Source organism: Chrysemys picta, chromosome 5 (genome assembly GCF_011386835.1).
Source record: "Chrysemys picta bellii isolate R12L10 chromosome 5, ASM1138683v2, whole genome shotgun sequence".
NCBI classification, from domain to species: Eukaryota; Metazoa; Chordata; order Testudines; family Emydidae; genus Chrysemys; species Chrysemys picta.
In genome coordinates, this window is record NC_088795.1 from 46499365 (window position 1) to 46787722 (window position 288358).

Genomic DNA, 288358 nt, shown 5'->3' on the forward strand with positions numbered 1-288358 from the left:
ACCTGTTACTATTTGTTCAGCAGTGTTAGTAAAGGGCTCACATACTGCCCTACAGTAAGTCACTAAGACGAAGTATAAACTTAGAAGAGAATCTGGCAAGTATTTTTTTTTTTAGTCACTTTGCTATTCTTGCTGACCAAAACTGCACTTTGAACTTTAAATCATCTTAGTTTGTCTTACGGAACAAGTGAAAGGCAAATAGAAGTTTGGCAGTTTGGTTAAAATAGCCAAAAATCGACAGAATGCAGAAACGTAGGTTTGTTATAAACAGAAAGAGGCCTAGTTCTTTACATTTTACAAGTGTACCTCTGAATGTTTCTATATGTGGAATGTTACATATCCACGATCTCTTACTGGTACAGTGGCAAGTTCACCAAATCATTTATGCAACCCAACAGCATCATACGTACTGTATGTGGAAACGGGCTTCCACATTTCAAGTTTGTTACAGGCTGTTCATTGCAATAGTAACTGCCCACCATCCAAGGGTAAGACATGGCCTTATGATGCCACAACAGTCTATATCGTTTAAACAAGTGCAGCAGTTTAAAAGAAACTACATAGTCTCCGAGCTGTAGGTGAGGCACCACTTTAACCAAAAAATTCCAAGGATGAATGTGCAGAAAAACCCTTATCTTCTAATACATTAAGGCAACATTAAGTTTGAATCTTAGTAGATTGTAAACTCAGGGACCTCATCATTGTCTTATACAAGACCAGTCAGAGTGGCTGTTTAATATTGTGCAACCTTAACTCTGCCTGCCTATGTGTATGCATTGTAAAAAATGGTTTCAATTTGGATAACATTAGAGGAACCAAAGATTCACAAAACAGACTAAGATTGTAGGGAAAATCACTTTTATTCCATTGCATTATTTGGGAAATAGTAAGTGGTCACATAAATAAAGGCTGTATTTTAAGACCTATGTTCATAGGACAGAGAAAATTGCACATTCACCTTTACTTTGCATCTCCAACTGGAATCTTTCACAGTGCCACCTTAATGGTTACAATAACGCTTGTTTGCACTCTAATGGAGATGAGGGCTGCTATATTAGAGAGACTAGGTCAGCACTTCAAAATATTCATTTGGCTCCGTATCTGCAAAAAGACATTAAAAAAGAGTAGGTGGCACTAGCCCTTTATTATTATATACAAAATGATGTTAAAAGCACATTAAGGTTGCAAAGTCAAGCATTCAGAGGTTAAGAAATGCCAGAATTAAGGATGCCTGTGCAATTTTAGAGCGCCACAGGTCTGAGTCAGCTGAGACAGGCTAGCCAGGGGTGTTTAATTGCAGTGTAGACATACTCTTTGTAACCATCTGTCTGGTTTAAGTGATTTGCCCAGCACCACACAAGAACTCTGTGGCACAGGCAGGCATAGGACTTAAGTTCCCCAGCGCAGCTTTCAACACAACCATGAGACCATCCTTTCTCTTCTTGCAATGCGCTGCCCAATTCACTATATACCTGATTGTTCTACAGCCTCCTCTAGAACGCAACAGTTTAATCCCCAGAGCAGGTTGCCTGTATAACCTTAATTCACCCTCCTTCTGAACATTCATTAAGAATCAGTCTTTAACTACAGGGTTACGTACTATTTCCCCCCCAGAACCTCTGCTTCATTCAGTGCACAGACTGGATGGTGTTTACTTGATGAGCAGCTATTCAATATTTTATTCTATTCATTGTTCAATGTGTGGTCCCATGCCTTATTTACTGCACACTATTCAAACTCTTAATTTCCTCCTGGGCCTTCCCATGGTGCTCATTGCGAACAGTATCTGTGTTTCACATACACTGATGAATACATGCCTGACTGCCTTAATTGCCTTCTATGAGGAGATAACTGGCTCTGTGGACGAGGGGAAAGCAGTGGACGTGTTATTCCTTGACTTTAGGAAAGCTTTTGATATGGTCTCCCACAGTATTCTTGCCGGCAAGTTTAAGAAGTATGGGCTGGATGAATGGACTATGAGGTGGCTAGAAAGCTGGCTAGATCATTGGGCTCAATGGGTAGTGATCAATGGCTCCATGTCTAGTTGGCAGCCAGTATCAAGGATCGGTCCTGGGGCCGGTTTTGTTCAATATCTTCATTAATGATCTGGAGGATGGCGTGGACTGCACCCTTAGCAAGTTTGCAGATGACACTAAACTGGGTGGAATGGTAGATACGCTGGAGGGTAGGGATAGGATACAGAGGGCCCTAAACAAATTAGAGGCTTGGGCCAAAAGAAATCTGATGAGGTTCAACAAGGACAAGTGCAGAGTCCTGCACTTAGGATGGAAGAATGCCATGCACTGCTTTAGACTAGGGACCAAATGGCTAGGCAGCAGTTCTGCAGAAAAGGACCTAGGGATTACAGTGGACGAGAAGCTGGATATGCATCAACAGTTGTATAGGTTGCCCTTGTTGCCAAGAAGGCTAACAGCATTTTGGGCTGTATAAGTAGGGGCACTGCCAGTAGATCGAGGGACGTGATCATTCCCCTCTATTCGGCATTGGTGAGGCCTCATCTGGAATACTGTGTCCAGTTTTGGGCCCCACACTACAAGAAGTATGTGGAAAAATTGGGAAGAGTCCAGTGGAGGGCAACAAAAATGATTGGGGGCTGGAGCACATGACTTGAGGAGGAGGAGAGGCTGATGGAACTGGGATTGTTTGGTCTGCAGAAGAGAAGAATGAGGGGGGATTTGATAACTGCTTTCAACTACCTGAAAGGGGGTTCCAAAGAGGCTGGATCTAGACTGTTCTCAGTGGTACCAGATGACAGAACAAGGAGCAATGGTCTCAAGTTGCAGTGAGGGAGATTTAGGTTGCATATTAGGAAAAACTTTTTCACTAGGAGGGTGGTGAAGCACTGGAATAGGTTACCTAGGGAGGTAGTGGAATCTCCTTCCTTAGAGGTTTTTAAGGTCAGGCTTGACAAAGCCCTGGCTGGGATTATTTAGTTGGGAATTGGTCCTGCTTTGAGCAGGGGGTTGGACTAGATGAGACTCCCGAGGTCCCTTCCAATCCTGATATTCTATGATTTATTATTTTCACAGCATCCCTGTGAGATGGAGGTATTATCCCCACTTTGTAAATGGAGAACTAAGGCAGAGAGAAATTAAGGTAAAAAGTATCCACTAATTTTGGGTACCCTGTGAGAGACCTCGTTTTTCAGAGTACTTAGTATTATTATACAGCACTTTATATGTTCAAAGAAGAAGCTCCCATTGACTTCAGTAACAATTTAGTGCTCAGCACTAATAAGCTCCCGAGGTCTGATTTTTTTTTTTTTTTTTTTTTTTAAGTCAGGCATCCAGAAAACAATTAGGGTATGTCTACATGGCAGTTAAACAGCCATGGCTGGCCTGAGTCAGTTGGCTGGGGCTCAGGCTGTGGGGCTGTAAAATTGTGATGTAGACATGTGAACAGTCCCACAGCTCTGGGTTCCAGCCCAAACCTGAACATTTAACTGCAATTTTACAGCCCCACAAGTCTGAGTCTATATACCTTCTGACTGTTCAACAGCCTCCCCTAGAACACAACCATTTAATCGCTAGAGCAGGTCCATTCTGTGCATTTAGAACCTTCTCTCAACTCCAATGCCTGGACCCACCACAGCCCAGGGCATCCAGAAATTGCAATTGCAGGGAAAATCATGCTCAGGGAAGATGGAATCTTCAGAAAATTGAACTGTTTTAGCAAGTCTCTACTGAGCATGTATGAATTGAGGATTTTTTCGGTCTTATGTCTTGGTCAAATTTGGACAGATTTTTAAGGGCCAGGCAGAAGGCACACGTCTGACAAAAAGGCTACCCTCTACTAAATTTCAACTTCCTGCATGGGGGTGCTAAAGCTTCTGAAAGACAACAAATCCTGACAATCTTAATATCGGCAAAATATACCCTGCCCCAGCCTTGTTTTTGGAAACGGCTTAATTGTTTTGGCTGAAATTTTCCAAAAAGTTTAGCAGGGTTATAAAGCAACTGAAAATAGGGTCTTATAAAGCTTGTTTGACAATTCCCTTTATAAGGCAGTACAGCCTATAATTATGATGTCAATATATGTGTTAATTTCCTTCAATAATAAAAGATCTATAATCAACACGTCATTTTGAACTGAAAGCTGGGGATGCTTGCAGTTTGAACAGCACTATCAACCCAGACCTTTTTGGTTTGTATTAGTTGCCTCTATTATTTTATAGCTTCATACCTCAACTGCATATTCCCTAAATGTAAGCTATTTTATAAGTTCCAATATATCACCAGTACACAACCTCACGCAAAATGTGCACAGAAGGGGCAATTGTACCTCTCTGATTCATGATGTACAGCCTGTAGTCTGAGCGTTAGAAATCACCCCTTCTTGACCCACGCCAGCCTCTGCTCTGATGAGAAATGGCTCAAGTAGTGTGAGTCATTCTCTAGCTTGGATTTATTGATCATCTGTGGAAATGGTCAACATTTCAATAAGCCATCTTTAATTTACTAGAACCAGAGAGTGCTTGTTTCTGATTAAATAAATTATTCCTTTGATTTTAGGACATTCTTTCAATTATACTCCCATCTATTGCTGATTGTGCCAATAAAATCAAAGTGCAAATAAAATATGAGAAAACAGGCAGCTTTTCTCTTGTATGAAGATGGGTTTTTAGGAAGTAAGTATATGAACTGCAGCACTGTGACGTGACAAGGGCAGAGGCGTTAAAAGATTAAAAGAAGATACTGTAAAAATTGCATATTTAGTAAAACTAGCTCTGTATGAGATCAGTTGAGGTGCTCATGCTCCCTGTTTAAATGCAAAGAGACGGACAGCAAGTGAGGTGCTCTCAGTGAGGGACCACAGGTTTTCAAATGCACTCTCTCTTTTGGCTTAGTGTCTAGGTTTTTAGTGATCTTTCTGGCATGCTGCAAGCCTCGCCTATTTTTTGGGAACAAAGATTAATTGGAATAATGTGGTGGCTAATAGGGTATAAGGAGAAACAGGAAAGTGGATCCATGCTTACTTGAAAACCAACTTTGAGTAACAGGTTCACAGAGCCAGCCCGCCCTTGGCAGAGTTTTCTGTTATAAATAGGGCTTGGCACTGGGATACATCAAACTGAGGAAGTGATTGTTTAAAAGTATGCTCCGCGGTAGGAGACAGCAGTAGTTATTCTTTCTTAAGTACAGTTTTTTTCTTAGATTATTAAATGAGATTTATCCTTAGCTATGGAAGTTGTCTTAACTGACAGACTCCTTGCGGGCAGGAGAGACCCCTACCTGCCAGCGACTGACTGTCTGGTTCTGCCCCTAAAGATGCAAGCAGGCTGAAGATCCATTGTAAAAATCTATGCATCTTATTCAAAGAAAGGAAATTTTCAGGTAAGCCTGGGTGAATTATCAGTCCAAATAATTTTAAGTTGCATTGTCCTTTATATTGTAAATATACTGCAAGGGAGAAGGAAATGTACAGTATTGTGAAAACCTTCAAATAAACACACAAGAAATTAAAATCACTTACTTCAGACAATGATGGACTTTCAAGATCTGCCGGATGAATTTTCAAATGTTATATATGCTTAAAGAGAAAACAGTTAAGAGTCTAATATGCTAATTTTCCTTCAAACGCCTTTTTTATAATAATTGCATAGAATTTGCCATCCTCAAAGCAAAAAGGACAAAATGTAATCTCAGGAAAGTCCTTGAACCCTTATTCTGTGGAATTAAAATGAATATTTTGATCTGAAAGAGTCAAGGGGGGTGCATAATCACTACAAATTCTTCTATATGACTTCACCTAGGATGTTGTATAGTGTGCTGCTAGGAATAACAGTTGCCACAGGTTCCCATACACGTGCATACCAGGGAAAGGAGCTGATCAGAGAGGTAAGGCACAACTGTGAAGTAGCAATTACAGTAAGAGTACAATTGGAAGAGCCTGAGTGTACCAGAGACCAGTTTAGTGTCTACATTTTACCCTTTTCAATGGACATCACAGAGGAAACAAACTGAAAAAAACCACGAATAGAGTACTCAAAACAGTGAAAGGCAGGGCAGCCATGTGCAAAATTACCATACACCCCCACTATTTGAAACTTAGGACATAACTAATTTCTCAGTTTCATTCACCAAAGAGGATGCAGTCCATTCTTTCCCATGCACACAATCTGTTTAGAAAGTACATAATTTATTACATTGCACATGTACATTAAGAAAATGTCATACAAAATGTAATTAAACAAATCATTTGTACATATAGAGTAAAGGTGTTTATAATTGCCAGCACATTGGTATATATTTCTTTAATACTACTTTGTCATGATTGCCATTAAGTAAAACAAAAACAAAAACCATACTATGCACAGTACATTTGTGTAATTTTACATTGATGAAGGTAGGCTTCATTCTACATTTGAAATCATATTATTTTGCAGACTCTCACTGTATTTACTGTGAAGGAGCCACAATTCAGCTTTTTTTCCCTCTTGTGCAAATAGAATGGAAAATGTTTATGCAAATTACACAAGTCTAGCTGTGCACTATAGACTTTAATGCTCCAATACCGTGTTCCTCTGACAGATTTTCCAATTCCTAAGTGGTGTGAATGAACAAAGTATATTTTTTAAATATTTTCTAGATCCACCACGGAGGCAGCTTTTTTCCTCTGCACAGTAATCACATTGAGCTGCAATTAAAAACAAACAGTCAATAGTTTCACTATTCCATGGAAATCTCAATAAGCAAAATGCCATGGAGGAGACGGAATAAACACAGATAACTGAGATTTTGCATACTTGAAAGAATTCTCAATGTATACCCATGGCTGTGACCCTATTTCACATACAGAGGAGTTTTGAATGACTGAGGATTGGGTAATAGAGGATGTGCTGTACTAAAATAAAATGCATGAAACATGTAGAATTCAAATTATTTTAAAATAATGCCATGTCTGTCTAAAGGACTGCATTTTAGTGGTGATTTTTCAGTGTTGCACTCCTCTTTTATAGGTATTAGACTATTACGTAAAAACCAATCACTAGCTATTTAATAGAAATATTACATTTTATAGATAGTATCTTTCATCCTGAAACTGCTACACATGCTACTTCTTATACATACTGCATCACTGAAATGCAAACCTTTGCAGTAGAGGGCAACAGCTAAGGGAACAAGTGGCACATAGCAAACTGCACAACCATAGACAGATGAAATTTGGGTCACGGTTACACAGGCAAACTCCTACTCCAAACTCCTATCTTAAGAAAAGGTATGTGGGATCTTTAATGTTGAAACAGGGTGGACAGGACATATTAAACATTTGCAACATTTGTATGCAGGACATAATTTGCAGTGGGGCGGTGTGAGTTTCAAGTTTTGAGTTTTCTTTCTTCTTGACACTCACTGCAAAGGTGAAACAAGCAAAACTACGTATTTTCCATGTTGTTCATTTCTGCTTATTATCCCTGTCTGTCAGACTGCACTTCTCCTAATATCCTTGGACCTAACAAATCTAGCTATTTTCCATCCACTGCTTTCCCACTAATAAGCACTAATGCACTGTAGAGGGTTGCACTCCAGACAATCTTAGAGGGAGTAACATTCAAGACTACTGAAGTGTAGTAAACAGTTCAATTTGGGAGCACAATGCTAATGAGGAAGGGATAGTATAACTGTTCCATGTGCAGGATTGATTTCCTGCTAACGGTTTACAGCTCTGTAATTTTTGCCTTGTGATTCTAATGTAGTTAATGTTATTACTGGAAGGGAGGTGTGTGTATGGAGGGCATTCTGGTGCTGGATCAACATCAAACTCTTAAGCTGTAAAACTGCCCTCCTGACTTTGTAATTTATGTCCAAAATGTATCATGATTGCTTCTTGGAGCAGCTTGTCCTGGACCCAACAAGGACAGAGGCAATTCTTGATTTAGTCCTAAGTGGAGCACAGAATCTATTCCAAGAGGTGAATATAGCTAAAATGCTCAGTAATAGTGACCATAATGTAATTAAAATTAACATCCTTGTAGGGGGAAAATGCCAAAGAAATCCACCACAGTAGTATTTAACTTCAAAAAGGGGATTACACAAAAAAGGGGATACTAGTTAAATAGAAATTAAAAGGAACAATCACAAGGGTGAAATGCCTGAAAACTGCATGGAGACTATTTAAGACCACCATAATAGAGACTCAAACAAAATGTATACTCAAAATTATAAAAAAAACACAAAAAAACAATAAAAGGATAAAAAAAAAGCGCCACTGTGGCCAAACAGCAGAGTAAAAGATTCAGTTAGAGACAAAAAGACATCTTTTACAAATTGGAAGTCAAATTCTAGTGAGGAAAATAGGAGCATAAATTCTGGCAAGTCAAATGTATAAATATAATAGGGCAGGCAAAGAAAGAATTTGAAAAGCAACTAGCAAAAGACAAAATAACTAATAGCCAAAATTTTTTTAAAGTACATCAGAAGAAGGAAGTCTGCCGAGCAATCACTGGACAATTAAGGTGCTAAAGAAGCAGTCAAGGAAGAGGAGGCTGTTGCGGAGAAACAATGAATTCTTTACATTAGTCTTCATTGCAGAAGATAGAGGGGAGATACCTAAAAAGAATGGTTCACGTGTAGGTGACAAATCTGAGGCATTGATTCAGATTGAGGGGTCTGGCAGTAGAGGTGGTTTTGGAACAAGCTAATAAATTAAACAGTAATAAGTTACCAGGACGAGATGGTATTCAGCCAAGAGTTCTAAAGGAACTCAAATCTGAAATTACAAAACGACTAACAATGGTACGTAACCTATCACTTAAATCAGCCTCTCTGCCAGAAGACTGGAGGATAGCTAATAGCTAACATAACATTGATTTTTTAAAAAGTTCCAGAGGTGATCCTGGCAATTATAGGCCACTAAGCCTAACCTCAGTAACAGGCAAATGGGTTGAAACTATGAAAAAAACAAATCATCAGACATATAGATAAATATGTTGGGGAAGAGTCAATAAGGCTTTTGTAAAAAGAAATCATGCCGCACCAATCTATTACAACTCTTTGAGAGGGATCAATAATCACGTGGACAAGGGTAAGCCAGTTGTTATAGTATACTTGAACTTTCAGAAAGCCTTTGACAAGGTCCCTCACCAATGGCTCTTAAGCAAAGTAAGCAGTTATAGGATGAGAGGGAAGGCCCTCTCATAGATCAGTAAATGGCTAAACTACACGAAAGAAAGTATAGGAATAAGTGGTTAGTTTTCACAATGGAGAGAAGTAAAGAACAGGGTCCCCCGAAGACTATTACTGGGACTTGTATTGTTCAACATATTCATAAATGAGGTGGAAAAGGGAGTGAACAGTGAGGTACCAAAATTTGCAGATGATACAAAGAGATACAAGATAAGTCGAAGCTTACTGTGAAGAGTTACAAAGAGATCTCACAAAACTGGGTAACTTGGCAACAAAATGGCAGATGAAATCCAACGCTGATAAATGGGAAGTAATGCATATTGGAAAACATAATCCCAACTATACATACAAAATGATAGGGTCTAAACTAGCTGTTACCACTCAAGACAGAGATCTTGGGAGTCATTGTGGATAGTTCTCTATAAACATCTGTTCAACATGCAGCAGCAGTCAAAAAAGCTAACAAGGTTAGGAACCATTAGGAAAGGGACAAATAAGACTGAAAATATTAGGCCACTACATAAATCCATGGTACACCCATATCTTAAATACTGCATTCATGCAGTTCTGGTTGTCCCATCTCAAAAAAGATAAATTAGAATGGGGAAAAGTACAGAGAAGAGAAAAAAAAGATTAGAGGTATGGAACAGCTTCTATATGAGGAGAGATTAGAATTACAGGACTGTTCATCTTGGAAAACAGATGACTAAGGGGGGAGGATATGATAGAGATCTAAAAAATCATGATTGGTATGGCGAAAGTAAATAAGGAAGTGTTATTTATCCCTTCACATAACACAAGAACTTAAATTAAATTATGAAATTAAAAGGCAGTCGGTTTGAAACAAAAAAAGGAAAATATTTCTTCACACAACACATAGTCAACATGTTGAACTTGTTGCCATGGGATGTTGTAAAGACAAAGTATAATTAGGTTTAAAAAAGAATTAGATAAGTTCATGGAGATAGGTCCATCAATGGCTATTAGCCAAGATGGTCAGGGACACTACCCCATGCCCTGACCATGTATCCCTTAACCTCCAACTGACAGAAGCTGGGACTAGATGATGGGATGGATTACTCAATAATTGCCCAACTCTGTACATTTACTCTGAGGCATCTGGCAGTGGTCACTGTCAGAGAAAGGATACTGGGCTACAGGGACCATTGGCTTGACCCAATGTGGCTGTTCTTATGTTTTCTCCCCAAAATTATGAACTGTGTGAGGGAGAATCACTTTCCTCCCCACACAGCAACACAAGCTTCCTTTTTAAATTATTTACTTTTGTGGAGGGAGACTGAAAATTGTAAGCTAAAAGTAAGAGGGTATATGATAGAACTGAGTAGACATAGAACACAATTTGGGCCCTAGAAATTCCTGACCCACAACTGTCTCTGTCTTAAACTAGCTTTGACTGCCTAAAAAAGCCTAGACAGAGTTCTATAACTATGAAATGAAGACATATTTGTCTTCTGAATCAGAATGAGATTCTACAGGTGCCAGTCTGTGGGAGCTAGTACAACATTTGCATTTTATTACTATGAAGCCATCATTTCTAATGAATACAGCCTTACTGGTCAATTTGCAAGGGGGCTGGATCAGCTGTTCTGTGTAATCAGTGGTGATAGGTATTTAAACTTTATAGTTTATTCCCTCATTCTGATCTTGATTCAGTTTTGCACAGACTTAATAAGTGGGCTCCTTCCTTTATTGCAAAGGATTACTAAAAACTCACATGCTTTCATTAATATAATGAGAACCACATAAACAGAGTTCACATCTAATTTATTTCCACAAACATATTACATGAAAGCATGGATTTTCAGTGATGTGTCCAAGTGAAGTATTCCACTCCCTCATAACGGTCAGAAGAAAACTTGGAGTATGGTTATATATATATTCTAGTTCTGAAATGACACATTTTGCCAAGTTAGATCAGCTACTTTACTAGGTATAATAAATAAATAAAATAAACAATTACCTCTACCCTAGGGAGATTCCAAAATAACATTTTTTCTTGTAACATTCAAAGATCTCTTGTTATGCAGCTGTAATAAGGTTGTTTTCTGATTACAGTTTTGTACCTGTTGAGATGCTATAGCTGCCCTCTGTTCTGCCTGTGTTAGTCGCCTTTGAAGTCTGTTGACTTTTTCTTGATGCTCCATCATTAATTTTTCATTCTGTATAAGTGAAAGATCTTATTACAACTGTACGTTTCATATATATTGCAGTGAGAAAACTGAGCAAAAGGAATTAGGTCAATGCCAAATATTGGAACTATTTACCATCTACAAGACAGGAAATTATATACACTTGTGATTCTGAATAATTTCCAGCTCACAAACATCATATAAAAGCAGAAATCCTGTTTTATATTTTTGATTGTACAAATTTTCTATACAAAGTAGACTTCAAATCAAGTTACATTAACGTCAATATTTTAGTTTAGACATCTCATAAAAGTTGGTATTTCTGGAATATTGGAAAATTTCTTACCTGATAATTTCCTTTCTGCTCACAGCATCTTTCACAATTCTGATATGTATGGGCTATTCCCCCACATCTGCAGTTTCCAGAGGAGGTTCAAAGCTGCAGTACAGCCTGTGCTAGCCACTGCCCCTTCTGCTTTGTGCCAGATGATTCATTCCAAAGCTGTGAAAAAAACTCAGCCAATGCTTAGTAACAATAACTTCAGTGGCAACTAATTAATTATGTACAGTAGGCCACTGCGGTAACTATCCAAATAAAATGCTGACCCTTGACTGTGAAGGTAACCAGGACGGGTAGAATTGTGGTAGATGCTGCTGCTAGCAGAAAGGAAATTACTGTATAAGAAATTTTCCATTCTTCAGCCTAGGGTCTCTCACAATTCTGATACACATGGGAAGTAACAAGCAGAGAACAGGAGTAGAACAGTCAGAAAAGTGAACATAAGAAATAGGAAAGACCCTTTTTCTGAACTGGTCAAATAGCCAGGTTATGTCTGGACCATTACCTGCAGCACCTTCCTGCCAAAGGAGGCCTCTATGGAGACAGAACGTCCGCCTTATAGTATTTGATAGAGGTGTTAGCCAATGTAGCCAATGATCACGTGGCTGCTCTGCAGATCTCTACAGTGGAAGTGCACACTCTTTTGGCCCATAAGCTTGCCATGCATCTTGTAGAAGATGCCTTGATTCCTTCTGGAAGAGGTGTACTGGATGGCTTGTATGCCTCAGTGATGCATACTCTGATAAAAAGGGATAGTTTGGATACTCTAAACCCTTGGCACTTAGGAATGAAAGGAACTGAATAGGAAACCTGATCTCCTTGTGGACTGTACACACTTGATATAAGTTTTCAGTGCTCATCTGACATTTAAGGTGTGCCACTGCTTCTCAGTCAGGTGCTGTGGCCATGGAGATAATGAAAGAAGTCACTAGCTCAAAGAGATGGGTGGTCAGGGCTTTCAACACCAGTGGTAGGATCCACTAAGGGAAGACTCTTCTGACAGCCCTGAGCAATCTGGATACCTGAAGGTTCTGCCAAGAACCCTGAGGATCCTGTGAATTTGCATTTTTGTTGCACTCTCGGCATCAGGCACTGAACTTGGTCCACATGAGTAGATTTTCAGTGTTGAAACTGTTCTGGATGACAGGAGAGGCCTGGATCATTTTGGAAGACAGGCCGAGTGTCGTTAACATTTCCCTTTCAATAGCAGGCTGTCAGTTGAAGACTATCTGGGTCGAGGTGGAAAAAAAGATATCAGGTCTTGTTAGAAGCTGCAACAGTTATCAGATCAGTGAACCAGTATCTCTTTGGTCGGTTCAGAGTTCTGTCATCCTTCTTGCCTTATCTTTTGGTTCATCTTTCCTAGGAGAGAGAAGAGTGGGAATACATATAGCAGGCCTTGAGGCCACGTGTGAGACAGAGCATTGGGCCTGAGTTTTGCTTCCCGGGTGAAGAGTTTTGGCTATTTTGAATTCTTGCGATTGTCAAAACAGGTTGACTGAGGGGAGACCGAATGTCTGTGAGATCAGAGTGAAGACTTCCTGGTTCAGGCATCACCCTGAGCAGCTGACTTTGTGTCTGTTGAGCCAGTCTGCCTTTAGGTTCGGTTCTTCTTTTGTGTATATCGCCTTTAGGGAAGTGCGAGTCACGTCTGCATGTTCCATTGTCTCCATTGCTTATGCATGAAGGACTATGCTCCTTGTTCCTTATTGCTTATGCACACAATTGTGGTTGTCTGGCTAGACCAGGACTTGGTTGCTCTCTAGGTAGGTCTGGAATCTCAGTAAAGCTAGTTTGTCAGCTGTGAGGTCCAAGAGCTTGATGATGAGATTCCTTTTCCCAGACTCCAGATACCCTACATTTTTCTGGGTCCCAGAAGTGTTCCCGATCCCTTCAGACTGGCATCTTTTGTGAGAACTTGCAGGCCTGGAAGACATATTGAAAGACCCCTGCAGATGTTCTCTGGGACCATGCATCATTTTAGGTAATCTAACATCTGGTTGGAAATCATTACCCTGTCTTACATTCACTCCAGAGAATGGTCCCACGCTCTCAGAAAAAAGGCCTGGAGACACAATGTGACCTTGCCCATGTGGAGACCCATATGCACGAGACCTGAATGCCCAGTAGCTAGAGACACTGAGCTATGATTGGCCTCATTCATTTGTCCAGCATGGATACCAGATCCTGGATCATCTGAAATATGTCTTAATGATGGGTAGATCTTAGACACGGCAGTGTCTATCTTCACTCCAAGGTAAATTGTATTTGTCAAGGGAATCGTGGAACTTTTCCTCATGTCATTGCAAAGCCATGCGCTTGGAGGCAATACAGTGTCTGGGTTATGGAACTACATGCTGCACGGCCTGTGAGCTATGCCTTGGTGTGATTACGACTAGCCACTAAAGACTCTGGGTCCAGAGGTGAATCAGAAGGAAAAGGCTTTGTCATGCTAAGGACTTTGTTGGTTTGGAGGAAAAGTTTCATTGGAAACTTCTGCTCCAGATTTTCTCCTCCTGCCAGAGTAACAGTCCCTTCTTAGATAACCTTGGCGTTGGTAGCAACTAACTGATTCCTGTGCTGGCTTTGATAGAGAGGACAGAGATCTCTCTGCAGTCTCAGCTACTAAATTCTCTAATGTTTCCCCTAATAGATCCTCACTGGTAAATCTAGATGCACAGAATGAGTGAAGACTATTCACAGATGTAACATGACATCCTTGTAGCCACCGAGTTAGAAGCCATTACTCATCACAAATTACATCAAGGGTTTGACTAAGACAGGACCCAAGATGTTTCACTCCAGTCAGGGATCATACCCCTAGAAGATGAACCATTTGTTTACCATGAAGTAGTCTTATCTATTTAATAGATGAAAAACCTTTAGTCTGAACAGCTATAGCTGAGGTTTTGAAATTGCTGTGCAATGTTTCATTGCTCTTATGGTCTATGGGGTCTTGCAACACTTTCTGAAGGTGAGACATCCTCATTTGGATCTTCTGATGCCCTCAAAGGAGGCATCAATGGGAAAACACATAACATAATAATGCTCAAAGGGAAAGATGTTTTATTATTAAGTTTCTTGCAGGCTAATGACTGACATCCTGTCGTGGACAGACAAGGTGGACGAGGTAATATTTTTTTACTGGACTGACTTCTATTGGTAAGAGAGAGAAATTTTCGAGCCAGAGAGAGCTCTTCTTCAGGTCTGGGAAAGATATTCCGAACGTCACAGACAAATGCAAGATGGAACAGGTTGTTTAGCATAAGTAGTTAGCACATACTGTAAGGGACCATTCAAAGAAGAGTGCCCCCTTAACACCTCTTGAGTCATAGGACAAAAAGGGGGGTTAATGGGTTACAGATTTTGTAATAAGCCATAAATTCAATGTATTATTACAACAATCTGTAACCCACTAACCCCTCTTTTTGTTCTAGAAAGGGTCTTGTCTTATATTTTCAGTCCTTTGTTGCCCCAGGACTTACCAGGAAGAGGCCAGGAGGCTTGAAAACAAAAACATTTTAGCTTCTCAGAAAACAGCTAAAATAACAAATCTAAAAGAAAAAGATGGGATCAAGGAAAACTACTACTGTGGCAGCAGAAGTTCTGGCAGCAAGCAGGAGAAGGGTGTGTGGCTAGCACTGGTTGTGATGCAGCTTTGAGTTGCCTCCAGAAACTGCAGACAGGAGAGGTATAGATCATAAATATCTGAAATGTGGGAGATGCAGGGCTGCATAAAATGGAGGTTACTTACCTGTAACCGGAGGTGCTTTGAGATGGGTGGTCCCAAGCTGTATGCGCACCATGTGCCTGAATCTGGATTTTTTTTAAATAAGTAGTATCTTTTGGCCCACATGTGTGCTCTGAATTGAGAGAATGAAAGGGGTGCAGGCAGATTCCCCTCCAGTTTCCCATTTTCACCACAGTCCAAATAATTCACAGCAGAGGGGATGGAAGGAATGTAGTGGAATACAGACTGGAACCACACATCTCAAAGAATCTCCAGTTACAGGTAAGTAACCTTCCTATCTTCTTTGAGTGATGGTCCCACTGCGTATTCCATGTGTGAGAGATTAACAAGTAGTAGTCAAACAGGAAGTGGATGCCAGGACACAGAAGTGATAGCAGACTGTAGTACTGCTGTCCACACAGCTGAATCCGTGGATGACTGGGACCAGAACATAATGCTTCACGAAGATATGCAAAGAGCTCCAAGTAACTGCCCTACATATATATGTGTGTGTGTGTGTGTGTGTGTGTGTGTGTGTGTTGCCCTTTGGTGGAATGAGCCCTCAAACCGTGTGTGTGCGCGCACCAAACATCCACTTAGCTCTGCCAATATAGCTTGTCCCCTTTATTGCTCTGCTATGAAAACAAATAGTTTACATTTCTTTCTAATGTCCTTTGTATATAAAAGGCCAAAATACTTTGTATATCCAGAGAGCCTTCTCTCTTCCCCCAAATCATGTGGTTTCGGACAAAATACCGGTAAGTGGATTACCTGATTCTCATGAAATTCAAAAACTACTTTAGAGATGAATCTGGGGTGAGGGAGTAATGAGACCTTTTCCTTATAGAAGATCGCATATGGCAGGTCCGCCATGAGCACTCCCAGCTCATTGACTCTTCTGGGTGATATCATAGCTATTTGAAAGGCCACCTTCATATACAGATGGGCCACAGAGCAAGTGACTAGAGGCTTAAAGGGAGGTTTAGTGAATGACGACAGGACAAAACTGAGGTCCCACTGAGGTGCCAACTTTACCAATGGTGGAAAGGATCTGAGGAGCACTCTCAGAAATGTAGTTGTGACAGGATGAGTGAAGATCATATGGTTATCCACCAGAGGAGGGAAAGTGCTGATCACTGCTAAATGTACTTGCACAGAAATGGGATCTGAAGACTTTGGGGGTAAGTAGATACTCTCAGGGTATGTCTACACTACAAATTACTTAGGTGTAACTTATGTTGCTCAGGGCTATGAATAATCCCCACTCCATAGTAATGTAAGTTATACCAACCTAAACACTGGTGTAGACAGTGCTATGTCAGCGGGACAAGCTCTCCCGCGGACACAGCTACTGCCTCTCATGGAGGCAGGTGTTATTAAGCTGATGGGAAAGCTCTGTCCTGTCAGCTTAGGGTGTCTTCACCAGAAATGCTACAGCGGCGCAGGTTGCAGGGACGTGCTGGCCGCCTCTTTCCGCAGCTCCCATTCGCTGGGAACGGCGAACTGTGGCCACTGGGAGCTGCGGGCGGCCATGCCTGCGGACGGTCAATGTAAACAAACTGTCTCGCGGCCTGCCAGTGGATTACGCTGATGGGCCGCAGGTTGCCCACCACTGTTTTAGAGAGTGCTATCCCAGATGTACTACAAGTGTGACAAAGGCATATCTGTGTTCAAAATGTCAATTAATTATTTAATAAGGCACACTTTTCAAACAAACCTTCCTTTACTTTTAATGTATAATGGAAGGCACATTCGTTTATTCATTCCTACAGATATTCTGTAAACTCTACCACTCATATAGTATGCTAAGAACACTACCTTTTTTTACTATGCTACTGCATAATGAATGTAATGGGCCCACCTTTAAAAGTCATACATGAATAAGATTAAATGATCTTTAAATAATATTTTCTGAATCACCACACAATTTAAATATTAGTAACAATGAAAGAGGATCTCTCCTTTCTCATGTTTCATGATTCGGTAGCAAAGTTAAGAGGGATTCTAAAATCTTCTGAGGCACTTATAAACTAACTACGTAACTCATCTGGATAAGGTTCAGTAAGATTCTACAATATGTGCATGTAGTTGTATCAAAGTAGTTCCCATGAGGGTCATTATCTTACCTCAGCTATCTTTTCATTTGCCATTTCCAGCTGAGAAATCAGCTCTTGTGTATGAAGTTTCTGTCGACTCAGCTCACTTCTATCAATCAGACCAAAGAAGCTGATCAATGTACAGTAATGCATCTGTTATCCAAATAACTAACATTTAATAGATCATTTCTTGAGGAAGTTTTCCTGGTTTAGTCCATTTTTAATTAGACTGTTGCTCACAACACACCCAGTCAGAAAATATCCCAACTCTAGCTTCTCAGTGATATATTAAAAAGGGTGATGGCAAAGACACGGTGTATTTGTTGTTAAGACCAATAGCCCTTGTCTTCAACATAAATACACACATTATACAAATATAGCATTAAGCACACTCAGTACACATGCAAATTTTATTTGCAGTGTTCCCTGCTTACATGTTAATAAACTGATAAGTCAACTAAATTAATATCATATGATTAACCTAAAAAACAAGCATATTGACCAATTCAGGGAAGTACCTGATGCACAGTCTGAAGAACATAAAATATAATTGTTCATTTTAATCTTTAAAACTGTAGGCAGAGATATGGCAATACAATTTTTAGAGAGAAAAGTACGATAGCATGATATAATTACAAGTGTTTAGGTAAGACATTACTTAAGAGTAGAAGGAATTATGTAAATTGTAAGGTGAAAAAGGATACAGGAAAAGGACAACAGCCATTCAGTCAAATGGAGAAAAGAGGCAGAAACATAACTTTTGAACAGAAACTAATCAGCTGGAAAACAACCTCTCCCCCAGTCTGTAATTTAGTAGTTAGTTTATAAATTAAACTTCAGAGCATTTTGGAATAGCTTGTTCAGGATGAAAAGTGCTTCTAAAAACCACATTCTATTGTATTATAACTGGCCTTTAATGATCTCAGAAAGACTGTCTAAGAATCAGAGTTTAAGGCCAGAAGGGACCACTAGATAATCTACTCTGACCATCTGTATATCACAGGCCACCAACACCACCCAGCACCAGAACACTAAAAAGATGAAATCAAAGTAAATGAGACCCACAGAAGATTAGAATATTATGAGCCACAGGCAGAGAATAGGAGGGACTGAGGTGCACCAGTGCTCGAGGTTAATGGCAGGGAATTAAGTGAAATATACCCATAATCCTGGCAAGTGACCCACACCCACGTGCTGCAGAGGAAGGCCAATCTCCCTCCCTGCCAATATCACTGCCCATCTGACCTGAGGGAAAATTCCGTCCTAATCCCACATGTGGTCATCAGTTAGATCCTGGGCATATGAGTAAGAACCAGCCAGCCAAGCCCCTGAAAGAGAGAATGCTTGGTGCATCTCAGAGCCCTAGCCCCCTCTGCCCAATGTCCTGTCTCCAGCCAGGGAAATCTCTGAGGCTTCAGAGGAAAGATATAAAAAACCCTTCCCAGAATACATCGGTGGGAGAGGGAGATCCCTTCCTGACCCCCGATGGTGAGCAGCTGAAACCCTGAAGCATGAGCTTCAGGAACATAAGACATAAATTGGAAGCGAGCCCCAGCACTGTTGAGCCCTGGCCCCTACCATCACAAACAGCCCTGTCAGACAACTGTCTTCATAAATTTGTACAGCTCCCTCTTACAGTTCCCCACAACTTCTATAGGGAGGCTGTTCCAGAATCTCACCTTTCTGATGGTTACAAACTTTCTTCTAATTTCCAGCCTGAATTTGTTCATGGCCAGTTTATATCCATTTGTTCTTGTGCCAGCATTGTCCTTTAGCTTAAATAGTTCTTCACCTTACCTGGTACATACCTCTCACCCCAATGTGTTTACAGAGAATAATCATATCTCCCCTCAGCCTTCTTTTTGCTAGACTAAACAATCCAAGCTCTTCCAGTGTCCTCCCATAAGATAGGATGATCAGGGGAATGAAGAGCCTAATAGCTTTTCTCTGCAGCTGTTCTAGTTTAAATTAATCTTTCTTGAACAAGGGTGACTACAATTGTACACAGTGTTCCAAATGAGATCTTACCAGTGTCTTACATCACTATCACTATTGGAAATGCCTCACCTAATACATCTTAGGATCACATTTGCCCTTTTCCCCCCACAGCCACATCACATTGGTGGCTCATGGCCTTCCTGTGATCGATCCACACACTTAGGTCTCTCTCTTCCTCCATCACAAGCTCCCAGCTTGTAGCAGAAATTCTTATTATTAGACCGTAAGTGCATGACCTTGCACTTTGTTCTACTGAATTTCATCCCATTTTTGTCACTTCAGTCTTCCATATCTTTCCTGTACAATATTCCAATCCTCCTCTGTATTGACGATGCCTCCCAACTTTATGTCAGCAGCAAATTTCATTAGCACACTTCCTACTTTTTGTGCCAAGGTCATTAATAAAAATATTGAACAAATTTGGTCCCAAGACCAATCATTGAGAAACTCCACTAGTAACCTCCCTCTAGTCTAATAATACATCTTTCAGCACAGTCGGTAGACTTCTCCCATTTAGCCAATTCCTTATCTACCCTAGAATGCTCGTACTGATCCACATTTTCTCTAATTTAACTAATGATTTCATGTTAAACGCTTTACTGAAGTTCACATATATTAAATCTACTGCACTTCCCTTATCTTAAAAATCTATTGTTTTCTCAAAAGAGGAAATCAGGTTAGCCCAGCATGGTCTACCTTTGGTAAATCCATGTTGTAGTACATCCCCTTTAACATTTATTTGTATGAATTTCCATTTCTAGACACTGATTTCCATCAGCCATACTGTTTTCATATACACATTCCATATCACAATTGTTACTTAAAACTGAGACAAAGTATTCATTTAGTTTTTGGGCCATACCTAGATTATCTTTAATTTCCTTCCCATCCACACTGCATAGCGGCCCAAAGTATGTAGCTCAAAAACTTGTCTCTTTCACCAACAGAAGTTGGTCCAATAAAAGCTGTTACTTCAGCCACCTTGTCTCTCTAATAATCTGGGACCAACATGACTACAACACTGTAAAACATCTCTTCTTATTTATTTTAATTTCCTTGGCAAGAGCTGATTCAGCTTGACTTTTAGTAAGTCTATTTCATTCTTACATTTTCTAACCTCCATAATGTAGCTTTCTTTGCTTACTCCTAAATAAGCTTTTTGAGGTAGCTGTTCATCCATCTGGGTCTGGAGCCTTTCCGTACAAGTTTTTTTCCCCTTTGCTTGGGATTTGAATCCTTGAGCTCTTTAATTCATCTAACTTCGTTAACTGCAGCAATTCCCTTAATTTCCCAAAGTCTGCCCTTTTGAAATCAAAACTCAGTTGATTATCTGGTTTTGATTATCCTGCTATTTCACTGAAATCATGTAATCAACTCATGATCACTCGATCCAAGGTTATTTCCTACAACCAGCTCTTCTTTGATGTCCTCACTACTTACCAAGACCAAGACTAAAATGGCCATCATCTCTTGTTGGTTCAGTGATGATTTGATGAAGAAAATTGTCATCTTTCACATCCAGGAATAAGTGGGCTCTACTAGTATTAGCAGCATTAGAATATATAATCTATAGCCAGGAAGATAAAGTCCCCTGATTATGACAATACTCAGTAGTATTTATCACTCTAATATGAGAGAGATCACTATGCATACCTGAATCTGGCCCTCTGGTCTATGGCAGAGCCTTAAAATTATTCCTACAGAACCATTTTTACAGTCCTTCACCAAAGAGATTTTTGACCCAAACAGATTCTGTTTTGTCCGTACTATCACTTCTTATTTCTTTACAGTTTATCACTTTGTTGATGTATAGCGCTACCCCACCACCTTTACCTTCTTATCTTTCCTAAACAGAAAATACCTTTCAATTCTACTATTCCAGTCATGGGTGCTATTCCACTATTTTTATGTAATCCCTGTATATCTGGTTTGACCTCCTGCAACAGTAGTTCCGGTTCCTCCATTTTATTGCCCAGACTCCTTGGATTCATGTACATTTATTTCAGTTGTTTCCCTAATACCTCAATCCAATTTTCTAGCTTGTATTGTTCCATCATCCTGTATTATATCTTCATTTAGCTGATTTTCCTGCTCCTGTGTCCTGAAGCCAGGCGTGAAGATGTCAAAAATCTCTCCCAGCCTTCTCCCCTCATCTCCTAGTTTCTTTTTTTCTAGGAATAGGGTCTAGGAAGAGAAGACAACGATGGCTACTGAGGCAGCAATAGAAATGACCCGAGGAGGAGAGAAGTCAGAAGATGGTTGGACGCAGAAGCTGGGGATGTACATCATCATTGAGGGGGTATCTGATGGAAGTTACTTATGCATGAACTATCACTAACTGTATGAGCTGGGTCTGTATTTAAATATAGCTAATATTAAACTACACACATACTGATAATTTTTTTTTTTGAAAATAAGGAAATTGTTAATTTTAAATCGTCAAACACTACCTTTTGAAATATCACTTTACGGTCCAAAGAATAATTCTGAATTCAAAATACTAAACAAGTCATTGAAAAATAATCTATTCCTTCTACACTTGTGCAATGAAGTGTGGAACTGGCACATTGAACAGCACAGACTTTATCAGAGTGGATGTGATCATGTACAGCAGGGGTCAGCAACCTTTCAGAAGTGGTGTGCCGAGTCTTCATTTATTCACTCTAATTTAAGGTTTCGCGTCCCAGTAATACAGTTTAACGTTTTTAGAAGGTCTCTTTCTGTAAGTCTATAATATATAACCACTATTGTTGTATGTAAAGTAAATAAGCGTTTTAAAATATTTAAGAAGCTTCATTTAAAATTAAATTAAAATGCAGAGCCCCCTGGACCAGTGTCGAGGACCCGGGCAGTGTGAGTGCCACTGAAAATCAGCTCGCGTGCCGCCTTTGGCATGCGTGCCATAGGTTGCCTACCCCTGATGTACAGTGTTACACCAAGAAAATATTTTTAGTTGGAACGTCACACCAAACTACTCTTGAATCTTTTAGGGTCTGCTTAGCAAGTGTCTGCAATGTGAACTTCAGTTCACTGATATTAGGGTGCAATTCCTGTAATGACTGTCACGGTGATATTTTGGGGATCACCCAGCCCAGTAAGGGGTTTTGTCACTGGCTATCCTGTAACACTGGGATGCCTTAATGGTATGCTGTTATGGCTCAGATCTCTGACACCAGGTCTCACCCTGATTTCCAACAGCCTAGTTACTCCTTGTAGGGTCACTCCAACAGTCCCAAGTCTTCCCAAGTTCTGAACTACCAGACATTCAGACTATTCCCCTCTGGTTCATCACCCCCAAAGGGATGAAACCAGCCCCCCCCCGCCCCCGTTATCAGTTCACTTTGGCACATACATTCCACAGTTTGTGCACCAGATGCCTGCTTGGGTAAAAATAAACAAAAAGTTTATTTAATAGAAAAACTGCAGATTCAAAGATGAAATAGTAAGGGTGCATCAAGGGAAAGCAAACACCTCCAAGTTACACAAAAACAAAGATGTCATCTCAAGCTTTACACTTCCATATTAGATAGCTTGTATTAGAAACGGGATTCTATTGCCTTTGAACAGTTTCCCAGTTACTCACTAGCTATAGGAGGGATCCAACATTTCACAGACAGCTTCTTGTCAAGAGGCTGTACCTCAGTTTCTAGATGAAAACTTCAGTTTCAAGCCTCCTTTTATAAATGGCTGCTCCTGCCCCTTTTTTAAACCCTCTCCTGGCATAGTGACTCATGGTTATTCAAAGTCGGGAAAATTCCCCCTAATTGATAGCCAGGATACCTCAGTATCTTTCCATTAACTTTAATGGTCCACCACTGTGTTTTCCTGGGTTGCACGGCGGATTGTTACTTGAGTCTAGTTTTGTGTAAACACCTGGCTTGTGAGGCGCCTTTCCCTGTCTCATTGCTCACAGCCCTGTTGTGAGGTGAAACGGAAATTGATTAGCACAATTCTCCATATACACAAATGCATAAATTCATAACCATAGTCTGTATATAACTCATAATAACCATGAAGTTCTGAGCATTACAAGCTTTCATAAAAGACATTACTCGATATATTTCCATAGTACACTAATGAAAAGCACATAGTACACTAATGCTCATTTTTGGGCCTAAACCTTCTGAGGTCCTTGTAGGGTTTCTGAACCCTGATTGTCATACTAACACAGCTTTAAAGGAAAGGATTTAGCCTTATAAATGACAAGGAACAATAAAGGTACTGGGCTAAAGAGATGATCCATTCTGCTTATTAAAAAAATTAGAATTAATAAAAAAAACAAAGACAATGGCTTTAAAAAAGTTGATCAAATTAGTTTCTATTCAATATTGTCTTTGCAAAGTAAGTAGAAAACAAAAGGTGAGCTGTTTAGTATTTTGGCAGATGGATGATGAATCTGCCAGCTGCAGCAAGTACCTACTGCAAAACTCTCATATGACAAATATAGTACGTGCCAGATGTTTTTTTCTGTTGAATTATACTATCATATGCTTCAGTTACTCTTAATAATTATGCATTCTGTGGACTGCCAGTACCTGCAGCTGTCTCTCATCCTTAAAATAGGCAGCTATGGCTGCCAAACGTTATAGTAGTATAGCCAAGAATAATGTTTTAGAAATGGAGGAAGCCTCCTTTGGCTCAAAATGCTGTGTAATTCAGTTAATACATTGTATGGTACATCAAAGTACACGGTTCTGGTCAACACCTATATTTAGACATGAAAACTGGAGATTAGTTACACAGTAGTACAAGGACAAGTCTGAGGACTCTCGAGGAATTTACATGACTAGATGTGTAATGACATGGGCACCACAACTATGAACCCTCTTTTTTCTCATACACATTTCATTCATCTAATTTTCCCTCCCCATGTACAATTCTCACTTGCTATATACTCTCCTGAACTTTGCTGCTGATTTTGAAATATTTCTGTTTTCCATTGTTATTTTTGACTTTGCTTTCTGTCCTGCTCTGTTATATGCCAGCCTCATGTAAAACCCGTAGAATTATGGCCAGTTCTGTACACACTCCTGCAAGGCAGGAAAAAACACTTTTAGCCAGTCTTCTTCCAGAAGGATGTATCTATGTGAAAATTATCTTCTATTCTACAGAGCAGGGATGGCCAACCGGAGCCTGAGAAGGAGCCAGAATTTACCAATGTACATTGCCAAAGAGCCACAATATTATGTAATGATCATATTAGTATATATATGTGTGTTACGCACACACACACACACTCATATAAGTTGATACTGTATATTTATTATGCATTTATAATGTATAGTTAACAATAACAACAACTTGTCTTAACGTTTTACTTAGTGGGACTTCTGGCAATCTTTGCTTTTAACAATTCCTTTGAAGTAGTTTGGTTTGTATTCAGTTGTGCTCACACGCAGCAGTTCTCTTAAGTGGCTGTCTGTCAAAACGGATCGGTGCTTGGATTTCACATGTTTGAGTGTTGAGAAAACAGACTCACAAAGATAGGTCGAGGCAAACATCGAGATTAATTTTAGGGCCGTACCTCTGATGATGGGGTATTTATTCTTTGGTACAGATTTCCAGAAAGTAAGGGTCCCCTCAGTCTTCTGAACCGATTTCAATCTGTCATCTTCCAAAAGTTCAATATTTTCCATCTGGGATGTCGCTTCATCAATAACTAAAGGGGGCTTCAGACAATCGGCTTCAGATTTCTGATTGACCCTTTTAGTGCTGATTTGAGGTCTTTTCTGCTGCAAATCTTGGAATCTTTCCTCAAAACTGTCTAAGATTTTTTTATCATGTTCACATATCTAGTTGTGCTCTGTTTTAGGGGTTCTGCTGCATCTTTTTTTGATCTGTCTGGAAGTTGTGACATTGAGGGAAAGCGTGTCAGCTCTCCCTCAAGCATTTGTCTGTGAAACAACTGCAGTTTGTTCATGAACGCTACTACACTTTGCACTAGATCAGACAGCAACTGGAATTGTCCTTGTAAGTCCACGTTTGGTTTATCCAAATGCAGCAGCATGTCTGCAAGAAATGCCAAGTCTAGAACCCACCCAGGATCTGTAAGTTCAGGGTGCATTCGTTGCTTCTCCTCCATAGACAATTTTACTGGTTCCAGGAGCTCGAAAAACAGGAAATAACTTTACCTCTTGAGAGCCATCGAACTGCGCAGTGAAATGTCAAATTGGCAGGGGAAGCAGTCTTCATCCAGTTCTTCGATTAGATTTTGAAATTGTCTGTGATTGAGTGCATTTGAGCGAATGAAATTCACAATGTGCAAGACTGGTTTCATGACGTGATCAAATTGGAGATTTTTAGATACCAGTTGCTCATGATGAATAATACAGTGAAATGTCCAAAATTCGGGAAAACTCTTGTCAGACTTACAAAGCCCTACTAATCCATTCACAGATCCCCACATGGATGGAGCCCCATCTGTTGCAATGGCAGTGGGGCTGAGGGAGGGAGGGGGGCTAGGTGCCGCGTCCTTCTCCCTCCCCCTCCCCCTCCTTCCCTGAGCCGCTTCAATGCTGCAAAACAGCTGATCGCAGTGGGAGGGACTGGGCGCCACATCCTTGCTCCTCCCCTTCCTTCCCAGAGCTGCAACGCCACAAAACAGTTGATCGTGGCCAGTGGGCGGGGCAGGTACTGATGAGTGGGGACAACACTGGCTGTCGCTGGGGGAGAGGCGGGGTACTGATAGGGCTGCCGATGGCTGAGCACCCACCATTTTTTCCCCCAGAGTTGGCTCCTGGCAGGAGCCATATATTTTCTTTTGAAGAGCTGCATGTGGCTCTGGAGCCACCAGTTGGCCACCCCTACTACAGAGGTTCTTATATCATCCATCATCATAGTATCTGAGTGCCTTCTAGTAGGGCATTAAGTAATGCGACTAACATCGGTCACATGTTGTTTGGTCCATCATTCTCTCTCCACAGGGAGCAGTATTACAGTGGGGGGTCTTGTTTTGGTAGAAATTTTAAATATACACATATTGCTATGTATTTCTGTTAGAGAAAACAAGGTAAAAAATTCACCTTGCACTTTGAGCACAAGGCAGCGAGGTTTGCGATGGTCCTTAGTTTTTGGGTGAGTTTATTCCACAGTCTTGGATGAGACCCTGAGAAAATTCTGTCCCCCACCCAGACTAGCTTTACTCTTATTGTAGAGAGTTCTGTTGTGCCAGAAGAATGAAGATGTCAATCATGGTCTTTATCCCAGAAGTTTAGACTCAGACTTTAAAGCCAGAATGGACCACTGTGATCATCTAATCTCTATACAGAACTTTATCCACCCACTCCTGTAATAGATCCACAACCTCAGACTGTTACTGAAGTCCTCAAATAACGATTTAAAGACTTGAAGTTACATAGGACCTACCATTTATTCTAGGTTAAACCAGAAAGTGACTCACGCTTCAGAGGAAGGCAAAATACCCTTAGGATCCCTGCCAATACGACCTGGGGAAAAAATCCTTCACAACCCCAAATATGGTGATTAGGTAGTCTTTTAGATATCCTGAGCTCAGGCCATGGAGTGCGTTGAAAGGAAGGACCAAGACCTTGAACTTGATTAAAAATTCTACAGGAAGCCATTGTAGGGAGTGGAGGATAGGTCTGCGTTCATGGTAACCTGGGTTGCTGAGGAGACATGTTGTAGCATTCTGTATCAGCTGAAGTTTCCTAAATACCGAAGGCATATGGCATTGCTGTAGTCCAGCTGAGAAATGACAAAGCCAGGAAAAACGGAGGTTAGGTCATCATTCATCAGGAAGGGACAATCTCCGAGCCAGCTGGAACCACTAAGATAAGCAATAGCCAACCTACATAATCATGTGATCCTGTTGTTCACCCTTGTCTTCTTCCCCCCTCTTCCCTTATTGCTTGGAACATTTTATGCACCTTGTTTTAAATTAGACTGTAAGCAGTTGAGGGAGGGGACTGTATCTTTCTGTGTACGTGTATAGCACTTAGTGCAATAGGGCCCTGACTGAGGCTAATGGTGTTACTGTAATACAAATGAACAACACATTTTAAATTATTATCTACACAGCCCATCTTACATGTATACTGGTACATGAGCAATTGACTAGAGCAAGATATCTCAGACAGGACAGTAGTATCTCCTGGTCAACAGCATCAAATACTGCAGAGGTCTAGGAAGATGAGAATAGACATCTTCCTTCTATCCACTGACAGGAGTAGATGACCCGTTAGTACCACTAACATGGTTTCAGTTCCATGTCCTGGCCTGAATCCAATTATCTTTCCAACCAACTAGCAAAAATACAAAGTATTTGGGCCATTAAAAAATCTATATGGTCGTCATTACTATATTATACAAAGAACTTTAACATTAGGCAGAATTTCACGAAGAAAGACAAAATAAACCAAAAAATCCCACAACCAGTAAAAAGGAAGTTTAACAACTTGATATATCTACGTCACTCAAGCTGCAGAAGGAAAACAGCTTACCATCCCATGCATTCTTGGAAATTTTGGAAGAGTCAACCTACCTGCGTGATCAGAGAACATCTTACCAACTGACTGCCTCACCACTGATGGCTCTCCCCACCTGAATGCTGTTTTTGCTCTGCCTTTTCTTATACCACTGTTCCCTGAATTGACATCAGTAAGGGAAGTAAAGCAAATCTAGAAAAAACGCTGGGAAAGGAGAAGGAGAGGTTTCCATACTGGAAAAGACAGTTTGGGACTGTGTCCACACAGGAATCTCATTATGGATTCCCTCTACTCCCTATGATGGTCTAATCCTGAAACCTGGATATCAACCAGTACTGAAGGTATAAAACATCTTAGAGTCAGATTTCCAAGGATAAGTAGTTTAGATGCCTAAATTGGAAAAAACGCCTCTAATCAATGTTCTGATTATACAGGGTAAAATGAGACTATCAAACAGAAGCACAAAAAATCTAGATGGCATTAAACTGAGTTGCAACCTGATGAATGTAGAATATCCCAATTATTCATTAAATCTTAAACAGCTGTTGATGCCTTATGAAAAACATTTAGAAATAATTCTGCTTGTTTCATAACTTTTCTGTATTTCTTTTTCCTGCAATTAAAAGATATTTTTACTATAAGAGTTATTTGATTCTACCATTTATCCCTGAAATCATGAACCTCTTTGTGATGTGTCAAATCACTGCTATGGAGATTATCTACAATTTTTGAGAAGTCGTCTGCTTCAGAGATAAAATGTGCTATTTATTATGTATTTTCATGTGCTGAATTCAAATATGACAATTAAAACAACTGATTGGCTACTGTTTCTAAGATATTTAAGTTTTTACATTTTATGTCTATGTATATTGTGTAGATGGTAGAGTTTTAATCATAAATTGTAAACCTAGGTCTTTTCATGTGTTTATGGTTGCTTTACATGATAATATTTCACCTGTCCTGTTTATGTAACACTTTAAAAATCAGCAAAAGGGTTATATAAATAAAATGTATTATGAAACAAAAGGCAAAAAACTATTCTGTACATAGTTTAGTCCTATTCAGTGTCTACTAGGCGCTTCTTGGCTTGTCTCTTGTATTCATTAAATGGAGCATCTCTTGTCACAGTCCAGCAATAGTCTGCAAGCATTGATGGGCTCCATTTGCCCTGATAGCGTTTCTCCATTGTTGCAATGTCCTAGTGAAATCGCTCGCTGTGCTCGTCGCTCACTGCTCCGCAGTTCGGTGGAAAAAAATCTAGATGAGAGTGCAAAAAATGTATCTTTAGTGACATGTTGCAACAGAGGCTTTTGTATGCCTTAAGGAGGTTTTCCAACAACAACCTGTAGTTGTCTGCCTTGTTGTTTCCGAGAAAATTTATTGCCACTAACTGGAAGGCTTTCCATGCCGTCTTTTCCTTGCCACGCAGTGCATGGTCAAATGCATCATCTCGAAGAAGTTCACGAATCTGAGGACCAACAAAGACACCTTCCTTTATCTTAGCTTCACTTAACCTTGGAAATTTTCCACGGAGGTACTTGAAAGCTGCTTGTGTTTTGTCAATGGCCTTGACAAAGTTCTTCATCAGACCCAGCTTGATGTGTAAGGGTGGTAACAAAATCTTCCTTGATTCAACAAGTGGTGGATGCTGAACACTTTTCCTCCCAGGCTCCAATGACTGTCGGAGTGGCCAATCTTTCTTGATGTAGTGGGAATCTCTTGCACGACTATCCCATTCGCAGAGAAAACAGCAGTAATTTGTGTATCCAGTCTGCAGACCAAGCAAGAGAGCAACAACCTTCAAATCGCCACAAAGCTGCCACTGATGTTGGACATAGTTTATGCACCTCAAAAGTTGTTTCATGTTGTCATAGGTTTCCTTCATATGGACTGCATGACCAGCTGGAATTGAGGCAAAACATTGCCATTATGCAGTAAAACAACTTTAAGACTCTTCTTCGATGAATCAATCAACAGTCTCCACTCATCTGGATCGTGAACGATGTTGAGGGCTGCCATCACACCATTGATGTTGTTGCAGGCTACAAGATCACCTTCCATGAAGAAGAATGGGACAAGATCCTTTTGACGGTCACGGAACATGGAAACCCTAACATCACCTGCCGGGAGATTCCACTGCTGTAGTCTGGAGCCCAACAGCTCTGCCTTACTCTTGGGTAGTTCCAAATCCCTGACAAGGTCATTCAGTTCACCTTGTGTTATGAGGTGTGGTTCAGAGGAGAAGGATGGGAGAAAATGTGGGTCCTGTGACATTGATGGTTCAGGACCAGAAGTTTCATCCTCTTCCTCGTCTGACTCAAGTGAGAATGATTCTGATGCATCAGAAACCGGCAGTCCTTCTCCGTGTGGTATTGGGCGTATAGCTGATGGAATATTTGGATAATGCACAGTCCACTTTTTCTTCTTTGACACACCTTTCCCAACTGGAGGCACCATGCAGAAGTAACAATTGCTGGTATGATCTGTTGGCTCTCTCCAAATCATTGGCACTGCAAAAGGCATAGATTTCCTTTTCCTGTTCAACCACTAGCAAAGATTTGTTGCATAAGTGTTGCAGCATATGTGTGGGGCTCACCTCTTGTCCTGATCTCCAATTTTGCAGCCAAAATAAAGGTGATAGGCTTTCTTAACCAGAGTGGTTATACTGCACTTTTGTGATGCAAAAGTCACTTCACCACAAACATAGCACAAGTTATCTGCACTGTTCACACAAGTACGAGGCATCTCTGCTCACTTTGGCTAAACAGAAATGTGTCCCTTTGCAAAATCAAACACTGACAAATAAGAGAGCACGACACTGTATGATTTCTAGAGCTGATATAGGGCAATTTGTTCAGCAGAGTGATGTAAGCTTCGTTATGATTGCATCATCCATGACTTCTAGGAATAACATGATGCAATTCATATCATGTATGACGCAATACCAGCTACAGATTGCATCATTCATTGTTTTGCCTAAAAAGCAAGTACTGTCCAAACCCAGTCATAGATTTATTCATAGATCCAGTCAAAGATGTATTTTAGTCATTTCTGGTTTAAATTGAGATCCCTTCCCTTTATAACTCACTTATCCTCCGCCATTCCCAAGTCAAGGGTCGTATATACTGACCCAATAGCATATCTTGAAAACTAGAGCCAATCAACAATTTTAAGCATCATTTTCATTCTCAGTGACCCAGAATTAGTAAAGTTTGACTACATTTATTTCAGACGCATTTTGGCTGTAGAGCAGCGTAATCAAAGAATACTTCAGAGGGTGTATAAGAAAGAGTAGATGAATTCTTTAAAAAAATCTTGTTTTAATGCAAATGTCCCTAGAAAGGGGAAATACAGCAAATATTCACAGAAAGGTCTCAACAGAATACTTTGTCTGTGACACTTCAGCAGATTTTTACACAAAGCAAATAGTAAAATGATCTCTCATTTAGCAAATACTAAATTTTTATTGAATCAGGAGCATCAAGATTGTGAATTCTTCAAGAAAAAGAATGCATCTTATTAAAGGGATAGTATTACAGCAGTGATCTCCAACCTTTTTAAGTACAAGATCACTTTTTCACTTTAAGATCAACCCAGGATCTACCCCACCCCTTCCCCAAGGCTCTTCCCCGCTCACTCCATTCCCCCCTCCCTGTTGCTTGCTCTCCCCCACCTTCACTGGGCTGGGGCAGAGGATTGGGGTGCGGGAGGGGGTGCAGGCTCTGGGCTGGGGCTGAGGGGTTTGGATTGTGGGAGGGGGCTGACCCTGGGGCAGGGGGTTGGGGTGCAGGAGTGAGGGATGCAAGCTCTGGGAGGGAGTTTGGGTGCAGGAGGGGACTCCGGGCTGGGGCAGAGTATTGGGGTGCAGGAAATGGTGTGGGCTCTAGGAGGGAGTTTGGTGCAGGAGGGGCTCTGGACTGGGGTGTGGGAGGGGATACAAGGTGTAGGCTCCAGCCGGGCGGTGCTTACCACAGGCTGCTCCTGGAAGCGGCTGGCTGCTGGCATGTCTCTGCAGCCCCTGCGGGGTGAGGGGGGACAGCGGGTCTCCGTGCACTACTCACACCTGCAAGCGCCACCCCAACAGCTCCCTTAGCCAGTTCCTGGCTAATGGGAGCTGCAGGGACAGTGCTGGGGGTGAGGGCAGTGCATGGAGCCACCTCCTCCTCTCTCAGGGGCTGCAGAGACATGCCAGCAGGCAACTGCTTCTGGTAGCGGCATGGGGCCACGGCAGGCAGCCTGCCTGGCCCCGCTGCGCTGCCAGACTTTTAGTGGCTCAGAAATCGCAATCGACTGGTCAGTTCTGGAGCCTCTGCCATCGACAGGTTGGTAACCACTGTATTAGTGTGAAAAAGAGAGCAAGAAATATTTCTTTGCTCTTAAGAAAAAATCATTTCTATAGTAAACAGTAGAAAAAGGGATAAACATTATGTTCTCTAGTAAAGAAGCCATTAATTTACTAGATTTATTCCACTGGGAGTAAACCTAAATTTAATGTACAGAGCAATATTAGCTTTTTTGTTATTAAGCAATTATTTGTATGTCATCCTTTAAGTGCCACTGCTTCAAGCTTAGTAATCACAAAATCAACATGGCCCTACTTTACACATCTGGGGATTAGGGGAGACAAGAAATAACATGTAGGTCAGACTATAGCTGGTCAGAAATATGAAGGCAAGGATGAAGAAGATTGTAAACAGCACAAATATTTATGAGAGTGTATGTGTGCATGGTAAAATGAGAGAAGATGATAAAGAACAGTTTTACCTGCAGCAATTTGGAACCGATATGAGGATGCAATGTGGTAAGCAGAGAAAACGTTGTTACAGTCACTGAGGTGACAGGTATTGACCAAGTATGACAAACAGCAGGGATAAAAACTGGTTACTAACTTTCCACAACTGTTCTTTGAGATGTGTTGCACATGTCCATTCCAATCTAGGTGTGTGCGCACCCTGAGCACAGTTGCTGGAAATTTCCCTCAGTGGCACCCATTGGGGCAGCTCGAGGACCCTCTGCTGCCACGCGCTTATAGCACTGGTATCAAGTGCACAGCCAATCCCGCACCTCCTCAGTTTCTTTCTAGAAAACTCCGATGTAGGAGGAGCAGGAGGGCAGTTCATGGAATAGACTTGCGCAACACATCTTGAACAGTAGTTATGGAAGGTTAGTAATTGTTTTTTCTTCTTCAAATGATTACATATGTGCATTCCATTCTAGGTGACTTTGGCAGTTGAAAAGGTGGAGGGATCTGAGTTCATGGATATACTCACTGCAGAACAGCTGGACCAAAAGTGGCATAATCTCTTGATGGTTGAGTGATGGTGTAATGGGAGGAGAATGTGTGCCCAACCAGGCTGCTGCTTTACAAATGTCCTGAATAGGGATCTGCGTTAGGAATGCTGCTGAGGATGCTTGCGGCCTTGTAGCATGTGAAGTCAGGTTAGCTGATGGCAAAAACCCGCCTGATCATAAGAAGTGCAAATACATGAAGTAATCCAAGATGAAATTGTCTGAAGAGATTGGGAGACCCTTATCCTGACCCTTACAGCTACAAACAGATGGGTGGTCTTTCAGAATGGTTTAGTTCTTTCTATGTAGAAAGCTAGGGTTCATCTAATGTCCAAAGAGTGAAGGCATTGTTCATTCCTATTTGCAGGTGGCTTCAGGTAGAAGACAGGTAAGTAGATTGCCTGATTGGTATGAACTTTCGTCAGGAAACTGGGGTGAGGACATAAACACACCTTATCTTTAAAGAATACTATGTACAGAGGCTCTGACATGAGGGCACAGAGCTCCGAGACCCTTCTGGCCAAAGCGTGGCCACTAAGAAAACCACTTTCCAGAAGAGGTATAGTAAGGAACACATTGCTAAAGGTTCAAACAGTAGTTCCATAAGCTTAGGTCCCAGGGAGGAACGGTCTCTTTCACTTAAGGGTATAACCTTTGTAGACCTTTGAGGAATAGGACAGACATGTCATTTAAAAAAATGGAATGGTTATCTACCCAAAGTTGGAAAGTTGATATTGCTGCCAGATAAACACTGATAGAGGAGATTGCAAAGCCTTGCTGTTTTAAGTGCTATAGATAATCAAATATATCTTGGAAGGATGACCACATTGGAATGTCCAGACAGAGAACCACTTCCACTTTAAGAGGTAAGTAGCCCTGGTAGAGGGCTTTCTACTACCTAATAGGACCTGATGAACTTGCTCTGAGCAAGCCTGCTCCGTGGGATTTAGCCACAGAGCTTCCAGGCTGTTAGGTGAAGGGCACTCAGATTTGGGTGGAGCAGCCGACCATGGTCGTGGGAGATCAGGTCCGGATGTGACAGAAGCAGGATTGGAGTTGCCACTGAAGGGCCTAGAAGAGTGGAGAACCAATGTTGGTGGGGTCATGCTGGGGTTATCAGAACAACCTGGTCCTGCTTGATCTTTAACAGTACTCTTTGCATGAGTGGCATAGGGGGAAAACATAATAAAGATGTTCAGTCCATGGTAACAGAAAGGTATCAGTGATAGAACCCGGACTGTGGCCTCGTAGGGAGCAGAACTGGTACCACTTTCTGTTGTACCTGGTTGCAAATAGATCTATCTGGGGAGTCCCCCACTGTCGGAAAATGTCCCTTGCCACAATCAGGCAAAGAGACCACTCGTGGTGACTGGAAAAAGACCTGCTGAGGTGATCTGCCAGCTCGTTTTGCATTCCAAGAAGTTGATCAAGTGGGCTATGCAAAACTTCCATAGCTGAATTGCTTCTTGACAAAGAAGGGAAGAGTGAGCTCCTCCTGGCCTGTTGAGATATAACCTGTCTGCAATGTTGTCCATGAGAACAAACAAGTTTCTGGCTGCAATGTGGGGCAGGAAGGCCTGACAAGCCAAATGAAACACTCTTGAGTTCCCTGACATTGATGTGGAGTGAAAGTTCCACCAGAGGCTTTAAGTTCCGAGTGGCCCCAGGTAGGTTTCTCACCCTAGCACTTGCGTGTCAGAGACGAGGGTTATAGACGGTTGAGTGCGTATAAAGGGAACACCGATACAAACAGTGAGCTGATCCAACCACCAATTGAGGGAGATGAGAGTCTGAGGAGGCATCATATGTATAGAGTCCAGATGATGGCAGTTTGGCAAGTACATTGAGGCCAGCCACATGGAGGGGTCTGACATGCAGCCTTGCATGTTGTACCACATAAGGCTTTTGTGATTGGATGACACTTCAGGTGTTATCAGGGATGTGACTGACTAGAAATATCCCTCTGGGAAGTACGCTCTGGCCTGAGTAGAGTTGAACGCCACTCCAATGAACTGTCCTCTGCGCTGGAGTGAGTGTAGACTTATCTACATTTATCAGAAAGGCTAGGGCCTTGAACGTCAATTGGATTAGTCAAATAGTGGACACTACCTGAGCCCTAGATTGGCCCTTGACTAGCACTCCTAATTTCTCCAGGATGGCTGGATTACCATCATACATTTTGTGAACACTCGCGGAGCTGCAGGCAGGCCAAATAGGAGGACCATGAATTGGTAGTGCCAGTGGTTCACTACCAATCTGAGGAACCTTCTGTATCCACGGTATATTGATATATAAAAATAGGTGTCTCTTCAATCAAGGATGGCATACCAATCCCCGGATCCAGGGAAGGGATAACGGATGCCACTGTGACCATGTGAAACTTTATGTTCTTGAGATGGTTGTTGAGCTGATGCAGGTCTAAAAATCAGTCTGAGACGTCCCTTGGCTTTTGGGATTAGGAAATAATGGCAGTAGAACCCCTTCCCATTTAAATTCTGTGGAAACTCTTCCACGGTTCCCATTTGAAGGGGAGATTGAATCTTCCGGGACAGAAGTTCTTCATGAGAGGAGGCCGTGAAAAGAGATGGGGAGCAGGGTGAGAAGGAGTAGAAGAAATAAACTGGAGGGTGTTTCCCATTTTCTCAGTGCATGATCCTATATCATCATGGACTGTTGGGTGCTGAGCATGGTGGAAGTGGGAAGGGCGGTTTGAAACAAAGGAGAAACAGAGTCTGCCATCGCAGGAACTGGTATGGCATCCTCGAGTCTTGTCAAAATGCCTGCTTAGAATCCCCTGGATGTTTAGATGGGGCAAGCATTGACATTGAGGTAGAAGGGGGTAGTGGCCTATGTCTAAAACCTCTGCTTCTTTTTCTCTGTGGATCCTGACGGGCAGCCAGGGCAGAGTACCAGATGGGCTGTTGAGGCCTGTAGTGCTTCATTGACGGTGCTGGCGTGTACAATACAAGGGACTTAAGGGTTGCCCTGGAGTCTTAACCTGTGCAGCTTTGCATCGGGTCTGTTCTGAAAAAAGCAAAGCTGGAAGGGTTTGCTGGACCTCCTGCGGGAGTCCCGAGGACTGTAGCCACGAATTCCTGCACATGACAACTGCTGAAGCCATGGACCTGGTTGCCAAGTCAGCTGCATCCAAAGCAGCTTGTAATAAGGCCCTCGCTACTGACTTTCCCTCATCCACCAGCGAGAAATCTTGCCTAGACTCTTGTGGGAGCAAGTCCTTGAAGTTCTGCATGGAGTCCCACATGTTAAAATCATACCTGCCTAGCAGCACCTGCTGATTTGCAATTCTGAGTTGCAACCTCCCAGTAGAATAAACTTTCCTACTGAACAAGTCCAATTTCTTTGAGTCCTTTGATTTTGGGGTTGCACCCTGATGATCCTGTCTTTTTCTCATTGGCAGCGGATACCACCAGGGATCGGCAGAGGGGGCGGTGGGGAGAAGAGGGGAAATGGGTGTACAGGTACTCATAACCCTGGACATGGATTTTTGCTCGGGCTCTTTTTGACATGGGGAGAAGGGTGCAGGGCTATGCCACAAGGTCTTAACATTAAGAGGTCATTAAGAGGCAGGGCTACTTTTGATAGGCCTGCAGCAGCAAAATGTCAACTAAGCTATGGGAGAGCTCCTTCACTACCTCTACCTGCATGCCCAGATTTAAGGCCTCCCTCTTCAACAACTCTTGGGGAGCCCTATAGTCATCCACAGAAGGTGACATCCCCGCCTGAGATTGCCTCATCAGGGGAGGAGGAGGCCGCCCTTTCTGCCTTGGCACTATCCCACTGAGCTGGCTCCTGTAGTTTGGTACTGGAATCAGGAGCAGGCCACCCAATAGGAGCACCTTGAATAAGCCCTGAAATCTGGGGAAACCTCTATGGGTTCCAAAAGGGCCACCAAACTGGCATAGGTCCCCAGTGATCACCTGGCTATGCACTCGATGGTACTGCTGTGCCCGGGTCCATGGAATAGTACAAATGCCTGTGGGAGAAATGGGAATGACTCTTCGGACAAGAGAGGTAAGACTAACTTCCGACTCAGAAGATGACGAGTCTCTGTCCTGTGACCACAGTGCTGTGGTTCTCACCAGTGGCAGACACTGGTGCTGACCAGCAAGCATAGCCGTTTCCCTTTTGACAGTACTGAAGGGCATGGTACCAAAAGATGACAGGTTCCAATAGGTTCCCTCCTGACCGCCGGCACCAATAACACTGACTCGTACTGCCAGTAATACAGGTACTGATCGCGAGAGAAGAACTTGGCATCGTCAAACACCTCCGGTGTGGTCGGTACTACGCTGTCTCATAGATGTAGATGACTCATCCAGTACTGGACTCAACGGTACTGAGACAGAGGAGTGCCCTGGTTTAGATTGCACTCTACTCTGATACCCATGCCTGGCTGCTTTCAGTGCCAGGGAGTGTCCCGTCAGCCAACTGTTTCTTGTGGGGATGGCGATCGGTGCTGGGATTAGGGTATGGTAGGAGGAGCACTCCTTACGACACTGAGGCACTCAGTGCTGAGTCTGACCGACTTGGCTCAGATGGAGGTCTCAGTGCTGCCTCCAGGAGCAAAACTTCAGCCTGGCTTCCCAGTCCTTCTTCGTGCAAGGCTTAAGGTCTTTGCAGATCTGATAATGGTTCCCAACATGAGCTTCTCCAAGGGACTTCAGGCAGCTTGAATGTGAGTCACTCAGGGGCACAGCCTTGTTGCAGGAGGTGCAGGGCTTAAAGCCTGGTAACTGAACCACACCTCATCACCAGGGAATGACAAAAACTCCACTAAAACATGAAGCTCCAGAACTTTACTAAAACTGACTACAACTAACTATGTACAGATGTAAGAAAAAGAAGACCATTGAGAAAGCTTGCCAAAGCAAGGAGCAGTTCCAGCGACTGTCACAGGCAGTAAGGAGGAACTGAGGGCCATGGAGTTTGTTGGGTGTTTTATACCAGCGCGATAGTCGCACGGCAGCAGAGGGAACTCGAGCCGCCCTGACTGGTACCACTGAGGGAAACATTTCTGGCAACTGTTATCAGGGTGCGCACACACTTGGAGTGGAATGCACAGGTACAATCACTCGAAGAATCAAGAACAGCTGCACAGATTATTACATGTCTGGTGGGACAAACACAAATAAAGAGTTAAATATTTATGACCGATAAGAGAAGGACATAACATTAGTCTACAAATATCTGAAGGGTGCAAATAAAGAGGGACAAGGAATTACTCTGGATTCCAAAGGGCAAATTACTATGAGAAAAATGAATGAAATTAAAACAAGGAAAATTAGCCTGAATTTCAGAAAAAACTTCCGAAGAATCAATGACAATTAAACTGTGGAACTGTCCTCTCAGGTATAAGATGGAAACTCCATTACCTGGGGTATTTAAAATTAGACTGGACAATTCAATAGTAAATGTACAGAAGACACCCATTCTGCACTGGAAAGGGGGTGGACGAGGTGACCTAATAGCTCTTTTGTCTCTCTAAGTCCCCTGCTGCAAATACACACACACACTTAACTTTACTCATGTGAGGAGTCCCATTGACTTCATAGGACTAATACATGAATAAAATTAAACATGCATGTGTTTGCAGTATCTGCTCCAAAGATCTATAATTCTCCAACTAGTTTTAATCGTAAATTACAAAATGATTAGATTAAATTTATTTCTACAAAAAAAGATGTCAAGAATTCTACTGTGAGACTTGATTAAAAGCAATGTTTTCTCCAGTGTTGTGACATCACTGGCATTTTATTTTGTAGCTATTTAAAAAAAACTTAGGTAATTTACCCTTCAGTGGTAGCTGATGGATCATGAAAAACAAAAAGATTACAGTTAGAAACTATTTTAAAATCATACAGCTGTTATTTTCTGCTTTTTCCTGATTCTTTATTACTAGAGTAATTGTGTGGAAACAGAATCTTTATTATGTTTTCTGGTTCTTCTGCTTATTCTTCACCTGAAGTCATGATTTTGTCTTTTTGACATTATAATTATCACTGCAGAAATAATTGTGTGTCATGTGACAAACGGAGGATTGGGATTTAAAAGTGAGGCATGCAAATGTCCTAAGCAATAAAACCAAAGGGAAAGAGAATTATTGAAAATAAGCAGAACTGTCTGAAAATGTTAACATTTTCAGGAGATGAAACTGGGTCTTTATCTTGAATAATGGATCTAAGTCTGTTTATACCATACTGTTTATTATGCACAGATTCAAATAGTGTATTTGTAAAAAGATAAAGGCAATTAAAGCCGTTGGTGCTGGGAGTCAAGGTTTTCTGTTGCCAGCTATAGACACAAAAATAAAGTAGCATTTACCACCAGCAGCCCTAAACCACTGGTGCTAAGTGGTAAGAAAGGAACAGCCCCCACTGAAAATCAATCAATAGAGGACTACTGCTTTCAATTCCTTAGGAAGTTGTCTGATTCCTTGCTTATTAGAAGGAATGATCAAAATGACTGCACACTTTTCACACATGCAAGCTAGACTGAAATTCAACTTCTGGGAACTGGAAGGGAAAGTGATAAACGTGGTATAATCAGAGTAATGTAACCTCCTTTGCAGATAGATCTGGGTTATGAATGTCTTAAGCCATTCAGTTACAAGTAAACTGAGCATCTTAGTTTGGTTCTAGGAATTTATTCGTGTCATATAACCGCCTATTGATTAAAAGGGGGGGAGGGATAGCTCAGTGGTTTGAGGATTGGTCTGCTAAACCCAGGGTTGTGAGTTCAATTCCAGAGGGGGCCATTTAGGGATCTGGGGCAAAAATCTGTCTGGAAATTGGTCCTGCTTTGAGCAGAGGTTTGGACTAGATGACCTCCTGAGGTCCCTTCCAACCCTGATAGTCTATGATTCTATCTTTAAACAACACGCAGCTTTTGCCTAAGGGAGACTTGGACAAGATACAGAGCCAGTCTCTTATTCCTGGCCCCAAACCTAGCTCAATTTTTTATAAGCTCTAAAATATAGTACATTTATCTCCAACTTAAAATTCATAATATCACCATTATTTCCAGCTAGAGTAACGTATATTACATAGATAGTGTCAAAAGTGAACTAGGAACTTTATAGATAATAAAATTCCTTGCTCTGAATTGCTTACAAATGTTTTAATAAATGTAAATATTGTATGTTTTTTTACCTTGTGACTGTTGATGTGGAGAGCAGTAGCTGTTAAAATGTTATAGCTTTGAAAGTTCCCACTAACTGACACACTGGAAGCATGGCTCCAGCGTGAGAACCACATAACTTGTATTACTGGAAAATGGTCATTCTATTTCTTTCATGACTTAACAGTCACACTTTTTCATTCTTTCATAATCAGTTTATAAACATAGCAAATGCTTATTACATATTGCAAAGTTCACTGCATTTTGATTTATTATACTTCAATTATAGTTATCCAAATGCATCTATAAACTGAAGCTCTCAAGTCAGAATTACACCACTGTGCATTTTACAGAACCATTTTGTCTTTTTGCAGTAATAAAAAGACCAAAAATGGTCGTAAGATATTGCCAAGCATAATGTTTTTATTTGGAAGCATGACCTTTGTTGTAAGAAGCACTGACCTTCTTAGTTGCCTCCAAGACGGACTTTTGGCATTAGTATATTGAAACAGTCCTAGCTCCTTGCTCTCATTGTGGGCCAAGGTGAAACCCAATATCGGTAATCTTCTTTTAAGATGTGTACAGTATCTTTAGATGATGTCCGCTTGCTAATTTACTTCATATCATAAATGAGACAGTACTGTGTTCTTATGGAATTCAGTCTACATATATTCACAATGCTATCCTCTAATTTATAAGTGTTTTGCCACAAACCCAAGTTGAGCTTTGAAAGACAGTGATGATCATGAGCTCAGATTGAGCAGAGCCCTGAGTATTTGAGAAATCCTGGATCATTTTTCATTGAGGTATAAAAATATACTTGCCAAATAATATCATGTATTTATATAATTTCTTTCACTGAAATAACCAACCTGAGAAGGTATCTAGTATTATTTTAAATAGTCTCACCTGGTTTTTCACTTTCAAATTCCAAAACCTATTTTTTGTCCATATACCTTACTTTTTAAGTTAGGAAATGAAGTAGCATCAATAATGCTAAAAGGTCTCATTTATTGTTATTTTTAAAAAAAAAATTGGATTTCCCTCTATATACTGAGAACACTGTGGACTGAAAAGAGGATAAACAAGTGACTCTGAAGCAATGGAAAATTACATAGCTGCTGCTGGGAAATAAGAGGAGAAACTGAAATATTTCAAATACCTGGAAAGGAGAGACTGAAATCACATTGCAGAGAATAGTATAGGAAATTCAACCATCAGCAAATGGGTCAGTGACTCAGTGAAGATAAACATTGTGTAATAGTGAGCTTTGGTGAACTGGGGTACAGAAAGGCCATAGAATAGTATGTTTTTGTAAAGGAGGTTGCAAATTAACGACAAATACAAACTTACCAAACATTATATAGCACATTAAAAAGAAATCATTTAACTTTTTATAAGAAAATTTGATTCGATGCTACCATTAACATGATCTTTATTCTCATATATATAACTGAGCCTCAAATGTCAAACACTAATTTCTCGAAGTGCCAAGATATAGCTCAGACTATCCTCAAAACACAGTGAATATCTGCTAGGAAATACTGCTAAATGTAGAGTGTTTTCTGTTCAGTAACTGGTTTATAAAAACCCAAATGGATCTGCAGCCATCTGCATGGAGGATCACAATGCTGCTGATCTCTCAGGAGCTGAGATTAAGTTGAAATATGTTTTAAAAGCTAGAAGAATGTTAAGGTTTGTGTAACTTCAAGGAAAACCTAACTTTGTACCAGATGGCATGTAGCCCTTAAAATATATTGAGAGCTGAGTGCAGATCAACCACAAACTTGGACCTCAATCCAAAGCTTTTGACTGGGCCCTGGGTTACTATGCTAAAGGTTAGCTAGAATGAGTTTAATCACAGAGAAGTTCTGCAATGTCGCTATACTTAAGGGTGTTGTTGATTTTCCATTATATGCTTTTGAGGCATTCACCACTACGTTATTTTACTTTTAGATGGACCAACAGTAATATTTCTTAATTCATGGCAAAGCAAGACATTTTGCCTCTCTATTTTTTAAAGTAGTATTTTAAATCTGTTAGATTCTAATGTGGATGAGGATCTTATTTTCAAGAATGACTACTGAATAAACGGGAATTTGAGTGGGAAGTTCTGTTGGAGAAGAGAGAAGGCAAGCCGCTATTCCTTAGGGGCAGTGAGTGAGTTTGTGTGTTTTTTGTTTTGTTTTCTGTCTCTCTCACAGCACACTGCCCCCTACCAGTTTGCACAGGCTGATTAGGCGATGAGGTTTGCCTGATTAGGGGGCCTATAAAAGACAGCCAAACAGCCAGCTAGCAGCACAAAAGCAGCAAATAGAGCTGAAAACAGGGGAGTTTGAGTGGGAGATTTTAAGGGGAGTTTTGGGGAGGGATTGTGTGGTGTTCTGGTTTTGTTTTGGTGCTTGTTTGTGTTTTGTATTTTTCCTAGGACAGATACAGAGGAGGCAGTAGTAATGACCCAAAGAATGGAAGAGACAATGAAGATGATCAGATGTGGAAGCTGTGGATTATCCTGGAGTGGGTATCTGAAAAGAGCTTTGTACGTATGAAGTGCCGCCTGATAGAGCTGATGGAAGAGAACATCTGAGGTGTGGAGATGCAGGTGAAAACTATGGTTGAGTTTCAAAGAGGATTCAAGCAGATGATAGAGGGAAGGTGAGAGGACACTGAAGAGGAGAGTCAAGACTTGCAGACTCTGAAGAACTCTGAGAGGAGACTGCTGGGTGAGGAAAGTGGCCAGTGGAAGCATCTGATTATGAGAACCAAGCAGAGGAAAAGACTCGGAAGTGAAGAAGTAGAGCTCAGGAAAGGTTTGCTGAGCTGGAAAATGAAGAAAGGGCACAGCAGGTAGTAAGTGAAGTGGGGAGGGCTAGAAAGAAGGGAAGAGTGGCTACACCTATAAGAAGAGGGGAAGAATCAATGGAGATACCCAGAGTTTGGAACCCCATCAGGATACAGTATGACTTGCAGAAGATTGCAAGGGAGAACAAAAGACAAGAGGACTTGCAGTCAGAAAGAACAGGAGGTAGGCCAGAGAATCACACCAACATCAGGTCTATGTGACTGGTGACTCCCAATTACGAAGAACAGACAGGTTTATCACCAGAGCTGATCCATAGAACAAAAGGGTGTGCTGTCTGCCAGGACCTAAGATACAGGATCAGGACCTGAGGCTGAAGAGGATCCTAATGAGAGCAGAAAATAATCCACTGATTGTCTTTCATGTGGGAACAAATGATACAGCTAGATTCTTGCGAGAATGCATCAAAGGAGACTATGCCAGGCTGGGGAAGATGCTTAAAGAAATGGAGGCTAGGGTAGAATCCCACTGAAGATCACTTGAGCCTCCATTTCTTTAAGTATCTTCCCCAGCCTGGCATAGGAACTAGAACTACTGGTGCAGGAAGTGAAACCAGATATTCTAGAGATAACAGAAACATGGTAGAAAAACAGTACATGACTGTAGTACAGGTATTGAAGGGAATGTGCTGTTCAGCGAAGACAGAAATAAAGGTAAAGGTGGGAGTACCATCGTATGAATGATGAAGTAGAATGTAAAGAAATTAGAAGTGATGGAATGGATAAGACAGACTCTGTTTGGGTCAAATCACTTTGGGGAAGAAAGCTACCAGAGGTTCCCCTGGGATAGTGCTTGTGTATACTACAGATAGGGTGACCAGATGTCCTGATTTTATAGGGATAGTCCCAATTTTGGGGTCTTTTTCTTATATAGGCTCCTATTACCCCAAACCCTCTGTCCTGATTTTTCACACTTGCTGTCTGGTCACCCTAACTACAGACCCCCACAGAATTAAATGGAGACAGAGAGAGCTCTTTAATTTTTTTAATGAAATAAATATTACTGGGAAATATGTGATTATGGGAAGCTTTAATTTCCCGATACAGATTTGAGGACAAATGCTACTAATAATGATAGGGTCCAGATTTTCTGGATGAGATAGCGGACAGATTTTTTCACCAAGTAGCTGCTGAACCAACACGAGATGATGCCATCTTAGATTTGCTTTTGGTGAGTAGTGAGATGTTTTCTACATTTTCAAATATATTGATTTCAATTACAACATAAAATACAAAGTGTATAGTGCTCACTTTATATTTATTTTTGATTACAAGTATTTGCACTGCAAAAAACAGAAGAAATAGTATTTTTCAATTCACCTAATACAAGTACTGTAGGGCAATTTCTTTATCTTACAAATGTAGAATTATGTACAAAAAACTGCATTCAAAAAAAAAACAATGTAAAATTTTAGAGCCTGAAAGTCCACTCAGTCCTACTTCTTGTTCAGCCAATCGCTCAATCAAGTTTGTTTACATTTGAAGGAGATAATGCTGCCTGCTTCTTGTTCACAATGTCACCTGAAAGTGAGAACAGGTGTTCTCATGGTACTGTTGTAGCCAGCGTCGCAAGATATTTACGTGCTAGATGCGCTAAAGATTGATATGTCCTTTCATGCTTCAACCACCATTCTAGGGGCATGTGTTCATGCTGAGGATGGGTTCTGCTCGATAACAATCCACAGCAGTGCGGACCGACGCCTGTTCATTTTCATGATCTGAGTCAGATGACATCAGCAGAAGGTTGATTTTCTTTTTTGGTGGTTGAAAGGCACTTCAGATTCTTAAACCTTGCTGTAGCTATCACAGATATCCAGGCACAGATCACTTCCCGGTTTAAACTAGTGTAAATGGCAAATTCTCTGCCATTTAAAGACTTCAAGTCTTTAAATCACGATTTGAGGACTTCAGAAACTCAGCCAGAGGTTATGGGTCTATTACAGGATGGGTGGTCAGAGATCAGACTAGATGATCATGATGGTCCCTTCTGAGCTTAAAGTCTATGGGTCTATGAGTCTATAAATAGTGTAATTAAATTTTCATATAAATTGCATTTCATACTACATGCCTTGGTATGGTAGCGCACAGAGTGTCTAAAATACAAAAAATAGGTACAATTTATTTTATTTATGGGTATTTTTAAGGTTCTTGTCAATGTAGTATCAGAGCACCAATCACACAGAATATAGATTTAATGAGGAATCACACTATATCAAAGTCAAACTTCTTTGGGGGGAAGGAGGTGGGGCAAAGAATTAATTAGTTTCCATTTTTACTGTATATAGATCATGGTGGACAAACTGATTCTTTTACCTTCATTTTCAGAGGAGGGCTTGTATCAGGGGTCCCCAACGCATCTAAGTGCGCCCGCGTACTGGCCAGCGGACAAGCATCTGCCAAAATGCAGATTTTCAGTGGCAACACCTCTGGATGACACTGCTTATCGGCAGCATTTCGGCGGCGACGCCTATTGACATTGCCGCTTGTCGGCAGCATTTCGGTGAATGCTCATCCGCCGCCACGGTCCTCCGTGGCTCGTGGTCTGGCGCCTGCTCGACGAAAGGTTGGGGACCACTGGCTTATATTATATATTTATAAGCACTAACTATGAAGTCACCTCCAAAAGATGACACTACTTGCTGTCAGACTTAGTGCAGAATATCTGCTACAGCGACAGAGGTACTTCACATGGCTTGTGTATAGATTTACATCTTTTAATATGGAAAGAATTGGGTTTTTTTTCCCTTTTCTGATCATTAAGGCAGTACTGTTTGATGAAATAGCTATTATACTAGTAAATAGCATGTTAAATCTTTGCAGGACATCACCAGATGACACCACAAGGACAATCTCTCACATATAAACAGGAACATTTTCAAAATGGGATTCATATTTTTCATGAAGGTTCAAAGATCACAACAGATATGACAAACTGTTTGTTATATCCCAATGTCAGCAGTTTGATGAAGCTAAATCAAAGACTGAAGATTCTGACCCATTACAGTAATGTTTTAACATTTCTGTCCTACACATAACTTTGAAAGGGAAAGTGGCTATTTCCACAGATAATTTCACTCTTCCCAGAATGCTTTAATTTTTTTTTCTTAAACAGGAAACTGTACAATAAAGTCCAACATCAGCCAGGATGACCCATGATGCTGGATTGAGAAAAACATTTTGATTACTTTCTTTGTTCTTGGATGTCCCCCCCCGTCTCTTTCAGCTCACATGTTGCTTTAGCTGACTGAATAGCTAATGTTCAAATGATACAATGTGCATTTACAGAGAGTAAATGCCAGATTACATTCGTTTATTCACACAAATGCAATTGTTTAAAATTATCTTTCTGTAAAACACTACAAAACAAGTTTTCTCCACTACTCAAATATTTACAATAGATGATGGAAAGTATCAGCAAGAGTCAACTAACTACACAAGTCAGCTGTACAAATAAGTTAATGCATATAAACTTGGAAGACGAGATGTATTGTTCATTACACCTCACGTAAGAGCTGTGTGTTTTGATGGTTTCTTTCTGAAGAAGTGAAACAAGATTCTCTTCCTCTAAGAAAAAATTTGAAATCTTTGCAAAATACTGTATATGGTGGGTTTAAGAATACATAAAGCTTACCCCTGGATAGCTATCCTAAAAATCAAACTATTTGATAACCTCTGCCATCTCTGGAGAGCTAAATCTATGTGAAAAGTTTTTGGCAACACAAAATCCTGTAATTGTAGCATTAGCAACAATTTTAATCTCTCAAGAATCACAGCAAGTCTTCTATACAGATTGTGGAAGTTGCTTCATTTCCTAAACTTTAGCAACTCTCTAGAAGTATCTGTTCTCATTAACAGGTCATGTAAAATGAAATTTAAAATTCAGTGTTGTAAATCTGGCTATGTGATGATGTTTCATACCATTAATATGTAATAAATAAGGGGCACAATCTTGCTTCAGTTCAAGTCAATGGGAGTTTCGACAGTGGTTTAAACTGGAGAAGACCAAGATGATCAGCCACACTCATGGAAGATAATAATTAACGTTAAGTGGTGAACATCTTCAATTAAAACTATGCCCACCATTTAAGCAGGATGCTTCTGAAAAATTCAAATTTCACTGAAGTTTAAAGTCACAGTAACGTATTTTTAAAACACACATCCTAGATGCATAAAGAGACAATGTCATCTAAGAGGGAAAAAAAGAATCGCACTGCTATTTAAAATATTTTACCCATTAAGATTATTATAACAAAGATAAGAGAGAAAAATCTAACCCACTCTGTAGGGTGTAAATAACTGCTCAGGTGCAGGACAGTGGAGAATGAGGACTAAAATATAAATGTCTTTTCAGTTTCTATTGTCTATGATACTCTTGGTCGTTCACTACATAGCTAAAGCCCTGAAACACAATAAATACTAATAAGTACATTTTTAGTGTGTCTTGTTCCATCCTCTCATTAGCCTATTGGCCAGTCTCCAAAGCCTTCTCTATTCCCAGCTATCTCAGATACAATTCCTGCTAAGTACAGCAGGAAAAAGTTAACTTAGCTCAGGTTAAACAGAAATAGCTTTGGAACAGAGTTATGCTGCCAAACGTTGCCAGTGTTAATGTGGGTCAGAGATGGCTTTACTGTACTTTACACAAACTAGTGGCATTTACATGAAGACAAGTTTTTATTTCTCGTTCTAGAGAAGAAAGCACAGTATGTATGTTAGCAACAATGTATAGTTATTGTAGGACACAAACTTCAGAGGTTATTTTCCCTGTTCTAGTTGGAGACCTGGGCTCAGCTCCAACTCAGACTAAGAGCATTCTGTTTCTGACAGCTAGAAAAGGTTGAATGATATTTACAAATAAAAGTTATGCTTCAAAAAAATTCACCAGTTATCTACTACAAGGAGAACATCAGGAGCATTATGGTTCATTTTAGGACATGTAATCTGTTAAAAATAATTATATGTGACAAGTCTATCGGTTAATCCAAAGTTTAAAAAACCAAGCTTGTGAACTTTTAATGTTTCCTTTTTAATGACCTGTTACATGAAAATGTTTTAAATTTCACAATACCCGTAAGAGCAAAAATCTTTCCTTTTTTTAAATTTACATTTGAATTTTTTTTGTCTTCCTGATAAGGAATCACATTAGCATATGTGTAAACTTGAGTACATCTTGCATTTCAGAAAAGAAATATAGCTATAAAAATGACATATTAACTTTCTCATATTAGTGTACATGCATACAAACCAATTCTTTTGCTGATGTGAAAAATGAATGCACTTTATCCACATTGAAAACACTGCCTAGTATATTTTGTTTTGTCTGTGTTATTAGGATTGACTGCACACACTAATACGCAATAACTAAAGAGCACTATTCAAACATTCTCTACTTGTCTATTAACTTTAAATATTAAAAAAAAAACATGCCACGTGTCTTTGGGGATGAAAACACCACAAGCTGAAGAATAAGACCGGGATAAATGGAGACAGTCCGATATGTTTGTTTGCTGAACTGATCAATTCACTTGTCATTTTTATCTACATTAACATACGTAGGAACTCAAGTGTGAGGTGAAGAGCTTAGGAGTTCAAGCTGTATCTGGAGCTCAAATACCATCCTTTGTAGGTATCCTGATGTTGCCTGTAGCCAGCAGCCGGCGCTGGCAAAGATGGGGTAACAGCCTCATTTGGGAAAGAGGATGAAATCACTCCCAGAACCAATGCATCTGGTTCATCTTCATCTTCTGTATACTCCAACGAGGCTGGCTGGTCTTGGCAAGGACATGGTAAGTAAGGTTCATGTTCTGATCCTGGGTGCCTAGCATAAGAATCCTAAGGGATCCAATACAGCCTGTATGACGAGGACCTCTTGACAGGGTACCACCTGTCTCTTGGAAAGTTATATTTTGTAAGAGGATGGAACTCTGATCTCTTAGGGCTTTTGTCTAGGGCTCTTTCTCTGAGAGGGTAGAGGCTCTTCTGGAGAGACTGACTCACTGGATAAAAAACCTGGATCCCGACTACCGGCGGATCCGGTAGGGTACTGAGGCTTGCGGGTGGGAGAGGAGAGCAGCTCCATGGCCTTGGAATAGCTTCCTCCTCCAGAGTAACTATGTCTTTGAATAAAGACAAATGAGAGGAAGGGAAAGGAGGATAGGGAAGAGTAAAAATGTCATCTGTAGTTCTCAGATTGCCCCAGGGTATGAGGTAGGTCAATTGGTAGAGCTGTTGGATCTGGTGCTTCCCTGGTCACAGTGGAAGACTGATCTGTCTGGGGCCATGACAATATTAGCCCAAAGTGTAATCTCTATGTCAAAGGGAGTGGCAGTGGATGTGTCTCTTTTGGTTTGCATGTCGGAACCGGTACCAGAGCTGACAGATCCATGCGCCTTTGTACCACTTTTTCCTGCTGAGAAGGTTTCTCCCAACTTTGAAGAAGTCAGGGAGAATCTCTTTTCTTTGGGGCAGCTTTGGAAAAAGAGCTTGCGAGAGTGCCCTTTACTCTCATGAGAAATCTTCTCCTTAGGTTTGCAAGTCTTAGTCTCGACTTCTGAGCTCATGCTCGGAGGGGCACTACCCTTTGACTGAGGCCAATATATCAGGGGACTCCCTGGCCCAGATCCAATTGGGGTCTCATGTCCTCCTCCATCAAATATTTTATGTCTTAGCTCTCAACCCTCAAGTTCTGGGAGGGAAGGAGCGGCAAATACTGCACTTAGCCGAGATGTGAGCCTTGGGTAGACAATAAAGGCAGCACTGGTGTTTGTCACTCACTGAAAAGGAGAGGGGGCAGGAAATGCAATGCTTGAATCCCAGGACTCTAGGCATAAGCCTATCCTCCCATGGAAAATAACGAACTATGCCAGTACTCAAGACTAAAAGAGTAAAAAAATAAAAAACTATTTACAATATATTTACAGATGGAAGCAGTCAAAGGAAGAAGCTGTGGACACAGAATATTCTGACTCAGGCCATGAAGTAGAAGAAGGAACTAGAAAGGTGCCGGTGTGCACTTTCCGTTATACCCTCAGTTCAGAGCACATGTATGTGCAGACCAATGGACACTGTTTGCTAAATATCTCTGAACTCAGGCGCACGGTACGCACACATGCCCGTATTTGGAATACACATAGGGATCATCACTCAAAGAAGAGGTTACTCACCTTGTGCAGTAACTGAGTTCTTCGAGATGTGTGTCCCTGAGGGTGCTCCACGTTAGGTGTTCATGCACCCCTGCGCTCGTAGTCGGAGACTTTTAGTAGCAGTGCCGGTTGGGTCGCACATGCGTGGTCCCTGTCTCGGGCTGCTGCAGGCAGTTATCCGATGCTGTGCGACCAACCCCCACTCAGTTCCTTCTCTACTGCAGAGACTAATAAGGAAACTGAAGTAGAAGGGAGGAGGGAGGGTAGTGGAGCACCCACAGGGACACACATCTTGAAGAACCTCAGTTACTGCACAAGGTGAGTAACCTTCTCTTCTTCTTAGAGTGCTGTCCCTTTGGGTGCTCCACTTTAGGTGACTTCAGAGCAGTGCCCTCCGACGGAAGGAGGGGCTTCGGAGTTGAAGTTGTGACCTCCAACAGTAGAGAGCATCCAAAGGAGGTATCAGATGTTGCCTGTTGTTCTAAGGCATAGTGCTGTCTAAAGGTATGGGCTAAGGCCCAGGCAGCAACTCTACAAATGTCCGTGATAGGTACATTGTGCAGGGAAGCCGGGGAGGCTGATAAGGCTTAGTGGGATGTGAGCGAATCCCTGTGAGGGATTGGCAGTTGCACTGATGATAGAGTTTTGTGCGATTATGGATCTACATGGAAAGTCTTTGTTTAGAGATGGTACTCCTTTTGGAGCATTCAGTGATGGATAGAAACAGTCTGGGTGATTTATGGGATGGTTTAGTCCTGTCTATGTAAGAAGCCAATGTCCTCCAAACATCAAAATTATGGAGTGTGTAATGTGTTCTGTGTGGGGTTTAGGGGTGTGGTCTGAGGGAGGCTTTATCCTCAAAGAAGACCATGTATGGGGGTTCCGCCATGAAAGCCCACAGTGCTCCCACACATCTGACAGATGTCATTGCCACAAGAAATGCTACTTTCATAGAACAGTGAAGCTGTGATGGGTTCACATGGGGAAGAGGTGATGATTCAAAGGACCAGGTTCGGGTCCCATGGTGTGGTAGGCTCACGTAGTTCAATGTTGTGATGGTAGGTAGATGGACCTTTATTGAGCTCATGGATAGGTCTGACTGTTTGAGTTCTAATAGGTAACGCAGTATAAAGGGTAATGTCCCTGGAATGGAAGTCATCCGTTTTAGTTGGCACCAGGACTTACTCGTCTCCCCTTCAGGGTGTATGGGCGACAGTTCATTTCTGTTTCTGTTTATTTGTGTGTAACTATATTTTGTACCTCCTCTGAACAGGTAAGCTCAGGTTCCATGAACCATGGAGGAGCCATGCTCTGAGATGAAGTTTCTGTGGATGCAGGACACAGCCTGAGTCCTGGGACACCGGATGAGACAGAAGTGGGAGTGCAATTCATGAATGCACGGTCATGCTGAGGGGGCAAGGATACCATGGTTTGGCGAGACCATGATAGTAGAATTACTGTGGCCCATCCGGCCTGATCTTGTGGATCACTCGGTTCAAGAGAGGAATAGGAGGGAAGGCATAGAGAAGGGAAGCGTTCCACTCGAGGAGGAATGCATCGCCTACCGACTGCACACCGAGACCTGCACCGGAAAAAAAATGAGGGTGTTTGGTATTTTGTGCAGTTAATAAAAGGTCTACCGAGGGGAACCCCCCGTGTTGAAATACACGCAGGAGTACTGTGTTGTCGAGCTCCCGTCATGGTCCTGAGAAATTTGTCCGTTGAGGGTATCTGCTGTGGTGGTGTGGATATTGTGTCTGATGCACCATTGTTGGGGTTTTATGGCTTGCACACAGAGGTACTGTGAGTGTGCTCCCCCATGTCTGCATATATAATATGTACAAGCTAAGGCTTCAAATAGCCTTGTCCTTGATGAGTAGCAGGAACTGGGAGCAAGCGTTGTGGACAGCTTGAAGTTCCAATAGGTCTATATGTTGAAGGGATTCCACAGGGGACCAGCAGCCCTATATAGAATGTGGGTGCAGGTGTGCTCTGCATCCCAGGAGTGAGGCATTTGTGGTCTGCATATGTTGGTCAGTTTTGCCCACCAGAGAAGGGGGTCCTTTATTTTGTCCGATATCGTGGGGTGCTTGTTTATGCTGTGTCTGTGTGGAACAAAGTTGATACGTAGCCTTGCTTGTAGGCAACGGATGTTTAATCTGGTGTGTCTGACAGCAAATGTTGTGGCTGCCATGTGGTCAAGGAGTTGGGGGCAAGTCCTGGCAGATATCTGTGGGCTATTTCACGCAGTGGGTATGAGGCTCGTGTCTTGGTAGTGAGGCTATAGCCTCGATAGAGTTGAGTTGGGCCTCAATGAAGTCCAGCTCTTGCAGTGTTGTTAGAGTGGGCTGGTTGGTATTTATTAGGAAGGCCAGATTCGTGAAGAGGGTTACCACTTCTTCAGTGGCTTGCAATGCTGTCTGCTGGGTTGATGCTTTTAGCAGGCAGTCACTTATAGTGTATAGTGTGACCATCTTGAATTGTTGTGTTTCTGATGAACTTGTTGAATTATTGGAGGTCGAGCATTGGTCTCCATCCACCAGAGTTCTTGTTAGGGGAAGTTGATGGTTGGGATGCAGCAACTTGAGAAGTAGATTGTTGTCCCCCCAGGGCCTGTGTCTGCAAGCCTGTGAGTCAAATCACCGCTGTTGTTGTGAATACATTGGCCGGTGGTATCATTGGGATGTAAAGTAATTCCTCTGTTTCCTCTTCGGTTTGGGGTTATAGGTTCCCAAGGATCGGAGAGTCACTCGTGAGTCTGTGAGTGAGTTGTCTGTCTTTTTGGCGGATAATTTGGGCTAGCAAGTCTTCCACTGTGAAATGCACCTCCTCAGGGAAGCCAGAAAGATAGAGCCATGAACTTCTCATTACAACCACCGTCGACACAGATGTTGCAGCCCTGTCCTCAGAATCAAGTGCTGTGAATTGTTCTCCCTTGTCCTTGGCAATAAAATTAATCAATTCTGACATTTTTGTGTAGTTTGTATAGTTGTATTTTGTTAGTAATGATAGTTGGCTATGCAGAGGTAAGGGGTAGCCAAGGAGTAAGACTTATTGCCAAAACTGATCAAGTCTTTTCCAGTCCTTATCATGAGTTGTGTTTCAGGGCTGTTGTTGCATGCCACATCACTGGACTGCGTCTATCACCAAGAAATTAGGCACTGGATGCAAAGTCGACACCCTTTGTTGGTACACACCTCCTGTCAGACCTTCCGCCAGCTGGAGGGGCAGCCACGGGGGTCCACAGAATGACCCTTACAGGATCCATCAGTGCCTCATTCATGTGAAGGACAATTTTTTTTTCTTTTAAACGAAGGAGAAAAGGAAAGGGAAACAAGTTAAGTAGCTGCTAATAAGGAAACTAAGTAATTGACTGTAACTAATTAACTACAAAGTAGCGAGGCGCTGCTGATTGCTCTGACTCCTAGCCAAGGGCGATAGAGAAGGAACTGAGTGGGGGTTGGTCGCACAGCGTCGGTTAACTGCCTGCAGCAGCGCAAGGCAGGGACCACGCATATGCGACCCAACCAGCACTGCTACTAAAAGTCTCTATGAGCTCAGGGGCGCATGAACACCTAAAGTGGAGCACCAACAGGGACAGCACTTTACGAAGAACTATTTAATATATACCAATGAGAAGAAATAGAACAGCAGAGCTGCTATTTTCACAACTTCAGAAACCACTATATACAGGAGAGATGTCATTTTCTTCTCATGCTACATTTGGTTGCTAGGTTTAGGAGACCCTGCCAATAAGGAGAGAGAGTCTGTGGACTAAAGGAAGACCAAGGAAAGACTGCCTGAAAGAGAATGAGTGCCCTGGGACGTTAAAGCACTCTTGCTTTGAGGTATGCACCAATGAGCCTTTCAGCCCAACTCTCGTGTTGATGAGTCAAAGAAGAACATCTGGAGGAAATGAAGCCTAAATGGAGACTCATCCCTAACACTCAGTTCCAAGAACACTGGACTAAGAGAGCTTTCCCCAGAAGAATGTGCACACAGGGTATGTCTACATTGCAATTAAACAATGTGGCTGGCCCAGGCTTGTGGGGCTCAGGCTAAGAGGCAGTTTAATTGCAGTTTGAGCTCAAGCTGGAGTCCGAGCTCTGGGACCCTCTTCCCTCGTGAGGTTCCAGAGCCTGGGCTCCAGCCCAAGCCCAAATGCCTACTCCACAATTAACCAGTCCTTTAGCTTGAGCCCTGTGAACTCAAGCCAGGTTACGTCGGCCAGCTGAAGGTGTTTAATTGCAGTGTAGACATACCCTTAGAGGTATAACCATACACTCCAGTGATGGTATTGAAGATCCTGCGTAAGCCAAAATGGTGGAGAAGTACCCAGAGATTGTCTATGGCCAAAGAGACTCCAGGACCCTGGTCCAGACAAAAACGGATTGTAATAATGAAAACTAGGCAACACCACCAACTGGAATACTGTTTAACAATAAAAGTTGCTCTTAATATGGAGAAAGGTCCCTAATAACAAAATCTAGCCAAGAAAGAAAGGAACTGAGAGGACAAAGGTCATATGGCTCTTTTATAACCTCATCTAAGAGGTTCTGGTGTCATAAGAGAGTACTCATGCAGCTCCAACAGGCAATGTTTTCAGAATGTTCCTGAAATTCCATGATTCGTCCCACAACTGTGAATATACAGACGCGGTACCTTGAAGAACTGTAAATATAAGGGTTTTCATAAACCAAAGTTAAGTTTTCTAAAATGAGTAAAGTTTACTTGAAAAACACTATTAAAATAAAGTGACATATTGTAACTACTTTTTTGCCATTACAAAATGTCAAAAACACACAAGTAGTGTTGTCTTTTTGGCAAGGTACAAAGCCTTCATTTCTGCAATTAGCCTGCTAAGTGCAACTGAGAAAGGAAAGCAGAAACTAACAATTCTTTTTGCAGCATCTCTTGTTTATTCATTGAGACTGCAACATCTCTTCTGGCCTGAACTATTTACTCACTATCTTTTTTCCCCACCACAAGTACAGTTTCATGATTATGACCATGATAACCAAAACCTAAGAGTTAAACTAATAAAAAGTGTAAAAGAAAAAGACTGATTGCACTTACTTCAGATTACAGAGCCTGGTTTCTGTAGTTTCTGTAAGCTTCTTTGTTTCTTCCTTCCACCGGTTCGTTGCTTTTTGCTGAGCCACCAACAGATGTCTCAGTTGAACAGTGGAATTTCGATTAGTGACTTCCATCTCTTTCAGTCGAACCTCAAACCCATGCTCCTTCACTGAATGCTCATGTTCCATTGTGCTTATCTACAGTTAAAAAACACAAAAAGCCACAATCAGACAATAGAAGTTTGCAACTTTAGCCCAAGAATAAAACCCCCCAAAACATTCACTTTAAGTGTGCATATAAAAATACGCTCATAAGACCAATTTAAAACCTAATACAAATGGCAATAAAGGGTAGTGATGATTGTAATGCCTATTGTTTTTATAAATTGAATATATGCTTTATCCTTCTCCCCTGAATTCTGTAAATTACTTGTATTCTTAGAAGGTTAGCTCTCTGGGGAAGGGTTTACATCTTGTATGTTTGGAAAGCACCTATCACCATTGTGAGAACTACTAAAATTCAAATACTAAATAACTGTGCAGGCTCAGTTGTGTGCTTAACTGTGACCTTGTTTAGGTGTACAATTGTACATGCAAAGTACCAGGTCGTTACACAAGCAAATACAGCAACAAAGGTTAGATAACCAATTATGTTGAATATACATTTAGCCTCTGGATACATCAGATTGCAGATGAACAAGAGAGCCATCTCGCTGGCTTTGAGGAGTCCATAGTCTGGATGTCCAATCTGGAGTATAGTGAAGATCCTGTAAATTGACTTTGAAAAGCCTGGTTGACATAAGTATTGGTTAAGTTTTAATTTGAAGGGTTAGTGTGTAAACGATCACTCTCTCCACACACCCTTCCCCAACTCATATGTTTTTCAGTTAGTATCTTTTATCTTAAATGACATTTGTTGAAAATGTTGATGTACACATGCAATCCTACAAATTGCCAGCTTTAGAAACAATTTTTTAAAAAATGTACCTATATCAAAAGACTCCAAATGAGTATTTATAATGGGTCAATAGGGTGACATATCTCATTTCTGCAGAACTGCCTATAAATATTTATATTTAAATTTACATACAACATTAAATAAGAATTCTAAATCATTACATCACATTTCTTTCGTAAGAATGGCATGGCCTAAATAGATCAAATTTTCAAAGTTGTTATAGCAACATTAGATTTTGAAGATTCACCCCCTCCCTCCATAACTCTCCTATTTGAATACACAAGATATAAATAGGAATATATTACCTGAAAAAGCAATGTAAACTGCTTCTTCTGCTTATTTCACTAATATAAAGGAGTACCTGCCTCATCTACTTTTTTGGTATTTTATAATTCTTACAGAAAATAGAAAAACCTTACATTTATTTTAATAGTATGAAACTTTAACAAAACAAATTTAGGCTTTGAGTTTCTTAAAAACAAAACTCACTTCCATTTGTGCCCCCAAACAAATCCACTGGCACATACATTACACTTTTAGAATTAAACATTCACTCATTTTTTATAGGTGTAAGTTATATGTGACATTAAAGAGAGTCTTTTTTATTCCAGTAGTGACTATTGATTTTTTCCTCTTTCTGTAGTTAGAAGTAACATTGAAACTTATCATAAAATAAAGATTAAGGGGGAAAATTTTTTGAGTTTTGTTACTTTATGAGTAACCTCTGCCTCCCACACCCCACATTGTCTTTCACACAGAAACAAAGGAGAGAAATATTTTTAAAAACCTAGAAAATGTGATTATGAAACCACGAAAATTGGCATAAGGCTGATATAGTACATGAAAGTACTTTTAACTTTTTTTGTTGTTAAACTGACTATTTTGATTTGACGGTATACCTTTAAACTTTATGTATTCCATTAAAAGTTTTTTTAAATCAGTTTCTTTTCTATAAGTGTGCTGATGCAATATTATAAGTCTCAAAAGAAAACTGGAAACATTTGTCTGTACATTGTAAAAAATTAAGCACTGTGATATCTTAGCACCATTTATTTACATAAATAAAACAACCCCCTAACATACACAAAGAAACTATAAGATTTAGTTATGTCAGTAAAATATTTCCATCCTGCAAACTCGAGATTTATAGTTTTAAAATGTAAAGTAATGAAAAGCGTGCATAAATCCTCTTCCCCTTTCAGCAAAAACATACAAGTGAAGTATATACAAGGCAGGACCATTTGGTTTATTGTAAACGTATGATTGAGATTTTACTTCTGGTCAATATACCTTTAACCACTCAGTTTATGACAAGGAGCCTTAAATGCACCAATGAACATGAAATGTTTTCTTAATTTACCATGTAGAACAAAATTTTAAGTTCTCCATATTATGTGGAAAATTAGACTCAGTCACTGGTTCTTGAAAAATGTAATGGCACATCCAGAGTATGTTATGCTGATCACATGTCAATTGCCAAGGAAACAAAGGAAAAAACATAAGTCGAGTTGAGCAGTTTTCCTCTGATTTCCATCCAATTAGTCAGCCATGTAATACTATTTGGTGAATTTTGTAAATAGTGTGTGCAAGAATTTTATTGTTTATTGCCCCCAAATTGACCTTTTTCTTAAATGTTTTAAATTCTCCAAGGTTAAATACTTTTTCCTGGCTCTCTTATTGAATATCAAGGGTAGTGCTCTGAAGGTGGTGACTTTTAGACTAACTGACTTTATTATCATAGCTGTTAAAAATAAAGTAGTCTTCACTACAAAACTAGCTCCATGGGCTCTCCATACGCCATCTCCCTAATCCCCTAACTTTCATTCCAAACTGACAAGTTTTTCTCTTGTCTTTATATTCACAACCATTGAATTTTATATTTTTGCCTCTAGCCATATCCATCTTATTTATCCCCACCCCCTCATAGCCTATACTTCAGCCTCCCAACTTCAGTTGTTAAGACCGCAGAGTCAAATCCCAGTCTGACAGACTTCCTCAGGTCCTGTCAGTCTGGGATACTTCAGTGGGGAACCACAGAAGGTTCATGAGGGAAGGCTGTGTTCTCTGAAACATTTTCACCTGCAAATCTTTCAACTCTCCAAGCTTGTTCCAACCATGTTCCAACCCTTATAACTAGAATGAGAAGGGGAAAAGGAAGAGACTGGCATGTGACGATGCCTCAGCGCACACTGGAAAACATAGTGGTTAATGTTAATCTTGCTGTTTTGGAGATCTGGGATCAAATCTCTTGCTGCTGCAAGCAGATATAACTCCACTGGAGCCCAGTTTGCCAATCAGTAGTGAGTTTGGCTCCAGTTAAAGTTAGATAACCAGATATGTTTTATTATTTAGTCCGGTCACATTATAAAAGCCACCAAAAGAACATTTGGAAGCTTCTGTTTAATAAGTATAATTTAATTTATTAATAGACAATGAATTAATTATAAGACTGACAGTAGAAATGTTACTTCACAAGTAACGGTATCTGGAGGGCAGAACTGAGAAGCCTGAACTGAAGTTGTCACTCCCAACCCTATTTTTTCTATTTCTTCTTAGAAATGTTTTTTGCATTTTATCTTTCGTAGGAACCCATTTAACCAAATAATTACACACTATTTTTGTTTTGCTAGTACCTTTAATTTAGCTTTTTGTTGTGCCTCCATGGCCAGTTTCCTCAAGTCCTCTGCTTCTTTGCGCAACTGTTCATTTTCTTGATGAAGTTTTAGTCTTTGTTCACTCATAGAGCCAGAGTTTTCTCTTTCAGAATCCAGAATGCTTTGCAGCTTGCAAACCATTTCCTGGCAACGAGATATCTCTTCCTCAGAGCTGAAAAGGGAAAACAAATCTCACTAGACTTTCAACTCAGGAGTTAAGCCAAGTTCAGTCTACATTTTTCGAAGCTTCCCTATCATTTGTATGTGCCTTTTAATTAAAACCTTTAATTATATTTTGTATTTTGAAGGCCAAATACTTATTTTTAAAATTCATAATGCTTGTCAACGTCAATGTATTTGTGGATGGGTGAACATGTGAATTCTTTTTAATGCTTGACATTTAAAGTACAAATATTTTTTAAACTAATTTTTATTCCACTGGGTGTGTGATGTCTATGTCTAAGAGGAACAAATAGCCATAAAAAAAATTCACAAAAATATTTAATTCAATTTTAAATTTCCTTTTTGTTAGCCTCAGAGAGGCGAAGCATTGAATGAACATGGAAAATTAACTATGTCCACTCCTTATACATAAACCATCATATGTTAAATTAACTACATTAATTAAAAAGGATGGGTGCGTTTGAGATATAGAAGGTTGGACTTCACAAGGGAACAGGATAGTGAGAGTTCAGGCCAAAGTTCAGGAAACCTGCATTAAGGTCTTGGAGAAGGGGGAATTGTCTTTTGTTATGTTTGTACAGCGCCAAGCATAAGTTCCTAGTCTGTAATTGGGGTTCCTAGCCACTATGATAATACAAATAATTACTAATACAGTATGTAAGTAAATAACTAACGGAACTCAAATTTGGACTCTGGATTATAGTAGGGCAAAATTTTTTGGCTGAATAGTTCATTTGCTGAAAAATTTATATTCAGCTCGACCAAAACTGTTTGTTGATTTGACAGGAAATTGCTGAATAGTTTCAAGGGGACTTAGATGCCACTCGACTTCAGTGGTGGGGTGCTCCCTTATACTCTATACTTTTGTGGGGGCAGCACTTACCTGGGATGTGGGAGACCAGGTGGGCTTCAAGTCCCCACTCTGCCTGATTTGTAGCAAGGATTTAAACTTGGGCCTCCCACATCCAATAGTTGAGTGCCTTAACCACTTGGATATACAGTCTCTCTCTCTCTCTCTCTCTGGCTCAATTACTATTATTTATAAAAAACAGAACAGCTTCAATGGGGGCGGGGAGGGAGAGAGAGAGAGCGAGAGATCAATCCAGAATACCCTCTAGCCCAGTCGTTAGGGCACTGACCTACAAAATGGGAGTCCCAAGTTCAAATCCCTGCTTCCTATCAGGCCGAGTAGGAAAGTGAACCTGTGTTTCCCACATCCCAGGTGAGTGCTCTAACATGGGACAACAGGTTATAAGTAGACTTGGAAGGGTGAGATTTTTTTTAATCAGTAAACATCCATTTCACTGTACATACACAAACCAACTGAAAAAGTAATAAAAATGTACAGATAAGCAAATTGAGAAAAATGTTGCTTGAAAAATTAGAGTTTGATTTAAGAATATTTACTTGGTGTATTTTGACACGTCGTGTCGACCATTTATGTTTTAATAGTTACAAAGCTTTACTTTATGAATCTCAAGGTCTACGGTCATTAAATAATTGTCTGACCCCTTCTAATTTCCCATAATTGTCAAATATTAAATAAAAAAATGCTTAAAATGCATAATTTTGTGCAACTGTGAAAATTTAAATTGATACAAATTAGAAAAAATGCTTAAGGAGTAAACATCCATATCAGTCAACGTTATAAATAAATATAAAAATCATGTTTTGCCAACTTTAGTTATAAGGGGAAGGGCTGTACCATGACCTCCTGGGGCTTCGTGAATGGCATTTCCAATTTATCTTTGCTTTTAATAAAAAAAATTACTTGAAATAAAAAAAACCAAAATTTTCCCCCTTGGTTTTTTGTTTTGGGTCGATCTAAAACTCCACCCACCCCCAATTCAGCCAGCAAACTGAAAAAGTGATTATTCACACAGCTCTACTCTGGATAATTTCTCCTAATTTACTATATTTCTGTTAGTCCCACCTACATCTTGCGCCCAGCTCATACCTCTAACTGCACTAATCTCATTATTCTCACACATTTTGCCTGCTATCTACTTGCTCCTCACTCTCCTCTCTTCCCTATTTCTACCTTCCTCTCCATCAGCTTCCTATTCCTTTTCCCCACTCCCCTCTAACTTCCAGAATCCCTTTCCACAATTCATTGACCCCACTTGAACTTCAAATACGCCCACCCTCCACAACACACACAAGCAAGCAAGCAAAGCAAGACAAGTTGTATTCCTGTCCTCCACCCTTCAATCTCTTTATCTGTTTAGATTATAAACTTTTTAGGGTAAGGATTGTGTGGACTTATTTTTGTCTAGTACCTAGCACATTTTGGATGCTACCACAACAATAATATAGGCGTCCTGTGCAGTGGTTTGGTATTATATAGACCAAATAAAACCCTCCTGTATGCCGACTTTAAAAAATAGGAATTCTTCTGAATATTTTGCTAAAAATGGTTTTCCAAGCAGTTAACATTAACAATTAAAATAGGATTATTAGCCACAAAAATTGTTTCTATTTTTTTCCTTTGTAAGAGAACTGCTTTCAGCTCTGATATTGTTAAGAAAATCTGTTTAGTTCTAAAATACGTCATCCTCACTTATAATATCACCCAATGCTGCATATTTTAAAAAAAAGAATGATTATGACAGCCTACTATTCCTACTTCTGAATAAGAACTTACGACAAAATACAAACACTTGACACAAGACGACTTAGATCAGATGGAAATATTGAATGAAATACTGATTAAGAGGACATATCAGTTACTTACTTCATTTCCAGTTGTTTAATTTTGTTTCGTGCCGCCTGTAGACACAGCTGAAGGTCATCTTTTGTACGCTCTGCAATCAGACACCTTTGGTGCAGTTCCTCCAGTTTTCTGTAATCACATTCACTTCCTCTGCCTTCACGGTAAATCTGAAGGATAGACTTACATGTAAATCTCATTTTATCACACAGATAGCTGTCAGTGTAGTATTGCTGCCTACATTACGTTATCCATTCCATTGTCCAGCACAGTTTTCAGTAACTGAAGGAATGGGACTTTCATTGCTACTACTGGGATAATAGTCTTATAGATTTTGCAGTTAATTAATTTTTCTGATATTCAGCCTAAAAATCTTCTTTTGTTTAAATTTCCATTATTGCATCTACTTACACCCTTTGGACCATTTTAAACACTTCTTACTCCTATTTGGTTCTTATACCTTTAAAATAGTTGTAAGGAATTTATTACCACAGTTAGACACATATCCTGAACGTAGGTAATATGACTATGCTGAATATATACTGAATAGCGAGTTAGGAGTTCAGAAACATTCTCTAAGAGCCATCTTTTGCAGTTAATCTACTATAACTCAAAAATTTATTAGAAATATAAAATGTATTTTTCAATTTCCTTCACTGGATTTACAATTAAACAAAAAATAAGCAAATACAAAACTAAGCATATGGTATATTCTTTCACCCCATTTTACTCAATAATATTAGAGAAAATAGTGAAATAGAAACTTAAGACAATGTTATAAAATAAAGAAAAGTTAAAGTGTAAAACTGAATATCTGCATTCTTACTTTTTCAAGTTCTTCTTCCACTGCTCGCTTCTCTCTAATGGCCCGTTCAATTTGACTCTGCTTGTCTCCACATTCCTGTAAGAAGTCAAACCATTTTCTAAGGGCATTAAATACATCAAACCAAAAGAATAACAAAAACATGTGTTAAATGAAAGTTAAGGCTGCAAAGGGAAACACTCCAAAGTCAGGAAATACTAAAGCTAAAAAGTTGCTCATGCAAACTTAGTTCTCTTTATTTTTGCACATGCATTATGACGTATGGTTTTTCTTATGCTTTTTTTTCTTGCAGAGCCACCATCTCATTCAGTGTATAGATTAGATATAGGACAGTGAAAGTATTTGGTACTTTTTAAAATCCTCATTAGTCAATGAGTGAATGCTTACCTAATTCACTGCACACCATCCAAACTCCTCTGGTCTCCTAACCTCATTCATTACAAATTCCTCCTTTATTAATGTTCACTGTACATCCTATGCAAATCTTCTCTCAGCTACACTGGTACAAAATCTCATTTACTTTGTACTAACATCCTGATAAGTGCGAACAGAATTTGTCCCCACCCTGACAAAAAAAAAAATAAAAAGTACAGATCCAAAGGAGTCACTTCATTTCTTATTTATTCCTGCTAATTTATTGAGTACTATCTAATCTCTGTCCTGAATGAGGCATGGAGGGATATTTAGGAAAAATAGTATGTAATCCTATCACTAAAGATTACAGTTTTACATATATGTACGGTAGCCTGGTATTGAGATGGGATGCAAAATTTCTCATGTCACTAATACAAGTTCTTTACCCTGGTGGCTACGTAAATATTATTGTTTAAGAAGGGGACTGGCCACACACTAGTAGATACATATAAACTTAAAAGCCAAATAAACATACATATCAAAGCAATGCTACAAGAAATTGACAGAAATAAGAACAATTCTCAGTATTATTATACTCACAAATTCCTGAGAATAGTGGAAAACAAAGATAGAAGAATACAGCCAGTGGAGTACCTCATCACAATCCAGTTTACACCATTTTGTGGAACCTGATGTGCCCAACAACAGGTTGGACACATCTCTTGTAAACCTTTTCCCATTCTTCCCACACAGATCTTAGATTATAGTTGACAATGTTTCTGCCCTTGCCCATGTGTGGTATTCTGGTTAACCATACATGATATTCCAGCTAACCATAATTTAACTTCTGACAGTTAGTATTGCATTTGCTTCAATTAATTTCTTAATAGTTTTGATATATTAGTGTGGTTAGCTCCATGTTTACCTTACTGCAGAAAGTACCTAAAAATCCACTGTTTTAAACCTATTTGAGCAACTGGCAATGTACTCATTCTTTTGTGATTTACTTATTTGTGCCTGGCACATACTGCTAAATTTTATAATCTCAGGGTAAGTAAGTAGGCTAACCTACAGTAACTCCTCACTTAACGTTATAGTTATGTTCCTGAAAAATGCAACTTTAAGTGAAACAATGTTAAACGAATCCAATTGTCCCATAAGATTTAATGTAAATGCAGGGGGTTAGGTTCCAAGGAAATTTTGGGGGGGCAGACAAAAGGCATTATACTGTATATTGTACAGTACTGTACTGTGGTTGGGAAGTGCCCTTGGCTTACCCTACACAGGCACAGCCCACTGCAGGCAAGTACGCTAGGAAGCACCTTTGCTGCAGCAGCAGCAGCTTCCCTGGAGAACAGGCTTGGATTCTGCTGGGAATGCTCCAGGCCCGCCTCTTCCTGTCCCCGCTCCACTCCAGGCCCACCTGTTCCCATCCCCACTCCACCTCCTCTCCAGAGTACACCACATCCCTCCCGCACAAAGTCTTAAGCGCCGCCAAACAGCTGTGTCTCTGCTCCTCCCCCTCCCTCCCAGAAAGTCCTAAGCTGGGAGGAGACAGAGAAGCGGAACTTGTGCAATGCTCCCTTGCAAAGTCGCTGCTCTTCCACAGAATCTTACAAGAAGGCAGCCAAACGGCGTTATAATGGAGCATTGCACAACTTTAAACAAGCATGTTCCCTAATTGAGCAGGGATGTAACATTGAAACAACGTTAAGTGGGACAACGTTAAATGAGTAATTACTGTATTCTAAAAACAGGGCCTCAGCTAGGTCTCATGCTAATTCTTAACCTTCCTACCTACAGAAAGTCTAGTATACTTAATATTTAGTATCTTCTACTTGCATTACTGCTTGGCAGTTAGATTATACATTAGTCAAAAATACACCCGTAATGTATCATTTATAAACAAATCCATAACTGCCCGCCACTAGGATCCCCCTTGCTTGTTGATGTAAAACATGGTGTTGGTGTTGTCCGTTAGAACTGCTACGCACTGGCATTGCAGTTGGGCCTGGAAGGCCTGGCAAGCGAGGCACACCGCCCTCAGCATCTTGACGTTGATATGTAGAGAGAGCTCGTCCTGCGACCACAGGCCCAGTGTCTGGAGGTTCCCCAGATGCACACCCCATCCCAGAGCCAACGCATCCGTAACCACGGACAAGGAAGGTTGAGAGTTGTGGAAGGGGACGCTCCGCACACCACTTCGGAGTTGAGCCACCAGTGGAGGGATGTGGGGACCTGCCCTGGTAATGTGACCACTGAATTCAAGCTGTCGCGCCCTGGGTGGTAGGCCAAGGCGAGCCATGCCTGCAATGGCCTGAGCCGTAGCCTGGCGTGCCGGATCATGTAAGTGCAAGAAGCCATGTGACCGAGGAGACTCAGGCACCCCCTTGCTGTTGAGGTTGGGAATTGCTGGAGGCTTTGAATTATGTCCTTGATGGCTCGGAATCGGGACTCCGGTAGAAGTGCCTCTGCCTAGACCGAGTCTAACACTGCCCCAGTGAATTCCATTCTCTGGGTTGGTTCCAGGGTCAACTTCCCCAAGTTGAGGAGGAGACCCAGCCGCTCGAACATGCATCTGACCAAATGAATTTTGGACCACCGCTGTGCCCTGGTGAAGCCCCTGAGCAGCCAGTCATTGAGGTAGGGTTAATACCTGTACCTGCTGGCGATGGAGGAAAGCAGCCACGACCGACAGGCATTTGGTGAAAACTTGGGGGGTGGGGGGCTGTTGAGGGGCCGAATAGTAGAGCAATAGTGCCTAGGGAGACCATGAGGAACTTCAACTTTACCATGAATTTGTGGAGCCCATGCAGATCTAAGATGGGTCTGAGACCCCCTTTGGCCTTCGGGATTAGGAAGTATCGGGAGTAGAATCCCTTGCACCTTAGTTCCTAAGGAACCTACTCCACCGCTCCCATGGTCAGGAGCACCTGCACCTCCTGGATAAGGAGTTGCTTGTGAGAGGGGTCCCTGAAGAGGGACAGGGAAAGGGGGTGGGGAGGAGGGTAGGAACAGAACTGGAGAGAGAGTATCCCACTTCCACCGTGCTGAGGTCCTAGCGATCCGCGGTTATTTGGGACCAGGCACGGCAGAAGTGGGACAAACTATTCGAAAAGGGCGGGGAAGGATCTGGGAATGAGTCTGGTGCGCCGTCCTTGGGCGTCCCTTCAAAAGGCCTGCTTGGAACCCAACAATGGTTTGGTCAGGCCCTGGCCTTGTCCGGAAGGGGGGCTGGAAGGCTTCCTTCTGCCATTCCTTCCCCTTCTTCTGTAAAAGTCCTGCCTTGGCCGAGGAGGGTAGGAGCTCCGCTGAGGCTGTTGGGGCTTGAAATGCTTCCGTTGGGTTGCCGGGGCATGCATCCCCAAAGATTTCATAGTAGGCCTCGAGTCTTTTAGGCTATGCAACTGAGAGCCAGTCTGCTCCACGAACAGGCCCACCTCATCAAAAAGCAGGTCCTGCATTGTCTGCTGAACCTTGGGCTGTATGTTGGAGGCTTACAACCATGAGATGCACCTCATGGCAATACCCGAGGACATGATGCGTGCTGCCAAGTCTGCAGCGCTCAGTGAGGCCTGTAAAGAGGTCTATGCCACGGCCTTGCCCTCCTCTACTATGGCTCCAAACTCCTCCCTAGACTCAGGTGGCACAAGCTCTTTGAACTTGAGCATTGAGTTCCAGGAGTTGAAGTTATATTGGCTCAGAATTGCCTGCTGCTTGTACTCGTAGAGTACACTTTACGCCCAAACAAGTCCAGGCGCTTGGCTTCCTTGGACTTGGGTGCTGGGGCTTGCTGCCCCTGCCTCTCTCTCTCTCTCTCTCTCTCCTTTACTGCCACAACCACCGATTAACAGGGCTGCAGGTGCATAAAAAGGTAGTCCGACCCCTTTGAGGGCACAAAGTACTTCCTCTCAACACTTTTGGCTCTGGGAGGGATGGAGGCCAGAGTCTGCCAGATGGTCTTGATTTTGGCCTGTATAGTTTTGATGAGGGGCAGAGCCATCCTCGAAGGACCTTCTGGGGCCAAAATGTCAACCACTTGGTCCTCTGACTCCACCACCTCCTCGGCCTGAAGACCCATGTTGTGTGCCACCCTGCGCTGGAGGTCCTGGTGGGTGCAACTGTCTATAGGAGGTGGTCGAGAGATGAAAGTGCCTGCGACAGCCTCGTCTGGGGAGAAGGATGAAGAGGCTAATTGGGGAACAGGGTCGTCCTGCCCCTCAGGAGCCTGATGACTTGCTCCACCAGGCTCAGGAACCGAAGTTGGAGTTGGTTCGGAGTGAGGGGGGCAGCAGCACGGCACCTCCTCAGCACCCCTAGGGCTGGGGCAACTAGCTGAGGTCTCCGGCACCCTCGGTTCAGAGGTGGCCAATCAGGAACCTTTAGACTGGGCACCCTTGGCCTGGTGGTATGCCCACAGGGTCCAGAATGGCCACTGAGCTGCTCCCTGCCACTGCACAAGCCACAGCCCTCCCCCCACCTCAGAGTGTTCATGACTTGACCAGTGCCGACCCCACTCCGAATACCTAGATCCCAAGTCCAAGGACCGGGACCATGAGGGCCAGGGCGGCGCCCAGTGGAGCTGAGCTGGCGAGCGGTGCCACAAGGCTGGGGAGCGGTGCCGCGAGGCTGGGGCTATGCGGGGTCGCCGGGAGGAGTCGGGACTGGTGCCGGGTGCGGGACCTGCTGCGTGAAGGGGACCGACCTGAGGATTGGCATCGCGATCGGGGGCACTGGTGCAATCTGGAGCGGTGCTGGGACTCCATCAGCAGTGCCGACGGCTGGATCATCGCTGGTTTGCCTCGAGATGGTGCCATATGACGTGGTACCGGAGGCTTGGCTTGAATTGTAGGCGACCTTGGCGCTGTCATGGCGATGAGGTCCCTTGTGGCTGCAAAGGTGTCTGGGGCAGATGGCAGCTCCACCTCCTCAATGATGTGGGCCATGAAGTCCAAAGGCACCAGACTTGATTGTCTCCCTTGCGGGGACAAAGTCAATGGTGCTGTCTCCACAGGCTTCAGCGCTGGGTGCTCCTCACAAGGACGCGCCCCATTGGCTGGCTCCAGAGAAGCAGGCCTCTGGGATGGAGAGCAACTCCTCCCTTGCTTCTGGTGCTGCTTCTGCATCGGGGAGTGGGAGCGGTGCTGGGTTGATCCCGTCGGTTTCGGCGCTGGGGAAGGTGGATCTCTACTACAGTCCGTCTGTGGTGCCGCTTCCACCACTGCCACCGGGGTGCTACGCACTGAAGAACTCAGTGCCGGGTCCTGCCGCGCTGATGGAGGCTGAGGTCTAAGTGCCGCCTCCATAAGGAGCTGCTTAAGGCAAAAGTCTCGCTCCTTTTTGGTTCTGGGGTGAAACCCTTTGCAAATCCTGCACCTATTGGTTTGGTGAGTCTCCCCCAGACACTTCAGACAAGTGCAGTGGGGGTCGCCCGTTGGCATGGGCTTGGAGCAGGACTTCCAGGGCTTGAACTGCTGGGACTTGGGCATGAAAGCCCTCCCAAGTAAAAGCGGTCGGGATAGAGGGTAAAACCACCAGCCCAACTGCTACAAACTACTACACCGCTACCTCGCTATAACGTGACCTGATATAACACGAATTCGGATATAACGCGGTAAAGCAGTGCTGCAGGGGGGGCGGGGCTGTGCACTCCGGTGGATCAAAGCAAGTTCAATATAATGCGGTTTCACCTATAACGTGGTAAGATTTTTTGGCTCCCGAGGACAGCGTTATATCGAGGTAGAGGTGTACTAAAATAAAAACTAATCAAAAAGGTATAAGAAACAGAGAGAAAAATAAAGAGCTAGGGAAACGTGGAGAACTTGCTGAGCAAGATGCCACAGTTCCAACGACCATCACTGGTGGTAAGAAGAAACTGAGGAGGCACCAGGTTGGCAGGGTCATCAATGGCTATTAGCCAGGATGGGCAGGAAGGGTGTCCCTTGCCTCTGTTTGCCAGAAGCTGGGATTGGGTGACAGGGCATGGATCACTTGATGATAACCTGTCTGTTCATTCCCTTTGGGGCACCTGCCATTGGCCACTGTCAGTGGACAGGATACTGGGCTTGATGGACCTTTGGTCTGACCCAATATGGCCGTACTTATGTTCTTATCTGAAATGATTCGATTCTTAAAAATGGTTGATTCTTATAAATGGGTATTTTGGTTCATATATGAATGATTTTGTCCCCGTGGTTTTGATCACTATATGCAGCTGATTCTTATATCAGTGATACCTGTAAATAGAGTGCACGGTAATAGATAAATACAAATGGACATGTGTCCATGTAACAAAAAGGTATTAAAAAAAATTTCTGACTAATAAAAGTTATTTTCAACACAGTCCAGAACGTACCATTTGAAGAGCAGAAAGTTCTTCTGTTAATCGAGAAATCTGTATATTGTAATGCTTCCTTGCATTCTCTACCTGCAATTAAAAAAAGATATTTTACTTAATCTGCACAGACTATTTTTCTATCCTATGATGCATGTTTATGGGACTGGAATTGCTGACAGAAATGGACCATTGCTGTACACCAACATATTAAATATGGCCTTTATCCATGGAACACTGATGCTAACTAACCTGTGCCCTAGTATTTCTGAGGAGATCTTTAATAATGAATTGACTCTAGAAAGGAAATTGAGAGATTCCTCAAGAACACAGAATTAGAGTTAAAAAAAACTATACTAAGATAACACAAAAGGGCATTTATCAGTGTTCGGCCCTGAAAATTCTTGAGAGGAGAGAGAAGAAAGATTGATATAGTAGTTAAGATTAATGAGAATTATAAGTTATACAGAAGTTATTAATTAGGTACATTTGATGAAGGGGATGAGGTGGACACTGAGCTGCTATCTGATAATCTTATGAATACTGTATGTGACATATTTATGGAGATAGACTGTATAACTACATGAAGGTTAGTGCAATGTTTGTTATATGCCAGGGGTAGGCAACCTATGGCACGTGTGCCAAAGGCGGCATGAGAGCTGATTTTCAGTGGCACTCACACTGCCCGGGTCCTGGCCACCAGTCTGGGGGGGCTCTGCATTTTAATTTAATTTTAAATGAAGCTTCTTAAACATTTTAAAAACCTTATTTACTTTACATATAACAATACTTTAGTTATATATTATAGACTTATAGAAAGAGACTTTCTAAAAACGTTAAAATCTATTACTGGCACACGAAACCTTAAATTAGAATGAATAAATGAAGACTTGGCACACCACTTCTGAAAGGTTGCCAACCCCCGTTATATGCCTTCACTGGGGACAGTTGGAAGAACAAGCAGGAAGACAACAGAATGACCCCCTCAGATAAGAACATCCTGGCATACACCTGAAAGACAATGGGAAAAGCTATTAGCTTCCAGGATCCTAGATCCTACCACCTACTCAAAGTTACACAACTGTTTTGCCAGTGCTAGAAACTAACAGATCAAAGGGCTATAAACAGATTAAAAAAATAATTTGTTCTCCGACAAGGGAGGCGATCAAAAGGACTCAGTAGCTTTTAAAGGACACTCCCTGAAGCAGAAGGAGAGATCATTGGTTTGTGAGTTAAGGGAAGACTGTGATCCTTACCCCAACAATCCTTCCTCAGCTCTCGTCCACTCACGCCCCTTCTCTACCTATGCTACACTGATGACATCTTCATCACCTTGACCCATGGGAAGGAGACCCTGGAAGAATTCCACCATGATTTCAACAGCTTCCACCCCACCATCAACCTCAGCTTGGACCATTCTACACGGGAGGTCCACTTCCTAGACACCACAGTACAAATAAGTGATGGCCACGTTAACACCACCCTATACCGAAAACTCACCGACCGCTACGCCTACCTTCATGCCTCCAGCTTCCACCCCGGACACACCACACGATCCATCGTCTACAGCCAAGCGCTGAGTTACAACCGCATCTGCTCCAACTCCTCAGACAGAGACCAACACCTACAAGATCTTCACCAAGCATTCTCAAAACTACGATACCCACACAAGGAAATAAAGAAACAAATCAACAGAGCCAGACGTGTACCCAGAAGCCTCCTGCTACAAGACAGGCCCAAAAAAGAAACCAACAGAACTCCACTGGCCATCACCTACAGTCCTCAGCTTAAACTTCTCCAATGCATCATCAGTGATCTCCAACCCATCCTGGACAATGATCCCTCACTTTCACAGACCTTGGGAGGCAGGCCAGTCCTCGCCCACAGACAACCTGCCAACCTTAAGCATATTCTCACCAGCAACCACGCACCGCACCATAACAACTCTAACTCGGGAACCAACCCATGCAACAAACCTCAATGCCAACTCTGCCCACATATCTACACCAGCAACACCATCACAGGACCTAACCAGATCAGCTACAACATCACCGGCTCATTCACCTGCACGTCCACCAATGTTATATATGCCATCATGTGCCAGCAATGCCCCTCTGCTATGTACATTGGCCAAACTGGGCAGTCACTACGCAAGAGGATAAATGGACACAAGTCAGATATCAGGAATGGCAATATACAAAAACCTGTAGGAGAACACTTCAACCTCCCTGGCCACACAATAGCAGATGTAAAGGTAGCCATCTTACAGCAAAAAAATTTCAGGACCAGACTCCAAAGACAAACTGCTGAGCTCCAGTTCATTTGCAAATTTGACACCATCAGATCAGGATTAAACAAAGACTGTGAATGGCTTTCCAACTACAGAAGCAGTTTCTCCTCCCTTGGTGTTCACACCTCAACTGCTAGCAGAGCACCTCACCCTCCCTGATTGAACTAACCTCATTATCTCCATACTGATTTATACTTGCATCTGGAAATTTCCATTACTTGCATCTGAAGAAGTGAGATTCTTACCCACGAAAGCTTATGCTCCCAATACTTCTGTTAGTCTTAAAGGTGCCACAGAACCCTCTGTTGCTTTTTACAGATTCAGACTAACACGGCTACCCCTCTGATACTTACCCCAACAGTCTCTCTGTCTCAGTTCCACCCCAAGCGGGAGCATCTACCCGTTATTTTTTTTTTATTTCCCCCCCTCTCTCCCAGAGTAGGCTTACCCTGTATGGGTAGCTCAAAGCAATGTCAACCTATTAGAGGCCACAATACTGAAGATCCTTGACTATATGCTGCTCCTGAAACATGCGGGACTAGCTGAAGTTTCACTTGGTGGCAACAATGGTGTGTTGCACTTGAGTACATCCATGGTTGCAGTCCTGCAAATCTGTCTGTGGCTGGTGCTTGGCATGTCCCAGTGCTTCATTTCCTTGCTGCAGCCCCATAAGCCTGCATGCAGCCTTAAGTCAGGGAAGGCAGTACTAGTACGTAGCAATCCACTACCAAGGCAGGATGCAGCCCCGAGAGCACAGGGAGAGGTGCCAGGAAGCCTCAGTGGCCCCAGTCCATCCACTCTCTGTGGAAAGCCCCAGCATCTGGGCTGCAGCCCTTCTCCCTGCTGCTGCCCTACCTGCAGCCTTCCCTCCCAGCCCACAGTGCCAAGACTCTGGCAGGGACTTCCCTAATGCCCCAACCCATTATCTCCTGTGCAAGCAGTGGGTACCCAGATGCAAGCAAGTTTGTGGGGCTGCAGCCAAAGAAGGAAGTGCTAGCCCCCAGTATCAAGGCAGGACGCAGCCTGGAGAGTGCAGGAAGAGGTAACATGCAGCTTTAGCACTTCTTTCCCTGGTTGCAACCCCACACATTTGCTAGTGATTAATGCCTTTTTTCAAAAAAGTCGTTAATAAACAGCATGCCTGATGCCAATATCCGAATCCCGTTAACATTAAAGTCAATGGGACAAGATCGGCTCCCAAAATGTTACTACACCGCTACCTCGATATAATGCCACCCGATATAACACAAATTCGGATATAACGCGGTAAAGCAGTGCTCCAGGGTGGGCGGGGCAGCGCACTCCGGTGGATCAAAGCAAGTTCAATATAACGCGGTTTCACCTATAACACGGTAAGATTTTTTGGCTCCTGAGGACAGCATTATATCGAGGTAGAGGTGTATTAGTTTCAGGATTATGATTAACTAGCATCCACTATATTATAAAAACTGATGGTTTACTTTTAGCTGGTTTTGTGAAAAGGTGGAAACTCCAGCTTTCACATCCATGTTTGTGCACGAAGATGAAAAGTGCTTTTTCCACAATGAGATCCTAGGCTACTGAAGTCATTTTAAGACAAATCTGAAGAGCTCTGTGACTCAAAAGCTTGTCACTTGTGCCAAGTGAAGTTGGTCCAATAAAAGATATTACCTCACCCACTTTGTGTCTCTAACACTTCTCAGTGAAAGCCTCATTCTCTTATGCAGAAGAGTATTTGAAAGTAATGGTCTAGCGATGCAAAAACTGAGAAGGCAATTTTAACCACACTTTGCAGCACACCCTGTGCTCTCAAGAGGCAATCAGCAACTCACAGGATCAGGTGCTATATCAGTAAATTAACTACAGCTCTGGGTTGATCTCAGTAAAACAACAGGTGTAATGCAGTGCTAATGAACAGATTTACTGAAGTGAATGTTGCTTTAAGAATCCATGTAAAGGCCCACTCTACATCTGCACAGACAGCAACATTTTAGGACCTCGGGGCATTTGTGAGAATCTTTCCTGAGTCATAAGAGTACACTTATTCTTCTTCTGTGCCATCTAGCCACTTGAAGTTCTGCCAATATACTGTACATCCTTGCAGTAGCGAACTATACTGTTAGAATGCTTGCAAGCAGACTGCGGACATTAAAAGTGTGCCATCAACTGTTTTTGATGCTGTAAAAAACCACTTGGGAAAACTTTTCTATTTTATTACCTTGCATAACATCTCTGCACTATGAAAGATTTCTTTAGAACAATGTTCATGAATCTGAAATGACATAAGTTTTTATCTTAGAACTACCAGCCCTTTCAGCTCTACAACCTCTAACAAAGTAGTAAAAGTATCTGCCAAAAATGATGTAACTAAGGTTCTGTGTATCATTCAAGTAAACCCCAAAAGCTAGGTCTGCAGTTGTACCTGCCAAGTCATCAGGCAACCATCAAATGCAGCTGGGCTACAGCAGAACCACCTGACTTGCTATCGCAGCAAGGTGGCTTGCTTGTTGGCTGCCTGATGACTGGGCAAGCGCAGCACCAGACCTTCATTCCTGACATTTTTTTCATCTTTACTTGAATTATATGCAGACAATTAATTACCTCATTTTTGGCAGATAGTGTTAATACTTTGTCAGAGGTTGTAGAGTTGAAAGGACTAGTAGCTCTAACAAATCTAAGACAGACGTTCATTCCTATTTATTGAATATAAATTCAATTGTCTGGACAATTTTAATCTAGAGATAAACTAAATACTGAAAATAAAAAGATGTTTACTGAACTAAGATGCTGTTTCATGCTTGTCAAATGAATACATTAATTTTTAAGTAAGTATTTTGAACATGATGTCCTCTAAGTTTTAGAAAGTGGAAACTAAATTAAAAGGATGAGTCTATTGTCACTTGCTACACTTAAGATCAGGAGCAGCATCTTGAAGTGGATAAGGATACAGGCAGAATGAAGTGCAATTGACAGTTACGTAGTTTCCATGTCGGTCTATACTACAGTAGAACCTCAGAATTACGAACACCTCAGGAATGGAGGTTGTTCATAGATCTGAAGTGTTTGTAACTCTGAACAAAACGTTATGGTTGTTCTTTAAAAATTTACAACTGAACATTGAGTTAGTACAGCTTTGAAACTTTGCTACGCAGAAGAAAAATGCTCTTTTAACCGTATTAATTTAAATGAAACTTGCACAGAAAATTTCCTTACCTTGTCAAAAAATGTTTACACTTTCCTTTTTTTTTTTTTTTTAAAGTAGTTTAACAATACAGTACTGACTTTTTTCCTCTCTACTGCCTGATTGCAAACTACCAGTTACAAATTAAATGTATGGTTGACCAGTCAGTCCACAATTCTGGTGTAACTCTGAGATTCTACTGTATTTAAAATTTATGACATGCTCCCATGAACGAGGTGTTAAATATTTAAGGCTCTTCTATAGAGAAGAGGGGTCCGTGTTCGTGGATCCAATTACGTGACCTTGGCCTCACAGAATATTGTTCAGTAGGTATTAGTTCTGATGGAACATTGTGATTCAAATGTGAATATGGGACAGACTTTTCCGTTTGGGAAAACACAGACCCCCTCTATTACATGGTATTGGGTCCTGGGACTTCAGGAAGCAATGCACTATTAAATAGATCAGTTACTATTTCATAGAAATGTGTAATTGGTGCAATATGAGTCAAGATAGTTAAATCCCAGGCAGACTGCGAAGAGCTACAAAAGGATCTCTCAAAACTGGGTGACTGGGAAACAAAATGGCAGATGAAATTCAATGTTGATAAATGCAAAGTAATGCACATTGGAAAACATAATCCTAACTATACAGATAAAATGATGGGGTCTAAATTAACTGTTACCACTCAAGAAAGATCGAGTCATTGTGGATAGTTCTCTGAAAACATCCACTCAATGTGCAGCGGCAGTCAAAAAAATGAACATAATGTTGGGAATCATTAAGAAAGAGATAGATAATAAGACAGAAAATATCATATTGCCTCTATATAAATCCATGGTATGCCCACATCTTGAATACTGCATGCAGATGTGGTCGCCCCATCTCAAAAAAAGATAGATTGGAATTGGAAAAGGTTCAGAAAACAGCAACAAAAATGATTAGGGGTATGGAACTATTTCACCAGGAGGGTGGTGAAGTACTGGAATGGGTTACCTAGGGAGGTCATGGAATCTTCATCTTTAGAGGTTTTTAAGGCCTGGCTTGATAAAACCCTGGCTGTGATTATTTATTTGGGGTTGGTCCTGCTTTGAGCTGGGGGTGGGACTAGATGACCTCTTGAGGTCTCTTCCAACCCTAATCTTCAATGATTCTATGAACGGCTGCTGTATGAGGCGAGATCAATAAGACTGGGTCTTTTCAGCTTGGAAAAGAGATGACTAAGGCTGGGGGGGGATATGCTAGAGCTCTATAAAATCATGACTGGTGTGTAGAAAGTAAATAAGGAAGTGTTATTTACTCCTTCTTATAACACAAGAACTAGGGATCACCAAATGAAAATAATAGGCAGCAGGTTTAAAACAAACAAAAGGAAGTATTTCTTCACACAACACAGAGTCAACCTGTGGAACTCTTTTGGCAGAGGATGTTATGAAGGCCAAGACCATAACAGGGTTAAAAAAAGAACTAGATGAATTCATGGAGGATAGGTCCATTAATGGCTATTAGCCAGGATGGGCAGGGATGGGGTCCCTACCCTCTGTTTGCCAGAAGCTGGGAATGGGCAAGAGGTGATGGATCACTTGATTACCTGTTCTGTTCATTCCCTCTGGGGCACCTGGCATTGGCCACTGTCAGAAGACAGGATACTGGGCAAGATGGACCTTTGGTCTGACTCAGTATGGACGTTCTTATGTTTTTAAGACACTGTGACCCATCAGGCCCACTCTATTTCTAGATCCAGTTCAAAGAGCAGGTCATGATCTTGCTACATTGAGGGCACATTGGAAGATCCATCCTTTGCACAGGCCCTTGCTAATAACAAAGCTGAAAAATGACTGGCACCACTCATTGTTGAGTCTGTTTGGGATACAGGCTAGATTAAGTGGGGATTAAGTGTTTTGGACATTTTGGGCAAAAGATGCAGGTTTTTTTTTAATATGGATGGCACTTACATTTCATAATAATATGTATATGATAAAATGCACGGGTATTATATATACTCAAAATGGGTATGTATGACCTAGATGGACATATATGAATGAGACAGTTATGAAGTGTAGCTGCTCATGCAGGCCCTGTATAGTCTTTCAGTTAAATAATGTATCTTTTTAACAGTTTAAGCCACCAGTTTACCATAAGAAAAGACGGTTACTCACCGTTGTAACTGTTGTTCTTCGAGATGTGTTGCTCATATCCATTCCATTAGGTGTGTGCGCGCCGCGTGCACGATCGTCGGAAGATTTTTACCCTAGCAACACCGGCGGGTCGGCTGTGGAGCCCCCTAGAGTGGCGCCTTCATGGCGCTGAATATATACCCCAGCCGACCCGGCGCCCCCTCAGTTCCTTCTTGCCGGCTACTCCGACAGTGGGGACGGGGGGCGGGTTTGGAATGGATATGAGCAACACATCTCGAAGAACAACAGTTACAACGGTGAGTAACCGTCTTTTCTTCTTAGAGTGCTTGCTCATATCCATTCCATTAGGTGACTCCCAAGCCCAACTTAGGTGGTGGGGTCGGAGTGAGACATTGCTGTGTGCAAAACCGCTGATCCGAAGGCAGCATCGTCCCTGGACTGCTGCACTAGTGCATAGTGAGCTGTAAACGTGTGGACTGATGACCAAACCGCCGCTCTACAAATGTCCTGGATCGGAACTTGCGCCAGGAAAGCCGTCGAGGAAGCTTGGGCCCTCGTGGAGTGAGCGGTGAGGTGTGGTGCTGAGACACCTGCCAGGTCATAGCAAGTCCGGATGCAAGACGTAATCCAGGAGGATAGGCGTTGTGATGAGACCGGTGAGCCTTTCATTCGGTCGGCCACTGCAACGAAGAGTTGCGTCGTCTTTCTAAAGTGCCTTGTGCGGTCAATATAGAAGGCCAGGGCCCTGCGTACGTCCAGAGAATGCAAACGTTGATCCTGGCGAGTAGCATGTGGTTTAGGGTGAAAGACCGGGAGAAATATATCCTGGTTGATATGAAATGGAGAAACCACCTTAGGGAGAAAGGCAGGATGTGGGCGGAGCTGCACTTTATCCTTATGAAAAACTGTGTAAGGGGGCTCGGATGTAAGCGCCCTGAGTTCAGAAACGCGCCTTGCTGAGGTGATGGCTACGAGGAAGGCTGTCTTCCAGGATAGGTACAGAAGTGAACAGGTGGCTAGTGGCTCGAATGGAGGACCTGTGAGCTTGGAGAGAACCAGGTTGAGGTCCCACGTCGGAACGGGCTGACGTTGTTGTGGGTACATCCGGTCTAAGCCCTTGAGGAATCTAGCGACCATCGGGTTAGAGAATACCGAGGACGTGAGTTCCCCTGGGTGAAAAGCCGATATAGCGGCCAGGTGAACTCTAATTGAAGATATCGCCAACCCCTGCTGTTTTAGGGAGAGGAGATATTCCAATATGAGAGGAATAGGTGCCTGTAACGGGGGCGTGGCTCGTTGTTCGCACCAACAGGAGAACCGCTTCCACTTGGCCAAGTATGTGGTCCGTGTTGAGGGCTTCCTACTGCTCAGCAGAATCTGTTGGACAGAGTGCGAGCACTGCTGCTCTGCCTGGGTGAACCATGGAGCAGCCACGCCGTGAGGTGGAGTGATTGCAGGTCGGGGTGACGCAGGCGGCCGTGGTCCTGAGAGATGAGATCCGTGTATAATGGAAGCGGGATCGGTGTCTGAACCGAGAGCTCCAACAGCGTGGTGTACCAATGTTGTCTCGGCCACGCTGGGGCGATCAGAATCACCTGTGCCTGGTCTCTGCGCAATTTGAGCAGTACCTTGTGGACCAGAGGAAACGGAGGGAAGGCATAAAACAGGTGGTCTTTCCAGGGAAGGAGAAACGCATCCGAGAGGGAGCCCGGAGCTCGACCTTGCAGGGAGCAGAACACGTGGCACTTCCTGTTGTCTCGAGATGCAAACAGGTCTATCTGGGGAAACCCCCACTTCTGGAAAACGGAATGTATGATGTCCGGACGGATAGACCACTCGTGTGTTTGAAAGGACCTGCTGAGTCGGTCCGCCAGAGTGTTCTGGACTCCAGGGAGGAACGATGCCGTGAGATGGATTGAGTGGGCGATGCAGAAGTCCCACAGGCGAATGGCCTCTTGGCATAGAATTGACGAACGTGCTCCTCCTTGCTTGTTGATGTAAAACATGGCAGTGGTGTTGTCGATGAGAACTAACACACAGCGGCCACGTAGGAGATTGAGAAATGCCTGGCACGCCAGGCGCACCGCCATCAGTTCCCGAACACTGATGTGCAGGGCTATCTGGGGTGCAGTCCACAGGCCCTGGGTATGGTGTTCGTTGAGATGGGCGCCCCAACCCAGGGATGAAGCGTCTGTGACCAGGTGCAGAGAGGGTTGTGGGGCGTGAAACGGCATCCCCTCGCAAACCACCTTGTGGTCTAGCCACCATGTAAGGGAGGTCAGGACCGAGTTCGGGACCGTGACCACCATGTTCAGGCTGTCCCGATGTGGGCGGTATATTGATGACACCCAGGTCTGGAGTGGGCGAAGCCGAAGTCTGGCATGCCTGGTTACGTACGTGCAGGAAGCCATGTGACCCAGCAGGGTAAGGCACGATCTCACCGTGGTAGTTGGGAAGGCCTTGAGTCCTTGAATGAGGCTCGTGATGGTGCAAAAGCGATTGTCTGGTAGGATGGCTTGTGCACGTCTGGAGTCTAGAACCGCGCCGATGAATTCTATTCTCTGGGTAGGTTCTAGAGTGGATTTGTCCTTGTTGAGTAGGATACCCAACTTGTTGAATGTGTGCACTATTATGTGGACGTGATCTCGAACTTGTTCTTTGGTGCGACCGCGTACCAGCCAGTCGTCTAGGTACGGGAACACCTGTATCCCTTGCCGACGAAGGTACGCTGCCACGACAGCCATACATTTCGTGAACACCCGTGGGGCCGAGGATAGGCCGAAGGGAAGGACTGCAAATTGGTAGTGCACCCTGTTTACCACGAATCGCAGGAAGCGTCTGTGAGGCGGGTAAATAGCAATGTGAAAGTATGCGTCTTTCATGTCGAGGGCGGCGAACCAGTCTCCAGGATCGAGGGAAGGGATAATGGCCCCCAGAGAGACCATGCGGAACTTCAACTTTACTACGAATTTGTTGAGTCCGCGCAAGTCCAAGATGGGTCGCAGACCTCCTTTGGACTTGGGAATGAGGAAGTAACGGGAATAGAATCCCCTGCCCCTTAATTCCACTGGAACCTCCTCTATGGCCCCCATAGCGAGGAGCGTAGAAACTTCCTGTATAAGAAGTTGCTCGTGAGAAGGGTCCCTGAAGAGGGACGGGGAAGGGGGGTGGGAGGGGGGGATTGAAGAAAACTGGATAGCGTATCCCCTCTCCACCGTGCGAAGGACCCAACGGTCCGAAGTTATAAGGCACCAAACACGGTGGAAGTGGGAGAGGCGATCCCGAAAGGAGGGGGCTGGATCCTGGGGGATGACTGGGGCGCCGTCCTCGACCGCACCTTCAAAAGTTCTGCCTAGGGCCTGAAGGTGGTCTAGGTGGCCCCTGGTTCTGACCAGGTTGAGGGCCGGTCCACCTTCTTCTACCACCTCGCCCTCGCCTCCGGGCCGAGTCCTGTCTCTGACGAGGCGGGGGGGGGGGTAGAAGCGCTGAGGCTGCGGTCTAAATGGCCTGCGCTGAGGGCCCACAACATGCATCCCCAAGGAACGCATGATCGTCCTGGAGTCCTTGAGGCTCTGCAGGCGAGAGTCCGTCTTTTCAGAAAACAACCCTTGACCTTCGAAGGGTAGATCCTGCAGGGTTTGCTGCAGTTCCTGAGGCAGACCCGAAACCTGGAGCCAGGAGATCCTCCGCATAGCGATACCTGAGGCCAGGGTTCTCGCAGCAGAGTCCGCTATGTCTAAGGAGGCCTGTAAGGAGGTCCGAGCCACCTTCTTACCCTCCTCTACCAGGGCTCCAAACTCCTCCCTGGACTCTTGGGGAACCAACTCCTTGAACTTCCCCATAGAGTTCCAGGAGTTAAAACTATAGCGGCTCAAGAGCGCCTGTTGATTAGCCGCTCTAAGTTGCAGCCCCCCGGCTGAGTAAACTTTATGGCCGAATAAATCGAGGCGCTTAGCCTCCTTTGATTTGGGCGCTGCGGCCTGCTGACCGTGGCGCTCCCTTGCGTTCACTGATGCCACCACCAGAGAACACGGCTGAGGGTGGGTATACAAGTACCCGTAGTCTTTAGACGGGACAAAGTATTTCCTTTCCACCCCTCTCGCTGTGGGCGGGATAGAGGCAGGAGTCTGCCATATCGTAGAAGCATTGGCCTGAATCGTGCGGATCAGGGGTAACGCCACCCTCGATGGGGCATCCGCTCCGAGGATATTCACGATCGGGTCGTGCACCTCCACTATCTCCTCCGCCTGCAGGTCCATGTTACGGGCCATCCTGCGCAGAAGATCCTGGTGGGCCCGAAGATCTATTGGAGGTGGGCCTGTGCACGATGTGCCCGCCACTGCCTCATCCGGAGAAGAAGAGGAAGATGCCTCCGGTGGAACAGGATCCAAGGGCTGGTCCTGTTCTCCCTGCTCCTGGGCTGGAACGTCACCTGCGCCTGGGTCCAGGGCGTCCGGTGGTGTGGACACGGAAGCCTCCATGCCCCCTGGCGGAGGCCGAGAAATGGTGGACTCCGGGGCCCTTCTGACGGAGCGACCGGAGCGAGAGGTCGAAGCAATTGGAGCCCCTTGCGCCTGATGGTACGCCCACGGGGTCCAAAACGACCAATGAGATGGGCCATGGAAATGGTCCCCTGTGTCCTGCCAGTGTCCTAAGTCCTGTTCCTCGGCTTGCCCCTGAGGGGGGTATGCCGACCTCGAGAGGTCCTCCGAGGAGCGGGACACCGATCTCGATGGCCACGGCGGTGCCGAGAGCGTCGAGACGATTCCCGTGGGCTGCGGTGCCGCACGGTGCCGGTCCGGAGATGATCTATCTCTACGCGGTGCCGGCGATCGGTGCCGGGACCGCGACCGGTGCCGATGACCTCGTCGGTGCCGGGAGTCGGATCTGGACCTCGACGAGGACCTGGAGTATGCCCGGTGCCGGGAGCGGCCTCTCGACGTCGAGCGTCGACCGTAGCGGTGCCGAGAACTACGTCTCGACGTTGATCGGTGCCGACGATCATAGCGGTGCCGAGACGTAGAGCGGTGCCGCGAAGAAGATCTTGGCCGCGAGTACGACCGGTGCCGAGGCGATATTCGGTGCCGGGACTGCGAGCGGCGTGGGGACCTGCTTCGGGACCTGGATCGGTGCCGAGGTTCCAGCCCTTGCGATGGAGGGCGCATCAAGGCAGGTTTCCCCCTCGACTGGACCGGGCGAGTCAACGGTGCCGTCGGTGCCGGTGGTTGGGGCGGTGCCGGCTCCGTGAGAGCTATTAAGTCTCTCGCCGCCGCGAAGGTCTCTGGAGTCGACGGGAGGCACTGTATCACCGCCGGTCTCGGTGGAGACGCTATCTGCACCGGACTCAACGGCCTCGGTGCCGGAGTCGACGGTGCTGGAGGCACCTGTTTCCGGTGCTCCACCGGTGGACGCGGCTCTACCCCCGGCACTGGGGGAGCCGGCGTCTTCGGCACAGAGGTCCCCGTCTTATGGGCTTTTTTATGCCCCGGGGATAATGACCGGCGCCGAGGCACTTGCTGTACTTGCGGTGCCGACGAGGTTCGGTGCCGGGGAGGCTTATCCGACGCCACTCGCGTGGTCGTCATAGCCGGTGCCGCCGGGGCACTGCGCACCGAGGCGCTAGGTGCCGGGGCCTGACTTGTAGATGGAGCGTCCGGACTAAGTGCCGCCTCCATCAGGAGTTGCCGGAGCCGAAAGTCCCGCTCCTTCTTGGTCCTTGGTCTGAAGGCCTTACAGATCTTGCACTTATCTGTTTGATGGGACTCTCCCAGGCACTTCAGACAGGAGTCGTGCGGGTCGCTCGTGGGCATAGGTTTAGCGCAGGAGGCGCACTGCTTGAAACCGGGAGCGTTGGGCATGAGCCCGGCCCCGCGGTCGGGGGAGAAAGGGGGGGAAACGACCCCCCTAATCCCCTAAACTACAATAACAACTAAACAACTTTAAACTATTTAACTATTTAACTATAAACACTAGAACTACAACTATAACTATAACTGCGAATGACTAACTAAGCTAGGGAAAGTGGAGAACAGCTAAGCAGCGCTCCACAGTTCCAACGACCATCAGGGGCGGTAAGAAGGAACTGAGGGGGCGCCGGGTCGGCTGGGGTATATATTCAGCGCCATGAAGGCGCCACTCTAGGGGGCTCCACAGCCGACCCGCCGGTGTTGCTAGGGTAAAAATCTTCCGACGATCGTGCACGCGGCGCGCACACACCTAATGGAATGGATATGAGCAAGCACTCGAAGAAGAACTATGTATCTGCAAAGCTACATTTTATTAAACATAAATATTGTAGTTAAAAAGTAGGTGTGAAGTAAACAGATTTTGAAATCATTCCTAAATGTAGTTGAAGATGTTGCTTGTTTTCTTTAAAAAAGTATAGAATCAGTTGTCTCAAATATGTATCCAAGGTGAATTAAAACAAAATTTAACCCCCAAAATCAAAATCAATTGATTGAAATAATAGTAATATATCACAGAGAACTAGAGTAGTGTTTATAAGCTTCTTCACAAAAAAAGAAAATAGCCAAGGAAGTAGTTTTCCAAATATCTGGGAGGTATGTTTGGGGTTCTGGCCCAGCTAATGATTACCACACAAGACAGTTGATAAAACCATCTGAAAAAAGTCTTCTTAGCAGCCCATCAACATTAAATATATATGCAATGAGAGATGGTAAAAAGCTGTGGTCAAAATGCCCCTGGCTGTTTTGGTTTTTTTAAAAAACATGCTTATACCCTTGACTGTGCAAGATGGATATTATTCAAATCTCATTTTTGTAGTCCACTGCAAAAAAAAATTACTAAAATTTTATTGTGTTAAAACACACTAGAAAAAATGAATGTATTTTCATTCTTGGTTGTTTTTTTTATACTCAAACCTATTAAAATCCCTCTATGTAATAATTTTAATATACACATTTTCTAACTCTGGAGAAACAGCATGTGGGCACCAAAATATAGATTTCTTTACAAGATCATATCACAGAACATTTACAGATCATTCTGTGTGTGTGGTATGAATGAATGAATGAATGAATGAATGGCAGAGCTCAAATTTAAACAGTTACAAGTGCAGTCTCTCCCACGCATTCCTTCTTCCTCCCTCTCTATATTCAATAACTGCCTTACCTCATTTACTTTCTTCATTATCTCCCAGCCTGCACCACCCTCTCATCAAAATGCTTCTCTCTTTCCCCTCACACATCTTACCTCTAACCAGCAGGATGGGAGGAGAGCCCCCTTCTCCTAAAATAGCAGCCTAGCTCCACCACTGCCTCTAGGCACCTTATTCAGCTCAAGATTTCTACCTATCCAAGTAATTGTGCTATAGTTGTTCAGGGCTTACTAATACTTCAAAATGAAAAGAACAGTTACTTACCCTGCAGCAACTGTGGTTCTTTGAGATGCGACAGTCTGCATGGATCCCATCATAAATGCATGTGCCTCATGTATGCAAGATTTTATTTTATTTTTAATAGTGTCTGTCAGAGCTGCACATGTGCCCTGTGCTGCCTCATTCTCCCATGCAAGAACATAAAGGACAGTGACTATAACCCTCCCTCAGGTCCCTCTCAACTCAAAACTCTAAGTAGCTGTGGATTCTGAAAAGTGGGATTCACACTGACAACAATGTATTAAATAACCACAATTACTGTAAATAACCATTCTTTGAGATGGTGTAGTCAATGTGGATCCCACTGCAGGTAACTGGCAAGCAGTGTCCTCCTTGGATGGTGGGAGTGAGGAGTTTCAGCTACAATCAGTCAAATAGACTGCAGTACCGCTTTCCTGAACTTGGCTTCTGACTTGGCTGCCATGGGGTAAGAGCTTAAATGTTTAAAACAAGTCACTGGTTACTCCACATTGTAGCTCTTGCATTGAAATGTTCCTTATGCAGGCAGATGCTGCTGCTTGTGCCCTGGTGCACAGTGCCTTGATATTTTGAAAAAAAGGTTTGCCAGCCATCTGATATCAGGTGGAAATGCACTGTATGATCTGCTTGGAGATTCTAGGATGAGAAGGCTTGGCCTTTTGACAGGCCAGATAGGGCCACAAAGAGATGGAGAGACAGCCTGAAAGGCTTGGTCCTGTTAAGGTAATAAAACAAAGCTCTGGACATGTTGAAAGTATGCAGTTTCTTTTCTCATGACATCAAGTGTGCCCTTGGCAACAAAAATGGGTAAAGTAATTGATTAGTTCAGGTGAAATTCATTCAGAGACCACCTTATGGATGAACTTGGAATATGATTTCAGCACCACCTCATCTCGATGGAAAGAAGTACAAGGTGGTTCAGCCATAAGGGCTTGGAGCTCACTGACTGTGAGTTGAGGTGATGGCCACAAGAAAGATAGTCTTGATGGTAAGGTGAGCAGTGTTGACGTAACCATGGAAAAATCTTTTCTATTTCAAGAAGTCTTGCTGATAGAAGGCTTCCTGCTTTGTATGAGAATCTCCTGAATCCATAGCAAACAGTCTCTGGTAGTGGCAAGTCCTCGATTGTGACCTATACCTTTCTTGGGATGCCCTGTGCCTGACACCATGATGAATGGCAATTGTCACAGTGGCAGTCACACACCTGGTCCCTGCATCAGAGGTGCCCATCATGACTTGCAGGGCTGTCTTGGTCAGTAGTTCACCTTGCTTAATTATGTCTTTAAGTTCCTCTCTGCTGTCATGCAGGAGCTTTGTCAGGAAGCATGTCACCCTGTCCCATGTTAGAAGTAATATTTGGCCAGTAAGGTCTGGAAGTAAGCTACCTGTAGTTGCAGTAGGTTAAGGCTAAGACTTTTGGGGTCCTTGTGAGTCCTCTTACTCTACTTCAACTTTTTTTTGGTCTCACTGACGCTACTAAGAAGCCTGAATTGGGGAAGCATAGTAATACTCAAATCCCACCCCTTCCTGACTCATTTTGCAATGGGTGTTATCATGGCCAGTGTCTGCCTCTGAGCACTGGCAGGGTTAGGCAGTCCTTCATTTATGGGGAGGAAGATCCTGGCTGGACCAGAAGCTGACAAGATGTTAAACGGTTTGTAGGATTCCTCTGATACAGCCAAGGTCTTGATATGCAGAGTCTCAGTAATCCCCAAAAGGAGCTCCTGGAACACTTCAAAGTCATCCAGTCTGGAGAATACTGCTTCATTTAGTAATGAAAATGAAAGTCCTTTGGCAGTGAAAACGGGGCATTTGGTGCCACTCTGTCCCTGGATCCAGCTCTTCCTGGTATGCTGGTGTAGATGGTCTTGGCCCCCGGATGCTCGGGGAAAGGGCAAATGATAGTATCACCTTTCTCAAGAGGGCTGGTCATCTGCTTCTCAATGCTTGAAATGATAGGCCCCAGTATTCCTAAGAGGAACATGGAGGCACACTTTAGGAATATAGCTAACTTGTTGAATATTGGTTCGTCCAGTGCCATTCGTGAAGAGGTGGTGGCAGCTGAGCCCTGAGCCAGTGGTAGGGCAAGCCAGTAGTTCTATCTGTGGAGTTGAACAACAGCCTCACAGAATAGGGTTCCCTGCTGGAAGACAGGGAGAACGTACACCTTGGTGACGCTGAGAAGCAGACCTCCTCCTGGGAGGATACCAAAAGTGTACGGTGCTCTCAAATACCAGAGTTTATACCAATGACAGTAGATGTATGGTCTTGGCTCTCCTCTAGGCTCATACTCCACAGTGAGCATCAAATCAGCGGATGAGTTTTTGGAGCCAGGATGGGTGCCAAAGGAGTCTGCTGCACTGCAGGTTATTACTTCTCCACAATCCTTGATAATGTGTGGGATTTGATGGATTTATTTTACAGTGTCTGTCATTATAGGATCTGCCTTGAGTACGCTTTTTGTGTTTGAAGTGGCCAGACTTTGACATCAGAGGTGTGGGTGCTGGCTCTTACCTGGGCACTGCTTTCTTCAGTGTTGCTTGTCTATTAGGTGGTGCGCTGCCTGAAGCTGGCTTGTCTGCCAGCAGCACTCTGGAGCTTGTATCCTCAGGGTGTAATGAGACCTTCATGGACTGTTCCAGAAGATGGAGCTTTAGCCTCACATCCCATGACTTGAGTCTGCTTATTCTCTGTGAGAACACTTATCTGCTCAAGATTCCCTCTGACAGAAGACACAGCTGATGTGCCCATCTTTCAAGGGGATTAGTCAGGATGGACAGGGCTTAAAGCATGCAGATTTTGAGTTCACCATGTTAATAAGCCCTGTATAGAGAGGTCTATGTATGGGGGCGAGGAGGGGTGATCTAGTGGTAGAGTTCTGTTCAGATGGATGGAGAGAGTTCATTATAGTCAACAGAGAAGATAAATAGTTCTGAAGATTTTCTTGAACACTTGTAGAAGTTAGTCTGAGCTAAGAATTAGTGGATTGGACACTCACCAGGTTCTGTCTCGCTGCCACAGGCAGTAAGAGGAAACTGAGGAAAAGCTACATCTGCACCACCCTTTATACCTTCACATGGGAGCATGAGACGGCACAGGACACATGTGTGGCCCTGATGGACACTGCAAATCAAAAAAATCTGATCTCTCACATACCAGGTGCATGTCCACCTACACTGTGATCCACACTACTACATATTCAATGAAGAACAGACTGATATACTGCTGAAATTATCATGAACTCGCTACACAGTGTTTTAAGAAGTAAATAAAAAGAATGTTTATTCAAACGACACTAATTCAATTAGCATTGGAAATTATGCAGAAGACTGGGCTGTAAGAGGATAACATACTTCCTTTCTAGTTCTTGCAGCAGCATCTTGTACAAGCTGAGAAATTGCTTCTTTCATATTTTCTATCTCCCCTTCTTTTTGCTTTTCTCCGAGCAGGGCCTAGAGAAAACAATTTGAAATACTATAACCAGAATTATCTTTAATAAAAACTGTGTGATCTTTCATTAAAAAAATGTCAGTGATGACAATCTTTAGTAAACAGAAAAAGAAATAATGGCTTGCAAAATGGCATCAGAATATCACTCTCTGATACAAAAAAGTTAGGAATTGTGTTGAGTTTTTCATTCTATTGGCTATCTGAACTCAAGCATGTCAGGAAGGCAATAAACTTGGACATGAGAATGGGTGATTGTCATGTATGCTTTCTGCAAGCCAGTAAAATGCAACCAGTTGGTATGTCAGGATGCCCTTTTAGATAAAATCTTAGCACAAACAACTCTTGAAGGTTGACCACGACAGGTTATGAGGAAGAAAAATGGAGGAACTCATACGAAGAGGTAAGAATATTCTCAGAAGCTTTTAACTGGGACTAGGAACAGTGAGGAATAACCCATGCTCAGAATACAAGAAACAAGTTTTCTGGCAGCAATTAAGGTCCTGGTGACAATTCCCATACCTAAAAATATATCTGTAAAACACAGAATAGATAAAGATTTTCAAATCTTTATCTCCAGCACTCTTTGCTCAGTTTCCTGACTTTTCTTTTGTTGAAATAAATGGAAACAAACCTTGTACTTTCATTTCCCCTTTGTATACTTGTTAAAATTCTTCACCCTTTTTAATGGATTTCCTTTCCATAGGCCCCAGCTTTTCCAACTAAATACACTATCTCAATTCCACATTTTTGAGCATGTTAACATGATAGTGGAATGGGTGCCTTGTATCATCATGATGGATGTGTTCCCACAGCTCAAAGAGAACAATCTCCTAACAAGCATAAAAGCTCCCTTACCATAGAGTTCAAACAAAGATATTACAAGTACATTTTTGATGCTTCATCCTTTATTTTTTGCACTTGCTCACTTCCTAATTTGCAAAATTCAGTAATTTACAAAGCATCTTCCAGTGATTATTGCCAATTAGCTGGATTCTACTATAATTTAATTTTGTTCTTATAACAGGATTATGCTAACCTGTTACCCGTAAGCAAGCAAGATATTTACTTCTGTATCTGTTCAATTAGTGTTTCAGACATGTACTGCAAGTAAAGTAATTTTTACTGAACCATTTCTTTCTGACATAACACTTTACATGATATCACTGGCCCTGATGGACACTGCAAATAAAAAAAAGATCTGAGCTCACACACACACACACACACCAGGTGTATGTCCACCTACAGTGGGATCCACACTACCACATACTCAATGAAGAACTGAGCATCAAATGCTCTGCTGAAAAAACTTGGATGAAAAGTGCAGTAGTTGTAGTACTAATATACTAATCTTAACCTTCTTAAACACCTGCCTTTTTATATATGCTATTTAAGTGTCATCTTCAATGACACATTTCAAATTGAGCAATAGAAGAATAGTAGTTTCCCTTTCTTAAATTTAAAAAAAAAAATACATTATTTTTAAACTTTTACTCTTTCCCCCTTGGTTTTCCTAATTTAAGGCTCTAAAGCCTAGATGTAGGAGTCACATTGTGCTTGCCAGGAAGTGGCAGTTGACAGCTCCAAAGACTATCTGTAATCGCTGGAGAGAAATCAACTCCCTGCTCTCCCTCTACCAGAAAACAGAACCTGGCTAAGAAGGGGAGCTGCAGCAGGTAGGATCAGTGGGTAGAGTAGGTTCTGTAGCTGCTCTGGCCAGGGAATTGGTGGGCAAAGGAGGGGATATGCTGGCCGTAGATATTTCAGCTGATGGCCCCCCAGTGTGTGTTCGAGCGGGCAGAGTGAATGGGCAGTGTGGAAGCTCCAAGAGACCAGGGACTAGAACCTGTTTGATGGGCAGCAGTGGATGGGAAGCTGTGGGGGAGAAAGGAATAAAATTGACCTTGCACATAATCCATCCCTGACTCGATTCTATTTCTCTCTTTCAGCCAGGGGTCTCCCAGCTGGTCGTCTTCCTCTAATTAAACAGACAGCTGGCTATAGCAATAACCCTAGCACTTTTGCGTTTTGTCATTGTTTGGAACCCCATTCTGGAAAAGGGGCAGCCTCCTTCCATTGGACATTCAGTCCCAACTTTCAGGCAGGCAGAATCTAGCCCCTTTATCACAGAGCTACTACCAAGAAAGAGAGAAAACACTAAAAATAAAGCACTAACTATTGTGTTTTGTTTTTACTTTGGAGATACAACAACCACTTATTCTGCTGCCCATGAAATGCCTCAATTTGAAAAGGATATTTAGGTTACAAAGAGGGCTAGTCACACTTAACTCTTCTAGCTGCTTGATACTGATTAGAACAAATACAAACTCTTTAAGGTTTAAATAATTTATTCCAACAAATTTGAACTAGCTGGGCTTCATTTGCTGCTGGTTACAATCCACTAAATGTGCATGAAAGTAACAACTTGTCAGCAAATGTAAGTCAAACTACTTTTAATTGCCTAAAGGCTTGATTTTTAGAAAATGCTAATCACCACCCACTCAAAAGCATTCCCCCTAAATGTGTTTTCAAGTTGAGCACCCAAAAATGGATGCCTCAGAAATCACTAAGTCACTTTTGGAAAATCCTGGCTAGGTTATTTAAACAGGCTAAAACTTTGGACAGGTCTACTACACAAAACCAGGCTTTAGAATAGTTGCATCACAGTTAGGTCCTTTACACAGTAAAAATAAAATGTATTGCAATAGGGTCAGGAGGCAATTGTGTTGTAACTGAGTCCCCTTGATGGATTTTTGTCGTGTGAACAGGCCCTTAGTAACTTCAAGTATTCAATGATGTGGTAAAGAATGTGTCTTGATGCCTTGTCTTACCTGGTTTTTTTGTAGGTTAGCTTCTTCTAAGAGTTGCATGCTGTCTCGGACTTTTACTATAGCATCGTATTTTTCCTCTTCTAGATCTGCACACTTTGTCTGTAGCTCTCTAGTTTGTTTTTCGAGAGCAGTCCTCTCTGTTCTCAACTGTTCAGCGTCTTGTACAGCTACACATAATCTAGAAAGTTAGAACACTCAGATCCTCATTGGCAGAACAGGCATCTTGCTAAAACACGTTCACTCCTGCAAACTAGTTGTTCTCATATATAGAAAGTACAAATTTACTTGTAAAATATTATGTTTAAATTCTCTGGCATTCTCATTTTTTAAATATGTCCTCTTAATCCTCCATCACTATGTCCCAGACAGAAATACAATGAAAGGAGTTAACTTTGAACATTTGGCACATAATTAAAATGAGAAGGGTACTGCTATTCAGAGATACCTATACTGGGTTGCAGGCTTGTGCTACAACTTGCCATTTTAATATCTTTTTTTTTTTTTTTAATTCTTTTGATACTTATCCATCTTAAATCATAATCTTTGCCAAGGCAAGTCAGTTTGTTATACCACTACCAAATGGTTCTAACATCACATATTAAACAAAAGGAACAGGCACACCTTAAACAAACAGTGTTATATAAATGCTCTGCTTATTCCTCTTGGCCTTTTTCAATAGTTTCCCTTTATGAGGAGGCAGGGAGGAGTAATTGGGACATGGCAATAAAAATTTTATGTAACAATGTGTGTGTGTGTGTGTGTATATATACATACATACACTATATATACATACATATACTCTCTCTCATATAAAATTTGTACGTTGCAATACATTTTTACATAAAATATAACCATTTGTTTCCTGCACTCCCTCATGCCAAGCAATAATGTCAATCACATTCAAGCAATAATACTAGCTAGAGCTACTGTAAAACGACCAGGTTTTCCCAGTGCTGATACAATTCTTTGTGTGTATGCACGCGCACACACACCCAGACGGAATTGCATGAGCACTGAGAAAGGGCTTGTAGTTTTATACTAGTTCTAAATAGCCTTATTGCTGTAACATGATTTACATTATTGGTTGACATGAGGGAAGGCAGGACACAGCCAGCCTTTAATGCATACTCAGGAATGTAGCTGGGCTCAGATCAGGCATTAAAGTTGATGGTAATGATGGACTGTAATCAACATTTTATGATTACACCTAGAGTAGTTTTTGAAGCAGCCAAGTTATTTATTTTTGAATATCTACAAGACAAAATATATATGGACACAAAAAAACCCATTATATTAACTATGGCTGGGTGATCACTTCAGGTCCAGTTTCAAACAGATAAAAGAAGACTATCATGCTTAGTTTAGGCAAAAGTTCTCAAAAGCCACTGTAAAGCACTTCAGCTTCTGCAACACTTCAAGGCAATAAGAGCCCCTATTGTTACAAGTAGGCCAGTGCTCTTGTACTGGCTGGTTGCTAGATTCTTTAGCTACAGTGATTCTGCTAGTCACACCCATGAAGCAGGAACAAAAATGTGAATCTGTTAGAAACGATCACCTTAGAAGAGCTATAAATACTTCAATAAGAAACTTCAGTTATCAAGTCATCTGACAAACGTTTGATGGTTAAAACAATTTAGTGCAAAATTTTGGCCCAGAATTAATTTGTTCAGCCAAATTAGCTCTTTGGCAATAAAAGGGGGAGGGACAGGGGAAAGAAGAGATATTGTAATAAAAACCCTTAGTCATCCTCAAGTACATTAGTAGGTAATGCTATAATTGAAAGCATTATAAATATCATAAAATATCCTCTTTATTAGATATTCAATAAATCTTTATCACTGACATTTACCACCGAAAAGAAGTTTGCCTTAGTGTGTTGTTACAGTGTCCTTACTAGTCTCAAGAGTTCCAAACTGATACTTGAAACCAGCTTTTACTTGTTTTAATATAGAGGAAGGCTGTATGCATCCCAAAAGGGGCCAATTCAAGGAAATACTTTCAAACTGATGTTTGGAGCTTTAGCAGTACCACTCCAGCTGATGTAAATAAAATTTCTGAAACTTGGGACCTATGCACAGACTGATAAGTAAGATCAAGTGATCTGTGGTCTTCTAGTCTTTACTCAGGTGAGAAGAAGGAAGCCAGAGGCTACTCAGAGGGTAGGGAAATGAAGCAGATAAAATATGAGTAATCTAGGATAAATATCATCTGCATAAGAAATGGAGAACTAGATTACTCAAAATTATAGAACTCAGACATTTAGAAAACCTCTGCTTTCATGTCTCTTCTAAAAATATCATCAATCACATTCAATGACATCATTCATCTCTTTACCTCGTCTCCAATTGTTTTATGCTAGACTGCAATTGCTGCAAGCGTTTGTCTGATGCTTCCTCTCTCTCCTGAGCAGATACTACATCTTCTTCCTAGAAATCACAGCAATTACTCTGACATTTTTTCTGAACTCTGCTTGAGCACAAAAAATGAAATGCACGATATGGAAACAAACAATTTTAAGTAAATTTAAGTTTCATGTTTGTAACAGGACAATCACTAAAACTTTCAGTTATGCTAGAATACCTTTCTCTCCATCTGGGCTTGAAGGTCCACTAACAACTTGGTCATTTCATCAACTTTAGCAGTTGCTGTTCTCACATCTACTTTGGCTTGCCTGAATATAAAGAAACCACTCAATTAATTACAGTTAGCTGAATTAGAGGAAGAAGAAAACAAACAAACAAACAAAAAAAACCCACCACCCAGAACTTAACAGGGCTTTTTAAGAACAGCATGAAGTCAACCATACCAGCAAACCTTCACATATAGACAGCAGCAGCAGCCGCCATTGTCTGTTATGTGGAAGAGATTCTGAGGACACCAAAGAGGAAATACATACGCCATTGTACTGCTGAATACAGGTTTGTGGGGGACTCCATGGCCAAAATTTTCCAAAGTGAGTTAATGATTTTGGGCTCCTCAAATTTTTGAGTACTCAACTTGAGACACTTTAAAGGGGTTTGTTTTTCAGAAGGTAGATGTTCAGGAGTTACCTTAAAGGGGGCCTGATTTTCAGTGTTTCAAATTAGGCATCCCAAGTCATTAGCCATTTTCAAAAATTTCGGCCTACGTGCTTCAGAGGGTAGATAGGTTTGGCTAGGATGCGGTAGGAAGGGGAAGATAAACTGGAGCAGGGCCAGAGGATGGCACTTATGCCATTTTCCCCTGTGGAAATGAATGAAGCAACTCTGCTATTACACTGACCTGGGACAGGGGAAAACACAGATTCCTTCTTCCTTTCCCCCCACCCAATGTGCTGGGCTAAGTTTACACTGGTCACAGAACCTTACACATAAATAAACTACAGTTGAAAGAACACTAAGGTTGCAAAGTCAAGCATTCTAAAGTAAGGAAATGCCAGAATTAAAGCCCCCTCCCTGGCTCCTTGCCCCAGCCTCTTTGTCCAGCCAGTCCTAGATCCCACTCCATCCCCACAACTCTGCTGCTTGTCTGTTTTCTCTTCCTACCCTCTGTCTCCCAATGCCAGTTTCCTTGACCAACCAGTCTCAGCCTCCTCACCGCCTTGGCTCTCAGTCTCTCTAGGCTCCTTATCCTAACCTACTCCTTTCCCTCTCCCCAGGTCTGGATTTTGTCCCCTCTGCATTTGAATCAGATGGCTTCCTACTCCACATTACCTGGGTGCCAGGTGGGAGATAGGCTCCCTGTTCTCGGCTCCAATGCCTAGCCCCAACCCAGAGCAGCTGAAAGCAACTATTACAGGGAAAGTCTGGTTTCTTCCCTGTGGTTTTAAGCTGGGACATGGCATATGTGTAGTCTGGTCAGCACAAGGAACTGTGAACGACTCAAACATGTCCTGTGCTGATGGAATTTTTGGAGATTTTAGCAGCTAAAAAGCTAATAAGTATCACTGAGCATGTGCGAACTGTGATTGTTCATAGACCTATAAGTAGAACTGGCCTTCAGAAGAGGAGGTTACTTATTTGTAACTGGAGAGTCTTTGAGATGTGTGGTCCCTATCTGTATTCCACTGAGGGTTATGTGCATTCTCCATGTGCCCGGAACTGGAGCTTTTAAAAATAGCAGTGTCCAGTAGTCCACCCATACACCCTTGTTCCGCCTCATGGTTTCAACCAAGATGATAAAGGGCGAGGTGGACCAACCACGCCCTCAGTTCCTTCTCCGCCACAAATCAATCAGATCTTCAACAGATGGGAAGGAGAGCACGATTGGAATACAGATAGGGACCAGACATTTCAAAGAGCCGCCAGTTACAGGTAAGTAACCTCCTCTTCTTTGTTGAACGATGGTCTCTATTGTATTCCACTGAGGGTGATTGACAAGCAGTACCTAGTCAGGAAGAGGGTGTGAGGAAGATGATGGAACATAGGATAGCCTCACTGAATGAGGCATCCGTCACAGAATCTTGTGCCAGAGCATAATGGGAAGAGAAGGGGTTTACTGAACTCCACGTGGCCACCCTACATATGTCCATGAGCGGCATATTGTGAAGCGCGGCCATAGTTGATGCTTGTGCTCTTGTGGAATGGGCTCCTACCCAAGGAGAGGAGACAGTCCTGATAACAGAGCATAATGCACCCCAAAACACACTTAGAATTAAGGGTCAGGCTATCTGCTATAGCAACGAATAGTCTAAGTCTGAACAACTTCATCCTCTGCAGATAAAAGACCAGGACCCTTTGGACATCAAGGGAGTGAAGGTGTGTTCCTTCTCTGAGGTATGCAGCTTTGGAAAGAAGGCAGGTAAGCACATGGGTTGGTTGAGGTGAAAATGGGAAACCGCTTTTTGGCAGAAACTTGAGATGCAAACAGAGGGAAACTTTGTCCTTTGACACTTGTGGGGAGGCTCGTAGGACTGCTGGCAGAAAAACTGAGGAGCTTGGTACCATTGAGCAGGAGCTGGCCAACAGAATTTGCACTTGGGTGTTGGTGTATAAATGTCCAGTGACCGTAGGGTCGCTCTATAGTCTGAGTGAGTGCAGAGAATCATCAGTCTTCTGGTTGAAGAGGTGGGGTTCATCAAAGGGAGGTCCTCAAGTGTGTTCTGTATCTCCCTCGAGAACCAGAATTCCCTCCTCATGACAATCTTTGCAGTCATAGTGCATGTAGATATGTCCATGGAATCTACCACAGCCCAGAGTGTTATCCTGGCAACCCGTCTGCCTTCCTCTAAAATAGCCTGGAAATTGTCATGGTCCTGCTGGGGATGCTTGTCCGCAAATTCCACTGATTGGCCATAATTCAAAAAGTCATACATACCAGTAATGCCAGGTAATTAGAGATGAAAAACTGAAGGCTGGCTGATGAAAAGATCTTACGACCCAAAAGGTCCAGTTTCTTACCCTTCTTGTCAGTTGGAGTGGAATGTGTGCTGCTGTCTGGCCTGCTTAGTAATGGCCTAAATAATCAGGAAATTGGGTGGGGGCATTGAGAAAACAAACTCAGACCCTTCGCCCGTACATAGTACCACTTTTCTGCCCTCTTTGGAGTGGGCACACAAGTTGTCAGGGTATGCCAGATGGTGCAGGCCAGAGGAAGAATGGCATCATTGACTGGCTGGTACCGATGAATGCAGAATGTCCAGTAGCTGATGCTGGCTGTCCTGCATCTCCTTCAGTGGCAACCACCCTCCTTAACAGTTCCTGGAACTGGCAGTAGTTCGGGGGGCGGGAGGAGAGGCAGAAAGGATTCTAGGACACTGCTGCCTCTGGAGACAAGGAGGGGAACTGCTCCATATCTGGTGGGACCGTCGGAGTTGGGCTGATTGGTGCATCCTTCAACCCCAGTTCCAAAGGCCTACCTGTCGAAGGCTGGAGTGGTGAGATGGGGGGGTGGGGGGGGGAGGGAGGGGGAACTCCTCTCAGGCAGATAGTGAAGGTTCCAAAGGTGGATACTGGGGCCAAGATCCCCAATATGGCCAACCAGATGGATCTGGCGGTTGCTGTGGTGGTCCCCATGGAGCTGGGTACCAATGGCTCCTGTGCTGAGGGAAGGGAGGACATTGCCACTGGGCTGATGGAGCCTTCGGATACTCTTGCCATTGCTAAGGGACCAGCTGACCATGTGCACCAACTGAACCTTCCGACGATGAGAAGTCAGATCCCTGTTCAAATGGCGGAGCCACTGCCACTGAGGGAGTCACAGAGGACTGCTCAGGAACACGACCTGAAGGGAGTGGAGTCTCTTTGGAGGCGAATGCAGCAGAGGATGCAGGGGTCTCATCTCATCTAGGGCAGTTAATAAGGTCCAGGAGCTGATCTGAATCTCCCTGGTGTCCATAGCACATGTTCCACAGACAGAACCGGAGCTGGAATGGAGGCTGGAATGGAGGCAGAAGGCTGTCTCAGAACAGATGATTCACATGGTTTCAGCAGTAGTGAGGAAGAGGGGGCATGAGGCTCAGCGACTGGGACTGACAGGTCCAATATTTTACGTGACTTCTTGTCGTGCTTGTGGGCCTTGGAACACGCCACTTCTCTGTGGCTGAAACTCAAGGAAGGTGCAGTGTCTTTCTTGGATCTTGAGGAAGACTTACTGCCGTGCTCGTGCACATGCTTCTGAACCTCACAGCTAGACCCCGGCACTGGATCAGTAGTGCTGGTACGGAGGAACCGGACTGGAGCTCTGTGGTAGGAGACGCACTCCTTGATTGCTAAGGCCAATTTATGGGGGTGTTCCCCAGCCTGGATCCGACTATGGCCTCATGGGAACCTCTATGAGGTGCTTCTTGAGGCAGACAGCCTGGCCTTTCCAGGCATGGACAGGGAAGGAGAGGAAGATACTGTACCTGGATAAGACGTGGGTTTCCCCCAAGCAGCACTGGTGCTCATCGCTGATTGAAAACAAGCGAGGGTAGGAAGCACAGATCTTGAACCCCGGTGTTTTTGGTATAATCCAGTACCGGGGTGCCAGGAGGCAGGGGGGTAGGCAGAAAACCACCAAAGTACCACCAGAAAGTCCTTAAATCCTAAGAAAACTACTACAAAAACAATAAAATGCTAACTATAAACAAGAATAAAACAGTCTTTTTGGAGAGCCTGAAAGTGTGTCACAACAGACAAGAGAACAGCAGAAGCTCTGATTCGGACCATACAGCAGTGAGAAGGAACTGAGGGTGCAGTCGGTCTATCCCACTCTTTATCCCCTTGGTCGAAATCAGGAGGCAGATCAAAGATGCATATGAGAACCAACAGGCACTACTACTTCTAAAAGCTCTGGCTCTGGGCATATGGCACCTAACCTTCAGTGGAATACAACAGGGACCATCACTCAAAGAAGAAAATTCTAATTTGGTAGAACAGAGATTCCACTGAATTTAGGATAGATTCAATAAAACTTTTGTCCACCATCACCTGCAGCTCGGGGGTACAGACAGCACCTTTTTGGCTTCTGGATAGGGGGGCAGGGTTGGCAGAGAGGAAGAGCAGTGGGACTGGAGGGTTCTTGTCAATTTCACTGTAATTTACAAGAGACTTCCTTGAGGCGAATCAGGATATTTTTCAACACACCTTCAGACTTCCTCCCATGTTTCTCATGCTTGGGAGGGCTCCCCATAAACATCCACAAGCTACCTCATTATTGTCCTTAAAACTCTCCTTTACTGTGATGCCTACAAAAAAAATTAGCCATATTAGGCTGCTGATGTGCTGAGACCACTGCTTGTCATACTGACTAATACTGTCTCAACGTTTCCTTGTACTCTACTGTTCATCTGTAGACATCTATTTTCTCTTGTCTTATACTTAGATTGTAAGCTCCTTGGGGAAGGGACCATCTTTTTGTTTTGTTTGTGTATAGCACACAGCACGATGAGGTCCTTGTGCATGACTAGGTCCCCTAGCTGCTACAGTAATATAAATAATAATATTATGATTGAATTTTCAACTAACAACAATTTTTGCTGGAAGTAATGACAGTGTAATAGGAAAGAAGATTTTGACCTCCACAAATAGATGACAAATAGTTTAGGTCACGGTATGTAATGCAGTCTGTTGATGTGGAGTAAATTGGCTGCTGTATTATTTTTGCATTTGCTACCCCAGCAACAACAACAAAAAGCTTCTTTGAACCTCTGAGGTCCGTACCATATAAAAATCCTGAAAATAGTTGTTTTGCTACCAAAAAAACAACAACAAAAAAACAAAAACAAAAAAACCAGGGTCTACAAGGCTAATCCATTTTCCAGGATATCCCAAAATTAATTTGATTACAAGTTTCCTAACCTCAGTTCAACTTCAGACAGTTTAGCTCATCTCTTCCTTATGGTTTACCTTTCATTTTTATAAATGTTTCTTTTAGATTATTTTCATGCTTTTAGACTGTTGTAGTACAAACTTTGAAATAATGTTAGTTTCTGAACAACTCTTTAAAGAGACAGTTTTGTTGATGAACACAATACAAAATATATATGTTAACAGGGACTGCCTTCATTTTATGGTATGTACAACACCATACCAATCAATGTATAGGGGGGAAGGGATAGCTCAGAGGTTTGCGCATTGGCCTGCTAAACCCAGGGTTGAGAGTTCAATCCTTGAGGGGGCCATTTAGGGATCTGGGGCAAAAATCTGTCTGGGGATTGGTCCTGCTTTGAGCAGGAGGTTGGACTAGATGACCTCCTGAGGTCCCTTCCAACCCTGATATTCTATGATTAATATAATCTGAGAGGGCTAGAGAGTTAACAGAATTGTGCAATGTAAGCTTTAAGTTAGGAGGAAAAAAACAGTAACTTAAGAAAATGTTAGTACTATGACTTACCAGAAAAGATAAACTCATAAATATGTCTTCAGATGGTACCCCAAACAGGCTGTTCAGTGCCAGTGATAGAACAAGCCTAAATAAATCTGTGGGGTGGTCCATGGAAATTTAATCATTTCCCTGAAATCCCTAAAAACACCCTTAAAAAAATAGGAGGAAGAGGTGGGGAGAACAAAGCACAGAATTCATACAAGAGATAGACCCTAAAAGAAACTGAACAATTTAAGATTCACCCCTTTCTATATTCCATATTACCTAAGAAACATAATTCTCTTTACCTCTCCATGGTATATGACATATATGAAGCAAACAAGAATTATCCTAGTTGTACAATAAAACTTTAAAGTTGTTCAGAGTACTTTGAATACTCCCACTTCACGATGCCCAAAAGTTGCAATGTGATTTATTGCCAATACAACTAGATTTTGTGCAAATATGCTATGCTAATAAAAATATCTGGCTGGCCCTGAGGGCTCAAATCTGCTAAATGGGAGTAAAGAGTGCTCAGCATCTTAAGAGAATGGGAGCATTGAGCACCTCAGAGGATGCGACTCTAAATGTACGAAGTTAGCCCCAAGATTATCTCTATGTTAAAGCTTAACACACACAGTATTAATGGATGCAGGGGGTGACAACAGCAGCGATTTGCTTAACTCTAGATATAAGTAATATGTAAATTATGTGAATATATGAAGTAGTATCTTCTATGTTATAAAATTATACATACACACACAGTATGGTATTCTGTATACACTGTGCAGGATTCAACAATCAGCAGAAAACATGCTCCATCAGAATCTATTCTTACCTACATTCAAAGATGAACTGTAACTATTGCTAAAGACAATTATCAGTAACAGCTTTGTAATGAAGACAAGGCCAATGATAAAGTAATGACTCAAGAAGGAATATAAGATAGAACGGTATATTTAAAAGGGTCTCTGATTTGTACCTCAGTTGTTTGCGTAGCTGTTCTAGTTCCATATTCTGTTCTGTTACTGTTTTCAAAAATTGTTGGTTAGTCTGTAAAAGGAAGAAAGAATTGTAACATATTCCTTGTTCTGTTGAAGGCTATTTTAATGAAAAGTCTTGTTATATGGTGTCTCCTTTATCTGATACTTAGTATGTTCACTAATGAAAGCAGGCATGCAGATTTATTCATTTATTCCCTTTAATCAATTTATTGCTTATTTTATGTGGGCTTATTCATTAATGCACTTACTCTTTCATCAGGCATCCTGTTAAGGTAGACTAACTACTGTGACTAGAGGTACAGAAAATACTATCTTTAAAGAATTTCAAACTCTCAGTTTAAGCTCTTCTCTTAAATTATGGCTTGATTAAATTAGAAAGCCATCTATTTGCTATAGAAACCAAAGATATTTTTCACTAGATAACTATTTTGAAGTTATATAAAAAAATTTGGAACAGCACAAAACATTATATGAACATTACTTAAGCTTCAGATTATTTCTGTTTACAGACATTTTATAATATTTAACTAGTGTAGTTTAAAAAGAAGCATCAAACATATTTTGTGGAAAAAGCCAAATCCCATTTTTAATTATGGTCTGTGGATGGAGGTAAAACACTAGTATACCTAACACCCTCAGTCTATAATGGGACGATGACTAAGGCTGCGAGTCTGTCAAGGAAGTCACAGATTCCGTGACTTTCTGGGACCTCCATGACTTCTGCAGCAGCTGGTGTGGCTGGCTCCGGGGCTGCCTGAAGAGTTTCAATAGCCCATGGGCCAGCCGCACTGACGGCTGCAGAGGTAGTTTCAGGCCACCACAGCAGCAGGGGGGTCCTGGGCCACGTGTTACTGCCCACTCCAGCACTGGTGGGGGTCCCGGGCCACACACCACAACCCCCACCCCTCCAGAGCACCCGTGGCGCCCCTGAGCTGTGAGCCCCCCCAGAGCACCCATAGCGCCCCCAGGCTGCCCTCTCCCCCTCAGCACCCAAGATTTAGTCAGTGGTATATAGTACAAGTCATGGACACGTCATGGGCCGTGAATTTTTATTTACTGCCCGTGATCTGTCCATGACTTTTACTAAAAATACTTATGACTAAAACATAGCCTTAACTGTGACCCATGAACCTCTCAATACCAATGGGATTATGAGAATATTCTAATCCTGGTATGTACATTCTTGGTTCACCAAAGAATATCATGTAAGGTCTTAAATGAAAGCCAGGGTCATATGGTTCCTTACATTTCACAATTATATTATGTATAGATTTAGTATGGAGACATACCTATCTCACAGAACTGGAAGGGACCCTGAAAGGTCATTTAGTCCAGCCCCCTGCCTTCATTAGCAGGACCAAGTACTGATTTTGCCCCAGATCCCTAAGTGGCCCCCTCAATGACTGAACTCACAACCCTGGGTTTAGCAGGCCAATGCTCAAACCACTGAGAGGTATGGGAGACCTAAAATGTGCTGGACAATCTTAGTTATTTTGTTTCAAATGAAAACTTTCTTGCCTTTTCCTTGAGAAGATGTTCACATTTTCAAGACTCAAATTTAACATAATGCAAACTATACACTAGGGTGAAAGCTTGTCATCAATTTCTCCTAAAGATCACAAATTATTGTTTACCCCACAACCACCAAAGGATGGTTCTTGGCATCCAAAAGAGCCACAGATCACTGGATTTTTTGGTGGACTCCAAGATCAGTTTACCCTCTCACAAGGCAGTGCTGAACAGGCTACAGCTGATTGCACAAGACCAGCACAAGCTTCCTACCAGCTTGCTGTCTATGGCTGAAAAAACTCCTCTGCTGAGCAGCCAAGAGTGGTCAGCAGTACGAAGTCAGTACTGCCGACGGGACTGAGAATAAAGGACAACTCCCAGCTCTGACAGACTCCATTTGTGGTCTTGGTCAAGTCACAAAGGCCAACAATTTTGAAGTAATCAAACTAAAGTTTAGCTAACTTTAGAAATAGGATTAAATCTGTTTTTTGAATATTTCCATCTGTATTAAACAAACTCTGAAGTTTAGAAAAGAGAAGGAGAACATGGATAACATAGGCTCCACATTATACATAGGACAAGTCCTATGCTCTTTTCATAAGGTAGATACAGGAGGGAAGGAAGGAAGGAAGAAGACAATTTCATGTGTAAGGCTTTCTGGGATGGGCTACTCACTAGATTAGTTACTGGGGAAGGGACTAACACAACCTAGTTTATACAGTAAGGTATTCTTCAAGAGTAAAAAACACCAATTAAGACAATTTATGATAAGGTCCAATTGCTTGTAAATTATATGACATTATCCAAGGACAGCATGTTATGTGTCATGTTACTAGACATGTAATGTCTGGTGTCTCTATGTTTTCCTTTATTGGCGATCCCCTGTGATGGGACGTACATGCCACACTAATCCTGAAAGGGTTAATGAAGCTGAGAAAGGGCCAATTAGAGTGATAGGCCGCACATGAGGGCATTAGGCTGGTGAAGCAACCCCTCATTAGAAGATGAAGCTCAGGTGAGGAGGTGTGGGCTGGGCTAGTATAAAGCCCAGAAGCTGGTATCAAAAATGGCTGCAGTAAAGAAGTCTATAGCTATTCTCTGTGCATTAGAGAGGAAAGGAGAGACCCAAGGGAAAGAGTAGACCCCTTATGGAAGGGCATACTCAGACGAGAGAAGGGTAGAGAAGAAAGCCTGTGAGAGCTGGGTAGGGAGCAGCCAGGTTGGAGACTAAACAGACCTTTGCAGCATGTTGTAGGGTCTCTGGGCTGGAACCTGGAGTAGTGGGCAAGCCTGGATTCCCCTACCAGCCACTGATGCATTGGCATTGCCTGGACAGCAGGCCCAGTGAGCCTCTATACCCCAGAAGGGGAAACCACACAGTGACCTGGCTGCAGAGCTGAGTCATGAAGAGAAAACTGCAGTTGTCAGAGGGAGAGAGGGGCCGCAGAGTTAGAGAAAGGACAATGGAGAGAAGGCAGACCACAAGAGGAGACATCGGACCCACAAGAGAGCTAATCTCCAGAACAGACAGGAGTAGGTGCCACCTGTGGTAAGTACAATACCCTGATACCCCCCCAGAATATAAACTAACTAACTAATAGTTTGAAAATATGAATGCATTGTCCAGATGGAATCACTTACCAACTCTGTTTTCTCATTGGCTAATCGAAGTTGCTCAGTCAGTTGTTGAAAGCCAGCCAACTGATCCTAAAATAGAAGATGCAGAGCTTGTAATCATCATTATAAAGGGCTTGTAATTATCCTAAAGGCATTTTAAGTTCAACTGAAAGCAATTTCAACAAATTAGATATGTTATGTTTTATGCAGTCAACGTTACTTTAATTTTTTGGATTTTAATTAGATTATTAGTGGGATTTGACCTGGTAAATCTTTGGGTACATCACAGATTTACTACTGAAAAAAGGGGTCTAAAACCTTAAGGTCAATTTCTAAGCAGTCACATAATGCCTCCCTCCTAAATGGGTACCAAGCCTAGCAGGATGCAAACATGCATAAAGGTTTGGACTACTCCCCTGACTCCAGAACACCCTCTAGACAACTCTTGTCACAACGGACCTGCAGAGCAGCTTTTTCACAGGTTATGTGGGGGAAAAAAAAAAAAAATGAACAATGCCTTCTACTCCATATTCACTTTGCTGAGTTTGGATTTTCTAGCAGGTAGCTACATATAGCACCCTGCTGCGATTTAGCCCACAGACCACTAATTAAACAGTGCAGCCAGAGGTATGAACTGAACCTTTTAAAAAATATGAACTTATTTTTGAAGGGTGTTGAAGAACCACATGACTGATTCTTGCTCTAGCTCATGGTAGTTCTTTATATATACACACACACACACCCTACTGCAATATGCATGCCCCATCTGATTGTCAATGGATACATGAAATATAGCTTACCTATACGATCTGGACTAGAACAAAGAGTGGCACCTGAAATCTACAATTGCCTCTGACCATTAAATAATATTTAGATGATTGTTATAATACATTTGGTGTCAGATAGCTAAGTAGTGATATACAACATTTTAAATCTGCCTTACTTACAGCTCTGGAATTTCTCCAGATTATAATGACTTGCCAAAAGAAACAATACAATCAAAATTACTTTTTGCTTTTGCCTTTCTACCACATGAATCTGTGCTTCAGTCATGTGCCCCTGGTACTGCTGCTGGAGTTGATCTAGTTCCTGTGATACTGTCTGCCAGAGCTCTAGTGCTTGCTCTTTTTCCTAGAAGGTTTAAAAACAAGAGATTATATAGAAGATTCTCTTACCAGAATGTGTTTAGCTTAATGTACAACACTTTAAAAACAGGGGACCTTTTCCTTTATGTTAAAGAAACTTAATATAATTCTTGTAAATGTGACTTCCTGTTTCTCTTCTTTCACCATCATCAAGATACAGTGACTACTAGATATCTCTTTTACGGAATAAACTTAGGAGACACACTGCTTTTCAAAGCATTCCCACAGCTATACTATGCTCTGGCTGGTATTGGTAGGGATGTAGTTTTCATAGGGAAGTCAGAATTTTATTTCTCTAGATACTTTTATGGATCTCATCGAAGGACTCCTGATGCAGTTTTCTCTTCCTTCCCAGTCTCCAAAAAGCAGACTCAAGATGGGATTTGTTTGTTTAAATGGATGAATTCAGTGACAATTCACTATTCTACTACTGAAACCAGAAGTCCCATTTTGTGACTTTATTCACAAAATACCAACTTTAGAGAAGTGAAAATGTTTCAAGAAAGTGTGACTTAACATGACCCTGTCATGCTAAAGATCTGAACAGATTAATAGGTTCTGCTTTTTTTTTTTGTTCTTTTAAAAAGAGTAGTTCTTTTCAGAAGTTTAAATTAGAAGCGACACGTGGCTTCTACTGCGAGTTCTGAGACTCTGATTCAACATACCAGCCTATTTGATTCAAATAGCTAAAATAAGCTCTCAATTACATGGATCAGCACCCAGTGAAATTATAGTAGCTGCACCTGTGGAACAGCAGAATTTGGTCTTTGTGTATAAGAGAGGTCATCAGCCTGTTATAGTAATGATCTTAGATTAGAGAATCTAGCCTTTTCTAGCTTTAGATTCTGATTTTCTACCTTCCAAACAATGCGAACTTGTTTCTCATTTCACATTTACTATCTTTTTGACCAGTGTTCACCAAAAATGATTGGTGAAAATTTCAATATGTATTCTCAATGGATGTAAAAAGGCTTTACCATCCTGCCTCATCGCTATTTCCTTTCTCTAGTCGGGAATTGGGGGGGAGGGAGAAATCAATATAGTAATTAAGTATTAGTACAAAACACAAACTCTCTGAGTGCAAAACTCCAAATTCTTTCAGACTGGTAATCAAAAGTATCAGTGTTTGTAGGTTACCAAAAAAAATAAAAATAATAATAAAAAAAAATCAGTAAAGAGTACTTTTAATATTTCTAATAAAAAAAAGATAGTTCTGAAGAGTGATTTTTTACCAACTGATGATGATTTCCCCAATGTGCAAAGGAATTAGCCAAAGAAATAAAGTAGCAGCTGTTTTAAAATCACTCACTTGATTGGCTAGTTGTAACTGATCTTGAAGGTTTCTTACTATTTCTTCATCTGCAAACACATCACTCCCCAAGAGAGTGCCAGAAGGAAGGGCCTCCAGCTGCTTCTCAACAGCTTCTTTCAATTCCTCATGCAGTCTGTGACACAAATATAGTAAACCATTGCTTTTTCAACAATATTTTTTTTAACATTTGGAGTAGCATAAGTACAATGAATGTAAAATTCATTAAAACTAAATCTTTAAAACAAGTTATATTTACAGTGCACCTTCTAAATGTAATTGATATTTTGAATTAATGTTTAATTATGAGTATTATAAAATTAAGACTAATTTAAAATACATGAATTTCACTATAAATTACGTTAGAAATCATAAAATTGTTTAATCTTCTCAGAGGTAACAGATTCTTACAAGACCCTTGCTTTCCTCTCCAGAAGAAACTCTTTAAATACTAAAGACTTGTCTACATGGTGCATTAGTCCATGGAATATAAATTTTTAGTCGTGACTAACTAGCCCATGTGCACCCTGATGGTGTGCACTAAAAATTCCCTAATACGTATTGACATAATGTTTGAAATGGGCCTACATTAATGTGCCCTAGGGAATTCTTAGTGCACAACAGCAAGTCCACACAGGCCAGTCGGTGAATGACATGCTAGTGTGGACTAAATCTTACACCTCTCTGGTGCAAACTAAAGACCCATCTACAGAAGTCCTAAGGTTAGTTCATCCAGAAGTTCAGCTTTGCAAGCATTTTTGTTGTGCATATACGGCAGTTTTTATAAATTTTTGCCTGTCATTGAGACTAACATTGTAGAAAAACAGTGGTATTATGGATCTAATCTGAGTCTCAGTTTTAACTCCCTTCTTCATGAATACTAGCACATATTTTCTGCCTCTTATCCATCATCTTACTCCATGGAAGTGCATGCATATAGAGACACTTACTTCTAAGTCAGCCAAAGACGGGGGGGAGAACAAGAACTAAATTAAACTCAAGGTTTCAGGTGCTTTTCTAGGAGTTTTACAATTTATGCTTTGATTATTTATGCCTAAAACAAACATCGGGGGGAAAAACTGAAAGGCTTTCATACCTTCAGTGAACATAATTTTTGCAGTAATTGTATATTTAGTCAAGAGATCAGAATTGCTCTCTGTGAAAGCAAGACAGATGTGCTTTTAAATCATATTATATGCTTAAATATAAATTGTTATCCAATGGAGAAGAGTGGAGGCTAGAGGTAGATCTTTGAGCTTGCCATTGAAATGAACATGGATTTCTAATCTCCAAAGATTACTGAGTGACCGTGCAAGGTACCAGGGTGACTGCAGTTGAGACCACTAGCAACTTTATTTTTAAACTAAAGTTTGGAAGTTACAGAATGACCAAAATCATTGATCAATTTCATATAAAATTGATCAAACTTCTAAAATTACAACATTTTTGACTCTAGCTTTTTTCCAAATGCTAAGGCATTGTTTTGGAGCATTATCTTGTGGTGGCTTTTCCTACTAGATAATCTCCCTCATGTAAATTGTCCACTCTGTCTCAGAGTGGCAGCCCTTGTAACTGCCAAGAATTGAGGTAGTAGTCCCCTCACTACACTATGCATTTAACATGACCCTGTCACAAGCATTTAAAAATAAAATAAATCCTCCTTCCTTGCTTGCCTGTAAGAGAAATTGATTGATTAGTTTGTGTATTGGTGTAAGTGTGGGTATGTTTGAGAGAAGTGACCTAGTGATCTAGACAAACTGGATTGGGCCAAAAGAAATCTGATGAGGTTCAGCAAGGACAAGTGCAGAGTCCTACATTTAGGAAGGAAGAATCCCATGCACTGCTACAGGCTGGGGACCAACTGGCTAAGCAGCAGTTCTGCAGAAAAGGACACAATGATTACAGCGGACGAGAAGCTGGATATGAGTCAGCAGCGTGCCCTCTTTGCCAAGAAGGCCAATGGCATATTGGACTGTATGAGTAGGAGCATTGCCAGCAGATCGAGGGAAGTGATTATTCCCCTCTATTCAGCACTGGTGAGGCCACACCTAGAGTACTGAATCCAGTTTTGGTCCCCCCACTACAGAAGGGATGTGGACAAATTGGAGAGAGTCCAGTGGAGGGCAATGAAAATGATTAGGGGGCTGGGGCACATGACTTACGAGGAGAGGCTGCGGGAACTGGGGTTATTTAATGTGCAGAAGAGAAACGTGAGGGGGGGATTTGATAGCAGCCTTCAACTACCTGAAGGGGGGTTCCATAGAGGATGGAGCTAGGCTGTTCTCAGTGGTGGCAGATGACAGCACAAGAAGCAATGGTCTCAAGTTGCAGTAGAGGAGGTCTAGGCTGGATATTAGGAAACACTATTTCACTAGGAGGGTGGTGAAGCACTGGAATGAGTTACCTAGGGAGCTGGTGGACTCTACATCCTTGAAGGTTTTTAAGGCCCAGCTTGACAAAGCCCTGGCTGGGATCACTTCGTTGGTGTTGGCCCTGCTTTGAGCAGGGAATTGGACTAGATGACCTCCTGAGGTCTCTTCCAGCCCTTATATTCTATGATTCTAAGACCTTATTGAGGAAAAGCCAACTCTCAGAGAGAGACTCATTTAGGCTACACCTGTACTTGGAGCTAGCATTGATATTCCCATCTTGAACAGCCATACTCAAGCTAGCTCTCATCAAGCTAGCACGATGAAAATATAAGCATAGATGCAGTAGCACAGCCAGCAGCAGCAGGGGCTGTCCACCCTCAGTACAAAATTGCTTGCACTGTTTGGGAACCACACACTTCTATTCTAGTTTCACCTCACATCTAATTTGTTGTAAGGCCTTAGGTAAGTAATCTTCATCACAGATGCTCCATCTATAAAATGGTGATGATAAAGCCTGCCTCAAAGGAGTATTGTGAGAACTAGTTGTTTGTACAAACTGCTTGAAAACATCTGGCCTGATGCTGTACCTGCCTGCTTTGAGGGGAACTGAAGTTGCACAAGGCATCCACAAACCCTGCTTTTCCTGATGGCCTTTGCCCCCAAAGCCCCCAAAGTGGGTAGCATTGGCCAGGTAGATAAGGATAGGAAAGGTACCATGGCTGGGGTGTTTGGGGATACAGTGATTTGCCAGACTGCTGTGGATCACTGTGTGTTACATAAGGCTGTCCTCCATTGATGGAACAGTTCGGGGAGGACCATGACTAACAGTATCTGCCCCCACCAGAAAATGAATGCCATGTAGTGTGCAGCAGCTGATGCAGAAGGATACAAATGTGCACCCCCATTTGCATCTATGGAGAGGGAGGTAAATCAAGCATGCAAAAAAGTAGTAATGTAGCCACGGTAATATGGGCAGCAGAAGCATGGGCTAGCTGTCCCATGTACATACCCACAGGGTCTGGGCAGGTTTGTACTTGGGGCAGCTAGCCCATTCTAGGCCTCCCTGTACTACAATACTTATTTTTCACACTACCATGTCTATTGGAGTTGGTAATCAACTGATGAAAGATATCTAAGTGCTACATAAACTCCTGACCAACTGTATAGTAAAAAAGAGATACCACAGACCTTATTCATGTCTGTTAGGATTATTAAAAGCAGCAGGATTTGGCCTTATATTTGTAATCCCCTCTTCACCCCAGAGACACTGGAATGATAGACATCCAACTGCATACGTATAAAATGTATCTTAAGAAGTGTCTGTCAAATCAATTAACAGGCCTTGAAGTTTATCCAAATCTGTTTGCTGAAAGACAGCCTATTCAAATACACAGGTGCCCTGAATCAGACCCATTCAATCTTAGTTTGGGAATTCCTCACTGTTTGGTTTAAAGACCCCAGATTATAGCTGGTTGTACTTCGGGCCTCCAATTAATGCTGCTCCCCAGCGGAAATAAATTAGTGCTGACCACCCCCAATGAGGCAGTTAATAATCATTTAGCACTTCTGAATTTTTTTTTTTTTTTCAAGCCCTGTTAAAGAATACCTGAGCATTTCTGCAAATGCTTTAAAATTAACCAAAAGTTTTAGACTATTCTTTTCTGTCTGAAAAGCATTTTGATGAGAAGTGCTAAATGATTAATTAATTAGCATAATTCCTATTGTCATTAATGGCAGTTGTCTGCCTATACAGGGAGGAAAAAAACTTCATGAAATAGTAGTATAAATACTTTATAAGAATAGATTTCAGTTACACAGTATCTTTATTGTACTGCTCACTTACAAAGGGTAGGTTTCCAATGTTACTCTGATAACCATAAGTAACCCTGCTCCTCTCTTTTGAAGAATTATGACATACAGGGACACAATCAACTCAAATCCCACTTATATTTCACTTGTATTTACTGTTACATGCCATGCGCAAGATTAGTATAACAAAGGTTACAGAAAAAGATCTACATATACACAAAATTAAAAAGCCTGAAAATTTACAGTTAAACTGTCTCCCCTGCATACTTTAGTCTACTCCTCTTCTATATGTGGGCCTCTCACACAGCAACACAAGAGAGTAACATACTTAGTCATTTTTTTTTTTTTTTCAAACCACAAAAACTGGCAGGGAGTCCCAGTTGCAGTATCTGAGAATACTTAACTATATTACAAGTTGACTTGCCTTTCAACTCTATGTATGCATATACATTAAATATAACCACTTCTCAGCAAAACATATTACTACTTCACATAGTAAATTCAGTTTTTACACCAAAATCAGCAGAAATGTCAGTGATTGCTACATGCTAAGCCAAGCAGGGGCTTGTGTAAATAGCTTAATTATTCATTTTTTTCAATTTGCACTGACCCTCTCCTGCTCCCCCTGACCCCGAGCCACCTCTTGGATTTCCTTGTCTCTTTGCTCTCTCAGATCTCAGAGTTCCTTCAGAGCTGATAAGAATGTCACCATTTAGAGTGATACTATATTTTGAAGACCGTATATGTTTTAATATCTGATAGTCAACAAAATAACGATTTGCATACCTGGGAAAACAAATGTAAATGCTACAACTGAAGTGGAGAAAATCTGTCACGTAATAAACTATATGCTTGATTCTCTCTCTCCCTGCACACCTGTCACACTGAAAATAGCTTATATTTATGCAATAAGACATCATGTGAACTAAACTGAATTACTTTACAGCACCGCAATGATCATTGAGAGAGCATACACCACAGTGATTTTCTTAGATCACCACAAACAGTTTCTGCTGGTCTATCATCTCTGATTTTCAGTCTTATTAGTTTATTAGCAATTACCAGCTATCAGAAGACACTTCAACACTAACATAAGAAAGCTGAATACATCCATGTATGTTATGTCCTCCAAAAGAAATGAACTGAACATGTATCTTTATGTGAAGCATATCACTCTTGAAAAGTACATCCTACATTTACTGTAATTACAAAGGTATTAATAAAATGGACATGACAGGGTCCAGTTAGGATGCCAGCTAAGCATTTTTCTCAACACCAATATTTCTCTTAATATGAGCACTGAATTTATTTTCTGATTTAAGCATCTTGGTTGAATTTGATGTCCCCCACTTAAATTTAGTTAATATGGCTCACTGACTACAACTGCTGACTAATCAAGAAAGGCTTTAATAGAGCTCTGAAGTGAACTCACTCTATTTCAGGGGTCGGCAACCTCTGGCACGCGGCTCGCCAGGGTAAGCACCCTGGCGGGCTGGGCCAGTTTGTTTACCTGCCGCGTCGGCAGATTCGGCCGATCGCGGCTCCCACAAGCCGTGGTTCGCCGTCCCAGGCCAATGGGGCTGCGGGCAAGGGATGTGCTGGCTGCGGCTTCCATCCCTTGCCCGCAGCCCCATTGGCCTGGGACGGCGAACCACGGCTTGTGGGAGCCGCGATCGGCCGAATCTGCCGACGCGGCAGGTAAACAAACTGGCCCAGCCCGCCAGGGTGCTCACCCTGGCGAGCCACATGCCAGAGGTTGCTGACTCCCGCTCTATTTCAACCTCTCAGCAGCAAAAGATAGGTTTGGTAACAGAGCTGGGGGCAGGGAAGGCACCATATACAGTGAGACTGAAGGTTCAACCTGGACCTGGTCATGACTCAGAATCTATGCCCACGGTAGATTTCCCCCTCATTCACATGGTGAGACACCACAAGAATGTGGGCGATGTTAGAGGTACTAGCAGATAGCAGATCTGTGGGTCCGAATTAACCTAGTGTTGGAGCACAAAGTCAAAAATAAGAGGATAAACAGTGAAAATTAAGGTACATAATGCTCTGTATAGCTCTTAGTTTCATGAGTACGTTCATTGACTTTAATGGATAGCAAATACTACACTGTTTTATTTGCAAGACTGCACCTGTAATCTGTATTTTTGGGAACATTAATAGTGTAAAAATTAGTATCAAAAGGTGAAGATAGGAACAAATGTAGAATCCCAGAAGCCAGCGTACATTGGAAGCAGAATCAAGGAAGAGACAACCTGCTATTAAAAGAAGCAGGAGAAAGACAAGCAAGTCTGGAGTCCATTCTCCTTAATTACGAACATCACATATACATATTAAAAAAAATGCACAGTTGAAAATACACACCTTGCGCAATACACAAAATAAATGTATACACTGACTTCTAAACAATCAAATTTGTATTATTCCTTGTTTGTTATGTATATACGTAGCTCAAATTTCCAAACCTGGGTGCCTCAACACATTTCAGCACCTAAGAGGTTAAGTTTAAACGCGCAAGTATGAAAATTTTGGCCACAGTACACAGATTCAGAGGTTTATCTCCAGGTCCCTAGAAATACTTTAACATGTTAAACACTTTACATTTCTAAAAATTAGTCAATCAATTAATTTACCTTTCATTTTCCTTGGTGACTTCTTGAAGTTTTAGTCTCATCTCACCCATCTGTGTCTGAGAAATTAAAATTTGACAGTGAAATTTCACATTTAAATCACAGGGCCTTTAAGCAGTAAAGTCACACACTGAAATACCATTCCTTTAACTTTCAAAAATTTAATGTTTATTTCTGACTAGTTATGTTTAAAGATGGACAATTGTGTAAAGTGATTTTTATTTTTGCAAGAGAATTAACTGGTAGATCATATACACCGTTACCTCGATATAACCCCAATTTGGATATAATGCGGTAAAGCAGTGCTCGGTGGGGGGGGCGGGGGCTGCGCACTCCAGAGGATCAAAGCAAGTTCAATATAACAGGGTTTCACCTATAACGCAGTAAGATTTTTTTGGCTTCCGAGGACAGCGTTATATCGAGGTAGGAAGTTTTATAATGCAATAAAAATCTTGCATAAATGTTAAACAAACATTTTATTGTGTTACAAGTGAACAGTTACACACAGCGGTAGCAAAGTCATCACTAAATTTGGTTTTTAAGAGTTTAGGTGTTCCTGGGTAATGAACTCAGTTAAAGAACACAAGCTAATATTAAATATTTCACAAAATAGGATTCTTGCCACTCGTCCCTGCTGCCACATTAGGAATATGTCGTTGGGCATATTTAGTCTCTCAATGCTATTTCCAAGATCGTAGACAACATATTGGGCAGGTTGGGCATATTCAATTTCTTTTCATAAAAGATCCACCTCTCCCTTCAAAAAGGGGAGTATCCTAATAAAACTTCAAAAGGTAGTACAAAACAATTTCCTTTGCCGGAAAACAGTGCGATAAGCTATTAGTACTAAAGGACTGAAATATTACTACTGATGGCAGCCACTGTGCTCTTAAAATTAATTTAATTCTAGAAAGTTGTAATTTGGGCACAATATGTACAAAGCTATAAACTAGTTTCTGGTCTAATTTATTTTTAGATTATAAGAATGTTGGTGTTTAATATTGAAGCAAACACTTCATTTTCAAGTGTTGTATTGACTTAGTTCCTCTTAATATTGGTACTTAAAATTTTATTTCCTAGTTTTTTTAAATGAATATAGAGATGAAAAATTTACATTTAATTGCATGTTTTTTTTTCTTTTAATAAATACAATCAAACCTTTCCAGTGGTATGATTCATACCTGATAGTACTGTAGCTGTTCACTCATTTCCTCCAGATGTTTATCATACTCAGCAATTAGAGGGGACAGTAAGCTAAAAGTGAAAAATGTATAAGATACATAATTAGATAGTTGCTGGAGTGTTCTGGTAGTTACCAGGTTTTACAGAAATGCCCTTATCAAACTACTATTCAACCTGAGCCAAACATATTAAAATAAAAATACTTTTCTCTACTTCCTGATGGAACTATAATAAGTCAAATGAACAACCTTTGGTTATTACTTTTAAAGTATGCACATCAACTTAAAGAAAAATGTCATTCAAAGTTCAAGTGCATTTGCAAAACTTAGCTTTCAGAATTAAGCTACTTTAACTGTGAAAGTGATGTTAATGCAACATTATATAATGAAACACTAGAAAAGGTAAAAAATTAAGAGTGAACATAGACCATAAATTGTACTTTTGTATGTGAAACAAACAAAGCAGGAACATCAACTATAAGGCAGGTGTAAAATAATGCACCTTAATTCACACACTTTATTTTTCTTCCTAATACTTTTTTTTTTCCTACTACAGTTCTTTCTAATCAGTCAACAGTTAAAGTTTTTCATATTTGCTTACTGACCAATTTGCAACCACAAGCAATTTGCACTACTGTTTAAAAATCACTATTCAGTTTGTCCCACTGTCTATATGAAGTCAGAGAGAGAGAGAGAGAGAGATCCTTCTATAAATTGGAGATTTTTAAGAACAGGTTAAACACCTGTCAGGCATGGTCTAGATCAGGGGTAGGCAACCTTTCAGAAGCGGTGTGCCAAGTCTTCATTTATTTACTTTAATTTAAGGTTTCGTGTGCTGGTAATACATTAACGTTTTTTAGAAGGTCTCTCTCTATAAGTCTATATATTATATAACTAAACTATTGCTGTATGTAAAGTAAACAAGGTTTTCAAAATATTTAAGAAGCTTCATTTAAAATTAAATTAAAATGCTGAGCTTACGCCACCAGCCTGCTCAGCTCGCTGCCATCCTGGCGTTCTGTTCTGCTAGGCCGGCAGCAGGCTGAGTGGGGCCTGACCTCTGAAGCCCCCCACGCCCCCAGAAGGGTGAGTGTGGAGGGCTTCAGAAGTCAGGGCAGAGGGCTGGGTGTGTGGAGGTGCAGGGCAGAAGGCTGGGGGTGTGGGGGGCTTTAGAGGTCAGGGCAGAGGGCTGGGGGGGTACAGGGCAGAAGGCTGGGGGTGTGGGGGGCTTTAGAGGTCAGGGCAGAGGGCTGGGGGGGTACAGGGCAGAAGGCTAGGGGCTTCAGAGGGCTGGGGGTGGGGTGGGTCAGGGCAGAGGGCTGGGGTGCTCGGCTCGTGGGGGTGCTCCCAGCCCCCTCCCCTCAGCGGCTCATGGTAGGGGGCTGGAAGGGATATGTCCTGTTCCACCCCCTGCACCAAGGCCCCGTCCCTATCTCTTCTCTGCCTCCTTTACCCAGGGCCAGTTTTAGCAACAGGCCGTGGAGCTGCTGCGTTCCCAGCTGGAGCTCCGGCCGGGAGAGCAGGGCCGCCGGGCTTTTGCGGAGCAGCCACGCTGCCCCTCCTCCCCCCCTCCCTTTGCAAGGGCCGGCGCAGGGAAGGAGAGGAGGAGGGGCAGGAAAGCAGGCTGCACCACGGCTGGGGGAAGAAGCAGGGGAACTTGGCTGCTGCAGGATGAAGCTTCTGCCTCCTGCCTAGGGTGACCAGATGTCCTGATTTAATAGGGACCGTCCCGATTTTTGGATCTTTTTCTATATAGGTTCCTATTACCCCCACCCTCTGTCCCGATTTTTCACACTTGCTATCTGGTCACCCTACTCCTGCCCCAGAAGGGGAGCGCGGGGGGGCGCTGAGTGCGGCTGGGGGTCAGAACCACGGCAGGCAGCCACGTGCCATTCAAAATCAGCTCGCATGCCGTAGGTTGCCGACCCCTGGTCTAGATAATACTTAATCCTCCCTTTGGTTCAGGGGACTGGACTAGAAGACTTCTCAAGGTCCCTTCCAGTCCTACAATTCTAACTGATACTAATTCTCCTAAATAACCTATTTAACTTTTTCTTCTATTCCGATAAAGCAGTGACTAGAGACCCCAACAGAGACTGAAGCCCTCTGGTGCTATTCACTGTACAAATACCTGCCTCAAACTTTATAAACTAAATAGACAACCCCTCCTTTCTTATCTCGGTATTACAGACAGGAAATGAGACATGAACTATTAAGCAACCTGCCCAAAGTGAAAAGATGTCAGTGGAAGAGCTAGTTAGTGAACTTGTAACTCCCAAGTTCCAGTCAACTGCCTTGTAGGGATATAAAAGAAGGTACTAACAGTGATTTTTCTAAGTGACAGTAACCCCCTTATAATTTGTTTTTCACACTTTAAATTTTAAAGTTTTACCAAGTACAAAAATTTTTGGAGTTTTTTGTTAAAACTTGTAAGCTACTGTTTGTAAAAACCATTAATTATATTTATTTTGTAAAAAATACTTTACTACTATGTAAAACTTACAAACAAGTTAACTGACTTTGTTTTTAAAGTAATTAATACAATGTAAACAAACACTATAAGCTGTTAAGTAACTTATTTTATTTAACAGCTGCTAAAACAGACCCCCACTCTTTGTAATTAAAGGGCCGGAAGTTTTAAATAAATTAGCACACACCACAAAAGTGGTAAAAACAGTAAATTAAAATATGGTTAAAATATAAAATGTATGTTGTTAAATGCTTAATATACATAAATGGTTAGGAAGGTGCCAGCCTAGAAAAGAAGTATCCATCGGCCAAAAAATGTGTCAAGTAAATAACCAAAAACCCCCAAAGGGTAAACTGAAATCCACCCCATCACCTAAAAAAATAAAAAACAAACTTTAAACAGTGTGAAGCCACCAAAAATGTGCCACTTTAAACAAAAATGTGCCATCTGCTAATTAAGTCAGCAACAGCAGAATAAAACAGCTCCCATAAACTAACATAAAAACTAATTCCTATAAAAATAAACTCTAAAAACTAGGAACTTTAAGTCTCTGGTTCTGCTGCCAGCCTCCAGAAGCATCAGGTGCACCTGACACAAACTCGGCTCCATCCTCAAGACCAAGATACCTGGCCAGTAACTTGGCATGAGCAACTTCTAGGCTGGTAACTATAACACCTATACAAAACTTAAATAAATAATTGTGTAAATCTCTCTCTCTCTCTCTCTCTCTATATATATATATATATATATATATATAAAAATAAGTAGTCAAACAACATTGTTTACTTTGATCTTTTGCTTTATCAGTATATTTACATTAAATGTGGCATCTTTGCCTTATTCCTCTTAATAAAATCCTGCTGGTTTTTATTCTATTGGTATAACAGCCTTAAACATAAGATCAAACTTTGGCTGGAGTTTTTCCACATATTTTTGTTAACCTGAAACTCAGAGTAAATAGGCCAGCAAAAATTCTGGTTTCAGCAGCAAGATCCTGAGGGGTGAAAAGATCCATCACCTGGGGTTAGATAGAAGTTGGTGTGCCTCCCACCTCCCTTGTGTGGTGTAGAGGACAAAAGAGAGTATTTTTCCAAAACAACAAAAAATTATTTATTTAAGAGCAGTAACAATGGGAACAGGGAAACATCATGAACGATGACCAAGTGAATTGTGGTTTAATGGAGGGGAGTATAAAACTCAGGCTCCAACTGACCCAAACCTTGGCAACAACTAAACAAAAGAGAACAAAAGAATACCCCAAGATACTTTACTGTCTCTAGGTCTGTGGTTTTCAAACTGTGGGTTGTGACACAGTACTGGGTCACAGCACCAACCAGGCCATTAAAAGTTCTGTTGGTGGTGCTGCCCAGCTAAAGCAGGCTAGTCCCTACCTGTGCTGACGCTGTGCCCCAAGCAGCCAGCAGCAGGTCCAACCCCTAGGATGGGTGGGGCCATGGGGCGCTGCACACTGCCCTGGCCCTGAGCACCAGCTCTGCACTCCCATTGGCCAGAAACTAGCCAATGGGAGCTGGGGGGAGTGGGGAGGCAGTGCCAGCGGGCAAGAGCTGCGCAGAGCTGATTGCGCTCCTCCGCCTAGTAGCTGGATCTGCTGCTGTCCATTTTCAGAGCGCAGCGCAATCAGCAGTGCCAGGACAGGCAGGAAGCCTGCCTTAGCACCCCCGCTCCACTGCTGACCAGGAGCTGCCTGCGGTAAGCCCAATCCAGCCCCCCATCCCAGAGCCCCCTTCTGCACCCTAAACCCCTCATCCCCATCCCAGAGCCCACAGCCTGCACCCCAACCCTCTACCCCAGCCTTGAGCCCCTCCCAAACCCTTCATCTCCCAGCTCCGTTGGGTTGTGGGCATCAACAATTTTCTTCAACTGGGTTGCCAGAAAAAATGTTTGAAAACCACTGCTCTAGGTTTTCTCAACTGGCAGGAAAGATGTTAAGATAGATTTATCATCACAGGTGATCCACGGACTGCCAGGATCTAGAAGCTAAAATAGTGGGACCCGAAGGTGAGAGCCCTCAGGATCCTGGCGATTGGTTCCAAAGGTAAGATGTTGGAACTCAGGAACACCATGATGCTTAAGGTAAGTGACTAGATGCTAACAGTCTTTAATTTCTTTACAGCTGCTGGTGATCTTGATTTAATTGCCTGGTCGGGCAGTCTTGATCTGACGCTGCGCAAAAAGATTGTACCTTGACTGTCTCTATAAACTGACACTCCCCAAGCAACAGGTACTCAGACTAATTTAATTTTTAAAGACACGTCAGAACTTTGGCGTGTGCAAGTAGCTCTACAGGAGCCAGTTGGAACTAATTCCAAATGTCTGGCTTCTTTCCTGCCAAAGTTCTGTAAAGAAGCTTCCCCAATATGGAGTCTGAGTTATTCTTTGCCTGAACTCAATTTTGGAAAATGGAGTAACCTGTCTAACATGTACTAATAACAGTAAATGTAATAAACAGCTGAAAGTGCATAGAACATTGTGATAAACATCATAAGGAGTATACTGAGCATGAAATGAACAAAAACCATGCAACACTTTCATTAGTCAAAACTGTTCAGCAAATCAAGGGAGACTTGAAGTTTTTCTTAGTGTCTAACCTAATTGTAATTGTAGACCAGCACTAGAACAAACTACGTGGGAGGTTGTGAAATCTCAATCATTGGAGATTTTTTAAGAACATGCAAGACAAACACCTGACAGGGCTGATCTAGATAAAGTAGTCTTGCCTCAGTGTAGGGGACTGGACTAGATGACCTACTGAAGTCTCTTCCAGCCCTACATTTCTAAGATTCTGACACAGAGGAAATAATCTCTCACCCATGTCTAGCTTCCAATTTCCTTCCTCCCAAGGCTAGTTAATTGGATTCTTTGGAGGGGTTTTTTTGTTTTTAAAAAGGAGAGGGATAATCATACCTCCTAAATTCATTTTATTTACACTTTCGTGATTAGACATTTATAAAACAATTAAGTTACCTGCTGAAAATGGCCATGCCCTACTATTTGAGTACATGACAATTTTAAAATAGGATTACCTTTGGTCAGTCAGCCACGGTTCCAGTGGGTCATCACCCCTTACAACATTTTTCTGTAATACAGTAGTTTGCACATTAATGCACAAAATTGGAAGTTCTTAAACTTTATTTCAGAGCTCAAATCTATAAAGAACTTGATTCTACTCCATTTGTATTCAAAACTTAAATCAGATCTCACATGTTCAGTTTTGGATATGTATGCACAATGAACTAATTTTTAGAATTCCCATGCAATCTGAAAGAAAATTGTCATTGGAATTCTAGATGTGTCTTGGGATGCATACATATGCAGAAATATCACATTACAGAGCACGGAATCAACTACGCTAATGAGATTACATATGATTTCTATATTCACTTCTGGATAGCGGTAGACACAAAGGTCATTCACAGAAAAATGGCAAAAAACAATAGCTAATCTAACAATTTAGCTCTTTGTATATAATGTCAGAAGTGTGCATGCTACGTATAAAACCAGGGGTCGGCAACCTTTCAGAAGTGGTATGCCGAGTCTTCATCTATTCACTCTAATTTAAGGTTTCACGTGCCAGTAATAAATCTTATCGTTTTTAGACTGTCTTTCTCTAAGTCTATAATATATAACTAAACTATTGTATAAAAAGTAAATAAAGTTTTTTAAAATGTTTAAGAAGCTTCATTTAAAATTAAATTAAAATGCAGAGCCCCCCGGACCGTTGGCCAGGACTCGGGCAGTGTGAGTGCCACTGAAAATCAGCTCATGTGCCGCCTTCGGCACGTGTGCCATAGGTTGCCTACCCCTGGTATAAACAAATCTAGGAGTTGGGCTAACTATTTTTTCTTATAAAGGCAAAGCTTGAAAAGAACTGGGGAACTACAAATCTTTCCAGGGCATATACACCTCTACCCCAATATAACACTGTCCTGGGGAGCCAAAAGATCTTACCACGTGTGAAAGTGAAATGAATTATATTAAAGAAATAGAATGAATTAAAGAATGCTGTATGTACCTTTAAGTAGAAATGAGAAATGCTGCAAGCCAGGGGGCAGGAAAGCAGACATTAACTGCTTCATGAATTGCCCCACTTAAAGGCAATTGGTGAAGCATTAGCCTTAGATCCATAAGAGTTAATAAGGAAGCAGGATATGCATGTTGTGCCCTATGCAAATTTTACAATTTTGCTCTTTCTGTCCCTTTGTTTAGTTCGCACCCTTTTATCTGTATACATAAGACTGTTTGAATCTTGCATGGGGGCTCACATTATCTGAATGTATTAGCAGAGTGCTGTGCTAATAAAACAGACTCAGGACTCAGTTTGTCAGACCACTCTAACTTTGACACATGTTATAGGTGAAACCAGGTTACATTGAACTTGCTTTGATCTGCCGGAGTGCGCAGCCCCGCCCCCTGGAACACTGCTTTACCACATTATATCTGAATTCATGTTATATTGGGTCGTGTTATATCGGGGTAGAGGTGTACCATCAACTTCTGCAGAAATTGAGCTTTCACAAAATATAAACAAAACTTTTTAGCCCTTATGGTTGCAAATATACTCCTTTCACATTGGGATGGTTAAACTGATGTACTGTGATCTCCCTAAGTCTGCAGACAGCTCCAATGTCTCTGCTGCTGTTACTCAGAGCAAAACAATCCCACCAATCAATCACTGTCAGTTTTCACTGCTGCCATTCAGAACCTATTGCTTAACAGTGAAACTGACAAGACAATCACACCACTTTCACTAAAATGCTGTTTGGGAAACTTAAGAGCAACAGCAGAGGCCTGCAATAGACTTATTCACAGAGGTGAATGACTCAAGCACATTTCAAACTAGCCTAAGGTGTACGGGGTGAAAGACCTATCTTACATTTGTGCAGTGCACCTATACTGAGATCTTACACCAATGTAAATATCCTCAGTGTTGACAAGCCCTAATTAACATACTTGCACAGAGGTAGTCCTCAAAAGGTTCTCTGCTTGATGCTGTCTGAGTGCTGCATTTAGTCTCTGATCTGGGGAAAGAAAAAAAAAAAAAGCCAAACAGTCAGATACTGTATAAATCTTTACCTAGATTATACAATTGCTTAAATGGGCAGTTAGAAGTAGTTTCATTGATGTAGTGGATTGCAGGCATCTGTCTCCCTACATTTTAAGGAAAGTATACATTTTTTGAAATGTACAGATTCTGGTATTCTGCTACAGAATGCTGCATGGCCAAATGAACCCAGACTGGTTGTCTGGAACGCAGCATGCTCACAATTACTTAATGCTTCAAGCCTACAACTCTGCATTTTCATAAAAGTTTGACTTTTGTTTATATAATATTAAACTGAAACATGAGTGATATGTATAACTTCCTTGAGAAAATACTTAAATATATACATTCAGATGTTCAATATTATAGTTATGTTAGTATTATTCCTCCTGCAGTTTTACTCTTTATTGGTACAACTCTAAATTAAATTATTAATCTTCTACCACACGCAACTAAAAACTAAGTAATATGGTATGCATTCATGAACCACTTTTTAAGATAAAAAATATCTTAAACTAAAACTAACTAGCTTTTCCCAGAATGGTAAGAAACACCCCTGGTAAATACCATGTCATAGGTGACAAGCTAGAGGGAGCATGTCAGAGTCAGCTTCTTAGAAGAGGCTGAATGAGAGCACCAGGGACATCCAAAAAAAGAGGTCACATTGCTTATTGGGGAAGGCCAAATATAACAGGAACTCACGGCAGCACTTTGGGGCCATAAAGAAAATGGGGAATTCCAGATTGGCTTAATTATTAGAGTACTGGTACAGCTGTGTGTGCATGTGTATGTGAACAAAAAGCAAGAGTTTTGTTTTCTTCCTTGTGTCAGAGCTCTCTAGCATTTGGCAAACACAAAGCTGTGGGTGACAACAGCTTTGCATGGAAAATGAGGAAGAGTAAAGCAAAGGGAAATTAAGGAGAAAAATCCATTAACACAAGGCAATTATTCCAAAATTAAACAAAAGTATACTTCATTTTTTCTTGATGTTTCCCACCCAAAACATGAAAATATGAACAACAAAACAGCTATACAGCTTCTTGCTAAGGAAATGTTCATAGTAACGCAGCTATTCAAAGAAAATTATAAGAGACATTGATTGTCTTAACTCCTTGATTGCTGCTTCAAAATTTCCAATTTATTTAAATAAGGGTCATGTATGCATGCTTTCTGCAGATAATGAACATACTGGTGTTAACTTTTCACTTTGTTTTGCAAGTCCAAAATCAGATTATTTGCTGCAAATTTTGCAAAGTAATCTTTCTGCACAAAGCAGTAAAGGATTCAGAAAAAAACTTGAGGTAGTTCAGAAATAAGCACTATTATGAACTTTGAAAAGAGTCACATTTAATAGCAACCTAACTTCAGGTTGTTGTTTTTTTTTTTTTTTAGAGCTCTCACTTCAGTAGTTATTTATGTATATACTTGAAATACATTATGGTGTTCTCCAGAAAAATATTTAGACATCATTCTGTACACATTTTGTCACAGCCTTCCCCCGCATCATTCTTTATTACTAAGGATATTTGCTTAAATACAGTATCTACTTCCTAAAGAGGATATGTAAATACTACATATTTCTATAATTTTAGTCACATGCCTCATCTGAAGAAGAAACAGCTTAAGATGGTACTTCAGCATATAGCTGGAGAGTGGGTTTTTTGTTTGTTTTTTTAAATTATTCCCTTACTTTTGCACATCTGTGAAATCCATCTTATGTAGGCCCTAATCCTGCAAACACTTATTTATATGCTTAACTTCAATAGGACTACTTAAGTGCAGAGAGTTAAGCACACATTCCTATTTGCAGGATCAGAGCAACTCCTGATCACCACATGAGTGCATGTTGGGGTGAGTCTCATCTACTATAAATCAATGCTATTAAACAAAGCCCCACTATAGGTACAGATGAGGTCCTTTATCTAACATTGCACATTCTTAAAGCATTCTCTTTATGAATATAATAAACATTCATTATTTTAAAACCTTGACTTCTCAGCCATGAATCAAAAAACATTGAATCATACCAGATCTACACTAAGCCTCTAACCAATATCTCACAATCATAACCTACATTCATGTAGTGTGAGAATACAGGTTAAACTCTACCTTTGTCACTAGGTACGATCCTGATACTTCTTAACAATAAGTCTTTTGGAAAGTCAAAAGCAAGACTGAAATCCCCAGCCAGATGAAGCAAGTTCCATCAGTCGGTTTGTGCTGGGCTAGACAGTGTGAACTCAGTTTTGATGGGGAAAATAAGGGAAGTATGCAAGTGCAAAAAAAGCAACAATGTCATAAATACCAGGCACTTAAAAAAAAAAAGGGGGGGGGGGCAAATAAAAGCATTGGGCTAGGTGCACGAACCATACAAGTTACTATTCAAAAATACAACCTCCCCCCGCCAATAATGGAAAGAGGATCTGATACAGAAGCTCCTCTTCTCCATTACAGAGGTGCCTTTTTATAATTCGAAAGGTGACTTTTCACCTGAAGTCATCCAAATCAGCTGTTGAATATATTTCTTTATTTTAAAAAAATAAAAATTGTGCTATCAGTGGTAATTCTAACCATTATATATATTACTTTGCTTGTTCTGTTAAACAGTTTGTTAAAATGTTAGCAGGCATCCTTGATGCAAGCTCTCATTCCCTACCCTGCTAGCAGTTTTCCCCACATACTAGTAATAGCAGCTGGGATTACATTCATCTATACCAGAGGTTCCTAAACTGTGGGGTGTGCCCCCCTAGGGGGTGCAGAGGGCCTGGGCCAGCCCCTATGGGGGGCGTGAAGCACTGCCCAGCCTCGGGGTGGCTCCGCACCTGGCTGTGGGCCCAGCTGCCGGCCCCAGACTCACCCCCAAGTGCTGCCCTGCTCTCGGCACCAGCTTGAGAGGTGCACACAACCGTGAAAAGTTTGGGGATCACTGATCTATACGGTACAGCAGGTCACTTCCTGTTTACAGAATGTAGCCCTATGGACATACCAGAAAAAAAGCTGTAGAGCTGGAAGTGCTTATTGTATATTTTAAGATTAACTTCCTCAGAACCTTAGTAATTTTATTTATCGATTCTATCAACGCAGTGCATCCCTTACAAAAGAATAATGCTGATACCAGTTTGTAGTGAAACCTATTTCATGAACAATAACTAAAAAAATATGCCTATTCTCACCAGTAAAAGGACAAAATATACATATTCTAATTTCATAGTCCCAAAAAGAACATTAATATGGGGCTTCTATGGACACACAAGAATCAAGTTTTATACCATCCAGTTGCATAAAAACAGAAATACCAAGGTCTCATGTCCAGTACTTCCACTCTACAAATAAGTCTCAAAAGATAATTAAGAAAATTCCCTACATATGACAAAATTAGGGCTCATCTACACTTATATTTTACAGCGTTCCAACTTGCTGGCTCAGGGGTGTGAAAAATCACGCACAACTCTCCCCCTCCTTCCCCCCAAGCGCAGCAAGTTTGAGCGCTGCAAAGCGCTAGCCTGGACAAGCGCCGAGCTATTCCTCTCGTGCAGATAGACTACCAGGAGCACTGGGAGAGCTCTCTCCCAGCGCTCGCACGCGGCCACACTCACACATCAAAGCGCTGCCACAGGAGCGCTCCCACGGCAGCGCTGTGAACTTCCCAGTGTAGACGTAGCCTTGGAGAAAGGCATTACTGAATACTGACAGAGTAGAGGCAACACAGTAGGAGTGCTCTTCAGCACCATCTTAGACACAGAAGAAGGAAGCAGCATTCCAAGTAGGTCCCTTCCAACATGTCTAATCCTACAGTGCATATGCCAACCACCTCTCAACATTGTAGGTAGGTGGGGATGGGAAACGAAAGCTAAAAGTATCAATGAACCATAGTCAACAGTGAGACTGAATTTTTGTTTACTATTGTTATTGAAGACAAACCAGAGTTGTTGACACAGTTATTTTCTTAACTAAGTAGTGGGAGAGAGTTTTACAGAAAGTAACTCCTAAAATTACTGTATAACAGAACAGTGCGGGGGTTCTGTTTGTTTACTCTGGGACTAGGAGGAGCAGGTTTCCTGTTCAGCATTCATCTTTCAAACAATAATCAGGGAGCGAAACACAGTTTCAGGTTATGGAGAAATGTAATTGCAAGACTGTGTTGAAGTGCACAAAAATCTATTTTAAGTCTAGATGGAACTTACTTTGATCTCTAAGAAAGTTGATCTCCATTGCCATACTTTAATCTGCACGTGCAGTCCAATGTTGGTAATAAAGAGCTTCAGTAAATTACTGTTTTTTCCAGCTATGCTGCAGAACCTGCAAGAGACAAAAAGAATAACCAATCATTTTAACTTTAAATAACCTATTTCGGCGCGTTAGTTTCATTTTGTCCGGGTCTGGCAAAGCGCCACAGCCTCCGCACTGCGGGGGGAAGAGCACAGGGAGCAATGTTTTGTCGGTTAAGCCAATCAACTGTCCCCCTTAGTTAGCTGCTAGAGGAAAATCACAGGCAAACCCCAAACAGCTCGCGCTCTGCTCAGGTGTCTCCCAGCTGCTCACGCCCCGCCCCAGTGTGTTACTCAGCCCCGCCCCCCAGGATGTGCCCCGTGCTGCGAGCAGGGGCGGTGCAGGCTTGAGCTCCGCCTCCCCGTCCAGCAAAACCCACCAGGCACTAAGCGGGAGAGGGACACGCCCTAGGGCTCCGCACGCCCTGCCCCTAGCGAACTCCGGGCCGCCCCCGGGAAGGCAGCGAGCCGCAGCAAGCGGCTCCTGCGCGGGGCACCGCCGCTCACAGGTGTACAAACCCCGGGGCAGTTCGGCGGCGGGAAACGACGACCCTGGGAACAGAATTACCGTTACGCAACCGAGGCTTAGCGAGCCCGCGCAGCGACTCGCCCTGTGACCCACCCTCTTTCCCGGCCAGCGCGGTACAGCTGCCAGCTCCTACCTGCCCAACGTGCACTGCGAGCCCCGCTGTAAACCAGCGACACTTCCACCAACTGCCTTAGCGACCGACCCCGCGAGGAACGGTGCCGCTCACGTGACAGAAATCAATCCACCAATCGGAATCCCAGGTAAGTGTAAAGCGGTTTCTTATTGGTGTCCTTTCCGCATGACCATGCCGGTCCGCCTCTTTCTCCCACGTGGGGTAAGGAAGGGCTAGACAAGTAGGCGAACACGCCTGTCCAGTGTGCGGAGGAGTGCGGTAGGTGAAATCCATTTAGGGGAGCAGCAGCAGCAACAACAACAACAACAACTGCCGTTGTAGCTTGTGCTGGGAGCTGGGCACACATGGGTGGGCGGGGCCAGCGGGCTAGGGCGGAGGAGACCAGCAGGAGAGTCGCTCCCCAGTAGAACCCGTTCCCCTTTGGGGACTGGAATGGACCCCAGCAGGCCTGAGCGTCAGTATCTCTGAAACCCACCAGGAGAGCACGTGTCTCACCCATCCCGCGCCCCTCCAGTGCTGGTCCAGGGAGGGTATGTCGACACTGCAACTAGACTCCCCCGTGGCTGGCCTATGCCAGATGACTCCAGCTTGCAGGCTGGTTAATTGCCCTGTAGATAGTTGTTTGGGCTGTGACTGAAGGCTGAGCTCTGGGACCCTGCAAAGTGACAGGGTCCTAGAGATCGAGCTCCAACTGGAGCCGGGAAGTCTACACAGTAATGAAACAGCGCTTCCTCTGTGCAGTGGAGCCAACTCTGCTGATGACCCGTGTGGATATCCATATGATGGAATTTGTTTTTTTTGTGGTTTTCTTTTTTTAAACCTAGAAAACTACATTAACAATTAGTAAAAAGAACATTATTAGGATTGCAAAGTCAAGAACTCAGAAGTCAAACACCAGATTTACAGTTCTGTGTTCAACCTTAATTTGGTCCCTTTGTGTGTATGCATTATAGTTTTGAATTATGTGGTCATATACTATTTTTTTCCTGGAATTTATTTTTATCCTTGTTGGGAATTCCTGAAATAAGCCAGAAATGTGTATTGGTCACTGTTAGAGCATCTATTCTGACTATAAAAAGTATGTGGTATAGTGAGCACCAAATCCCATTTCTCTTTAGCACTATAAGGGATGTGTGTAGAGATGCCAATAGCAGAAACAATCCAGTACCAGTAAATTTTGGCTCCATGCTTAGTTATATGTTTAATAAGTAATTTAATGCACTCAAAGAGCTGTGAGTATATAAATCAAACACTGCTAATTGTTTTACATTGTTAGCTTGAGGCTATGCTATACAAGTTTTTTCACATGGTTATGAAAGTTCCTTTGTTGTAGAGCCCGTTTAATCAGAATTTGCATATCTTAATTGACTGGTGAGCATTTTGGAGTTTTCTTATAGTAAATGCTCAAGCATAGAGTTATTGGGGGAGTACATATCTTTGTACTGTCACTATTTTAACCCGTTTCTTAAGCAACAACCTATGTAGATTTAGGTGTTAATGTTTTCTTCCACTTGAAGAATAGAATGGTGACCAGCTCCTCTCAATTTGCAATATGCTGTCTCACACATTAAGGCTTGATCATGCAATTGTTATGCAGGGAAATCTGTGGACATTCAAAAAAAAATGTGCATATCAGGGCTTCAGGTCAGGCAGTTAATGTTTTAATGTTACAAAGACCTTTACCAGACTCTTCAAATGTGGAGCATGGAGTTCTGAAAATGGCAGGAAGGCACAGGCAAAATTCTGCATTCCTGTACAGAAGACAGACCTCACTTAAGTCAATAGGCCAAATTATCAATAAAGTTGTACCTGCTTATATAACATCTGAATTTGGCCCTATGGGAGTTGTATCCACATATCTGAGAAGAGAATTTGTCCCTCTGTGTTTTGCATACCTCTCATACTAGCAGCTGTCTTTTCAGCCATCTTTTATATGCATTTTTTCCCTATAGTAATATTGAATCTGTGGAGTAAGGCCTGGTCTAAACTATATGCTTAGGTCGACGTAACTTGCCTTGCATTGACCTAGTTGTGGAAGTGTCATATGCCTATTTAGTAACACCACTTCCCAGAGTGGTATAGAGTCACGGTCAATGTAATTAGGTTGCTTATGTTGACAGTTACTGGCTGTCACACAATGCCCCAGGCTGAGGACACACACCACTGACACAAAGAGCCAAGTATGCACACACACACAAGCGATTTAATAATTGTGGAGGCTGTATGCCGATAGAAGTTAGGTCGACGTAATTTTGAAGTGTAGACATGGTGTAAGATTCCAGGAATGTCACCCTTTACTCTTAAACCTAGGATGTTTGTTGACTCAGTGTGAAGCAATGAAAGCAGCTACAAGCATGGTTGAGAGCTTTTGTTCAGAATATCACCAGGTTCAATGTAACTGTGTTTCACAGTCTCTTAATGCCAAACTTTCAGGTTTTCAGCCATTTTGACTTTGAGTTACACCCGTGTGGTGTACAGCTACAGTAAGGCAGTGGCTCTCAACCTTTCCAGACTACTGTACCCCGTTCAGGAGCCTAATTTGCCTTGTGTACCCCCAAGTTTCACCTCACTTAAAACCTATTTGCTTACAAAATCAAACCTAAAAATACAAAAGTGTCAGCACATTATTACTAAAAAATAGCTTACTTTCTCATTTTACCACTTAATTATAAAATAAATCAATTGAAATATTAATATTGTACTTACATTTCAGTGAATGGTACATAAAGCAGTATAAAAAAGTTGTGTGGAATTTTAGTTTGTACTGACTAAGCTAGTCCTTTTCATGTAGTTTGTTGTAAAACTATTCAAATACCTAGACGAGTTGAGTACCCCCAGAAGACCTCTGTGTGTCCCCATGTACTCCTGTTTGAGAATCACTGCAGGAAGGCATGTATCTATGCTATGCCTGGAGTCCTAGATCATTGTGATATCAGAGATGACTCGTACAATCGCGCCCCCCCCCCCCCCCCCGCCCTCCCCAAGGGAGCTCACTCACCATGGATGTCTTTGTGGCCAAGATGAGCATAACAATCTCTTCTTTTCCTGGTGTTGATGCTCTCTCCAGCCCTGTGGTGGCCTGCCCCCTTGGTTCCCTCAGGTTCTGGTTTGGGGTCCGGTGGTAGGATGTAAGTCCTGCCCCCAAAAGTGTTGTTTTCCTGGATCACTTCCTACCAGTCCCCTTTCTCCCCCAACAAATTAAGTAAAGACATTAAATAACTATTTTCAGTGTAGCAGCCGTGTTAGTCTATCTGCAAAAAGAACAGGAGTACTTGTGGCACCTTAGAGACTGACATAACTTGTTATTTGCATTAAATAACTGGAATCTGTAGAGTGCATGACAAACTTGGATGTGACCTTTAATGTTGATTTTTAAGTTGCCCATATAAAAGAGAACTGAAATCAAAAGTAAAGTCTCAGACCTTCACAGCATCACAGGTTTTCTCTGGGCGTGGCAAAGTCCCTACAGCCTGGCCTCAGGCATCAGGAGTTCCTGCAGTATTCCTTCCCAGGAGCTTGAAATGTAAGACAGTTTACCTCTACTGTCTGCTGGCCTGTTCTTCTGAGTTCCTCCTCCAAGTCATGTATGCTTTGCATGTGTGATGTGGTATTGGGGGAATGGGGCGGGGGGTGCCTGGGCCTAGTGCAGCTGCTTAATCCCTTCCTTACTAGTCTGGGGTTTGTATACCCTATCACATGCCCCTAGACCCAAATCAACGCAAGCACAACACAACCATCATACACGGTAACTCCAAACACACACAGCTTCTCATGCAGCATGCACCCCTCATTTGCCATTCGTACAAACTAACATAACTGTCTCAGCACAACACAGTCCATACACGAGTCAACATAGCCGCTCACACAGAATGCAGCTAGCACACACAATAGCCCCAAACATCACTGAAGGCTGGAATGCCTGAGTGAAGCAATAGAAACAGTTATGTGCATGGTTGAGAGCTCTTTTTGTTTAGAATGTCAGCAGGTTCAATCTTAACTGGGATTCACAGACCGTTGCCATCCAATTTTTAAGTTATCAGCCATTTTCAGCTTTTTTAGACACCTGAATTACACCTGTGCAAGAGCATGGGCTTTCAGCTACTAGTATCTTAATAAGATGCATTATTTCTTCTTGTTATTTCTAGTACTTGCTCTCCTATAATTTTAACCTCTGAGACTACCGTCAAGTTTTATGCTTAAGGGGAAGCAGTGCCTGCTGCTGTCAGGAATTGTAACCACCTACCAAAGAGGTAAGAAAATCTTTTCATTATTGTTTTTCTTCTCACAAATTGTTGTTTTTATGTCTTCTGCAAGGATAATCTCTGGATTTCCCCAGATTTTTTCTAATGAGGGAGAGGAGAAACATAATGGAACATAAATGACTGAAAACCCAAAGTGCCTCATCACTAAAGCTCCATAATAGCACCAACATTCTATTTTTATTTTTAGAAACTATTACTAGTGTTTATGAATGAGTATATACGTTATGTGCACACACACACGGGTTTTGATCCTGTATTGTACAGGTGCAGTCAGGGCCGGCTCTTGAGAAGCTGGTGCCTGGAGCCGGCCCTGGGTGCAGTGTGTTGTACATGTAGGCACAAGGTAAAAATGATGAGCAGGACAAAGGAAGCATCAGATCCTGATCTGCATAACCACCAAATTACAGCTGTCTAATACAGGCGGGGAGCATGAAGCTTTGTTTACATCCTGAGACACACTCATTCTGTGCCCTTTTTTACCCTGAGCTCTTCAGAGTAAGGGAACAAGTCCACAGTGGGCTTGGGGCTTACTTTTACTAAATGTGGAGAATTACACATAGGGCCCCATCCAGCTCCCATTTAAGTTAATGGGAATCTTTCTGTTCACTTCCGTGGAAGCTGAATCCGAACCCTAGTTGCTCAGCCTTAGTTATGTCCACACCTATCCTCTGTGTACACGTCTCCAAAGCACAGTCACCTTATACTCTTGCTGCTCAGTGCACAAGGAGTTATAGGATCAAGGTCTCAAGATTCATGTATGCAATTAGTGACCTTTTCTGATAGATCTTTCAGACACAGTTTTTTCAATATTAAAGTAATCATCTAAAAGATTATCCACAATATATAACCCTTTTGCGGTTCTGTATAGATGAAAAGGTGCATCATCTCATGTACTAGACATTAATTCCTGCCCCATTTTGTTCATTTGGTAATGTATGTTTTATTTATCCACAGAAGATCTTCCATTAGCTTTGTTTTAGAATTTATTTTTCTTCCCGCTGTCCTTCCAAGAAATCATTGGCCTAGTACTTTTCTGCAATCTTTTAAATTCTGCTTTTTCTACGGTCTGAACCATTTTACTTATTACTTCTCCTTTAGGCCCCAGTGCTGCAAACACTTACGTATGTGCTTAACCATAAGCATGTGAACAGTGCCACATATTTCACATACATAAGTATTAGCAGAATTGGTGCCTGGGTCTCATTTTCTAGCCCTTGCTGACTAAGTTTTATTTTTTTCAGCTTGAGCGATCATGCTACATAACAAACTGCCACCACAGCGGAAATTGACAGTAAAGGAAACAAGCCATAAAGCCCCGCACAGTTTGTGGCCCTATCCTGAATTAGTCTAGCTTTTCATGTCAATGAAATCTTATTGAATTGAACATTAATTGTTTATTTGTTTTGTTTTTTTAAACATTATTTAAAGAGACATTGTTAAGGTGATTGGCCCAATATTTGAGTTCCCTTTATTTGCTTATTTGTTTGCAAAGACCAAGGGAGCTTTTAAAAATAAGTATTATTTTCAAACATGTTTTAAATCTTTCTCCCATGCAGAGAAGAACAATACATTTTAGCGTCTCCACATTTCATGAGTATCTTTACCTAGTTATCCTCACTCTAGTTATTTTATTGAGCTAGGCTCTATTCTTTTAAAGGAAAAGGTGATACTGCATTAATATATATTTATTGTATTAATATTTCAATGTAAATATGTTATTTAATGGAAACCTGCTAAAAGCATGACTGTATCTAACAGTTGTCAGTTTATGTGCTAAATAATCACAATCCGAAGACCATAATATTAAGGCTGACTGGCTTTCCCCTGGCTTAGTTGCAACCAGTGAATTTACTTCTAAAAACTGGATCACTGTTCAGATGCATGAACTTTGCACAGAGAGCTTGGAATGGTTTGTGGAATTACTGCACAGTGCAGTACACAGCAAAACAGCTCTGCTCTATCCAGATAATTTACTAATTATGTGTGGCTATCCTTACCCAGTATGTACGTGCCTCAACTGTCTGCTGGATGTAATTCACTCCTGGTTAGAGTATATGATCACGTTGTCCTCTAAAAGCTAACTACTGTTACAAAAGTTACTGTCCCATCACCTGTTTGTGTGAGCATGTTGCCCTCCAGTGGCTGCAGCCTAAAAAGGATATAAGACCTAATGCTTCTACACAAGTATGAATGTTTTTCTCCTGTTTATAATGTTAAAATCTGATACAGTTTTTGAAATTTTCTAATTTTGGGCCTGACAATGACATGCCCTTACATGGGTAAACACCCTTTCTGCCCCCTCCACACCAGGTGAAGTGTACTGTTTCCCATGACAAAGAGTGGCAGAGGACATTCTTTGCTGTCTGCCTACTTGATCAAGATGTTATAACTTGATAACTATACATTATAAGAAATAGAAAGCTTCTTCACAGAAACTAGTCTGTAGGGGTTCAGATGAGTCTGGTGGCTCTTTAGAATAGTGTTTAGTGCAGTGCCACAGCTGACCAGGTGCTATCCCATCACAACAAGGATAGACCTTTAGTATTTAAGAATAAAAGAAAGCATGCAGAATATTCCTCCTGCAGTAGGCTGCTTAATGGAGCATTCAGCACACATTGTTGAAGTGGATGAAGTTTTCAGAATTTCAGATTATATCCTATACTACCATTGTGTCCGAGTAGTTGGAAGGCGTCGTGAGTACAGGGCTAGCTACGTCTTTCCTCTCTTTCTGGTTTCTCTGAGTGCATCCCCGCAGGTGTTAGGCCTTGTGCCCTTACCTCTCCTGGGTTGGAATTCCACAGTTCTCCCACTCTTACCCAAGGTAGACCAGGTCCTGGACTGTAATATCAACTGTGCTTTCCCAGCAGATCCAACAGAGTTCAACACGTGGAGTTCTTCCCTTTGGGAATCTGTGACAGAGGCAAATATGGTGACCAGAAAGCCAAATCATTGTTTATTTTAATAGAGCAAATAATTTAGAGAAAAAGGATTATAAACCAACACAGTCTACATGCATATCTAATGACTTACAATCCCTTCATGTTGGCCTTGACAGGCTGAATTTCTTTTGACACCCCAGCTGGTTTGGGGTGTCTGCTTTCCCCTAACAGCTCCCCAGCTACTTTCCAGTCTCTAACAGCTCTCCAGTCTCTTTTTATCTAACCAGAGTTCTTTTGTTCTTGTTAGTTCCCAGACTTTTCCTTTGTCATCAAAAAACAGTTCAGTAGGCTCCGCAGGAAGTCAAGACAGATTCCTCAGAGCCATTACCCCATAACAACCCTTTCTCCTGAAGGCATTCTGCGCCAAAAAAATAAAAATTCTGTGCACAATATTTTAAAATTCTGCAAATTTTATTTGTCAAATAAATGTGGAGGCTCCAGCATGGCATTGAGGAGCACAGGTCACTGGCTGCACAGAGATGGGAGATCACTGTGCAGCTGGCCCCTGGGATACGGACTCAGCGGTGAGGCTGCACCCAACCCTGACAGCGCAAGGACCGGGCCTGTCCCAGAAACACATCACTTGTGCCTTCCCCTCTGTGCCAGATGCAGACAGGCTGGCTCAGCAAGGCAGGATCCAAGTGTGGAGGGGCTTAGTGTGAAGGGATCCAGGGGTGGAGGGGGAGGGGGTTCTGTGTGGGGCAATTTGGGTACGGGCAGCTCAGTGTGGGGTCCGGATGCACAGGGGCTTGTTGGGGAGTTCTGGGTGGAATGGTAAGGGGATTCTGCAGGGGGGTCCAGGTGACAGTGCTTGGGGCTCAGCAGGGGGGGTCTAGGCTTGGGGGTATAGAGCTTGGCAGGGAGGTCTGGGTGTGGGGGGCTCAGTCGGGGGTCCAGGTGCATGGGGAGTGGGGCTCATCTGGGGGTTCTGGGTGTGGGAAGGTGAGGCTTGGCAGAAGGCTTTTGGTATGAGAGGGTCTGGATGCATAGGGGTTGGGCAGATGAGGGAGCAGCTCCCTATACAGGGATCCCTGCCCCTGAAGCTGAGGAGCAATGGGTTCAGGAAGCTGGGGAGAGGGGGGAGTTTGCAGAGCTTTCTGCAGCTGAGGGAGAAATCTGGGGGTGGGTCTGATCCAGCCCCAGATGCTGTGTAAGGGAAGAGGAAGTCCCGTTCTCCCCAGCCCAGTTGGGACTAGCAGCTGAGCCTGGCGCGGGGTAGAAGCCACCAGCCGGGTTTTCCCCAGTCCCGCCCCCTGCATCACAGTGATTTACCTCTCTTCTGACTGCCCGGGGTACCTGAAATATACTGCTGGGGAGGCTTGCGTGACTGATCCTGTGGCTTCCCATTGCTTCCCCATCAGAAAGTCAGTTTTCTGTGGGGAAGCAAAGAAATCTGTGAGGGGATGTAAATTCTGTGCATGCGCGGTGGTGCAGAATTCCCCCAGGAGTAAACCCTCAAGTGTTTGCTGAGAGGTGGCTTACATTGAGCTATTCTTCCTTGCTGCTTATTTTCATTACAGCCCAACTACTAAACTAACCAATATATCCATACAGTAAACATTCCAATAACCAGGTCAACGTATATTATTCTTAAATTATTACATCTCCACTTCCTTCACAGAAGGTTCTTTGTTTTAAACCACCCCACTCCGCATTAATTTCATTGAAGATGTGTGTAAATAGTCAGTAGCAGAATATGGTGGTTTATTTGCAGATAACCTTTAAAAGTATCAGCTTTACAGTTTACCTTTTAGCTGAAAAGTTACTTGAGTGCATGGTCCTTAATTCATGCTGCTATGAAAATAAAGACTCAGCAATGGGTTTAATGAGTTGAAATGTTGGTTTGGTTCTTAAATCCCTGCATTTTATTGGCTTACAGCAGAGCAATCCTTAGTGCCAACTGTTCTCTAATAATTTTAATTTCTTATATTTTGATGTTTACAAAATAGGTATTACATGTTACTTTGCCATGAAATAAATTGATTTTTACATTCACAAATCAGTGAAGATGCATTTTGCAGTGGAAATTTATAGTTTGGTCTAATGTAGAATAGATGTTGATTGTTTTGGTAAACATCTTTGACAATTTGTGGAAGATAATGTTTATGTGCACATGCACAGTTGCCATTTCTTAATCTTAACTTGGGAGATTGTATTTTCAAAATAACAAAAGTAATTGAATCTTATTCTAAATGAATCGCTTGGCAATTTTATTTATTTTAATTATGCAAGTGTAAGATTCCTGAAAGCATTAACTAGCAACAAGTACATACATTTTGTTTTGCATTTGTTTTAAAATGTTGTTTTTCAAATTTTCTGACATTTATTTAAAAAAAAAAATTCTCATGTTAAGATATTATTATACAGAAAGGCCTAAGTGGAACCACCCGATTCATGGCCTGCAGGTGGGGACCAGCTGTCATGCAGAGTATTTTGCAACCACCTGAGCACTGAAGAGCCAGCTTTGTGACAATCCACTCTATGGGGGGGGCGGGGAGTGGGGGAGGTGGTTGTGATGGGTCAGAGGGGCAGGACATTACCTATCTTTTGCCTACAATCCCTGCATATGGGAACATAGTTGGCCATGGACACTCCAATAGACTACAGTACCAGAAGCAGCCATGGACTGCGTGTGTGTGATGAGGGGTAGAGAAACATATCTTAGCCCCACATGTTTCCAAATCCTTCTATTGGACCCTCCACACACAGAGTCATTTTATTGATGTTTTGAATGTGGGATCAGGATTACATCATATGTTCCTGTACTACAGGGTGAGTTTCATTGAATAACCCTGAGGTCCTGTTTTGAAAAAACAAGATCTCCTTGCTTTTTTTCCTTCAGAAAAGGATGAATTTTAGGGTTCCAGGACTATGTGTATAGCCCAGGAATAAGTTTTTTTTTTTTTAATTAAGTGCATGTTGTGACCATCTTAATATTTGAGCTTGGCTGCTTTTTCTAAAATTTTAAACAGTGTGCAGAATTTGCTTTTATTATAAAACTCATTTAGCCAAATTCTTTTTTGCAGCAAACTAGTGCAACTCCTTTGACTTCAGCAGAGCTGCATTTGTATGCAATGACTGAATCTGACCTCTGTTTTTAAGGTACTATGACCAAGCTTATTTTATCAATCCTTGTATGTGAAAAGCAGAATTTGCAATTAACCGTATTAAGCTGTGACAAGAATATTAATCCATTTTATGGCCTCTGTGCAGTCTTTCATTTTAATTTTGCTCAATTTTCTTTAAGCTAGTCCTTCCATTTAAAGGGCATCATCCTGTAGCTCTTATTCATGGGAGAAGTCCCACTGACATTCATTTGCATTTTCCTCATCAGAAAGAACTGAAAGATCAGGTACAAAGAGATCAATTATCCCATGTGCTAACTTTCTTTGCGTTTCATGCTTAGGATAACAAAATAACATTGCATACAGTTTTGTAAATTTTTTTTTTTTCTCTTCCTTTAGACAATACCAACAGGACAGTCTTTTCGGCTAATCTGGAATTGTTGACATACTTCCATTTCCAGTTTGTTTATAAAATAGTTAGATGGAATTTAAAATTGAACACACATGGGACAGTTTACCAGTGAGTCATGAGCCAGTAACTGTCAGGCTGAAGTCAGGCAATGCAGGATTGCTGATGGAAGTAAGTGCTCCCTTCTTTAATGATCCTCCAGCACCACTTGGAGAGCCAGGAAAGCCTTTCAGTGGACTGTGGGACTACGAGGGTAAGTGGAAATGTTTTATTGCAAACAAAAATCTTGTGTAATACCTCGAGCAGTATACTTAATTTGTGTACCAGTGTAGATATTAGTGTTCCTGTGTAGTTGACGTATCTATTTTTTGTTTTAATTCCTGTGGCAAGTTATTTCACCAGGCTAATATAGCTTGAACCGACAGATGCATTAAATCTATTTGTTACAAATTGTGATTCTTTGATCACAGTACAGTTCCCTTAAAGACGAAGTCTGGTGAGACTGTAAAGTTAGCATATTAAGGGAAGAAAGAATGTTGAGCGTTCAAGAAAACACTTCGCTACTAATAATGACTACTTATTTATGATGACACCTTGCATTCAGAAAGGTCCTTAAACAACTTACAAACTTTACATTGTGTGTGTGTGTATATATGTAAATCAATTCTCCCATTATAGAAATACAGTCAACCTTGGAACAAAGGGTCGTGGTTAATTGTTTAATAGCACATACAACAAGTCACATTAGTTTGGGAAAGGAAGTGAATGTGTTATCTGATTGAAACAGCATGAATATATGAGGCAAACAGAGTGTAAATACCTAAATAAGATTTTTTTTTAAAAAAAGTTAAGTGTAGACATGTGGTTTGTTTAATTAAAAAATATTTGATTTTTGTTATTAAAAAGTGTAGAGGGATGGAGTGTAGTTTAGAGGGAAAAGTATAGAGGGATAGAGTCATGACAAGTAATGGTAAGGAGCTTAGTTTTTATGTCTCATTCTAAAGATGAGAGGGGAGGAGTGTATATTTAGAAATGTACAGATAGAGTGGCAATTGTGTTAATCCTAATGAATGATGATTATACTTTTCCTTAAAGAAACAGACAACTGAATTTAAACCAGTAATAGTTTAAACTCTAAACCAGTAACTGGCAAATTTTGGTAACTTAGATCATCAGTTATTGAACTTCTTCCGATGGGAATCTATTTGAGAGATAATACATTTGCAGGAGGCTACTGTCAAACAAAATTGATCACAAACACAGTATATAAAAACAGAGAAATGTTATTAGTTCATGTAATCTTCAGTGCAAAATTATGCCTATCCCAAAATTTATTTTTACAACAGCACTGTTGTTTCTTTTTTTTTCTGTATGTCATTCTTTTTTCCTTTTTCAGTTGTGCTGTTGTGAATGGGTCAGTCTGTTGTTTCCAGCAATGCTCCATCTTCTGTTGTGATTATCAAAGCACTAATACTAGCGATCTACCAATAAGTTGTTAACACCTATTACCCACAAAATTAATTGTGTCTAAAAAGTCAAGATTAATGCAAAATACAACCAAAATAATTTAATAAATAGATAGTAAATTGTATTTATTCCTTTCTATAGCCGAAATCAATAACCTCTATTTCTTGCTCTGAAAAAGTACATGGTGAGTGAGTACTGTACTTTGTTCTGACACTGCAATAAATGACCTCAAGATTGATATTTAAAATTCTTTACTAATCTGAAAGTGGTGCGGTATTCAGGCCATGAATACCTTATTATACCTCTCCCTTATCATACACTTTCCCATCAACTTCTCCTGAAGGGTGATACAACAAGGACCGCTTGCTTCCAAGTATGCCTGCTGCCTTAGAACACTACTTCTCTCTCCAGAGTCAGTCATCCTCCGGAAAAGCCAGTGGCTTTTACAGTCCAAACATTTTATTCTTTGGCTGTTTGTATCCTCCTCCAAGGATTCCTGCTTCAGCTGGTCTTAATGACAGGCCTCTGGGTGCACTTAATCTTTGTGTGCATGCACGTGTATGCCTCTGTTTTTCTTTTTCTTTCTTTTTTTTGTTTTGTATTTCATGTTCAAGCCAGGAGATTGGAAATTCATAGCACCAGGTTCCTGCACTTAAGTGCTTTACCTATGATGTCTACTGTGAGTGCAATTGATTACAATCACTAAGTCTTAACCAATTTCACTCACATTAGGCATCAAAAGTGAAGTGCTTCTGAGCTGTTGCTACTTTTGTTCCGTTGACAGCTAACATCAGTTAGCAGAACTATCTTTTTCTGGTTGACTCCAGCTTGAGACCTGGTGGTTAGATAGAACAAAGCAAAATCAAAATAACCCCTTTATTGCTGCTTTTTTTTATAAAGCTCCTTATGGTGACAGTTGTTTTATATTAAAAAAAAAAGGCATTGCCATTCTAAATTATGATTGTGGCATATTATTCAGAATATCTTAGAAACTGCTGATGGCATATGTACAATTAGTGGAATTCTAGAACATTGTAGGCTAAATTTCTGCATAAATAGAGAATAAAATATTTTATTTAGTGAGAAGTTCAGAGGCGGAACAGAATAAGTAATTACCATATTATATTGATAGTATGCATGGGGTTTTTGTTTGTTTCTTTGTTTTCAGTTGTAGAAGCATTTTTCTTGAGTGAGACAACTAAGCGGTACTTAGAAGTTGAACTCTGTCCGTAAGTACAGTGCTTTTCTATTGTTTTTAAAATGTCACCTTATATTTTCAATGCCATTATATTAGCATTTCTAATGTTCACTCAGACACACATAAGTGTGGAGGTGTGGTAGGGAATACAACAGTTGTGGAAGCTACTTCAGCCCTGAGATATGTATGAGTTCCCATTACATATGTGAATATAGGAGTATACTAATAGTTTACTTCAGTTGAATAACGTTGTTGCTCTATTTTAATATGGTCAGCCATGGACAACATTTATTGCTGTTGCTTTCTGGCAGAAGAAGAGTATGGAAAGTAAGTGATAAAATGCTTTCCATAAAAGTATGGAAAACTAACATCCTTTCTTAGTATCTAGTTGATCTTTATCTTTCAAATAAGAAACAACTGCCTTTCTTTTGCTTTTTTTATTGCTCTAACATAGCAAGAACTTGCTTTAACATTTGAAGTGTCCAGAACAGAGACCAAATGGGAAGGCAGAGCTCATCTCCCTTGGAGTTATTTTCCACCATGCACTGACAAGTTTAATGCATTTGCAATTCATGGATCAGAAGCAAAGAGAACGTATGAAGCACTTTACCCTGTGCCTCAGCATGAAATACAGAAAGGACAGAAACCGGATTTGTAAGTAGAGAATTATCTCATCTGCATCACAATATATAATAGGAGTCTTGGAGAAAATTTTGTAAAATGGAGTTCATTTAGTTAGAAATTTAAGACTACCATCCTAGTGCTTTAATTATGCTGCTAAGCACCAGTTTCACAAGCACTCTGCTGTGTGTAAAGAGCTTTGTGGCAGATAGCTGTAATTAGAGGTTGATTTTTACTGCTATCCCTTAAGTGCATAGCAAATGATGCTTTCAACACCAATGGCATCTGTTTCATCACCTTTCTCAACAAGATCAATTTGATTGTCCCACGGTTCCCTGCCTAGAACACCCTTTGAAATGCCAACCAGTAATAATCTTACTATCTGCATCTCCAGTGGACCTGCTTTGTTTGTTCTCTACTATTCATGACAGCCCTAGCCTAGTTTCTCATTTTGGAATTGATTGCAGTAAAGGGGGACTGACTAAATCAGTTGAAAGAGATTGTAATATTAAAAGAAAAAGAGACAAGCATGACCTCACCCGGATTCCATTTTGGGCCTATTTATTGCCCTGACCATGAAGTGAACTCAGACAACGATGAACTGGGTTATAATACTAATTGCTACTTCTGTGCAGTAAGGCTTCTGATATTTGTGTTGTTTAAGAAGAATGCCTTATCTTTTGCAGCAAACAAGGGAGTGCTAGAAGGATTTTATGGGGGAAGGAAAGAATTTATGGAATATCTAACAATATTTGTGTGAAATCTCCCCAAACCTTGGTATGGGGGAGTATCCCGCATATAAATAGATTATTTATTGCAATTTCAGCTTTGTTGTGTAATTCATCTTTACTATTGATTTTTGACTCTTAAGAATTAAATCAAATGAAGAAAGATGAAAAGGTTATTTGAAAAGAGGGGGGGGGGGAAATCTTTCCCTTTAACAGTTACGTGATACTAGCATAGTGTGAGCTGTATTACATGATTTACTGGCTGGTACTTATGACTACAGCATATGTAATGGAAAGAAGACATCTAGTATTCTAATGCTCCAGTAGAGTGGCCCAAAGGGATGCACCAAGCAAGGATTTTTACAGGGTTTTAATCAGGATTTTATGCATAGCTTTAATTTCATTCTTGTGTAAATGGGAAAGAGATTTCAAGCCCTGTGTACCCATCCCTTTATACCAGCTTCATTTTACTCCACTCTGGTTTTTTTTCTGCCTTTGATGTCGTTTTCCTCTTTTCCTTTTCCTCCAAATCTCCTGTTCATGTTTACTAATGTTCTCCAACCGTTTTCCCCCATCCCACCATTGCTCTAAAAGTAAATTAATAATAATTATTAATGGAAATAAGCGGTGTTCCCATCATTCTCATTCTTGCCTATTTGGGGAGGGGGAAGGAGGGAGAAACTTGGCTAAGTACTGTCTTTGGGCTAGACCTTGAGCTTTAAGTCACATCACTGGTGGATTCTGGACATAGAGCCAGTATAACAGGCAAGGAGAAGGTCATTCCAGTGACAGCGGTGATCCTCCAATAGTTAGGGTCCTACACCAGATTCCCTCTCTACTGCTAACCTGGAAGATGTGGTTGAAAGCAAGGGGTGAAGTGGGTCTCCCTTTTTACTGGAGTGATTCACCAACTGCAGTTTCAGCCTCCATTAGCAGCCAGTGTCCATTAGATCAGCCATCAGGCTGCTTTTACTTAAGTTTGGAAACTGGCCCAGTGCACAGCAGCTCAAAGAGTGCAGGAGTTTAAAGGTGAGCTTAATGCTAGCTAACTTTACACCCAATGTGTGCTGTGTGTTGGTTGGCTGTAGCTGTGGTTTTGGACCCATATTTTCAGTGCAAGATTTGTTGAAGTCTTACACAGCTCTATATTTTCCTAATTTATTAGATCTAGTTCTCACAAAACAGTATGGAAAATAAATAGAATACCGGTTATGTCACTGTCCAAGAACTCAGGAAAATAAATATTAAATTATTTTTATGGATATGCAACCATTTTTATTCGTAACTTCTGAGTGTAAAGAAACAAATCTCATACCCTGAGTAATTTCCTGCCCCTCCCCCCATTTTATTTACAGCCATCGCTTGGAATTTTTCAAACAACTTAACCTGAAGGTGTTAATGGGAGAAGATTGGAAACAGCCTGAATCAAATCTGTGGATGTCAACTGATTAGATAAATGGATAAAAAAATTAGATATTTGATATGATTCCAGATGGTTGAAGCTATAGGAACCAACCTCTTCAGCTAAACTGTGATAAGAGCTTTAGTATGCATTTATAAATGTCATAAAAAATGAGGGTTTGAAAGCCTTTTTAAGCACCAAAAAAAGTCAATCTTTTAAAAAGTCTATTATCTGCAGCAGTTGCATCTAAAAATCATGGGAAATGGTCAAAGCTTCTTTTGTATTACCTCATCAAGATACAAATGTGGAACTTGCATGTTCATGTAACATGGAGGTGAGCCCATTTAAGTCATTCAGTCTATGCCCTTGGGCCTGCTAGTGCAGAGAAAAAGATACTCTAACTAGGGTTGTACATCTAGGTTATATTTATTCAGGTTAGAATTCTTGGAAAAATCCAATGTTTGAGCTGGAATATCTCAGGTTATACAGTATAATCTCCGCATTTCTCCTTTACATTGAGAGATCTCCAAATATTTAGAGAGATTTTTCACTGCTACATGGTTTTTCATAACTGTTGCCATTGTGATTCCTGTTACCACTGGTAATTAAGTGATATATCTGTCCTATTAACTCAATCTTGAGCTTTTTCATAGTATTTATGTAACATTATTTGACTTGTATGTTATGGAATGCTGATTCTACGATGGGGTTTGTTATATTGTATTTAACAACAATTATGACATAACAGAGTTGCATAATTAATAAGGTAACCAAAATAGAATAATTATTCTTTCCTCAGTGTCTTGTTTTGGGGGATGTATAGTATTCCTTTATGTATTAAAAAATAAAAGTAAAAAATAAAATTGTAGAGTGTAGGTTCTTTGGGATATGACCCATGCTTTCTTGTGTTGGTATAGTGCCTAGCACATGGTGGAGTTCCACCAGTAACAACTGAACATGTACTATACATATGGAGGGCAGTATGGTCTAATGGATAGGGCACCAGACTGGAGTCAGGAAACTTGGGTTTTAATATCCCCTGTGACATGCAGCCAACATCCAGTGCTGCTAGCCTCAGGCCAGGTCTACACTTAAAAATTAGATTGACATAACTACATTGCTTAGGGCTGTGAAAAATTTCACACTCTGTGCAATGTAGTTAGGTTGACCTAAGTCGACAGAAGAATTCTTGCATCTCTGAGAGGTGGATTACCTATCATCACCTATTATCAATGGAAACCCCTCCTCTGTCAACATAGCAAGCATTTACAATGCTACAGTGGCAAAACTGCAGCATTGTAACTGTACCACAGTATCCACGCTAGTGTAAATGTGGCCTCGGTTTCCTTTTAACAGATTGGGGTCCGACTAGATGATCACAGTGCTGGGTGAGTTGGGAGCATTGGTCCTCCAGCCAAACCAAAAGTCTTCTGGGGCAAACCAAAAGCTCCAGTAAACAATACAGTGTGCTAGCCCCCTTCTGGCCTCAGTAATTCTTTTCCCGCTCTCTCTCAATTCTCTGACTCAGTCCTTTCCTTCTTCTTCTGGCAGGGAAGTCAGTTTGCCCCCTGTACATAAGAACGGCCATACTGGGTCAGACCAAAGGTCCATAGAATCCTAGGACTGGAAGGGACCTTGAGAGGTCATTTAGTCCAGTCCCCCCTGCACTCATGGCATGACAAAGTATTATCTAGACCATTCCTGACTGTGTTTATCTAACCTGCTCTTAAAAATCTCCAATGATGGAGATTCCACCACCTCCCTAGGCAATTTATTCCAGTGCTTACCCAGTCTTATCCATCTAGCCCGGTATCCTGTCTTCCGACAGTGGCCAATACCAGGTGCCCCAGAGGGAATGAACAGAACAGGTGATCATCAAGTTGTGATCATCAAGTTGTGGTGATTGAGGAACGGGGGGGGGGGTGGGTGTGCTGAGACCTCTGTTCCCAATCTGGGCTCCAAACCTGTGAAGTGATTGTTCTACTTAACTTTTTCCCCGTCTTCTTTCAACACAGCTTCCTAGACAATTCTCAGGCCTCTTCAGCTGAGCTCCTTGCAGGGTTCCATTCCTGCTCCCTCTCTGACTCTGCCATTGTCCTAGCCCATGACTGTGAAGCTGGCCCTTGGCAGAACTTCATAGATTTTAAGGACAGAAAGGGACATTATGATTATCTACTCTGACCTATTCTGTATCATGGCCATAGAACCTCATTCAGTAACTTTTGCACCAAGGCCATAACTTCTGTTTAACTTCTAGCATATCTTTTTCTAATATGAGTCTTTAAATAAAACTTCAAATGTTGGAGAATCCACCATGTCCCAAAGTAAGTTCTTTCGAGGGTTAGTTACTCTCTTAAAAAATATTTCCAATCTAAATTGGTCTAGCTTCAATTTCCAGCCATTGGATCTTGTTATGGCTTTTTCTGCTAGATTAAAGAGCCATCTATTAAAGGAAAACTCTTCCTGTCTTTCAGTCACATGTTCTGTGGTTTCCCAGTCCTATGACCTGGGGGGAAATTAGACTGGTGACAGCGAGGGCTGACCTCTTCTTAAACAGCCTGCTGACCATACGACCCCAGCTATACCAGTGACTTACATGACCTTGGGCAAGTCACTTAATGTGCCTCTGCCACATTTTCCCCATCTATAAAATAGGGTTAACAATGTTTATCCATCTTTCTAAAGCGCTTAGAGATATATGGATGAACATTCCTTTTTTATTCATATTCTTGCACTGTGCCTGTGGTACCTGAACGCTATATGGATATGTCGACCCTGCAGCTGGTGCAGGCAGACAGACTGATGCTAGTGAGGCTTTTGCTGGCGTGCTAAAAATAGCAGCATGGATATTGCTGTCTGGCTCTCCAGCCCACCCAATCCCCTGGGGCCAAGCTCAGGTTGCTAGCCTGAGCCTCTGCCAGAGCTGCAACATCCACTCTGTTGTTCTTAGCATGCTAGCTCAAGTCTGGCTACCTGGGCTGGGAGGATCATTCCCAGCTATAGTGTAGCAATACATTTCCTATTGCCGTCTGTGGAAGGGTTGGAAAATTTTTGTGTTCACAGTTGTGTTTAACTGTGCAATGTGCCTTTAAAACTGGCTCTACTGCGTGTATCATCTTTTTAAGAAGAAGAGGGAAGTTTTTCATACACTGCTGTTCACTGCCTTTTGCTTATTAACAGGCATAAATCCGTTTATTTGCCTAAATAGTGTCTTAACAATTCATTTTTCCTTACATTCATGCCACACCTTCTGCATCTATTAAAAAATAGTGAAAAGTGAAAGCTGAGTTTTCTGATACCAAGGAAATGGTACATGTTAAAATATCATCATTTTCTCACCATGTGTTTAAAATTCAGATACTCTAGTTTGGCAAACCCTGTGGACTCCACTCAGATTATTAAAACCATACCTGCTTTTGGGGTAGGAAGAGGTGCGTGCCTTGTCTAGGGCCTGGTCTACACTAGGAGGTTATGTCGAATTTAGCAGTGTTAAATCGAATTAACCCTGCACCCGTCCACACAACGAAGCTATTTAGTTCGACACAGAGGTCTCTTAAATTCGATTTCTGTACTCCTCCCCGATGAGGGGAGTAGTGCTAAATTTGACATAGCCATGTCAAATTAGGGTAGATGTGGATGGAATTATCCGCTAATAGCTCCGGGAGCTATCCCACAGTGCACCACTCTGTTGACGCTCTGGACTGCAGTCCGAGCTCGGATGCTCTGACCAGCCACACAGGAAAAGCCCCGGGAAAATTTGAATTCCTTTTCCTGTCTGGCCAGTTTGAATCTCATTTCCTGTTTGGATATCGTGGCGAGCTCAGCAGCACTGGCAACGATGCAGAGCTCTCCAGCAGAGGTGACCATGCAATCTCAGAATAGAAAGAGGGCCCCAGCATGGACTGATCCGGGAAGTCTTGGATCTGATCGCTGTGTGGGGCGATGAGTCCGTGCTTTCAGAGCTGCGCTCCAAGAAACGGAATGCGAAGATCTACGAGAAGATCTCAAAAGTCATGACAGAGAGAAGATACAGCCAGGATGCAATGCAGTACCGCGTGAAAATCAAGGAGCTGAGACAAGGGTACCAGAAGACCAAAGAGTCAAACAGACGCTCCGGATCCCAGCCCCAGACATGCCGTTTCTACGAGGCACTGCATTCCATTCTAGGTGTGGCTGCTTCCACTACCCCACCACTGACCGTGGACTCTGAGGATGGGATATTGTCGACGGCCGCTTCCTCGGAGATGTTAGCGGACGGGGAAGATGAGGAAGGAGATGAGGAGGACGAGGCAGTCGACAGCGCTTACAACGCTGATTTCCCCGACAGCCAGGATCTCTTCATCACCCTCACGGAGATCCCCTACCAACCCTCCCCACGCGTTAACCCGGATCCTGAATCAGGGGAAGGATCAGTCGGTAAGTGTGTTAAACATTGTAAACATTTATTTTGAATAGAACAGGAACATTAACAATGGGTTTTTCATGATTAGTTTGCCCTAGGTGCTTAACATTTTAGTCCTTGGCAGTGCAACTACTGCAAAAGAATCTAACAATGTCCGGTTTATCATGATTACTTTGCCCTAGGCGCTCTAATTTTTAGTCCTTGCTAGTGCAGCTACTGGAAAATAAGGTCCGGGGATAGAGCTGAAATCCTCATGGGACTTACCTCCAGGACAGCTTTGTGGATAATTGGAAAGCCTTTGCATGAGGTTCCTGGGGAGAGCGGCCTTATTGTGTCCTCTGTGGTAGGAAACTTTTCCGCTCCAGGCTATCAAGTACTCTAGGATCATTGCCTTGCAGAGCATGGCGGCATATGGCCCTGGTTTTTGTTGGCTTTCACGCAGCATGCGGTCTTTCTCTGTTTCTGAAATCCTCCGCAGAGTGATGTCACTCATGGTGACCTGCTTTGAATTAGGGAAATGTTAGTATTGGGACTGCTTGCCTGCTCCTTTACAAAACTGTAACTGGTGGTTTACAGCCACGCGGTGGAGACGGGAGAGGGGCAGCATACAGGGATCTTTCCCGGGGACAGCCGCGAGGGGGTGCGACGGGGCAGAGTTCATGCTTGTCGAATTGCCGGCAGCAGGAACTGGCCAACGCTAGGAGCATTGCTTTGAATGTGAAAGGAGGGCACTTCTATAATTTAAGTTTTAAGCAGCCAAAAGGCTATGGCTTACCATGTCAGCCTGCTACCCGAATTCTCCTATCCTGCCCAGCTTGTCTGATCTCCACTGCAAGACCCCAGGCACTGAATGCGAAGGCCGAAAATTCGATCTTGTCCTGAGTGCACATGTGATCGGTGCTGTGCATGGTCTTGTTCACAGAGAGAGACTATGTTCATTGTTCACAAAACTATCTTTGTGAGGAATTCACGCCCTTTTCCCCATCCCACAGATGCGACTGTCTCCCAACCTACCCCGGCATCCCCCTCTCAGAGGCTGGCGCAGATTAGGCGGAGAAAGAAAAGGACAGGGGACAACGTGTTCTCAGAACTTATGGGCTGCTCCCGAGCCGAGGCGGCCCAGCAGACCCAGTGGAGGGAGAACATGTTGCAATACCAGCAATCACACAGCAAACGGGAGGAGAGGTGGCGGCAGGAAGACCAGCAGGCGACTCAAACGCTGCTTGGACTACTGAGGGAGCAAATGGACACGCTCCGGCACCTTGTAGATGTTCTGCAGGACCGGAGGCAGGAGGACAGAGCCCTGCTGCAGTCTATCTCTAACCGCCCTCCCCCGCCACAAACTCCCATATCCCCCTCACCCAAAGTCCCAAGAAGGAGGGGCGGCAGGGGCCGTGAAAACTGTCACTCAACCCCTGCAGAGTGCTCAAGTACCAGACGGCTCTCATTCCCAAAGATTTGATAAGTCCTTTCCTTCACTCCAAAAGCACCTCACCCAAGCCCCCATCCCAGTGTCCTCCCCTAACTGTGTAGTTGCTAATAAAAAATACGTTTCTGTTAATTACTGTTTCTGTCATGTTCTTTTAGAGGAGAGTGTGTTTGAAGGGGGGAAAGGGGGGAAAGGGGGTTGGTAATTGGAGAGGACAGTCACCTTTACCAGGGTACAGACACGGAGGTTCAGTAGAAGGTCACACACACATTGCAGTCACTAGGCACCCTGGTCAGTCTGGGAGGTGGTTTTCATGTTCTGTGTGTGGGGGGGAGCAGGGGGGGCAGCTATGTGACTTTGTGGCGGGGGAGGGCGGTTAGAGATCTTATGCAGCGGTCCTTAGCCTGGATCACAGAGCCATGCAGCAGGGGATCTGTAACCGTGCTCCCCTGCCACAAAGTCACATAGCCCCCACACACAGAGTCCCAAAAAGTAATAAAGAAAACGGTGTTCATTAACAAAGTTCCATTTATTTTATTTTTAAACGTGTGTTGGAAGGGGGGGAATGGGGTGAACGGAGTATGTAATTGGAAAGGATAGTCAACATTAACTGGGTAAAGAAACGGAGGCAGGTTCAGCTTCTCTTTAAACAAACTTAATAGTCACAGGTTACCCTGCTCACTGAGGAACCTAGCTTTCAGAGCCTCCCGGATGCACAGCGTGTCCCGCTGGGCTCTTCTAATCGCACGGCTGTCTGGCTGGGTGTAATCAGCAGCCAGGCTATTTGCCTCACTCACCCCGCCATAAAGGTCTCCCCCTTGCTCTCACAGAGATTGTGGAGCACACAGCAAACTGCAATAACAACGGGGATATTGGTTTCGCTGAGATCAGAGAGAGTCAGTAAGCTTCTCCATCTCCCCTTGAGACGTCCAAAAGCACACTCCACCACCATTCTGCACTTGCTCAGCTGGTAGTTGAATTCTTTTTCAGTGTCCAGGGTGCCTGTATAGGGCTTCATGAGCCAGGGCATTAGCGGGAAGGCTGGGTCCCCGAGGATCACTATAGGCATCTCCACATCCCCAACAGTTATTTTGTGGTCCGGGAAGTAAATACCTTCCTGCAGCCGTCTAAACAGACCAGAGTTCCTGAAAACACGAGCGCCATGAACCTTGCCCGGCCATCCGACGTTGATGTTTGTAAAACAGTTAATGTACTGGCTGGCCTGGTGGTCCGGTCCCAGGATAGGGATGTGAGTTCCATCTATGGCCCCACAGCAGTTTGGGAATCCCATCGCGGCGAAGCCATCTATGATGACCTGCACGTTTCCAAGGGTCACTACCTTTGATAGCAGTAGCTCAACGATTGCATTGGCTACTTGCATCACAGCAACCCCCACGGTAGATTAGCCCACGCCAAAGTGGTTCGCGACTAACCGGTAGCTGTCTGGCGTTGCAAGCTTCCAGAGGGCTATGCCCACTCGCTTCTGGACAGTCAGGGCTGCTCGCATCCGGGTGTCCTTGCGCTTCAGGGCAGGGGACAGCAACTCACAAAGTTCCAGGAAAGTTCCCTTCCACATCCGAAAGTTTCGCAGCCACTGTGATTCATCCCAGACCTGCAGCACTATGCGGTCCCACCAGTCCGTGCTTGTTTCCCGGGCCCAGAATCGCCATTCCACAGCATCAACATGACCCATTGCCACCATGATGTTCACAGCACGGGGTCCAGTGCTTTGTGAGAGGTCTGTGCCCCTCTCAGACTTTTGTCCTCACCGTGCCGCCTGTAGCCTCCTCGCCCGATTTCTTAGCATCTGCCTCTGGAAAAGGTGTATGATAAGGTGCGAGGTGTTGACAACGGCCATAACTGCAGCGATGGTCGCAGCGGGCTCCATGCTCACAGTGCTGTGGCGTCCGCGCTGTCACTCACCAGAAAAGTGCGCGAACTGATTTCCCGTCGGCGCTTTCAGGGAGGAAGGGCAGGAGTGACGGTTGGATGATGACAGTTACTCAAAACCACTCTCGACACATTTTTTGCCCCAGCAGGCATTGGGGGCTCGACCCAGAATTCCAATGGGCAGCGGGGACTGCGGGAACTGTGGGATAGCTGCCCACAGTGCACCGCTTCCAGTGTCGACGCTTGCCCCGTTAGTGTGGACTCAAAGTTGAATTACTGTTCTTAGTGTGGATACACACGTTCGACTTTGTAATATTGGTTCCACAAATTCGATTTAAGTAAATTCGAACTACTCTCGTAGTGTAGACATACCCTAGGGGTTTACAGCCTTGTGGAGAGTAGGAGCATGCATATTTCTTTGAGATGCATGTGGGAAGGACCACACTGTTCAGCATAGTCCTCCAGCTGCAGCCCATTGTGTATGCAGGGGAAGGAGAATGGCCATGCACCCATTCCTAAATCTATCCTCTCTTGTGTTATTTCAGTCAAGCTTCCCCTTGCATAAAAGGCCTCATTCTGGCTGTTCTGTCTCACTGTCAAGGTTCTACCCAGCCTCTGTCACCTTAGTATCCGAGGGCCAGATTTTTAAAGGTATTTAGGCTCCTATCTGCATTTTTAGGCACCTGAGGGATCTTTAATAATATGGCCCTCAGTGCCTCCTAGGGAGGTACTTGCTGCTTTTGCAAGAATGCTACAGGGATATGAGTAACCCTAACGCATGCTGCAGAAGGCATGATTTGACTCTCATATGCATTCCTCTTAATATTTTTTTAGTGGCTAACTCTGCTTTATGAGGCGGGAAATACTTGTCATTTCTTCCTAACCATATGAAGAAAATGTTTTCAAAGTGATATAAGGTTAGTTTTATTCCTCAGTATTTTGATGTGTACACAATAGAGCAATACTGGAACGTCAGGATTTTCTGATTATTTTAGGCTCCCTCTCCATTAGTAGATTTATATTTTCCAAAGCCAGAAGGGACCATTGTGATCATCAAGTCTGACCTCTTGTATAACACAGGCCATAGAACTTCTTCCCCAAAATAATTCCTCGAGCATATCCTTTAGGAAAACATCCAATGTTAATTTCAAAAATGTCAGTGATGGAGAGGATCTACCACAACATTGTTCCAGTGGTTAATTAGTTAAAAAGTTATGCCTTATTTCCAGTTTCAATTTGTCTAGATTCAACTTTCAGCCATTGGATCATTTCATACTTTTCTCTGCTACATTGAAGAGCCCACTATTAAATATTTGTTCCCTATTAGACTGTAATCAAGATTATAGACTGTAATGAGTTGCTGTGCTGGAGTACCCATTCTCAATTCAATTGTGTGCTCTCTAACCAGTAAGGGCACTTTGCCTTTTCCAAACCCCAGTCTTATGCAAATAGACCACTGCATTCTTAGTGTCACCAATTCTTTCTGCTGTCTTAATTAGACTTATAGATTTCTTGCTATAAAGTGCCATTTGTTGAAAATAGTAAGTATTGTATGTATAGTTTCTAGACTTCTTTTTATGCCTGTAGTACATACACATCCTCCTGAAAATTACCCTATAGTCTGGGAATATTGTTCAATCCAATAAATACTGGTTTAAAAAAAATACAAGAGTTCTGATGTCCCTCAAAGCTGTCTTATTTAATGAAATATAGTCATGGGCAAAAAGAATAGTTCTCTTTAACCTTTCAATATTTCATATATGCACTGTTTGATGTTTGTGAAACATTTAATTTTGCCATTTAAAGTCAAGCATTTTGAGTGTAAACAGAATGCCCTGTTTACTGCTTGTATCAAACAGATTTTCTTTTCTCATACTCAGCTGATTATCCTATATGTAAAGGAACAATAAGTCTAGTGATATTTACTCAGGTGGTTTTCAGCCCATTTTCCCCATCACACTTCAAATTCTGTCCTTGGATGCATCTGTGGGACTCTCATTGACTATTTCTGAGAGAAGTAGATGAGCTATTTTCACCCTAAATAAAATTATGCTTTTGTTGCAATAAGTTATTTCATTAGCTGTTTCTTAAAATACAGATTATTATATAGATCATATACTCCATGTATACTGTATGGAGACTATTTGCATGATAAATTGCAGAGGTAGGTGATACAGACTTCATCATATACCTTTGACAACTTTTCCTGCACTCTACTAATCCATCTCTTGTGGATTTATTTTAACATTTTAAACTTGTGAGCATTTTTAAATTGTTACTGTCTTAAAAATCAGCCTGCCTGATCAATATTTCCAATGGGCAATATTCAGTCCTACATCAGTTACAGATGTCTGATATCTCATGGCACAGGAGGCTGAGTTATAGGAGTTTTATTCTTCTGGAAAGGATATTCTCAGTAGGATGGATAGCACTTGATGCTAGCCCTGCAGGGACTCAAAATAACTGATTTTATAATCTGACATTTTTTATAAGGAAAAAGTACTTTAGGTAATATTTAAAGGGTTGTTTTTTAAGCCATAACTTTCATCTCCCTCTGTATCCTAGGACTCCTAGTAAATCAAGGTATAGGCCTGGTGCCATTGAAGGCCACGCCAAAACTCTGCCTCCAATGGGCATATGACTGGGTAACTAAAGGAGCCTGGAGAAAGTCTCAGTAAGTGTTTAGGAATATTCAAGAGCATTTTAATCTAGTTCTTCTGTAACGTGGCACATGGAGTGTATATATGGGGAGGGAGAAGGCTAATAAAGGTTTTAACAACACTTGTTTAATTTGACCTGCATAAGTCATTTGTGATCTCATAACTTGTGAGTAATACAGCTATCAAAAATGCATGGCTGTGAAAGTGCCCAATTATACATTTTTCTCTTTTCTCTCTTGTGGGCCTCTGATGTATGGAGTAGCTGCAGAATGTAACCCTATGATAGTATATGAGTGGGAAATATCAATCCAAATTTCTATTTGCTAATACCTCCAACCAGTCTCTCTTCACCATTTCCTTATGAAATGTAACAAGATATGACTGGAATGAGAGAGACTCAGATTTCTAGTCCTCACAAAAGGTTTCATGCTGTTGTAGTTGCAGGACATCACAATCCCATTCTCTTCAGTCAGTCAAAAGATTGATTCATAAAGCCTAAAATCTGTCTAATGTAAATCTGGGAGGAGACTTTTTGTAAATAATCCTTCCCTGTAATCTGTTCAAAGCCTCATTCAGTCTGAGGAGGAGCTCTGTGAAGCTCAAAGGCTTGTGTCCCTCACCAACAGAAATTGGTCCAATAAAAGATATTACCACTTTGTCTCATTCATACAAAATCATTCTTAGCTGTTGGCAACTGCAAAGTTCTGTATTTTTCTTTCTTTACTACTTTTTTTTTTGAAGTTCTGCTGCTTCTAAATGAGCTATCAGCCTCTTTAAAATATCGCCTAAGTGTGTGTCTGTCTTCAGCAGAGGGTCCCACAGCTGCACCTTTTCTTAAAACATTTTTCTTTCCAAATTTTAGAAAAGTTTGTGTGTGCGCGCGCGCACGTACTCAGGAAACGTTCTGGTTTAACAACCCTAGAGACTGAAATAGCCACAGAATAACTGGCAATTCAAGGATTTGGTCAATGTGTCTGTGCTCTGGAGGGACGACCTTTTGGGATTAGAAGGTAACTTAATCTCCAAGCCTGTTCAGACATTCTTGGCTGAAACTGTAAACAAGAACACCCTCCAACTTTATACAATCAGGTTTGATAATTTTGTTCTTAGCCTTAGTTTCTGCATCTGTGAAACTGGGATAATACCTACTTCAAAGGGGTCTCGTGATAATTCAGTAGTTAATATTGGGGTATGTAAGTCCTGAAAACGTATTACAATGTACACAAAGCCCTCCAGCTGCTGGGGAATCTAGAAACCCTCAGAACCTCAGCTTCCAGACAATTATCTCTTGCAAACTTTTCTAAGTGCTAGTCTGGACTCCCTAGCACAAGTACCCACTCTCCACTTCTGCAGCAAGATCCTAAGAGAGGAGGCACCTACACATTTCCATCCCCAACTCATGTACACTCTCTCTCTCTCTCTCTCTTTCAAAGTGAGCCATCCAACCAGGGAGTGCTTGCCAAAGATTTATTTTATTAAGCCTCTGCACAATTCTCAGGCCAGCTCTTTGCACAAGATTTCAGGAAAGACTTATTTTTTCATGATCCCAGTCACTAGATGTGGGCCAGGGTTATAAAAATTCATGTGATAGGGTAAGGGTTCTATCTACCTCTACAGAGCGATGTGGAAAGGGCCACTAACCTCTGCCCAAGGATCCAGTTACTACACTGGGGCCATGAGGCTTGGTGAGATTTATGCACAGGCTTAAATTGATACATGTGTGTAGTTCAACTAAGAGGATGGTATAGTAGCCTGTATGACCTCTCTATACCTCCCAATAACTTTTTTGCCCAGGGAGACTCCCCAGAGGGCCAGTTAAATTGGGTTTTTGTGGCTCAAAGTAACTGGATATACTAGTGAATCGGTTCTAGAGTCTGATAGTTTTAATCATGCTTGATTTTGTTCAAAAACCAAAGTAAAACCTAATTCTTTGTTTAAAATAAGGTAATTAGTGCTGTGTATTTTACATTACAGAGCTGGGTATGGTTTCCTTTCCTTTCCTAATGATCCGTATTCTCCTGTGAGATTGAATTGATAACTAACGTGAATAATTAAGAACAATGTTGTTGTTTTTTTATGTCACCAATTATGTTAAATTACTGGTTTGGTATTTGTTTTAGTAACAACACACAGTTTATTTTTCAGATAGCAAGTAAGATTTCTTTAAAATACATGTATATTTCATTAAATAGATTGAGATTTATAGAAAAGTACATCTACAGTATTTCAAGGTCTCGTATACGCCAGTATTACTATGCTGTAATCCCTGGGAGAACAGAAATCAGGGCATCTGTTTCTATCGCTAATATATACTAAAACCTATACATTAAGGATCATCTCCAATATACAACTATGTGCTTCCCTGAACACGCTGAATACTCCAAAGGTTTCCAGTACAATTTTATTCAACCTTTCGTTAATGAGCAGCATATCTTAGTCAGCCAATTATTTTTGGTTGCTTGGATGGTTATGTTAACGCAGTTTTCAGTGGCAAAAAAATGTTTTTTAACAGACTTAAGGTTGCTTGGTGGTATGTTGACCCCTTGCAGAACACTGAGCTGAGTAAAACTCAAACTTCCGAAAACCAGGAAATACACTATTCAGGTTGCCCATGCAACCTTAACTCTGCCCTCTTTCAGTAATGCCCTAATATGCGTCATTAACACACCTTTACTCTGCGATTATCACAGTTGCTGAAATGTATAAGCTTTTCATCTCCTTGTCAGGGACCCTCAGCTGAACCCAGACTTGGCTCATTGCCCTCAGCTAATGAAGCTGGCACCTGATTAGCTGAAGACTCCAACAGGCACCTGTAGCAGGCCTGGGACTCTGGCTACTCAATAGTGTTCCAAGTCTACAGCTGTGTTTCTGGTCCTGCTTCCTATTCTTAACTTCCTTCTTGCTCCTAGCCCTCAGTCTGGACCCTCCCCTCCCCAGGCCTGCTCCTTGTCCCTGCTTCCGCTCCTGGTTTCCTGCTCCTGGTTGTTCGTCCCTGCTTCTGGTTGCTGCCCATACTCCGGCTGATACTCTGACTCCAATACCTGACTCCTGGTTTCTGGTACTCCAGCTCCAGCTTGCTTCCTGGACTTGATAAGTTGGCTCCTACCTTGGCCATTAGGCCTGGCTCTGTTTCAACCCTTAAGCCTCCCTTCCGCCCTGACCATTAGGCAAAATGTCACCTACGCCCTGGTCACTATGATCCTTTTACAATCCATTCACTCTCATCCACAGATTCCATCTACCACTGTTAAAGGACAAAAGGTTTGGGGAAGGTTGTAAATGCCACCTTTCTCTGTTCCTGTGTAACAGAGTGACTTGTCCCCTGTGCTGCTAGAGAGATTGGGGCTAAACTAACCCTGATTACAGGATGAGCCCCACCTCCACATTCATTTGTGACAGAAGAGGCTCTGAAAGGGGCCTATTCATCTCAATGTGATGTTCTCAATTGACTGAGGACACCCAGTGGAGATTAATACAACTTCAATCAATAGCTCAGAGATTTGTGAACCAGTCCATTTATCACAGGTGTTCCCACCCTCCTCTTGAGTGCTTTAGAGCCTGTAATATGCATGAAGCATGCCTGTTCTCAGCTCCTCACGCAAAGGGACAGGACTTCCCAAGATCTCTGGCTTACACTGGGGACTGGGAGGGCAACTCAGACACTCACAAAAGGGCAAGCTCCCCCCGAGTCTGACTCATATGAGCAGGGTCCAACCTGTGTAGATAGGCACAGGCCCCCCAGATAGTGGCACACATATTAGAGCATTGAGAGTGGTTCAGACAGCCCCTCAGGGCAAGGTCCCCCCCATATCCCAGCCAAGGCCAATCAGAGGGGGGACCCAGAAGGGCCATTTGGCCTGGGCCTCAAGCTCAAAGGGTGCCTCAAATTTAGACACTTGTTAATTTTTTGGCATTTGATAAGTTTTGCAACTTGTTTTTAGCGCATCCCTATCAGACCAAAATGTGACACACACACTCTCAGCTTAGAGCTGCAAATTTAAGCAAATAAGAGATGTGATTTGGTAAAAGACCTATTTTTTTTGTTAACTGATATAGATTTTATCATATTAAAGAGTTAAAAATGTTCATAAATATTAATAAAAATATATCGGTTCTGATGGCACAAGATTAGACCGTGATGAACGTGTCCTCTCAGATCAGCTGATAATATAAACAAACCACTACTAGTGGCTGGTGCTGGATCAAGTGCATGTTGAAAGGTAGAGAATTGTTATATTTTAGTGTCTTTATTGTTTTACGTCTAGTTGACTAAGGAATTATTTGTGTGTGAGAATTCCTCATTATTATCTTCATATGGTAGCTAAAAGAGGTGACTGGTTGGTTGGTTGAGCCCTCGCTTGGTAGCTTGGCCATCATCATAGGCTTTCGTAGTCTATAGGCCCAGATTCAAGGTGAACATTTGTGAGGACAATCTTGTAGAGTGAGTTTCGTGAGGGGAAATGTTTGAAATGTTTGTACGTTATCCCTCTGTCTGTATCCGTGTCTGTGTTTACTATATGTAAGTCATCCCTTTGTCTTCAGCTCAGCCAGTTATATTATACCTTGTGTGCTTGAGTTTTGATTCAGTGATAAAGATAATAACCTGTTTGTTACATTTTGTGTTCTTAATTAGTATTCCTTCGTTGTAAATCTTTTCAGCATTTGTGTACATGTTTACAGTAGAAGATTTCAAGTGTAGATAAGCTACTTATTTACAGCAGGATATTTCAAGTGTGGATAGGATGGGGCATCAACAGATGTTGGAGGAAGTTGAAAGACCAAATCTCATCACATGAGAATTCAATGTCACACAAAAAAAACTATGTTGCATGGAAATCAGCCAGTAGGGCAGCATCAGCTGAAAGTTCAGTTGAGAATTTACTTTTGACTGAACTCTCTACAGAAACTAATAACCGGAAAAAACTTCTTGAGCACATCCTGAATGTCATCCTTTTTCTTTCTGAGTGGGGATTGGCTTTCTTTGGTTCCAGTCAATGTATTGGTGATCATGCAAATGGAAAATTTCTAGGCATAGTTGAGCTCCTCAGCAAATATGACCCACTTTATCAGAGCATGTTAAACATGTTCGAGAATTGCAAGAGAGTCAAAAGCGCATGCAAGTCCATTATCTCTCCACACGCATACAAAATGAGTTTATTGAGCTATGTGGGTCATTCGTACAAACAACAATTCTTGATGAAATTCGAAATGGCAAGCATTTTTAATCATGGTTGATGCTACTCTAGATTGTTCTCACAAGGAACAGACTACTATGGTTATTCGATATGTTAAGGTTGTAGTCAGCTCAAAATTTTCAGTTGAAGAAAGGTTTATTTTGTTTGATAATTTCATGAGAAAAACTGGAAAAGAAATTGCTGCTTGAATACTAGCAGGTTTTAAGTTAGATTTTCAAGTGTGCATTAGTCAAGTCTATGACAATGGATCTAATATGGCTGGGAAGTACAAAGGTGTACAAGCAGTTCTGCTTGAGCATAATTGAAACTGTATTTTCTCCCGCTGTGGAAACTACACACTAAACCTTGTAGGTGTTTACTATGCTGAATCATGCAAAGAGGCAATTACTTACTTTGGAACTGTTCAGCAAATGTACAATCTCTTCAGTAGCAGTCCACAAAGGTGGGAAATTCTGAAGCAATATCTTGCTGTTTTACTGCATGGGATGTCCAAAACTAGGTGGTCTGCATGGATTGATGGTGTTCAACCAGTTGCGCAGCATTTGAATTCAGTGAGAGAGGTTTTAAATGAGCTTGAATCTCTCAATCTCACTGCACCGGCTTGAACTGAACTTCAGAATGCATTCAAATTTGGACATGTGCTTCTGAATAGACTGATGTCATCTTTGTTGATTAAGCTACTTACAATGATCCACCAAATTAATCTGGTAATTGAAGCATGCAATGCTACACTTGATGTTGGGAGGGATAACATTGAAAGTCTTATCAATGACATTCAACAGATTCGTGAACAATGGGATGCGATCCTGACTGAGTCCAAATTAGTAGCACAGAATATGGGCATTTCATCTGAGTTCTCCACCAATTGCAACTTACCTACTGAATCCAATGCCGAGCAGCGTTATAGGGTCAGTGTCTTCCCTGTCCTCATTGACTCTATTCAGTCAGGTCTTACATGTTGATTTGAGTCACTGCGACTAATTTGTACCCTTTTGGGGTTTCTTTGACAGTTCAACTGACTGAGTAATGAAGCTCTACTTTCTGCATCTGAACAATTTCAGCAACAGTACAACAAAGAAATCTCAAAAGATCTCAGTGATGAGGTCATCTTTCTCAAATGAATATATTCCATGAACTTTAAATTGGATCAGAAACCAAAGGAATTGCTTCAAGAAATACTCGAACTTGGACTCTCTGGCGTGTTTCTTAATATCACAATTGCATTGCATATTTTTGTCAGTTTGCCTGCCTCAGTGGCTTCAGGTGAATGCACCTTCAACATGTTGAAGCAGGTAAAGAGCCATCGCCATTCAACTATGGGACAAGAGCATTTGAATGGGCTTGCCATGCTTAATATCAACTGTGACATTGCACTAAAGCTCAATTTAAAGCACATTTCCTCAATAATTAGTACATTTGCACAGAAAACGGCTAGAAAAGCATTTGTTAAATAAAAAATATTCAAATTATGTCTCTTTTTTTGGTGCCTTATTTTGTTTTCATGAGTCATTTTTTATTTTTATTATGGCTGGGGGGCCTCAAAAGCTGGAAGTGGCCCAGGCCTCTCTGGACTCTGAGAGGGCCTGATCCCAGCTCATATGAGGGGGAGCAAGGAGAGGGGTTCAGAACTCCCTAGAGGAGCAAGAGCTCCCCAGGTCTGGGCGTACACCTGGGAAGGGAGAATTTGGAACTAACCAGTGCCTCTGCCCCTATGTCTCTTTTCCCAATGTTCCACCCTCTATTCCCCTAACCCCTGTGTTCCCTCATCTGAGCCCCCAACCTCTATCCTCTCCCCTACACCCATCCCCTTGCTGCAACCCCAAACTCCTGTCCCCCTACTCCCCCACTGCTCTGCCCCCCTAATACTTCTCCCATCCAAGGAAGTATATACATGTCTAATTTTCCCCCCAAATACTTTGAATTAATTACCCACAAAATAAAATCGCCACCTGTCAGTTACAAATTGTGGTAACCTCCAGCCACTCAGTCCAAAACTCGTCTTACGTGGGGGGTTGTTATTAATTTATCCTTAGTTGTGTTAATTGAATGGTGAGTTCACAGCCATCAAATCTCAATGAAGTCTGTGACTCATCCAACCATTAATACCTCTCACTTTAACAGTACAAGCAGTCAAAGGAAACTGGGTTTTTCAGGGGCCTGTAACTTGAGAACTCTTTGGTCAAAGGACCCCCAGATTTAGATCACTAATATCACCCCACGCAGCACACCAAATTTCAAAGCAATCCAAGTACCATTTGGATTTTAGAGCACTTACAAAAATCAAGTTTTAAAGCATATAAAATAGCAGGAATGGAAACCCTTTAAACTGTTTACTGTATTGGAACATAAGTACTGCTTTGAATGTGGATCCTCCAAAGATTTAGTAGGTGCTGTGCACTACCTTGGGTAAAACTCAATACATGTGGGTCAGAATGGTCTCAATTACATCAATAGTTAGATCTCTAGCTCTGTGCAGAAAAAAATATTAGAAACTTTTTGAAAAATAGCTATTTTTGAGGAGTGCTTTTATCTTTGCAATCCATAGCCCAAATTACCTCAAATTTGGCTCACTAACCCTACCCTGCACTCTCCTAAAGGACACCAAATGTCAAAGAAATCTGACAACGAATGTTGATTTTAGAGGACTTAGAAAGGTTGACCTTTAAACAGAAGTCGTGATGCAACCTTAACTGTAGTGGTGCTGCTGTGCCACTATAACTTATGAGTGGAGTTAAATTAATAATGTTGGACTGCATATTTTATGCTATTACCACTATGATTAAGGAAATTGTTCAAAGTATCAAAATGAATTGCTGCTTGTAACATACCAGTACGGAATGCTAATCTGTAATCGTAGTCAATTATTAAAACATTGCCAAGGACGGTAAACGTTATTAATCACCATTTAAATAGCTGAAATCAGAAATATCCAGCAGTTACTTAGCGGTGATAGCAGGAGCTAGAGTATAAATGTGGTAAATTTTTGTTCTAGTTTAATCTTTTAAAAAATGAAGGCTTTGTGTATTTTAGCTGTTATTGCGGCATGCGTAGCTGGTCCTGCCCATCACTTCCTCCTAAGCAGGTATCAGACACCTTCCTATTGTTTCTAATTGCAATTGGAAAAATGGCTCATTTAATTTTTATCTACGAGGTGGTTTTAATTGTTGTTACTGTTTTTATTATAAAGTAAATCTAAAAATTAAATGGATTTAAATGGAACTAATGGATGCATATTGTATAATGCAGAAGCTGTTCCCCACACACAGGGGGACAAGTATGTGGCTTCTGGAGAGTCAATAATATACTCTCAGCTTCAGAGGAGTTATTGCATCAGGGAGGAGGAAATATCTGTAAAGAAATGGCAGCCTCACTATACAAAGTTTGATGAGGACTAAGCAGCTCCCTGTCACTGCCTCTAAGGCTTAGGAAATAAGGTAGAATCAGACTTGGAAATGGGAAGGGAAGGTATATGCCCTGAGTGCACTTCCACTTCTGATTTGGGCCCATCTTTAACACTTAAGTATTTAAATTTTGTCTTCCACTGAAGCAGCAGGCCAACAAAGAGCACGGTTTGGGACTAGATGTAGCATTGGTCTTATTCAATATAACAGTTCCCGTTACTTCCTCCCCTTGCATAGCACCCAAATCTTAATATGCATGGTTTTCCCACCATGGCAAAACTCCTGTGAATGGTAATTCAGAGGAAGTAATTGATTTTAATAACACTTTCTTTTTTACATTTCCCTAAAACCCCCAGTTACAGGGCATTAGATGCCTCAAACTATCTGTCTTGGTCATTAGATGACTCCGATCATTGTGGCATCTGAGGACTGAATAGATTCTTAAGCAGTTACATTAAAATTTAATCAAGAATCTTTACTTTTGCAGAACCGTACACTGGAAACCTCAGCAACTGAATCAGAATCCAGCATCAGATAGTGACAAGTTCTCATATAGTCAAATTATCTAGACTGACTAGTCTGGAAAATTCAAATATTAAGCTGAATGAATAATATACCTGCAAAAACAGAACTTTGGCTTGTCTTAGCTCGTGTATTTCTAATTCTTTCTGACTTTATTTTTTATCACCCTTATGAACTCATATATAAACTTTAGGCTTTCTGCATTACTCACCCACTCTTTGTCACATCAATGAGTCTTTGGAGTTGGCATTTGGAAATGTTTTATGACAGTGTTCCCAGATACCTAGTTTTTTTTTACTCCTTCTTGCCACTAGATGGAAGAAGAAGGTTATCAAAATGATGCTTTACCAACCCAGCTATCTTCATCCAATTCCACTCCTTATATTATTTCTAAAATAAGGAATTCCTCAAAAATTGTATTTGTACAGAACTGTTTTTGACTGCTATATTTCTAAGTTGTGGAATTGTATGTTATATCAACAGAATTACTAAATTACACCATACCATTATTTATTCAATTTCTATCTTTTTTTGTGTTCCCTAAAGTAGAAATGTTTTCACTAATAATCATCAGACAAAATCACTGGAGTGTAAAACGAGTGAGGTAAGTGTAAGTTTGTAAAAGTTATAACATACAAATGTTTGTGACATAAGAATGGTTTGAAGAATATCTTATTCTTCAGAAGTTTAATATGAGCTCATGCACGCCTTCCAAAAAGCCTATAATGCCTTAAATATGTTTGATGAATAGAGGTAGTTTTCTTAGGCTTTGCCTGCATTAGCGCTTTTGTCAGCAAAACTTTTGTCAGCCCGAAGTGTAAAAAATATACCTGGACCAACATAAGTTTCACCGACAAAAGTGTGGACATAGCTACTGCTGCTCATTGGGGGTGGTTTAATTATGCCAGCGGGAGAGCTCTCTCCCACTGGCATAGAGCGGCTACACGGGAGACCTTCTAGTGGTGTAGCTGCAGCAGTACAGCTGTGCCACTGTAAGGTCCTCTAAAATTTTGTTTATGCCTTTTGCTGCTCCTTTGTGGTATAGAAACATGGCCTTAATCAGATTTTAATCCAGTGGAATGGAAAATCAGGACTTAATATTTACAAAACCAAGCATCGTAAAAAGTCTTTTTCAAATAATGATGACATCTTTTGGCAACTTCAAAGAAGCAATAAAGTGTAGAGCTTTTTATTATTTATTTTCCTCTGTTATTTAATATTGTTAGAAGTTCTGTTTTGTGTCTCTGAAAGACACTGCACAGAATCTCACCCTTGGTATATTTTCAGTTCGAGACAAGCTAAATGTTTTTGAAGTATGCACAACACAATTTTCAATATGCTTTATGTACAACTTTAAAAATACTAATTTAATCTTCCTCATGTCAACTCCATTTCTAAAGTGTATCACACTGTGCTTAATTAAAATATATTTGTAATAACATTATTGAAGCTTGATAATTGCACTGTATTTCTCCTTTCCTTTTCAGTAAGCAATTTTATTTTGCTGTGTACTTGAGAGATGCTTCACCAAAAGTACTGGAAGCTGCTTTACTCCTGATTTTACCCTTAATTATGTTGGTTAGCACTTACTATACCACAGCCAGACCCTTTGTGTTCACTTGCTTGTATGCTGGCATCATGGCATCTTTAATAATATCATCAGGAGAATTCACGGTTCTAGAAACCCAGGCTTGTACTAGTAAACTTCTGTGCATTTCATGACTTGTTTTTCCTCTGGTTAAAAGCAAGTCTAACTGCAGCTGATGTAGTGAACAGGATGGTGATATATGAAGCTCCAGGAGGCAATATGTATGGTTGCATTGGGCATGATCATTTCAAAATGATATATTCAGAATTTTTAGTAGCTATAGTAATACACATACACAACATACTCAAATGTACTGTATTCCACAAGAGACAAACAATTTTAAGGTATTTTAGGCTGAATTTTCATAGGAATATAGTATTTGTCCTTGTGGATTATATCATTATTCCATATAGTCTAAGATCCTGCCACTAACATTTCCCAAAACTGCTGGTTCACCTCACCAATTGTGCATGGAAGGATTTCTTTCTGATCCCTGCTGCAGGCAATTAGCTTGCACTTTGACATGTCAGAAAATTATTCATTCTTTTTAATTTTAGCTACAGTATCCTGCAGCTGTGAATTCCATAGGTTGACTATATGCTGTGCTAAGTAGTATTTTGTTGTTCTATAATATTTTATTATAGGCATTTTAGGTAGTGACACCTAATGTTAAGGTTGCTAAATACTTTTAATTATCAGACCCTATTCTTAATTATTTATAACTTTCCCAAACTTTAATAGATTGGGCTGAAATATTCCATGTCAGATGTCTGCTTCCAAATGAATTTTTGAAAATTTTAAGTAAAAATAGTGAATATGTTTCTCAGAATAAGGTTAAGGACAAATGCATTTCTTTGCTCATATTAAAAATATTCTTGCAACTGTTTAGTTGAGATGCTATGATGGTTCCATGCTTTGGAGCAGGGACTTGAGATTTGGTAGGGAGTCACCTTGTTTTCAGGGCTGTGCCTTTTGCCTCTGAAAATTTCAGTTTGCACATGATCAGTAGAGCCTTTAGAGTTCGGCAAATGAATTCTCTGAAGATTCCACTTGTACTGAGCTTGGTTTAAGTGACTTGCCCAGCATTATGTAGGAACTCTGTGGCAGAGGCAGGGAGAGAATTCAGGTCCCCAGGGCAGCATTCAGCTGTCTTAACCATGAAACCAATGTTTCTTCTCCTGCAATTTCTCACTTTGTTCAGTACATGCCTTCCAACTTCTGCAACAAGTGAGGCATGGTGTCTACAGACAACAGCCTCATTCATTACACAGCCCTTATTCAGTCACCAAACCCTGTCCATCCTCTGCTCTTAATAAGGTAGGGGCCCTGTGGAAAAAACAGTACAGTTCACCCTCACTATAATGCCCTTCACAATAACGAACCTTGGGCTATAACAAACCCAGTCCCTGGATCCCACCTTGAGCCCAGCTGCTGCAGTGGGAGTTGACAGCTCCTCCAGCCCTGGGGCTGCAGCGGGGGCTGAAAGCTGGAGGAGATAGCAGCCCTGGAGCTGGAGGACCTGTTGTCCCCCCCATGGGTCTCTTTTGGTATAACGAACTCCTGGCTATAATGAACAAAGAGCGTGGCTCCTGAGGGGTTCATTATAGCGAGGGTGTACTGTACGTGGTTATTTTATTAAAGACTATCATAATGCATATTCACAAGTAGTCAAATTAAGATTGCACGGGCAACCTTAATTCAGGCATTTCCCAAATTTTGAGTGCTTGACTTTGCAACCGTAACATTCTTTTAATATAGTTTTTTTAAAATGTAATAATCTATAAATCATATTTGACCTGTACCTCCTTTTTTTGCCCCTTGTGGATCATTTCACTCTCTACTATATATGTTCTTGCCTGAGGAGGCCTGTTGTGGGGTATATATATCACATGGTGACCTGGCAACCAAGAGGTTAATGCAGGTACAGTATAGACCCGTTTACGCGCGAATCCGCTTAACATGCGGTAGCGCCATGCCTCCCAGTCTATCTATTTAACATGCGAGACTCATTGACATGCAGTACAGGAACTTGCTATGTAGCACTACAGATTTGCTCACTAAGGGCATGGCTACACTTGCAGTTGTAGAGCACTGGGAGTTAAACCAGCCTTCGGAGACTGCAGCAGGGAAAACGCTGCCGAATGTTTACGCTCTCAGCTGGAAGCGCACTAGCATGGCCACATTAGCAGCCCTTGCAACGCCACAAAGAGCAGTGCATTGTGATAGCTATCCCAGCATGCAAGTGGCTGCAACGTTCTTTTCAAATGTGGGGGGTGGGGTGGATTGTGACAGGGATTGTGTTGTATGCAGAGGGAGAGAGAGTGGGTTTTTGGGGGGCTGAGAGCGTGTCAGCATGCTGTCTTGTAAGTTCAGACAGCAGCAGACCTCAGCCCCCCCCACATCCCTCTCTCTCTCATTCAAAGCAAGCAGCATTCCTCAGTAATGGTTCCTTTGTCCCAGAGCAGATAAGCAGCCAGCTGTCAGAAACGGAGCTTTGAAAGGGCATATCTGCATTCCTACAGCGAGTTCAAAACAATGACAAGAGTGGCCATTTGACTTAAGGGGATTATGGGACGTTTCTGGAGGTCAAACAGAGCACAGTAATGCAACACCTCATTCACATTGGCGCCGCGGCGGGGGTGCAGCAAACATTATTCCACTTGCCGAGGTGGAGTACCAGCAGCACTGTAGCTGCGGAGTCACAGCGCTCTGCGTGCCTTGCCAGCGTGGACGGGTAGTGAGCTAATGTGCCCGGGGCTCCTTTATTGCGCTTTAACTTGCAAGTGTCAGAACTCACTGACCTAGAAATCGACAGGAAGTGCAGAGCAGAAACGTGTTGTATGTCTTTACCGATATTGGTAAAGACGTATCATGCATGCTTAGTCATTGTGGAGGAGCAAAATGCGGAAAATGTTGAAATCATTCATCTGCGGCGACTGACAGACTTCATAAGAAAGAAAAAAAATGCGAGCCAGAAAGAACAGAAAATAATGGCGTTTTTTTCTAAGTGAATCATAGACCCTTTTTTTCAGCATGGCCCTCTTAACCTGCAGTCCATTAACACGTGGTCGTGACGGCTTGACTCCTGATATCCGCGCGTCAACAGGTCTGTACTGTGCTGCTAGTCAATGGTGATTGGTAGCCTCACAGCGGCTGGGAAAATAAAAGAGCTGGGAAGTAGAGGGGTGGAGTGGCTGCCAGGGGAGCAAGCAGGCTGGAGAAGGAAACTCGTTCCAGCAAGGTGCTGAGAAGCTGTGCAGAGACAGCACCCATACAAGGGATGACTGGATCTACAGGCTGGAAAAGCCTATAGAAATGATGCAAGGTAGGAAGTAGTTCAGGGCACAGCAGGAGGAGTTGTTGAGGCCTGATTCTGTCTGTCTGGTTTTAGGGTTCTGTGCTGGAACCCAGTGGAGTGGGCAGGTCTGGGTTCTCTGAGAGACTAGAGAATGCAAAGAATTTTCAGACCCTTGAGCACTCGGATCAGCTGACCATGCCAAGTATAAGGAGAAAACTTGCACATCCCAATGAGACTGAGGCTAACAACCTCCATAGCCCAGTATGGGGCTACCACAGAGACGCAGGCAGGAGGAGCTGACTGACTGCCCTGCCAAATCAAGTAACCTCTGGTGCAATGCTCTTTCTGGCCAAAGAGGTGCTGTTGCATTGGCACATCAGCTCAGACAGCCAAATGATACATAATACTCCAAAAGAGAGATCATTGTTCAGCCTAGCATCATCATCATTTTTATGCCTTTTTAATGCATCCAATCATCTCATTTGACTTTTTAATTGCTGCTATATCCTGGGCAGACATGATGACTCCTTAGTCTTTTTTTCCCCCTTTAAAGGATCCCATACATTCAGAATCCATCAAAATAAATGGTAACTTTATACTGCTTTTGCTAATAAGACATTAAGGCACAGTCCCCAATACCACAGGATGGTACCCAGCATTTACCCATTTTACATTATTTCTTTTTCCTCTTCTGTAATCTTCTGTAGTTGGAATACAAGATTACAAATACCTGGGACAGCATAAAGGTGATGCATGAGCCAGTGATCATCAGATTTAAGGCAGGTGACCAAGGATTAATAATGGAAGTGAATTCCCTGTTCTTTGATGATCCTTCTGCCCCATCTGGTGAGCCAGGAAAGCCTTTTGATGGACTCTGGGATTACGAAGGTGAGAAATATATATGCACACACACACACGGTTATGGAGATAGATTTCAGAATGTGGAAAAACACTAACACCTATGTATGTCTGCCTCTGACTGCAAACAGCCTGAAATAGCTCTGAGAGAATTTCTCCCATTAACTCAAAGTAGTATTGACTCTAATGGTAATTTAAATGTCAACATTCTTATTAGCTCACCGGTGATCAAATCATGCAAGAAAAGAGAGGGATGATAATATTATGAAGTTCTGCAAAATTTAATGTCTTATTTTGTTGTCTCAAGTGAACAAAGTTTACCTTGAGTGGCGCTTGAAGAGTATTTATACCTTCCTACTCCTCCCCCACTCCCAGGATTTGACCCTCTCGCAAGTACAATTTTCAAAGAAATGTATTGGGTAACTTTAGACCTCTGGAAGCTTGTTCCATAGTTGGATCTGTTCAGCTGAGAATGCTTTGTCCCCAGCTCTCACTTATTTTGTCTTGAGCTTTGTGATCTGCATTGTCCCAGAAGATCACAGTTGTCATGATGGATCATAAATGGAAATTTGGGAAGGTGGGACTTGGTGCATTAATTGCTTTGAAGATTAGGACTAAAGCTTTAAACTAGCAACTGAAGCTAACTAGGATACAGTAGAGGGATTTGAGAACAGGCCTTCTGTGCTTATTTATGGTGCACTCTATTCTGGAGAAGCAACCAACTGTATTTTGTACCAGCTGAAGCCTGTACATGGTCTTAAAGTTTGGTTTCAGATACAGTGAATTTCAGAAATCCATCTCCCAGGTGATGAATGTATGGATCACTTTGGGCAGGTGTTCATGTGTGGGGAAAGAATGAAGCTGGAGGTTTAAAAAAAAAAGGCATTTTTAAATACTGATGCTGCCTGGTCATCCAAACTTAATGAAAAGTCAGTGAGGCTGTGCACCACTTTGACAAATGGGGACTTTATACTTTCAATGGAAGACTGGGCCAGTGTGTCTGATAGTTCTATATAGCAGCGTTTCTCAAACTGGGGTCTGCGAGGGTACTCCAGGGGGTCCCTGGGTCCTGCTGATCAACTCCTCCCTCTCCTTCCCTCAACTCCTCCACTTCCCTCCCAACGCCTCCTGCACGCTGGGGAACAGTTGTTCAGTGGCATGAAGGAGGTGCTGAGAGGGGGGCAGGAGTAGGGACAGAGAGTGCTAGGGGGAGGAATCATGTCCAGGGCCACAGGTCCTGCTGATAAACTCCTCCCCCTCCCTCCCAGTGCCTCGGCACACCAGGGAATAGCTGTTGAGTGGCATGCAAGAGGTGCTGGGAGGGAGGGGCAGGAGCAGGGACAGGGTGCTCAGGGGAGGGGGTGGGGAAGAGGAGGGGCAAGGTTAGGGTGGGGGCTTGGAGGAAGGGGTGGAGTGGGAGAGGGGCCTGGGGCTGAGCTGGGGATCTGGGGGTCCCCGAACCATTTTAAATCAAAATGGGAGTCATCAGGTTGCTAAAGTTTGAGATCCGCTGCTATATAGCATTTTGCCTTTCCATTGAGCACCTCTTCAGTCTCACATGGGTTCAGCTTGCACAGCTGCTCTTATTCCAAGAGCTGATTTCTTGTAGGTGTTCTACATTTTAGTAGTGGTGGTGGCTGCATCAGTTGAGGATGAGGTATATTATTGAGTGTCATCAGCATACTGTTGACAGCTGATCCCATGGCCTCTCACTATCTCTCAGGTAGGTATTAAGAATTAGAATAGAATTAGAATAGAATAGAATTAATGGAGATATCCCATCTCCTAGAACTGGAAGGGACCTTGAAAGGTCATAGAGTCCAGCCCCCTGCCTTCACTAGCAGTACCAAGTACTGATTTTGCCCCAGATCCCTAAGTGGCCACCTCAAGGATTGAACTCATAACCCTGGGTTTAGCAGGCCAATGCTCAAACCACTGAGCTATTTCTCCCCCCTAAAAAAGAAGCAGGGATAGTATGGATCCCTGTAAGACCTCACAGGTGAGGGCCTTCAGAGAGGGTGAACCATCACCACACTCTGAGCTCTTCTGGAGAGGTACAATTAGAACCACTGTACTGCTGGGCTATCTACACCTGCTGTGTCATGTAAGAGTGTTAGCAGTACCTTGTGGTCCAGTTTGTCTACAGTTGCAGAGAGGTACAGCAGTACTAGCCTAGAAATCTTGCCTATGATCATGGCCATAGGAATGCCATCTCTTAGTGTCACCACAGCTGTCTATGTTCTGTGCTGTTGTCTGAAACTGGCTTGTGAGTCATCTAAGGTGTTGGCTTATGTAGCATTGTTGGAGCTTGATTACTACTTTCTCAGTTATTTTGTCTAGGAATGGGAGGTTGAAAATGGGTTGTTAGCTGAGAGGTTTTCAGGGTCAAGTGATGGCTTAAGTATCAAATAAACTATTCGATTTTTTTCAGGAAGTTTGGTAGGTATGCGTCTCTGAAGGAGGCAATGACTATTTCCATTAGTAGTGTGCATAGTTGCTTTTTGCTGGCTTTTACCAGCCAAGGGGGACACCGATCCCTTTCACAGGTTGTGGCTTTAATATATTTCCGGGCTTATTGAGCTTTAGCATGTGTGATAGGGCCAAACTCAGTCAGGAGTGGCAGGGTGGATATTACAATTTGTTCAGAAGTGAAATTTTCTTTTCCGTTTTTTCCCAATATGTAGTCCATATGTATTTGTATTGATCTTATCAGTGAAGTACACTGACAGCTCTTCAAAAATTTTTGATGCATGAGTCTGATATCTGGGCTAGGCAGTCGAGATTGATTAGCTGGTTTACTCTATGAACTAGTTCCGCTAGTTGCATTGATTGCACAGGGTAGAAGGCTTATTTTGCCTCCTTATTGCAGTGGTGTAGTCCTGTAAGAGTTGTTTGTGCTGCTGTTGGGTGGCTTCAAAGTGTCTTTTTGTACCATGGGCATTCTAACCTTCTGCCTATGCGCGTCTTCTATAGTGCTTAATCTGTGAATCAAGGTGATCTTCCTGGTCAAGTTGGGTGAACGCGTGGCTTGAGACAAAAGGCATCAGTGGTATTTAACATCAAGTGATGGTTCTGTTGTACTAACTCATCAGCACCTTGGCCTCCTGGGCTGAGTTGCAAACCTAGAGAGTTCAGGAATCTTCAGGGGTGGACCAGCATTTAGATGCTCACTATCATGGTGGGAAGGAGGGAAGGCTATGATCTTGCCTAGACGAGGTTATGATCGTATTGTTGATGTCCCCAATATACACTCCTAGGCTGAAGATAGGATCCAACATATGTCCATTTGCATGTGTGGATCTAGAGCCCACCTGGGAGAATCCCATGGTTTCCATGTAGGCCATAAGATTAAGTACTACTGTATCATGTTCATTGTCTATATGGAGGTTAAGGTCACTGAGGACCAGGAATCTGAGGGATTCCAATACCATGCTGGACAGTAGCTCCAGAAGTTCCTCCAGGAAGTTGACAGGCTTTCAATCTGGAGTTCTGTAAATCACTAGGAGCCCTAGTTTTCTTTTGTCTTTGCCTCACAGATCATAGGGATGCATTCAAATGTTTTTGTTTGGTAGATGGAATGTCCTTTGCACCCAAGGTTGGAAGGGAACAGAACTATCTCAATCTCCTCCTTTTTCTGGTGCACTGTAGGGTGTGCCTCAAAATGATCAGTTGTGTCAAGATATGAAAAATATTTAGTTTGATAACAAATTAAGAGTCTCTGAGTTAAAATATCATGCTCTGTATGTATGAGAAGAATTGCTAAAATTAATCATATAAAATAAACAGTTATATTTAGGAGCAACTTGACGACAGATGAACATAAAACATGTTTTGGAATATTAATTTTCTAGAAGTCTAAGAAGGTTTGCAGTTAAAATTACTCATATAGACATGCTGGCTGAAGCTGATTGAAAAAGAAACAATTTCCTGAGAAACTTTCAAATCTGCTATTTTGCAGGGTTTTAAAGGGGCTTTTTTTGTTTGTTTGTTTTTTGTGAATGTTTGTCAGGGTTTTTTTTGTGAATGTTTGTCAGGTTTTTTTTAAATCAAAATTGCATTTGAAATTGAACACTTTCATTTACTGAAAACTGCATCTTACAAACATTTCTGTTTAACATAAATTACATTTTTAGTTAAGAAAAAAAGTTGATGATGATTTTTGATAATAAAGTTGATTAAAAATATTCCAAAAAGTTTTGAAAAAACGGAACGGAACGTTTTGAAGATGTCAACAATTTGTAAATAAAACTTCATGTTTAAATAAGCAATTTTTCCTCAAGAAAACTTTTTGGTAAAAAATGTTGCCCAGCTCTAACAGTAGCATTTTTTCATATTTTGGATTGTTTACCCATTACAAAGTGCAATGCTGCAATGCAGAAACAAAAGAGTGTTTATCAGTCAGGGGAAGTCTGGGTCAGAACAATCAGAATTTTCACTAAAAAGTCAAACCAAACCTTTTAGAATCCTGGTAAACCTTTATTTAAAGGCTTCTTTTGGTGGCAGATCACTTCAGGGGTTAGGCCAAAGCAGACCAATCTACCCTATTCCTTCAATACCAAATCTGTCCCCTTCCAAATATATCGGTGTTTAACTACACAGTATGCATGCCTAGACATCCCACCACAGACAGTATTTGTATTTGTCCTGTCGGAAAAATACACTCATATATTCATAATATGATTATCACATTATTGAGGCAGTCTTTCCATCCTCACAACTCTGCAATGCCTGAAACATCTTAAAGACGAGTAAAAGAATAATTTAGAGGACATGTGGTTTACCTGTGAAGACTGAGACTATCCCACAGATATAATCACAGGCAGTAGCCTTATGGTATTTACCTTGGTGTTGTCTTGCTGACAGCTTCCCCTTATTTCCTTATTGGTCACTTAAGCCCTCCTAATCAATACTTAGCATTCCACTTGCAGGGGCATATTCCGGATTTATGCAGAGGTTTTTTTTTTCTTCTTTTCCCAAGTACAAACTTTCTTAATTCTTGGAATTCTTTGTGTGTTTGTTTTGTTTTTACAGTTGTTGAATCCTTTTTTCTGAATAGTGAGACTAAAGACTATCTAGAAGTGGAACTTTGCCCGTAAGTTTTGATTTGTAATACTGATGATGCATTGTTGATGTTTCTCCTCTAAATCCTTGCACTTTGTAACCTTTATGTTCAGAGGTATTGCTGATTTTTTTTTTTTTTTTTTTTTTTTGTAAGTTGCATACTGTACATTGAACCTGGGGGCATTAGTTTCAGGCATTAACTATTTTTTAATGAAACAGTTTATAGATGGGTGTAACTTATGACAGGGAGAACTGGAGGCCAGAGTGTGAGTGAGGGGAATATGGACGTGCTGCACTTGGAGAGGAAAAGTCAGCGGCTGGATGAACATAAGATGACAAGTCAGGCCTGGTGCTGCAGTCAGGGCTTGCGGGGTGGGTAGGGAAAGCTACTTTGAGCAGTTAAAACTTTATTCCAGTTTTATACCCTCCTTGACAACTCTGTTTGAAGTACATTGCTGTCCCGGCTCTTACACATATCTTACTGTGCATATCTTGTGGACCTCAACAACATTCTAGGTTGTAATTTGTTTGCAACCTTGGAACTTGTAAAAGGACTCCCCAGCTGCACTCCCAACATCACTTCTGCTCTTAGTAACACAGATAAAGAACAGAGAAAACTTTACATAGGTGGCAGTTTGGCCATAGTATGAATAAACCTGGAAGGATTTTCCTCCCTACTCCACTGTTTTATGCTGCAGAGGATTCCAGCAGCTTTTTGCCTTAAATTAGGCATACAAAGAATGCTAATTACACAGGAAAAGTTCCAGTCCATAGGTAATGAGAAATTATTGAAAAGGAAATGCAGAAATGCAGTGATATAAAAAGGAGTTTAAATATCTTAATGTTTTCCAGAGTTTGGTAGCTAATGCTGGTCTAGAACTCTTTGACAACTTTTTTTTATTAGAAAATGGCAATTAATTGAAACAAAAACTTTTTTCAGACCATATTGGGTATGTTGAGAGTTTCTCAGGTCCAGGATGGGGGGAGGGGAGAAAGAGAGAGATCCCAAAACAGCCCAATGGTAAGGAAACATATCTAGCCATTAACCACTTGGAGAACCTAGGGCCTCTCTATCTCAGCAAAAAAATAAGCCTTGGTTTTGCTCTGCATCAGAATGGAACCAAATGTCAAAACCTCAAAATTTTTCACAAAATGGAATCCTTGTTTTCTGGCCAGTTCTAGTGACAGCTATTTTATCAATTTTTTTCTCATCCATGGCCCCAGAGATCTTTGGATTCTCTTGCCCCCATAACCTATAAACCCGAGAGACTAAAGACTCAGAATGTTAGTTCATCCATGAAAGCTCTTGGCTTGTCACTCAAAGTTTATGTTTATTAATTAGAAAAATTGTCTGCTCCATTTGCACTTAACGGAACATATCCTGCATTCCTTCCCATGTATGGAAAACTGCTTCTGAGTCGCAGCAAATGTATAATCACTTATTTTTTAAATTTAAAAAATGTGAAGATTCATATAAACTATTAAACGTACTGCTCTTGAAATTAGGCATTTATATACACTACTTATTGACGGGTTTATTTAGAACTCTTACTGCTTGTGGCATTGCAGCCAGCTGTAATCTGACTAATTAATTCTGGTCATAAATGTGGGGTTGTTTATTAAAAAAAAATTCAGGGATTATGTGCAATATTTAATTGTTTGTAACTAGAAAAAATAATGGTAGTCATCTAGTACTACCTGTTTCTTGGGGGGTGCTGATTATGGTTGTGATGTATCTTAGCACATACCATATTACAAATTAAAATAATGAATAGGGAATGGAGAGATTACCACATTAGAAGTCAGGCAAGAGACTCAGATGTTATCAGAAGTTACCAGATAGATACTTAGGCAGCTCATAAGTGCATCTAGACCCTGAAGATGCTGTGTATCATGGTGATCTATTTATTTTTATTGGCTTTATTTGTAACATATGGAGATTCTTGGTAGAAAATTAACCACTCCACTGCTTACAGACCTAGTTAACTTTCAGCAACAAGAGTAGGTTAAGGACCATGTGTTCCTATGTGTTTGTGGAGTTTTGGGATTTTTTTTTTTTTTTTTAGGTTCAATTGATCAGAAGTCTTATATTAAAAATTTTAATTGTTCTGAGACATCATATAGATTTAAACCACAAGAGACACTGGCATTAAGCTTTCTTAAAAATGTAGGACAAAGACCAGGGGGATGAAATGGTGAAAGCTAAGAATGTTAATGTGGGGTGGGTTAACCCAATTGCTGCTGCCTCTTCATCATTTTTTTCAAAAGTGAGCATTCTTGAGTTGCATGCACATACACATTTCATCTGTCTTTAAGCATACATTTTTCAATTCATGACTGTGAGATGCTTAGTCCTCAAATATTTCCCTTGGAATCGGGGGCTATTGGTGGCACTACGCAGTGTAAGTAGGAGTATGAGAATTTGGACCTTAATGAAAACAATCTACTCTAGATGTCCAGTTCTCAAATTTCAAGTTCCCCTCCTAAGATTGTTAATTCAAAACTCTGTTATTTCCAGAGTACCCGGCTAGAAATATGCCTTGTATGTCATTTTGCTTATTTTAATAATGTATATATTTTTAAAAATCACATAAAATCTTCAGTCCTAATTCTGCAAATTTTGGGCCCAATTCTATGAGTTGCTGAGTACCTTCTTCAGGTTGCCAAGCACCCTCAAATTTCATGGGTTCTCTTGGGTGAATTGAGGGTGCTCAGTGTCTCACAGGTTCAGGGCCCATTATTGTAAATGAAATACTGCAAATATTATATCACATCCGTAGCGGCACAGCATTTTAAAAAGCATACAATATGCTGCAAGTTGTCACCACATCTGGATCAAGCTGTATTATTAACTGTGGGTCTCTAAGCAACTAACTAGAACATATTATTTAAAATATATATAATTATTGAAAGATCAAGCAATCATACCTTCTTCATGTTTACGGAGAAGGGGGAGTTTGAGTTTGTAAACAAAGGTTTGAGTAAATGGAAGTTATTTATTTAACACTGACATAAACGATAGATATATCTCCCTTTATGTGAAATAAGATGTTACATTGATTGTGGGCTGGTAGGATGCTGAAATCTTACTATCTTTGGGGCACTTGTTTATAGAATTCATCACAGATTATGTACAATGTGATGAACATTATTAAAATGAATCCAAGCAGCTGGTCTTTAAATTGATTTTCCTATGTAGTAATTAACTTCTGATGTAGCAAAAAAGTTAGATGATGAAGTTTTGATTTATTCTCTGTGTCTAGACATAACTTAAATTTGGGTACCATTTTAATTTGAACTGATCACTGTTGTAATCTATTCTAATGGGGATAAAATAGACCACTGCCTTTAAAGTGTGTGAATGCATATGCTTGTCACTTCCATTACCAGTGGGAATTAGGATAGATCAGTCAACTTGACTGGAGTCTTCAGGGAACAAGCTTCTGATTAATTGAAGATGAGATTAGATGTTAAATTAAATTCTTCAATATTTTACAAGGGAGGACTCTGAGCTAGTTATAGAATTTGTTTTGTTTTGACATTATAATTGAAATTATCTTTTTTTTCCTCATGTTTGTCTTTGGCTAGGCATGGACAACATCTTGTATTATTGCTCTCTGGAGGAAACTGTTTTGAAGTGAGTAATGTTCCACAGAAACATTTTATGATAAAATGCAAACCAAAAACAGCTTTGTTTTTTTTAAGTACTTGTTATAGTGTTTTCCCTTGTATTCAGTTGCTTGTAATATCTCTGCAGAAATAAGATTTCTTTCATCACTAATTTTGCTATTTTTCCACTTGGCAATATTATTATTTTTGATCTTTGTGTCTTAAGGAGCACAAATGAACAAGGGTCTTTTATTTATTACTGTATTTGTGCTCTGATCTCAATGATATCAAAAAAGTTCCAAGGGCAGGGATTTTAGGGCTTGATTCTGCAAGGTACCTCCTGCATGGTGCCATCTCTCCTCAGCTCTCAATGATGTATCTCACAGAAGGGACTCTGCACCTTACAGGGCAGGAATTAGTTTGTGTTCCCTCTGCAGGCTGGTTTTATAGCTTAGAACAAAGATTCTCAAACTATTTCCCAGGATGGACCATATGTTATTAGTAAGGCTAAGATTTTTGTCACGATTATTTTTAGTAAAAGTCAGGGACAGGTCACAGGCAACAAACACAAAGTCATGGAGCCCTTGACCTGTCCCTGACTTTTACTAAAAATAACCGTACAAGCTGTGTGGCAGAGGTGCACAGCCCCGACTGTGGCCCGTGCCGCATGGCACCGGCTGTGACCCTGTTGCAAGCGTTGGGGCAGGAGCTGCCCCCCATCGTGGGGCAGGAGCGCACAGCCCCGGCTGCAGTCCCAATGGCGGGGCTATGTGGGAAGCATAGCCCCAGCTCCAGCCCTGGCTTCAGCTGCGGACAGCTGAAGCTGTCGAAGTCATGGAGGTCCAGTAAAGTCACGGAATCAGGGCTGGCTCTACTGTTTTTGCCGCCCCAAGCAGCGCGCCGAATTGCCACTGCAGACGACTGGGGCAGTCCGTGTGCCATTCGGGCGGCACGTGCATTTCCGCCGTGGCGGCAATTCGGCAGTAGCTTCTGTCTTCAGCCGGAAGACAGAAGCAGCTGAATTGCCGCCACCGCGGGCAGCTGAACATAGAAGCTGCTGCCGAGTTGCCGCCGCCGCCGCAGAAACGCGCGTGCCGCCCGAAAGGCACATGGACTGCCCCTGCCGTGCGGGGCGGCAATTCAGCGTGCTGCTTGGGGGGCAAAAACACACGGACTGCCACCCCTTGCAGATTGCCGCCCCAAGCACCTGCTTGGAATGCTGGTGCCTGGAGCCGGCCCTGCACAGAATCCATGACTGGCGTGACCTCTGTGACTAAATCGTAGCCTTAATTATTAGTGAATGTGTTTTGTGGACTATCCTTCACTCCCTATCTTTCCAATTCATAATCTTTAAACTACAGCTATTATCTACATAGCAAGTACACCTCTACCCTGATACAACACTGTCCTCGGGAGCCAAAAAATCTTACTGCGTTATAGGTGAAACTGCGTTATATCGAACTTACTTTGATCCGCCGAAGTGCGCAGCTCCGCCTCCCCTCCCCTCCCACCGGAGCACTGCTTTACCGCGTTATATCCGAATTCATGTTATATCGGGTCGCGTTATATCGGGGTAGAGGTGTATTGTTAGAGAAGTATTTAATGCCTTTTTAGTTGTCTCCAATGCATTATAGTATTTGGAAAGAAGTAGGAGATCCAACAGCAAATGACCAGCCAGCTTTCCACAGACTACCAGTAAGTGTTCTGTAGCCTACAGATTGGAAACCTCTGGCATAGAACATAAAATATTATGAACTAAATGCTCAAAACTAGGTGCCTAGGTTGTTCTTGCAGAAATAGGCACACATGAGTGAAGCTAGTGAAGATTTACATAATTTACCTGTTCGCAACTATGTGAAAATGTGAGGTCCAGATCATGACCCTAGCTGTGCACTCACACAAGGGAACAAATGAGCCCACGAAAACCCTTGATTCACCTGTGCTTGCTGCTCATATGTGAGGGAGAGAGCAACTACCACCAAGATGCTTTTCCTCTTCCTGCGCAGGGGAGTGGAGAATTGGTTAGCAGGGTCTGGGAATGGGCATAGTCTTGGTTCTGCCCCCTCAATGTGTTGGCACAGCTGAGATGGCACACAGAGGAAAGTGAGCTGCTCCAGAAAAAGGCATATGGTGCAGCTTACTTCTCTGCTAGAGCAAGAGGGAAGCAAGGAAAAGAACTGAAATATTCCTGGGGCAGATTATTAAGGGCAGATTGTAAGATTACTGTCTACCCCTGAATATTGATGGTTTTTCTCTAAATGTTTGCAGTGGAAAAGTCTGTAAAGGTGATCCCGAAAAGAAAAGAGAAATTGAGTTTGTTCCTTTTAAAAAATCTTTATGGTGTATAGAGAAGACCTAGAAGCGTTGCTTTATTTTTAATATTTTTCCTGCTGTTTTTAACATTAGAAATATTAAAGTCTAACCTTCTCTAGTGTTAAGAAAGTAGGAAAACAGGAACTGCTATACTTGTTCTGTCCAATAGTCCATCTAGTCTAGTATCCTGTCCATGACAGTGGCCAGTACCAAATGTTTCAGAGGAAGGCATACGAACTGCGCAGTATGCAGATATTGAGTAATCTGCTCTCCATAAAGGCCTACTCTTAACCCCTAACAGTTCAAGATTGTCTTATACCCCGACCCATGAAGTTTTATCTTTCTTCCAATATGCTTTGCTAGCGTTGACTATTATAACTGGATTTTCTTCTTATCCATATAAATGTCCAATCTCAGACTTTAAGGCCAGAAGGGATGATCATGATCATCTAGTCTGACCTCTTGCACATTTCAAGCCACAGAACCTCACCCATCCACTCCTGGAATACACCAATAACCTTTGGCTGAGTTATTGAAATAATCAAATCATGATTTAAACACTTCAAGTTACAGAGAAACCACCATTTACGCTAGTTTAAATTGGCAAGTGGGCCATGCTCCATGCTGCGGAGGAAGGTTTCTGACCTAGGGGAAAATTCCTTCTCAACTCCAGATATGATGATCAGCTAAACCCTGAGCATGTGGGCAAGACCCACCAGCCAGACACCGGGAAAAGAATTCTCTGTAGTAACTCAGAGGCCTCCTCATCTAGCGTCCATCATCATCCGTTGGAGATATTTGCTGCTAGCAGTCACAGATCAGCTACATGCCAATGTAGGCAATCTCATCATACTGTTCCTTCCATAAACTTATCAAGCTCAGTCTTTAAGCCAGTTAGGTTTTTTGCCCCCACTGTTCCCCATGGAAGGCTGTTACAGAACTTCACTCCTCTGGATGGTTAGAAACCTTCACCTAATTTCAAGCCTAAACTTGTTGATGGGCAGTTTATATCCATTTGTTCATGCCCACTGTGATGTATTTATAGAGATCAATCAGCTCCCCACAGCCTTCTTTTGGTTAGGATAAACAAGCCAAGCTCTTTGAGTCTCCTCTCATAAGATAGGTTTTCCATTCCTCTGATCATCCTTGTAGCCCTTCTCTGCACCTGTTCTAGTTTGAAGTCATTTTCCCTAAACATGGGAGACCAGAATTGCACACAGTATTCCAGAAGAGGTCTCAACAGTGTCTTGTATAATGGTACTAACACTTCCCTATCTCTACTGGAAATACCTCTCCTGATGCATTAGCCTTTTTCACAGCCACATCACATTGGCGGCTCATAGTCATTCTATGATCAACACCCCAATCTTTCCCCTCCTCTGTCTCGTCCAACTGATAAATCCCCATCTTATAGCAAAAATTCTTGTTGTTAGTTCCTAAGTGCATGACCTTGCACTTTGCACTATTAAATTTCATCTCTTTCTGGCTTCTTAATTTCAAAGAAGTGTTGTTGGTAAACTTGTGGGGTAACGCAAAGTATATTAGGAGCTCCCTTAGCCGTCAGATGAATTGACAGGTGTGCTGAATCTTTTTACAGAGACTTTTTTCACAGTTAATATAGGGTGATTGAGTTAATGAATAGGAACAAAATACAAATTGTTTTTAACAACCTGAATAAAGACCTCTTCCCATCCCAGTTAATCAGGTTTACTGAGATATCACAATAATGGGTCCAGTACAAAAGAGAGATTAGACAAATAGATGGATAAGATACATGCTCCAATGTCTGAAGACTTTCAGCTTCTTTATGAAATATAAAGAAAATGATACAAAGCCATATCTTTCCATTGCAGATAATCTTTAAAGGAGATTTGGACACTTTATTTAGGTGCTTATATGGGAGTTGAGCACTTTTGAAAATCTGGCTCTCATAGACTAGTTTTGACTGGTTCATTTCAAAAAGGACCGCTGTAACATTCCCAGACTTCCTTAAGCTCAGGAAGTGCATATTATATAGGGACCTGATGTTCATATTCTACATTATGTTTTAATTTGTTTTTTACTACTTTGTAGGAGATTAAAAAGAAATACAATAAAACAATTTTTAAAATATGTTTAAAAAAGGAAAAATCCCTAAAATCCCTTTTCTGAAAATGAAAACATTTAAAAAATGACTATAAAATACGTTTTCTCACTGTACAGGATTTTTTTTACAATGAGAATAAAATAACTTTATTTCTCAATGAGAGTCCTAGGAAGATGCAAAATGGTGTTCATTTTACCCTGTTGTTAACTTTGCCAACTATTTCACTTCATGGTAGGTCTCTGTCTGAGGAATATTAGCTTCAAGATTAAATACAGGTCATTTGTTTTAAAAAATGATTTTAAAAAATAGATTGAGAATAATTATGGTAAAACAATTTCTGTAATATCTTTTAAAAAATAATGGATTTCCACTTTTTTTTTTTACTGACAGGTTTGCAAATTGCAATCACTGCTCTCTTTATCCTCTTCCCCTTCCGTTGTTTTTTTTCTTGGTTGTAATCAGGGTCAATAAATTTCACTTTATCATTTGTGTTATTCCTGTAACATAAATCATAGGAATAGTACAGTTTATTTGAGTAATACCTGTATGCCTGCCAATCAGTTGTAAATTGGTTCCATGGATGTAACCATCAAATTAATAATAAAAAAAAATCACCACTAGACACATTCTTACACAAAATTTCGGTTACACCATGTAAGCAACTGAGGCCACTTTAGACCTTTTATTTATTTTTATTAATACTTAAATACTGCGCAGTCCAATATCCCTTGAAATCCTTGTATAGATTGCACATACACTTTTACTGTTGGCTCACAGTGTCAGTTAACTGAACACTGCACTTGAGGCTTCTGTTGAGTTGAACAGGTTTCTGTCTTGCATGAAATCTTTGGCAGATGGATTTTGTAAGGTCCGTACACTGTAGTAATGATGCACTGTACCTTTGTGAGAATTCATCAGAAAATTTTCACCTCCTGTATTGACAAAGGATTTTTAAGGTGAGTAAAGTGCAATTTTAAAAAGCGTTCTTGTAGTTAAGTCCCAGTCTTGCTCTTGTTGAAATAAATGGCAAAACTCCCAGAACTTGCCCCAGGGGATGAAATATTGCTAATATTTAAGCAATGATGGCTGATGGAGTATTGACCAGCTGAGTGAGGGGCCTTAATGTTCATGTAGCCCCTTGTCTCCAGCAACTGGTGTTTCACTTCCAGGAAATGGCCAACCCAGAGATTGCTATTGTAAAAAGGGACTCTATCAACATAAAAATCACACTTATGTTGTTACAGACCTGTTACAGGTATTGTAACACCTAAGATTACTATAACTGAGGCTAAAGAGAGGGAGAGAGACTGTTTGTTTTCTTTTTGCTCTGTCAGATTGTTTATTTAGTACATAATTGACCTGTATAATCAGTTTCATTGTTTCCCCCATAGAGTCAGTTCATCCAGTTATTTTTGGGTCTTTCACAGGGTAACAGGGGAGAGAGAAATTTTCAAAACCAAGGGTGTGAATTTTAAAACCATAAACAATGACTGTAGGCCTCAGATGGATGTTGTATGTGAAACTACATTTAACTAATGTTCACTTTGATAGTGTTCCTTTACTTATGAACATTTAAAAGTGTGTGTGTGTGGGGGGAGAAATAAAGAAATTACTTTTTCATGTTTTGAAAAATTAAATTTAACCGCATATTGCTATGCTTATAGTCTCCTGTTTACAATACTGGTCTTTTCCCAGCAGTGAGAAACAAATTACTTTTGATTTTAGGAACAGGTGATTCTTCTTCGAGTGCTTGCTCATATCGATTCCAATTAGGTGTGCGCGTGCTGCGTGCACGATCGTCGGAGAAATTTTCTACCCTAGCAACACCCGGTGGGTCGGCTGTGGAGCCCCCTGGAGTCGCGCCTTCATGGTGTCGGATATATACCCCAGCCGACCCAGCGCCCCCTCAGTTCCTTCTTACCGCCCCTGATGGTCGTTGGAACTGTGGAGCGCAGCATAGCTGTTCTCCACTCTCCCTAGCTTATCCAGTTAATTCTTATAGATAGTTGTACTTATAGTTGTATGTTCTTTAGATTAGTTATTCCTGTTCATAGTTCATTGTTAAATAGATGTAAATAGTTAGCGGGGGTTAAGGGGGCTGCTTCTCCCCCCTTTTCCCCCGGTGCTTAGCCGGGCTCATGCCCAAGGCTCCTGGCTTTAAGCCGTGCGCGACTTGTGCTAAGCGTATGCCAACAGGAGACCCTCACGACTCTTGTCTGAATTGTCTAGGGGAGTCTCACCAGACGGACAAGTGTAAGATCTGTAAGGTTTTCAGGCCCAGGACCAAAAAGGAACGGGACTTTAGACTTAAGCAGCTCCTCATAGAGGCGGCACTTAGCCCAGATTCTCCCGCGGCGCGCCAAGTTCCGGCACCGAGCGCTTCGGTGCACAGCACCCCTGTGGCACCTACCAGTACTACACCGCGAGCAGATGCAGATAAGGCCTCGCGGCACCATCCTCCTTTGGCACCGCGTCCGCCACAAGCGCCTCGGCGCCGTCCCTGTCTCCGGGACATAAGAGGCCCCGCAAGACACAGGAGGCCTCTGTCCTACAGATACCGGCTCCCCCGGTACTGGTGGTAGAGCCGCGTCCGCCTCTAGAGCGCCAGAAGTTGCAGATATCGGCTACACCATTGACTCCGGCACGGGGGCTGTTGAGTCCGGTGCGGACTGGCTCACCACCACGATCCTTGGTGGAGCCCTGTCTCCCGTCTACCCTGGAGACCTTTGCAACGGCGAAGGACCTCATCGCTCTCACGGAGCCGGCGCCGTCTAAACCCGTGGCACCGCCCGCCCTTCGGTCAGTGCAATCCAGGGGCAAGCCTGCCCGGGTACGCCCGCCGTCTCCAAGCGTGGACTCGCGGCACCGCTCCAGGTCTCGGAGCAGGTCCCGACGCCACTCGCCATCCCGGCGCCGACTTTCACCCCGGCACCGGTTGTACTCGCGGCCTAGGTCCTCTTCACGGCACCGATCTACGTCTCGGCACCGTCTGGATCATCGGTACCGATCGGAGTCGCGACGTAGTTCCCGGCACCGGTATGAGCACCGCTCCAGTTCGAGGGGCCGCTCCCGGCACCACGTCTACAGGCGGTCGTCGTCGTCTCGGTCCAGATCTGGATCTCCGCACCGACGGCACCGATCTCGATCACGGTACCACTCGCCGGCACCACGCAGGGACCGCTCGCCTGCGGATCGGCACCGTATCGTACGGAGCCCATTCAGACGCATTCGGCACCGCCTTGGCCCTCGAGATCAGCGTCTCGCTCCTCCGAGGGCGCTTCGAGATCAGCATACCCTCCTCAGGGTCAAGCTGCCGCTGACTTGGGTACTGGCAGGAGGGGGCAGAGGACCCTGCGCAGGACCCTACGCATTGGTCTTTCTGGACTCCGTGGGCATATCACGAAGCGCAAGGGGATCCACCATCAGCCTCTCGCTCTGCACACTCCGAGCCCAGAGTCCCGGAGGCCACCATCCCATGTCCTCCCACAGGGGGCATGGAGGCTCCCATGCCTACACTTCAGGCCCTGGACCCCGGGGCAGGAGACCCTCCGATTCAGGGACCCTTAGAGCCGGAACCCCCTTTGGACCCCTTGCCCCCGGGGGCATCCTCCTCATCTTCCCCGGATGAGGCGGTGGCGGGCACATCAGCCTCGGGCCCGCCCCCAATAGATCTTCGTGCCCACCAAGACCTCTTACGTAGGTTGGCACGGAATATGGACCTCCAGGAGGAGGAGATAGTGGAGGTGCAGGACCCGGTGGTGAGCATCCTGTCGGCTGATGCCCCATCCCGGGTGGCATTACCACTGATTCGGACGATTCAGGCTAATGCCACTACTATATGGCAAACCCCTGCCTCCATCCCACCCACAGCCAGAGGAGTAGAAAGAAAGTACTTCGTCCCATCTAAGGACTATGAGTACTTATATACGCACCCTCCACCGTGTTCACTGGTCGTGTCCTCGGTGAACGCAAGAGAGCGTCATGGCCAGCAGGCGGCAGCGCCCAAATCGAGGGACGCTAAACGCTTCGATTTGTTCGGGCGTAAAGTGTACTCAGCTGGGGGTTTACAGCTCAGAGCCGCGAACCAACAGGCGCTCTTGAGCCGCTACAGTTATAACTCATGGAACTCCATGGGTAAATTCAAAGAGTTGGTTCCCCAGGACTCAAGAGAGGAGTTTGGGGCCTTAGTGGAGGAAGGTAAGAAGGTAGCTAGGACCTCCTTGCAAGCCTCTTTGGACATAGCAGACTCTGCCACCAGGACTCTAGCATCGGGCATAGCCATGCGACGCGTCTCCTGGCTCCGGGTTTCAGGCTTGCCGCCAGAACTGCAGCAGACCCTGCAAGATTTACCGTTCGAGGGCCAGGGACCCTTCTTGGATAAGAAGGACTCCCGATTGCAGAGCCTCAAGGACTCAGGAACCATCATGCGCTCCCTGGGGATGCGTGTCCCAGGGCCCCAGCGCAGACCCTTTAGGCCCCAGCCACAAAGGTTCTACCCTCCCCCGCCTCGTCCAAGACAGGACTTTCCCAGAAGGTGGGGTCAAGGTGGTAGATGAAGGTCGACCGGCCCCCAACCGGGTCAGAACCAGGCCATCTTTAGGTCCTAGACAAAACTTTTGAAGGTGCGTTCGAGGATGGCGCCCCAGCCACTATCCAGGATCCATCTCCCTCCTTTCGGGATCGCCTCTCCCGTTTTCACCGTGCTTGGTCCCTTATTAACCTCGGACCGGTGGGTCCTTAACAAGGTGGAGAGGGGATACGCTCTCCAGTTTTCTTCATCCCCCCCTTCCAACCCCCCCTCCCCGTCCCTCTTCAGGGACCCTTCTCACGAGCATCTCCTTATACAGGAGGTTTTTGGCCTCCTCGCTATGGGTGCCATAGAGGAGGTGCCCCCAGAGTTAAGGGGCAGGGGGTTCTACTCCCGCTACTTCCTGATCCCCAAGTCAAAAGAGGGTCTGCGACCCATTTTAGACTTACGCGGACTCAACAAATTCATAGTAAAGTTGAAGTTCCGCATGGTCTCCTTGGGGACCATCATCCCTTCGCTGGATCCTGGAGACTGGTTCGCCGCCCTCGACATGAAGGACGCATATTTTCATATAGCGATCTACCCCCCTCACAGGCGCTTCCTTCAATTTGTAGTAAACGGAATGCACTACCAATTTGCTGTCCTTCCCTTCGGCTTGTCCGCGGCTCCGAGAGTGTTCACAAAATGTATGGCTGGCGTGGCAGCATACCTTCGTCGACCGAGGATACAGGTGTTCCCGTATCTAGACGACTGGCTGGTGCGCGGCCACACCAGGGAGCAAGTTCAAGCTCATGTCCAGATAATACTGCAAACATTCCATGAGTTAAGCATTCTACTCAACAAGGAGAAGTCCACTCTGGAGCCAACCCAGAGAATAGAGTTTATCGGGGCAGTCTTAGACTCCAGACTCGCCCGAGCTCTTCTGCCAGACACTTGGTTTCACACCATCACAAACATCATCCACGGACTCCAGGTCTTCCCGATTACCAAGTAAGGACGTGCCTCGGCCTGTTGGGGCACATGGCCTCTTGTACTTACGTAACCAGGCATGCTAGACTTCTGCTTCGCCCACTTCAGACCTGGGTATCGTCGGTGTACCGCCCTTATTGGGACAACCTGAGCATGGTGGTCACGGTTCCGAACTCGGTCTTGACCTCTCTCACTTTGGTGGCTGGGATCACAAGGCGGTTTGCGCAGGAGTGCCATTTCATGCCCCACAACCCTCCCTGCACCTGGTCACAGACGCTTCATCCCTAGGTCGGGGCGCTCACCTCGGGGAACACCATACCCAGGGCCTGTGGACTGCATCCCAACTAGCTCTGCACATCAACGTTCGAGAGCTGATGGCGGTGCGCCTAGCCTGTCAGGCATTTCTGGGTCTTCTGCATGGCTGTTGTGTGTCAGTCCTCACAGACAACACCACGGCCATGTTCTACATCAACAAGCAAGGAGGAGCCCGGTCGTCTCTCCTATGCCAAGAGGCCATTCGCCTGTGGGAGTTCTGCATTGTCCACTCGATACATCTCACGGCATCGTTCCTCCCTGGAGCCCAGAACACTCTAGCGGACCGTCTCAGCAGGTCCTTCCAGACGCACGAGTGGTCGATTTGTTCAGACATCATCTATTCCATCTTCTAGAGGTGGGGATTTCCCCAGGTCAACCTGTTCGCATCTTGAGCCAACAGGAAGTGCCACGCGTTCTGCTCCCTACAAGGGCGATCTCCGGGCTCCCTGTTGGACGCTTTCCTTCTGACATGGAAAGACCAGCTGTTCTACGCTTTTCCTCCATTCCCACTGGTCCACAGGGTACTGCTCAAGCTACGCAGAGACCAGGAAAGTATGATTCTAGTTGCTCCAGCTTAGCCAAGGCAGCACTGGTACACCACGCTTCTGGAGCTATCGGTTCAAACTCCGATGATGCTTCCCTTGTGCCCAGACCTCCTCTCTCAGGACCACGGCCGACGCTGTCACCCCGACCTGCAATCGCTCCACCTCATGGCGTGGATGCTCCATGGCTGAATCGGACAGAGCTACAATGCTCACATCCCGTGCAGCAGATTCTGCTGGGAAGTAAAAAGCCTGCTACACGGACCACTTACTTAGCCAAGTGGAAACGGTTCTCCTGTTGGTGCAAGGACCGGGCCACGCCCTCCTTGCAGGCGTCTATTCCTTTTATACTCTAATATCTCCTATCCCTGAAACAGCAGGATTTGGCGATATCTTCAATCAGGGTGCATCTGGCCGCTATATCTGCTTTCCACCCAGGAGGACTCACTTCCTCTAACCCGATGGTCGTCAGGTTCCTCAAGGGCTTAGACCAGCTGTACCCACAGCAACAACAACCTGTTCCGGCGTGGGACCTCAACCTGGTCCTCTCCAAGCTCACAGAGCCCCATTCGAGCCATTGGCTACTTGCTCACTCCTGTACCTATCTTGGAAGACAGCCTTCCTCGTAGCCATCACTTCAGCAAGGCACGTTTCTGAAATCAGGGCGCTCACGTCTGAGCCTCCATACACAGTTTTCCACAAAGACAAGGTGCAGCTCCGCCCCCACCCTGCCTTTCTCCCCAAGGTAGTTTCAGCTTTTCATGTGAACCAGGATATATTTCTCCCGGTCTTCCATCCTAAGCCGCACGCTACCCGTCAAGACCAGCGTATGCATTCCTTGGATGTACGCAGGGCCCTGGCTTTCTATATTGAGCGTACAAAGCCGTTTAGGAAGACGACACAACTCTTCGTTGCAGTGGCCGACCGGATGAAAGGCTTACCGGTCTCCTCACAACGTGTCTCCTCTTGGATCGCGTCCTGCATTCGTGCTTGCTACGACCTGGCCAGTGTCCCGACGCCGCGCCTCACCGCCCACTCCACGAGGGCCCAAGCCTCCTTGACTGCCTTCCTGGCTCATGTCCCGATCCAGGACATTTGTAAAGCGGCAGTTTGGTCATCGGTCCACACCTTCGCCGCTCACTATGCGCTGGTACAGCAGTCCAGAGACTATGCTGCATTCGGATCAGCGGTTTTGCACACAGCAATGTCTCACTCCGACCCCACCGCATAGGTAAGGCTTGGTAGTCACCTAATTGGAATCGATATGAGCAAGCACTCGAAGAAGAAAAAACGGTTACTCACCTTTGTAACTGTTGTTCTTCGAGATGTGTTGCTCATATCCATTCCAAACCCGCCCTCCTTCCCCAGTGTCGGAGTAGCCGGCAAGAAGGAACTGAGGGGGCGCTGGGTCGGCTGGGGTATATATCCGGCACCATGAAGGCGCCACTCCAGGGGGCTCCACAGCCGACCCACCGGGTGTTGCTAGGGTAGAAAATTTCTCCGACGATCGTGCACGCAGCACGCGCACACCTAATTGGAATGGATATGAGCAACACATCTCAAAGAACAACAGTTACAAAGGTGAGTAATCGTTTTTTCTGTTTGTTTGAAGAGGAAAAGTCACTGGGCTTGAGATTCCTCTTAGATACAATGGCATAAATCAGAAGTAACTCCACTGAAGTCAAGGGAGTTACATCAGTGCAAGAGTAATCAGATTATGGCCTATTTATTCTTCCTCACGTCACTTCATCTTAAGGTACAAGATGAACACCCAAAGACAGAACATAATTTGACTTAATTTTCTGATCTGTAAAGACTAGTCCAATAAACAAAAGAATAGTATTGCATTCTCTACTGTCCACTAGTTTGCAATATACAATGGCATATATAGAAATCTGGACTGCATAGTAGCAAACTTGAAACATATTTCTTTTTCAAATACCAATGTCAGGTTGATTTAAAATCCACTATAATCATGGAATCATAGTTCAATTTCTGTGCAATGCAGGCATACCAGGAAATGATGCAATGGAAATATAAAGAGTTATGATTATTTTTCAACACTATTCAGTATATTTTCTTTTCATTGACTGGGCTCAGTCGGTTGTAATTGAGGATAATGTATTCTGAAAAATCTGCTTTACTGACATAAATTACTTCAGAGCATCAAAATAACCTTTTGTTATTGTGTTCTTTTAAGGAATCAATGCAGGGATTCATTCTCTCTGCATCAGAGTCAGTGACCACATGAATGAGCATAGCTAGTTCCACTATATCAGTCATAACAATAGATTTCTCAATTACCAATGAGTAATACCCACAAATGGTAAGATTCACACAAAAGAGAGAAAACAAATTCTCATAGAGCCTAGTGTACTTCAGTGTAAATGAAATTTCCTGTCCTTTGTATGTGTAATATTCTCTGCTTAACACTGCCTTAAAATAGGTTTGTTGGGAGTATTTTTCAGAGTAACATTTTTCACATATGTACATTATATTAGCATCTTTTATTACATGGTCACACAATTTATAGTTAAGGGTATGGCTTATTTAATTTCTCAGCAGCCCTCTTTGCCACCCACCCCTCTGTATGCGCTTCAAGGTTTTTCCTGCAATTACTTCCCAATGGGTCTTTATTTTGCCAAGATGTGATAGTTCTCTACTCCTTTAGCAGCTAAACCAGATTCTACACTATGACTGCCCATTTGTAGGCTTTCTGTCCACCAAATTCTATTATTCATGTGTTGTGGACATGGCTCAAGAGGCAAGGTATAGGGGAAGGTGTAATACCCGAAAGACCTAGCAATGACACAACCATGGGAAGTAGTGAAAAGGTTTGCTAGAAGCTGGAAATGGGTGACAGGGGATGAATCACTTGATGATTACCTCCTCTGTTCAGTCCCTCTGGGGCACTGGGCATTGGCTACCTTCGGAAGACAGGATACTGGGCTAGATGGACCTTTGGTCTGACCCCGTACAGCCTTTCTTATGTTCTTATGGCTGCATGGCTATGGGTCTTCAAATTGTACATGGAGGTTAGAGTGATTTTTCATCAGTACTTCTGATTGCTGCTACTGTCACCAGAAAAAATCAGGGCAGCCACTGATAGGGTTAATAGGAATATATAGAAATTACACTAAAAACTTACAGAATTCAATAGAGAATGACATCCTTACTATAGGCTTTTGAAATATCCCATATAAGTTTACAGGAGAACATAATTTTCTATTGTATTCTGTAAAGTGGTCAAAAAATTGTAGTTTTCTGTAGAAATTATTGAACCTTTCAAAAAGAATAAGTAAAACTCTGATGCATACAGTGTTGAATATTGAAAGCCATTCAAATGATTAATCCTCAAGTCAAGGAGTCTCCTGATTTTTTAAAAAATCTAGTTGTTTTAGAAAGTGAACTGAAGACTTCAACATCTAAAAGAAATAGGCTGCCTGTCAAGTTGAAGGAGAATTTACTTTAGTTGTAATTAATAGACTTACTTGTAATCTTTAAGCAATAATCAGGAAGACAATAGATATACCATGTTCCACAAACTGTTTTTTCTTAAATTTCATCCAACTGCAACTACAGTCACTGTTCTCCTTAGCTTTTAAAGATTTTAGCTCAAATTTGAATGGGAGCTAGCTTTAACCTCACTCTGTACCTTTCCATAATAAGAGTGAGTATAACTCTGCTTTAGCAAGCAGCTAACTACTGTCTCTTTTGAATGGTGACAGTCTGTGCCTTGCGTAATGTGTAAATCCAAGAATACATGCACGCACGCACAAATGTGTTACCTCTTTATTAGATCATTGTACAGATGATGAGTAGAAAAGTTGAAAGTAGTATTGTTCCAGAAAGAGTGTTGAATGCTCTGAAGAGAATGGCGGCACTCTTTGGAGGGTATATAAACTTGCTATGTAATACCTGAAAGACCTAGCAATGACACAGCCATGGGAAGTAGTGAAAAGGTTTAAAACCTACAGTATAATTAAAAACAATTAAAAGATAATACAGTATCTGTTTCCCACTGAAAAGGGGTTTGTGAACCCATTTCGCAATAGTTGTCACTTTAGAACAGATGTCCCCAAACTTGGGTCCCTAGAGTACTTGCTGGTAGTCTGTGGAACACTTGCTAGATGTATTGTGCTGGCTTCTTTTCATTTTCATCTTCCAAATAGTATTAAAATATAGCTAAAAATACATTACTTTATTTCCTAATGTTACTTTTCCATGTAAACAATTGCTGTAGTTGTCAGAGACCTGTGTTTCTCAAAATGTGAGGGAAGCTTTTTGTTTCCATCTTAAATAGGAGGGAAGTGGTCCGTGGGAATGAGACTAGCAGGGGAATTGGCCTGAGCAATTGGGATTTGGAGATGAAATGGTACAATTTGTGTGTTAGAATGTAGTTCACCCTCCCTCTAAAAATGTTTGCTAACCCCTACCTTAGAATATTATATAGAACCCTATAGAAGTTCTGTATCAGTTTTTATATATACCTCCTTTGCATGGTGGAGTGAAGGGAGACCCTGGGGTCCTGGGGAAAACATAGTGGAAGAGACCATGGCAGCACTATTCCATTAGAACTATGCAGCCATGTAACCCAGGTGAGGCAGTACAGCTGTGACCCTGGAAATATTTTGATAGCACATGGACAGCTTCACTCACCAAGGGATTCTGCCTCAATATTAAAATATGAATACACTTTTTCATCTGTCTGCATCCTTCAAGAAATGAAGTTGTACGGTCCTGCAGGGATTGATTATTGAGGATTAGATTAGCAGAATCTGATCCCCTTTATCAAAAGCATTACATTCCTTCTGAAGTGCATTATTAACATTACAGCCTGAAGAAAGAAAATAGGTAGTAAATTAAAATGACATCAACTAATCAATGTCAATTTCAGTGACAGAAATTCAGTTGTGTTTTGTATTACAACACCCGCACTTGTATCTACTTGTAAAAGTAACACCCAAGAATTCTGTTTCATATGCAATTACATTGTTTGCTGCATGAACATATCTTCAGTTGTTTTTGTTTTCATTATTCTAAATGTACATGTCAAATTCATTACTAGGAGATAAACGATCCATATATTATGGATAAACAATTATGAAATAGTAATTGATATTTTAATGGAAACACTAACAAACTCAAAGAACGAGGAGTACTTATGGCACCTTAGAGACTAAAACATTTATTTGAGCATAAGCTTTCATGGGCTAAAACCCACTTCATCAGATGCATGCAGTAGAAAATACAGTAGGAAGATATATATATATATACACACACACACACACAGAGGACATGAAACAATGGGTGTTGCCCTACTAACTATAACGAGAGTAATCAGTTAAGGTGGGCTATTATCAGCAGGAGGAAAAAACTTTTGTAGTGATAATCAGGATGGCCCATTTCCAACAGTTGACAAGAAGGTGTGAGTAACAGTAGGGGGGAAAAATTAGCATGGGGAAATAGGTTTTACTTTGTGTAATGACCCATCCACTCCCAGTCTTTATTCAAGCCTAATTTAATAGTGTCCAGTTTGCAAATTAATTCCAATTCTGCAGTTTCTCGTTGGAATCTGCTTTTGAAGTTTTTTTGTTGGAGTATTTGAGGTCTGTAATCGAGTGACCAGGGAGGTTGACGTGTTTACCGACTGGTTTTTGAATGTTATAATTCTTGATGTTTGATTTGTGTCCATTTATTCTTTTGCGTAGAGACTGTCCGGTTTGGCCAGTGTACATGGCAGAGGTGCATTGCTGGCACATGATGGCATATATCACACTGGTAGATGTGCAGGTGAACGAGCCTCTGATAGTGTGGCTAACAGATTCTTAATTCTAATGTCATGTATAAATATTCCTTATTATCTAGATCATTAAAAAACACACTCATGTTTGTCTGAAGGTGCCTTAGCTCAACATATTTAGTGATATTAATTGTATATTTAAATAACAAGGATGACATTTTGATTTTTTTTTTAAATCCTGCGTAAAGAAAGGACTTGACTTGATATTTAAAGCAGACATAAACTGGAACAAATGGAATGGCACAGCACTTATTCCTTGGAGGTATTTCCCACCTGGTGTTGACAAGATGAATTCATATGCCATCCATGGGTCTGGGATGGGAAGAACATATGAGGCACTTTATCCAATACCTAGAGAGGATATTGAACTGGGACAGGGGCCTAATTTGTGAGTACAAACCGTATCTTATTTATGCTTGTTTTCTCTTTTGTCTGTGTCTACTAATAAGGCAAATTTGGGAAATCCTTCCTACTGCAGTGTAATGTGGTGAAATACTTTCAGCGTGACATTGATAGAAATTATGAAACTGCCTTTTGAGTCTTGATCCAAAGCCCATTGAAGTCTGGAAATGGAAGTCCTTTCATTTACTTTAATAGGGTTAAATGAAACTCCTAGAGCAGAGGCAGACTGTAGTCTGAAATAGTACGTTTCAGCTAATGAGAATGCAGAACTTCCTATTTAAAAGTATTTTTCATTCACAATTATGAGAAATGTATATACTAGAGGAAATATACTGTGACATGCAAACAAGCTGTAGAGAGCTGTAGTGGGGCGGCTGCTGATAGGTAGGGGTTAAAAGCAGCCAAGCTAGGCTGATTGGTGTGGCCAGCTCAATTAGGGCCCAGCTGGCCCTGATAAGAGAGCTATGGGCCAGGAGCTGAGAGGAGTCTCTCTCCAGCCCTGCGGGAGAGGGCCTAGCTGCTGGAGAACAAGGTACCTGAACTGGAGCAGTGCTGGAGAATAGGGCAAGGGAGCTCCAGCCTGGTAACCCCCCAGGCTGCAGGCGTTGGTGAAGGCCTACAAAGGTACTGGGGCCGCAGAGGTGCAGCCTGGGAATAGGCAGAGGCAGCTGGTCCTACCCCCTTGCCAGTGATGAGTGGCCATTACAGACTGCAGTCTGCCCCAGGTTAAGGGGGCTGGATGATGACTGGCAGTAGCCACTGAGGCAAGGTGGGTTTAGAGGATTGGGGGGATTCCCCTGGGAGGGGAGACCCAGAGTGTCGGGGTACTGCAGGATAAAGTGGCACCAGGGTCCAGGAGGGACACAGGGCCTGAAGCAGGCGAGACACCGGTCAGCAGAGGGCGCTCCGAGCTGGAATCGAGCTAATTCCCAGGACAACCAGCAGGAGCTGCCGCACCGGTGAGTCATTGCTTCGCTACAAGAGCATATTCCACTAGTTTTCCCCCATTCATTAATGGATCCAATTCAGGGTTCCAGTACTAATTTACAAAGCCCTGGTTGAGCAAAGCACTTAAGCAGGTGCTTGATTTTAAGCACAAGAAGTCCCTTTGAAGTCTCCATTGGCGTTTTTGTCCCAGATGGGTCATGATTTTTTTTAAATTGTGGGCTGGATTCGCAGTGCTGTTCTGGATGGAAAGCAGACATAAAGTCATTTGCTCCAGCCTATGAGGATTCCCCCTATGCAGGGGAATATGCAGGTGGAATAAAACTACTATACAAGCTCCTACTCCACCCTCTCTCCTGACCCCAGAGCAGGACACAGCTATGCTGTCCCTAAACTTCAGCAATCTTTGCCTGCCAAAAAGGTTTCTTATGGTGTCTTTACATTGTAGCCCGGCGGCAATGTTCCAGCTCACCTTTGCAGCAAACCATTCATTTTGAAGTGTATTATTAAAATGAATGTTGAAACTTTATTTTTTACTTACAAGTTGCTTTTTTTTATGCCTGTTTCTCACCTATAGCCATCGTCTGGAGTATTTCAAAAGGTTCAGTCTAAAGTGGATTATGGGAGAGAACTGGGAGCAACCTGCATCAGACCTCTGGAAATAGCTTAATCAGCGTCTACAATCAAGTTACTTTCTAAATCACAAACACAGTTATTAAAAAACAAAACAAACTCTAACAAAAAACAACCCCCCCTCCAACTACTTAAAAGTCTATTTTCAAATTGCTGGAACTAAGTTGTATTCTTTCACGGCTTCAAATTGATGTGGCAATTAAAATAAATAATTTAAGAGGCTATTTCTTTTGATAATGTTTTGTTTTATATTGATTCTTTTTAACAATTAAATGATAAAAAGGGGATAATGGGTGTTTTAACCACTCTTTCAAGGCATGTTTTATCTTCCTAAAACACCTCTTATAAAGTAATAGAAACCAATTTAATTATTTTGATCTGTCTACAAAATACAAATGATACTAATATTTGTAAGCTAGACACTAGTGGTGGAGACAAGAAAAGAGTGTCTGGCCCAGGTAAGCTCTGTAGCCACAAAAGCCACTTCCTAGTGTGGGTGTGGTAGAGAAGTATCCCTGTCTAACAGCTGAAGGCTGTCTAATTATAGCCATTATGGAATTTTTCCCCTTCTCTGGTTTGAAGTCTGACTTTGCAGATTACCATGTAATATATTTCAGTGTGACTTTTGGGGAATACTATTGGGGGAGTTACTAAAACCAGGTATTATCTTTGATAGAGGAATATCAGTCTGTCTGGAAAGATTTTTTTTTATAGGGACCATGATGCAGACTAATGGTGTTCTCAGAGGATGAAACTGGAGATCATCATAAAGACATAAACTAAGGCACTATATTGTACAATATTTACTTTCACCTCTACAAAAAATGATTCTATTCTTTTCAGGTTCCCATACCACACAGATTACTCTTTTTGGAGTAAAACAAAATAAGGGGGCAGCACAGTTACTCAACTCTTAGAGGAAATCTTACAAAAAAGAAAGTACAGGATTTAGACTGTAAAATTTTAGGGCAGATGCTGCCTTTCATTATGTGTTTTGCACAGTGCCCTGCATGACAGGGGACACTGGCTAGGGCTTCTGGGTGCTACTGTAATACAAATAATAAAAACATAATAAAAGAAGTGGAGCTCATATGCATGAGTTCTCTCTCCTCAGACAGCTCCATAACTTGCCACCGTGGAGCTCTTCACTTTGGTGCTGGGAAACATATGTGGCACGCCAGCCTTTCCCCTGGAGCCACATGGATCTCAAAAAATCTGTAGGTTCTAGAGGCTGAAAGCTTTACTGCTTCTACAAAAGATTAATTCCACTCTACCCCATTGAAAGAAATCCGATTAAAATACAGAATGGAAACCTTTCACTGTTGTCGGAGGTGATCTAGTTAATAGAAGATAAGCTGTTAGTTCCAGTAACATCAACATCCAGTAACATCAAAACCAATCATGATTGCTTAAAGTACATAAGCAGAATTGCTGTAAGTGGTCTATTAATAACTACTCTGTTTTGAATTTAGATTTTTATAGATGCCTTGGAATTACTAGAGTTGATTGTAGGGTCTTTTTCCTTTACAAATGCTGTTTTTCAGGGTAATTTTCACTGGGATATTACCGACCATACAAGGTGTCCTGTGCTATCTTAGGTTTCAGAGTAACAGCCGTGTTAGTCTGTATCCGCAAAAAGAAGAACAGGAGTACTTGTGGCACCTTAGAGACTAACAAATTTATTAGAGCATAAGCTTTCGTGGACTACAGCCCACTTCTTCGGATGCATCCGAAGAAGTGGGCTGTAGTCCACGAAAGCTTATGCTCTAATAAATTTGTTAGTCTCTAAGGTGCCACAAGTACTCCTGTTCTTCTTTGTGCTATCTTATCCAGTTGTCAGGCATTGATAAAATACTGCAATCCATGAAGCAGGTGATAATCAGTCTATTTTCCTGCCTACAGGCATTCCACATCATTTGCTGATCTTAGAACTTTTCTGAGTTTAGAACTTTTCAGACTCTAGTAAAGTGGATTTTGGAGTTCATATACCAGTAGTCCAACAATGAGACAAAATGGAAACATAGTGTAGTTAAGTATATTGTCCAGTTATGTGCATTTCTAGAAGCTGGACAAAATATGATCTTGGATTAAGTAGGCACAACTCCTAGTGAAATCAGCTCCAGAGCTGAATTTGGCCCAATGTCTTTAAAACTTTCTCCTGCATTCCTTATAATGTCACCTTAAATGCGAGTTTAGGAACTTTCATTTAAAGTGTGTAAAGTTCTCTTTGCAGAGTGTTATTAACTAGAGGGATTCTGGATTAATTCAACAGCCAGGTCTGTTCTTTCAGCCATAAGCCATGCTGTCATGGAAACTTAATTACACTTTAAGTAGGATGCAAATGAGTTGTGACACTACATCATTTCACATGAAAGGTTCATTACTTACATTAACTTGCACAATGCTCTCTCCTAAGCATAAGCCTCATTACAATTTTTCTATTTTTTAACATGGTTAAATGTGAGTAGGGCTTTTACTTTTAATATGTCCATTCTTAACTGCATATCCATTTTAAATCATTTAAGCTTTAAGCTGTTGCATTTATTAAATCAGTATAAAATGAACTAACATATACAAGGCACTGAAATAAAAGTCAGATACATCATGTCTGTTCCCACAGCTCATTCTGAATTCTAGTTTGCCCTTTTTACATGCAGAGCTGTGAAATGTTAACTCGATATAGACATCTATCTTTAGATCTCCTATGTGACTGGCATGCATGCTCCTCTACAGGTGGGTGGGAAGAAAATATCATAGTTTTTAATGCTATAACCAAAATAATTCTGGGTGGTTTAACAACTTAATAATCATGAATTTAGGATGACCAAAAATTGATAAGCGGTGAATCAAGGATGAGTTGTTGTCAAAAAAGAAAACACTGCATAATATGTCTTAAATACCTAAGGAGCCAATAAAAATCAGTTGCCTAATAGAATAGAAGTTAGTCTTTATAAATGACCATGTGGTAGTACTGGAAACCGTGGGGATAGTTTGAAGTAGTTAAGACAGAAGATTGTTCTTTGGAAGTAGTGCCTTTTATCCAGGTTTCACTATGCATTTTTTCTTCCATCTCTGAATGCTGCCTAGCATATTTGTACATTTCCACACCTCCTCCTATACCTATATCTGGTAATAAAGTTATTTTCAAACCCAGACTAGCTTTGATCATCAATTAGATAAACCTCAAATTGCAGCTAAAGCAGAGTCATGGAGTCAAGACTCCTGGGTTCTATTTTCACATCAGCCAATGATTTGTTATTTGACTTTAAGCAACTCATATTTTTTCTTGTTGAATTTAGTGCTCATGCAAAATGTTGGGTTGGTATCCCTGGTGATCTTCTGGCAATTGAAATTCAGTACTTACACATACCAGATATGGGAAAAGCAAGGATCAGCGCTAGTTTCCCTGTATTTTCCTGCCTATATGCTTTACCTCTGACCTCAAGGGATGAAATGGCAGTTCTATTTACAGGCCCATTCAGGCCACAATAAGCAAATGACTTAAGTACATGCTCAGCTTTAAGCATGTGAGTAGTCCCGTTGATATCAATGGGATCACTGTAGAATGGGACTGCTTGCTGAAATCAGTGGGACTGCTCATGTGCTTAAATGGCAGGATCTGAGTCATTGGCTTTTTTTTGCTGAGACTGCCAACAAAGGTGCCAGCTATCATTAACTATGTTTGTGATCTGTACATCTGACTACAGGGAAATCAACTAGGACCACCAAACCCTTTACATTTAGGCCACTGAACAGTCGTCAGATGATAGTAACTTCTAAATGGTACTAACCTGGATTTGAAATCGAAACCAAGAGACAAAATGTGTCACATACCATTAGCAATCACCTGAACTACCCATCCCTTGGCAAATCACATTTCTCTATATATATCTTAACTTTTCTGTGAAAGGGGTATTTCATTGATTTCTTGCACTGTGATCATGCCAAAAAATGCAGAGATGAGCAACTGCTCATTATTTGGTGGTCTATTTCAGTGGAGGGGTTGGCCAGGTGAAGAAATAAATGCCTATTACTTGATCAGTATAATCCCCTTCCCCATTCTTAATTTTCCTATGATTTTCATGTAAACAATGATACAGTGGGGAACTGCTAATGGAAAATTTATTAGGTAAGCAGTCTCCCTCTGACCTTTAATTTTGTGCAGCTTTGAAGTAAATATAACAATGACTCATTAACTGCAAAAGGTCTGCAGTGTTTAAGGAGAGTATCCAAATTGATAAACACAGTTTCTCCCCAGCAACAAAATAATGTGCATCTCCTAGAGGGACTTTGAATATTATCAGTCTTTCTCTTTGTTTTTTTCATCCCTCTTCCATTAGATTATAATATGAAAATGTCCAGATCTCAAAAGTTTCACACTAATTTTGGAACCCATGTGCAACTGCTTGTTTGACGGTTTTGTGATTACACTGCAACTGCCAAACAACATTCCACTGAAGTCTAAATACTCTTGAACCACATTTCTAGAGCTGAAAAATGGCACATGCTTAACAATCCTTGTGCCACCAAACCAATTTTAATCTTTCCATTGCTTTGATAATATCGTCATTGTTATAGCTGCACTTTTTAAGTTAAAAATGGAACTGGTTGGAAAATGAGGGGGGAAATGCTAACGTCCCTCTTTTGCTGAAAAATTTCTAATTTAGAAGTTCCAAAAACATTTGATCAGCTCTTGATAAAATATGATTTCTTACATTTGAGCTCTTGTCTTCAGGAAACGTTTATTTTAGAGCTGTTTTTGGTTCATGAAAATATCATATTTGAAGATGGCTGTGATTTATAATGCTGTTGTGTAATGCCTTAAATTCTGTGACAATTATTTGGACAGGCAGAGTATAGTAGTGCTGACTACACGGATCTTCCAGAATCCCAACTCATATGTCCCAATAGCTAAACAGTGTATACTGTTGCATTGTCAGTTTATGCTAAGTTAGCATAATGACGAACACTGCCACTTTATTGGTCCTTTTCGGCGATACAGCAGAGTTATGATCACACCTATCAGGAGTTGGTGACATGAGCTTCAACCTTTCTGCAGAAAGCGGAAGAAAGTGTTCCCAGGCGGGCATGGAAAGGTGAAGATAACAATAAACTGTTTTGTAAACCCAGTTGCTTTTGCACAATCCCAGAATCTGTTACCCCGGCATGGGGAATTACCATCTTATTTCACAGAGAGAAGCCACAACGAGGATCTGCTAAAAACAAGCCAAACAGAGGACCAGAAGCACAATGCACTCCTTCCAAGATTTTAGTCCATTCACTCAAGAAATAGTTGTAGAAACGCTAATGGTAATTAGGGCCACCACCTATGATTTGACATCTGGATAGGAAAAGATAGTAGAGAACAACTATTAAAATCAACTGTCAGTCCCTCCTTTGGGTTTAGATTGTGCCGTTTAAGCACCGCCATGTATAAGGGGCAATGTGTAGCTGGACCAGTCTAGGAAAAGGCCCAAGGAGGAAGTGTGACTCAGAGTCACAATTGCCTCCTTGCTCCAAGATAGAAATTTGCTCCAATCCCTTACTAGATGCAATATCTTCCCTCTCACAGCAGCTCAACTCTGCTGGCTGGTGTGTTGGGGCAGAGATTGGCTCTTTTGCCTTCTTCCTGCCCTCTCCCTCAAGGGAAGTAGTGGCTTCATACATCCTGCTCTTTCCCCTGTGTCTAGAGCAGAGGTCCATGCAGGAGAGGTGGAGGCACTGTTGAAATGATTATTTATGCAGGCTATTATCAAGACACTAATTTAACCATAAATTCCTTTATTAAATCCAAAGGCCAAATCATATTTATACAATTGCTATAATCATGTCTAAAAGCCTAAATAATAAGCAATTTACTACATCCAAACAGTAACAAAACACTTACAAGTATTTGATCAAGATACTTACAAATTGACAGAATCCAGGGGTGCTTAGACCCATACTGGTTGGCTCCAGCATGTTCAGGCAGGTATTAGCAAGGACCCCTTTAAGAGTCTACTTTTACACCCTTTAACAAGTGATGTCATTGCCAATTGCTGACTTTAGCTAAAAAACAATCTGAGACAGTTCACCCTTATTTCCAGTCTTAATCCAGATAAGATTTATAATCTCCTTTATCCACAAGGTTTTTCCTCCCTATATCTTCCCTTCCTTCATGCTGGCCAACAGTTTTTCATTTGCACCTGGGCTCACATTGATCCTAATTTTTGAGATTCCACTGGTGTGTGGGGTGGAAAGGACCATGTTGGCTCTTTTAAAGACAGATTCCGTTTGACTTATTTAAAACCTTCTGCAATCACTGCTATAGGTCAGAGGCCTTGTTAGAAACTTCCTCTTCTTTCATTAGCTATTCTTTGAACTAGACATCCTGCCTACTGTATTCCTTCTGGCCTTAGAACTCATTACTTTCAAAGCCTTTCTTTTACTTGCTAGGTGGGGCCTTTCTTTAAAACACATATTTCTTTAACCAAACGTAAGCTAACTTTAATTCTCTAATTTTATATTTATTCTTCAGTGGCATTACTGCCCCTTTCGCCTCTATGCCCTTTATATACATTGAAGATTTTTTCCAGTATTTAGGCAGGCATGGAGCCACAGCGGTGGACTGGCGAGAAACTGTATGGTGAATCAGAGACTGATAATGAAAACTGGAGAGGAATTTGATGCAGGTGCAAATGATTTTGTGGGACCAGATGAGAAGTGACCAGATTGAACAGGGAATGCAGACAAATCAGAGCACAAAGGAGCGAACATAAATTAAGCCTGGAGGAAGAAACCGTGTATTCATCGATTAATTGTATTAAGTAATCCCCATTCTTAAATAAATGGATGATACTCAATAACATTACTTCAGAATTTCCCTGTTGTAGACATAACCATGTTAGTAATTATTCAGGTAGCATGAAAAAAAATTTTTAATGTACATAAAGTTGAAGGTACATTTTGGGGTATGATTGTAGAGTGGGATTTTTTAAAGTGCCTAAATGACTTAGCCCAAAATCAGTGGGACTTATGATCCTAAGACATTTAGGAGCTTTTGAAAATCCCACCCAAAATGTGAAAATATAAAAGTTACAACCTTCATCTCCACTGCTTTGTACCTGTGCAGTCATCTAAACCAATGCAATGTAGATTTAAATGCTACCATTCTAATTTGGTAGCAGTTTACACCCTCTTTGCACAGGTGTAAATGGCTACACATGATAGCAGAGAATTAAGCTCTGCATGTTCACATTCTGAGCAAAAAGAGGCCATGTCTACACTACAAAGTTTGGTTGATGCAAGTTACATTGGTGTATAGCCACTGATTGTAGTATGTCACTCATGTACATGCATACTTGGGTGCTGACATAGGATGCACAATTCTATATTTGCAGAACTTGAATGAGTACTACTACAATTGGCTGTGCGATGGAGAAGATGTGGAGATGTTCAAGTACAAGAACTGGATTGCTGATGGACACTGTGGGGAAAAAAATGCCAATTTGCCGCTGGCATGCATGGAGTAGCTACACATCGTGGATTGCCACTTCTGGGGCAGAGCAAGGAGCACTGATTGGTTTGCAATGCAGATTTGGATGGTGATCAGTGGCTGCAGAACTTTTGGATGTGAAAGGTCCCTTTCCTGGATCTGTGTACTGAGTGCGCCCCAGCCCTCCAAGGATACCAAAATGAAAGCTGCATTGACCATGGAGAAACGAGTATCAATCATGCCTTGGAAACTTGCAACACCGGATTGCTACCGGTTAGTGGGGTTCTATTAAAGGAGTTCTTGGGACCTCTCCTGAGCCTCAAGGCTTCCTTTGTGCACCTCCGCCCTCAGTTCCACAGGAACCAGTGAAGCTGCAAGGAGCCCTCCAGTCAGCTGGACATGGCAGAACAGGGTGATGTCCAGTCCTATCCTGACTTGAAGACCTGTCCTTTACCCAAGTTAGAGATCCTAACAAAATTCTCCAACTTCATTGAAGAGCAGAGAGCTGAGACAGGTCTATACCCAAGTGGCAGTTGTCAATGGGGAAATAGTGGAACCTTAACAAGCTGAAGTCTTCCCTCATTTTGAGATTCAGGGTAACCACCTAATATCACCTTGAGAAAGACCAGAAGGCAGAAGAAATCCAGACCCAGCTCATAGGCCTTGGGCCAACGGAGAAAGCTTCCCTGATTCCCCTCCTGCTGGTGAACATATCATTCCAATGTGCTGGGATGGACATAGCTGGCCCCTCAAAAAGAGCATTATAGTTACCAATACATTTTGGTAGTTGTGGACTATGTCCCCCAAGTATCCTGAGGCCACACTCTGCACTCTATGAATGCCAAGGCAGTCACTTTATGATGATTTTTGCCCTCATTAGGGTATCACAGGAAATTATACCGGACCAGGGAACAAACTACATGTCCCAGACAATGGAACAACTATGTGAGATTTTGAAAATAAAAACCCTCTGAATGTCAGTCCACCATCCCCATACAGATGGGCTGGGGGAACGGTTCAACAGGACCCTAAAGAATATGCTAAGAAGGTTCATCACTATGGATATCTGACACTGGGACCAATTACTCCCTTGCCTCCTGTTTGCCATATAAGAGGTGACACAATCCACCACTGGCCTCTTGCCACTTGAGCTATTATACAGAAGACAAGCATGAGGGATTTTGGACCTTATTCAGGAGATGTTAGAAGAACAGTCACCTTGAATTGATTATGTGATACAGCACATTCTTAACCTTTGAGAGAAGCTTGAAGCTTTGGGCTCGATCACCAGGGAGAAAGCTCCTAGAGAGCAGCCTGTAATAAAGGGGCCCACCTTCGGGTATTTCAGCCTACGGATTGGGTTCTCTTATTACTTCCCAGTGTAGAATCAAAGCTCCTGACCTGCTGACAGAGGCCTCATGAAGTGGTGCAACGAGAAGGACCTGTGAATTATGAGATCTGGCAACCAGATGGATGGAAACTCCAACAGGTTTGCCATGTGAACTTTTTAAAGCTATAGCAGCCTTGAGAAAGCCTGTTGATAGCATCCTACTTGCTGTATAATGTACAATATTTGGAGAAAAATAGTTACTTGCAAAATCCTCTTATACTTTCTGATTGCTTTTCTTGTTTTAAAATTTATAACATTGTGTAAAACAGAGAAATGGAACCCCTTTTTTCAATTTTGTTGTGCAAAAATTACTAGAGATGATGTATTGTTACTGAATGTAAATCTTAGCTGTTAAAGAGCATGAAGCTGTTCAATTTTAAGAATAACAGAACTGTATTTAATATAGTCAGAAAAAATGTCTTTTAAAAGGCAGTTTTTTGAAGGCGGAGATTTTTAAAGGTATAGGCATTGCTGCACTCAGGAGCCTCAATCTCATTTTTAAAGGGCTTTAGGCACTTATGAGCCAAAATCCCATTGACAGTCTAAATCCCTGTTGAAAATGAACCAGTTTGGCATTGCAACACTGAGTGAGTCACACCTAAATACCTTTAAAAATCTGGGCTTGGATGCCTACAAAGATCTGATAGAAAGTAAGGGGCAAAGCTCGATTTACACGTCAAAGGTGGGATTTTCAAAAAGGCTCATTACTGGCCTATCTGTCATTGGAATCAATATTTTACTGGAGTGGCCTAAGAGAGAGGCCACTTTTGAAAATCCCAGCCCAAACTTGTTTCAGAAATTATTGAATAATGTGTAAGCGCAGTTTCTCCATATAACTGAATTGAGTCTGAAGAAATAGTAAACTAGAATTATTACTATTCAACTAGTTAGCAACCTAAAGCTCATTTGAAATGATCAGATGTAGAATGAGCTAGGTCAGGTGGGAATGAAATAAAATAGTAAATAAAAGAAAGAAGCATTCCTATCTTGACAATGTCTGGGTTGGTTGCGTAATGTGTAATGACCTTGTGCCAGAAGATCAAACTCTAGAGCTTGGAACCATCCTTTACACTTTGTAAGAAAACTGGCTATAAAAATATTCCTAAACAACAATGCACTGGGGAAAATGCACCATTGTAACATGCCATTAAAAATTAATAATCTCTAGAGCTAAGAATTATTATTTAAAAAAAAAAAGACTGTTCAGACATATACAGGCCTGTACATAGAGCAAGTTAGAAAATCAGTACAATTGGGAGGAAAATAATGGTTTAAAACAGATTGAAGGAAGAGAAAGTATCCCAATAAATCATCTGTCAGTGTAGATAATAGAATACTGCATCATTTTCTATCAGCTAGAATAAAGGTTATACACAGTTTCTTACTTCCCAAACAGTATGATCTTGCTGCCATATTTAATATTAGCTTCCATTGTGACTGTGGGCCAGATTGTAGCTCTACATTATGTGGCTGTACAGGGACATAAAGGGGTATAAGACCCCAAATAAATCCCCCTGTAGGGTCTTCATTCCTCTCAGCTGCAGGTGCAGTCAGTGGGGCTGGAGGAGAGAGTAGGAGCTTCACATCTGTTACTTCGCCCCAGCCTAGGTTGGTAGAGTAGACTGGGAAATGGGCAGCACTTTGGCTCTGCCCCCATAATTTATTGGCCAATACAGCTGGCACCAGAGATTTGGGTAGGAGGAGGAATTAATCTATTACTGATAAGTGTCTGGAAGGGGTGGAATTGTGACTTGGATTCCTCCTGAGGTAAAGCAGCAATGTACTGCCCCATAGACAAAGCAGTGGCTAAAGGCACAATCTACCCTTGTGTGTTTAATAATGGAAACACTTTACATACTTTTCTGTAATTGGTTGTAATAATTTCTGAAGACTCTAAAGGATGTCATTGTATTTAATAATGATAGTAAAGCCTCCACAGAGGCTTTGGAGAGACAATGGCAATTGAAAGAGGGAAGAATATGATTTTCCCAGCAAACAAAATGTTGACTGCAAATATTATTCAAAGCATTCTGAATAAAAATAGTAGTATAAAGGGGTGGCTTGTCTAGCTTTGAATACTGTGATGTTAAAAATCACAAATATTTACATTTGAAAGAGAAACACTGGGAAATTTTGATGTCTTTACAGATAATGGCTTGTAACCAGAAACACTCTTTTTACAATAACACTTATAAGTATTATCTTCCTATAATAAAATTGCACGGATGTTGCAGTACATTATATATTAAAACTGAAATGGACCAGACACAAATTCTGCCACCATTAAATGGTACCTTAGGGCAATTTGATTTCGATGGGACTACTTAATGTCACTTAGCCCTGAATAGCACCCACCCTACAATGACAATATTGAACTAGATAATTTAATACTGCAGGTCTTTTTTCATTTTGATCTTTTTTGATTCTGGGCCTTATCCTGATTTCATAAGTCAGTGGCATTTTTGCCACAGACCAGAAAGAATGCAGGATTTGGCCCTCTGAGTTACAAATTACCTCATTTCATTCTTTTCTTGTTACTATTTCTAATTGTTTAAAATTAGTATGTTAGGTGTTAAAATTGTGAAGTAATATAAAACATGGAGTTTTGAGCTATTTCCCCCTCCTGTACTTTAACTGATGCAAAAATATTGTCTCAAATTAAAAGTTGTTTTTTTGTTGTAGTTGTTGTTTTTAAAGAACCCTATTCAAGACTGTAGCTGAATAAACACTGTAATTTCATTAATACTATGTGGGGTGCAGAGACTGTGCTGGAAATACATATGCGTGAAGTTTTAAGAAGCTTTGTTACCCACTAATTAAGCACAGAGCGGCCCAAACAGCTTGACATACTTATAACCTTTAATTTTCTATTGCCCTTAAAGGTATAAAATGTTCACTTCATGGTGTGTTCACTTTGGGCAGTTCATATCATCTTTGTCATGGAGTCTTCGCTAATGGCCTCCTCCTCCTGAATATACAAGTAAAAGTGCAAGAAGGCATTTAAATCAATAAAGCCAACAATAAACAGCATGTGACTCATGCATGCCTTTTCAGTTAAGAAAATACATTGGGTAGGGCATATTGATGTTTCTTGTGACTAGCCATACAGAATGTTGACTGCAGAAGTCTATATGAGATGAATATCTAATTGGAATTATGTTTACAAGGAACTGTTGTAGCAAGTGAATGATAGTGAGAAAAATATGCAATATAGCTTTCTCTTACTGCATACTTCCAATGCTTACAGAATCGCAGTTATCATTTGGAAATATGGTCATATAAATGTGTTTTAGGGCTTGATTTCAAATATATTATATCAGCATCTTTGCTACAAATTCTGTTTAAGAAGAAATCTATAAGTCTGAATAACCTTCTAGAAATATTATGCAAAATCTGATCAAGAAAAGAATGTGTATCAAGAAATGTATTAAATATATCTATAATAATTTTCTTTTGTATCCTACTTACATTCTATGGCTCGTCTGTTTAACCAACCCCCTATTGTCTTTGGCTCAGATCCCCAAAATATTTAGGTGCCTAACTCTCTCATTGATTTCAATGGGACTTGGGTGCCTAAATACATTTGAGGATCTGGGCCTTTATTCTTTTTCCTTTATTTCAAGTTCCTGCTCTTACTTGGGATCATATACAATTTTGTTATTTGTTGTGTGAGTACTCCTGCCTGTACTGCACTAGAATTTCTGTAACATATCCACTACGTTCTGCCATTGTCATCTACTATCTGCATACTTACTTAGCTTCCTCCTTTTAGACATTTCTTTGTCTCAATAATGTCCACACAGATGCATCCCATGGTGATGGAGTGCTGATGTACTTTGTATTATCACAGCTTTCTCCTAGTGTGAATTCTTTGTAATTTTGTTTCTTCAGGAAAAACTCATTTCAAAAATAGGAATTGGTTTACAGCATGGCTTACTGCTTTAGGTTTCTAGGAAATCATGTGATTTGACCAGTGTCTTGGTATAGATGAATGTTTCTATCCAGTTAGAATGTGGGATTTTCCTGACAGCTGGACCTTTATTCTAATCTCACTGCTTTTACTATTGGAGTAATAGTTCAGATACTTGTTCATTTTTCAGAACATTTTCAACACTATTCTCGGAGCAATGGGCCAACTGTTGTTCCCCGTTACACCAGCACATGTCCATTGAAGTCAGTGTAGTTGCACTGGTATAACTTAGAAGAGAATTTGACTCTATCTACTTATATGTCCCCATTGCCATAATAATCATTGAATCATAGAAGAATCATAGAAGTGTAGACTGGAAGGGACCTCAATAGATTATCTAGTCCAGTCCCCTGCACCGAAGCAGGACTAAGTAATAACTAGACCAGGTACTTGTCTAACCTGTTCATAAAAATCTCCAATGACTGAGATTCCGCAACCTTCCTAGGCAATTTGTTCCAGTGCTTAACTACCCTGACATTTTGGAAGTTTTTGCTAATGTTCAACTTAAATCTTCCTTGCTATAATATAAGCCCATTGCTTCTATCTTCAGAGGTTAAGGAGAACAACATTTTACATACTTGAAAGCTGTTATCATGTTCTCCCTTCAGGTGTTCTCTTCTCCAGACTAAGCAAGTCCAATTTTTTCAGTGTTTCTTCATAGGTCATGTCTTCCAGAACTTTATTAATTTTTGTTGTTCTCCTCTGGACTTTCTCCAATTTGTCCACATCTTTCCTGAAATGTGGTGTCCAGGACTGGACACAATACTCCAGTTGATCCATTATCAGCATGGAGTAGAGTGGAAGAATTATTTATCATGTCTTGCTTAAAACACTCCTGCTGTGATACATCCCAGAATGATATTTGCTTTTTTTGCAACAGTGTTACACTGTTGACTCATATTTAGCTTATGATCCACTACAACCCCCAGATCCCTTTCTGCGGTACTCCTTCATAGGCAGTCATTTCCCATGTTGTATGTGTGCAATTGATCCTTCCTAAGTGGAGTATTTTGCCTTTTTTCTTATTGAATTTCATCCTATTTACTTCAGACCATTTCTCTAGTTTGTCCCAAACATTTTGCATTTGAATTCTATCCTCCAAAGCACTTGCAACCCATCCCATCTTGGTATCATCCGCAAACTTTATAAGTGTACTCTTTATGCCAGTGATTTTCTGTGATCCACAGTCTGTCTAAGATTTCCCAAGGAGTCTGCACCTCCATTCAAAATTTTTAGGGGTCTGCAGATGAAAAAAGGTTGAAAACCACTGCTCTATGCCATTATCCAAATCATTTATGAAGATATTGAACAGAACCAGATCCAGGACCGATCTCTGTGGGAACCCACTCGATATGTCCTTACAGCTTGATTGTGAACCACTGATTACTCTCTGGGAATGGTTTTCCAACCAGTTACGTACGTACCTTAGTACAGTAGCTCTATCTAGGTTGCATTTGTCTAGTTTGTTTATGAGAAGGTCATGTGAGACAGTATGAAAAGCCTTACTGAAGTCAAGATATACTATATCTACTACTTACTCCCTATCCACAAGGCTTGCTACCCTATCAAAGAAAGGTATTGGGTTAGTTTGACATGATTTGTTCTTGACAAATCATGTTGACTGTTACTTCTCACCTTATTATCTTCTATGTGTTTGCAAATTGCTTAATTATTTGCACCATTATCTTTCTGGGTGCTGAAGTTAGGCTGACTGGTCTATAATTCCTTGGCTTGTCCTTATTCCCATTTATATAGATTGGCACTATATTTGTCCTCTTCTAGTCCTGTCTCCCATGAATTTTTGAAGATAATCACTAATGTCTCAGGCATCTCCTCAGTCAGCTCCTTGATTCTATTCTAGGATGTATTTCATCAGGCCCTGGTGACTTGACATCTAACTTGTCTAAGTCATTTTTAACTTGTTCTTTCCTTATTTTAGCCTGAGATCCTACCTTGTTTTCATGTTAGACCTGTGATTGTTACTAACCTTTTTGGTGAAAACTGAAACAAAAAAGGCATTAAGCACTTCCACCATTTCCACATTTTCTGTTATTGTCTTTCCCCCTCACTGAGTAATTGAACTCCTGTATTCAACTCTATAAATAGATGTATTAAAGTTAATGTTACATGCAAACTAATCGTAAACATTTCAAATTCCTGGAGGAAAGCAAGTGAGTACCATTAAAAAAGAGAAATTAAATGGAGCCTTCTGAATTTAAAAAAGCAAGTATACTTCTGTACCTATCATAAACACAACTGTGCCTCTATGCATTTTTGTGGCTCAGTTATTTTTGTAATCATGACCATGAAATAAATCAATAAAAGCTCATGTTACTATGCTTTTCACAATTTTTTTAGATAGAAAGATTACTGCTCAATGCCTATAGAAAAGTTCAACACGCAGTGTTAACCTTTTGTGAGCCTTAGTTAAAGATGCATTTTTCAGCTCAGTGTATGGTATCTAATTACAATATATACTTAATAAATATTGGCTGGTTGCTCTGCATAAACAAATGCAAGAAAAATAGTAGAAAAAACAGAGTAACTGGCTCTCAAGGGAAACTGTTTATAGATGAAAATTCTGAATGATTTCAGCAGTGAATCTGAGCTATACCTTAGTAAAAAAAAAACTATTTGAATTTACACTGCTCTAAACAGGGAAAACAACAAGGCATGTCTACACAGGGATTAATCCTCACCAGAGGGGTGTAAATTCCGATGTGCACTAGCATGTCATGCACTAACTGGCCCGTGTGGACCGTGCTGGCATGCATTAAAAGTTCCTTAATGTGTGTGAATGTAATGCTGTCAGGACTACATTAATGCACACTAGGAATCTTTAATGCATGCCAGCAGTGTCAATGCATGCCAATTAGTGCACAATGTATGGTTGCAGACTAGAATTCACACTCCTCTGATGCAGACTAATGTACTATGTAGACAAGCACTAAAGCCATTTGTGTTGGTTGAACCCTTGTTTTCACAGTCCATGAGTGTGTGCCTCAAAAACCAAGGGAAATATCATACAGATCCATTTGCAGGGTAAATTCACCCTGTGCAAAGGACCAACACAAAGCCCATGCATCACTTAACTTCCACTAAAGACCTATTTTGGGGACTTAAGTGGCCCATGATCCTTTTGCTGACTCTCAACATGAATTCATTTCCCCCCATAGTGAAAGAGTTCTGCTCCAGTGCTGACAGGGTGGAAGAAACTTTTCTGCCATTGGGAGTGATATGGTCTTGATGCCAGATATTCAGCTGGTGTAAATTGTCATAAATCCATTGGCTCAGTGACTGCACATTTGGCCCATTTACTCTAGACAATGGATCTGAGATGCACAATGTGCTTACATCTTTAGGAGAATTATATTAGAGAAGGTTGTTGTGGTAGTAGAAGAATAATTTCAAAACATATTTTGTTAACGAAGGTAGGTTCTAGTGGTGGTTTCTTCAGTGAGCTTTCTCTGCCCATCTCAGATTATTACTTGTAAGTCTGAATATTTTTCAGAAAAGGTTTAAGTTGGAATGGGATGTTATTTTAAATTAAAGTTAGAAGTAAAATTATTTTTATAGTAAGTCCACAAACAGAACATGAGCTGCAGCCATTTTTCTGAGCAAGTGTACGGTGCTTTTAAAAGGTTAATAATGAGATGCCCCAAGGATCTGCACTGAGATCAGTGTTATGTACTATATTTATTATTGGTTTGGTAGATGGAGTTTGAACAGTGGGGTAGCAAAATTTATAAATGACACAATTATTTAGGTTGGTGAAGTCAAGAAATGTATGAGGCTCTTCATGAGAACACAACAAAGCTAGGCATTTGGGCAAAACAAAGAGAGATGGAATTCAGTGCAGACAGTGCAAAGTAACATATGTTGGAAGGAGCAACTTGAACTATTCACAGGCAGACGAGTAAACTACTCATGCACACTGATAATCATACATGTAGTAACTCAAGAAAAAGACAGAGTTGTGCTTGTGGATGGTTGAAGATATCTGATTAGTGTGCAGTGGTGGTCAAGAAAACAAAAAAGATATTAGGCTGAATTCAGAAGGGGATAGTGTACAGTACAGAAAATATTATAGTGCCATAACATCAGAGAATGTCCAGAGAAGGGTAACAAAAATGATTAGAGGCATAAAAAGATTTCCATGTGAGAAGAGATTAAAAAGACTGTTGTACAGTGATTTATAGCATGTATAAAGTATGTTTTACCATTTAATAGATTTATTGTAGCATAGCAAGTTTCATTCATATGCAGTAGTACAATATGAAGAATATAATTTCAGTGCAACATTTCTGGGAAAAAAATATTTCCTTAATGATATCTCATATTATCAGCTATTAAGATTTAAATAGTCCATTCATAAAGAAAAAATGTGTCTGTTCAATTATCATTTAGCTATTTAGAGGATTGTGGAGCTTTGTTTTACCTGCAATCTTTGCTAAACCGTTAAAAACTAGGCAATGTGTCTTGTATGCTTTAGACAGTTAAAAACAAAAATAAGTATTTTATAGTTCTCAATAATAACTATCTAGTCACTATTCATTTTCGTGACTTTTGTTGCAGAAGCATTACTCATGATGGACTCGTTTTGTATGAATGTATGTTGTAAATATCTTTTAATAGTGCTTCTGCATTTCAGCATTGTTAAATAGAGTATTATTTTAAAGTGCTATTTTGCTTGCCTAACAAGCAGCCTGCAGCTTCTGCATCTGTAAGCTATCATCAATTCCATGTCTGCCAATGTTTTGTTTGCCAACAGATTTCTAGTGAAAATAGTCTCAAAAAACTAAATCAAACCCATGCTTCAAATGTCTGAAATATTGTGCCTTGGAGCTAACCCCACCTTTGGGGTTGGTTTTTTTTATAACCACAATTTCCTGGAGGTGGCAGCAAAGTACACACAAGCAAAGTAAAACCAGCCATAGCACATAAACAGGCAAAGAGATTAATGATGCTGTGCAGTACTGACGATGACTGACTAAATGCATCAGCCTTTTCTGGCTTAAAATGACAGTGTAGGTAAATAGAGAGCTGACGTATTTATCAATTTAGTTTTTAATTATATTGGTTTGCATCCCCAAACCCTCAGAATCTCTTCTTTTTTCTGCTCCATTTTCAACAGAAGAGAGTTCACATTGCTTTATTCTTTTCTTTTCCTGTCTTTGTTTTACTATAAACAGATACTTAAAAGAAGCTTTCTGATTAAAATTTCTCAGTTTTATGCACCAATCTGCAGCATTTCACAACCTATCTTTATTATTCTTACCGTACTTTATTTTTAAATAACTTTTCCTAATCTTGGCCACACACTGCATTTCAATCCTTCTCAGTTGTCATGTCTTCAGTATCCATAATGGTATGATTAATTAGCAAGGTGATGCATACTCTAATAACAGATTGCAAAGGACATCACATTAGACATCCTAAGAGTCTCCTTTATGCCAAAGTATACATACAATAATGCCTTGGCAGACATGAGTTATGCTCATCGTTACCTTGAATAACCGGAACTGTATCACTTGTGAGTGCCGGGAGAAACATTATCAAAATGAAAAAGAGAGAATGTGTTGCTGCCACATTGCAGCTGTTGGTTTCAATGTTAAACTTGTTAGTCAAAATGCTATTGGGTGGAATCAATAAAAGCCACAGTCAGGACACTGCACAAGTTAGCAGACTAAAGCCAGGTCTCCACTACAAACTTACATCAGTATAATTACGTTGTTCAGGGGTGTGAAAAATCCACACCACTGAGTGATGCAAACATACCAACCTAACCCCCAGTGTAGACAGCGCTATGTTGATGGGAGGGCTTCTCCCTTTGACATAGCTACTGCCTCTCGTGGAGGTGGATTAACTATGCCAATTGGAGAAGCTCTCCTGTTGACATAGTAACGTCTTCACTAAAGAGCTGCGCTGCTGCAGTGTTTTAAGTATAGATCTGCCTAATGCAGGAAAGTTTGGTTTAGTGCAGGTTAAATAGGAACCTTTGTAAAAGATACAGTGTAACATAGGTAGAATGTATAACTGTTTTGTAGTGTTTTAGTACTAGTGAAAGGTACCAGTTTGACAGCCCTGGAGAATGAAGTGATTTATCCACAGATTACATACAGCACAGGCAGCAGTAGAGCAGCTTCCCCTGCACTGCCAGACCAAAGTGCTTAAATCCCATCATGGAGGCACCACTTTTAGGGACCCACCGGGCAATTTATTTTTCATAAATACCCAGTATTTGGCCTTTCTGTTGAGACAGATTAGTAGTAATTGCAATAGACCTTTTTGTGATGTGGACTTTATGTCCACCAACAACTGGAGTGAGGCCACAAGCCCATTTCACATACCTCACCCTAACAAAAATGATGGGGGAGGGTTTTTTTCAAATGTACAAAGGGTAGCTTGGCACCCAGCTCCAGCTGAAAGTCAGTGGAAATTGGGTGCCTAGTTCATTTAGTTCCTATGAAAATCTCTCCCCAGGGTGCTAATATACAATATATATGAACACACAATGTTTATTTTCCAGCCAGATTTGACAGTCTCCCTTATGTGCATACCATCACACTCTGAATGCATGTTTTATATGTTGTAAATATGCATATTGGTGGCTATCTAGTTGCAACTAATAGCCACACAATTTGGGATCTTCCACTAAAGAGTCTGTCTTTTATCCATGTCAATTTATAGAAAAATAAATCATGTACACTAATAGAGATGTATCCTGTATACATATGTAGACTAATGCAAATATTGTTTATAGCTCATTTGCATGAGCAAATAGGACCTAGATATTTTAAAACATATGGTTTAGCCGTGCTACACTATTTAGCTTTAGGAAGAAAGATTTTGATTTTGTATTGTTTAAATGAACTGTTGAGAACCACCATGCTCAGCTTACCTGAATCCACTATAGACTTGGTCCAAAGATAGGGGCAGATATGCTTACTCACATTAATTCATAGATTTTAAGACCAGACTGGACCATTATGATTGTCTAATCTGGACTCCTTCATAACACAGGGTTTATTTACATTAGAAAGTTTCTCTGGTTTAGTCTAAGGTCTGAATTTAAACCAATTTAGTTAAACTTGTTTTTTTGAATACTCTTTTTTTTGGCTTACTTCAACATTTTTTAGGTTTAGCTTAAATCAGGTTTAAACTAAATTGCAGTAAGTCACTCTTAAACTGAAATAAGAGAGTCAATAACTGGGTTTGCACCAGTTTAACGGAAATCATCTTAAAAACAGTATTTGAATTAAACTGGGGCAACTTTGCTATGTAGACAAGGACACAGACCATAGAATTTTACCCAGTAATTCCTGCATCAAGTGTATAATTTCTGGCTGAGTTAGAGAGTATCGTTTGTATCTTGATGTAAAGATTTCAAGTGATGGCGACTCTGCTATATCCATAGGCCAATTACCCTTGCTGTTCAAAATGTGTGCTTTATTTCTGGACTGAATTTGTCTGGTTTCAACTTCCAGTCTCCAGACCTGGGATCTTATTGTGCCCTTGTCTGCTAGATCAGTTAAGTAGTACCACATTTCACAAGTACTTCTGTTGACTTCATTGGGACTACTTATGGTACAAGGTATTTGACGTGAATACAGATATCATAATCTGGCCAATAGTGAGTCAGTTCTTTGGGTGTAATTTATTTCGTTCCTGAGCATCCAAACTGCATACTTTAGCTGCCAGGTAAACTGGAGTATTTTGATGGATTTAGGGATAGGTCAAGTATTTAAAAAATCTTGCGTATTCAGTGCAATGTTCATTATCCTAGCAAGTGAGTAAACACTTACGTGCCAGTTGCTTTGTGTGACTTCCTTATCTCCCTTATCGATATCATCTTCTAACTTGAGATGATTCCCAATGATAAACCAATCCGCTGATCATTTATCCTAACTATTTCTCTCACCTAAATGTGGCTTGCTCGGACTCTTACTGGATATTCCTGCAGTGCTTTAACCATGAAAAAATGTGGAGATCTGTGAACTACTAGCATCTAAGCAAAGAATGCAAGAGGTACAACAAACAATGTGTTAAAAATGTGATTGGTAAAATTTAGACTTTCATAATAACTGAATGTTCTGGACCTTAATAGTAGTTTTCTGTAAGATTTTAATTTGTCTGCTTTCAAGGGGATTGTGCAGCTTCAACTGAATCAAAGAGTGCACATGTGGGACAGACCCTCAATCTTAAAAATGAAAAGTGGGCAAATGCATACATCCTTAAAATAGTAGTGATATTAAGCCAAGTTTTCCAACTCCGATTATAAATGACAACAAATTAATTATAACTAACCAGGTAACTTGTTAAAGACCTATCAACATCTGGTTTGTTTATTTGCGTATAATAAACAAAACATTTTGTAGCCTACAAATTATGTACATGGTTAACCATGCAACTCCATGTTTCTGTTTCCTGTAATATACATGTTCCTTGTGTTTTCTACACTTACTTGTTGCAGCTTGTCCTCATTTAGACTATTAACTCTTTGGAGCAGGGACTGTCATATATGAATTTGTACACTGCCCAGTAAAATGGGTCCTTTATTATGACTGGGGCCTCTGGCATTATCAGAATATAAACAGTAAATAATAATTGTTTATTTATTTCAACCTTTGGACCTTTCCTGCATTAGGATATCTTGTACATGTTCATAGGACATTCATATCCTGTTCATGTAATGTCCCAGTAGAACCAGACACTTTTTTGTGAGAATGATTTAGCAGGATTTTTAGGGCTAATACAATCAAGCCAAGATACTATTATGCAATATTCGTTATAGTGTTCTCAACAGTCTGTGTTTTGGTTGGATATCTATTTCACCTCTGACCAACAATTTAGTGAGGCTAGAGACAAGTGTGAAAGCAAACAGAACGATCTGCCAATTATACTGCAGGACATTAAAATAGGCTGAAATGAAGAAATTCAGACTTCTTTTGAGTTACTTGTAATTTTTAGAAAGTTCTTGAAGCACTAATCTTCTGAGCTTCGTTCCTGTGACAGATTGTAACAAGACAAAAAAATGAAACAATGAGGAAAAAAAAGAAAAACCGTACTGAAACCATTTTTAGCGACCAAGACCAAAATAAGAATGGACAACAGTATGAAACCTTTTTACAAGTGTGTTCTCATTACAGTCTCAAGACTATAATGTCTTTGTGATTCTCCTTGGATAATGACCCCCTGCTGGTGTGTGCCCTCTAATGAAACCCATTTATGGGTGTTTTTCAGAGTTGCATGGCATGCATTCAAATTTTCTATATTGCCATTAAATCTCTGTTAAGTACAAAAAAGTGGCAACCTGTCATACACCAAACTAAGTCCTGAAACTTACTTCTGCAGCTTAATATTCAAATTGTTTTTGCACAAATAGCTGGTTTCGGTACCTAAGGCTGACTCTGTGGTTCCATTGGTTGTGGTGGGTCTGAGCTCATTTGTAGTGGCAGGGAATAAATGATGGACACCAGGGTTGAAATGCTAGCCCCCATGAAATTAATGCCAGAATTTCACCCCAGATGGGTATGTTTATTAAGTCAGAGCATTGGCATATCACCATCACCAGGCTTACAGTGTCCAATTGAAGGAATGCTTTTATCTAGAGCTTGTGCTTTTACCATGGCAGCTTTTTGCCAAAATATTGCTTTATGCATGATATCATAGGACCGCATCTTTAAGTCACTGCTCGTTTTACAAGAAACTTCTAATGCTTTGCAACTCAGTGAGCTACATTCTTGTTTACACTTTTGCAGCATTTGAACAGCACAAAGGGGCTAGAAAACAGCTGGATCTCGACAGCTGAAAATTCCACTGTTGTAGGAAGGCCCTCAGCCGGAGTATTACGAACATGGCTGTCACCTTTGCAGAACTGCACCCCCCCCCCACCATTTGACCCAACTGGGGGGTGGGGTGTTGGCATATGGAGGCATGGTTAGTGAGTTGCACTCTGGCTAGGCTCACCTAATGTAGGGTCCTTCAGGAATTATAGTCAGCTGGAAAAATTTAGAGTTGCCCTGAGGCTGCTGTAACCTGCACCAAGGTTGTGAGTGGAACAGATCTGCCCTGAGAACTAATGAACCATAACTAGAGCCATGGTAATACCCCAGCACTGCTGCAGGGGGTGGAATCTCAGAACACCACACAGTCTGGTCCAGCATTTCTCCACATTATCTGTGGGCTGTCTCATTTACGTGTTCAATAGGGATTTTCTATTTTGATTTGCTCCTTATAATAGTAGGCACCATTAATGGCTGGAATAGATATGGAAAGCATATGCAACCTTTTTAACTTCCAAAATTATTAAATAACCTCCTTCTTCTCCTTTGGGACTGACTTTCCTAGGCCTAGCTTTTTCCCCTCAAAAGAGTGCTTTGTTTTTTAATTTGAGCAAAAATATTTCATTCACTGCATGGAATCAGCCCAACAGAGAACCAGAACGCACACCATGTGACCTCTACTATGTTAGAATCCCCAACGTGAAATTTGAAATACAGCATCCAAAGGTGTCCTAAAATTTTACAGATGTCTAGCTAGTGAAAAAATTGGTCCAAATTTCTCTTTTGGTGTAAACAGGTGAAATTCCATTTAAGTCAATGGAGCTGCACTGATTTACACCACCAGGTAATCTGGCCCTCTGTGTCCAGTTCTAATATTTCATTAACATGAAAATTATTTGAACACATGTATGCTCCTGCATACAACTTGAACTTGAGAAAAGGCAAATGTCAAGTATTTTCAGTACTGAGGCAAACATTTTGTACAGCTTTACCGTCAATACATAAATATATTTACCTAAAAATATAAACAATTAAATGATCCTGACATAGGTAAGTCCCTTTGCACTCATAGGATCACTCTTCTGCCACTACTGTCACTTTTAAATTATTAGGATTCCCAGTATATTATGAAAGATACACAGGAACCACTTCAGAGATAATATATAATGCATCTTTGTAAGCCCAAGATGTTAAAATGATGGTAACTCAAACTAATCAAGGAATAAGGGTAAATCTTACTAGGGATGTGTTTTTAATACTGTTGAAAATATAACTAAACAAGCCTAATCAGTGTGCTGAAATAGGCCTTGAATTATTCTCTCCCACATGCTGTATGGTCACCAGTTGCTTCTCTAGGTAATTTACAAGGCTCCCTGCTGTATGATGAAGCACAGGTGCTGAAGCTGTCATCCAGAGCAATGATTTATTAGCTTTTGTGATACTATAGACCTAATGTAGCAGGCACTAAATCAAAAGAATGTATGCTGAAATAATATGTTTCCAATGATGACCCGTGGCGACTCTTTAGCTGTTCTTGCCCTTTTACCACTACTGTTGGTTTTGCCATCTCTTCTCATTATTTTAAAACCCATGGGATTCACTTTCTGTCTTAATTTCTCAGCAGCCAAGATTGTTTCAGTGCTAGTTTTATTGCTATGGATTTCTAGTTGATATGTCATACTACGAGGAGTCTAGTCTAACAAAGAGAAGGAGAGAGACCTCCAGGGCAAATGAGATCACAGAGAAATTCAGACAGCTGCAGCAAATCTCTCTTATTGTGCCAGACTCTGGTAGCCTGCACCATCCTTTTAAGCAACACTGGCATATGGTAAAAATATGTCTCTGTGTTAGTCTGGAACTTACTCTCTACAGCATTTTTCTTTGAGGAAATTAATTCAAAGGTCTCATCTTCTAGTTTTCATGACAGTGACTATCAATCAAAGTCACTGCCTGTTGATTATCTGAATACTCTTTGAACAGATTAGAGAAATCTTTAATTACTATTAAATGCCTGCCAAGCGTGGACATAGGGGGGAAAAAATCAGTCAGTCAATCAAGGTGCAGATCTAGTGTAGATTCTGAATTATAATGAGACAACACTTCAGAAAAGTAAATGAAATGTAACAAAATGCATAAATTGGTAAAGCAGAAGACATTCAAAGGGGGGGATAAAGACATGTAGACGTTTTAAAAGGAGGTAAAAAGAAGAGAGGATTTGATCGGGGACCAGGGAATTCTCATTTGTGATCACAGGAGCCATGTCCTCTTCCATTTGTGATCTACTGTCTCTGTGATAACTACAGCAATTGCTTATTGGGAAGAGTAACATTAGAAGAATATTTATGTATGTTTATAGTGTGATATGTGTTTTGTTCTTTTTGGAGAAAAAAAATTAACCCCACTCTCTACTTTTGCTTTTCATTTCAATTCGTCCCATCTGTTGTTTCCCTCAGGTAGAAATGAGGAGAACAGGCATCTGGCAAGGTTTGTCTGTTGGGGTCCCTCTGCTCTGGAGCTCATTCTCCTTCTTGGTCTGACAGATCCCGGATCTCTTGAACTTTAGGGCATGTGCTGTTAGACTCATCTGTTTTGTTATACTCCTGATGAAGTGGCAAAATGAGGAATATGGGATGGACAAATGGAGGGGGAGGTAGGGTACCTTATTTTTTTTTGGCTTGGGTGAGTTACTTTAAGTCAAAGTCCATTTCCATGTGCAGTTATTTGTATCTCTGGATTTTTTTTTAAATCTTGTATTTGTAAATGCTGTTAAAGCCACTTGAAGAGATGCTTGAAACAAAGGTAAACAAAATGAATACCAGATAAGAATATGGAGCAAAAGGCAAACTGATGTAATTTAAAAATAAAAATGAAAATAAAATATGTTTCGTTATCTCTAGATTCATACTGTGGCTGATACAATATGAATAGATACTAGCTATACATATGAGGAGGTATAAATGATTGCTATTGTATACTAAATGGAATAAAGGCATTTTTTTTATCAGAAACATGCTACATCAAACATAATGAGGGCCAAGCGAGAGAGGTATTTGAGACTTTACTCCTCTTCAGGTTGGAGTGAAACCAGATTCATCGCTGTAGAAGAACTCCATAAACATAATTCACTGAAATGAGAGGGTGATAAAAGGCCTTTTGCTTGCCTTTTGCAGGGATAAATTACACCCAAAGCTACAGAAACGTTCTTTTCTAGGTTCAGATTAAGTGGGCTTGTATAATAAACATTTCTGTAACATTCAGCTACTTAAGCCCAGACAGCTCAATTAGGGCTGTGCGATAAAATACAACTTCTGTGCACTTTGTGAGCACTTAATGTTACTGAAAGCCTGTTAGCAAGAAATCTCTCTGAAAATAGGTCCTGTCAAGTGTTTAAGGAAATTGAATTGGCATTGTATTTAAATCACAGAGCTGAAAACCAGAAGATTTCTGGATGCTGAGTAATTTAATTATATTGTCATATTTGAGTTTCTTTGCTGTCTGAGTCTCCTTTATTCATTATATTTAATACATTATAAAACTATGAAAAAAAGAAGGGGAAGTTACTCACGCAAGCTGACAAAAGCCAGGAAATTTAAAGTTAATGCTGACAATGCCATCCTCATTTTATGGAGTTATCTACAAAATGCTGTTCCATCATGGGAACTGAGGTTAGAGTGTCAACTGTGTGACTTTGAACTTCGCATTTGTTCATTTGCAAAACAACTTTTAAAAAAATCCTAGGACTTTCTAAAAAATTTCTTGTGAACAACACAGGAAGCAATTGTAGAGCTTACTTCACAATTATGTAGTCTCTTATCTATAGTAGAAATTAAGCAAATGCATAGTTTGTCAGAATACAAACATTTGTTCTTGTTACTACAGCTTGGAATGATTCCACCAGCTTGAACAACTGCTATGAATTTTATCTGAGAAATAATAACAAGACACAACCAATATAGACTAAGATAAACTCAATCAAGCAAAGCTCAATCAGGCATAGGAGCAATAGGCTGCTCTGAAATAGTGTCACAGACTTTTCAAAATTATCTGCGTGCCAGAGGACTGCAGCATGTGTTCTGCCCACCCTATGCTTCAGGAACAATTTGGGGGCAGAGTGTTCTTGTGGTGGGGCCATGCAATTGAAAGCTAGAAAACTTTGGCTCTTGTCCCAGGTCTGTCACTTAGTTGGTTTATATGATCTTGGACAAGTCACTGTGCCTCCATTTCCCTTTTGGTAAAATTTAGGGTGTGGTGAGGCTAAATCAATTAATGTTTAAGAATGTTCTAATGTTCCCTTCTGGCCTTATACTCAATGAAGCTATGAAGGGCTTAAAGTCACCTCTAGGGATTCAGCACATTATTTAGAAAATGAGTACTTTAAAACAAATACCAAGTCCAGCTTCATAAGAAGAAAGCACTATATCACATTAGAAATCCCAGAAGACAACCTCTGTCTTTGTTTTTCCTGATGGAAATGAGGAGTCTAGACCCCTTAAACACTAGTAATTATGTACCTTTTGAGTGAAGGACCAAAGGGAGACTACTTTTATGTGTATTGATTATACTTAGATATGTTATGTATACGTTTTATTCTGAAGAGAGGATAGGACTGGCTTGGAATTTTTTTGGTGAACATAAGTTAAGTGACATTTTGAGGAAACCTTATAAACATATAAGTAAAGATTCATTCACAAAATGATTGTGTAGATAAGGAGATAAAATAAGATCTCAGTTTTCTTTCATCAATTCAAGTGGTTATAAATGTTTCTGGAGATATTACACCAGCCATAATTAATAATAAAATGTTATTTTTGGTATGGATCAGATAACCATCTGCAGGCAGCCACTGTTAATTTTATAATTGCCATTGTAGCATAAACATTTTAGGAACTGTATATAGTGTGAGATGGATACTCAGCAAGTGCTGATCTTTCATGCTGATATAGCTTGAAGATGACAGTTCCATCTTGTCATACTAACAAAGTGAGAAATTGCTGTTCCCTTTAGGGCAGAGAACAGCTATGAAAATCAATGTTTTGGATGCCATTTTTGCACAATAACAGTTTTGAATGTGTTTGTAAGTTTTACATTTTCTGATTCACAAATAATCAGAATACAGAGCATTTTGGCAAATATTAATTATGTTAAAGGCCCATCATATGATTATGAATGCTCTTTTAATTTCCGTTTTATTGCTCAGTAGGAAAAATCATCAACACTTCTGAGTAAAAGTAAATATTGAGATGTTGCAATTTTCATTTGAAGAACCAGTCAAATATTTACTATGATATAGTAAACTGTTTTTCATTACTTGCTGGAACACCTCTTGTACTGAATGATTTAAATATATACCGAGGAAGTTGCTTTTGTGTTAAGGTAAGGAGTTTAAATATTGTACAGTTGAAAATAACAGTTGAAGTCTAATAGAAATGGATTCTATATCCTTATGAGGATGCAGGCGCACCACTATTTGTTTTTCTTGGTGTGTTTTTTTTTATGGTAAATATCAAGTGGAATTATTATCCTATAACTGTGATAAAACAATTAGCTATATTTGAACTTGCTCAGTGATTACAAAGATTTATAGAGTTATTCCGTATTCTTAAGAAAAATGCCAAATGGGTTACATCTACGTCCTGTATGTGCAGTTCATAAAGAGAAAGGAAGGAGCGATTCTACTAGGTTGTTTTGGAATCCAGAAGTAGGGAGCATAAAGGAGTTGTGAATGAGAGTGCAATAAGGATACTATTAGAGAGACACCAAGAAGGGGGATATGTGCATCACAGATATCTATGGGTATGGACATAGATTGGCTGGTTCACGCAGACTGTGGCATGCAAGAGATGTTGTCAGAGCTAATCCCAACTCTTTCACTCTGAGTGCAGAAGTGGGGGCCTGCAAGGATTTGAAAAATTAATACTTGCCACTCCAGGCTTGTATTACACTCCCAAGCTTACAGCTTTTCTCTGACCTTGGCTTGGTAAATGCTGCCACCACTCAAATGCAAAAAAACCCCAAACCCTTTGAACCCAGGAAGGAGCACTTGGGAATTCCTCCCTGTGGGGTACCCTCAAGCCCTTTCACCCCCAGCTCTGGGGAATAGCTGAGAAAGAAAACAAAGGAAATTAGCTGTGGCTATCAGCTAATCAAACAACATTCACAAACCTTCTAGGACACCAAAAATCCAATTCTGTTCATAAAAGGGTAAATTTTATTTTTCTTAAAAAGGGAAAAAATACATCTGGAACTTAGGCTTTTTGCTAGATCTTAAAAGAAACAATTGCAAAATTTAAGCACCCAAAACAGCTTTTTGGGGGTTCAGCTTAAAGGTTACAAGCAAACAAAAGCATCAAGGGTTTGCACAAAGGAGATCCACAAGTCTTAAAAAATATACAGAAATAAACCTGATCGCATCTAGCTAAACATTCTGATCTAGTTACACATTTGGAGTTCAGATAAGTAGTTCTAGGTATGATCTGATGATTTATGATCATACCTGGCTTAAAGCTGCTTATAGCATGGCTGCTCTGTGCCTCCAGCCCAGAGAGAACAGACAAAGGGAAAGTTTCTTTCCCCATTTTAAAAAGTTCTAGCCTTCCCACGGGCTCTTTTGGTCAGATGCCCACTTTTTTTTCCTTTATCTGGGGGACTTTTTAACCCTTTACAGGTAAAGCAAGTAAAGAACAGGTACCAAGAGGGATTTTACAGCTAACTGGCTGGCTGGGTGTCCATCAAAGGGAGTTATCCCCCCACTTTATTTGTCACAGATGTAGATCCCTATGTGGTAGCCTGGTACCCTATCCCTTCATGAGATGCAGTGGGACTGCAGGAATTCTGTTGCCCCCACAGAATCATACCTTTAGTATGGGTGATTATTATTTATTTTACATTTATTCTGTAGTAACTCCTAATGGCCACAACCAGGTTGGCCTCCATTGTACCAGATGCAATACAACCACATAGTAAATGATAATCAGGTCCCTAAAGAAACCCTAAAAATCCATGGGAATTCATTAGACCCCCTCAGGGGATAATGGAGAATCAAGAGGGCCTCACTAGAAGAGATGGTGAGTACCTTCAAGGTGAGGTTTCACTTTCGGACAGCCCTAGTAAAGATTCTTTGCCTCATAGGCATCTGCATGAATCCTTAATGGTGCTAGGGCATTTATGGACTTAGCACTGTAGCACATACAGAGCCTGATTCACCATTACCTTGCACTTTGTATAGTCACTTTCACCTGGGTGGCAGGTCAGACTTAAAATCTATCTCTTGGTAGTTAATAAACTTGTTTTCTTATTTAATCTAATCCAATGTGTTTAACTTGAAGTGTCTGGGTAACTCCATTTAGTTTAAGTTGTGAGTATATTATTCCCTTAAAGGAATCATGGATTTAATATGTTTGGACTGTCCAGGAGAGGTCTGGGCAGTACAAGACATACATTTCTGGGGGAAAGTCTGGGAGTGGGAGTGTATTGAGGTCACCCTGCAATATAACCAAGGCTGGTGAGAGCCAGGGTGTGAATGGCAGGCTGCAGTTACATAAACACATCTTGGAGCAACCTACATGCTGGCAAACTGTTTGTGAGTGGTCCAGGTTGGGAGCTACAACAGTAAGGTATTGCAAGACATCCCAGGTTGCAGGGCCTCACATGTGTAGATTGCATTCTGGTATGTCACAGTGGGTGTAAAATATTCCTATTCAGATTAGATGGTGTATAGTACTCATTTTGCATAGGTGCAAATGGGTACAGAAGGTGCAAAGTGGAACATCAGGTCCATGATACTTCCTGTATACTAATGGTACATCTGGCACATTAACAGGTAATCACAACATGCTGTGACCAACAAGGTATTGGTCACACTATAAGCATCTTTCAAGCAATTAATTCCGAAGACTTTCAGAGCAAAGGGCATATTGTGTTCTCATTTACCTCTGTTTTACACCTGTACGCTCAACTCCATTGACATCAAAGGCATTACTCTAGTTTACCAGATAAAAATCAGGGTGCAATGTTGGCTTTCAGGCTGCTAGAGGAGAGAAATTACAAGAGTGAAGTTTCATGAGAGAAAGATACCCCTCAAATGAAACTAGAGGGCAAAAAAGTGTTAAAGAGCAAACATAAAATACCCAGATTCTCATGAACCAATGATGAACCCACACCTCTTAGCATGCCCAGGGCTACACTTGTTTAAAAGAGTGGCTGAGTCCATTGTTAGTGGAGTGACAGAATAATTCTGTACAGTATAAATGCAGGGGATCAAATAAATGCCCTTTGTCAGTGTTATTGTCATATGTCTTAAGGTTCTAAAAAGTGTTCAACAATGGAGCATGAGTTGAAATAAAGGTTAACACACAATCAACAAAAAGCATGACTCTGCAATATCATTCCCTGCTGAGTCTGTAGCTTTCCAGGTGGAAAGCTGATCAGGAATTAATACTGCTTAAAAAGCATTAGCTCTCCCTCTTGATCATCTTCATGGGAGGACTCAGCCACTAGTCATGAGGTAGAGGAGGCACAGTAGGCTCATCCTTCCATGCAGACCCCCTTGCCCCTGCAGTGCTGGTGCTCTGGCTTAAAGCATGGCTTAAATCAATATTAAGAGTTTCTAAAGGATGTTCACCCTCCGTGCCTTCTTTAAGTTCCAGTGTAATGTACTTGTGTAAATAGATTTTTCAAATGTTATGTTCCAAAAGATTATGGCTATAATATAGGCACTCTTTCTGTTGTGAATAAATAAGTGATTGAGAGAGTTTTTGGTGTAAATATGCAAAAGAGGATTAACAAAATGTCTCTTTACAAAACAATAATCTTGAGGATTTTATATACAAAATCAGTGTTGTCACTGTGCTGCATGGAAACTAGTAAACTAAGCAAAGCCTTCCAGAATGAGACAAAGGAAATCTGTATCTGCTGTGTCATAGCAGAAGATTCAGTAAACGATACTCAGGCCCTAAGGGTAATCTCAGGCTTGAGTATGATTTATGGAGGCTTTTTTTTCTTTTTAAAGGAACAGAGACAGAATTAGTTCTACCATCAGGAGCATGTAAATAGATTGCATTCAGAATCTAAACATGAAACTAAAACAGTCTGCTCTTAAAAGTGAATTGAGTTCAATAGTGTATAAAACTAGATTTTGGAAACAGATCTTTTACTTACTACCATATTCCTAAATATGAATAAAAATGTATAATGAAATAAACACATACGTACTATTGTTAAAATCCTGAATCATTAGGTGCCTGGTCCTTTAAGGAAGTGAGTATTTTGAGGTACTGAGATTAGTGAGAGATGAGGAACCTCCACACCTGACAGGATATGGTAAACAGGATCAGGAAATGTGTGTGTGTGTGTGTGTGTATATATATATATATATATATATATATATATATATATATATATAATATGGCCAATCACCTGAATAGTATCAGTGATTTTAATGGGACTACTTGAGTGAGTAAGTGGATCAGGGTTTGACCCATAGGTTTCAAACAAACACATTTTAAAGTATTCTTTCTGTATATATTTCTTTAATTTCTTATTGAAACCTGAATTTAAATTATGTTACCCCAGAATCAGTTGCTGACACTATAACTTCTAAAGACATACCAGAAATGGAGTTCCCTGCTGTGTTTTAAGGATTACAGATGCCATCGGCTGTTGAAGGGAAAAACTGAACTTTAAATTTGGCAGCTAAAACATTTTGTGTTCATTTTTGGCTATTGTTAAAAAAAAATTGTCTCAATTTTGTGTGGATAGAAAAAAATACATTCATTAATTCTTTGCCACAGAAACTGTCAGTGCTTTTTAATTCAAGCAAGTGGGAACTAGCTTCGGCTCTATTTAGCTGTAATTATTGCAGATAAATCCTACTCACAAGGAGATCTATGAAAAATGTGTTGAATTAAAAATATTAATGGAGAGGTGAGGTAATCTAATGCTTGTTGCTGAGGACTGTGATTCAAAAGGCTTGGATTCTATTCTTACTTTCTCACTAATTTGCTGCGTCCCCTCAGGCAAATCACTAACAGACAAATGTTCAAAAATGGTGACTACAAAAAAAATCTCTGGCCAATTCTGGAAATATTGACTTTAATTTCTGTGCCTCAGTGTCTCCACAGGTGAAGTGAGAACATTATTATGAGAATTATCTTACTTTCATTCTCTGTCATTGTTTTTAGGCACTTGGAGATTCTCAGATGAAAAGTACTATATGAGCCTGATCCAAAGCCCATTAAAGTCAATGTAAAGACTCTCAGTGGAGTCAATGAGTTGGATTAGTCCCTATAAATGGAAAATATTGTTCAGTGACAATTGAGACTTTTGTCTGTTCCTCTGTGTGTTCTTAGAAGGGGCAAAATATTTTCCCTGATGTATTTTTGCCACAAGAGAAAACAGAGTTTAGAATATGAGTTTAAAATAGGTTAGTGATGGATCAGTTTAAGAATATCTTTTCATAACTATTCTTGAATGGATTTCCTAAGGCTTTCAATTTTTAGTTCAGATATGTATCCAAATATTTAAACAGATTTTCCAATACTTCCTCTTTCTGGAGAAAGAGGAAATAATGACCAGCCTTTCTCCTGGAAATATGTTATTTCCTTTTCCTGTGGTATACGAAACAAAAACTTCTTTAAGCTCTTTTGACTTTCCTAAAAGATTTGAATTCAGCTCAGTTTGAGGTGAAGGTTTGTCCTGTCACTCTTACCCTTTCTCAACTGTCTCATCCCATTCCCTTTAATCAGCAGCGTAGTTGACGGTAAACTACTTACTTCTCATTTGGGGAAATATGGAATTTTAGTTTAGGTTAGTTTACTCACTTTTTTAAAACTACTACACCATTGCTCTTTCTGCCCTTCTTCAAATCAGTTTATAGTATTGAAAACAAAATCTACAAGTCTGCCTCCAAACTTAGTATCATATGCAGAGCAAATAATGCAGAACAATGCAATCAGATTCAGAAGGATTTGTATCATTTAGGAGACTAGGCCAGGAGATGGAAAATATAGTTCAATGTTGAGAAATGTAAGATAATTAAAGTTGAAGTAAGGAACCAATCTAGGAAATATATGCTAAATGTAACAATCCTCCAGCACAATGATCAGGAAAAGGGTTGAGAGATTGTTGTGCAAAATATTAGAAACTATCATTCCCATTGCAAATTAGACACTAGGTTGTATTAAGAGGGCTAAAATATAAAACAAAGAGGGATAAAACTATAGTGGTTGCCTAATAGCAGCCACTATAAAAATTGCAAAATACTTTCATTATAATCCTATTTATACAACCACATACTTTTATAAAATATTAACCTTTTGAGGAGGGGGACTGAATTGTCCATGTTTATTTTGACTACAGGTTAAATTGATTTTGTTGTAAAAATTGAGTAAAATCTTTTCAGCTGTTTGAATGGGAGCATTTCTTTTTTTTTTTTTTTTAAACCCATAGTTTTTTGAATGAGGGCTTTAACAAAATGGCTGAAGTTTGAAATTTGGCCTGGAGCCAAAGCCTACTGAAGTCAAAGGGAATCTTTCCACTGACTTCCAGTGAACTTTGGAGCGGGCTAATAGTCATCCCCGAAGTCTCATTCCTTTACTTGGTTTTGGGATTGAAAAGAAAGTTCTAAGCTATTTAAAAATCACTTTTGGGCATGGTCAGAAGCAGCTGTGAGAGCTTTTTAGCAGAGTGTAAAATCCCATTTGTGAAATCAATGCAGGTTCTTTCTGACTGGCATAAGGACTGTTGCTCTGAGGCTGCTGCTGGGACAATCAGCATGAGGGAGATTGCAAATGTCTCACTGAAATACACACAGGAAAAACTTCTAAAATACCTGCCTTAACATCAGGGATAGGAGAAAATCATGATCCTGCAGTTTAAGAGCCTCCCATGAATACATACAGGATCCTATAACTCTGTGAAAATTCTAAAATTTATTTTACCTGCCTACCTGAGAGATCACCTCTGCCCCCAGGACATACTGCCACAGCTGTGCTCAATGCAGGCTCTAGAGCACATTAGAAACAAAAGGGAGCTGCTGGCAGACTGTCCTCTGGAACTTGCTCCATCCTTGGACTGCAATAGCCTGAATCTGATCTACCAGCCATATTGCAAAAAGCATTTATTTTATTGGGTTTGGGTGGACGGTTGAGGGTGGGTGATGGATAGGAGGGTGGGGATGGAAAGGTGCTTTGATTTACTGGCTAAGTTAATGTGTTGCTATTCGGTTAATACTGCTGGTGGACTGAGTTTGTTCTATGATTTTTTTTAATACCCTTCTATGTTCATTATATTGTTGTAAGATTGCTTAATTGTCAGAGCACCTAGAACCCTTTACAATAGTTACAAAAACACTAGGTTTATATCTAATTAGAAAAATTATTTGTAGGGTTTTTTGCTCCTTTTTTTTTTCATTGTGAAAGTACTGTGCAGGGCTACCATCTTCCCTGAGGGCAACTTGGTTGGGGAACAATAGAAAGTATTGGATATTTTGAAATGACATCTTAAAGGCAATCTATGGCCTCAGTCTCTCTGATAACAAGCAGAGATGGTGGCCATTTTGAAAGAAGGCAGTTTTGTGAGATTCTCTGTAGAAGAACTTTTCTCTTTCCCTGATGAAAGAGAAACTTTCAGTTATGAAGAATAATAGGGGGAAAATATGGTTAATCCACCTTCCAAATCGCTATATAGAACCTATGTACAAGATTTCAGTGCGTTTTTTGATTATAGGTAGGGCCCTACCAAATTCATGGCCATGAAAAATGCGTGACGGACTGTGAAAGCTGGTCTCCTCCTCCCCTAACCCTGTTGTGAATAAATAAGTGATTGAGAGAGTGTTTGGTGTAAATATGCAAAAGAGGATTAACAAAATGTCTCTTTACAAAACAATAATCTTGGGGATTTGATATACAAAATCAGTGTTGTCACTGTACTGCATGGAAACTAGTAAACAAAGCAAAGCCTTCCAGAATGAGACAAAGGAAATCTGTATCTGCTGTGTCATAGCAGAAGATTCAGTAAATGATGCTCTAAGGCCCTAAGGGTAATCTCAGGCTTGAGTATGATTTATGGAGGATTTTTTTTTTTAAAGGAACAGAGACAGAATTAGTTCTACTATCAGGAGCATGTAAATAGATTGCATTCAAAATCTAAACACGAAGCTAAAACAGTCTGCTCTTAATAGTGAACTGAGTTAAATAGTGTATAAAACTAGATTTGGAAACAGATTTTTTACTTACTACCATATTCCTAAATATGAATAAAAATGTATAATGAAATAAACACATACGTACTATTGTTAAAGTCTTGAATCATTAGGTGCCTGGAGAACGGCAGATGTTGGCCAGGCACCCAGCTTTGATTTACAATAAGTATGGTATGGTATTGCCACTCTTTACTTCTGCACTGCTGCCTTCAGAGTTGGATGGCCAAATAGTGGCGGTTGCTGACTGAGGGCTCAGCTCTGCAGGCAGCAGTGCAGAAATAAGGGTGACAATACCATACCATGCTATCCTTACTTCTGCATTGCTGCTGGTGGCGGCGGCTCTGCCTTCAGAGCTGGGCTCCTGGCCAGCAGCCACCGCTCTCCAGCTGCCCAGCTCTGAAGGCAGAGCCGCTGTCACCAGCAGCAATGCAGAAGTTCCGGTAGCAATACTGCAACCAACCCCCCCACAACTCCTTTTTGGACCCCATCAATTACAACACTGTGAAATTTCAGATTTAAATAGCTGAAAATGTGAAACTTGTGAGTTTAAAAATCCCCTGACTGTGAAATTGACAAAAATGGACCGTGAATTTGGTAGGGCCGTAATTATAGGGGAAGTTTGAAGAATCTGTGTGAATTGGTTATTGAGATCATTCAGGACAATGTCTGGCACAGGGTTCTAGATAACTTAAAGGACACAGTTTTAATTAATTTAATTCCTCAATTAATGGATTTACTAGAAGGTTATAAGAAAATTCATTCTATATTGTAATTTTGGGGAGGATGTTCTATGCTTTTCATACACAGCCATGTGGTTCAATCCCTGTTTTAAGTGCAACACTCAACTCACCATGAACTATGGAATTGTGATCAGCACCTTCATAATATCATTTGACTTTATAAGAATATTTTAAAAGATTCCTATTTGCTTATTTGTTGTTTTGACACAAGTAACAAAACCGAATCAGCTAACTCCAACAATAGCACCACCCTCCCAACTGTGGATAAACAGAAGTCTCCATATCCACACAAAACACAGCTACCATCAAACTGCTTCCCAAAACACTTAGGGTAGTATTTTCCAAAGTGCTCAGTGATAACTTAACTCTGCTCCCACTGAAGTCATTGGTAAAACTTCTGTTAACTCCAGTGGGAACAGAGTTAGGTCAACACTATGAGCTTTTGAAAATCTCACTGAGTAAATAGTTAAACCTTGCACCATGCCCTGCAGGTAATTAGATTTGTTTTGTTTTGTTTTTGTTTTTTTTTCAGACCAGGGTGGGAAAGTAGATCACTAAGTATGAGGATCCTCCCTGGCGAATGCTTTACTGTAATCCCCTCTCTTAAACTGGGGGGGTGGGGTGGGGTGGGGAAGGAACCAACCTGAGTGCTTTTGCTGATTACAGCTGTGGCAGTAGGGCATAGTGCATTTCTTGCTATGAAAGTGACAAGCCATTTGGGGCTTCCTAGGTCAAAATCAATAACTTAAACCCTACCTGGAAAAATAGGCAGCCAGGACAGATCATTGAGCACAGGTGTCACATGCTGCTGTCAAGAAACACTGATTAATCAGAGGGCTACCCAAGTAGTGTACCAGCTGAGGTTTTTAGCTTGACTTGAACTCTACATGGAGCTGCACCTTATAGCAGTAATCTAGTCTTGAGGTGACAATGGCTGTCTTGTGGGTTGTTTTTTTTTAATTAAAATTGCATCTTAAAATGGAAACTGTTTGTTACAGAAATGCAGGTGTAAATTTTGTAGTTGCCGGCTGCACCTGAAAAAAGTGAGGCTGACCATCAGTACTTCAAAAAATGTACTCTTTTTAATGTGCTTACTTCATAGTAGTACCTTTGTTTATTTCAGATGAGACCCTTAAAAACCCAAGTTGACCAGAATTTTTATATTACAAGTGACAAGGATCATTAACAGATGCAGTTGTTAGGGTCCTTGTCCTCTGTATCAGTCTGTCCATGAAACACACAGTTTTTTTGCCAAGAGAGGTACCATCTAGTAAAATATGTTAAAAGCTCTGCTAAGGTAAGGGAAAACATTTCCTCTGTTTCGAATGGATGCCTAGACCATAAAGTCTGGATCTGTGGTTGAACTGTTCAAAAGATCAGGGATGATTTAGAATGGAGTTTTGTTTATAGGGTTTTTTTTAAATAGATTTTTCACCTCTACTCCTTTTTATTCATTTATCATTATGATCTTTCTTTTTTCCCTTTTAAAGTAGGCCGCTTATCTTCTGTTCTTCACTTTCACTTGAGGGAGAAACACCCAGGAAAGATAGTATTCTGTCCCTGAGATCATGTAATTTCTCACTCACATTTATAATAGCTACAAATTCTCTCTTGTTCTTTTGCCCTTAAATAAAGTCAACAATCAATTTGCCTCATCATCTATTTTACCCAGCACGTAGATTACTCTACTTTATCATTCTTACTTGAATTATTTTTTCTTCTGATTATAGTGTTAATATATAACATCTGTACATTGCTAATATTTTTATGCCTTAATTCCAAATCTAATAATTCCTTCATTAATGCATCACATTTTATTTCTTTCTGTGGCTTCATTCCAGAAGATATGCTAATTAATGTCATTGTCATAAGTGATTGCATTGCATCTCGGGGGCCATATCTTCAGAAGCATTCCCAGTAACTAGAGCTGGGCAAAAATTTTCAGACAGTTCATTAGCTGAAAAATGAAGTCAACGCAAAATTATTTGCGAATTTGACATGAATTTGCTGAATAGTTGCGTTCCAAAATATTTTTGGCTGGATTCACAAGGAGACTTAAGCACCATTCACAAAAGGTGGGGAGGAGGTGGTGGTGCCCTCCCATTACCTTTAGGCCCGTGGTTAGGGCACTCACCTGGGATGTGGGAAACCCAGATTTGAATCCTAACCACTGGGTGTGCTCTCCCTCCCTCCCCCCGAGCCTGCCAAAGCTCCTCTGCAGAAATGCAGCATGGCTGGTGCTGTTTGGAGATGTTTGTGTCAAGATGGAGAGGAGGGGAGCTGGGACACAGCTGCTTTATGTCTTATTCTTCACTCTGAAACAAATTTTCAGCGAGCAAGTGTCATGGAAATTGATGCTGCTCAGAGCTTCATGCAGGGTGATTCTGCTCCCAACTGGATAGGTTACAGAATGATGGAATTGAAGGGGGATCAATGTCATCTGTCATTGCTGCCATCAAACTTTCTGCACTGCCAGTGAGATGCAGGGTGGAGGGGGATAGACAGAAGCTTTGAGAGGCTTCCCCTGCATGTCATTGCCTTAGTCTGTGGGGTTGGGTACAGCTTTCTTTTTGGCTCCATAAGTCCTATACGGCTTAAAGGTCATGCCCCCCACCAGCTTTTTGCTGGCACTGGTGTTTGCAGGTGTTCCCTGTGTCAGATGCTCTCGTACATGCTCTTCCTGCAAGGTGCTGAGCATCTGCTGAGTTATTCTGAGCAACTCATCTACCATTGGTTGCAATAGAAATTTACAGTGATGAGAACCTGGTATGATCAGGACTTTGTGGGAAATCTTTGCAGTTTAAAAGCTCAAGAGGGGATGAAGAAGAACAGGAGTACTTGTGGCACCTTAGAGACAAACAAATTTATTAGAGCATAAGCTTTCATGGACTACAGCCCACTTCTTCGGATGCATAGAGGGGATGGATGCCCCAAACTCTTCTTTCTTCTTAGAGTGGTAGTCCGTGTGTGCATTACATATGTGGGTATACATGTGCACCATGTGCCTGAGTTTGGTAATTTTTAGTAAGCTGTGTCCATTGGTCTGCACTTGCACAGTTCTCCTTGGGCTCCAGACTAAGAGTGTAAGGGGCAGTATTAGACTGATACCTCTCCAGTCCCTTCTTACCACCGCATGGCCTGAATCAGAATCCTGTGGCCACAGCTTCTTCCATCGTTGCTTCAATCTGTAAAGATGTATATATTGTAAATAGTCATCAGTATTTCACTTTTAGATTTCTAGCTTGTAGCACTTAGTATAGTGGAGTTTTGTTAGTTCTCTCTCTGCCTTGGGGAAATTCTCCCCTGAGGACAAGGACTATGTCCTTGTTTAAGAATTGCATTTCCTGGCCCTGCAGTGAGTGACAAACAGCAAGGCTGCCTTTACTGCCTTAGTGAGGCTCACATCTCTTCTAAGTGCAGTATTCACTGCTCCTTCTATCCCTGATCTAGTGATGGCCAAGAGCTCAGACTCAGAGAACAGGTAATGGAGAAAGCCGTGAGACCCCAAGTCAGATCCAGGCAGGGAAGGACCCCAGTCCCCATATATTAGTCTCAATCCACAGGCAGCGTGCCTCTGAGTGCAAGCTCAAGCTACAAATTCCACGCCTAAAGAGTCAAAGGCTTCTCATGAGAGGGCCCGTTCACAAGCACAGAAAATGATCCTCTTCTAAATCTGTTTCAAAGAGAAAAGATTTCTTTTTGACTCCTTCCAAGTTGAGGGAATCCTTGCGCACAGGTCCTAAGAACTTATGCCTGCTGAGTAACACCCCTCCCCGCCCACCCCCCACTACAGGATAGTGTGGCATGCAGGACTATGGAGCCGTCAGTTCTGATCTTGGTTCTGACATATAAACCAAAAGACAGGCATCTCCTGCTGTGACCTTCAATATTCTGATCAGACTCTATACTGTTACCAGTACGGCTCCAGAGAGATCAGACCTCCACTGTGACCAGGGAAATGTTGGATCTGACTGCCCTCACCCCAGGGTGTAGGTTGAATCAGTGGTATCTGAGATGTATCTCTCCTTATCCTCAGTCTCCTCTCGTGTCTGAACTGATATAGAGACATTGTTATGCTGGAGGAAGATATCGCATTGAGGATATGAGACTGCTCTCCTCTTCCAGCTGAGAACATGAGTACCCATCCAAAATAGGGAATTGATAATAACTCCCAGCAGATAGTCTCAGCAGACATTTTTCCATAAACAATGAATGGAAGATTCATGATTCTTCACTGCGTGAAGATCTTGTTTAGGACAGAATACTGTCTTTGGACCTTTACATCTTGCAGAAGATCAAAAAATTCCCCCTGTATTTCTCCAGAGCAGCTCAGGGCTGTGGCTTGAAGGATCTGCAGCGGAGGGCAGTGGATCTCTACTATCCTGGATGGACTACTTCAGATATGCCTTCCTTCCCATCCCACTAACACCACAAGTCATGCAAAAGATTCATCACAACAAGGTTCAGGTCATCCTCATCAGAACCAACTGGCTGAGATACTTCTGGTTCTTGGACCTCCTGAGGATTTCAATCCATCTTATCAACACCCAATCAATGGGTCAAGCACTGAGACTCTGTAAGTGGATTTTGGGCTGCATCATCCAAATAAAAAACCATGGGGGAGAGGTGTGAGTCCATTGCACCAGAGCACAAGGAACATCTGCAGCATCTGTGCCAGACTAACCTTTACTACATATATGTAGGGCAGGTAGGTGGATCTCCGTATATAACATTACAAAATATTAAGCACTGGTCCAGACTTCTACAGATAGGGACAGCAGTATTACAGATATTCATACCATCTGCATCCTTGCATCCACCTCCTGATTAACTATTGCTTACTAATCTCCCACAGGTGGAATATACATAGGGACCATCCCTCAAAGAAATGGAGGTTACTTTGAGATGTGTTGTCCCTATCTGTATTCCACTGCCCTCCGCTGCAGATCATGACTGATTCATGGTAGGGGAAGGAACTGGAGCGGCATTATTCACTTGGTTTGGAGCATGAGGAGAACTGCGTATGTACAGACAAACAGACACTGTACTATAAATCTGCAAACTCAGGTGCATGGTGAGCATGAGTACCCACATATGGAATACACATCAGGAACCACATATCTTGAAGAACCTCCAGTTACAGATAAGTAACCTCAATTTCTCTCTTTCTTTCTTATGACAAGATAAAAGATACTTGTATGGAGCAATCATGAAATTGTTTGGTCAGGTCAATTCAGGGTCTCTATTCCTTAAGCATATATGTTGAAATGTAATAAATTCATAGGCCACATGTGCTCTTCCTCTTCTTTTTATTTAAGGGTGGCAGTTCTAACTAAACTGGATGTCAAACGCCTGCTGTTTTCTGCACATTTCTATTAAAACATTATTCTGCATTGTAGGCTATCTCTAAAAATATTCAAAAATGAATATCATAATTAGCCTGTCACACACAATGACAGACGTAAGGAAAGAGGAACTAAATCAAACAGAAAAAATCCTGAGTTGGCAAGAAAAACAAAAACAAACCACAGTTGCTCCCTGAAGTGTCCTTACACCGTGGCTTGGCTGCTCCCAGGCAGAGAGAGCACAGCAGGAACTTGCATTCTGTCTTCTTTTAATCCCTGCTTCAGCTGTCACTCTCCAGAGCAAAAACTACCTTAGAATCAATTTATGAAACTTCACACACATATTGCAAACAGCTAGACTTTAGCACAAATGTCACCAGAGGATATTATGAGAAGGAAATAAATTACACGTGTTTTAATTTGAAACCTTCCTCTCTTGTGGATGATTTTGCATTGCCACTGTAGTCATATGGCCAACTCAATGCTTCTCCATCTCTTTACAGCGGCACCTGCTTATGTATGAGAGCCATTAGCAAATGGAAACACTCTTCAGACAGAAACAATACGTTGTTTTAACTTTGTCGCATATGTTTTACATCTGTGACTGAGATTACAATGAGCTGCTCACTTGAATCCCTGAATGAGTGTTTCTGTACTTGAGAATTTAATTGCCATTGGAACAGTAGATTCACAATGAAGTATGTTAGTAAAAGGTTAAAAATCCAATTCCACTATTCATTCTGTGAAATCCTCACATTAACTCATGCACAGTGCCATGCAATCCATGATCTTGTACTCATAACCTCTGTGCTCAGCCAATCACATGAATGTATGCGGTTATGAGTACATGGTGGTTTGCTTCAAAAGCACAGGTTCTTATGGGGTGAGCTAATGTAGTAGCTTCATACTCAGTAGTAGGTCTAACATGGTCTATCAGTATGTGTAAATGCCCACTATGACTAAGGTTGCTGCCTCCTGGTCTCTTGAAGTTTTAAGGCCATGTCTACGCTACCACATATGTTGGGAAAACTTAGTCGCTCAGGGATGTCATTCAGTGACATATGTTTCGCTGGCATAAGTGGTAGTGCGCACAGTGGTATGTCGGTGGGTGAGCTTCTCCCACTGACATAGCTACCATCGCTTGTTGGGGGTGGTTTAATTATGTTGACTGGAGAACTCATCTCTCATGTAGCCACTCTATGCCGACGAGAGACTTACAGTGGTGCAGCTGCATCGGTAGAGCTGTGCCGCGGTAAGGTCTCTAGTGTAGACATGGCCTAAATGTGGTGGCATTGTACTTTTATTCTGGAGATATTTTAAAGGGTATTATTAAGTGACTGCTCTTCTCCAAAGGCTTTCTTTCATGACTCTTTGTTGTTACCTTTTTCATGCAATGTGTATGTGAGGCTGTTAAGTTACATGGGCTGAAGTGTTTTTAGAGTGCTGATGATGTCTAATTTTATATTTCCATGTCATCCTAGCCTGGAGGATGTGGCTGAGTATTTCTTCCAAGTGTCTAGGACAGATTAAGGCATGGATCAGCACAAGCTTTCTGAAATGTAACCCTAGTAAGCCTATTGGGGCTTGAATAATATTAGTATTTTCCTATACACTAAGATGATCTCACTGATTTGGACTTTGAAATTTTACCTCTTTTAAAATCAGGGATTGCAGTGCTGTTCTGCTGTCCATGCCTGGGTTAATAATACTTTTCATCCTTAGATCTCAAACTGCTTTACACAGAAGGGTAAAAATATTAAAAGATGAAACTGAGGCACAGAGAGGCAAAGTAACTTGTCCAAAATCACACAACAGGTCAATGGCAGATCTAGGAATAGAAATTACATCTCGTGATTCCCAATCCTGTTCCAGATCCATTGGGAAATGCTGTCATCCAAAATTATCTGAGCAGGAGAAAGCAAATTCAAAACCTGGTTTAAAAAAAAAATCATTGGGCCTAATTGCTGTATTGTTCCAGTGATACAGGTGTAATTGAATTGAAATCAATGGAGTTTCATTGTTATAAAACTGGAAAAATACAATGGCCTTCTACATTACAGAGAGATCAACTATCATTATCCGGTGCACTTCTTATGTTGTGGGTTCTTATCTGGATCTGATGAAATGAGCCATCAATCACTGATCTATACATTTAAAGAGGTTCTTACTAGGAGTGACAGTGTACAAGGCTGGGTTACTTGCCTTGAATTTCCTATTGAGGAAACCTCTGTAAAAATTAATCTTGCTGAGAGAACTGATGGAGCCTTGCAAAATATTGAAGCAGTATAAAAAGAGTGACAGAAATCCTTATGTGAACAAGAAATGACCATTCATATTTCATTTGGAAATGTTGGTTAAGACCTATAACATTCTGGAAAGACAGGTGGAGCTCTTCACAGAACAACAGTTAGATCATCCAATATTAGAACAATGGGGACCTCAGTAGGTATAGACTCACCTGAGATATTTATACTATGTTTTCCAGGATAGTGGTTGGGGTGAAGTTTTAAAAGACAATGTGCTTAATGTAGGAAAGAATTGCAGTAAGGGAAGCAGGGCCAGCTCCAGGGTTTTTGCCGCCCCAAGCAGCCAAAAAAAAAAAAAAAGCCACGATCGCGATCTATGGCGGCAATTTGGCGGGAGGTCCTTCGTTCCAAGCGGGAGTGAGGGACCGTCCGCCGAATTGCCGCCGAATAGCTGGACGTGCCGCCCCTCTCCGGAGTGGCCGCCCTAAGCACCTGCTTGCCAAGCTGGTTCCTGGAGCCGGCCCTGAAGGGAAGGAAGGGAGATGTAGAGAACCATGATTGCTCTGTTTGTGGACAGAAGAGACCATAAACTTTGGAAAGATAAAAAGCAAGAAACTGGAATCATGAAGGGGAAAATATAACTTTAAGGATACTGAGCAATTACTCTCCTAGCATGAACCAAATTCAGTGTCCTCTGATCCACTATTGGGATGTATTTCAATGTCAAATACACTTTAAAAAATTCATTCATCAAAAGAAAAGTTACAAAATGACTAAATCAGCCAAGACAGGTGTCACAGGTGAGGAAGGTCAGGGGGATAGGTTTTTTTTTTTGATAGTACCAGGGAGTGTATTGCCATTTATATACAGGGAAAAGATAAGGTAAGGAGTTTGCAATTTAAATTGATTAATGATAAGAATGAAGTTGTAGAAAAGTTGACAAAAAGAAACTTCTCTGAAATGGGGGATGAGGTAATAAAGATTCATCTGCTCCAACAGTATCTACATTGCAAAAACTAACCACTGAGCTCTGACAGGCCTTCATATTTATATCACTTCCTCTCTTGTCCATGAAAAGCTTCCATGTGTAAGCCCTTAGTGTCAGGCTGAAGGAGGACATGCAATTGTAATTGTGTGTTTACACTGTAATGTTTGCATTTGGCACCAGTGTCTGTGGTTAAGTTGTCCTTATTACAAATGATGGTAATTGTTTTGAGTTGCTGAGGACATGTGTATCCTAATTCTATACAGCCTTTTCTTTGTTGAAGTAGTGCAGCAGCTGAGCTGAGTGTACATTGGATTCTGGCCAGGGAAAAATGTCTCCTGTCTCATTACTTTGGTCATTGTGCACTAATAAACAGAGCCTGAGGGCATGTCTACACTACGAAATTAGGTCGATTTTATAGAAGTCGATCTTTAGCAACAGATTTCATACAGTCGATTGTGCGTGTCCCCACTAAGTGTATTAGGTCGGCGGAGTCTGTCCTCAATACCGTGGCTAGCATCGACTCATGGAGTGATGCACTCTTGGTAGCTATCCCACAGTCCCCGCTGCCCACTGGAATTCTGGGTTAAGCTCCCAGTGCCTGATGGGGCAAAAACATTGTCGTGGGTGGTATTGAGTACATGTCGTCAGTCTCCCCTCCTTCCCTCCCTCCCTCCTTGAAAGCAACAGCAAACAATCGTGCCTTTTTTCCTGGGTTATCTGTGCAGATGCCATAGCATGGCAAGAATGAAGCCCGCTCAGCTTCACACTGCTTTTGTGAACATTGTAAACACCTCGCACATTTATCCTGCAGTATGTGCAGAGCCTAGCTAGGAGCCTGGCAGCACGAAGACAATTGTGAGGAGGACATGGACACAGACGTTCCTGAAAGCACAGGATGTGGCAATTGGGATATCATGTCAGCATTGGGGCATGTTGATACAGCAGAACACCGATTCTGGGCCCAGCAAACAAGCACAGACTAGTGGGACCGCATAGTGTTGCAGGTATGGGATGATTCCCAGTGGCTGTGAAACTTTCGCATGTGTAAGGCCACTTTCATGGAACTTTGTGAGTTGCTTTCCCCTGCCCTGAAGTGCAGGAATACCAAGATGAGACCTGCCCTGACAGTTGAGAAGCGAGTGGCGACAGCCCTGTGGAAGCTTCTCAATGATGTTGCAAGCACTGGTGGACCACAAGGGACACTTCACTGATATCAACGTGGGATGGCCGGGAACGGTGCATGATGCTCGCATCTTTCAGAACACCGGGCTGTTTGAAAAGCTGCAAGAAGGGACTTTCTTCACAGACCAGAAAATTACCATTGGGGATGTTGAAATGCCAATAGTTACCTTGGGGACCCAGCCTACCCCTTGCTCCAATGGCTCATGAAGCAGTACACAGGCAGCCTGGACAGCAGTAAGGAGAAGTTCAACTATAGGCTGAGCAAGTGCAGAATGGTGGTAGAATGTGCATTTGGACATTTAAAAGGGCGCTGGCGCTGTTTGCTGAGTAGGTTAGACCTCAGCGAAACCAAAATTCTCATTGTTATTGCTGCTTGCTGTATGCTCCATAATATCTGTGAGAGTAAGGGGGAGATGTTTATGGCGGGGAAGGGGGGGGTCGGGGAAAGGTTGAGGCAAATTGCCTGGTGGCCAATTTTGAACAGCCAGACACCAGGGCAATTAGAAGAGCACACCAAGGCGCATTGCACTTCAGAGAGGCTTTAAAAAACCAGTTTCATGACTGAAACTGGCTACGTGTGACAGTTGTGTGTGTTTGTCCTTGATGCAAAGTCGCCCCCTTTGGTGAATGTACTTCTCTGTAAGCCAGTCCCCCGCCCCCTCTTCGACCACAGCTGGCACAGGAAATTCAGTCACTATTGTTCTGAATCCATTCATTCTTTATTTATTAAAAATGTGAGATCATTGATAATGCTGATTAGTAAAAGGTAGCCGGGGTGGGGTGCGGGAGGAGGGAAGGACAAAGCCACATTGCTTATTGTAGCCACACTACAAATCAAAGCTGTTTGAATTACAGCCTTCTGTTACTTGGGCCATCCCCTGGAGTTGAGTGGCTGGGTGCCTGGAGCCTCCCCCCTGCGTTCTTGGGTGTCTGGTAAATAGGAGCTGGAACTTGGTGAGGAGGGCAGGCGGTTACACAATGGATGCAGCGGGATTCTGAACTCTAGTTGCCTTTCCTGCAGCTCCACCAGATGCCTCATCGTGTCTGTTTGCTCCCCCATTAGCCTCAGCATCTCCTCCGACGTGTTCCGGTCACGCTCACTGTACACTTTCCTGGCCTCTGCCACTGAATGCCTCCACGCATTCAGCTGTGCCCTATCAGTGTGGGAGGACTGCATGAGCTCTGAAAACATGTCATCACAAGTGCGTTTTTTTCCGCCTTCTATTCTGCGATAACCTTGGGGACGGAGTTGATACGAGGAGCATAGAAACATTTGCAGCTGCAGGGGGAAAAAAGGGAGAGTAGAATTTAAGAAGATACATTTCTGAGAACAAAAGGGAGACTCTTTCACAGTGAATCAAGCAATTCACAGCAGACAGCACATGTGTTTTAGGTATAAGGTTGCATTTTACCTTTTATATTGTGTGCCTGCCAATATGGTGACACATCACACATGGCTGGGCAACAGAATTTGGTTTCCAGGCAGCCATGGTACGCCAAAGGGTATGCGGGGTTGGCTTCTTCTGCGTTCGTAACATGTGAGAATGGTTTCAAACTGCAGCACCCTCCTTTCCCATAGCAACCAATGCTGGTTAACAGGAGGGGCTGTGGTTTTGGGATGGATGTGCAGCACACCTCTCCCCCGCTGCATGACTATCCTCTGGGAGGATGCCTTTTAGCCAAGCGCAAACAGCTCAGCATGATTGGGGTCTAATGTGCTGGGGATCACCAAACAGGGGGGATTACTGTTCCCTTACAAAAATTCCCCTATTTCAACCAGGTGGCCATGAATGATATCACTCTTCTGAGGCTGACACAGAAAGATAAAGACCAAATGTGCATGAATGCGACCAAAACCCAGGACCATTCGCTGCCATGCTTTGTGCTGCAATGATTCCAGACCACTTGCTACTGGCTTGGCGAGGTAAAGTGTCCTACCATCAAGGATGAAATAAGGCAGCCCTCCCCAGAAACCTTCTGCAAAGGCTTTCAGAGTACATCTAGGAGAGCTTCATAGAGTTGTCCCTGGAGGATTCCCGCTCCATTCCCCAGACACGTTAACAGACTTTTCCAGTAGCTGTACTGGCCACAAATGCATCCCAATTGTTCAGGGCAAATCAAACATTAAACACAATTGCTTTTAACCCCTTTAGTGTAGTTACAAATGTGCACTCACCAGAGGTGCCTTCTCCGCCTTCAGGGTCCAGGAACAATTCGCCCTGCTAGGGTGTTGGCTCCAGGATGATGAAAAGGTCCTGGCTGCTGGGGAAAATGGATTCTCCACTTGCCTGCTGTGCATTCTCCTTCTCCTCCTCCTCCTCTTCCTCATCCACAAAATTATCATCCATGTTGCGTGAGGCTCCCCCCTTGCAGGTGTCCAAGGACAGTGGTGAGGTAGTGATAGGGTCCCCCCTAGAATGCCACGCAGCTGATCATAGAAGCATCATGTCTGGGGCTCTGACCCAGAGCGACCATTTGCCTCCTTTGTCTTTTGGTAGGCTTGCCTGAGGTCCTTAATTTTCACATGGCCCTGCTGTGTGTCCCTGGTGTAGCCTCTGTCCACCATTCTCAGTGTGATTTTTTTGTTTGTTTTTTTTTTGGCATATATATCAGCATTTCTTCTGCTGGATTGGAGTTCTGCCTGCACAGATTCTTCTCCCCATACAGCAATCCGATCCAGTGTCTCCTGTTAGCTCTATGCTGCAGCTCGTTGTGATTCTGAGACTGCATGGTCACCTGTTCTGCTGAGCTTGCCACTCTGACCAAACAGGAAATGAAATTCAAAAGTTCCCAGGGCTTTTCCTGTGTTCCTGTCTAGTGCATTGGAGTTGAAAGTGCTGTCCAGAGCGGTCACATTGGAGCACTCTGGGCTAGCTCCTGGAGGCCAGTACCATCAAATTGCACAGTGCTGTGTCTGCACTACCCCAAATTCAACCCAGGAATGTTGATTTAGCGCTGCTCCCCTCGTCGGGGAGGAGTACAGCATTCGATTTTAAGCGCCCTTTAGGTTGGCGGAACGGGGTTGGTTGTGTAGCCGCATTGCTTAGGAACTCAACCTAATGTGGCTAAATTCAACCTAACCTCATAGTGTGGACCAGGCCTGAGAATGTATCTCATTTTAAAATGACTTTTTTTTTTCTTTTCTAGAAATCCTGTGAAATCTTTTGATGCAAACCCAGAAGATCCCCTGCTTACCCCTCTCATTTCCCAAGAGCTGTCTTGGCTAATGCTCAACAGCAGTCATAATAAGTTAATTCAAAATTATCTGAGGCAGCTATGAAGACAAAGGCCTTGATTCAATTGTAACAGTTTTATGCCAGCATGACACAGTTGAGATGGACTTAGTGAAATCAATGGGATTACATCAGTATAAAACTGGAATAATGCAGTGGTGAATCAGGCCTTGTCATAACTATAAAGGGAAGGGTAACAGCTGTCCTGTGTACAGTACTATAAAATCCCTCCTGGCCAGAGACTTCAAAATCCTTCTCCCTGTAAAGGGTTAAGAAGCTCAGGTAACCTGGCTGGCATCTGACCCAAAGGACCAATAAGGGGACAAGATACTTTCAAATCTTGGGAGGGGGAAAGGCTTTTGTTTGTCTTCTTTGTTTTGGTTGTGTGTTCGCTCTCAGGACTGAGAGGGACCAGACATCAATCCAGGTTCTCCACATCTTTCTAAACAAGTCTCTCCTATTTCAAACTTGTAAGTAAATAGCCAGGCAAGGCGTGTTAGTTTTCCTTTGTTTTCTCAACTTGTAAATGTACCTTTGACTAGAGTGTTTATCTTTGTTTGCTGTACTTTGAACCTAAGACTAGAGGGGAGTCCTCTGAGCTCTTTAAGTTTGATTACCCTGTAAGGTTAATTTCCATACTGATTTTACAGAGATGATTTTTACCTTTTTCTTTAATTAAAAGCCTTCTTTTTTAAGAACCTGATTGATTTTTCCTTGTTTTAGATCCAAGGGGGTTGGAGCTGTATTCACCAGGAGTTGGTGGGAGGAAGGAGGGGGAATGGTTAATTTCTCCTTGTTTTAGATCCCAGGGGGGTTGGAACTGTATTCACCAGGAGATGGTGGGAGGAAGGAGGGGAATGGTTAATTTCTCCTTGTTTTAAGATCCAAGGGGTTTGGATCTGTATTCACCAGGGAATTGGTGAAGGTTTCTCAAGGCTTCCCAGGGAGGGAATGGTGGCAGCGGGACCAGAGCTAAGCTGGTTAGAAGTTTTCATGCAGGCCCCTACATTTGTACCCTAAAGTTCAAAGTGGGGATACAGCCTTGACAGGCCTAAAGACGCAGGACAATGCGGATGTTTCAAGAGAATCTATTTTACAGTGTTCTATAACACTAATCAATGTAGTGTCCAAATAGTGAATATAGAGATCCAGGGGAGGATCTGGTCTGAAGTGTAGAATGTGCTGTACACAACATTAGTGTGTGCTTTGACCAATCTGTATTTAAAATTATTTTTATTGTGGCAAAGCTCGGAGGCCAGGGGCTCATTGTGCTACGCAATGCAGAAATGTATAACAAAGAGGTGGTCTCTGCTCCTAAACACTTAGATTGTAAGTATAAGATGAGACAACAGCTGGATACAACAGATAGGGTGAATACAAGGAAACAATGAGTCTATGCTAATCAGTGGGAGCCGGCCCTGTTTGGAGGTGGGAAGCTGGAACTTTCCTGGAGGGGCCCAGCCAAGCCCCCCACACTGTCCTCTCCCCTCCCCCTGCAAACTGACCGAGACTGGCCAGGCTTCTGCACCAGTCCCAGGTGGCTCAGCTCCAGGGAGACAAGCCGGGGCCCCACAGGTGGTGGAAAGCAGAGACTGCCCTGAGCCGGAGGTGCACTGGGGTCCAGCCAGGGGGCAGAGAGGAGCTGGAGGGTTTGGCCTGGGGGCGGAGAGGAGCCCTCGGCTGGCTGGTGGGCAGGCTAAGAGGAGCAAGGGTGGGTGGGGTCTCGGGGCGCAGTGCAAGCAGAGCAGGTCATGGTCCCTTCTGAGCATGGGCCTGGCTCCATGGTGCCACTGGTGCCATTGTAAACCCAGGACTACCGCCCTGCCCTTTGAGCTAGCCTCCTGCCCACACACAGCCCCTAGCTACTGCTTCCCTGCCCCCTGAGCTACCCCCCTGCCCACACACAGCCCCTAGCTACCCCTTTACTGCACCCTGAGCTGTTTTCAGACTTTTTGAGCTGAGCCCCGCACCTTTTAGTTATAATTTTTGGTAGTGCCTCCCCCCTGCCAGAACCAAGACAGGCTGGGTGGCCTGCTGAGATGAATCAGGGGATGGAGGTGGCACTTCCTCCATGAAGCTGCCATATGGAGCTGGCTTGAGCCCCACTGGCCTCTGCCCCCAAAATAGAAGTCATACTAGGCCTATGCCCGAGGCCCCATCCTGGCCTGGACCCCCCGAATCTCCCTACTCCCACTGGGCCCTGGAGTTTTTATAGCATTTTTTTGGGACGGGGTGTGTGTGCAGGTACTGCATTGTTCTGATTGATTGCCATTGAACTCGCTTGAATTTGAGCAATTTTACCAGGTGTCCCATATTCAGCATAGGGAAATATGGTCACCCTAGATTGAGGTCTATGAAATCATAAATGGTGTGAAGAAAATGACATGCAGAATGGCTGTTCCCTGCTTCCATTGTCTCTCACCCTCCCAATCTAGAGGGCCTCTATTGTACTGAAGGGCTTCAGTAGTATCGAGTTGAAAGGAGGGAGAATGATGTGGAATGGCTGCTCTCACCCCTCATGTTTTGCCTGTAAACGCTCACAGTTGGTTAATATCTATGTTGCATGGAGAAGGGTAACATGTAGCTCAATAGTTGGAAAGAGGATGGATTTCTTTAAACCAACGATATACGGAAAGCACTTTTTTACCATTGTAGCATTCTGATTATTTTGCAGTGATTTTATTTTTGAAATAGAAAATGCATCTAGTATGCACATAATTCAACCTTGAAAAGTTACTTTCTGTAGTTTTACTGGAATTCATTTCAAAGACCTATACACAAGTTCTACATTTTTACCTTCAGCTTTTCCCCTGCACTGTGTTTGACTAAATCTTCTGCAGAATACCAATAACTGACGACTTGGAACAGATAGTTACAAACAAATAGCTTCACTATCTATCGGCCTGATCCTGCAGCTCCTTCATGTTTGGCACTTCCATTGGAAGTTACTGGGATTTGCGCATACGGAGGGCCTGATTTTGCAAGCCCTCATGTACTTTTAGGGGATGGTCTAACACATATGGAATTGAGTAAAAAATGCACCAGTCTAGTAATTTCAGAATTAAGGAGGTTCACTTCACTGACTTGGTTGTTTGAAACCCATCTTCAAAAATGCATATTTGGCTTTTCCCCTGCATTTTCTTTCCCCCTTACTTCTATACCTTACATTCATAGCATAAGGAATGTATAGCATGGCTGTGAAAGAAAATGTTTTAGTATTCTGATATTACAGGATGCTGAAGAAATGACTTAAATGTGCAATTAACACCTGCTGTATTTAGAACAAATAAGAAGCTAGTCTGCACTTTTAGCTGTGTATACTGTCAGATCAGATAACACTTACTAAGTAAATACACCTATTATGGTATCTACACTCTGATCCAGACCCCACATAGATTTCAAGCAAGTCCATTTTATTGTACCATTCTGAAAACCCGGTACCACAGCTAATGCCACTACAACGTATTCTCTGCCCCCTTTGCATGTTTTGCATGTTTTTCAAACACCTGGTCATTGGCAAAGTGGTGGGCAATAGAGAACAGAATCACATGAATATTTTGTTCCTCTGTCCTCTCATGGCTTGGAAGATGTGCTGTTTTGGAATTCAGCTGTGTACTTCAATATTAAAGAAGCTTAAGAGTAATTCCTTTCATTACACCATGTTAACATGAAGTGGTATTAAAAGAAATCTTTGTTAGTGATTAGTTGCTTCCGATAAAAGTAACCTGAACAGCATTCCTATGTATCCGATTTTTGCCTCCACAGGGGCTTAGTGTGGAGCTGCCAACAAATTGTCTTTAAAAAGGTTTGGATGCTCCTGATGAAATACACCTTTTAGGAGCTCAATGTATTTATCCTGATTTGCGGACCCTTAAGGATAGATTGCTACTTGTTTTCCTTCCTGTGCAAGGGAATGAAAGGGAGTTAGATCCCCCTTACATCCCTTGGGCCTGGGCACAGAGGGAAGCCTGCCTCCTTACTCCTTCCTTAGAACAGGTCAGTGGGCAGGGGCAGACAAGGGGCAGGGTATTGATTTGTTATAGGCCAGAAATAAATTCTTAGACTCTATATTTCCACAAATGTAATCTTAATAGTTAATTTCTTTAAATATCAGCTGTTTGTCAATTTTTAACTCGGCCTCATTCCCAGAAGTTTGGCAGTGAGGATGCAATACCATGTATGCAGGAATTTTTTGACCCACCATGTAAATGCACCCACCTCTGTGCTGAATTTGTGCATAGCCAGGGTGTATGACAGTTTAGGAAAAGAAGGAAAGAATACCCTGACTATTCTGTCTTCCATTTCTACACTACCTTATAGTAATTGTATCGCTGTGAGAGATGGCATGATTCTTTGGCAATTCATATATGAAAAATTATGTCCTTAGCTTGTCCAATAGTAAAAGCATTCAACTACCCGCATTTCAGAGTAGTGAAAATATAATAGCACATAGATCTTTACAGGCATCCTTCTATGATGGGGTCTACAAACCCCACATTGGGCAACAAGGTGTTAAGGGATTATTTTGGGCTCAGCCAGACCCGCCCCACTACACCTGCAGCAAACGTTTCATCTGCTGGAGGAATTAACAGACCAGGGAATTAGCACATTTGGGTGGCAGAGTTGTAGGTGAGCAGCCCAGCAGCCCACAGCTCTAGCAGCACAGGGGGAAGCCTAAAGGCTATGATGCAGCTGCCCAAAGGGGCCCTCCCTGAGGGAAGTATCCTTTGGACATTGGTAACCCCCTCTTATTTATGTTGGTTTGGATTTCCCCACCAGGGGAAAGACTTGGACTAAGTTGACCCCTGGGGGAGGGTATGAGAGGAAGAGGCCCAGGAAGGATAGCCTTAAGCAGCCTTCGTTGCCAAACTACTTGTAATCCAAAGGGTCCTGGGTTGGAGCCTGGTGGAGTGGGAGGGCCTGGGCTCCCCTCCCCACAACCCCCTTGGCAGTCAAGGGTTGTGGCTGTGACCACTAGGCCACGCTCCCCAACCAGACCCCAAGTGTGGACCATTACACCTTCCTATGTGGAATAACTTGAGTAGTTGCCCTTTAACACAAACTCTGGTTCTTAATTATAGGTTTTCATTGTACTTTGCATTATTTTTCTGGAGTAAGTTGACATGCAGTTTACTTTCTTAACATCAAATAAAGGAGCTACATCTCTCAGCGAGCTTGCATGAGCTGATGTTATACATCATAAAACCATGGGATCAAATTCTGCTCTTACACGGGTGTGGCTCTACTTGAGTGGAGTTGCATGTATACAAGTAAGAGCAGAATTTTGGCCTTTAAGAAATAAACGTATTACATCTTCTTGTCAATGCAGAATTGTTCCCTCTTGTATAATACTGAATGTATCATCCCAGTTTTAAATGAATTAAGCAATAGGGGTTCTACCAATCCTGTGGTAGGTTATTTCTCATCTAATAAACTCCACTGTTAAGAAATATTCAATGATATTCATCATAATTTGCCTTTGGTCACACGCTCTAGTGACATGTAAAGAGAGGCTATTGCCTCTCTCATCTGTGATGTGATGCCAGAGTAATTTTGGGATGCATCCACAGAGTGAGTTTTGTTTTAGTTTTCTGCTGCCATATCATGCAATGAAAGTGATCATAATGAGGCCTGATTTAGTGTATGTGGAAACACGATACAAATTGAATCTCCAGCTTAAAAAAAAATTGGATAAAATTTTCAAAAGTGCCTAAGTCACTTAGATGTAAGGCTCACTCCTAAGCCTCATTGAATGTCAATGGCTCTTAGGCACCTAAGGTGCTTTTGAAAATTTTACCCTATTGCTATAAAATAACGAAGCTTTCCTAAATCAGAGTCTAATGTAGTATAAAGGAACAATGCCATGATTATAGGTGGGCAAAACCAGGGATGATTTTAGTTTTCCTCTCTCTTAGCTAGTGGGCCAGACTCACCCTATTCCACTCCTCCTTCACCCCCTCCCACACTCAAGAAATTATAAGTGGGGGGTAGGATAACTCAGTGGTTTGAGCATTGGCCTGCTAAACCCAGGGTTGTGAGTTCAATTCTTGAGGGGGCCACTTAGAGATCTGGGGCAAAATCAGTACTTGGTCCTGCTAGTGAAGGCAGGGGGCTGGACTCAATGACCTTTCAGGGTCCCTTCCAGTTCTATGAGATAGGTATATTAATAAAAATCATATTTGGAATAGTAAACATCTCATCCAAACCTTACCTTTCCTTTTAGCAGCTGACTTGGACTGTGTTTGGCACAGCTGGAATATTGAATCCATTTAGTGACCCACTTTTTCAGGGTTGTTTTTTAGATTAGCTCTTCTTTACAAGCCTAGTGGCTACACTTGGTATCATGATGAAGAGCAATCTTACTTAGCAAAAGGCAGCGGGTACATCTACATGGGGATAAAAGTGGCACTGCTGGGCTGGGTCAGCTGACTTGGGCTCACAGGCCTCGGGCTGCAGGGCTAAAAATTGCTGTGTAATTGTTCAGGCTCAGTATCTTGTCTTGCTCTGGGACCTTCCATCCTCACAGCAATTTTTCAGGCCCGCAGCCCAAGTTTCCCTATATATACACACACATTCACGAGCCCAAGTCCGCTGACCTGGGCCAGCCATGGGTTTTTTATCCCCATAAAACCAATCTAAAGTTCACACACTTGCAAGAGACTTGTTTATAAGACTTCCAAGAAAAGCTGCTGAGTAGCAGGGGACAGGGTGGCAGCATGGGGAGGGAATACTGGACACAGGAACTAAGGATTTGCCATACACAGTCAGATCATATAGTGTGTGTGTGTGTGTGGGGGGGTATTGACATACCCTTATCAGTATCTTGTCTTGCCTAGCTACAAATGTTAGTTGTCAAAGATAATCCAGTTCTTTAAAAAATGTGTCATCCTTTGATATTGAATTTCACAGGTTATGTAGGTGAAGGTTAATTCCTAAATTTCACCATTTTAGTTCTGATGTATTAACTTGGTTACATTTACATGGGCAAGGATGTTTTTTTCCAGCATAACTTCACACATTTTAGTGATAATTCCTAATACATATAATTAATGGCAAATTACTATATGTAGATCAGCTTTCAGAATAGAATTAAAGGTTATTACTCAGTGTAAAGTGTTTAGTCAATGGCAACTAAATTACAGCAGGCCCTTGACACTTGTATGTTAACATTATTACAGAAGACTACAAGCATAATTCTGCAGTGTGATTTTAAATATTATTTCCAGTAGCAATGAGCCGAATACTTGGAAAAAACCTTGAGCATCTGCAAACAAGTTGTGTGTGTGTGTGTGTCTTTCCTGTAAATGGAAGTTGGGTTTTTTTTGTTTTTGTTTATTCCCTTGGATATTGTAGCAGGATATGTGAATGCATAAATGGCAATGTCAGTGTCACTATATCTATATCTATATACACACACATTACAGTACACTACAACAATATTTCAAAACATTGTAACTAGTGTAATGTTCAGTGTTTAGAGGTCTTTAATGAGGGTCTTTAATCAGATGGGATTTCTCCCCATGGTGGAGTAATTGTGGAAATATGGAGGTTTAGGGAGAGATGAGACAAAGAGGCAGGGTTCAGACCTGGACATTGATCAGGTTCAGCTAAGGTTCATGGTTCTTGTTCATTTTTTAAGGACCAAATCAGAGGTACAGATTTGGGTCCAGATTTGAAGATGCCAGCAATGGGCTGGGTCCAGGCTAGGAAGAGAAAGGGCTGATAGCAGCCCTCCAAAGTAAATGGAAACAATGAAGGAAAGAATGATTATCTGCACTATACCATTTATTGCTGGATATTCCCAGATACGTTAAGTGAATAAAGTTGTTGCCTAATTAAACCACATCTATAGAATCTTTTAGTTCTTCCTGCATGGCTGGGACAAATGCAATGCCTGTAAAATCATTATGTCACTCCACACCATCACATATTCTGCATATGATACTGAAAAAGTACTTTTAGAGATGGTTCTATAAAGCCAGGTGCCTCAGTACCATGAGTACAACAGTAGAGCACTCTGGGGAAGAAGGAGTTAACTTTACAAGTTACCTAAAATACAGTAGCTTCTCTGTACATTATAATGTTTCAGTTTTAAGGTCTATCTTATGATCTCTCTGACTTAGAATCTCAAGCTTTATGTCACTGGAAAGGAGGAGATTTCTGGCTTTTCAAAGATCTAAATTTATTTTTTTCTAGCCATACTGAGTCTCAACATACTCACCCTTAAACAAGCCAGGGGTCCAGAACTGGATATTATCATCTAGTCAGTGCCATTTTGGAATGTAATTACATATGGGTGGGGGAGGACATCTTTTCCTGGATATTTTTCTTTGCATGCATCTGGACAGATTTAGTGGTGTTAGTTGTAATCTCAGGGGAGATGGATCAGGCATGGAGTGCAGGTGAGGTAGTCAGAGGTACCTGAGAAATGTAATTGAACATATGGTTCTGTAACTTTCCCCAGGCTATTACAACCACATACAAAGGGCGTGTGTATCTTTATTGTCTTTTGGATGAAAGGCGTTATATAAATGGAATGTGGCAACCTGGGACAAATTAATGGAAAAAGTTCAGTTTGTACCAACATAACATGTTCTAATTTCTCTCATCACAAACAAACCAATGGAAATAATGGATTTGTTTTGTCCTTTTCCACAAATTCTTAAGATTACTCAACAGGTCTGGATTAACCAATGTGCACTCAGTGCCCTTGCACAGGGTCCTCATCGTTGAGGAGGCCCCCAGTCACGGGGTGGGGATGGGGAAACACACACAACCCCTCCTCCCTGCCAACCCTGGACCAGGAAGGGGGTGGGGTGATGCATAGGGAGGACCTTGCTTGCATGCTGTCTGAGATCCAATGGGCTGGAGGAGGGAGCTGGGCCAGGCTAATTGGACAGGAACTGGTGAAGGCTAAGCTTGCTCTCCAGGGGCAGAAACTGTCCCTGCCCCCTATATGACAGGGAAGGTGTGTGGGGCAGTTCCATAGTGCATGGGGGCCCACAATTCTTTAATCTGGTCCTTATACTCAAAAAACTTCATTTCCTCATGCAAAGAGTAGCAAATCAAAGTTCACTAGCTCTACTACTCTTACATTTTAGTAAGAAAATGCTTACATGAGAGGAGCATACCTCAAAATCTCAGAATCCAACACACACAAGTCTGGGATTATATGAAATCCAAATCTGAATTTTGCAAATGACCCTTATCTTTAGGGTTGGAAGGATTAGATTTTTAATCTAGTAAATGTTGCTTTCACTGTACACATACAAATCGACAGAAAAATATTTCCATTGATAAGCCAAATTTACAGATAGGTAAAGTGAGAAAAATGCTACTTGAGAATTTATAAATTTGATTTAAGGATATTTACTTTGTATATTTTGACATGCAATGTTGACAATTGTGTGTTTTTAATGGTTATAAATCTTTAACTTATTGAATCTCAATGACCACTGCCATTAAATAATTATTGCCTGATACCCCATCCTTCATTGTCTGACCCCATCATAAATTCCCACAACTGTGGACAATTTTAATTTATGACAAATGCTTAAAACTCATAATTTTGCACAGCCATGAAAATTTAAATAGCTATAGAAAAAAATGCTTAAAAATAAATATGGATATTGACTGTTGAAACAATAAAAAAATAAAAACAAATTCTGCCAAGCCTTCTTACCTTTGAAATCTGGTTAATAAAGCCCAGAATAAAAAAAAACACTGAAACTTTAGGGTGCATGAAGAATGGACTAAAATGTTATGGATTTGGCCCATCTTTCTTGGATATATTCAGTCAAAAGTACAATAAAAATGTGAGCATCAGATATTATCAGCACATTTTTAATATCAGCTGCTTCCAGTATTATTATTATAATAAATCCAGAAGAGAGAGTTTTTCTTTAAAGAATGTTACTTGACAAAGCAGATTTCTTCTTTTTTCTCTCTCTCCTGTATCCCAAATTTCTGAAGGAACAGGCACACTTAATTTTGTCTACATGCACGGTGAGAAATTTAGGCTTATTAAAGTCCATGTCTTTTCAGTATCTATCACAAATGTAAATGAACAGTCTATAGTGTTGCCCGCTCTCAGGATTGCTCTGATGATCATGTTGCCATGGTGATAACAGAGCATACAGGTTCATGAGACAGTATTAGTAATACAGCAGTTTGAAACTTAATCAGTGTACTGCTACTTCTCCCCCATATTTCAATATCACTTCAGTAAATTGAATTCCAGTCAGTTGTCAGTCCAGTGTATTCCCCATGGTTTCCTTCTGCAAAAATTGCCTCTTTATTCTCTACACTGATGATCATACAGTAATTGAAAGCTGAAGTTGTTTGTCATGCTAGTTACACAACTTTCTCTTACAAGTAATCTCTGTATGTTGTGTCTGCTGCTAACACTTAGAAACATTTGGGGTTGAATATGTGAGTTGTGATTTTTGCACAACAATACATTCCTTTTAGGAATATTTTAGATATTAAAAAAAGATTTACGTATACATGACAGAAAAAATACTGTGTATGTGTTTTAGGTTTCAAAAAATTGTCAAATGTTAGGAATGTGTTGAGCAAAGGATTTTTAAACCCTTATGGAACTTTATCCCAGTAATAGGGTCTCCCGCATCACTGATGGAGCTCACAAATTTCTTGGAGAACTAAAACTTTGCAGCAATGGATAACTTAATTTAAAAACTCCAAGGAAATGGAAATGTATGTATCTTTAGTGATGACGTAGTTCACTGCCATTATATTATGCAATTTTGCACATTCTTCCGAGGTTAACAATTTTGGGCATGTTTTGAAGGATAACCCTTTCCCCCAAGATTTTTAGTTTTCACTACCATTGTGCTGTACTTCAATGATGTACTGCATACCACTGCCAACATTTGTAATTTTTCTTCATACAACACAATAGATGTCCCCAGCATGCATCTAGGTCTATAATTCTTTTCAGGGCATCTGCTGATGTCACAAACTGTGGGAGAACAATTGTGGTTGTTTAGGAATAGCAGCAGATTACTGAGGGTGAACTCAGTCTTGTATGTACTCCTGGGTCACCTATAAAAAGTTGTTAGATAACAACATTGAAACAAAACCAGAACTTAATTTGTTATAAAAGACATGCCAGGGCTCAAGTAATTATTTTACATTCATAATGGATGCAGCAAACTTAGAGGTGCTGGGACTATGCACTGCTAAGCCTAGAGGTACCAGGGCTCAGCGCTAGCAAGCCCTGGGACAAATTAAGCACTGAACAAAACCCAACAAAAGGAAGGCAATTCAAAAAGTTTGCCACACTATCCTTTGAGCCCTAACCCCTTTAGAATTCCTTGACAAGGGGTGTGTGGTTAACTCCAGGGAAAAAGAGGAGTTTAAAAAGCCAGCTCCTAAGTGATCAGAGGAGCTAGTGAACAGGAGTAGCAAATGGGAGTTTTGCAAGAGAGTTGTGAGAGGCAGATGCATGTAATAAACAACCTCTAAATGTAGGCCAACACTTCCCCCCTCCCAAAAAGAAACCCAAGCAAACAAATAAACACAAGAAACAAAACCCCTGCAAGAATAAAAATAATGTAGGCAGAAGTCTGGCATCAGAGTGGGGGCTATCCACTTTAGTGCACTGAATGCAGCATATACAGCTACCCATTTTGTGGGTAGATGGCATATGTGTGGACACACATGCCATCAGCTCATGCCCCTCATACACAGTGTGGGCTTTTGATGCCAGATTGGCTGAACTGGAGGCGCTAAGGGAGACAGAGGTACATAGACAACACTTTCAGGGACACAATAGAGCAGGCCAACCCTCAGTCTGACAACGTCTGTTTTGTTAAGGAGGATGTAAATCTTGGGGAAGCAGAATATCAAACTAGAGAGGAAGGAAACAATCCCATAGTTGGGACCCTCCAACCAGATGATGTCATGGTATTCTCTTGTACTGAGGATACCCCTCCTGGGTATCCAGGAAGATCCAGATAATAGTAATAGGGGATTCAATTATTAGAAATATATATATATATATATATATATATAAATGCAAAGGTTGCTGATCTCACAAGATATGTGGCCAGACCTATATGTAGTGCTGGGGACGAGCCGGTGGTCATGGTACATGTGAGTACCAATGACATAAGGAAAGGTAGAAGAGAGGTCCTGGAGGCCAAATACGTTGCTAGGTAAGAGATTAAAATACAGCTCCTCTATGATTGCATTCTCTGAAATGCTTCTAGTTCCACATGTGGGGCCAGAAATACACGCAGAACTGCAGTGTCTCAATGTGCGGATCAGATGATGGTGTAGGGAGGAGGGTTTTACATTTATTAGGCACTAGGGGACCTTTTGGGAGAGGAGGAGCCAACACAAGAAGGATGGGTTCCACATAAATGGAACCACTAAAATGGAACCAGACTGCTGGCATATAAAATTAAAAAGGTTGTAGAGAATTTTTTAAACTAAGGGCTGGGGGAAAGCCAACAGGTATGGAGGGGTGCACAGTTCAGGTGGAAACATCCTTTAGGAGGATGAACTTATTGGAGGGGAAATTCTATGTCCTAGCAAAGAGGATAGAGAAGAAATTGGTAAAGTACAGATAGGAACTAGTGAGGAACAGTCAAATGTAAGTGTCCCATTTAAATATAAAACTCATGAAGAGAAGCAAATAAATATTGACAAAATGTACAAGTGCTTATATAAAAATGTTAGAAGTCTAAATACTAAGATGGGTGAATGAGAGTGCTTGGTATTAAATGAGGATATTGATATAATAGACATCATGGAAACTTGGTGGAATGAGGATAATCAATGAGCCACAGTAATACCGGGATACACAATATATACAAATGACAGAGTAGGTTGATGACAGAGTGGCACTATATGTGGAAGAAAACATGAACCCAAATAAAGCAAAAATCTGAAATGAATCAAATACCGTAAAATCTCTATGGATAGAAATTCCATGCTTGAATAATAAGAGTATAGCAGTAGAAATATCAACCACCTGACCAGGATGGTGATGGTGACTGTGAATTGCTCAGGGAGATTAGAGAAACTACAAAGGTGGAAAACACAATAATAATCATAGAACCATAGAAATGTAGGACTGGAAGGGACCTTGATAGGTCCTCTCCTCCAGTCCCCTGCACTGAGGCAGGACTAAGTATTATTATCTAGACCATCCAACAGGTGTTTGTCTAAGTTGTTCATAAAAAGCTCCCAGGACAGAGCTTCTACAACCTCCCTAGGTAATTTGTTCCAGTGCTTAACTACCCTTATAGTTAGGAAGTTTTTATAATGTCTAACATAAATCTCCCTTGTTGCAATTTAAGCCCATTAATTCTTGTTTTGTCCTCTGTGGGTAAGGAGAACAATTTATTGCCCTTATCTTTATAATAACCTTGAAGACCGTTATCATGTCCATTCTCAGTCTTCTCTTCTCCAGACTAAACAAACCCATTTTTTAAATCTTTCCTGGTAGGTTGTGTTTTCTAGACCTTTAATTATTTTTGTTGCTCTCTTCTGGACTTTGTCCAATTTGTCCACATCTTTCCTGAAGTGTGGTTCCCAGAACTGGACACAATACTGCAGTTAAGGCCTTATCAGTGCTGACTGGAGTGGAAGAGTTACTTCTCGAGTCTTGCTTACAACACTCCTTCAATGGTATTACATTATTGACTGATATTTAGTTTGTGAACCCTAAGAGCCCTTTCTGCAGAACTCCTTCCTAGGCAGTCATTTCCCATTTTGAATGTGTGCAATTGATTATTCCTTCCCAAGTGGATACTTTGCATTTGCCCTTATTGAATTTTATCCTAAATATTTTAGACCACCTCTCCAGTTTTTCAAGTTCATTTTGAATTCTAATCCAGTCCTCCAAAGAGCTTGCATCTCCTCTGAGCTTGGTATTGTCCACAAACTTTGTAAATGTACTCTCAATGCCATTACAATGGGGGATTTCAACTATCCTCATGTTGACTGGGTAGATGTCAGCTCAGAAAGAGATGCAGAGAAAATTTCTAGAGACCATAAATGACTGTTTCTTGGATCAGCTTGTCCTGGAACCCACAAAAGAAAAAGCAATTCTTGATTTAGTCCTAAGTGGAGCACAGGAACTGATCCAAGAGGTCAATATAGCTGAATTGCTCAATAATAGCATCCATAATTTAATCAAATTTAACATCCTTGTAGAGGGAAAAATGCCAAAAAATTATACTTTGGTGGGTTTCAACTTCAAAAAAGGGAACTACACAAAAATAAGAGAACTTGTTAAATGGAAATTAAAAGGAACACTCTCAAGGGTGAAATTCCTGCAAATTGCATGGAAACTATTTTAAAACACTGTAATAGAAGCTCAAACTAAATGTATACCACTTGCCCAAACAAACAAACAAACAAACAAACAAACAGTAAGAAGACCAAAAAAATAAAAAGCCACCATAGCTAAACAGCACAGTAAAAGAGGCAGTTGCAGCCAAAAAATCATCCTTTAAAAACTGGAAGTGAATTCCTAGTGAGGAAAATAGAAAGGAGCATAAACTCTGGCAAGTCAAATGTCTAAGTATAATAAGGCAGGCCAAGAAAGTTTTTGTGTTTTTTTGCTAGTTACTCTTCAAATTCTAACATAATTTTTTTTTAAGTACATCAGAAGCAGGAAGCCTGCCAAATAGTCAGTGGAGGCCCTGGATAATCAAAGTGCTAAAGGAGCACTCAAGCAAGACAAGGCTGTTGCAGAGAAGCTAAATGAATTCTTTGCATCAGTCTTCACTGCAGAGGATGCGAGGGAGATTCCCACAGTTGAGCCATTCTTTTTAGGTGACAATTTGAGGAACTGTCAGATTGAAGTGCCAATAGAGGCAATTTTAGAACAAATTAATAAACAGCAATAAGTCTCCAGGACCAGATGGTTTTCACCCAAGACTTCTGAAGGGACTCAGATATGGAATTGTGGAATTACTAATTGTATTGCTTAAATCAGCCTCTATACCAGATGACTGGAGGGTAGCTAATGTAATGTCAATTTTTAAAAAAGACCACAGAGGTGATCCTGACAGTTACAGGCAGGTAAGCCTAATTTCAGTACTAGGCAAATTGGCTGAAACTACAGTAAAGAACAAAATTATCAGACACACAGATGAACATGATATGTCAGGAAAGTCAACACAGCTTTTGTAAAGGGAAATCATGCCTCACCAATCTATTAGAATTCTTCCGGGGAGTCAAAACCATGAAGAAGAGTGATCCAATTGATATAGTGGCTCATTCCAAAGGCTCTTAAGCAAAATAAGCAGTCATGGGATAAGAGGGAAGGTCCTCTCATGGATTGGTAACTGGTTAAACGATAAGAAAAAAGGGTAGGAGTAAATGGCCAGTTTTCACAGTGGAGAGAGGTAAATTGCAGGGACCCCCAAGGATCTATACTGGAGTCTGGGACCTGAACTGTTTAACATATTCCTAAATGATCTGGATAAAGGGTAACAGTAAAGTGGCAAAACTTGCAGATGATAGAAAATAGCTTAAGATAGTTCAGTCCAAAGCTGACTGCACAGAGTTACAGAGGAACCTCCTAAAACTGGGTGACTGGGTAACAAAATGGCAGATGAAATTCAATGTTGATAAATGCACATTGGAAAACAATAATCCCAGCTATACAAAATGATGGGGTCTATATAAGCGGTTACCACTCAACAAAGAGAGGTTGGTGTTAGTAGTGGATAGTTTTCTGAAAACATTCACTCAATGTGCAGTGGCAGTCAAAAAAGCAAACACAATGTTAGGAACCATTAGAAAAGGGATAGTTAATAAAATAGAAAATATCTTATATAATATCACTATGTAAATCCATGATACACCCAGATCTTGAATACTGCATGCAATTCTGGTCACCACATTTAAAAAAAGATATATTAGAATTGAAAAAAGTACAGAACAGGGCAATGAAAATGATTAGGGGTATGGAACAGCTTCCATACAAGGAGAGATTTAAAAAGCTGGGACTGTTTTTAATTTAGAAAAGAGATGATTATAGGGGGATATGATAGAAGTTTATAAAATCATGAATGGTGTATCAAGAAGTGCTATTTACCCCTTCACATAACACAAGAACTAGGGGTTACCTAATAAATAGGCATCAGATTTAATATAAACATAAGGAAGTATTTCTTCACATAATGCACAGTTAATCTGTGGAACTCATTGCCAGGGGATGTTGTGAAGGCCAAAAGTATAACTGGGTTCAAAAAAAAGAATTAGATACATTCATGGAGGATAGGTCCATCCATGGCTATTAGCCAAGATGGTCAGGGATGCAACCCCATGCTCTGGGTGTCCCCAAAACTTCCAACTGCCAGAAGCTGGGACTGGATGACAAGGAATAGATAACTTCCCCTGTTCTGTTCATTCCCTCTGATGTAAATGGGTGAGATGATCCATTGGTCTGATTCAATATGTCCGTTCTTAAGTTCTTAACTCCCTATCCTTATTTTTCTTTTGTAATTAAACAGTATCACATATGCAACAGGTATTGATTTTACAGTACCAACAATTTGCATTTTTATAACTCTTTTCAATTTTCTATCACAAAGTGCTTTATAAACAATCAGCCAGGTCTCCAATAGTCAAGTGTAGTATGTAAGTACCATCACTCTGTTTACAGGCAGATAACTGAGGTGATGAGAAAGAAAACAGTCTACATTAGGTTACTGAGTGAGTCACAGTCAGAGCTGGAAATAGAACCCAGGAGATCTGCTTCTTAATTTCCTGCTCTAGCTTCTAGACCATAGGTGCTGACTCTGTGGGTGGTCCGGGGCTGGAGCACCCATGGGGGAAAAATTGGTGGGTGATCTGCACCCACATGCAGCTCCCCCCCCAGCTCACCTCCGCCTCCGCTCCGCCTCCACCTCCTCCCCTGAGTGCGCTGCATGCCCGCTTCCCCCCCCCTAGCTTCCAGCGCTTGCCGCCGTGAAACAGCTGTTTTGCGCGGCAAGTGCTGGGAGGGAGGGGGGAGGAGGTGGAACATGGCGCGCTCGGGGAAGAGGTGGGGCCGGGGTAGGGATTTGGGGAAGGGATCCAATAGTGACAGGGAGGGGGCAGGGACTTTGGGGAATGGGTTGGAATGGGGGTGGGGTGGGGCGGGGAAGGGGTGGAGTTGGGTGGGGGGAGGGCACGAGCACCCACCGGCTCCGGGGAAAGTTGACGCCTATGTTCTAGACCACATTTGTTCCCCATGTCTGAATGGCAACCTACACATTGTCCAGACACCTTGGAAGAAAGTCAGGAGACAGTGGATGTGGTTTCAGTAGGCTGCAACTTTATTCACTTAAAATATTTGGGAATACCTGGTAACAAATTATATGGTGCAGGTAGGTCATCATTCTTTTCTTAATATTTTCCACATAATCTCCAAGCCCCACTTGATTCCTGCCCTTCTTGTTTATCCCTGTAAATTTCCCCCTCCTTCCCACTCATGTAGATGAGCCATTTAAGGGGCAGCACTCCTTTTCTTCCAGCTATCTGGACAAAGACGCCCTGTATGGAAGATTGTGGTGAGTGCATTGGTACATAGGGATGGGAAAGACTTTATATCATTTCTAGCTTTCAGCTTAATTGTCTGTTATTTTAGCTCAGAACAATAACAGAGTTGTGTATTCATTTCTTTTAACATTAGGGGTTTTCTTTAAGCAATAAATTCACTATAATAAGTGGATGATTATTTGCACAATAGACTGCAATCATCCCTCTGAGCTGTTACAGTCTGCAGCACATAGTATGTATTAATGGACACTTGAAAACAATGACTATGGAAAGGCACAGCTAAAGAACTTTAAAAAACATATATGATTGACTGCATTGCAGTTGCTGCAGTCCTTTGGATAAAAAAGTTTGTCAAATAGCTTTGATCACATGTATTATTGACTCGAAACTAGTGTATCAATTAAAAGTTCAATTAAAAGAAAATCTAAAATGTATGGAGAAAAAATGTATACGTGGTTCAGGCATAGTAATGGAAATCAGAGGACCTGGGTTCTGTTTGTAACATTGCCACAGACATGCTGAATCATCTTGGATAATTTACTTAGAATCAGTGCTTCAGTTTCCCCTGCTGATAACACTATCTATTTGCCTCAAGTGGTGATGAGGGGCTAAATTTGATAGTAAGTAGAATTCGCTCCTGAAGAAAAGAACACTCCAAACCACCTAGGCCCTTCATTGGTACTCTGCAGTGGGTGTCCACTGGTTGAATGACTGTGCAGGGAGGCTTCTATGTCCATTCATGCTGTGGAAGGAGTCTCATTCATGTTGTGCTGAGCTTAGGTTGGTGAGGATTGCAGTTATAGGGGTGGGATACAATATGAAAATTGGGTGTCTCTTTAAAATACTGTACATATTTACACTTTTTTATGGAAAGTAGTTGCTATGCCTGTGCATGTTCCAAAACAGAATAAGATTGGTCTAATTCTCCCCTGACCTAGATCATTTTTACCTAATTGTAATTCCATTGACTTCAGTAGAGTTTCTCCTAATATATACTGTATTAAATGAGAGAGGAATTAGGCCTGACAGACAGATCCTCAATTGGTGTAAATTTAGCATAGATAAGTAAATGGAACTAGACTGATTTACAAAAGCTAAAGATCTCTTGGCCTCCACCCTTTTTTTATGACATAAAAACATAAGAATAGCTATCCTGGGCAGCGGCGGCTCCAGGCACCAGTGCTCCAAGGGCGTGCCTGGGGCAGCAAGCCGCGGGGGGCGGTCTGCCAGTCCCTGCTAGGGCGGCAGTCAGGCAGCCTTCGGTGGCTTGCCTGCGGGAGGTCCGCGGATTCGGCGGCAATTCGGTGGCGGGTACACCGAAGCCGTGGGACTGGTGGACCTCCCGCAGGCATGCCGCCGAATCCACGGGACCTGGGACCTCCTGCAGGCATGCCGCCGAAGGCAGCCTGCCTGCCGTGCTTGGGGAAGCAAAAAAGCAAGAGCCGCCCCTGATCCTGGGTCAGACCAATGGTCCATCTAGCCCAGTATTCTGTTTTCCAGCAGTGGCTAGTGCCAGATGTTTCAGAGGGAATGAACAGAACAGGGCAATCAGCAAGTGACTGTTGTCCAGTCCCAGCTTCTGGAAATAAGATGGGATTGCATCCCTGAACATCTTGGCTAATAGCCACTGATTGACCTAACCTCCATGAACTTATGTAATTCTTTTTTGAACCCAGTTATACTTTTGGCCTTCACAACATTGCCTGGCAATGAGTTCCACAGGTTGACTGTCTTGTGAGAAGAAGTACTTCCTTTTGTTTGTTCTAAGCCTGCGGCCTATTAATTTCATTGAGTGAACCCTGTTTCTTGTGTTATGTGAAGGGGTAAATAACACTTCCTGATTCACTTACTCCACACCATTCATGATTTTATAGACCTCTACCATATCCCCACATTAATCTTCTCTTTTCTAAGATGACCAGTCCCAGTCTTTTTAATTTCTTCTCATATGGAAGCTACTCCATATCCCTAATCATTTTTGTCACTCTTCTCTCTACCTTTTCCAATTCTAATATATCTTTTTTGAGATAGGGTGACAAAAACTGCATAGTATTCAAGGTGTGGGCATACCACAGATTTATATAAAGGCTTTAAGATATTTTCTGTTTTATTATAGATCCCTTTTTTAGAGGTTCTTAACATTCTGATTGCTTTTGTTCACTGCCACTGCATGAATATTTGCGGAGAACTATCCACAGTGACACCAAGATCTTTTTCTTGAGTAGTAACCACTAATTTAGACCCCATCATTTTATTTGTATAGTTGTGATGTGCCTTTATCAACATTAAACTTCATCTGCCATTTTGTTGCCCGGTCATCCAGTTTTAGAAGGTCCCTTTGTAACTCTTTGCAGTCAGCTTTGGACTTAATTATCTTGAATAATTTAGAATTGTCTACAAACTTTTCTACCTCACTGTTTACCCCCTTTTCCAGATCATTTATGAATATGTTGAATAGTACATGTCCCAGTACAGATCCTTGGAGGACTCTATTTATTTCTCTCCACTGTGAAAACTGACAATTTATTCCTACCATTTGTTTCTTATCTTTTAACTAGTTCTCTCTTATCCCATGACTGCTTACTTTGGTTAAGAGTCTTTTGTGTGGGAACTTGTCAAAGGTCTTCTGAGAATCCAGGTACAGTGTATCAAGTAGATCACGCCTGTCTACATGCTTTTTAACTCCCTCCAAAAGTTATGTTAACTATTAGCTCTCCTCCAGTCATCTGGTACAGAGGCTGATTTAATTGACAGGTTACATAGCACAGTTAACAGTTTTGAAATTTCATATTTGAATTCCTTCAGAACTCTTGGGTGAATACCATCTGTTTAGTTTATCAATTTGTTTCAAAAGCTCCTCTCTTGACACTTCAATCTGGGGCAGTTCCTCAGATTTGTCACTTAAAAGGAATGGCTCAGCTGTGGGAATCTCTCCCATATCCTCTGCAGAGGAAACTGACGCAAAGAACTCATTTATTTTCTTCACAACGACCTTGTCTTCCTTGAGTGTTCTTTTAGTATTTTGATTGTCAAGTGGACCCACTGTTTGGCTGGCTTCTTGCTTCTGATGCACTTAAAAAATTGCTGTTAATTTTTGTGTCTTTTGATAGTTGTTCTTTAAATTCTTTTTTTTGCCTGCTTAATTATACTCTTCCACTTATTTTATTTTTCCACTATTAAAATACTTAGAGCAGTTTTACATTATGCAGACAAACAAATTGCATACATGAATGAACAAACACTCAGAAATAAGAGCCCAGCCTTGCAAAGGGATCTTTGTGGGCAGAACCTAACATACCCTTCAAGTCACAAGGAGGTAATGATCCATCAGCATAGATTACTTTACTTTACATGATTAGGTCGGAGAACCATAATGTACATGATTAATACTACAGCAAACATAAAAATCCTAGTTATACCCACCCCTATGAATTAGGAGTTAGACAATAAATATATTTACTGTACAGTAGTTTAAAGTGGGGGAACAGGATTTCTCCTATTGGGAGACATTAATCCATTGCATTTCTACATATTTTTTCACAATTATCCTTGCTCCTTTTGGTAATAAACACAGATGCTTACACAAAACTACTTCCCAGTTTCTTCAACCACTGGACCTCACAGTGAAGACAGAATGCTGAATTTGTAATATAAGGTCCCATGGCAATTAGCTACCTATTAGAAATACAGGATGTGTTGATTTCATGTTAGAATCAAGCAGAAAAAGAAGGTTGTTATACAAAGAAATATCTAAATTTATTTGTAGAAAAGCAGAAAATTGTTGATAGAGTAAATTACTTTTTTCTTTAATTATGAATGTCCTTTGATTTCAAGTTTGCTTCGGAGTTAAACTCCTATGTTAACTATTAAACTTCTAAGTTAACATTCTGAGGTGCTCTACTAGTATTTTGCATTCAGTTCCCATGTTGACCTCAATGGGAATTCTGCATAGAGAACTAGAACAGAAATTTAATTGAGCTCTGTGGTTCAGGTAAAGGAAGCATAGCGTGGGTGTGAGAGCATGAGATTGTGCTTAGTTTGTAGGTTCTGTAGGCTTTATTAACATTATTTCATTTGATTTTTTCCCCAAGAAAAATATAAAAAACAACACACCAAGCAAACACTTGAATTAGCACAACACGTTATTAACAGCTTAGGCAAAAAAGAATGCAAACATGCAAGTCTTTTACTTTATACTTTTGGCTTCTGTATTTTTCTGGAAGTCTCGTGAATGACCACAGGATGACTGTACATTAGTTACAAATATAATCCAAAATTGTGGTTTCAGTAACGACATCACTTATGGGCAATGACATGTCACCACTGCATTAATGCATCCACGAGACACCAAATATTAATGTAAACTCTTGTGCTTTGTCCCATGCTGTTCTCTGCTTTGAGACGGAATATGTGTATACTTATTACATCTTAATTGATGTACTGAATGGTTATTTTAATTTTACCTCACACTGAACAAATGTGAGGTCTTTCTGGGACACACATGATTGTTTAGTGTAGAGCGAGGCAATTTTTTTGATAAATAGTTTATTCACCCTCAACTGCAGTTTTTGTCAACTGAAACGATTAACGAATTCTACACTAATTTGCTGAATAGTTTTGGCCAATTTTTTTGAGAGATAGCTATTTTTAGGTATTCATAAAACTCTGGTGATGCCGGCTTCTTCCCTTTATAACTTAAAGAATGTTAGGAACCATTAGGAAAAGGATAACTAATAAAACAGAAAATATCATAGTCCCATTACATAAATCCATGGTACATCCACACCTTGAACACTGTGCACAGTTCTTGTTGCCTCATCTCAAAAAAGATATATTAGAATTGGAAAAAGTACAGAGAGAGAGAACAAAAGCTATTATGGGTATGGAACAGTCTCCATATGAGGAGAGATTAAAAAGAGTTTAGAAAAGAGATGACTAAGTGGGGATATGGTAGAAGTCTATAAAATCATGATTCGTGTGGAGAAAGTGAATAGGGAAGTGTTATTTGACCCTTAACATAACACACGAACCAGGGATCACCCAATGAAATTAATAGGCTGCAGGTTTACAACAACAACAACAACAACAAAGTATTTCACGTAACACAGTCAACCTGTGGAACTCATTGCCTGGGGATGTTATGAAGGACAAAAGTATAACTGGATTAAAAAAATAATTAGATAAGCTCATTTAGGATAGGTCCATAAATTGACTATTAGCCAAGATGGTCAGGGACACAACGCCAGGCTCTGGGTGTCCCTAAATCTCTGACTGCCAGATGCTGGGACTGGACGACAGGGGGTGGATTACTCACTAATTGCCATGTTCTGTTAATTCCCTCTGAAGCATCTGGCACTGGCCACTGTCAGAAGACAGGCTATTGGACTAGGTGGAACATTGGTTTGACCTTGTATGGTCATTCTCATGTTCTATTGATACATGGTAGAGTGATTGCCCAGGATGTAGGAGACCTGGGTTCAGATCCCCACTCTGCCTGATTTGAAGCAGGGATTTGAACTTGAATCTCCAGATTGAAGTTGAATGCTCTAACCACTGGGCTGTAGGGTATTTGGGAGTGCTGTGCTCTCAGTCTTTCCTATTGAAACTGTTCCATTTTGTATAAATTATTGGGTCTGGGGAGGGGAGAGAGAGAGAGAGAGAATATGAAAAAGACTCTCTAATATAGTGGCTAGGGGACTTGCCTGGGGGACTTCTGGGTTCTCATCTTGGCTCCACTGAATATTTAGCTAACGAACCCCAAAATCAGTTATTTGCACAGCTCTATTCCAGCACAGAACATAATATGGTTGGAGTATGGGGGGAAAAAACCATCCTATGCACGATGTCTGAAGAAGGCATATGCATTGCTTAAATCCCACTTAAATCCTCAAAAATAGGGCTTAGGAAGGCATACGTTTTGTGCTAGATCTGCACTGGTGGGACAGTGGGGGTAAGGAGTGTGTTACCCCTCTTTATGGCCCCCTCTATTGCACCGCAACCACTTTGCAAGGGCTATGTTGGAGTCATGCCCCAGTGAACATGAGCAAGCACAATAAGTTACAGTAACTATTCTATTTGTTTCTTTTCAGGCACAGAATCTTGAACAACCATAGAGTTTGACCCAAAAGATAAGCCTGCAATTGTTTTGAAAGTTGTTAAAGGAAATGCAATTAGTAATGAGATTTAATGTAGCCAACACAACTGAATGTGATGAGAGGAGTTGTTGTTCTTTTGTTCTTCCTATGTAAGTAAGATAATAGCAAGAAAGCAATTACATTACAACTAAATGAATTAAACAAAGCTCCAAAACATAAATTAGAATTTAACTATGCCATTAAAAACTAATTTAATTTGCAAGCCATCATTATTATATAATAAAGACCTACTGCAAAACGAAAAACAATCTCTTGTGAACACTAGGAAAAAAGTAATAAATCTCATGGAGCAGATGAGTTTCTTTTGCATTAGTAGAGGGAAAAAGTGCTGAATGGATGTTTCAGTACATAATGAAAACTAGGACATAATGGAACAATTGGCCAGCTGAATTTTAGCCATAAATGGTTTTATTGTTAAGGGAAGACCTCAGAGAACATTGGAAGAAAACATATGTGGTATTGATTTTTCTTTAATATAAAACTATTTCTGAATCAAGAAAAGCATGCTGAGACTTCAGATGCCATTGTGCCAGCATATGTTAGATGCTGTACTTAGTTTCAACAAAAGACTGCTACTATGGGGAAGACTCAAGCCAACCGCTTTATATATAGTTGCAAGTATAGTAAAAAGGATGTTAGCAAATGCATTTGTAAAATGATACTTCTTGGCCTCAAATATAAATGTCTTCTAATCATCCCACAAGTTGTTCACCAAAGCAAAAACTACTTTATGTTTTGCTGCAACCTAGTTTAACAAATAATTTTTTAAAAAATGTTTCACACTGTTTTGGCCTACTGTGATTGAAATCAGTGGGAATTCTGCTGCTGACTTCAATGGAGTAGGAGCAGGCTTTTTGTTATATTTGTATTGTATAAATTTACTGTCTACAATTTTTAATCTTAACTCTTGTTGGCTCTCATTACATTTTGTAGTAGGTGTCAAAATGCATTACTTTGTATTTATTTTTCAACATGAACACATTTAATACTATTGCTGTAGGCAACAAACACTCTTAGCAATGCAAACATTTGTGCTTGTTTGGTGTGATACCAGTGGTGACTATGCAGAGAGCCAAATCCATTAGGAACTGCAGAAAGGAAACAAGTACAGTTTTGTTGAGGTACTGACATTATATCATACTGCCAGCAGATGGGAGTACAGGACTTTGCTTCTAGTCTACCAGGAGTCTAATTTTAAAATCATGACTACAATTTTAATCCAATTAATGAGAAGTAGTCATTGGTTCATGTGTCTCATCCTCAGCCAAGGCTGTGGAATTATATATGCCCCTCTTCTCTCTCTTCTGCTCGAACCTAGTTCAAACTTACAACCCTCCCCCCCAAAATGATCATGTGAAGTTGTGAGTAAGTGTACATGAAATTGCTGTGTTGTGTTTTTCTTTGTGGATGTTCATAAGGTCACACATTGAGGCAATGATAGAACTATATAATTTTAACAACTCATTCCATTTAAATAATCATAATCAGCCTACCTACAATTCTCCCTGCAGTGTGAAGTTAGATACTTAGTTGGCTCAGCTACTGTGGCATGTCACTGCATGAATCTAAAGCAGCTGTCACTTTCTATCCCAAAGGATTGGATTAAAGTAATTTGTAATTTAGGCCCCAATCTTACATCTAAGCAACTTTAAATACATGAGTTGACTTATTGAGCTCAATGGGACTATTCAGGTGCATAGTTACTCATGGGCATAAATCTGGATCAAGTCATTGTTTGTAAATCAATATGTTAAGCTTACTAGAGTGCTTTTGTATCTTTGCACACAAAGTGCTACATCAATGTCAGTCGTTATTATTATTTGCTTGAGAAATGTCCTTCTGCAATTCAACTTGACTAATTTCACCCACCAGATTTAGTGTGCTCAAAAAGGAAAGACACATAGGTCCGCTGGGCTTACAATATTTATTTAGTTGTTGGTTGATTATTAATTGCCATAAATGTTTCTCATATTGTTTATATAGGTGCATAATTACTTCACTATAACAACATTGCAAAGTCAGGAACCTTCTCTCTTTAGGAGACGGATTCTTTCTGGCACAGAGCCTGTTATTCAGCCTTCTGTTAGGAAGCCTGAATTATGTAACACAGTATCCCTCCCTCCGCACACTTATTTGAAGTGCAATTGGATGGTGGGAGATGGACTTTGGACATAAACTTCTAGCCATTATATAACTTAGGAAACATCACAAATCTATTACATGTATTTGAAAACTAGTATTATTGCCCCTTCTTCTGACACCAATGTCCTGTTCTGACAGCAGTGTCACCTCTCTGCTGAGAAGCAGCAGATGTGTCTAAGGCCTTGTAGGTCAGCTTCCCAGTGAAGAAGAAATCAGTGGCAAATAACCTCAATATAGCTTGAGCCTGAATCTAGTATAACTTGCTTTATTTATGCATATACCCCAGCCTGGAAATGTAATGGTCAAACAGCATGTAGTGTAATCTCTTCTTCCAAGAATTTCAGCTAAACACCAATGCCCGATTGCAAGGGAGATATTCAGCCTCAATAATTGACTCTAATTAGAGCCCAAAGAAGAGAACAAACTCTCCTGCTGCTCACAGAGCTTCCTTTCTTTCCCCAAGCTGTCTTGATACCAGTCCTTGAATAACCCAAAGTTCACAACACAGCATGTCTTGCCAAGAGTCCAAATTTACTCTCATGCTAAAAACTTGGAAGACTATGTGCACTAGTGTCACTACTGATGCCTACCAAAACAGTATTACTATAAGAAGTCTTGGAACAGGTGAGAATGTACTATGCTGTGCTGTTCCTTTATTCTAGCTATTACACTGATTGTTATTTGCAAAAGGCTGTAGTCTGCTGCCCGTAGTCACATTAAATAGTGTCTAATGCTGCAGTTAATCCCATTGAAACCAATGGGACTTCATATGGAATGATGTACTGTTAGAATTTTGCTCAAAATTAGGGCTTGGTACAACAAATCCTTGCTGGTATGAAGTTGCCTTTACTTATGTGAATAATCCCATTGAAGCCAATGGGACTATTGTGAATGAGTCATTAAATTGCACTAGAGTGTCAGGAATGGGCAGTTTAGATATAATGTACAACTATAAAGAAGTGGTTTAAAATATGTATAGGTAATCACCCATAACAGTTATAGGCTTGTTGTCGCTTAAAAGAAACCACAATTAAAATTGTTATGAATTATTTACACATTTCCCCCCTTAAATTTGATTTTAAATTGAGTGGTGGCGTCAGGTCAGAATTTTATGTGGAGACCTGTAACCTTCCTGAACTGCATATGCACTCATTAGCTAGGGGCATATTTGAGAGTATACTTGAGTTTTATCCATAGCTGCCAGTCTGTTAAATAAAGATCAGGCTCTCTCCCTGAAGTCCTGCTCTATGTTGTCTCATATTGGCATATGTATTATGCAGCCCTGAACAGATGCCTCTTCCCATGGACTCTTTATCAGGTCAGTGGACGTGATAGTCTGTCAAATTAACAGCTATGAGTGTTGCATAGAATTGGGATGGCTGTACCTTTCATTTTACTTTGATTTTCATTTAATCATTTTTTTCTGAATGGGACAGTTCACCAATGGCAGGACTGTGCTTATCCCAGAACTACCAGAAACAGCAGCCATCAACTGAGTCCTTTTGCTCTATGCATGGTGCCTACCTTTATGTTACACCAGTAGGCTGAATGCAAACCAGAAGTGCAATTATCTGAGTAACACAGAAACATTTCTAAAACGTCTGGTACATGCATATACTACCTGAAGGATATGCCTGGGGGTGTCTCTGGCTTTTGGTCTTTCTAATTGTAGGTATGTATGACATATTACTATTTCTAACAGTGTCATGGTGAATTAGATAAGAGGATTTGTATGTCCTATATACTTCATGAACACATTAAAGACAAGAGTTACATTAGCACATAGTGAGAAAGTGTGCATATTAAAACCACTATCCATAAAGGGAATTGGACCTGGATAGGTTGGTTGGTCTACTTCTATCATGAATTGTTGTGTATTGTAGCCTGGCAAACTTTCCCATATCAAACAGGTGACACCTGCAATTTAGGGGCTTAACCAGTGTATTGCTAAGTCACAAATGACCACTATGGGACTCCTGTTAGGGCAAATGCAAAACCATCAGATCTTAAAGTGTACTTCTTGTCTGAAAAGTGCCTACGTGACAATGCAACCTCCTTTCTCATTTTGTCTGCTCCATATGTGTAGTAAGATCTGGACACTAAAATCAGTAAAATAAATTTGCTATTTGCCAGCGACCTGGATTTCATTCCTCCTAATAAATCAATAGAACTATTGTCTAAATTCCAATTACCAGGACAATCAGTTGCACTTGTTGCCCCATATTACAGGCAAGTGTGTCACACAGATGTTATTGAGGTCTAATCTGAAGACATTGGGCTGGCATAGGTATCAAGGAGGGCCTATAATTGCTTGAAAGAGCCATAATTGCAGGTACTGCTTAAGGAGGAAAGAACTCAGGCTGATTCTTGGGTCCCAGATGGAGTTATCAGGGTTTGCCGTTAGAAAGCCCATCTTTTTGCTTGCACACTGGGCATATTTGGCCTAGCAATCATTGTGAGATAAACATGAAATCCCATGATAATATACTTTTCTCCAAAGTAACTCTGCAGAGCAGAACTGCACTGTCATCACCTTTTTCTTTTTCTGTACTATTTCCCAAACAGTCTGATTTATTCATTGTTTAAAGGGAATTTGTAGTGCGCATGTGTCATAACTATAAAGGGAAGGGTAACAGCTGTCCTGTGTACAGTACTATAAAATCCCTCCTGGCCAGAGACTCTAAAATCCTTTTCCCTGTAAAGGGTTAAGAAGCTCAGGTAACCTGGCTGGTATCTGACCTAAAGGACCAATAAGGGGACAAGATACTTTCAAATCTTGGGGGGGGGGGAAGGCTATTGTTTTGTGCTCTTTGTTTGGTAGTGCGTTCGCTCTCAGGACTGAGAGGGACCAGACATCAATCCAGGTTCTCCACATCTTTCTAAACAAGTCTCTCCTATTTCAAACTTGTGAGTAAATAGCCAGGCAAGGCGTGTTAGTTTTCCTTTGTTTTCTCAACTTGTAAATGTACCTTTGACTAGAGTTTTATCTTTGTTTGCTGTACTTTGAACCTAAGACTAGAGGGGAGTCCTCTGAGCTCTTTAAGTTTGATTACCCTGTAAGGTTAATTTCCATACTGATTTTACAGAGATGATTTTTACCTTTTTCTTTAATTAAAAGCCTTCTTTTTAAGAACCTGATAGATTTTTCCTTGTTTTAGATCCAAGGGGGTTGGATCTGTATTCACCAGTAGTTGGTGGGAGGAAGGAGGGGGAATGGTTAATTTCTCCTTGTTTTAGATCCCAGGGGGGTTGGAACTGTATTCACCAGGAGTTGGTGGGAGGAAGGAGGGGAATGGTTAATTTCTCCTTGTTTTAAGATCCAAGGGGTTTGGATCTGTATTCACCAGGGAATTGGTGAAAGGTTTCTCAAGGCTTCCCAGAGAGGGAATGGTGGCAGCGGGACCAGAGCTAAGCTGGTAGTTAAGCTTAGAAGTTTTCATGCAGGCCCCTACATTTGTACCCTAAAGTTCAAAGTGGGGATACAGCCTTGACAGCATGTGTTTAAACGCTTGCTCTCAAGAGGTTAGGAGGGAAAAGGTAACTCTAAGCCACTGTTGGAATTTCCTTGATTCTGTCTGTTCTGGTCCCTGTCAAAAGTTAGAGGAATCTGTAACTTAAGGCAGCCTCTCCACACCTGATATGGGTCACTCCATAGCTCAGAACATACATAGCACTAAAGGTATGTTTACACTCTGAGCTGAAGGTATAAATTCCAACTTGAGGAGACATACCTGTGCTAGTTTTAATTGAGCTAGTGTGCTAAAATTAGAGTGTAGCTGTGGCAGTGTGAGCAGCGGAGGGTCTAGCTGCCCCAAACATAAACCTATCCGAGACCATGTCCCTTGCATGTTTCCTATGTATATGCTGGCTCTACACTGCATTGGAGCTGGGGAATTTCTACTGGCACTATTGGGACTCTGTTTTGGCTCCTATATACTGCCAGATGTATGGGGCTGGAGCAGTAGCTAGATCTAAATATCCTTCTAGCCAATATTGCATTCATGCACCATGTTTAGGTCTATTTATCTTCTACAATCCAGCCAGTGGAGAGGACATATTCTTTCTCTGGAAATAATCCAGTACAGGTAGGTGTGAGACATCAACTATAAGAATGACATGCAGATGAAAAAACAATTGTGTTAGAAGTTATTGTAAACATTTGCTATATCATTCAGAACTCAAACAAAGAGGCTTGTCCCTTCTGTCTAGTCAGTGTTTGTTTTCTGGATTGTCTAGATATCAGAAAATTGTCTAGACATTTTTAAAAACCATATTCTATATATTTTAGATGCTTGGCAGAATTAGGATTTTTTATACCAGCCTTTATTTTTAAGCATTTAAAAAGATTTTTATCAATTTAAAATTTTCAGAATAGTGGGAAATTAAGGGTTTTAAGTATTTTTCAAAGTTTTTATAGATTTAAATGTTCACAGTTGCAGGAAATTATAGGGCCATGGCAGACAGTAATTTTTTAATGACAATAGACATTGAGAGTCAAAAAGTTAAAGCTTTATAACCGCTATAACACAAATTGTCAACATCACATGTTAACATATGCAAAGTAAATATCCTTAAATCAAGCATTTTTCTAATTCTGCCTATGTGTAAATTTTGATTGATCGATGGAAATACTTCTTTTTGTTAATTTGGGTGTATGGTGAAATGGACATTTACCAATAAAAATCTAATCCTTCCGATCTTAATTTTACAGTACCCCCCCTTAATATAATTTCTCATTTAATTCCTTTAGATTTAGCATTGATATTGAAGTTCAGCTAATTCTAACACCTCTCAATGATCATTTATAGCTCTTTTTTTTTCCCTTTAAAAAAGCATTCTTACTTATTTATCTAATTGTCACATTTGGTAATTTATGCACCCATAATGCCTTGTGCTGTGATCCTGACATCTCACAAGCTAAGCAGTATGGAGACCCTCCAAAGAACAGCTGGTGTCTGATTCTTGTTTCACACCAGAATTGTACTGATGTTACTAACTTCAGCTTAGTTTCTGCAGTTTGTGCTAGTGACTCAGTAAATTGGCACTTTTCCTTTTGAGGCCATACTGAATGAATGTCTTCTGTGGTGTTAGAAGACAATGGTAACAGCACACATTTGTCTGTTTAGATGCAATATTAAACTAAGGTCTTGGATATTTTTGGTTGTTAAGGATCCCATTGTTGACGTCACTAGGCCTCACCCTAGGTAACTCGGGAGGGTGGAAGGCCACTAAGTGTCAATGAAGCCTTCCTGCACTAGGCCTAAGTGAACCAAACTCTGTCCTTCCATGTTTAAACTCTAATCAACCTCAAAAGCCAGGTGCAATTGGAATATGTAAGCAACCAGTTATCTGTGTGCAACCCCCTGCTCAAGCAGTAATAATGAGGCCTGCATGTTTCTGGCTGAAGGGAAAAAGGACAAGATAACGGTTTAAAGAAGTTACTAACAAGCTAGGCTTATAGCTGCCAAGAATGACTTAACTATTACCAGGGACGGGAGGGGTAGAGGGAGGAATGGGGGGGGAGAAAGGGAGGGCTAGAGGGGAAAGGGGGGGGGTGAGGCTTAACTGTAAAATGTATAAAAGAAGAAAAACTGTTCCTGTTAATGTGCTTGATCTGAGACGTGCCTGTCTCCTTGCACCGCTTTGGGATCCCAAATAAACTTTGTTTGCTTCTCCACCTGGTGTGTTTATTGACGCGAAGCACACCGGGCAACAAACCCGCTGTTGCTTTGCCTCGGGCACTCTGTGCTGACAACACCATGGTACTTTTTTATAAGAACTGAAGTGTTTTTGTTAACCCTGGTGTCCCAGCCAAATTCCAGTTTGGGCTACTATATTCTGTCTACTTAAATTCCCCACTCCAGTTGCAGCTGGACACAATGTTCTCTTGCATCTGTACTAATTCCTAAACTGCTGTGCAGCGTTTCTATATACTGTTAAAGTTGTCATGCTTCACCCCAGTCACAGCTGCTCTTCAAAGGTGGATGAAATAACCTTCCCAGAAAGTCCCAATTCTGCAAGTATATGCACTTGTGTGAGGGCCCCAAAGCCTGCACAGAGCCCCAGTAGAGTCAAAGGAATTCTGTGCCGTGCAGAGGGTATGTACCTAACATAGATGCTTGCAGGATAGTTTTCAAATTGTTTTGGGATCCTTCTGAATGAAAAGCAATCTACAAAGGGATATATTATTGTTTGTTGTTTTTGTTATGCAGAATGAAATATTTTCTTTACAGAAATGCTACCTAAATTCTTTCACTACCCAGTACAGTTTCAATTCCTTAGTTCTTCACTCCTGGTTCTTGCGTTTGACTCTAGATCTAATAGATGTTAAACACATGCTCTATATTGTGTTCTCCAAACTGTTTCAGAAATGTCACGGGGAAGGGGACGGATGGACGTACCTCTACTCTCCTCCCTCAACAGCCTCTTTCCTGAAACACATCTAAGATCTGAACTGATCCTTTTCCTTTTTTCCTCGGAATAGGGTTCCTCCCCTTCTCCTAGATAGTGATTTAAAAAGTAACATGCAGGTGCCTCATTCCACTCTGCTGCTGAGTTACATGGATGGCACAGTAGATTCTGAGTTTTGTTGCCCAAATGGCATCGATTAACTGAGGTAAGGATGACAATCCTGGAATTTTGTATTGCTCAGTGAGTTCCATCTTAAGTATCTATTTTTTCCCAAATGGTATAGATTTAGGGGAGTATATTCAAAACAGCCTGCTGGATTTTAGTTTCATGGCTTGGAGAAAGCCAATAGGAGTTACATGGTTAAACCCTCCACATTTCTTAGAAATACGCTGCTAGTTTCTCAAAACTTTCTAAATAACTAAATTATCCTAACTCTTTCTACCTTCCTGCTTGCCCTCTGCAATTACACTTTCTCCTCTCCCACAGTGTATTCAGTTTATAGTCAGAATGTGTATATCACACATGTTTTCCAACATGTCACTTTACTAGTCTCCAACACAATGGTAAAATAATCTCCTTTAATTTACATTTGAAGCCTCTGTTCAAATATCCTACATTCCTCTTTTCTTAGTTTTTGGCACTGTCAAGCACTATGTCAAAAGTTTTAGCGTTTCACCCACTGCTTAGTCCAGATCTCTTCCCTGCTTAGTGCTTTCTAGCCATAGTAACCACAATTGAAAAAATCTGTTCTGTCCTGAGCGATTTTTTTTTTATAAATCAGAATTTATGGTGCACAGTTTCTTGCAACAGAATGCTGCAATGCAAACCTTTTCAGCTGTCGCCTCTATCCATTGAAGATATAGCTCTCTTTCTTGTTATTTTGTCCTTAGATTCATTATCTTACCTTTCTCTAAATTGAACTGGATAAGCCACCTATCTGCCCATGCTTCTAGTCGACCCAAGTCATTGTGAATTTTATTGCTTTCCTACTCTGTATTTGCTGGATTCCCCCATTTTGTATTGTTAGCACATTTTATTGCCTCAGTACATTTTCCTTCTTTCTGGTCTGTAAAGTAAATAAAATCAATACTAATGTTACGGCACTCCACAAGTCAACTCCTTCCAGTTGGAACTGCTTTCACTCACAAGCACCTTCTGGCTTCAATATTCTAGCTAGGTTTTTATCCACTAAAGTAACTCACCACCTACAACATATGTTTGAAACAAATGTAGTACATTTTGAAAAGCACCTTACAGGGCACTTTACTACAAGTGGGACAACACCATTTCCAACCAGTCCTGAAGCAAGGTAACTTAAGTTATTTAAGCTCTTAAGGAAGATGAACAAGGGCAGGGACAAAATTTTATCTAGAGGGCACTTTCAGAGTGTGACCTGCTCTTTGTAACAGCCATATATCTACTGCCTCTCTGTTCACTGTCTCCTACATACTGTGAGAATCTGATGTGTATTGTATTACCAGGGGCCAGATCCTTAGCTGATGAAAATTGATGGCACTCCATTGACCCCCATTGAGCTATGATGACTTACATCGCTGAGGATTTGTCTCAGGATGTTTAAGTGATGAATGACATTGACACTGTGCTGCGATGAAGTTTTGCAATCCTTAAAAATTAGTTTGAGACTCTTTGAAATCATGACTGTGTACACATATTGGAGTCATCAACTGTGATCAAACCCGGGATATTCTATGCCAAGAGGACAAGGCCCTAACATTTGAGCTAAGGGAACAACTGTAACTAACAGTCATAAGTAATAGAGTGCTATAGCCTTTGGGTTCAGACACTAGAAAGAGCCATCATCTCCACATGGAAGACAGTATTACACAAGAAACTTCAGATTGTCTAGAATTTGGGGGAAATGCTGCTTGCCTTACTCACACTAAAGGGACTGGCGGAAAGGGACTAAGCAAACAGGATTTCACATTAGATGAGGAAAATTTCAGAGCGGACAGGACGGGTGGCAATCTTGCCTTCCCCAAATGATACTCTTATCAGTAGATTCAACACAAAGTAGATTAACAGTGTCAGATCAGCTACCTTCACTTTCCTTAGGGCAGCAGACCTAACATACTTCATAGAGCGTACCTCAAAATATTGAAACCTTTCAAAATACATACTACAAACATGTATTACAAAGCCAGCAATTATTATTTGTACTATAATAATGCCATCAGGGCCCCACTGGGATTGTGGCCTCATTGTACAACTGCATTGTGAGACAGTCCCAGCCCATGAAAGTTTACAATCTAAATAGAGAAGACAAAAGGTTGGAGGGGAAATAGAGAAATCAAGAAGTGAAGTAACTTGCCCACTGTCATACAGCAAGTCAGTGGCTTTAAGACAGTTATCTCCTATGAAAAATAATACATTTTAAGAGAGCCTTAAAAAAAGATAATAGATTCATTTCCTTGTGAAGCCCATTGTATATCCAGGGTATGTACAAATGAAAGAGACATTCTTCTGTGCCCTTTGACTTGACAGTAAATTCCAAACACAAAAAGAGGGTCCTGTGGCACCTTTAAGACTAACAGAAGTATTGGAGCATAAGCTTTTGTGGGTGAATGCCCACTTCATCAGACGCATCTGCTTCAACCCCTCAGACAGAGACCAACATCTACAAGATCTTCATCAAGCATTCTCAAAACTACGATATCCACACAAGGAAATAAAGAAACAAATCAACAGAGCCAGCCCTGTACCCAGAAGCCTCCTGCTACAAGACAGGCCCAAAAAAGAAACCAACAGAACTCCACTGGCCATCACCTACAGTCCTCAGCTTAAACCTCTCCAACGCATCATCAGTGATCTACAACCCATCTTGGACAATGATCCCTCACTTTCACAGACCTTGGGAGGCAGGCCAGTCCTTTCCCACAGACAACCCGCCAACCTTAAGCATATTCTCACCAGCAACCACGTACTGCACCATAACAACTCTAACTCAGGAACCAACCCATGCAACAAACCTTGATGCCAACTCTGTCCACATATCTACACCAGCAACACCATCACAGGACCCAACCAGATCAGCTACAACATCACCAGCTCATTCACCTGCATGTCCACCAATGCTATATATGCCATCATGTGCCAGCAATGCCCCTCTGCTATGTACATTGGCCAAACTGGACAGTCACTACGCAAGAAGATAAATGGACACAAGTCAGATACCAGGAATGGCAATATACAAAAACCTGTAGGAGAACACTTCAACCTCCCTGGCGTCTGATGAAGTGGGCATTCACCCATGAAAGCTTATGCTCCAATACTTCTGTTAGTCTTGAAGGTGCCACAGGTGCCTCTGTTGCTTTTTACAGATTCAGACTAACACGGCTACCCCTCTCATTCCAAACACAAGAATCACTATCCCCTGATTTTCACAATATGAATGTTATCTTCTGTTTCTGTTTCTTGTTCATGATCTTTTACACTAGTTACAGAACAGTGTTCTAACATTAACACTTAAAGCAACATCAGACGTAATGTATAGCGAACAAAATTAGGAGTATTGATCTGCCTGTTTAAGCAACATGATCTATTTTATTACCTATTTTTTTAAATAAGTGTCTATGATCTTGCTTCATCAAAGTCATGTGTGTGGCTGGCCTCACACAGCTTGGCACAGGATCAATCAGATTTAATACTTAAATGTTAAGATGTGAGCTCTCCCACAGTGATTAAATGATGACAAAGTCTTCAAGGACTTTGGGTTGGGGGAGGAAGTAGGACAACAGAGAAGATAACCTTATATAGTACAGCCACTGTTTAAATCCCTTGTCCTCTTCTGGTAACTGATTCTTATGCACACTGTTCTTTCTAAATTGAACAGTTCAATTATGTTAGTCAGGATAAGGCACAAATTGGGTTTTATAGATTCATTGGAACTTTTTTCCCTCCCAACAACTCTCACTTTTTTGGAATAAACAGAAGCAATTTCTACTACATTTTATGGAAACATTTGGGTTGGAAGACATCTCTGGTGTTTTATTTTGTCCACCCTCTTGCATTCATGGTTATAAAAGCTTCCTTGGCAAAGGAATATCTAATCTAACCTTGAATATCTCCAGCCATGTTAGCAATTCCATAATCTGTCTTGGGAACATGTTCAATTGTCTCTCCCTTCTGATACAGTTTTCTAATATTCAATCAAAATTGTCCCTCCAACAGGCTCATAAATCCATCACTCTGCATTAATTTGACCTTTCATCTACATTAATTACAAGTGCCAAGGCCTTGTTCCACAAATAGACATAACAAAATTCTCATTGACCTCACTGGGACCAGTATTGGGCCCAATAAACGAGGTTTCAGTTTTAATAATAGATACAGAGACCTTGATTCTCTACTGCCTTGTACCTAGTGTAATCACTTACACCTGTGCAAAGTGAGTATGAAATACTACCTGATCAGAATGGTGTTATTTAGCACCCACTCTGCGCAGGTGTCAATGATATGCAAAGGCAAAGGAGCATCGGGCTGCAGTGCATTGCCAGTGACGGTGAGCCAGGAGAGAGACAGAGTGCAAAAAATAAATTAAAAAAAAAATCACTGTTTGTTTTGCTTATCCAGGCTAACTATGTGTGTTTTGATGCACCCATTTCCCCAACATCCTTACTCCTTTAAGAAAAAATAACAAACAAACCCTATAGTTCTTTCAAAAATTAAGCTGTAAAATAAACGTCAGATATTCCATGTCAGAAGCCAGTACTGTGCAACATGTATGTATTCTCACTTGTTATATACTTCTCTATCTCTTACTGTGCAGTACTTACTCATGTCTCACTGGGCCAAATATCATCATGAGTTCACTTTCTTCTCTATTATAGATCACCTTGATGAGTAGCTAGCTAACCATGAACGTATTCATTGTCGTTGTTGATCCCATAGTAGCTGAGCTGATGAAACCTGAAAAAAACAACCTACTATAGATTTCAGTATAACAGGAAAAAGATCACAGTGGAATTTAAACAGTCCCTGTTGGATTCATGTTGGCAACCCCCAAACTTTAAATAAATAAGGCCTTGTCTACACTACGAGAGTAGTTCGATTTTACTTGCATCGAATTTTTGTAATCGATATTGCAAAGTCGAACGTGTGTGTCCACACTAAGGACAGTAATTTGACTTTGTGCGTCCACACTAACGGTGATAGCGTCGACATTCGAAGCGGTGCACTGTGGTCAGCTATCCCACAGTTCCCGCAGTCCCCTCTGCCCATTGGAATTCTGGGTGTAGCCGGCAATGCCTTCTGGGTAACAAAATGAGTCGAGGGTGCTTTTGGGAAACTGTCGTCATCCGTCCATCACTCCCGCCCTCCCTCCCTGAAAGCGCCGGCGGGAAAACAGTTCGCGCGCTTTTCCAGTCATTGACAGCGCGGACGCCACTGTACTCCGAGCATGGAGCCCGCTGCGACCATCGCTGCAGTTGTGGCCGCTCTCAACGTTTCGCAGCTTATCATAAAGGTTTCCCTGAGGCAGATGCAGAAAAGTCAGGCGAGGAGGCTACGGCACCGCGGTGATGTCCTGAAGTCTGAGAGTAGCACAGACCTGTCAGAAAGCAGGCGACCCAGCGCCAAGGACATCACAGTGGCAATGGGTCATGTTGATGCCGTGGAACGGCGATTCTGGGCACGGGAGACAAGCACTGAGTGGTGGGACCGCATAGTGCTGCAGGTCTGGGATGAATCCCAGTGGCTGCGAAACTTTCGCATGCGGAAGGGAACTTTCCTGGAACTTTGTGAGTTGCTGTCCCCTGCCCTGAAGCGCAGTGACACCCGGTTGCGAGCTGCACTGAGTGTACAGAAGCGAGTGGCCATAGCCCTGTGGAAGCTTGCAACGCCAGACAGCTACCGGTCAGTCGCGAACCAGTTTGGGGTGGGCAAATCTACCGTGGGGGTTGTTGTGATGCAAGTAGCGAAGGCAATCGTTGATGTACTGCTGCCAAAGGTAGTGACCCTGGGAAACGTGGAGGCGATCATAGATGGCTTCGCAGCGATGGGATTCCCAAACTGCGGTGGGGCCATAGATGGAACTCACATCCCTATCCTGGCACCGGACCACCAGGCCACCCAGTACATTAACCGAAAGGGATACTTTTCCATGGTGCTGCAAGCACTGGTGGACCACAGGGGACGTTTTACCAACATCTACGTGGGATGGCCGGGCAAGGTTCATGACGCTCGTGTTTTCAGGAACTCTGGTCTGTTTAGACGGCTGCAACAAGGTATTTACTTCCCGGACCACAAAATAACTGTTGGGGATGTGGAGATGCCTATAGTCATCCTCGGGGACCCAGCCTACCCGCTAATGCCCTGGCTCATGAAGCCCTATACTGGCGCCCTGGACACTGAAAAAGAACTCTTCAACTACCGGCTGAGCAAGTGCAGAATGGTGGTGGAGTGTGCTTTTGGCCGTCTCAAGGGGAGATGGAGAAGCTTACTGACTCGCTGTGATCTCAGCGAAACCAATATCCCCATTGTTATAGCAGCTTGCTGTGTGCTCCACAATCTCTGTGAGAGCAAGGGGGAGACCTTTATGGCGGGGTGGGAGGTTGAGGAAAATAGCCTGGCTGGTGATTACTCACAGCCAGACAGCCGGGCGATTAGAAGAGACCAGCGGGAAGCGCTGTGCATCCGGGAGGCTTTGAAAGCAAAGTTCCTGAGTGAGCAGGGTAACCTGTGATTTTATAGTTTGTGTACTGAGAAGCTAAACCTGCCCCCGTTTCTTTACCCAGGTAATGTTGACTATCCTATCCAGTTACATACCCCCTTCACCCCCCCTCCAACACACGTGTCGAAATAAAAATAGTTCTACTTTGTTAAAGCACACCGTTTTCTTTAATACTGTTTTAGCGGGAATTTTTTAAAACTGGGACGCAGACTGTGGTGCGGGGCGGGTCTAGTGTTGTGATGCGAATGCAGCTTCTAAACTCAAGGATTGACAGGCTCCGCTGCGGTGGGATGCTTGTTTCAACGGAGCCTGTCACCCCTCCTGATCGGGACTGTGTGTATGGGAGGTCTATTTGACTTTGTGGCAGGGGGAGGACGGTTACAGATCCCATGCTGTGTGGCTCTGTGATCCTGTCTAAGGACCGGCGCTTAAGATCTGTAACTGCCCTCCCCCGCCACAAAGTCACAGAGCAACCCACCCCCCCCCAACATTACATCAAAACAACCTCCCAGACTAACCGGGGCAACTAGTCACTGCATCACTGCACTGTGTATGTGCCCTGCTGCTGTGCCTGCCCCCGACTATGTACCCTGCCAAAGGAGACTGTCCTGTCCAATTTCCAACCCCCTTTCCCCTCCTCCTCCAAAAGAACATGATTGAAACAGTAGTTAACAGAAACGAATTTTTTATTATCAACTACACATGGCATTGGGAGGTGAAACTTGGACGTGGGCTTGTGTCAGGCAGGAAGGAAAGAACTTTTCAAATTTTGGGAAATGAGAGCCTTCTGCTACTAGAGCTCTCTGCAGGGGTGGAGTGAGAGTTAGCAGGGACTCTGCCGCCTCTCCTTCTTTGCACTTTGGGTGAGGTGGGTATGGGACTTGGTGGCGGGGGAGGGCGGTTAGAGATGGACTGCAGCGGGGCTCTGTCCTCCTGCCTCCGTTCCTGCAGAACATCCACAAGGCGCCGGAGCGTGTCCGTTTGCTCCCTCAGTAGTCCAAGCAGCGTTTGAGTCGCCTGCTGGTCTTCCTGCCGCCACCTCTCCTCCCGATCCATGTTGGCTTGGTGCATTCGGGTCAAGTTCTCCCGCCACTGGGTCTGCTGTGCTGCCTGGGCTTGGGAAGAGGCCATAAGCTCAGAGAACATGTCCTCCCGTGTCCTCTTCTTCCTACGCCTAATCCGCGCTAGCCTCTGGGAGTGTGATTCCAGGCTAGGTTGTGAGACAGTCGCAGACGGGGCTGTGGAAATGGGAAAAAGGGAGTGAATTCCTCTGAAAGATAAATGTAGTTGTGAACAAAGAACATAGTCTTTCTCTGTGAACAAGACCATGCACAGCACCTTTCACATGCGCACTCAGCACAAGGTCGAATTCTCGGCCTTCGCATTCTGTGCCTGGGGTCTTGAACAGCACATTTGAGAAGCGAGGCAGCACAACGGAATTTCTGTTGCAGGCAGACATGGTAAGCCGTACACTTGTGGCAGTTTAAAACTTTTATATTACCACTGGCCTCATTTCACATTTAAATCAATGTCAGTCCCTGCTGCCAGCAATCCGGCAAGCGGGAACTCTGCCCCTGTCCCACCCCCTCGCGGCTGTCCCCGGGAATGATCCCTTTCGGCTGCCCCTCTCCCGCCTCCACCGCGTGGCTGCAAACCAGCGGTGACAGTTCTGTAAAGGAACGGGAAAGCAGTCCCAACACTAACATTCCCCTACCTAATTAAAAGCAGGTCACCATGGCCGACATCACCCTGATGAGGATCTCCGAGAGCGACAAAGAGAGAATGCTCCGGGAAAGCCTCCAAAGACCAGGGCCGTATGCCGCCCTGCTGTGCAGAGCAATGATCCCCGAGTACCTGATAATCTCGTGGCGCGGCAACGTGTCGTACTTCGGAGGACCCAATAAGGCCGCTCTCCCCAAGAACCTCATGCAACGGCTTTCAAGTTACCTCCAGGAGAGCTTCATCGAGATGTCCCAGGAGGATTACTGCTCTATCCCCGCACATATAGACCGCATTTTACTGTAGCTGCAGTAGCAGGGAATACACAGTAGAGCGGCTTGTGCAGGACAATCACTGAAAACCGGACATTGCTAGATTTCTTTTCAAAACTTGCACTGCCCCTTACTAAACCGTTAAGCGCCTAGGGCACACTAATCATGAACAACCCATTCTTTTAATTGTTAATATTCCTGTTTTGTTAAAAATAAATGTTTAGATGTTTACAACACTTACTGGCTGATCCTTCACCAGATTCTGTGTCCGGGGTAATGGCTGGGGACGCTTCGTAGGGGATCTCTGTAAGGGTGATGAAGAGATCCTGGCTGTCGGGGAAATCAGCGTTGTGAGAGCTGCCAACTGCCTCGCCCTCCTCATCTCCTTCCTCATCTTCCCCGTCCCCTAACATGTCTGAGGAACCGGCCGTGGACAGTATCCCATCCTCAGAGTCCACGGTCACTGGTGGGGTAGTGGTGGCGGCAGCACCGAGGATGGAATGCAGTGCCTCGTAGAAACGGGATGTCTGGGGATGGGATCCGGAGCGTCCGTTTGCCTCTTTGGTCTTCTGGTAGCCTTGTCTCAGCTCCTTGATTTTCACGCGGCACTGCGTTGCATCCCGGCTGTATCCTCTCTCTGCCATGTCTTTAGAGATCTTCTCGTAGATCTTTGCATTCCTTCTTTTGGATCGCAGCTCGGAAAGCACGGACTCATCGCCCCACACAGCGATGAGATCCAAGACTTCACGATCAGTCCATGCTGGGGCTCTCTTTCTATTCCCAGACTGCATGGCCATCACTGCTGGAGAGCTCTGCATCGTTGCCAGTGCTGCTGTGCTCGCCACGATGTCCAGACAGGAAATGAGATTCAAACTGGCCAGACAGGAAAAGGAATTCAAATTCAAATTTTCCCGGGGCTTTTCCTGTGTGGCTGGTCAGAGCATCCGAGCTCGCACTGCTGTCCAGAGCGTCAACAGAGTGGTGCACTGTGGGATAGCTCCCGGAGCTATTAGCGTCGATTTCCATCCACACCTAGCCTAATTCGACATGGCCATGTCGAATTTAGCGCTACTCCCCTCGTCGGGGAGGAGTACAGAAGTCGAATTAAAGAGACCTCTATGTCGAACTAAATAGCATCGCAGTGTGGACGGGTGCAGGGTTAATTCGATTTAACGGCGCTAACTTCGACATAAACGCCTAGTGTAGACCAGGCCTAAGTCTGTCTGTCTGTCTGTCTCTCTCTCTCTTATAATTACCGAGAGGGTGGGGAAGGGAAGGTCTAACGCTACTAGCTGTTTTGAATCTCAAATTACACTTTGTTATTTAGTTGAGGTTAAAAGCTAGAGGACTGCTACAATTCCAGCAAATACTCTCGTAAGACTACTTAATGCAACAGTAATGTGGTCTCTTCAGAGGTGCATTAGAAATGCTGTTCAGCTACATGCAGACTCTACACACTCTCTATATATTGTGTTATAAGTGCAATTAGCCATGTACCAGGATGACTGCAGCCTTCATGCTGTCCAGGATCTGGGTATCAGTGGTGAACAGCATCTTCTGATTTTCATAGCATAACTCCCCTGACATACTCTTCATTGAATTCAGTCACAGTATGGATAGAAGCTGAGTAAATGAATGTAGTGAGATTAAAGTAGGCTACTGCTGGCACCTCATTCCAGTAGGTGCCTCCTATTTGCTGGCTGGTTTGGTCCCTGGGAGCCTGCTGCATATCAAACACTCCTCTTCCACAGGACAGTTGTTATATGTTTGAAAGAAAGAATTTGTACCCTGAATAGCAATTCTCCTTTTCTAACTGACAAGCAACATCACAAAGGCAGGTGCTAGGAGCATAGCATAGCATAGCTGTCAGGATCTAAAATATCTGTAGCTGAGTCAGCCTTCTGAAGAGGAAAAAAATCTACTTTGTGAGAGAAGCTACTTAAAAACAAAATAGTACAAATATCACATCTCATTGTGCAACAACCTAAAAGTGACTTTTCGTGCAAAGAAGCCAAGATCTTTCCTGATTCCCTCAGAATTTGTGGTAGATTATATTTCAGAATTGTTATTTTAGTGCAAATTGCAGCAAAGCTGACTTTGGAAATGTTTGGATTCAGTAAACCAGAATGCAAAATTCTCCCCCAAATGTATTAGGAATTGAAATATAGTTTGACAAACAGCCTGGTCCTCCCTTCAGAAAACTGGCCAGTACAGATTCTCTCTAGATGGCAGTGGAGTTCTTTCATTTTCAAGTCTGCTTTCTTTCCCTACCCCCTCTCCTTTTCTCAGAGACTCATTTCCAATTCTACTGCACTATGATTTAACAGAGCTTTGATGCTGCAGGATGTTGACGTGCACTAATCAGATTTTTTTTCTAAAAGGATAATATACTGCTTTTTCAAAGTCAATTAACACTTAGGGCAAATGAAATGGGGAGAGTGAAAGGTCAATTACTAAAGGGTGGCCACAAAAATATTTCTGGTTTACACAGCATTCATCCAGGGATTGCAGATCATTGGGAAAAGAAAGGATATAGTAATTAGCTCATTTCACTTCTTGATGACTACCAATAGGATGGTTTAATAATTTTATCTGTTTTATTTTCAAACAAACATGATTGGTGCTAATAACTGTTTCGACTAGCCCAAGACTGTGCAATTTCAAGATGTCAGGCAGTCACCAAAGCAGATGGGAGACTGTTGTGACAATTTATACATCAGGCAAAGGTTTGCAGAGAGACTCTCATTAAAATTTCAGGATTGGAATGTTGTTAATATGTTTTATGTAAGAAAAATACCCTGGGTCATCCTAGTTATAAAATAAATAAGGGAATGAGTGAGAGAGTGGTCCAGTAACATTCTCTTATAGCTCAGGGTCCAGT

General features: G+C 41.7%; 5 protein-coding genes and 1 long non-coding RNA gene across 29 annotated transcripts; 4 read left to right on the top strand and 2 right to left on the bottom strand.

Moving 5' to 3' along the window:
- Positions 1-6142: 6142 nt before the first annotated feature.
- Positions 6143-126589, bottom strand: SCLT1 (sodium channel and clathrin linker 1). Of its 11 annotated transcripts, none has more exons than XR_010601777.1 (23): positions 126471-126589; positions 125725-125839; positions 121450-121517; positions 119523-119575; positions 114009-114081; positions 112831-112886; positions 106011-106146; positions 104565-104687; positions 103581-103646; positions 100409-100479; positions 93244-93334; positions 92998-93089; positions 90664-90841; positions 87739-87837; positions 69444-69515; positions 62738-62812; positions 61936-62081; positions 58998-59190; positions 55408-55604; positions 21482-21644; positions 17493-17571; positions 11128-11326; positions 6143-6657 (listed from the first exon to the last, which is right to left on the bottom strand). XR_010601777.1 is itself a non-coding variant. In XM_005282740.5 (22 exons), the coding sequence occupies exons 2-22, from the start codon at positions 125756-125758 to the stop codon at positions 6595-6597; spliced, it is 2061 nt and encodes a 686-aa protein (XP_005282797.2). In that variant the 5' UTR covers positions 125759-125839; positions 126471-126589; the 3' UTR covers positions 6143-6594. The 11 variants fall into 11 exon arrangements, 7 of the variants coding, with proteins under 7 accessions (XP_005282797.2, XP_005282796.2, XP_065453774.1 ...); XR_010601779.1 differs by having other exon boundaries at positions 11231-11326; positions 126471-126568; XM_005282740.5 differs by lacking the exon at positions 21482-21644 and having other exon boundaries at positions 11231-11326.
- LOC135983924 (uncharacterized) lies at positions 118448-118715 on the top strand. The gene is made up of 2 exons (XR_010601782.1): positions 118448-118534; positions 118613-118715. It is a non-coding gene; the product is annotated as an uncharacterized LOC135983924 (long non-coding RNA).
- On the top strand, positions 126457-159604 carry C5H4orf33 (chromosome 5 C4orf33 homolog). 14 transcript variants are annotated; one of them, XR_010601780.1, is made up of 11 exons: positions 126457-126597; positions 130616-130720; positions 136698-136773; positions 137136-137398; positions 139781-139841; positions 140086-140137; positions 140265-140464; positions 152848-152956; positions 153805-153952; positions 158920-159045; positions 159148-159604. XR_010601780.1 is itself a non-coding variant. In XM_065597709.1 (10 exons), exons 5-9 carry the CDS (start codon positions 137218-137220, stop codon positions 152921-152923), a joined length of 570 nt encoding a protein of 189 aa, XP_065453781.1. In that variant the 5' UTR covers positions 126457-126597; positions 130616-130720; positions 136698-136773; positions 136923-137023; positions 137136-137217; the 3' UTR covers positions 152924-152956; positions 159148-159604. The 14 variants fall into 14 exon arrangements, 13 of the variants coding, with proteins under 13 accessions (XP_065453781.1, XP_042715967.1, XP_042715969.1 ...); XM_065597709.1 differs by lacking the exons at positions 153805-153952; positions 158920-159045 and adding an exon at positions 136923-137023; XM_042860033.2 differs by lacking the exons at positions 153805-153952; positions 158920-159045.
- Positions 146426-148566, top strand: LOC135983921 (uncharacterized). The gene is made up of 2 exons (XM_065597704.1): positions 146426-146977; positions 147956-148566. The coding sequence occupies exons 1-2, from the start codon at positions 146575-146577 to the stop codon at positions 148423-148425; spliced, it is 873 nt and encodes a 290-aa protein (XP_065453776.1). The 5' UTR covers positions 146426-146574; the 3' UTR covers positions 148426-148566.
- Positions 159605-161009: 1405 nt separating the features above from the next.
- Positions 161010-195160, top strand: LOC135972111 (UPF0462 protein C4orf33 homolog). Its single transcript, XM_065597711.1, has 7 exons — positions 161010-161219; positions 162607-162664; positions 167654-167834; positions 172836-172896; positions 176454-176502; positions 193219-193418; positions 194955-195160. Exons 1-7 carry the CDS (start codon positions 161146-161148, stop codon positions 195040-195042), a joined length of 711 nt encoding a protein of 236 aa, XP_065453783.1. The 5' UTR covers positions 161010-161145; the 3' UTR covers positions 195043-195160.
- An 88994-nt stretch (positions 195161-284154) lies between these two features.
- LOC135983623 (uncharacterized) lies at positions 284155-286435 on the bottom strand. The gene is made up of 2 exons (XM_065596376.1): positions 285719-286435; positions 284155-284724 (listed from the first exon to the last, which is right to left on the bottom strand). Exons 1-2 carry the CDS (start codon positions 286293-286295, stop codon positions 284249-284251), a joined length of 1053 nt encoding a protein of 350 aa, XP_065452448.1. The 5' UTR covers positions 286296-286435; the 3' UTR covers positions 284155-284248.
- Positions 286436-288358: the final 1923 nt, after the last annotated feature.

Bases quoted from the DNA above. Each gene is read 5' to 3' on its own strand.
- LOC135972111 (XM_065597711.1), top strand. From the start codon at position 161,146: ATGAAGGCTTTGTGTATTTTAGCTGTTATTGCGGCATGCGTAGCTGGT. The intron at 172,897-176,453 runs GTAAGTTTTGAT...GTCTTTGGCTAG, and splicing joins CTAGAAGTGGAACTTTGCCC to GCATGGACAACATCTTGTAT. The intron at 193,419-194,954 runs GTGAGTACAAAC...TCTCACCTATAG, and splicing joins CTGGGACAGGGGCCTAATTT to CCATCGTCTGGAGTATTTCA.
- LOC135983921 (XM_065597704.1), top strand. From the start codon at position 146,575: ATGACAGAGAGAAGATACAGCCAGGATGCAATGCAGTACCGCGTGAAA. The intron at 146,978-147,955 runs GTAAGTGTGTTA...CCCATCCCACAG, and splicing joins ATCAGGGGAAGGATCAGTCG to ATGCGACTGTCTCCCAACCT.
- LOC135983623 (XM_065596376.1), bottom strand. From the start codon at position 286,295: ATGCAGAGCTCTCCAGCAGTGATGGCCATGCAGTCTGGGAATAGAAAG. The intron at 284,725-285,718 runs GTAAGTGTTGTA...CCATTTCCACAG, and splicing joins ATCTGGTGAAGGATCAGCCA to CCCCGTCTGCGACTGTCTCA.
- C5H4orf33 (XM_042860031.2), top strand. From the start codon at position 137,218: ATGGAATTTAAAATTGAACACACATGGGACAGTTTACCAGTGAGTCAT. The intron at 139,842-140,085 runs GTAAGTACAGTG...TAATATGGTCAG, and splicing joins TTAGAAGTTGAACTCTGTCC to CCATGGACAACATTTATTGC. The intron at 140,138-140,264 runs GTAAGTGATAAA...GCTCTAACATAG, and splicing joins GCAGAAGAAGAGTATGGAAA to CAAGAACTTGCTTTAACATT.
- SCLT1 (XM_005282739.5), bottom strand. From the start codon at position 125,758: ATGGCAATGGAGATCAACTTTCTTAGAGATCAAA. The intron at 104,688-106,010 runs GTGAGTGATTTT...TAAACCTTCTAG, and splicing joins AGTTACAACTAGCCAATCAA to GAAAAAGAGCAAGCACTAGA. The intron at 87,838-90,663 runs GTAAGACAAGGC...TGTTTTCTCTAG, and splicing joins CTAACCTACAAAAAAACCAG to GCCCTGCTCGGAGAAAAGCA.